Source organism: Meleagris gallopavo, chromosome 1 (genome assembly GCF_905368555.1).
Source record: "Meleagris gallopavo chromosome 1, MGAL_WU_HG_1.1, whole genome shotgun sequence".
Lineage (NCBI taxonomy): Eukaryota > Metazoa > Chordata > Aves > Galliformes > Phasianidae > Meleagris > Meleagris gallopavo.
In genome coordinates, this window is record NC_139404.1 from 82,870,646 (window position 1) to 83,114,438 (window position 243,793).

The following is a 243,793-nucleotide window of genomic DNA, read 5'->3' on the forward strand; positions in this document are numbered from 1 at the left end:
CAATGCATACCTCAAATACTTCTTATTTTTTGCCTTTCCAAAGGCAATGTTCCTGCACTGAAATTTTCCTTTGAAAGCTGTCCATTACTTTGATCACATCATCAGTGGAGAAGCTGTCAAATTGTGAATCCCAAGGTGCTCAAGCCCTGTTTTGTGTCTGTAGCAGTGTGACTCCATAGGTATGAGTACCCTGTGAAGTTTCTTTCTGAATCTATTGCAAAGTAAGACGGTTTCACCACTGCGTCTCCTCTTCCTCTTCATCAGCAGTGGACTGATGCTCACACCAGCAGCATCTTGCAGCAGAGATGCTCCTGTGTTTATCTGCTAACCCTACAAAATGCTGGACTGTTAGAAAGACTTTAAAGTACCAAAGTACACACAAGTAGTAAGCTGGATAACATCCGTCAGCCCAATTTCTGTTTGGCTCAGACCCTTTCGGTGCCTGTTTGTTTTGTCTTTACTATAATAATTAAAGGAAATACTGAGATATGAGATGAGGAAGGTCACAAACTATTGCACTGAATATGAACTGGACAGTGCCTAACAGCTAAATCACATTTCTCACGGCTGCTTGTTGAGAATAACACAGAATCACAACTTTAGTGTTTATTGATCAGTGTATGGTACTTCTTGTTTCCTGTGCCAGGATTCTTTTTTTTTTTTTAGCAGTGCACGTGATAAAGTACTGTCACTTTTAAGCGGTGCCTGATCTTAAGACCATGCAAAGCTCAACGTCTGTTTCTGATATAGATTAGTACTTCATTATTTTATTTGCAATTTGTCTAAAGTTTATGTGCCTTTAAAATGTCAGCTGTGTTTTGAAGGCTTTCTTACGGATGTTTCAAGTGAAATTTTGAATGCTACGGATGGAAAGCAATTATTTTTCTGTGAATAAATGGTGTTAAGATGTTACTCTCAAGATTTTTTTTTTCTTTTTTTCTTTTCTTTTTTTTTTTTTTTTTTTTTCCCCAAAGTCCGTGCTGTTTATGCCCAATCCCATTATTAGTGCTGTGTAAAGCAAATATAGCCTTGGCAGATGTGGTATCATGTTTCAGAACAAACCTTTGTGGTTAGAAGGGCAAACAGGTCTTAAAATGCTTGAACCTTGGTTACACCAAGCTGTGCTGCAGGTAGAAGTACTGCTCTGGGCTGATTAACAGCAAAACTGGACATGGTATTTGTGGGTAAGACCAAGACAAACATCCTCTTGAGATTGTTTCATGGCTTTTTGATCTTATCTGGTTCTTTCAGGAGAATGCTAAAATGAATGACATTTAACTAAGAAGATGGTATGTGATGAAAGACACAGGGTACTAGGAAGGGATAGGAAGGGATGGGTACTGATTGCAATGTTTCACTCCTTTTTTTTTTTTTCCTTTCCTGCTATGCCAGTAGCTTCAGGGTGGTTCAAAAAGCAGTTCCTGCCACAAGTGGTGGGTATTTAACGTATTCATTTTGGTAGTGCCCTTTAAGGAGTTCACCAGCATGGAGGAAATGCTCATCGTTGAAGCAAGGTTGGGGCGGCACACCCTGGGCTGTAACTTACTCTCTGCAGTGGAACTGCAGTTTATCACTGACCTAGATCAATGAGAAATTAGTTGCCACTTTCGCACCAGCTTTTTGCCATGGGTGAACAACAGGATGAGGGGACATGGATAGAGTGTGAAAAGTTGTTTCCACACTGTAGGGATGTAGCACACATCTCTTAGCCTGGCATCCCACAGCCAACTTTGGCTTTTCGGCTGAGTACGGCACCTACGGTACCTACCAGCCCATCCCACATACATCCAATCTCTCAACTCCCCTCCTCTCATGCCCCTGTGTCTTTTTCAGTGGCAGTCCTTCACGGTGCTGTCCCACTCTAACCCTGCTGAGCCAGCCATGCCACCACAGGGAAGCTAGAGGAAATCAGTCCTTGTGGTCTGAGACGTGACGTTGGTGGGTTGAACGTTCCTTCTAACGACCTCGCTTAATGAAGAGAGGATCCCTTTTTCTTTTTCTTTCTTTTTTTTTTTTTTAAAGATATTTAATAAGATATTTTTTTCAAATCAGTACAAAAATTTTAAATACAAAATTATTTGCTTTTGACATATCTCATATATTCTGGAAACATACCAAAGTCACCAGTGGCTGGTAAGCTGTCCGTCTGTTCCTGCCAACGTTCCATAAAATTTCTGAGATAAAGCACCACATTATATCACTGGAGTCCTTAGTCAATGTCAGACTGCATTAAACTCTGTATTTAAATAACAGTAATGCCAGTTAAATCCAATTTTAGTTCTGCATGAAAAATCTAGTTCATTTTTGAATCAAAAGCAGTAGCGTTAGCTAAGACATGGAAGAAGTGAGGAGCAATTAACTCTTTCAACTAACGTAAGTGTGTGATGTGCAGCACTGTACAGGGAAACACAGAGAAGGACACTGTCGTTTTTTAAATTAATACTCTTGAGGTGAGATTAGCACCATTGATGAACAGACAGTTCTTGCATAAAAGTCGCTTTTCCCAGATACAGAAAAGACTGAGGCCTGCAGATTCTCCTAGACAATTGGTAACATATAAATAGGGATTGGAAATCAGCCGTTAGATAAAACGAAATTCACGGATGAATTTGTGTGATCAGCATTGCGGATAAGGTTACTGGTTGATCTCAGGCGATGAGTTAGTTAGCAAACAGAGCTACTTCTACTTTGCCTAGTGATGGAAGAGTAAACTGATTCCATTTTGGCTGAGTGGCAGAATATGTGTGTCCTTTTGCAAGCTAAAAACCTGCAGACTGCAGGTTTTTAGCACGAATACGAGAATCCATGCTAATTTATACCACCCTGCTGCATTGCCACGTGTCGGCCACGATGTCTTAATCACGTGGCACAATGCAAACAGTGAAGTCCTTACATGTGGTCTGATCTACCGCATCTGCTTCAACGGTGCGAGTACAGATGGAGGCTTTTTGAAGGTGTTGTGGTGTTTGGAGGTGAACCCAGTTGCCGCTGGAGTAAAGCGGTGTGCTGAGTCCAGAGACCCCTGGAGAAAGCTCTTAGGGAACGGTTCTGCTGTCAGTATTCCTTTTCCATAATAAACAAATTGCTTAGGAAAAACAAAAACAAACCTGTAGGTATATCTTATATAAAGGGAAGAGAAGGAAAGCTCTCTAGTAGGAGAACCTCCGCTTGTCAGGCAGCTCTGCTGATGAAAAAACCCCACCACCACCACCAAAATCCCCCCAAACAAATAAAAAGCCACTCATTTTTTTTCATGTAATGGAGACTGACCTACTTTGTTTTCAGTCGCTGTTTTTCATCTCATAACTGTGATCAATGCATCAGTCAAATACACAGCAGGAGTGAGTGACATAAACTGATTTGAACCTTAATATTGCATTATTGTGATGAAATGAAGCACGGCATCACAGAAATATATAATGTACAGCTAATATGTCCCCTTTGGGTACGAAACAACTGTTTATGAACCTGATACACGCCTTTAAATATGTTCACCACGTTTTTTTTTTTTTTTTATATCTAGCTGTGCATGTTAAACTTTGTATTTTCTTTTTAACAGAATGGTCCAAAATGGTCATTAAATGCATCTTTTGTGGTATAAGAGTTTGAAGCAGAGAAGAAAGGTTTAGATTTGTGTGTGTGTGTGTGTGTGTGTGTATTTGTGTTTTGTTTTACATGGGATACAATAAATATCCTGAAAAAGATGAGTGAACGTATTGCCCAGCATAGAGTCCTGCTGCCTGCTCGGATGGCATCTGAACATAAACCTTATCTCCGTGCATCAGCTGAACAACAGCACTCCCAGAGGCTTGGTCCAGGAAGCCCTTCTTGTACTCATCGTAGGTGTACATCAGTGGCTCGTTGTTCTTGAACAAAGCCACCCATACGCTAGCACCTTTACAGTGAACATGGTAGGCAAAGTAGTAGATCCCAGGGATCTCACAGGTAAAGATCCCTGTTGCAGGGTTGTAGTTCTGCCGGCCGTTGTAGAGGAGCTTGTCAAACTTCACCGGCACACCGACCCGGGGGAAGGGAGTGAGGAGCTCTGCCGTGAACGCAGGCATCTCGTAGACAGCGCCGCCAGCCTTGCCCTTCTTGCCTGCATAGCCGTAGGGGGGCTTGAGGCCATCTATCCCTGGCCCCACCTCGGGCAGGTACTGTCCCGCAGCTGGTGGAGTCGGGGGGATGATTACTGGGGGTCCAGGTGGCCCAGGGGGACCGGGAGGCCCCTGCAGGCCCGGCTGGCCAGGGGGACCAAGTGCCCCAGGCTTCCCTGGAGGACCCTGCAGCCCTGCAGCTCCAGGTTTTCCAACACCAGGAAAGCCAGGAGGACCGGGTTGGCCAGGTTCCCCCTTGGCCCCTGGCAGCCCTGGGGGGCCAATAGGGCCACTGGGCCCTGCGATGCCTGGGATGCCTGAGGGGCCCTGAAGGCCCTGGGCACCAGGCAGCCCCGGCTCACCCTTTGGCCCCACCAGCCCTGGCACACCTGGTAGCCCCGGCAAGCCCTTGTGCCCTGCTTCTCCCTTGGGCCCAGTGGGGCCTGGCAGCCCCCTCAGCCCAGGAGCTCCCACTTCCCCAGGAAAGCCTGGCTTCCCTGGGAACCCCTGCAGGCCTGGTTCGCCTTTGGGGCCCACCGGTCCTGGTGGCCCCACAGCGCCGCCTTCTCCTTTGGGTCCTGGGAAACCGACGGCACCTGGGGGGCCCATGATGCCTGGCAGGCCTGGTTGGCCAGGCTCCCCTGGTGGCCCCCCCATGCCTGGAGGCCCTGCATGGCCTTTTTCCCCTTTGGGCCCCAGAGGACCAGGCAGGCCACCTACCCCACGCTCACCTTTGGGGCCGGGAAAGCCTGGCTTACCGACCCCAGGGAGACCTGGAGGGCCTGGCAAGCCTGGCAAGCCTTGCTCCCCTTTGCCACCTGGGAAACCTGGCTGACCAGGGATGCCATCTTGGCCAGGTTTGCCAACGCCAGGTAGGCCAGGAGGTCCTTGCATCCCAGGGACACCTGGAGGCCCCTGTAGCCCCAGCTCACCTGGGGGACCAGGCTTGCCCACAGGGCCCTGAGGGCCAGGGAACCCCACCATACCTGGCTTCCCCACCCCTGGCAGACCTACAGGGCCGGGGGGACCGGGCAGCCCAGGTGGGCCCTTCAGCCCTGGCAAACCCGGGATCCCAACACCCTTCTCCCCTTTTGGACCAGGGATCCCAGGGACCCCGGGGGGCCCTTTCATCCCAGGTTCACCCTTTGGACCTGGCTGTCCCTGCAGCCCTGGAGCACCCGCTTTCCCTATTCCTGGGAGTCCATGAGGTCCTGGTGGTCCCTGTGGCCCCGGTATCCCCATGGGCCCAACCTCTCCTTTCGGCCCCATCTCCCCTCTTGGTCCAGGTGGTCCCATCACCCCTGGTTTCCCAGGCATCCCTGGCAAACCCGGCTTCCCAATTCCTGGATATCCTTGTGGACCCGGTTTTCCTTTGGCTCCTGGCACGCCATGACCTGGTAATCCTGGTGGCCCTGGTGGTCCTCTTGGTCCAGGCTCACCAGGGGGGCCTTGCTCACCCCTCAAGCTGCGCATGGGTATTTCTGGGTAGGGGAAGAAAGAAAAAGGAAAAGGAAAAGATAGGAGTGTGAATGTACAATCATACAAAGTACAATTCACAACTCTTGAAAAACACAAAGGCAATTTTGAACTGAGCATGCTTCATATGGTTCCTCTTGGTTTTGTGGTAGCTGGAAAAGTCCAGAAAATTACTGGCTGATGTTTGCAATTAAGATGTTCTTGCTGTTTTGCTTACTTCCAACTTGTGTGTGTTTCTGTTTATATGAAAGAATTGTTTTGCATCCTCTCTGTTTGCTTTTTTTTTTTTTTCCCCCACATAAGAGCCATTTAATAGCATTTTCCATATGTACAATATTAAGCAGTGAAATCTGACTTTTCTCCTGTATTACTGTAGACTAACTTGTGAGTAACTAACTTTCAGAAGGATGCAGAAGCTGTGTGGTGTGATTGTGTGGTAGGAGTAGTGTTGGCATAAGAGTACTGTTGCTGGAAGGGCTTACATTAGCAAGATCAATAAAATAAAGTTGTATCAGTAAGAAATTTATGTGTTGGTATGACTGCATTTTCACCAAGGCTTTAGCTTCCTTTAAGATACTACTGGAAACCTGCAGCCTCACTCAGCATTGCTAAACTCAAAAAGTTTTTGGCATAGACATGGCTAATTAGAGCTCCCTCTAAACCCTTCATAAAATGCTTTATATTATCCCAAGCCATGTTTTTATTTGTGTATGTGATCATGCAGCATTTCAGGTAAAGGTGGTGCCACATGGGAGCAGTTGTGCTGGGGTCTGGTTGCTTTTTTGTTCTATAATGTGAGAAGAATAATGTGAGAATATAAAGTGAGAGTTTGAGGTTCAGTGAAAGAAGAGGTTTTGGGGCAAGAGATCTGACTGTTCTTTAGGAGGGGAAAACCCTCACTTTGTATGTTTTGCATTTGATGCACACAGAAAAAGTCCTTTGCTCACAAGATGATTTTTTACCGCAGAGAGTTATTTTTGTTCAGATACTCCAGAAATAGACCCTGAAACCCTCCCTCTGCCACTGAAGCCAGTGGAGACTGTGGTTACTCTGAACTTCTAAAACACAAAGCATTAACCATCTGAGGTCGCACAGACACATGCTGTCTCCAAAAGGGTTGTGTGGGCATTGCTAGTTTGGATGTTTTTTGTTGCTTTCTTAAATATCCTCATATTTTCCAAACTTTCTTTACTGAATACTGAATACTGAAAATGCTTGTAGGTGCAGAGCTGTGCAGTAAGTCCTGTGTGCTCAGCACATCAGTGCCATAGGTAATCAACAGAAAGATGACTTAGAGAGTCAGAAAAGCAAATCTATGCCACATCCAGCTGACAGCAGCCCACTCACCTAGGGGCAGACACTTATGTGTGGAGTGTGATAGGGCCAGGCTGAAGAGGGACCTGCCTACCTTTTTCTTTCTTGGCAGCCATGTCTTTGCCAAGCATTGGCACCTGGGGAACCTCCTTCATGTACTGAGGCAGGTGGGGGTACTCCTTGCCATACTGCATGTGGGGCACCTCCTTGCCCATGTGCTGCATTGGGATGCCTTCCTTGCCCAGCTGCATGTGAGGTACTTGTTGTCCAAGGGCTTGGTACTGGGGCACCTGGGGCGGCAGCTGCTTGATTCCATAGTAGACACCACCCTGAGTGGACCTCACCAGCTGCAGGGAAATAGCAACAGCCACTGCCAACAGCTGTGTGGGAATGAGCAGCACAGCCATCACCTGTGGGAAAACAGAAAAAATCACAGTTGGCAGAGATTGTTTTCTGCTGTTACGAAGACTTTGGACCACGTAGTGACATCTCGCTTAATTCTTGTGTTTTGCTCCTGTTCTGAGTTCTCTGTTAATTTGCATTTGGAGAAGGGCCTGCTCTTTTTGTAGAACATTATCCTTCACTTTCTCTGAAATCTAATCTTTCGGTGGTGATTAGTATGTCATTATTACTGAGGAAGGGTAATTTAAAACTGTGTAGGAAACAAGGATGTAATCATCAGCTGGGTGTAAGATAGGAGAGCAGTGGCTGCTGTGTACCTTGACTTCAGCAAGGTTTGGCACTCTCCTACAACATCTTTGTAATGAAACTTAGAAAGTTCGGGATAGATGAGTGGACAGTGAGGTTTATTGATAAGTGTCTGACTGGCAGCATTTAGAGGGCTGTCATCAACGGCACAGAGTCTGGTTGGAGGCCTGTAACTAGCAGTGTTCTCCAGGGGTCGGTGTTGGGCCTGGTATTGTTCAACATCTTCATCAGCAACCTGAATGAATGGATGAAGTCTGCCAAGTTTGCTGATGATAGAAAGCTGGGAGGAGTGGTTGACACACCGGAAGGCTGTGCTGCCATTCAACAAGACCTGGACAGACTGGAGAATTGGGCAGAGAGGACCTTATGAGTCCTCTAGTATAGAGCAAGTATAGAGTCTTGCACCTGGGGAGGAATAACTGCATGCATCTGTACAGGTTAGGGGCTGACATGCTGGAGAGAAGCTTTGCCAAGAAGGACCTGGGCATCCTGGCTGACAGCAGGTTGGCAATGAGCCAGCAGTGTGCCCTTGTGGCCAAGAAGGCCAGTGGTATCCTGGGTGCATTAAAAAGAGCGTGGCCAGGAGGTCAAGAGAGATGATCCTCCCCCTCTGTTCTGCCTTGGTGAGGCCACATCCTGGAGTACTGCGTCCAGTTCTGGGCTCCCTGTTTTAAGAAAGACAGGAATCTCATAGAAAGAGTCCAGTGGAGGATAACAAAGATGATGAGGGACCTGGAGCATCTCCCTTGTGAGGAAAGGCTGTGAGATCTGTGACTCTTCTGTCTGGAGAAGGCGGAGAGGGTATCTCAGCACTTTTATAAACATCTAAAGTACAGGAGTCAAATGGATGGGGCCAAGCTTTTTTTATTGGTGCCCAGTGGCAGGACAAGGAGCAACAGTGCAAACTGGAACTCAGGAAGTTCCATACAAACACCGGGAAGGACTTCTGTACTGTGAGGGTGACAGAGCAGTGGCACAGGCTACCAGAGAGATGGCAGAGGCTGCTCTGGAGATATTCTAACTCTGTCTGGACACTTTTCTGTGCAGCCGATGTAGGCAATCTGCTTTATCAGTGGGGTTGGATTCAGTGACCTTTAGAGGACCCTTCCAACCCCTATAACTATGAGTTGTAATTCTGCCATTTCCCTATTTCTGCTCTTCAGGAGGCTTTTCTTTCCGTCTATGTTGTCAGTGCTGTCATTAAAACAACCAACAGAACGTTAATATTTTCAGTAACGATCCTAAACAGGCAAAGCAAGCCACGGAAGTCAGAACGGAGAGCAAACAAGCCGAAGAAGAAGCGAAGTACAGGCGAACTAACGCTAGGTGGAGCGGACGTCACACGGCTGCCCTCCGCGCTCCCTTCCCGCGCCGCGTGGCGAGGAAAACGGAGCGCGGAGGCTTTGGGGTTGTGGCGCAGCTCAGTCCCAAGCGCCGTGCCGGCAGCCGAATGCTTTGGCCGCGGGGCTTAGGCCGCGTGCAAGCCCAGCCTGCACTGGGGCAGCGGTTGAGGCTCGTCTGGTAGCTTGAGCTGCACCATGGCCCAGAGAGACTTTCTTGGAGGGCTCTTCTGTTGGCCTTTCTGTGCCTTTCCATACCACAGCTAATAACTATTCTCCATCTGCTTGCTGCCGGTGGGGTAACGCTGGCTCAGTGTGCAGGGAGCACTCCCTGTTGCTGGAGAGCGTGCAGCTCTCTCAGGGTCTGCTCTACTCGTGTGTTGGGAAAATCGCCGTGGAAGCTTTTGAAGAAAAGCAGTACAAGGTGCGGGATAATTTGAGACTGTTGTTGAAACCTAAAAGTATGAAGGGCAGGGCGGATTTGGAAGAATGAGGTTATTAAATTAGTGTTTTGGCTACTTTGCTGTTCTGGTGGCCAATTTTTTTGTTTTTTCTTTAAAAAAAAAATTGCTTTGGTGGAATCAGTGGAGAGGGAAATAGGTAAAATTCCTTTGGACTTAATTTTTCTTTTTGTTTTTATTGCAAGATGTGGTTTTTGTGTGCAAGTGGGAGCCATTTGAAATAATTGAAGTAAATTCTTATGGAGAGGCACCAGTCTGTCCACAGTATAGAGGGAACTAAACCTCTCCATGCTTGCCATACCCGGCCACACCAAACCTCTCGCAGTGCACCTGCAGGCATGACTGCACACACATGAGGTGCTTTTATGTGCCCCTGTGTGTGGAAATTCTGAGGGCAATCCAGCCAGAGCTTTGAGAGATAGGAAGGCTCCAGAAATGAGGTGACCTCATTACATCTGTGTTTCTTTCAAGTCTTTTTGACTCATCATAACCAAAACAGCATGGCCTGGAAATGACAGATTGCTTCTAATCTATTGACTTTGGCTGGGGCCAGTGGCTGTGGAGTGGAAAGTAGGGGGTGTATTTACTGAGCGACCTTGGGCCTTGGCTGACATCGCTGTGGGAGGAGGTCAGCGTCTCCCCAGCGGCCTCACACATGCTGTTGGGGTCTTGGATCCACTGCAGGAACCTGGGAAGGGGCCGTGCTGGTTGGTGGCCGTGCAGCTCCCACAAGAGAAAGGGTCGGGCAAAATTAGCCTCAACGAGCATGATGAAGCCACGTGTTTGACTGCTACTGCAAAATGCCTCTCAGCTGCTAGGAAGCTATTAGCGTCTTTAAATACCTAGAAGCTGCTAAAGATCTTGTCTTGGTTTTTAGATAAGTGTGTAGATCATGACTGTTGGTTAGGTCCATTGGAGCTTATGAATAGCAAAAGCAGATTTTGACAGCAGCGGCACAGTTTAAGGACAATACCAGAGACGGGAAGAGAAAAATACATGCTGAAGATGCAGCCAAAGTGTAAGATTCTCCACACCCTTCATCCATATCTCAGCAATTTCGGGACGATCTCCAAACACAGTATGATCCAATGTGCTTTCAAAATTATCTGTCAGCAGAGTGATAAGCTGACTTTGGAAAGGGATTTTCCTGGGATAGTAGAATTTGTCTACGTGTTTATGGCAGGTGAATCCATGTGTGCATGTGCCTTTAGAGAAGCCAAAGACTTGAAGTAAGCAAAAATTTGCCTAAATTGTTTGAATGTCTGAAGAAAGAGAGAGGAAAAGCTGCTGTGTCCCAATGCACAGCCAAGCATATGTCTCTCTCTCTCTAACAGATGCAGTGTGGTACATCATTTTGCTCCTGTCATTCAGATTGTAAATATTTTGCTTTACCTAGGGTGGGTCAAGCAACTGGAAGGCAAAGGAAAATTATCCCAAGCCACAATGTTTAACTGCTTGTGTGTGAATGCATGTGGATCTCTCTGTGGGTGAGAGAGAGTCCATGGAAAAAAAATGCATTTTTATGGGCAAAGCTCAAGTGAGAACATTTCTCAATAATCTCTTTGGTAGAGCTTTTCTCCTGAGAAAGCTGGGGACCTCCCTTAGGCTGTTTGTGTTTGTCAGCAGAAACCGAAGACAAAACAAAATGTACCAGCACTCATAATTCTTATATTAGTGTGAAGAAATAATGGCTGTTTAGCCTAATTGGGTGAAGAATGTATGGAAAGAGTGATGCCCGTCTAGACTTGAAATCATAGGTGGTCTTGCACAGGATGGAAATCAGACCTTGAATAATCAGTTGTTACAGGGAAATGACTGCTTTGCAATCAATTTTTGGGCTCCATATAATTTACCAGTGTCTCATGATCTGTAGGACATTTGCCCAAAGGCTAGTTCTACTGGTTTAAATTGCCAAGATATTGCTTTTGAGCTGCTGGGTTTCTCAAAACTGCACAAGGCATGAGGAGTGTATCACAGTGACCTGAACTCTTCTGCCCTGGGGTCCTTTCCATGGGGGAGCTGCGGGGACCTGCTCCCCCCTACACCAAGGGCATGGGCTGGCCAGTGCCAGTGCCGTGTGGACATGACTGTTGGAAAACTCACAAAGTAGGCGTCCTGATGTCTCTGGGTGGTTTGCACCCAGAGGAGCGATACTAAAAATATTTGGTGCCAAAAAAGCTACGTTTTCCACAATGTTTTTGGCTTGAGATTAAGAATGGTTAGGAACTTCTAGCTACTTTAGGATTATCCTTGATAACTAATCACATTACAAACTATTTACAGAGGTGTACTCAGGGATGGCTCCTTGTCTTGGGAACTGGGGGTTCCAATCCCACCTGGGGCCTCCTGAACCTCACTCGAGTCTCTCCCTGTCTACAGAGGAACACAGGGACAGCAGAAAGCCATAGAAGCAGCCATTAAAGTACTTCAGAGCGAGGAGTAGCACAGCTGTGTGGTAGAGCACTGGCAGGTTCAGAGGCACGACAGCTCTCCCTAGAGACCCCCCTAGCTCCCAGCTCACAGACAGAGGTAAGTGGCAGCTGGTGCTAAGCCAAAAAGAGGCTCACTACAGGTGGTAGTCATTTGCTTTCTTTTTCATTTCTGGTGTTACATCAGTAACAAAAAAACCTATACTGCTACCATGTTGTGTGACTTTGTTCCTTAAACCTCTGGGTTACACCTGCGAGCATGTGGATACCTCCACCTAGCTAGCTTTCTTCTGAGAAATGTATCACAAAATGACAAGAGCAGCCATTAGAGCTTTAGATAAGGTGATTGCTCAGTACCAGGGAGTGGCTGGGGTGACTGCCACTGGGAAATGCCTTTATTTATGAAGAATCAAGTAAATGGGGTCCTCATTCTTGGAAGCATCATGGCAACACATAAGTGACTTGAGCAGTGTCCTTCCTAGCACATTGATGTCTGCAGTTTTCAGACTTGATTTTAAAACTTAATCTCAGCTAAAATTAATCTGCATCATTAGTCCTCAGTGACTTTGAGGAGTAATTTGTCCATCACTGAATACTTTCTGAAGGGATTTGGGGATGCACTGTACTGCACAAAGGTTGAATTTTAGTGACAACTTGTATTTTCAGGTGCAGGAAAGACTGATAGCTTTCTGCTTGCCAAATAATTTTGTTTGCTTAGTGCTTAGGATGCCATAATACATGCTTTACCATTCGAAGGTGAAGCACTTTTCTGCCTTTCTGTGCCAAACAATGTTTTATGTCATTTGGACAGATGTTTTCACATTTGCAATCAAACTAATTAAACCTCTAATTTAAAGTTTCTTTTTGAATGTTCAGTCACAACCCACATATAAACAGGAAGTAAGGGCAACAAAATGCAGCTTGGCATAAAATTCCCCTCAAACTTCCAGAACATCAATTTAGACTCGCTCTACCAGTTTAATCTTAAACCTTATTTTTGGCAATAGAGAGAATAAAGGAGGTGGGGAGGTGACCCCACCCGTGGGCTCCATTGCACTGCCAGGAGGAAATAGATCTTTTGTGCCAGGCTTAGAGTGTCCTTCACCATTTTGCTTCTGACAGTGCTTGGTGCTACTGAGGACAACAATGCCTGGTTCTTCTGGGTGAAGAGTTTACTTTGCCAAAGGGCCTGAGAACTCAGCAGGGAAGTCCAATCATAGCAAACTGGAGTTTGTTGAATGTAGTGCTGTATCGTCTCCCGTGAGATTCCCCCACAAAGATCAGGTTTGTTTACTTTTTGCCTCCCTCCTTTTCACTGCCCCCTCCAAGGAATCAAAGTAGTATTGAGTGTTTGTGCTCTGTTTGGGTAACTGAGAAACAGCTATTGTTCAGTATGTGAAAAATAAATTAAATCATTTTGCTGAAGGTCTACAAACTGCAGCTGATTACCATGTGGTATTTAGTAAATCTAAGACAGTCATACCACAGATTGTCACAATAAACATTTTTAAATGCACACATGCATGAACTTGCTGCAAGCGGGGAATACTCAATACGTGGCAGATGCTATTTCTGTCTTTTCAAATCAAAATGATGCCTGAAGTTGCTTTCCTGGAGAAGCGTGAAAACATGTCAGTAAATGGCTTAATCTTAATAACAGATAATCATCTATAAGCTGCCTTTTGCTTCATGGCAATTACACGATCTTTTCTCTCAATGCCTGGGGATATTTCCATTTATTCATTTGTAAATCCATTTCCAAAGATGAAGCAACCGTTCTGCTCCAATCTTCTTCCAAGTAGATTTGTGCATGTGCTCAGCCTGGATAGTGAGCTGGCTATCTGGATGGAAATGGCACCCTTTAACTGACCCCTTTCCTACTTTCAAACAACTTACATTCGTGTGAATGTGTCTGTAGCTTTTGCTACCTATATTTGCCTACCTGCAGATAGTTCTGTGTGCATGTCTGTGAAAGCACGTCCTGTGATTGGAAGCAGCAGATGGGAAGGGGAAGAGAGGCCACATAGACCTAACTGTAGTGTCCTCGGTCTTCTCTGTGCACCTGGAGAGAGGACCAGCTTAGGGGAATGTTAGCATAAAGCATATGACTGTAATTATGGGATTAGTATTAATTATGAGTTGGATTTAGCAAAGACCTGCCTTTGAATACATTTTCCTGCCGTGCATCATGTGCTTGAATCCTCTGTCTAATGCTCTCTTCTGGGCCATTTGCCTGCAGTCTTGATCAGATGGCTTCGATGGAGACACCTTCACTACTGGCCAGGCCACTGCCCCATAAGGCAGCCACACACACATAGTGTGTGCAAAGAGTCTTCTCAGGGATATCTGCTGGTTTTACTCTCAGAGAATTTTTATGAATGGAAGTATTGTACTAAAAGTAGGAAAATCAAAATACATTCTTTGTGGAGGTGCACTGATTCCTAAAGAGGCCAACAAGGCTCAGCTCAGGCCGCATGCATATATAACATAGTCTGGTTCAGGATTTTCTCTCATGACTCTGAGAAGACTGCTTAGAGGGGTAGCCTGTTATAAGCTAGTAGCTCTCAGAGCATTAAGGAAAGCCTGTCTGTAGGTGTAAAAAAAGGGGTGTGGTTTAGTCTCTGTTATCAGTGACAAAACAGGGATTTCTTTCTGTAACTCTTCTCCCTTCCTCTTTTTTGGCATTGCTCATTGATGCTGATTAAGTTTGAGTGTTTTTCAATGGTCCAAATGGGAGCCATTAACCCCTAAAAAGGTGTCAACATCATGAAATCTCACTGAGTGTCTAATTCTGGGTACAATCTTCTTTGATTGAAGCCTTGAAGGCCAACTATATCCCAGGCTGCATTAAAAGAGGAGTTGCCAGCAAGAAGAGGGAGGTGATTGTCCCCCTCTACTCAGCTCTTGTGGGACCCCATCTGGAGTGCTGTGTCCAGGCCTGGGGCCCGCAGTACGGGAAGGATGTGGAACTCTTAGGGCGGGTCCAGAGGAGGGCTGCAAAGATGATCAGAGGGCTGGAGCACCTCTCCTATGAGGGAAGGTTGAGGGAACTGGGATTGTTTAGCTCGGAAAAGGGAAGGCTCTGGGGGGACCTCATTGTGATCTTCCAGTACTTGAAGGGAGTGTAAAAACAGGAGGGGGAACGGCTGTTTATGAGGGTAGATAACAACAGGATAAGAGAGAATGGTTTTAAACTGAGACAGAGAAGGTTTAGGTTAAATATTAGGAGGAAGTTTTTCACACAGAGGGTGGTGAAACACTGGAACAAGTTGCTCAAGGAGGCTGTGGATGCCCCATCCCTGGAGGCATTCAAGGCCAGGCTGGATGTGGCTCTGGGCAGCCTGGTCTGGTGGTTGGCGACCCTGCACATAGCAGGGGGGTTGAAACTACATGATCATTGAGGTCCTTTTCAGCCCAGGCCATTCTATGATTCTTTCTTACAGAGAAACTTCATTTGATGTGTCTCTTCCCACTGATTGTACTGTAGTCTTTGCAGCTTGCATTTACTATAACAGTTCTGGAGTTCTTGAGCTCTAAAGTCAGAAATCTGTGCAGGACTGAAGTATTTGGCTTGATTCATCTGAAGCAATTTATTGTTTCTGTGACTCCTGTTGCAATCCTGTGGCCTTACACTGCCTTGCCATAAAATTTGCTTGACTGCTTCTTTCTGAAACTAACAAAGCACAGCATTGCCTATTCACTTTACCACTTTGATGGTATACAAAATCTGTTTTCTTAGCTTTCGCCCTCGTGCTTTTTCATATTTTTTTCTTTCTAAATAAATTCAAAAGGATTTGGAGACTCCATTTTGGATTGAATTGTTATTGCTTGCAGTATTTCCCTTTGCTCTGCTTTGATGAGCCTGTCAAGGGAAAGATCAGTTCTTCTCTCCCTTTTTGTTGTTGTTGTTGTTGTTGTTGTGACCTGACTTTACAACACTTCAGAACCCCAGAGTCCCGGTCCAAGGGAAATATGAAAACATATATGGAAGAAATGTCTGTAAAATATTTTTCTTGAAAAAAGCCTGCTGTCTGTCAGAGGATTTTTATTGGGAAGTTATTTGCCACTGAAAGATTCCTGCCCTTTGCCTACTTTCCGTACCTTTGCTTAAACAGTGGAAGAAATAATCTTGCCTTAGAAGGTTAAGCATACAAGACTATGCCACTCAGATAAAAATCAGTGAAGGCTGTTTAAAAAAATCATTTAGTAACAAAAATTTCCCTATTTTATTGTCAAATGCTGCAGATATTGTCATATTTGTTAGGACATGCTGATCTCAGTCATGACCTGACACTGCTTCATTCCCACAAATCAAACAGATGTTATTCCATAATCCTACTCCCTACATGGGCAAGTCTTATTTTCATTCTTATATGTCTAGATGAAGACTAAGATGACAATAACCACAGCTAAGCACTCATTCAGTTAAAATGCTTTAAAAACTGGGCTGGTTTTTCTTTTTCTTTTTTCTTTTTTTAAACACTCTGTTTTTTGGGCCAAATGTGTGGGCTAACATAAAACTGGAAGTTGATGGATGGTTGTCTGGTGGATCTTCCAGTGCATATTTCTTCCTAACCTGGCTCTCTGGATCCAGCTATATCAAAAGCTCTAACATACGTCTCTGCACTGCCATCATGGCTGAACTGCGCACTGGCCTTATGTTGCACCACAGGAGGTTCAGGTTGGATGTTAGGAAACATTTCTTCTCAGCAAGAGTGGTGAGGCATTGACACAGGCTGCCCAGGGAGGTGGTGGAATCACCATCCCTGGAAATGTTCAAGAACCATGTAGCTGTGGCACTGAGGGATGTGGTTAGTGGGCATGGTGGGGCTGGGCTGGTGACTGAACTTGGTCTGTCTTAGCAGTCTTTTCCAACCTTAGTGATTCTATGATTCTATATATCCCTATACCACTCCAAACAGATCTGCCTATAAGGGCCACCATCAAAAAACTATTAACCTGAGTTTTGAAACACTCAGCATAGATTTGATTCAGTGAATATTGACAGTAAATGTTTATCAGGTCTGTCAAAAGAAAAATAATAGTTCTGAAAAACACATACACGTGCAGAGCTCTCCTTCACCCCCAACAAACTTATTCTGGATCCATGAAAATATACATCTGTGCAAAATAAGGAATTAATTGACTTAGAGCCAGATTCTCTTCTCATAGAAACAAATACATTGTGTCCCCTCAACTTAAATTGCTTTGGATTTGACCCCTAAGATGCTACAAGATAGTATTTATTTCCTATATGCAATCCAATATGCTGTGGTTCAAAGGACTTGAAATTACTGTATCTATCACCTTGGAATAATCCAACCAAGAGCCAAGGGAGATCAAAGCCAAGCACTGGAGACTAAATACTATCACTTGCTTAAATCTCACAACGCTGCTCCAAGAGAAACAATACAGAATGTTCAGCATAAACGTTTGGACTCGTGATTGGTAACTGTGATACTAGTGAAAATGAAAGGTCATAAAAAATGTCTGCAGTGGGAACTGGCACTTGCATTTCATGAGTACCATGGCCAGGGTGGAGGACTGCACTGGTGATGGTAGGCTGAAGAACCTGATGCTACTAAACTTCTCTTCTGGAGCCAGTGGGGGCACCAGCCTCATGTTGGATGCTGACAGCATTACAAAGCAGAGGTGGGGTTGGAACTGCGCAGAAAATAGGATTGAAGGGAAAAATTAAAGCACTTTAGTCAATAGATGAAATTCAAGTCTCTGATCAGAGACTGATTAGCTGTTGCCAAAGCTTAGAGACAAGCTCTCTTGTGTCTTTGGTCCTCCATGGCCTCCTGCACATCATTGCAGCTCACCACCTATAGCCAGCTAGCTGGGTCGTGCCTCAGGGTAGAGAATGGGTGTGTTTGTGCCCTTTGTTGAAAGAAGGAATTAAACCCCTCTGCTGCAGCCTGAGCAAGCATGTGCTTGAGCTGCTGATGGCACCTCATGGTTTGAAGGAAAAATTTGGCACCCACTTTTGAAAGAGGATTATGGGCTATGAGCTTCATATGGAGGGACTTGAGCCCGTGTGCAGCCTTCACCAGAAGGCTCCTAAAGCCACGAGAGAGCTAGGATTTAGGATGAAGTGCAATCTTCAGCTTTTCCTATTTGGCTGGCTTAGGCAGCTCCTCAAACAGTGGCTTTTGTGAATCCCCCTCTGAGGCACTTAACTCCCTTTCGCACATGCACGGAGTCCAGACATCTAATTCGGGCATGTGGACTCCATTACGGGGCCAGATGCAAACATCCCTTCATGGATTAGGATCTGAAAGATTTTAAATCCCATATTGTCAATCAACTAAGGTGTCTTTTTTTCCCTGCCTGGTCCTCCTTTTGTTTTAAAATCTGGATTTTTTTTTGAGGCAGATACATATTTCTTTAATTCATCTTGTATCTATTCAAAGGAGTGGTAGAAGCATGTGCTAGCTTTGTGTTCCGGGGGTGATGCAGTTAACACAACAAAGACTGACTTCAGGAGATCTACAGTTACAGAAATCATTGCACCTCAGTAAAAATCCTATTCTTCCCCACAGACTTTTTCCACCAGATTCTTACTGCTGAGCACTGGAGCAAAAGATTCACGGCAACCTCCAGGCCATGGCTTAACCAAATCCAAAATAAGTCCACTAGGCAAATATTTCACTTACAGGGAAGCGGTATTGGTTCTCCAAACAATGGACTGTGGCTGTCAGCAGTCTTACAGGGACAGCTGGTTTGTTTTTGACTGTGGCATGGGGTACCCAGTCTAAGTTCGTTTTTTTGCTAGTTTGAGAAACTAGCTCAGATTTTCAGATGTTAGCAGAAATCATTAATAGAAATACTTCTAAGGGACTTTGTGGAAGACTCGTTTAACTGCACAAGAACAGTAGGTGCTATGGAGCACATAATTGTAGTCCACAGGCTTAGAGTTTGGTTAGAGAGATGCTTTCTTAGGGCTGAGCTTTTTGTCAAATTTGCAAATTTTCCAATAAAAGAATTGACAGGTTGGTTAGATCTTACAGGATTGAACCATACTCACAGGCTGTGCTAATAGTTATCCAGGTACTGATGTTTCCAAAATATGTATTTGCAGCTTTGTGAACCCAAAAACCTTTGGCAAGCACCAGTACTTAAGTAGAGTGAAATCTGGCCTACGTGTAGAGCAGCATCACTTTGTTGCTAAAGTAATACTGGATGGCAAAATGCTTCTAGGAGCCATACTAGTAAACCTTAAGAGTGTCTGGGGATGAAAGTCCCTGCCTGTAAATGCACATGTGTATGCATAAAGATGAAAAGCAGTTAGAACAATAATACAATCATAATAGTAATAGTAATAAAGCTAAGCACCAGAAACTCCAAAGTCAGCTTTGCTGGTATTACTGCATCTTTACCATTGTGTAGCATAACCATATTGCAGCACTGACTGGCTGCAGCCTGAAGAATGCCTGAAGGAAAGCTGTGCTGAGATCTGAGGCACAGAGGTGAAGGCATTTCTGAGCTCCTAGTGATTTTGCTGAACTCTGCTTGCAGCTGAGGGGCAATCTAACCTCTTTCCTCTGAGAGCTCCTAGATAGTGAGGAATTGCGGGCATCCCTATTTGCAGTGGACAGCTCTTTCTTTTGAAACAGTTTTCATCAGAGGTTTTTGAAGGTAATGTTTCAGGGAGGGGATGGAAGGCAGAATTATAGTTTTTAGTTTTTCATCCCTTAAAACATTGTATGCAAAATGTACAAACTACTGACAGAAGTCAATGCTGTTACTTTTAAATGCAGATTTGGAAGGATCTGTAGAAAAAAAAGTATGCTTCTCTTTTTCTTCTTTTTACCCTCAAAGGAACACCAGTCATCAAAATTGCTGAGAAAGTAAAAAAACACATACACACAAAAACAACCAAACAAAAGTCCCCCGAACTCAGCATGCAGTATCTCATTTTTTTTGTCAGTTTTATTTTTGCCTATTTAGGCTCTGGACTTGATTTTCTCCTAATGTGTGCTTGTACAAAACTCATAAATCACCTTTGGTAACTGCAGTTAACTTTTTCTCTGCCTCTCCTTTTCCTGAATTCCTTGTTTTATCTCTCTTTTATCTATGACTAATGGCTACACCTAGTTTCATCCTGTCTTGCACTTGTATGTATTCCCCAAAGGAGGCGGTCTTCTAACACTTTTAATATAATATTAATGATTAGGTGCTGTTGGGCCTTTAGTTTGTAACAAAGTCCTTATCTTTATTAAATTTGACACTTACAATAAACTTGTCTTCAAAAGACTGAAATTATTCCAGAGTGGGATTTGTGCTTTTTTCCTCTTCCTTTCACTTGCAGTAATCAGTATACTGAGACCATACAACCCTATTCTACATTCACAGTATACTGATAAATGGCAGAAGAGAAGATAAACCTACTTATATTTCCTTTGAAAATGCAAACTTATTAACACTATATTATTGAAAAACTTTCCTGGCTAGTAGGAAACTTGTGTCTTATCAGTTCCCATGCATCGAGTACATTGGTAAACATATATATGTATATATAAATACATATAAATGTGTGTTAAAAAAAAAGAGGAATAAGATTTCCTAGAGTTCAGTAATTTATGCCTCTACAATAGTAAAGAAAACCCCATATGATCTGTAACAGATTTTTCTCAAGTGACTTGATTAATCACTTCCATGTGGCAGCTAGCAACATTAGAAGCTTGTGAAATTCAGCAGCCAGGGAACTGGTCACTTGTGCAGATTGGCAAGTTGACATTTATAGACAAGCCCATTATTTTTTTAATGAGAGCTATAACCCGTATCAAACTCGATAGTTTTTAGATATTTTTATACGTCTCTCAAACTATACACTTAAATACCCAGGCAGTTAGCCATGCATTTGACCATGGCTTGTCTTTCTTGATCAAACAAAACTAAATGAGAAATTTGCTCAATTAGGAACTGAAGAATTTGGCTGTTTTACTAAATTCTTGGCAGTAGGCAAAATCTGGCCTTTCCAACAATAAGTGCCAGTGCAAAATATTTTGGCGAGGAACAAATGTCGAATTAGATCTACAAAATTCCCATTTTCAGGCAGTAAAATAGGAATCACTCTGGTTTAAATTAGCTTAAGGACTCCCAGACCCCGGTCTACTGTTGCGCAGTGAACAGGTATCCACTTCTGGCCCTTGCTTTATGGTGGCATGTTGATTGCAGAGAGGTAATTCCTGCATACATGCAGAATAACCAACATCACTGAGTCCAGGTATTTCCCTAGATGAATTTACTGATAATGGTGATATTATGCCAATTATGATACTTAACTGAATCATGAATCACAGAATCATAGAATCAATCATAGAATCATAAAATCCTAGAATGGCCCGGGTTGGGAGGGACCTCATGGATCATCAAGCTCCAACCCCCTTGCCTCAGACAGGGCCACCAAACTCCACATTTAATACTATACCAGGCTGCCCTGGGCCCCATCCAACCTGGTCTTGGTGTTGGATCAATTTGATGTCACAGATGAACAATGTTATTTGCCTAGTGCCTCTGAGCTAAAAGAAAAACTTCCTAAGATAGAAGAGCTGGAAGATAAGTGGGGGAAAGCCTTCCCTTTGATCTTCCTTCCTTCCTTCCTGTCTTCCTGTCTTCCTGTCTTTCTCTTTCTTTCTCTCTGTCTTTCTTTTTTAAGGAAATGTTTTTTTCTTCTTATCATTTGTATCATCTATTCAAAACTATCCCAAAATCTTCCTGGAAACAGGACTGAAGATGTCATGAGAACAGACATTATTTCACATATCTGGTATCTTTTATTATTATTATTTTTTTGACTGGCAATGAAGGTCCCCTTTAATTAAATGAAAGCAGTCTTTTAGTGTCTGTTGATGTACAATCCTACAGGCAGTAGGAGAAGGAGGGAACAAAATGTAAAGTAAACCTATAAATTAAATTGAAATGCATACTTATGTTCAGACTTGACTATTGTTTTACAAGGAACTCCCTAGAAGACGAGTGCGTGGATCCCATTTCCTGCAGGAGTTTGCTTAAAGCACTCATGGAACTGACGCATCGTACTTCAAAGATTTCTAGTTTAGCAAGGAGCAGGGCTGTAAATGTTCTGCCCGTATCATTCACCATGGCTTTGCTGATGCTATCAGCCAGCCCACTTCATACCTGTGGAAAGGACTACTTCTCTTTGGCCTGCTAGAGAGCTCTGCAGGCCAAGTGTCAACACTGCAATCAGCTCTATAAATCTAGGTTATTTGTGCTGGAATTTCTTTTGCCATTGTGATGAAGAAATTATTGAGTTGCAGGACTCCACCAGTACATACGAAGCTCATTGAATTCTATTCTCTAACGAAAGCATTATTTCGTAAATGGAAAAAAAGTATAAATGTAAGCAGATACATGTGGTTTTGATATTTGGACCCATTTAATTATATCATTAGTTTTGCCAAATAACATGACATGGACAAGTTAGATGTTAGTCTTTTTTATAATTTAACCCAAGTGATCACGTATATTGTGTGCTGGCTACGCACAGTATTGTGTTTGATCATTGTCCAACCCAAGAAAATTGGTGCATGAGGGGACCCAGGTCTTCGAAACGTGTTGAACTCATTACAGAGGCACTTCAAACTTACTCATTGTTCAGTCTTGTTCACTCTTGGTGATGATGCCTCACTGACTAAAAGCAATAAAGCAATGGTCCTAAATTGAGTTAGTTTGGAAAGAAATGCAGCAGTGCCACACTTTTCCCTTTTAATATAACATAGAAGATTCTTAACGAAGTTAGAAGGCTACCATGTTCTAAAACACACATCTATAGCCTTGCTCAGCTGTGTGCTGCCAAAGCACAACTGTAGAAATGAGCTGAGGTGGCAGAGTCCAGGTCCTGAAAAGCCAATTTGTTTTTGTGTTTCTTTTTTTACTTCAAGTATAACACAGCTGCAATCCCTGAATGTGAGACTGATGCTCTGAATCAAAATGGTGAAACAAGCACATGCTGAGTCTTCTGCTCCTTCTTTCCAACAGTGGAAAAGAGGGGATGGGATTAGAAAATGATAATTTTAAATTGTGATAATTGTTCCTGTCTCCTAGTAGGAAAAACTGCCCCTTGAAAAGTAAGTAAATACCTGATTGATTTTTTTTCCCTATGAACTCTTAAAGACAGACTTAGATGTGCCAGAATCTCTGGAAAAGACAAAAGGTGGATTATAAACTGTCTAATATTGCTGAATTAGAGAATGGATTGACCCCTGCCTCTGGGAAAAGTGACTACGCAGGACTTGACTCCTGTTTACTTGGTCGCATCACAGCATGATGGCACGGGTGGCAAAACTCTGGCTGTGAGCCTCAGGCTGATCTATCCAGACACCATTGCTCAAGCTGCCGACTCAGACTGTAAAACAACTAGAGGATTTTAAGCATGTGTGTAAGGCTGTTCAAAACTACCTCTCTGATCCTGGGCAAGTTGCTCAGAGTATCATTTTTTAATTTAATTATGGAAAAGGCAGACCTAACCTACCAACCTCCGCTCTGTCTGCATGTGTATATACAGTGCCTGGTATTTATCTCCAGCTCTGACTTTTTTTGCGTGGTCCAACCTGTACTGAACATCAAGGTGCTGCAACCTGGCTGCCTGGTGGTACCCATGCTACTTGTTTTAGAGTTGGACTTAAGCATTGATACTTCTGCAATATGCTGGAGATCCTCCTGGTCTGCAGTACGGATATTACCACATGTTCTGTGGCAATATTCTCCTGTTCCTCATTTGCAAAATGGTTCTGACACTCTTTACTTAGCTCTGAAAAGCATTTTAATGAGAACTAGAGTGAGTAATCAGCCTTTTCTTATCATTCTCTTGTTTGTTTGTGTCTAACACGTTTATGCAGAGAAGAAACTTCTGTTGGCAGTAAGCTCTTTCATATACTGCATTGTTTCTTGGTCTCTGTGAACCTTTGATTTGAAATAAAACCACACAGAGACCACAAGCCATACTTGGTGAGCAGACACATTGATTCAGGTTCTCTTCAGGGCTATGAGACCCGAAAGTATAAAATTGCTCAAAATATATTTGTCAAGAAGATGAGCGCTCAAGATAAACAATGTAGTAGAGGCCAAAAGAGAAATTAAAACAGGACATTCCACCCATATAGCTTGCTTAAACAAAGTCAGATGGATTTGTCTCTTGGTATCCCAGGACTGGAGCTGCTTTTTAAGTTTAATTTTATTTCATACTAGATGCTGCATTTTTGCTGCCTTTTTTTCTAGCCTTACTACTGTATGTGCCATATTTTCATATTGCCTATTCTATTTGGTTTATGCAAACTGGACACTGCATTTGCAGTTAATATGGACTTGTAGGTGCTAGCCTTGGTTTTCCTTAAACCCTCACTGTATCACACAGGTTCTATATGCTATTGCTGTTTCTGCATTCATTGATTGGTCTGGGTAAATGCAATTGTTGTTATGCTCCCACCCCTCATCACGAGCATTCCCTTGTGCCTTTAATTACATTGGCTTTCAGGATCATTTGCTTTGCTGTCTTAAAGGGACACATTTCTTTGTCTCCATGTTATCATTTATCCTGGGTTGGATCATTGTTTTGCATGTTTTGGAGCCTCCTGAAATCGTCTTGCTTTTGTACATTAACTATTAACTCTGGCTTCAAAGCCACCAAAGCAAGTTTTTAATTTTTTTTTTTGGCAGAAATGAGCCAATTGGTCTTTTTCCAGAAATGCTTGAGTCCCATCCGGCTGCCCCCACCTCAAGGCTCAGCTGCTCGGGCTGCATCCTATTTTTAGGGTTCCCTTTGCATTAAGGGCGAGGTAGTGCTAACGGAAGAGTGAAAGAGTGAAAAAAGAGCTAAAAGGGATGGTGGAAAGGGGCCTTTGAAAGCAATGGAAAGGTTGGCACTTGCACAGAGGTCCAAAGGGTATGCTGTTATTCCTAAGGACAAGGTACTGTGTCTACAGCTGTCATTTGACACACTTTTCCTTTTGGCACCACAGCCACAGGCTGGTGTACAGGTAGGCTCAAAGCAGCACCGGATGGAGCAGCTCAAGGACAGCCAGTTGGTGTGAGCAGTGTTGCCTCTGTAAGCCTTGCATCGAGTTCTATTTGATTCCCTGTAGCAATCTTTAAGAAGATGAAATGGAATTGACGTTTTCTATTTTCTATGATTTCTCTAATGCAGGTCCAGATACAATCACCATAACTAATCTGTGGCAGTAATCAAACAGAGGATCAGATGTTTATGAATCCTTATTTGTAACCAAGATAAAAAATGGATAGTTAGCAAATATGTTTATAATATCAAGCGCAGTGAATCTCAAATGCTTCAGCAGTGCATCTGAAGGTCAAATGCTTTTAATCAATGCGTACATATTTAGCTACTGATGTGTACTACTGCCAATTTGAATCTTTGCTGGAGGAAGCTTTGAGCAGTATCGGAAATGCAGCTGCTTTTCCTGGGGAGTCAAAGCTCTGAGAGCTCAGACGGCTCCTTACTGAAGCCGCCCCTTGGTGGCGTGAGCGATCCACTCGAGCACAGGTACAGCCCCGGCAGTTGCATGACATTATTTTTAAAGCAAAATAATAAAGACGTGTCCTCATAATTGTCCTTTATTTGGGTGCTACTGGTGTCATGGCTACATCTTCACATAGTGTTTGCTGGGATGCAGCTGTGTTGTACTGCCTTCAAGCCAGAACTATCATGTTATGATTAATGAGAGACAGCTACTTCAAAACAGCATATTCCTGGCATTGGCCAGGGCAAATCTGATACAAGCTGAGCCTTAACAAATAGAGAGTCATACAATCGTTTAGGTTGGAAAAGATCCTCAAGATGATCAGGTCAAACCACCAACATAACATTACCAAGCCCATCACTAGATTTTGTCCCACAGTGCCACGTCTACATGTCTCTTAAATACCTCCAGGAATGGTGACTCCAGCATTTCTCTGGGCAGCCCTTGCTAATGCCTGATCATCCTTTCTATAAAGAAATTCTTCCTAATGTCCCATCTAAACCTCCCCTGTGACCACCTGACATTTCCTTACATCTTATCACTTGTCACCTCAGAAAAGAGATGGACTCATTTTTCCCTTTCAGTCCTTTCTGGCTTTCTGTCTTTTAGTCTTTGTTTAGTTTTTCAGACACTATCTCTTGTTCATCAAGAGGCAAGGGTCTTTCTTTTCTATCTAACCCAGAAGTGGATTGTGGTGGAATGTGCTCTGCTTTGAGCTGGAAGAAAGTGTTGAACAGCAGCCCTTTGATCTTAATCTTTTCATATTTAGGGAAGAAAGAAAATGAATTTTGAGAGTGTCTGCGGTTCCTTTGCAGTTATGCTTCCTATTTAGGAGTTATATTCATTCCTATCTAGGTTTAAGCACACATAAAAGGGTGTTTGTATCCTGTACTTGACCATGGTAGGAGGAGGCAACGTTATGCTGTGTGTTTAGGTGTTTATTCTGCTCCATTCAGTATTACGAAATCTAACGGCAAAATCCTCGATCTGTAGGTGGAAAGTGAGGGAGGAGAGGAAATAAAAAAGAAGGGGAAGTCAAAGGAAAGGGCCTGGAGAGATCTTCTACATTTAGCTCCTCACAGCCACTGAATGCTTGTGCGGCAGTACTGCTCTTGTAAGCCATGCGGAAGAAACAACTGGTGCAGTGAAGAAAATCCAGTGAAGGAAATCAACAACAAAGTATGGTTTGGACTGTGTGTAGTAGCAGCTAGAACAGTTTCTCCTGAGCTTGCAGGAAAAGGTTCTCAGAGCAGCCAGGCAGCTGGGGCTGGAAGCAGATCTCCCCTAATGCTGTCAGCAATGGCAGGGAAACCCCAGGTGTCTCTCTGCACCTGTAGGCACAACAAAGGCTTGAGTGGTTGGCTCTTGTAACATGCACAGCGACATCCCACTGTATGATTGCTAAGATTCATTTGGGGTTGCAAAGATAGGAACACAAAGTAAAAGTCTCTTTGAAAGACTGAATGAACATAATGTACAAAAAATTGAGCCAATACCTGTATTGCCTACAGTCCTATTTTTACTATTTAATCCTATTTGCACTCCTAAGGTATCTCTGCATATTCCATTGCCCACGAGATGAACTCAAAAACGGGATGAATATAATTTCTTTTTTTCAAATTTGTTGCTTCAGCAATGCAGGGCTGAGATGATGGAAGCAGCAGTTCTACAAAAAGCAGTGATTGCACTCAATTCCTAGCTACAGAGGTTGGTAAAACTCTTCTTTAGTTTTCTCAGGTTACGTACCTCCAGCAAAACAGTCTTCATTTAAATTTAATTGAGACCAGGAAATAAAAATGTCACCATTAGTATTTCACAGGCCAGAGCTAAGCTTTTCTTAGAGGAGATGTTGTTATATGTGACAAAACCCAAAAGAGAATGAATTGGGGCAAAAATAGAATACACTGGACTCCTCCAAGTCTCCTTTGTTTCAGTTACAGACTGTAGAAGGTTTCTCATAAAGCATTTGACACTATAATGTGACCATGTACTGTGTGAAAGAAGAGGAATATCACCATTTAAGAAGTTAACATTTTCGGACTCTTCTTCCCCATGCTAAATTCAATACTGCATTTAGAACTGTGGGCCACTTGGATTAGCTGAAGCAGGGTAAGCCTTTTAGATTATCAAATGTCATGTGAAAAAAATACCAGGAAATCTGGGAATGAGTATGTGTTAATGCTTTACTAGGGTGACATGTCCTCAAATAATTGTAGACAGAGCTTCCCATGTTCTTTCAGGCTGAGCTGAGATGCCAAGTATACAGAATTGGAAGCTGTCTATCAGGGTGTTGTTTTTTTTTTTTGCTGTTGTTTGTTTGTTTTTTATTTGCTTGATACAGACAGCAGAGACAAAATACCAAAAATGCCTGAAATCCTTATGACCTTCCACTGCAAACTGAGAACTTTGTCCAGTGAACTCAAATTTCTATTTACTCTGTCAGCACTGTCTCCACACTGCTGCTTTTTTTCTGTCTTCCCAGTTTATCATGCTCTGGGAGACAGCTTCACAGGCACTGAGCAGGAGGGGGAGCCTGAGCACATTCCAAATCCCTTGCAGGTTCAAAATACTAAGTCTCTGTGCTGTGTGTTGCTTAAAAATACCCATAGTGCAAGCAAGGCAGCATGCAAGCAAGTATTCTGCAGCCATCAGCTGGCATGGCTCATATTCCCATGTTGTGTGCTGATGCCATAGTGCTGCCTAGCTGGCCCCATTTACACTGTCTCCCATTTATGCCAGAAATACTCAGGCTACTATGGAGTAAATGGTCCAGAAATGTGTCCAGTAAACTCCTGCGTCAGCTTCTCAACTAAACTATCCCTGATTTCAGCATTGTGCTCTGGTATTCCTCCACTCCTGGTAAAGCATGAGCTAGACAGCTGCCAGGAACAAGTATAGGGGGGATTTTAGTTGTATAAAGTAGAAAGTGTTCCTATGGAATACTACTATGACCTATAATATTAGACACTGTGTATCTATTGCTATTCAGAAAAAGATAAGGATATCCTTAACCTGTTATTGAAATAAAATGCAGCAGTTACATTGAACTCCTTTGAAACTAAATAGAGAGTTGAAGTGTATAGCAAGTATTTTAGCTGACTATTCACTTCCCAACCTGATATATTTGTGAGCTAACTACTAACTGGTACTCTTTGGGACTGTATTTCAAGTTTTATTTTGTACTGTGGTAATGTTCTCTTTGCAAGACGAAATTCTTGCATCTAAACCCTCTGGGTCTAGAAAAAAGGACAAAAATGTGACATTTCTGGAGAGACTCCTGCACACAAAATGCATTGGTGTTTCCTAAAGAAACTCAGCAAGTCCACAAGGAATTGCTGCATTGGCAAATCATGCTAATGAGGCTTTTGAAAGAAGGAGGTATGCTTAATGCTACTTATCTCTGGACATAGAAGCTATGGGAAAACATGTGGAATACGTTTGCAACGTGATGACTGCAGCTATATGTTCTATATGTTGGTGTAACTGAACTATCTGTTATCAAACCACACACTTCAGCACATAGTCAGGAGAATTTATGCTTACTGCAAAGCCCATTAAAAGACTTGCAAATTCCCAAATCAGACAGACATGTTGCCTTCTGTAACTTGCTGTTATCAGGATAAAGATCTGCCTTTTTTCAGGCTAAGCACACTGATTTGGCTGATTCTCTTCACATTGCAAAGGGGCAACAAAACATTAATGGCAAGCTTGTCTCCACAGATCAGAAGTACTTGCCAGTGTGTGCACATGTGAGGTGGGCTGAGGAGCTGGGGACTGCAGAGCAGCAGGTCCTATGGGGCTCTGCTTTGCACAGCCTGGGGTCATAAACATGTCATCATGGCTGCTAACAGCAAGCAGGAGGTATCTGTGGAATCGCCCGAAATGGAATGATTTGTGGAGGCAAGTTCATCTCGTCATTTTTCTGTGCTTGCAGTACCAGAGCTTAATGTGTCAGTTATCACTACTAAAGCCCAAAAGAAGCCCCTCTTCTTCAAAATGCAGACAAAAGCAACCCTTGGGTCTATGCACAATAATGTTTGGATTAGTTAAAGAAACCACATTTGCCAGTAGGAAAAGAGAAGGAAATTTCTAAGCTATTGAATAACACTGCTATGCTTGGAAGAGATTTTTTCTTTTGTAATTCCCTTTTAATTTCCTCCCATCCAAACTGCTGGGAGGAATCCGAAGCTAGGTTTTCTGGAGTGACTAAAGGAGCTGGGCCACTGACTTCTGTTGAAAAATCAATGGACCTGGAAATGTAAGATAACATTTTCATAAATGCATGAATGATTTGAGGTTTAAATTCCTTAAAACTCTCTAGGACTTCCAACTCCCCAAGTCAGACAGGGAAAAGAATGATTAGCAAACTAATCCCTATTAGCATATAGGTGGAGATTGCATGGAGCATTGTAGAGCACAAGAAAATGAGGGGAATCTGAGGACAGAGAAGAAGACGGTGTTCATAAGATTTAAACCTGGAAGCATGAAAGGCAATGGGAGAAATGACAAAGAGAAAGAACATCAAAATATACAAACTGAGATATTACTTTCAATCACTTAGACTTTCCTTTGATTTCAAGATCAGACCTCAGTAAGACCACATAAAATTGAACAACTTCATCACCTGACTCAGTGCCTACAAATTCCGCACAATACATTTCTTCGGTCTCCTTCTTGATCAGATTATGAAGTGTCTGAAGTTAAACTAAACTGTGCATTCTGGTAAGCTTTCAGAATAGTTTTATTTTCTTCATTTCAATTGTCTTTTTTCAATTTAAAAATATTATTCAAATACCACATTTGGATGGGTACTGACTACTATGACACTGTGTAGAAAACCAAAGCAATTTGAAGCGAGCTAGACATTCTGAGTGCATTTTTAAAATACCTTATTGCTTAAATAAAATAAACTTAAATCCCTTAGTCTAGCAATTACTTTCAGATGTCTGATTGTTTATTTTTGAAGAACTGTCATATCAACCATTTAGAACTGACGAGCCCTAGTTTGATATGTTCACAAGCTTTCTCTAATGGCTGCTCCCTGCCTTACATTGGGAACTACGTACTCATCCTCACTGTCTCTTGTATTTATCTTAATTTTGCTGTATTTTGTTTTATTGCAGGAAAAACTTAGCAGAGCTGTTTGTGGCAGGGTTTAGTTACAGGAAACCCAAAAGCTAAGCCCCAGTTTCAGCTGAGACAATTAGACTGTTGATTTTGGTAGGAGCTCAGGACTTCTATTGGACCCAAATGCCTTTCAAGTCTAATTGCCAGTTGATGCTCAAGTCTGAAAATTTTCTGTATTCTCACTACAGATCTGGGGCTTTGTTTCCTTTTAATGTGAGGGATATTTCTGTCCAGATCCAAATGTTTTGCTGAAATTCTTCTCTATTCACTGGAATAGATTAAAAAGAAAAAAAGAAGGAAATTACATTTTCCAGAACTTTCAACCTTTCTCTAGTTCTCTCTTTTAATTCTCTGTGCCTTGAAATCTCTGTGTTGTAGAGGATGGTATTTTTTTTTTTTTTTCTGAAAGCAATTTTGCCATGCATGAAAAGTAGCAGGTACTGATTTGCAATGACTAAATTAACCACTGCTTTTTACTGCCTGGTACATGTATTTAGTAGCCCGTATTCCTATTTCACCAGCTGTAGGTGAAGGATTCTGAGGTAGTGAACAAATGGTACATTTTTAAAAGTGATCAATATTATAATATAATGCTGGATAATTTTTCTCTAAACCTTTGAAGTAATTACTAATAATAAAGGCAGTTTTCTCACAGAATGTTTTAATCAGCTGCTACATAACCCTCACAACCAAGTTATTGAAGTCTACTGCTGTTCTTGGATGGATGTTTTATTGTTAGGTGGATTGGGCTCTAAAACTTTCTTATAGATGCTCTGGGACAAATTAAGTACTAGCAGGAAAGTATTTTGTACTCTATAACTTTTGTGGGCTGGAACCTTGGGCTGTATGGTTTCCTTTTTTTTTCTCCCTTTTTTTTTTTTGTTTATGTGTTATACCAGTTTAGCACCTTGCGTAGGGCTGGTCCCAGGATCCTCACCACATGGTGCGGGTCCCATGGCCGGCTCCAAGAGCTGTCAGGCACCTGGCATTGGACAGCCTGGCCCTGGGCCAGCCCACCCCAGTGCCTGGAGAGGCCATGTTTGTATGGACCCATGCGTTTCCTTTCAGACATATCCTGCAGGATTACTCTGCAAGGCAGACAAACGACAGAACAAGGCGCTCATCTTCCCAAGGAGGCATTCAGAATGTCTGAGTAACTTCTATGATTAATTCTTAGCATTTGGATGCTTTTAATTAGCCATCTATAAACCAAAACAGAGCATAGGACACTACTGCAATGTAATTTGTTAAGCAATAATGCATTTTTTCTTCCAAAAGTCACACTTGATAACAAACAATAGTCATAGGCTTAAGATGACTGTGGATACTATGAGCTAATGTCTAGTTGTCAGAAACTTTTCCATTAGGCTTAAAATGATGTTTAACATACTCCTCCCGTTATTGAGCTAAACAACACATTGTATTAAACACGGATTTCCAAATGAAATGCTGTTTGTCTTCGCATACACATATGTAAGGATGCAGACACATGTACATACGTATTTTGGATATCAAAAGTACACCAGTAGCATAGTTCACCCTATTCCCAGGACAGAATGTTTTTTTGCCATCACCTTTTAATTAAACCCATCCTTAATCTTAATTGACTATAAAAAAATGTTAAACGAAGTTCTTTAAATACAAAATGCCAAAATTACATGTTCTTTCCTATTAAACCTCAGAGAATGTCTGAAAGAGTAGATCTTTTAATTATCTAGGAAAAAAACATGCTTCTGATGATAATCACCAAAATATGCGTACCATATATTTTTCTACTTAAAATTCAAAACCTTTGGTTTATAACAAACATTTGAGTAATTTATCAAATCCTACTTCATGCTAGCTTTAAGTCAACTTCAATTTTAAGCCTTTGCGCTTTGGTTTTGGCATTATGCACAACTCATTCAGCATTTCAAAGCTGTATATACTTACATTCAGATTTCAGGAAAGGGCAGAAGGACAGGTTGTTTGCTTTTCACTGTAAGAGACCTAGATTTCCTGTTTGTGTGAGGCCCGTTGTTATTTTGTTGATTTTAAGATGGTCCCTAGAGGGAAAAGAAAGGAAAAGAAATTCTTTTGCAGAAATACTGGGGAATTTTGCCCAAGATTTTTAAACATAGCGGCTTAGCATGGTCTCTTAATTCCATATTCAGACTTCTTACTCAAGATCTGCTGTTCAGAAGTATGACAACCTGGCAGTTCATTCACTTTAGGCAGCCTTTTAAGTGCTTGCAAAAACTGAGGTAGCAATTTGAATATAGAATGAAAATTCTAGTGTTTGATATTTGTGTTGGCAATTCTGTAATAAATCAAAGCTTGGGTCTGGATTTCAGGAAAAGTTCCTTGAGTCTTGTTTCCACCCTTCTGGAGAGATGCTGTGTAGCTTTTTCAGATTATTAGGTACAAAATTATCCATTTGAAGGACTGCTGAAAAACATTTACTTATTCTCATCTTTTTCCATGTGCATTTCCCCCACAAAAATGTACGTACAAATAATGTCTTGCAATCATTGGCCTCTGAGAGGCTTGGACTGATAGGAAGTGCTTGGAACTGCCATACACACTCCTAAGCATCACTGTACTCAAAATGTAAAGGTGTTAACAAACGAAGCCACAGGCAATACTAGCATCCTACATAAATATGAACGATGTCTATGTGTTTTATAGGCTAATCCTTCTCACACAGCCACTACCACGTCATACACACTTCACCTAACTACATCCCACTGGCATGGCTGAGAAGATAGTGGTTTGGTGGACTCAGCTGCCACCTGGATGTTCAGGATTTGGTCTGAACCCCAAATTCTGGAGATGTTGTGCTTCTACTTGTGTTTGAGCACATACATAAGTGCTTTGCAGGATCAGGACTAGAGAGAGCCCAGTGCCTGCTCTTGTAGCCCTGCCCTGTGCTGCTGACAGCATGCTCCATTTGCTGCTCAATGTTCATCATGCACTAACACCCATACAAGAAAAACAGCTCTTTGATAAGCAGGGTAGTGCGTTTCACGCACTGATTGGTCTTGTGGTTGAAATTTTAGGTATTTGGCCTAAGATCTTCCTGGCCTGTGTTTTGCCTCTCTGAAGTTCCTTAGTAGCCAGAGTAGCTCCAGAGCCATAATAGCCAAAGGTCTCTCTCAATTTACTTGAAGCATTTTATCAGCCAGGACAAAATGAAAACTCAAGAGTAGAAGCTCTCAACCTTTGTTCAGCTGAACTCCCACAGTGCTGCCTGCCCCAGGACCTGGTGTGCTCTAGGAGCTGAGCTCAAGATGTCCCATCCATCACCAATCTTAGAAGAAGAGAGCATCTGGAAAGGGAAGACAGTCAAGAAGCAATACTGAATTTACAAGAGAAACCAGCAGGTAGTTTGACTGTTTCACCTCAGATTTATTCCTGACCCTTTGAGCTGGATGAAGAAATGTGCATCTGGCATCTTTCTTGAGAGGATTCTACAGCCTGGAGAGCAGAAATTGCCAGTTTCATTGCCACTTGATTCCTAGTTTAATGAACAGTGGCTTTTAATTGTCTACCTGGCCAAACAGGCCTTTTCCTTTAAGCAGTGATTCAGTAACTTAGACAACGTCTATACCCGTTCGTCACCTACAGACATGGCCCTCAGCTCCAAAGTTTGGCTCTGGACACAAACTTTTCCACAGCTTGCAGGTGTTTAGGTTTGGGCTCTGGCTCAGCTTCTTGCGTGGATGAAGGAAAGTCATGAATTCGGAGGTAGCTTTTAATAGTTAACAAAGTGGAGAGCTGCCAGACTGAAGGGGATGGCAAGTTATTTTGCCTGTGCCTGAAGAGAGAGGGATTAGGCATTTCAGCCGAGCAGCTCATTCCTGCTTGCAATTTGTACCATCCATGTTGCTGTTACTGCCTTTGTGGGATTAGAGGGCGGCTGAAGGAGTGCCAGCATGTACCAGCAGGTCCCAGTACAGTAGCAGTCACATCTGCCCTTTCTGCCTTCAGGAGAAGCAGGATTTCCCTGGCTTTTTGCCTTGCTCCTATCCTAATTCCTGCTCCTCCAAGCCTGTACCGACCCCTCCTTGACAATCAAGAAGCTACAGAAAAATGCATAGGTGGTGATGGTGGAGAGCAGAAGGGAGCAGTCTCTGCATCCCATTCAGGAAGTGAAGGAGGAAGTGGTGCCCAGGATAAAATCCAACTCTGGGAGCAGAAAAAGTGTCCCACCCTCTCACAAATTCCTCACACAGGGTCCCCCTTGGTCCTCACAAAGCTCCTATAACATCACTGATGTCCCCACCTTTTCCCTCTCATGTGCCTTTCCTCATTCCATGCCACCACTGCTGCCTTTGCCTTCCTTGTCTGCTCCAAGGACATCCCTGGCCAGTGTGTAACCCAACCCAGTTGGGTTTTGCGTAACACAAAGCCAAATTCTGGCTCCTGATGATTTTTTAGGAGAGAAACTTCTGGCTGCTTTGGGGTGTTGTTCTCTATAAATCTTTCCAGAATTATTATTATCCAGCTCTTCATGTCCTGAGACTGATGGCTATGTGTGCATTCTTTTGCTTAACTTTCAGAACTGAAAGCTTATGATGATGCAATGACTATTTTTTAGCCCAGATAATTAATCTCATGAAAGGTCTACTACATACCCTGTCTCCCCTGTGTTATTGGGTAATGTGGAGATCCTGATACACACAAGGCAGCATGGAGATGTTACAAGTGGAAAGCCACAGTGTTGGAAAGAACAAAGCAACACAGGACAGTCATTTTTGCTTTGGAGAAAAGAAGGCCTGTTAAGACTTCCTGGAGCAGCAAGGGGAGAAAGAATATGAGGGAAATCATTCCTAAGAAAGTTAAGCATTAGATTTCCTGATTGGTACAGTTGCATTTCATTTCTCTGCTAAGAACCCTTTTGTGCTAATCTGTAGCTGAAAGGAGAGTGAAGGATTTGTTCTCCGTGTACAAAATCTTTAAATATAGGAGGTGGCATGCATTCTCCTCTCTCTCCAACTTTGTTGGCTGCAGGTCTTAGCCAGGTGTGGAAAACAGCATTTGTATTTTCAATGCAAGTGCAGAAAGGCAACAGTAGAAATGTAGAAAATCACTGTAATCTCTTTGACACAAAAACAGCATGACCCCTAGTTCAGTTATATAAATACAAACTCTATTTTAAGCGTAGACCTGAGTTGCTCTGATTCAATATCCAGCCCAAATGCAAATGACTTTTGTGGAATGAGGTTTGCAACGAGCTGGATCTATTAAGTAAAGTATTTCAGTCTGGTTTGGTGGGGAAAAGAGGAATCCGGTCAATTGCTGCAAATGCTTCTGTAGCAGAATTACTGCTTTACTCATTGTTTGGGCTATTTTCTACTGAATTGTTAAAATTTTTGTGACAGAGAACTATCGTAGAATAGAAGGCTGGGTCTGAAGCAGAGTCACAGGAATGTGCACACATAATTATGTCTTTTGAAAGAAGCACATTACGCAGGATTTCCTAAACAGTACCAGAAAATGTTGACATCCTGGAACTGACATTTGCAATTTCAAATAGCAGCTTTCCATGCATAATTAGTGTTGTTGTAAATGTTTCAGTATCACACTTGGGACTCACTTTGGACACGCCAGTCCACAAAGTCTAAATATGTATTGTTTTGCCATTTATTGTTTCCTTTTCCAGTGTTCCAGGAACTGACAGCTGTGATTTTTAAAGCTGGGAAGTACTAAATTGAAATAGTGCATTTTAAAGTATTTATTATGTTTAATTACAGTACATAAAAGTTGCTTTTATTTATAATTCACCGTTTTCTGTTGCCATTGTTCCTTTTGTTTTGTTTTGTATAAAACACCTTTCATTACCATCCTCCCTGAATACAAAGTACACAAACACTTCTACGGAACCACAGCTTTTCTCTAGACACACACTAATATACAGTTGAGGATATGAGAATTACTTATGACAGATGAGTCACATTAATATTTTGTTCTAAGCCACGAGAAAAATGAGATACAAGGATAGGAATCAGAACAGATCAAAACCTTTGGTGCTTTGTGATCCAAAACCACAGCCATCTACTGAGGTGCAAAATGTTCTTTTTTCATGTAAAGTGTGAGAAAAACACAGAGTTTTGTACTGCAGATGCTGGCGGCACACAATGTTGCAATTATTCTCAATATTTTGAGATACTTGAATCAAAACCAAGGTTTTAAGCAACACTGAGGTAAAAATATTTTTATATTTTTATATCCAGCATAGAAAAAAATACCATGTTTGTCACGATTGCTTCAGAAACTATATGCCAAATTTCTACCCGTGACTGATTATAAAAACAAAAAGGGGAATGTTATGGCATCTGCTCTCTTGAATCACTTTTGTCATCCTAACTCCTGTTGGGTCTATCAGACTTCTGTGATGCTAGAAGAATCTTGGCTGTTCTGCTCTTGGAAAAGGATTGTTCTAATTGCCTTTTCCCGCTACTTTCCTACTACAATGCACGTGGCTGATTTAGTCTGGCTATGGGGCATGATCTCATATGATCTTACTTCCTATTTAGAAGATGGTAGATAGGGTACATTCTCAGTAGTTTCCACTTGCTATTAGACTTCAGAAGAAACATGGATCACCGCATCTGATGTAATCAGGCGATACTGAGTCACCTGTAGGTAAACCAAGTCTTCTGTTCTTAAAACATGAGGAAGTTCTTCCTCATTCATTCCCTCTTTCTGACCTGGTACTCATGGGGAGCTGAGGGCAGCAGGATGGTGGTGTTCATAGAATCATAGAATAGAATCATAGAATCACCAAGGTTGGAAAAGACCTCTAGGATCATCCAGTTCAACTGTCCACATACCACCCATATTTCCCACTAAACCATGTCTCTCAGTGCAATATCTAAACGTTTCTTGAATGCTTCCAGGGTTGGTGACTCCACCACCTCCCTGGGCAGTCCATTCCAACTCCTGATCACTCTTTCGGAGAAGTTTTTCCTGTTCTGAGTGGACTCTCCAGCACCGTCCAACATTGGGAAGGACCTGTTACTTGCATCGTTTCCTCTGCCAAGACACCTCCTTGAGGTGCACAGCAAGGACTTCAGGTGGAAAATGACAGAGGTTTTGAACTGCCAAGCCCCAAACCAGAAAAATACTTTGGCATGAGGGGATCTAAACACGTTAACTGTAGCATGTATTCTCTGGCCGTGATAGCTTCAGTGCCACTGTTTATGTGCTGTATGCTTTGTACACTGAATTACTCTGTAGGACTGGAGCCAAGTAGTGTTTCTTGTCCTGAAAATGACTGAGGTAGGTGAGTGCTAGTTCTGTTTCTGCCACTTGTTTGCTCTTCCAGCTGCTTTGGGGCCCTGCTCCTATCCACTGCTGCCCAGCTCTGTCTACCCTCTGTGAGATAACACAAGGAGCTGCTCACGGTGCATACCTGGGCTGGGCCGGGCCACTTTCATGCTGCCTTCTCCTGCTGTGTGGGAGGACTTAAGTACGGAAACTGAACACACAATTTGTGGAAAATCAACATGAAAGATTAAGGATTAGAATTTAAGAACTAAATGGGTGGTCTTATCCAGACAATTCCTGCGGACTGTACTGGAAGAAATACATGGCTGTATCATTAGGAACCAGCGCAGTGCTTTGAATGTCTAGCTGTAGAAGTACTGCCTTAAGCCAATGAAATCACAGTCTCTGTTTTCTCCAACTTTAGTTTGTCTAAGGAATTTTTCTACCTTGTTAATTAATGCACTACTTCAGATTTGTTCTGATATGGAATGCATTTCTATTGTTCAATGTCAGTAACTTGATTCTATGTGATTAAACTATTAGAAGCTATTTGGGTGTGATTACAGCTAGCATGCAAATAGGTATAGATGTTGCACTTTGTTTAGTCCATGAAAAACTAGTGTTTCTGCTTGCCAGGCAGCATAAGCTACTTGCATTGAGGTAAAGATAGATACTGGGTTATGGCAGGTGATTTCTTTACTGCTTTTGGGAGTATCACAAGACGTGCTTTTGGTTAGTAGTGGTTTGTAACAGTGAAAAGTTTCTCAGGCTTTTCATCCAAAGTAATTCCTACAAAACTGCCTCCCAAGAAAGGGTTTGTATGAGCATACTGAACTGCTATAATAGTGTAGGTGGGAAGTGCCAGGGAGATTATGGGGAGATATTATTGGCCCAGACTGAAATTTTGCCAGGCCTCCAGGACAGAATTAAGTATCACTGTGTGTTTCTCTCTGGTATGTTTCTACACCATGAACTTGGACAGAATTTCAAATTTATGATGAAATCTAAACTCTGTTAATACTACTGAATTTCTTTCTTGATTTTTTTTTTCCTGATTTTAAATAATACATGCAAAAAATTTGCTACTGCCAGCCAAGACTAGCTATTCTGGGAGAGACACCTGTAGAAGGAAACATAAGGTATAAAGGGCACTGTATAATTTTAGTTGGGTTATTTATGCATGTCTCTTTAAAAAATAAAAAATAAAATAAAAAATTAGAAAAGTAAACTTTCCAGTTCCTTGCCGCTGCCAATCTTAACAAACCAATTCTTTATTCATCCTGGAATTTTTATCAGCGTAGTCTCATGTAATAAGGAAAAATGAAGCAAAACACATATTTTTGATATAATATAATAAAAGTCAGAACACATAACTTGCTAGTATGGAGTGCAATGACCAATGTGCTTTATTGGCCACAGCAATAGGTAGCTTTCCTTGCCCTGACTGCACTAGCCAGTTCTTGTTCCTTCGTTTATTTATTTGGCAGAGCCCTCTGATTCACACCATATCCTTTCATGTAATTTACCATAAAAGGTTGAGCTGCTGCTGTAAGAACTATGCTAACTTCCAAGTAATATATTTGGAAGAATTCTCCCAAATATTTTAAATATAATCACTATGAAATATCAGAGCTCTGTATGGGCAGGGAAAAAAAAAAAAAGTAAATTCTGTCCTCCATTGCTGATACCCAGATAAATGAATATTGGACACTGCATATTTACCTTTAGTGAACAGTTATGGAATCATAGAATCATTGAATTGTTTGAGTTGGAAGGGACCCTTAAAGGCCATCTAGTCCAACCCCCCTGCAATGAACTGGACACCTACAGCTCGGCCAGGTGCCCAGAGCCCCATCCAGTCTGACCTTAAATGTTTCCTGGGATGGGGCATCCACCACCTCTTTGGGCAACTTCTTCCAGTGCTTAGTGTAAAAAACATTTTCCTTATTTCCAGTTTGAATCTTCACTCTTTTATTGAAACCATTTTCCCTTGTCCTACCACACGGTAAGGCTTAAAGGAGATGAGCTTTCCAGACAATTGCTATTCTAGCCTTATAGGATATCACATCATAAAGGAAATGTTTTCTGTTTCAACTCTCCAAAGAACTGATTTGATAAAGAAACAAAACATGCATCTTATTACTTTTGAGAGTAACTAAATTGGATTGCTCATGTACATTGTATTTATGCATGATTAGTTCCTTTGCTGAATCAGGGCCTGAAGCTGGTGGAAATGCCCCCCATGGAAATGCCCCCTCTGCTCTTAGCAGAGAGCAAAATATCACTTACAGAAAGGCATATTTTTATTTTGTTCATCATCATTCTTTCTCTCAAGTAAAATCAAAACAATAAAGCGTTTCTCAAACAGACATGTATTTTCTACTCAGGTTGGGATGAAAAAATGAAAAGAAATGTATTACTGTTATTAATAAAAAAGTAGAAATTGTGTGTTTCATCATAAAGTGAAATGCTTTCAGGCTCACAGAGGAAAATGTACTGAGAATATGTTCAAAATGCCACCCTTGTAAGTAAAATGCCTTTGCAAACTGCAACGTATGATGTCCCTTTCATCCCCCGGAGGGATTTGTGCTGTTTGTTGTCCAATCCTTTTAAGGCCATATTTTAGGAGTTTCCCATTACAGGCAAGCAGGAGAATTCTTCTCTGTGCTAATATAGTACCGAATAAGCTCATACCAGAGGCTTATTTGGTCACTATCACACTAGTACCTAAATATTCAGATATTTATCTTCACAGTATCTTGTGAGTTAAGGAAGAGCCCCTGCTCTCTGTTTGCTGATACCTGAAGAACAGACATGCCAAATCCTCTGTCTGAGGACAGATCTGGAGGAGTGTTAAAGACATAGGGCAGGTAAGAGGCAGTCTCTGCCTGTGTCAGTGGGTCAGCCACCTTTCTGTGGCAACATGAAGCTTTATCCAGAACCAGTGGCTCAAACATTGCTTGTTCATGAGGAATCTGTCACACAACCCACCTCCTGAACTGTGTTCTACCCCAGGTGTGTTCTGCCATCCCAACCAGATCTCATGTCCCCTGGCCCCTTGCCTCCCCAGCGCCAAAAAGCATGGTCTGCATTTTTTCAAGCTCAGAATAGTTTTTATCTTCAGATTGTCATTAGATAATTAAAATTTACAGTATACGCTGTGTTTCTACTATGCCTGGAATGTCTCTTTCAAAATTTCATCATGTGTTTATAGAGGTGATATTTCTAGGTGAGGCTGTACCAGACTCCCAAGTGCCATGCAATGTAAATTCAAGGCTTTAATGACACAGCAGTTACAAGGCCAAGTGTGCGAAGTCAGAAATGGTGCTCAGATATGTCATGCATGAGTACTGAAATAACCATTTCAAATGCCATTGAATGAATTTAATTAATACAATGGGCTGGTAAAAATGAGAGCATTCACTTATGACTTTAAAGGAAGTGTTTAAGGATTTCCTCAAATATTTACACAAGAAGAGACAGCACAAGCTCTACAAAATACGAGTACTTTGACTTAGATGAACTTCCACACGTAGTGTAGGAACAGAAAAGAACATTTATATGGAAATATATCTAAGCAAATATTCTGGAAACAAGTCAGCTCTAAAAAGCAACAGCAGTCCAGATGTGGATGGATTCCTGAGACCATTTTATAGAGAATAAAAAGACATATTAATTCTAAGTGAAAATATCTCTTCTGATTTGGATGGAATGATTTTGGTGATAGGAATGTTTCTAATCATATTCCTAAAGCTTCTGGAATTATGAAGAGTGTGAAAAGAATAGATCCTGAAAACAGGTAGACTGCAAAATCTGAGCAATGTTCTGGCAAGCACACTAGAAATAATCTTCTCAAGTATAAATCAGAATTATCACTTCAAATTAATTGAGAACCAGTTCATAATGATGATAATGATGGTAGATCACTGATTTCATTTAAAATTTTCATAAATATATTTGGATTGCTCTGAAAGTAATGCCTCCTGTTTATTTCCACAGAAACTACAACAGGCACAAAGAGCACAATAATGCTATTTGATAGAGCAAAGTCTCAACAAAACACTATTTTCAACATAGGCCATTCACTGTGCGTTTTTACAAGTGATAAAGAAGACCATGCATGCCATGCTCCTGAAAATCTGCCATCCAAAACATGGTTTGTCATTCGTATTGCCATTGCCACTGCTGAAATGCATCACACACCACCTCACTATTCTTACATCCACTATTTGGTCTCCACAAATGTCCAGCAAGTAAGTGTTGATAAATGTCAGTGGGTGCCATTTCTTCTGCATGGAGGAATACAGGCCCCCTCCTTTGCTTCATACACACTCCCATGTCTGAAGTTGTTTTGTCAGACTGCATTCTGCTGCCATCTGTCACATGGCAACAACATGTAAGTTCAATCTATACTGCCATACCACCAACATTCACCTCTGATGTCATGGACCAACATAATAAAATAGGAGGCATTGCCTTCAGAGCAGCCCTTATAGAATGGAGTTTGATGTTAGCCTTTTCTGGAGGCGGTAAGAATTTCAATGGAGTGAGATGAGCTGGTTAGGTCCAGAATGTTCCCTGTACTGGACCTATCCAAATATTGCAACAGAGCTTCTCTGTTCTGGAGTTTGCACTGCAGTCAGGACTAAAATCAAATTTGCTTGCACGTGGGAAAGCAATTCTAGCAGTTAACCCTTCTTTCTTTTATCCATGGTATTTTATTCTGAATTCACTTGAAATTATGTGCTATACTGGTTATAAAACCATTTTCAGGATAAATTCCACCTTTCTTTAAGATGGCCTGAGAGTCGAAGTGATCTATATAAATATTACATCCAAAATGGTTCTACTATCACCTGTAGATAATTTACAGGGTACATATGGTAGAAAATAATTTAGGTGTTACATTCTCCTGTTTAAAATCTTTACTGATGATCTGGATGAGGAGATTGAACTCACCTTCAGTAAGTTAGCAGACGACACCAAGTTGGGAGGAAGTACTGATCTACCTGGAGACAGGAAGGCCTTACAGGGCATACTGAACAGACTAGATCGCTGAGACCAGTGGGCAAACATTCAACAAGACCAAGTGCCAGGACCTGCACTGTGGTTGTTACAATCCCAGGCAACACTACAGGTTTGGGGCAGACTGGCTTGAATACTGCGTGGAAGAACCGAACCTGAGATTGTTGGTTGATACTCAGCTAAACCAGCCAGGGTGGCCTAGAAGGCCAATGACATTCTGGCTTTCATCAGAAATAGTATGGGTAGCAGGAGCAGGGAGGCTATCATTACTTTGCATTCAGCACTGGTGAGGCTGAGCCTTGAGAACTGTGTTCAGTTTTGGGCCCCTCATGGCAAGAAAGACATTGAGGCCTTGGAGTATGCCCAGAGAAGGACAATGAAACTGATGAGGGGTCTGAAGCACAAGTCTTATAGGGACTGTCTGAGGGAACTGGGATTATTTAGTCTGGAGAAGAGGAGCCGCAGGGGAGACCTTATCGCTCTCTACAACTATCTGAGAGGAAGTTGTAGAGATGTGGGGGTCAGCCTGACCCCCAGCAATAGGACTAGAGGGAATGACCTCAAGTTTCACCAGGGGAGATTCAGACTGGATGTTAGGAAAAATTTCTTCTCCAAAAGAGTGGTCAGGTGCTGGAATGGGCTGCCCACGGATGTGGGTGAGTCACTGTCCTTGAAGGTGTTTAAGAAATGTTCAGATGTGGTACTAAGGGACATGGTTTAAGTGGGGAAATGTTGGTGGTAGGTTGATGGTTGGACTGGATAATCTTGGAGGTCTTTTCCAACCTTGATGATTCTATGATTCTGTGTTGTAAAAATAACTCTTTTTCCATGCCTGAAACTACTGAAAATTTAACAGACCAATACCTTCACTGGTATCCAAATCATAGGGAGGTAGACAATTCCGTGGAACTTAGCTATTGGTATGTATTTCATATGGAATGACCATAAATGGGTACCATTTTTGGAAGTGGTAGAATAAACCTATATGGGAGCACAGAATTAAAATCTATGGATTTTGGAAACTGGAAAAAATACCAGCCCTTTCTTCCTTCAAGAACAGATGGATGCAAGTGAAAATATAAAACAGCTTATCTTCCACAGCATCTGGTTAATGCCTTTAGTTTCTTATCCAATAACACTACAAGGCTGACAGGGATAAGTTTTGTCTGGCAAATGTTAAAAAAAAATATTTCAAATTTTAGCAGGATAGCTGGCTGGTTGATTAGATACCTGAGAGTTTAAAACATTTGGTTATGATAGCAATAAAACAAAAGATGTGGTTATTTTAATTTAAAATTTGACTTAAATAAGATGTAGGAAGATGGGTCACATTGCAAATCTGACTGATGGGTGTAAGTGTGCTAGAGATCAAAGCTAGTAACAAAATTCCACATCTATTAACATCCTATTTGTATATCAGTATTTCCAAGTGAACTTTTAGGGGAGAAAGAAGCTTGAAATTTCTGAACATAATGAGATGAGTCTGACAAAGGATGGGGATAATTAGATAGGCTTTGACTCCCAGAAATGACAAGAGAAAACAAATTCTTTGTTATATGGAGAAAGGTAGAAAGACAACTCAGTGGGTTGCTTTTTCCCAAAGATGAAACCTTCATTACTTAGATATATGAATTCTTGCATGGGCCATCAGTTCAGTGAACACAAATGTCTCTAGCAGAGATGTGAAATGGGATGGCTTTAAGAATTCAGGTACATCCTATTCCAAAACTGAAAAAAAAGGAGAAAATTGGGCAAACATGTAGAGATAATAACAACACATGGAAACTAATCATTGCAGGAAGGATCCATGTTCCACAGATATTGTATCAGCAGATGGGCAAGCCTTTTAGCAGCTTTTTGCTAATGTTTCTCCATCTGTTAAATGATAAAACCTCATAGTGGAAGCTGGAAGAAATTAATTAATGTGTAGTTATCTACAGTTCTAGGGTTGGAAGTTGAACTAGAAGTCGAAAATGCTTGTTAGCTTTATTAATTCTATACCTAGATGATTTGCTCAGATTTGCAACGTCAGCCTAAAATGTGACCGCATGCAAAATAGCATCGGGCAGTTCACCACATGAGAAGATCAGTGGCATAACAAATAGTTCTAATTGGCAGGATGCTTTGGTAGATTCATCAAGTTTTTGTTGCAACCCTTGGGCCATATAAATTACGAATCAGCTTTGATTTATTACTTGGTTAGCTCCAAAGCCACTAAGAGACAGAGAGCAAGAGCCTGGAAAGGAGCCAGGAACTTATTCCAGCAGTGTGCAACCTCATTTGGATAGATCTCACAACCTCCACCTTGAGCTGAAAGCTTCGTATGAGCCAGCAGAGAACAAGTTTCTAATATACTGGATAATAAAGAAAGTGATGTATTTGGAACTGCCAGCAAAGACACCTGATGGTAATTGGCATTAAAAGCAATGGCACCTGCTAGACACATGGATGAGGTGAAATTCAATCCTTGTTGAAGTCAAGAGAAGTTTTGCCGTTGACTTTAAAACAGGCCAGAAACTCCCCTACAGTGATTAATGATTTCTAACTGCATCTAAAAGCTTTTGGGTAGTTTATGAAAATTTTCAATACAGGCAGCTCTCCCTGGACACCTAATGGAATGCTGAGATGCTGAAGGAATATAATTGACGTAATAAATATCTAGTAGAAAAAATAAGATTGATCACAGCTTGGGATAAAATTTAATTGATTCCAGAGTTTAATCTCTTCCAACATTTCAGGGCTTAGATGGTTCTAACTTCTTGTAGTAGGACACTTTCCAAGTATGTGGGGAGGCGAAACGATTCCTATGCCTTCACTGTACCAAGAAAACAAGTTGCCTGACTCTTCTCTAAATTCATGCAAATCGATGGGCTTCCATGGAAATCATTAATAATTTATCCAAAGCAAGCTCTGAGGGGATCTGGCTCTGTTTTTTGCTTATGCATTTTTCCCAGTGTTGCTTTCTTCCTCTTGTATTGTCAGTCTCCTGTAAGCATCTGTTTTTTTGTTTGTTTGTTTGTTTTTTGTTTTTTTTTTTCCTGGAAATTTTATCAAAAACTGAAGCTTTTAATCACCTGCCAATAAAATATTTGCAGCTGAGTCTGCTAAAACATCCCAGCTTATTCTCTAAAGGGAGTAAATTTGCATGCAGATTTTTGAATATAAGATTGTTTCTGTTAAAGTTTTTTTTTCCCAGTAAAATTCCAGGGTGCTTATTTTAGAGGCCTGACAGATGAACTTTCACTAGTTGAAAAACTTCATACTGGGGGTGTGCTTCCAGAGCACACATCACAAGTTCCACTTACAGACATATGAGGCTCTTATGCCAAGCCTGGGCAAGAGCCTGATACCTTGTTTCATACAGTTCACATTGAGCCATTGGCCTGCAGTGTCAGGCAGTTAATCCACCCCTGACATACTATGAACCTCAGACAAGAAAACCATTGTGAAAGCACTACTGACCTGTTCCTACCTCTTGCTGCCTGTACGTGACTCTCTGGTTACCTTGGTGTGCTGTAATTTTTATCCTGGCAAATCATAATGGTCTGTCCTTAAGAATACAAGCCTGAAAGGTTCAGGTGAGAGAATCCTGAAACTCCCTGCACGTAGACCTCATGTGGTTAGTATTGCACAGGAATAAGCAGGCCCTGGATAATCAGAGGCACTTATGATGGCTCTTCACTCTCCATATACAACTGCAGTTTGGTGATTTGCAGCAATAGTTTGCAGATATTTAATTTAGGGAGGCTGTGTGCCAAGTGATCTTTCTGCATCATTCTGATCATGCTCATTAGGATTAGCAGAAGCTACCATCCTGTCACAGTGAATGTTTGGCATGCGCATACACCGCTTCAGCTTCAGCTTCAATCTGCCTGTGCATAGGAAAACACAGTATGGTGTTTTGCAGTTCATGAAAGGGGATGGAAGGACCCAGTAGCTTCATTACTCCTCCCCTAATGTAGTGGATGGTGGTGCATAGGTTTTAAAAGGTGACAGTGTTGTAAAGGAAAAGCATAACCATAAACAGGTTTCACTTTGTGACACTCATTGCGCTACACATACAGGTAGCACAGTTCCACCTGCTTATTATCTGATGCAATCATGTCACATGTCATAATGTCTTTTAAGTTTCAATAAGTACACTGTTTAATTTTTTCCTGCTTTATAGTATTTTCTTCCTAAGTCTACCTCTAGATCCTGTAATACTCTTAACATATCTGCAAATCTACTACAGTAGCTACTTTATTTAAATAACAAGACTTCCACTTTACTGAGGAATGAACCAACCTTTGTTGGCAGCAGTCTGGTAGGGTGCTTAATTCTGAAAAGGTTGCTCAAAACCCAGGCTAAACTATTGAAAGAATGTTTCAAAAAAACCAGAACTGAAGGTTTACTCTGTTGCAGAGCAAATAAATTTGCTCCATCTCTTCAAAGCAGACCTCATTGTTAATGGCTCTGAGGCAGCTGCTGCTTTCTCAGCAGAAATGCTTGTGATTCAGTTTAAAACAGCCTGCTGGCTTTTTTCAAATACGTAGTGCTCTATGTGACCAAGAAAGCATTATATGATATTTCAAGTCTCTCTTTATGGTAGAAAGTTATCAATATTATTTACTCTCTATTTTTCTGGCAGATATTAGGATTTACATTGAACCTTAGCCTACTTAAGTTGAAAATCTTTGCTAAATAGGTCTCTTAGGAAGCTATTGAGAAAATCCATCGATTTTCCCATGCTATGATAATTATTGGGATTTGAGCTCCTAGCATCTACTGCTGATCTTCCAAGATATTTCTTTGAACTAATTTGCTTTGGCATTAGTTCTTAGTAACAGTAACACTGTACTTTTTCCAAAAACATATCTTCAAGAAATTTGGTCAGGAGGCTCAAAGGGTATGCACACCATATTTGACAGCATGCAAGATATCCTTCTTGTAGGGGAATATGCTGTGATCTGTTCTCCCACTTGTCCCCAGCATCTGGTTATCATAAAAGAACAAACTGTCAGACTGCCAAGGAGAAGGGCACTATCGGTGCTGTGTAGTAAAGGCAGAATCACCTTAAAGATTTTGTGGCCTATGCAGTGTAAGTGAAGGTAGATCCACAAAGAGCAAAGGATGAGAAATGACACTTACCAAGCTAAAAAATTACATTAGACACTAAAGGACAGTTGTCTAAGAAGCAGTGAAGAGAAGAGTGCTGCAAAAACAGCACCTGACTGAGAGAAAATGAAAAGAAAAGCATAGCATGATGGAACAAGACGAGAAAACTCAGAATCTCTTAAAGAAAAGACTGGAAGTCTCAGATCTGAAAGTGGGAAGAGCAGCCTCCTCAAAAAATGTTAGAAATTAACATGGGAATATTATCCCTGTTTGGCGTAGGTTATCTTAGGTGTGTTGCATTTCTGTCCCCTATACATGGCTTCTCTCAGCCTGAGCAATTCCTTGCCTATCAATTAGTCTCAGTGACTCTCATGAAAGAACTTGAAGAGTGATGTGTACAATCCTGTGCGAGCAAGAGCCACAATATCAGGCCTGACAGACTGTGAGCAGACAGCACTGAAACAAAGCTGCATAAAGGTGAAAAAAGCCCCCTGGGAGGAGTACTAGCAGTATTACATGGGAGCATGCCAAGAAACAACAGCTGGAAAAAAATGAAATTACGTTCCTGTTCTCAACAAAACAATGTGCTTATGACAGCCAGTTTTGTACTAGTGCTGCTTAGTGCTCAAGAACCAACAGTTTACAGCCACAAGAATTTCTAGGGTAAGTATGAATAAATTTTGTTATAACCAGGAAAAAACAAGAAAACCAAGGAAAAAAGAAAGTAATTTGCCTAAAGGTTCTCAGGAAGTCATTGGCAGTGCTAGGCTTTTGGTCTCATGACTTATTTGCACAGGTCTCTTTCCTCAGGGATGTTAAGAGCCCAACACTGTTTCTATTGGATGGAAGAAGTCCAAATCATATCAATTCATGTTTAGTTTTGCAACTCGGTCATGTCAATAAGTAACAAATTCTCATTTTGGTACTGCTCAAATTTGTACTAAAAAAATGAATCAAACTTTATATTTACTATAAAATGTATATATATGTGTGTATGCATATGTACATCAGAGGGGCTGGAGCTTGATGATCCTTGAGGTCTCTTCCAACCAAACCATTCTACGATTCGATGATTAGTTTCCCATCGTTTATAAGAATATACCATATATGGATAACCCATATCACTAAGTAATGCTATGTATACTACCTAGGATATTCACTGGTGATGGTGCAGTAATTTGGAATTGCTATTTCTTGCCTAATTTCTGAATAATTTAGTTTAAATGATAACGCTTAAACTTTAGATCTGTTTCTCAATCCTTTCTCAGAAATGAAAGCCTCCCTTTGAAAAGCTGATGGCGTCAGATATTTAGGGAGTTAAGCCATGCGTCCTTGCTTTAAAATTGTTAATGTCTGTCTCATCTGCTCTCTCCTATCATCTTCAATTTGTCAACAGAATGTAGTAATATGTTTGATTCATTAGAGGTGGAAAAAGGATGGTGAAAGCAAGTAAATATGCCAGATATCAGTCAGTGAAACCCCACAAGTATTAAGTCACCTCAGTTTGTCTGGTAAAAGCTGGCCTCTTGTTGGGTGAACTGAGGCCAGCTTGATTCACCACCAGAATGTGAGTCTGGAACTGACATTGAATTCGCAGATGTGCATAAGAGAAATCCCTTGAGTTTTAAAATAATTGACTCAGGGGGAGGCAGGAAGAATTTAAACAATGTTGTTAAGCAAAGTGAAGTTAATCAGTTACCATCACTACTACTGAAACTAGTCTCAGTTTGACATCATGTTGATTTTCTAATTATTTTGTTTAAATAAAGACTAAATTAATATTTTTAATTCACTGAGAATACACAAATCTGGGAAATTTCTGAACAATCTTCTTGCTTATAAACAACAAAAGGAAGTGATATCATACATGAGACTAATAGTTGAGGAGTGAAGTTTTTATGTGCACAAAAATTTCAATTTCACAGCTTTCCGGGGAAAATTAAATATAAACTCTGAAGGAAAACCAGTATGAGTTACAGTGAAGAATGTTGAAAATACTAAGCATATATTGATAACTCCAAGCTCGTAAGTATATGCTCTGCTTGTAGAAAAAGCTCTGGAACTGTACATTTGGCCTTTTGGAAGTGATTGTAAAAACAATGCTGTAGTTAAAAGAGAAAAAAAGAAAAGGACAATGTCTCTTTCTTGCCTCTTTGTTTATGCAGGCTGTCATCCAAAGCTGTCAAAGAAGCAAGCCCTCCTAGGAGAACTTTTCCAGGTGTTTTCTGTCTAGTGGAAGTTTACATACAGGCTGATTCAGAGGTGCAGTGACTACAACTGAATTACCAGTGGTCAAATTCATTTATGCTTCTTTTCTCCGGTATTCAGTTGAGTCACAGAGAATCTTTTGGGTCATTTAGATCCATGTCTGCCCTTCTGATGGGTGTGATGTACTTTACATGTCAACACAGACTAACTTATCTGGCTCATACTTTCTTTCTTGGAATGCAAAACTTAAAATAGATGCCATTTAATACTTGGCTTTCAGTTAAAGACCCGTCTGCGGATGCCTGATGGAAACATTTTTGAACACTCCATTTAGAGATAATTTTGCTCATATGTTGTGGATTTCTTCTATTTCTCTTCCTCCAGCTTAAATTAACAGAAAAAAAGGATTTTGTATGATTAAGATTTCAACTTTTCTTTACTGGTTCTAGAGTGTCGTAACTTCCAAAGCAATTAATGCTGTCACAAACAGAAAATTGCAACTTGGTTTTTAAAAGCAGTGAACATTTTTGTCTCAGCTTCTTTAAGGTTTTGAATACAAACCTTAGTTTTATACCTGACACAAATGATGATGGCTTTTGCCTATGTATGCTTTGAAAGCAGACTAATGCTCAGTTTGAGATACTTTAAAGCAATCTTATTTTCAGAAATAAGCATTCAGCACTTGGGGAAGGGCTGGCCTTGCTGCATAGTCTGCAGTTGGGCACTTGTGGAAAGCCAAATGTTCAAAATCACCATCTCCTTTGAAAATACTTATTCACAGAATCATAGAATATGCTGAGTTGGAAGGGACCTAAAAAGTTCATCAAATCCAACTCCTGGCTCAATAAAGGACCACCCAAAATTCAAGCCCTATGTCTGAGAGCAATGTCTAAACACTCCCTGAACTTTCGTCACCTGATGTATGTGGAACTTGAAGCAGTTAAACAAATGTGCCCACAAACAGTGAATGACTGACTGCAAGAACAAGAACAGAAATCAGCTTTGTAACTTAGCAGTCGTTGTTCAAGTGAAAAGTAAGATATAACTTAAGATTGTTGAAGAATTCTGTAAACATAATCCTGCGTCTAACAACTGCAATCAATTTTATTATCACTGTTATCAAGACTGTAGTTAAAATGGCAAACGGTCTTGAGTTATGGAGATTAGACAACATAGAAATAGTACCTTCAAACTAAAAAAAAAAAAAGGTAAAACCTGTGATGAGTAATGGGAAATCTCTACTTTTGCAAAAATACCACCTAAAAAAGTCAGAAGGGAAGAACCACTTGCTACAAAGGAAAAAGAAAAGGGTCAAATATCAACTAAGTAAAATACAGTCAGGGAATCTAGGACTTTTTAAAAAATTCTTCTAAAAATGTCCTGTTCCCTTATTTCCAGTGCTGCCTATCATGTTGGGAAAATGTCAATGTTTTATTTGAGCCCTGAAGTATGTTATAGAGTTTAGTGGGAGAAACAAAACTTGTGATGATTAAAGAATAATACACAGAAATGAGAAACATCTGCTAAGGGTGCATTTGCATTTGTCAGTCATCTGGTGGCCTCCATTTGGCAACCTCAGGCTAATGTTGACTTGGTATCACATCCTTTAATCAAAATACTCCTTTTGTGTGCATCTCAAAGAGTGTTCTTCAGCCCACACAATGATTGCTTGTTTGCTTCATGTTTATGAACTCCTTCAACAAGATCCCCAGAGCTTAGCCAAGGAGCTTTGGCCAACATTTTCCAAATGTCAATGCCTAAAACTTGGCATCTAATAAGCAATCTTCTTTTCAGAAGCTCTGAGCATCAGAAACTTTCTAGAGACTTGAGAAAGAGTTGTTTCTCAGCATTTTGTGGTCTTGTATGGATTTGAATAGTTAGTTTAAGTACTCAGTATTTATGTATTAGGGATAGGAAGTGGATGTTATAATGCCCAGCTACAGATTTTCTATCATATGCATACAAGTAAGCTGAATTTTTAGGATATAGTCATCATTACAAAGATAATGGACAGTAATACTTTATGAACAGTAGTACCCATGTGCAGATAATGCTAGTCTATCTTGCAGGTATTTTTCAGTCAGTCTGGCTCTACATTTTCATAAGAAAATGTAGGTACTAAGAAAATAATAAATACTCATATGTACTGGGACCAACTCTTCCTCAGTCAAACAGTGCCAGAAGTTGGATGTAAAGGGTCCAGTTTTATAAGGTCAGGTTTGAATTAGATATTATATGAAATGGTGTTAAGCAACAAACTTTGCTATTGAGTTATTATTGCAGATGCTAGTTGGAAGGGAAGGCTTGACTTCAGATTTCAAGTCTGAAGTCATTGGGACTGTTCAGTGTGAAAAAATGTAAAGTGAAGTTCATGTGAGTGTGACTAGCTTCCAGGATTCAGGCACATTCTTAACACAGGAATGTGGGATGTGAAAATGTAGCACAAATCCGCTACTTTGTTCAAATTTCAAAGTTTGCCTTTGAAATAAAAGAGCAAAAATCATTCTTCGTAGTGAATGTAATAACAAAAACAGACTGTGAAAACCAAAGATGCGGGAAGAAACTTGCACACCATAGAATTCTCAAAGAGGTGCTGCAATGATAGAAAGCACTTGCTAATTCTCCTCCTACAAACCTAAGCATCTCAAACAAGATGCAGCCTTGTCTTGCTTAACTTTTCACTCAACTGTTCTTTTTAAGGTTGATTATTGCCATCTCCCTATCATTGCAAATGATTTAGATGCTAGAAGCCGAAGGATTTTTTTTTTTTTTGACAATTTGTGCTTATATTTGTATGTGCAAGTATGTTTTTATCTAGCAGATTTCGGTTCCTCTTGTTTACTTTGGTGTCTGAGACTTCATGATGCAGTACATACCTTTGTCATTGCAGAAAAAGTCTATGTGCGCACTTTTCTGTTTCTAAGTAAGAACTGCAAAATCATATATTTTCTTGAGGACATCTAATGCACAGTGAACAATACCAAGTGGCTAAGGAGCTGGCAAGACTGTGACAAGAAAACCTTTTTCCCCACTATGCTTTTTTGTTGTTGCTTTCTCTTTGTTATTATTAGAGCAAAGCAGCCACAGCCCTAGAGGGGCCATTTTGGAGCTGGCTGCAGCTTTATTGTACTTGCTTCTCCTGACCAGTGTTTTGGCTTCTTGGTACATTTTTTCATACTTTCTTTTTTCTTCCTGCCACTCTCAAAGTGTTTCTGAACTAGAAGTAATACTGAGTCTTTTGAGGTGCATTTGTATTCTTGATCAATTATAATTCTTCTGGGGGAGGAAGTAATAACAAGTGCATACATGTATATATGTGGTTATAAAGATTTGTGCTGATTACATTTTATGCCATACTGCAGTTTGGAAAAACAATCAAACAAACCAACCTCAATAAGGAATCCTTTTTCTTTTAATACTTAGAGATATATACTGTATTTCTGTGTCGATGAAACAAACTTCTTAAGTTACTAGAAACTTAAATGTGTATGAATGAACAGGAATGGAAAGTCAAATAAATTCTAGGGTGAAAAATGCATTCCAAGTTTACTGAAATTATTTTCTGTTTGTAACAATGTCGATAGGTGACCCTGTGCCCCTGCTTTTTGTGTATCTCTGGGCCCCTCAAAAAGTTCTGGATTTTTTGGGTGCGTTGCATATATTTAACCATTTCTGAAATCATTTGCCAATCGTTTGGTTCTCTATATCATGGAACATGCATACATACATACCTTTTTTCCCCCATCTTGTATCCAAATGAAGTTGAAGCAGAGGTGTTACAAGAGTAATATTTAGATCCTCATCTCTTGGGATCAGTGGATTAGATTACTAAACCTGCTTATGACCCTCATGCTTCAGGAAGTCTGGAAATACATCTTAAGGATATGAACTAAGTATAACTCAAATGCAATAATTTTTGAAAAGACAGAAGAAACAGCTTTGATTTTGGTTAAGCTTTATAAATGTTGATGACGTGACTACTTCTCAAACGCTACCAGTGTCAGCTCAGCAGATGGCTGCAGAGCACAGAGCACAGTAAGCTTGCTCTTATGCTTACTTGCTGTTTTTATTTTGGGGCCGAAAAGATGCTGTGTACCTTCCCTAGGGGTCCCTTTTGTCAATTCCTATGGCCAAGTAATCTGCTGGGTTTTTCTGGGTTATAGAAGTGGATTTACAAAACACAAAGAGACATGTTGCGCTAAGGACTCTTGAAATGCCTGGATTTGTTGCATCTCTCCCCTTCCTTTTCTCCTTTGGCTTAAATAATAACGAATACATTTGTAGCATTTGTAATGTTTCTGTGTTTTGAAGAGAGAGTTTAAAGAGTATAGTCCTCTCACTTCTGTTTTTTATCTTCTCAGTATTTTTTCCTGAACTGAGACTGCATTCTTGGGAAAAGCACTTGTGGATACTGTGAAGAGTGTCTGTGCCTGACTGTTCACCTTAAGCAAAGCACTCTTTTGAAGTAGGAGTGTTGTCTGAGGGCAGAGGGGAAAAACTGGGCCCCATAAGGATGGCTTTCATATTTTATTAAAGGTGTGAGGACTTAATACAAATGTTTGAAAACTACAAAGCCTGAAACTTGCCTGCAGTGGATGTAGATTCTGAACTACATAGGCAAAACAGAGGAGACTGGGTTTGTGCCGAAAAGGAAGATTCATATTCCTATAAAGAGATGATGACAGTGTGGAGACCGCTCAGTATCATCTATTTCCTGTAGTCTGGGAAAACTCTGACAGTTGTTTATTTCCAAATTGGTGAACTTCAACATTTTTAAGAATGTTCTATTATTTTGTAAGGCACTCTGTTATTCATTTTGCTTAATCCTTAAGCCGTAGGAGTGGAAGTAAATAAAAAAATGTGTAATAGAATCAGATGTTTCAATGATAGTAAATACAGTAAACTGCATGGCAAATTTTCAGACTCCTACTACCTGTATAGCACTTTTCTGTTTGTCAAGTGTTTCTTTGGCAAGAGAGCAATGATTCCTTTACCTTTTCCCTTGAGTAAATTTAGTACATGGTCATCTTGCCAGACCATAGCATTACATTGGCATCCATTTTAATGTAAATGTGTAACCTAGAGGCACATTTTCCCTGTTTTTCTGCCAACTGGTTCATTTTACATCCAAGGTGCTTGAAGTTATCTTGCAGATTACCATATATTATTAAATGGGAGTTTAGGAAGAGGAGGAAAACCAAAAGAGTGGTGGGAAGGACTAATTCTGCCTTTCCTTCCACAAATTCTGTACTTGTCTCAACATCCAACTTGTAATAAGGCAACACGTGTTCCTGGTGTGGTATGGTGAGGATGGGTAAAACATTTGGATCCCAAATGGTTCCATTACTGTATCACCCAACTGGATTGTCCAAGCTGCTATGTGAGCAGCAAAACCAATGAATTCTGATTTCTTCTGGATTACATTATTTACTTTCCTGAGGCCAAACTGAATGACTAACAGATGAATCTTGTCTGTCTTTCTCTCTGTGGTCGTGTTGCCAAGTTGTCTCTACCCACTGCTCACCCACTGATTTTCAGGAACTTCTGCAAGGATAGAATCCTATTTTAAACCTCTTTCAGTTTGAAACTCATATTGCCCAGCAAGCTTGAATATTATCTTGGGGTGGAAGGAGTAGATAAATGGATGGATTGACAAGGAAACAGCATACTGAGATAAAATTTGCTTTCTATAAAAGATCATAAAATGAAATGTAAGCCTTGCATGCAGTACTCCTCAATAATAACATTTTCCACAAAAACATTAGGGACTTCTTGGATAGAAAGTCCTGAAATCCATGTAAGATGCTGAGAACATTAGGAATGATATCTGGCATCAGCGAACACTAGGCTCAGCCAAGATAGTGTACAAACTATCAGACTCCTTTAGCATTTTTGGTAGGATGGTGAGGAATTACAAATCTTGCTGTTGGAAATGTGTGTATACTGTTTTGAATCACACCTATGTGTAGAAACATTCCAGATCCACTTCAGAGGTGCCAAAGCTTTTATTATCTAGCCTCGAGGATATGTCTTCTCACTCTTTTCTCTGAAGTAAACTCTTAGTTTAGCTTGCACATACTATACAGTGATACAGCATTATTTTTAAGCAACTTTAAAAAAACCCAACACATACAGTTGTAATTAGAAAAGCATACGTGAATCACTTATTCCTTTAAACCTTTCCACAGAATCACAGTACACACGATCACCTTAATCCTGCATTTAAAAGAGGGTTACTGCAATAAATCAAATGACCAATTGGACATCTTTCCATTTGTTTCTGCTTCAAAATAAATTTCTAGCAACTTTGAAGAGGTGTCAGTATTGTACCCGAGTAGAAAATAAACTTGCAAATGTAATGGAAGCATTGAACAGCTGTTTTTTAAATATATTTTAAGAGGTTGCTTCAGGTAAGAATTATTTTGGTCCTGTTCCTGATCCAGACTCTACAAGGTGGGAAACCCAGTCTTGAGGTAACACAGAGGAGTAAAGGCAATATTTCTCCTGACAAAAGCTGAAGCCCTAACTCAAAAGCTTCCAACTGTGGGAATGAGTTTAAAATTTAAAGGAACAGGAGGGGTTCAGAGATGAATGCTGCCAGTGTGTTGCTTACAGGACTTAGCCTATGCATTTGCTTTACAGAGGAACTGGGCTGTGACTTCCACCACTGTTCTGATCCTGGCCAAAAAATAATGTTTTGAATGCAGTAAGGAATTTTGTTTGAACAAATAAGTTGTATTTCATGACTTAGTGTGACCTCTTCTTTTCTTTGACGTTTATATGTGAATGTGTAATGCTTACACCTAGAAAAATAAAAAGACTATAAATGTATAATGATACCAGCAGTTGTTAGCACTTATCATCTCCACTTTTGCTCCTATAGGTATGTAGGAAATTACACCCTTTCACTTTCAGTTTTACACAGGAAAGCTGGTATAATGCTACCCATTTTGGGAGACTAAAGCACTGGTAGGTGTTCATTATATTTGCAAGGAGTTCTGAGATGGGAAAGAAAATGTTAAGTGATATTAATCAGCTAGGGGCTGAAATCATAAATTCCTGTCTTTCAACCCTTTGTACACTTTGTACCCTTACTTGACAGAAAAAAATCAATTCAGTTCTTTTTTGCCTTTGTTATGGGTGTTATATCATCAAGAGTAATAACTGGTTTTCTTTAGTTGGATGGTTGAAGTCTCGTCCTAAACGTGGACTAGAAGTGGTCGTGAGCAGGATGACAAACAAGTCTATTAGCTCAGTTACTGTTAATTTCCTGATAACCTACCATTATTGCATTTTTAGCCATTTATCTGTTGTTTTTCCAAGATGTGACTCACTGAAGTATGTTTCCTAGCTGCACTGCAATTTCTGTGATACAAATCAGAACCAGAACATGTCTGAGTTTTACTTCAAACATTATCTCATAAACATTGTGCAAAGACCCCACATAAACACCCTAATTGACTTAACATTTAAACTTACCATTGATTTATCCTTTAATAAAGGTACAAGCTTAGGGATGCAAATAAAGCAGACTGTTTCATGAGCAAAGCAAAATTACAACAGGGTAGAAATAAATAAATTCTAAAATTTTCTAGAGTTCATGGCCATAGAAAACCATGAATGGTGTCCCAGCAAAGGAAGTGAAAGCCATTGTCTCATCCATACCTACTGCATTATTGAGAAGCTTCCTTCTCTCAGGGAGCGCTTGTGGTGGGATCTGCACTTTTGTCTTTTTGGCTAAGTTTATAGCATGAAATAACCTGAGTTCCTAGTAACAGAGTATTTTCTTTTAAATACAAGACTTGTCCTCGCTTTCCAAGGTGGGTTTTAATGTTGGCAGGTTTGTGAAGCACACTGACAAAAGAGGAGAACTGAAAGAAGAGAACTGGAAGATCTAGTTTAGAATAAAAGCCTTTTAGTTCAGAGGCTACATTCTTGCTATATGGATTAAGAGTACCACAAAGAAGTCCTAATCCATGATTGAAGAGTCCAGTATTACTGGGTTTGAAATATTTCCTAGAATTCTACTCATTAGACTGTCTCCTTCATGGAATATAGAGGGTGTGTGCATATGCATAAGGAGTACGCATGCTCCTTTTATTGCCTGTAATAGTCTCTTTTCCTATCTTGTCTTGTATTCAGCAGTGGAGGAGGAAGACTGATAGATACGCTTGTTCTCTTTATGAAGACTTTTTATTTCTCCATTTCGTCTGGCAAGGAAGTGACTTAAAGCAAAAATGTGTTGGCAAGTCTAGCGACCTGTGAAATCATTCAGAAATCAGATAAATCAGCTAAGGAATTAACAGCAGGATATAAATTACAAAATAATAAAGCCTTCTTGTTGATGATTTTGATATGTTTCTTACTGCATTGGACTCCTTCCATGAGATGCTTGTAAGAAAAGCGGAAACTTAGTTCCCCTAGTAAACCAGTAAAATAAATGTGGACTATAATAGAAGAATTTACAGATAGTTTAGAGGAAGCATTTCATTTGAAATGCTCAGCAGACCTTGCCATATGGAAGTCGATCTAAGAAGCCATATATCTTATCTACAAAATACATGACAACTATATATATAATTTTGACATGTAATTTTATGATGAATCCAAGATACCTAAAAGAAAAAATAATAAAAAAATAGAAGATAGATGACAATTTACTATTGTTAAAAGAGATTTGAAAGAGATTAGAAGGAAATTCTTCACTCAGAGGGTGGTGAGGCACTGGCACAGGCTGCCCAGAGAAGCTATGGATGCCCCATCCCTAGAGGAGTTCAGGGCCAGCCTTGTTGTGTTCATGGGCAGCCTGATGTAAGTTGGTGGCAGCCAGTTCCAGCAGGGGACTGGAACTAGATGATCTCTGAGGTCCCTTTCGACCCAACACATTCTATGATTCTGTGATTCCAGGATTTGGAGTTCAGGGTTTTATGCTTCTATACATTTGTTCTCTTTAGTTAGTTGGTATGTCAAAACCTTTATAAACAAGAGAAAGTAATCTGCCTGGAAGATATGTCTTTCTGTGGAACACTCTGGTGGAGTGCCCATATCAGATGATATAAAAAGGGAGTCAGGCCATTCTAGAGTCTGAGAAAATTACTTTTTTCTGCAGAGACTGATCGTGTCATGTTAAATACTACTCTCACATTAAAATAATTGGGCAATATTACTGCATATTGCATGAGCTTTGGAAATTAATGAAAGGAGATACAAAACTGAGGTCCCTATTTTATATGTCAAAAAGCTGCCATGTTTGGAGAAACTCAAGAATATGAATTGGGGGGGAAGGGGGTAAGGAAAAGTGGAAGTAAAGGACTCACTAGTGGGATTATATATTTATTTTAGCAGTCGTTATGCAGCTGGCAGAGATTAAGCATCAGAGAGACAGAAGAAAGGCTGGATGTTATCAGTGACTAACCATGTTTGCTTTGCAAGGAGTTAAAAATTCATTGACATTTCTTGTTGGAGGACTTGGCTATGACCTCCACAAACATAACTTGTCCTCTGTCTCACACAGATGGGTGCCATCATCTGTCATTTTACACACAAATGTCTGTGCTGTTGTGTACAGAGCTGGGCAAGCTATGGTTTCAGTGGTGTTACTGTAATACCAGAGGAAACACTTTGCCCTGAACCAGGGCACAGCATGAGTTACAGTCAGTTTTTGCCAGCTCTTCCTGCCTGCCACACACTGCATTTCCAGTGCCCTTCATGATGTGGAGCTGGGATGAGGCAGCAGCTGAGAGACAAATTATATGGAATAGCAAATGAAGCTGAAATGGAAATGGTTTATGTCAAGCTGGCTTCTATTGGCAGATGCAGGCTGTCAACTGCTGAGCCACAGATTGTCAGTTGTTCTGTTGAATGTAAACCCCTCAAGGCTTATTAAAGAAGGTGGTTTTCTCACATGTGAATATAGAGCCATGAAGTTCCTGAAGTTAAAAGGCAAACTTTCTGGCTGATGAACAGGGATTCTTCTTCTGTCTGGAAAGGGAATGCAACAGAGTGTAATCTGGTTCTGCAGTAGGTCTTTCCAAGAACAACATAATGGCATTATAGAGAAGTTCCTTTAGACATTACAAAATTAAAAAGTTAATTACACTTTGTTGTATTTACACTATTTCATCCTCCTCGCTGGAGAGTTTCAAGGCAATGTTATCAATGAACTTGGAAACTGTTACAAAGTATGCCTAAGATGCCTGGTGTGCTTATTCATGGGAATTTGGACTTAAGAAGCTTTCTCGTCCTCTGCATTTATCAAAGCAGTACCATAGGCTGTGGAATATCTGCCCTGACAAGAAGAACCATCCCTCTCTGGTAGAATGAAGGGAAAACAGGAAATGTAACACAAGAAAATGTTCTTTCCTTGTTGTAGAAAGAAAAAAGAGCTTGGCTCATTAAAAGGACTGTCATCCTGGATGTGCTAAGATGTAGATTTGTTAGTTTAACATTATTCACCCATATCTCAGTTTTTTTTCTTGCCAAATTCTTTGATTGTGGTGTATTTGGTGTGTGTTTGGGGGGTGTGTGTTGTTGCTTTTTCTTTTTTTTCTTTGATTTTTGTGAATATAAGGGTCCAGATCTAGGGAAATGAAGCTTCTACTTCTTTTGGATTAGAGTTAAAGTGATGCAAATACCTAAAAAAATCCCCCTCCTCTCCCAATTATCTTGGTATTTGTGGAGGGTAGAAAATCTCAAATCTGGTTTCTCCCCCCACCTCTGAACTTTGAGGCAATTTGTGCTATTAGTAAGTTGTCAGATTGACTGTGCATCTAAAAGAATAAGTAAGAAGTATTACGGAAGGTAAGTTACATGCATTGCTCTAATGAAGAGAGTATTCTTTTTTTATTATACATTATTTTTTGATAGTTGCTGTGACTGCTGATTCAACAGACAATTTTTTTTTTCCTTTAAGCTTAGGACAAAACACTGCTGATAGAGAATACTGAGTAGATCCTAAAGACCCTGAGGTAACATTGTGCAATCTTTACTCTAAAACTAACTTGAACCCTTACAGGGCTTGCCCAAAGTTGACTGGTTGACAGTGCACAGATTTAAATTTAAAGTTTCATTTAGGCTACCTTATCATTTGTTGTCAGAAGTGCTTAGTAGAATGGATGAAGCTTGCTCTTTCACTGAAATGGAACAAGTTTTCCAGTGCCTTCCCAGTCTCTCCCTTTTCAGTGTTCAGTGGGAAAGGGGTCTCTCCCACTGAAGGAAAAACCTAAACCTACTGCTAAGCAGAGGAGCCACAATGTGCCCTAAAGGCCTCCTCTGCCTGTTTCCCCAGAGCAGGGAATGCTCTCAGGCAGTTTGGAGGAAGTAATGCTCCACTTTTGCCCTTCTATTTGTAGTCAGTATAAATGTGTCAAAAGAGAGGACACATGCAAGAATATTTCTATTCCTTCAAGGAGGTAGACAGATTTACAATCAAATTCTTTTGTTTTTCTTTTATATTTGTCCTGTCTTTTGAATTAGGTAATGGAAATTTAATTCTTCTGTTGTGCAAATTGTTTTGCATGACCAACTACTAAGAAGTCCATGTGCTCAAATTTGAACAAAAAGATATTTGACATTTGTTGTTCTTCTAAGAAAATATTTCCGAGTGCTTTGGCTAGGCCTGTAGAATGCAAAATTAAACTTATTGTTTGGGAATGACATTTATCATGACCTATACTACAGTGTTTTAATCAAGGTAGCAGACTTGGACTGCTTATGTTAGAAGGCTGAGTTACTCAATCTGACAATGTTAACATGAAAACGCTTCCGTTTAGCAAACCACAGTTAAATTCCTGTCTTGACCTGACTCTTTAAATGTCTGAAAATAAGCAGGCTGTCTTGTCCAATGATTCCTTCTGAAACACAGCTTTTGTGGGAACTACAGAAGGAGCTCTTCACAAGCACATATAAAGACTTCATGATACTTAGCTTGCACACAGGCTGTTGAATGGTAGTAAATCTTGTCTCTGTCAATAACTGAACTGCCTAGAGTATGCATTAGCTACTGCATCTATAGCACGATTGTAATTGTTGCATGTGAATGTTCTACATATATCTGATGCTGTTCTGAGTACATTCATACAGCACAGATAGCTGACTTTGTATTCTGTGCCCACTGGGCCAAGAACATATCTGTATTTTTCTGCTCTTTCATCAGGCCACTTATTTTAAAGGACAAATCACAAGTTACGTGGTGTATGTGAACTTACTGCTCAGAGTGGGACTCATTTCCAGCAATCCTAACCTGATCTGAGATGATCAAGCTTTGGGTTTAACAGATACTCTCCCTGAAGCTTATACTGAACAATTATAGCATTAAAGATGTTGAAAGGTGCTGAAGAACTTTCCAGATGTGTTCTTCCCATCTGGCAGTAAACAAAAAGAGGCTACAGGAATGTTATCCTAAAACTGCTTGCAATGGGTTCCATAGTATGGAATAGCCTTTTTTGGGAACATGTATTCCTGTTGGCAGATCATCCCCTGTGGATTCCTGAAGGGTGCTGGCACCAAGGAGGAAGAATGGTTCTTTAGTGGAAGAAGAAATAAGGAGGGAAAAATGAAGGAACAGGGAATGCTTGGCTAAACAGGGAAGGAAAAGCCTCCTTGGTAGTGCGCCAGCATGTATCCAAAGGAAATGCTGGAATCTCCCTTTCCAAGGGACTTCAGACGACAACAAAACCTAAGCACTAGAATATGTATTGCAGAGAACATTACTGTGTTGGCAGGGAAATGGGCTGGATGATCTAACTATTTTCCATCTTCAACTTATCTGAGAATAATCCAGATCTCTGTGGATGCTTTTTTTTTTTTTTTTTTCTTTTTTTTCTTTCTTTCCCCCCCCTATTTATTTCCAAAATATTGTGAAGTGGGAATTATTTTTTTTTTTAAGATAATGGTTTTTGACCTATGAGTCCCAAGCCTCATCAAATCAAAATCTTTCACGTAACTTACTCTGCTTTCCAGATCTCTAGGTGAAGCATCAATAGTAACAGCTGGTTTCTGCAATGGACACCTGCAGCCTACACCTGCAGAGTTCTGGGGGTAGTAAGACTTTGAAACTGAACTCTCAGTCTGAACATCTGAGTCTGAATTACTTTTGCTTACTGCATTCATTACATGAACATATCTGTTCATTGCTTGTTCTGATCTGTACTTTAAGTAATAGTTTTTTTAAAGGTAAGTGTGCAAATTCTGTCAAGTCTTAAATGGTGAAGATTTAATATAACAAGTTCAGATCCTGTGAAAACTATGGCTTTCATTTTAAAATAAAACACTGACCAAAGCTTGGAAAATATCGGTCTAATGGCTTGAACATCAGTAGATAACTACCAAAATCTTTTTATCTTATGACTCACAAGACAGGTTTATGTTTTCCTACATTTGGAAAACCAGAACTGCCAGTAATCTGATATGTCAAATAGAGAGGAGGATTGGTGGGTTTGTGTTGTTTGGAATCAGTCACAAACAAGAAGACCTCAGTGAGTTTGAGAGAAGTAGTGCAGACTGGTTCCTGCTATGAAGGCTTGGCATTTGTCCTTCTGTCATGCCAGAAAACTATTGTTGGAGCCCTGCCAAAAGTAGAAGATGGGCTGATTATAATGCACGGCTGAATTAAGATTATACTGATGAGTGAGTGTCATTGACTTGTTTTATCCTGTTCTTAACTTTCACACCTTAGAGTAAATGGCAACATAGTATGTGTCCAAGGAAGTGCAATTCAAATACATTCTAGAGAAGCTCTCATGCAACCAAAGTGCCAAGAGATGGTGACCAGATACATATTTTTATTGAAGGGAAGGCTAATTGGTTGTTTCCTGGTTTTATGGATATTTTACTGATTTCATGGAAATATTTATATCTTTTGCAAGAAGCAGTAAGTTTGCTAAAAATAACTGCTACTCAATATCCCATTAAAACATTTAGCACAAAGGAAAGTTGCTGAGATGCCTAGCCTTTAGACACGATTTTTTAGTTTTTTTTAAAGTGAAATACATAATTCATCATAAATATTAATTTTCTAGAAAATGTAGAGCAAAGGGCATCTCTAATTTCAAAAGGGTAGAGTGTTTCGAGGCATTGCACATTGGCTTGTAATAAAGAAAAAAAAAATCAGTTTGAAAATCAAAAGAAGTTAGAGTAGGAAGTGTATGACTTTCTTCTTTATTCATTTGTAAACTTGTGTGATGTCTTCCATAAAATTTCCCTATGAAATATGTGTTATGGAATTATATTGGTAAGATTGAGAGGAAATAAATACATTACCAGAGTATGGTATTTAAGAAGAATAAAATAACTTCTGTTCAAGCCAAATCATTTGGCTGACATATAAGTGAGCCAAAATTGCTGTGGAATGTGAAGATCACAGAAAAGTGACTTTTAACTGGTACTTCTGCAGAATTTCAATATCTTCAATATGTTATTGCTTTTCTCTTTCACTCCCTCACCATGACACATTTTTTCCAAAAGTAACATCAGTAAGTGAATATGTCTATACGGATCTGAGCTGGTGTGAGCAGAGTTGATAAAAAGACAAGCATACAACACCTGCATGGTCTTTATCTGACTTAGTTCTCATTCATTTAATAAAGGAACAGAAGCACAGAGGATATTTTTGCTGGATAGTTTTAGTGTTGTACCATTCACTACAAGGTTTATGATGACTCATTCTTGCAAAGAGCCTTCATTTTTCCTATCTCTTGTTCCTATAGAAAAAATACAGCATAGATTGTATTGTTTCAATATTGTCTTTCATTTTACTTGAGATGTTTTATTGTGCCTATTCCCCCCAAAAAAACCTTTTTTTGTGTGTTCTCATGTACAGGCACGTGTACATTTCTATAAATAAGGGACTCGGGTCAACAAAGTAAAAGTTAAATATCAGCAGATAGTTAGTTTATCCCAGTTTAAAAGAATTCAAATGAAAGATTCATGCCAACGACAGCAACTCCACTGGCTGAAGTACTCACAGCAGTTTTGGATCAGGATCACGGGACATGTAAATGGCTCAGATAGGCAATGTAAATATCTCTTGCAAATAAGTAGTAAGACTGCAAGTTCTTTATGGCAGAAATCATGTAGCTCTACCCTTGCATTCAACAAGTATTAGTAAATAGCCTTCAGCATGTCATTACTTCGCAAACTATAATCAGTTTACCATCCTAACCTTGATGTTAAAAGGTTTGCTGTAACTGTGTTTTGACAAATGGGAAACTAAGGCACGTGAAAAGAACTTGTAACACTTAGACAAGTTGTGGGTGGCCTGACTCCTGCTCAGTGGAAGTTCAGTACCTGAATAATATGTACACAGATCCCGTATCCAAGTCCTGTGTTGAAATGTAGATCTCATCACATGTGTTAACCTTACCCCAGAAATGTCTTATCTTCCCTACAGAGTAATTTAGGAAACAGCTCAGTGCAAAAGCAAGATGCCAGTACTAATTTCCATTCAAAAGAAAGAAACAGTGATAACAAACACATCTATCTAAGTACCTACCTGCAATATCTCTCTTTCAGATTGGAGATATTACAGTGAATTATAGACTTCCACAACTGGAGTTAAATGCAGAAAGCCAGGTACTTTTGCTATATTCATAGAAGTGCTGATACCTTTGAGAACCTCTTATGGAGAACTTGAATTAGTCATAAAGAGAAATAAGCCCGTTGAAGTGTCCGTACTAAAGTTCATAGTGCTGCTGAGCAATACGAAAAAATAAGCATTTGGTTAGCTCCTGCTACACAGAAACTGTCACGAAGCGCTCAAAATGAGAGTATTCAGCAGTAACATGGTATGCTCTCAATTGAGTCAAATTCACTGAACCGGGGGACAATAAAAAGAAGGAATGCAAAGCTTATAGCTCTCTTTATGAGATTGGCAAAATCTATACATCAAGATCTGGTTGTGTTCAGCAGTTACTCATTTGAAAACACTTTGTATGTTTTTACAACACACAAATGAAAAATCAGTGAAATTATAACTGAGACTTTATACTTCCATCCAGTATATCATAACTTCCATGATCAAATTATTTTATGTCTTTATTTTACATTTCTTAAAATATCTCTATTTTAAATAGATTCAGCTGAGGAAAATATTGGTTTTAGAGCAAGGATGGCTAAACCAATGAATAACTAATAAAAATGCCAAGTTCAAATCATCTCTCAGATTTAGGATTAATAAATCACACCTAAAAGAGCTGACTAGAGGAAATAAATTGCTGAGTCAGTTTCAATGGGATTTAACATCTGTCTAAATCATTGACGAGTTTAAAACAAAAAGTCTGTCAGGTTTGTGTTGGGGAGAATTCTTCTTTTGAATTGAAAATACTTCCAGTTTTTCTTAAATTTCTTCTACTTTCATCTAGCTATACTGAAGCACATCAATAAGAAAAGCACCTCCTTTTGGTCTTTACATATGTAAGTTCTAGAAGCTATGGCTAGTCTCAAAAATAAAATGTTATTGGAAGAAATGATAAAAAATAGTGATATTTAAAAAGTGATTATTTTTAGTAACCCAGTTATTAAATCTCTAAATTTGGACATCTGATAAAAAGAATGAAGGTTTTATTTGTTTAAAAAATAAATAAAAATGATCTTTGAGGCTAGCTTCACTCTACAGAGCAATAGTCTTTGGGCTGTTTCAAGTGAAAGACTTGAATCTCCAAGCACTTTAGACAGTCTTATTTACCTTCCTTCTGTCTGTGCAGAAACATTCTCCTACCGAGGATGCGATTTCAAGCACACAGAACTGACAGACTTTGTTTGGAATAAATTCAAGCTCTTTACAAACTATTTACCCTAAAGAATGTGTAGAACCTTCCTTAAAATGTCTACGGTTACCAAAATAAGGATCTTGGTATGTATGTACGCATATGAAATATGTAATAGAAATGAGCTATTTCTCCAAGTCGGAAAAAGGACTGCACAGAGAAACTTTGCCAGATGACACCAGGTCGTTAAGTGCTTTGTGAGAAAACTCTTGGCCTCCCCTTCTTACTGATGAAACTTGCTTTCCACTTCAGTGAGGCCAACACTTCACTCATGGATGATGCCCTGGAGATTATCAAGAACATTAAGAAAAATTTCCCATCACCCCTGATTAATTATCCAGAGTAAAAAGCTATCCCTTGGGCAACTAGTGTCTCAGCTATAGATGGACACTGCTATGTAAATTTTAATCCAATGCAAAGTCTGCAACCAGCAGGATAACTTCATCATTACAACAGTCACTGCTAGGCAATAAAGCAGATCAGCAAAAACCAATTGAGACTACAATTCTCAATGTCTTATCCAAAACACTGGTGCCAGTTTGGGCTGTGCTGAATAAGCATACAACTTAATATCTGCTGGCAGATTTGAGAGATGTAGTCCAATTGTAGAATTATAAAGCATACTCACTAAAACTGATTGCTTTCCATTACGGAGATGTATGTAAATACATTAGTAAATGCACACCTATGTAGCATTGTCACAGCCTAGATTATCCCAAGTACTAATTAATATCCAGCCCTGGGGTAAAATGGTCTCATATGTTCAGGAAAAATGAATGTGTACTTCTGCAGTTAATGTGAAGAGTTTTAGTTCTCTATGCTGTAAAGTACTCACACTTTTACCACCCTGTGTTCATGTTGGCAGCCTGGTAGCAAAAACCAAGAATAATCGTCATTACTCTCTAGTGCGGTAATGCTAAGAACTCTAAGGTTAACGACTCAAGTGTACTTGGGGGTTGGGGGCAGGAGGTAAGGAAAGGGAAGAAACACCCTAAAAAGGCTTTAGTAAAAACTAATCTCATGCATCAGAGTTATTTGTAGAGGAACTGAGGGAACTATATTGGCAAGAATGTGGAATGTCTCAGTAAAAATCTCAAATCCCTTCTATAGTACAAATACTGTTGTTGGTTTTTTTTCCCTGTTTGTTTGAACATTCCTATTTATATTTTCCTATGAGTTAGTGCATTTAAAGTATTTTCTACTCAGTGAAGATATATAGCCAAGTATCCAAAATACTGTTTTTCTTATTAAAAAAAAAAAAAAAGCTGAATACAAGTATCTTCCTATAATCATTATGTTTCAGCATAGAATTATCTTGTGAATGTCTTATTCTCCTCAGGTTAGTACATTGGAAATGACTCCTGAAAGTTGGATCAGTTGGTAGATGTGAGAATGAGTCCCCCTTTGATTGAGTCAATAAAGCCTTTCCCAGCATACCATTCTTCACTTACATTTTTACATCAGAAATAACAATGTAAAAAGAATGGCACTCGTTCAACTGCACAGACTATAATTAATTTAGGACATATTTTTGTTTTGCCCACTCACACATGTGCAGTCAACAAATGTACAGCTGAAAGAGTAGCACGATTAGGATGGTACTTTACAGGTGTTACAGTTGGAAGGATTATTGTGGTGGAAAAGAGACAATCAAAAAAGAAATGCTCAACCATATCCAAGGATCTAGGCATGCAGTGGAAAACTCCAAAAAGGAGAGATCTCCAGAAGGTACTCCTTCCCAGGTGATAGTCAGCCCTTAAATGGAATCTAGGAGGGGTGGAGCCTGGCTGGTCACACAGGTGAATTGCCTTCACTTGTACTCCTACAGCTGACCCAGTCCTTGCCTCAAGTGATCAATCAATGGTTCAAGCCATGACTCAACAGTTCCCATACACACACATCTCAGTGTTTTCCTCCCTCTCTTTTCAGTCCTAAACTGAAAATGTGGTGTTCTTGAAACTGATGTGGAGGCTGTGTATGTCTTGAATGGAACGTTTTATTTTTCTGTATGGTTTCTTTTGTGCAGAATGTGAGTTTGAGAGAACTGGAAAATTGGAGACAGAAAAATTGTATCATTGAAAAATTTTGTGCATGGACTTGTCTGTAGTTCTCCAAGAAGTGCTCAGTGGTATGGAAGTATAATTCATCTGACTTCATGGATAGGTAAACATAAAATTGGAAAAGATAAGTAATATAAAGACAAATGTGTTAGGATATAGAGAGTTGGCTTTAATCTCTGACATAAAGAAAGAAAAAGGAGTGGGGAGTGAGAAATTTAAAAAAAAAAAAAAAAAGCAAAAAAAAAAAAGCTATAAAACCTACCAGGATTACTACTTGAGTTTATCCAGGGAAAAGTTTTGATGATTCATAAGTGTCTCCTGAGCTGCTAGTCTTTTCAGTTTGTTTGCCATGCACACAGTGCTCCCTGCCACCTGTTGTTAATTATAACATCCTATAAATCTTATGTTAGAAGACTAGCAATGAGACACAGTGCTTGCACTGGCTTAGTGGATGCTCTAGGAAAAAAATAATTTTTCAGGAGTTTATTCCTGGATGAGCTTCTGCAAACCTGGCATTGTCATGTACTGATATTTCTATTAAGAAAAACACAAGTGGATGCCTTTAAACAAATAATGTCCTGGCTTTATATAACCATTGTGGTTTCAAGCACATATAAACAAACACTGTGATGGGAAGCTGTCATTTAATAAATCAATACAGCTTGCTTGGTAATAAATATTTTTCTTAGAAACCACATTATTCTCTCTTCCATGGATCATATGACTTTGCAGTTCCTGCATTTTTTTATTTTATTGGAGCAACAAAGAAACGTGGGAAATAACTCAGCGTTGTGAAATCATTCAGCTTAGCAGAACCTATGCTCTGGTTAGAAAAAATTTAAAATGTCTCTTTTCAGGCATAGGTGGCCAAATTCTTCCCTTTTCCAGGTAGCCACAACTCAGCTGAACTACATGGTGCCACCTTTCTGAGATGAGGAAAGCATTTAGCTTTGGCTTAATCATTTGGATTTCATTGCCTGTGGTTTTGCAAAGAGAGATGAGCAATATTTCCATCTCACAGGACGGGGACTAATTTCTTGCCTGCATGGCCTTTGGGTACTTAAATAAAATAATAATGCTTAAAAAAAAGAATGCCTTGAATCGTAGCTATTCACTCTGTTTATACATTGGCTGCCACTTATATTGATATATATATATATAACTTCCACTTATATTGATAAATAAGCCTTTGTAGTCAGGTGTAAAAAGAAACCCAGTACAGCAAAAACAAACAAAAAAAAAGACAAAGATTTATATTCTGCTGTCAGTGACAGACTGATTCTAAATACAAGTCCTGTAAAGACACATGCAAGCAGGTGGCATTATAAGAAATTTCCTATTGCATTTAAACTGACGTATTGATGGATGTTGAATAACTTGCCTCTCTATTCGCATTACTAAAAACTGTAAGTTGGTCTAAAATATTTAACATCAAACTTTACTAAAAACACATATGATTTCATACATAAATATGTGCAAGCATGCAAGTGCATATATTTCACCTAAAGAATCTGAGCAATAAACACTTCTCCCATAAATAATACTGCTTAGTATAAAGTTCTTCAAGTTTTCTACTGAGTACTAAGAAGGTTGTAAAAATTGATAAAAGTATGAAAATGCATTTTGTTTTACTGGGATGCTTTCACAATTTGCTATGGATAGTGAAATTAGTGTATTCTGTGCCACGTGGGAAAAAATACAGAGCTTCAATGGCTTATTGGCTCTACTAGCTAATAAAAATATGATTTTGATTATTCTTAAAACTCCTGATTCAACCTATTTTGGGTAAGTTAAGTTATATTGTCTTTTATAGTTCACGTAGCATTATGCGCATTCTAGTTCAATTGAGATCCATGGTAAAGTAGAGTGGACTTCCACAAAAAGAAAAAACTATTTCAGTAAGCCTTGAGTGGAAGCTGAAAAGTAACTTTAGGAATATTAATAACAGAAAGGCAATGAAAAGAGAGTTCTGGTTTTAGGCAAACAGTTTGTCAGTGGTTCAAAATGATAGTTTAGGAGACAGATAGGACAAAAAATTGCTGCAAGTATACAGGAAATATGAATCCTTGGAAGACAATTCAGACTAATGTTTGCTTAACAGGCAAGCTTTAAATGACCTTAAAAAAATTATGTGCCACGTTGGTTACTGGCCTGTAATAGAATTTCATTGCTTTGAAAGCAAATGTGGAGCCTGAGGCAACTTTGTTAGAGATACTAATAAGAATCTCCCTGTGCACCTACATCTGTATTTTTCCCTTTTTTTCTTTTCTGCGCTGTATCATATTTATACAGTATCATATTTACTTGAACATTACTTAAAACAATTAATTATCTAAACTAATAGTATATATTTTTTTCTGATTCAGTTTACCACAATTCAGCTACACTGGTGTGCATTTCTAGAAACTTCTTAGTTTTTCAACTGCAGGGAGGGAAAGAAGCTACAAACTACATCTTACATTACGAAAGATGCAGATTTCTACTAGGGCAACAGAGAGAATCCTACCAGTGTCTTGACTACTGATGTACAAGGAAAGGAGGGGAAACACTGAAGCTGTGTGAGAGTATAAATCTTTATGAAAATGTTTGCTGTGTATCCTAGTTCCAAGACTAATTGCATCTTTGCATTTTTAGATAAGATTCAACAGAAGCCACCTCCTATTTTTGGAATACAGTGTAGTGAACTGATGCCTTCTAGCCTGCACCCAAAGCTGCGTGTTCCTGTTGCTGACTTTGATCACATCAGTCCCACGTCAGTCCCACACTGCACGATTGTGTTCTTGGGAGGAAATGTGATGCTGCTGGCCAAGGACTGGTAAGCTCTCATGAATGCAGTTTTTCATGCTGAGTGAATAATATTTATAAAATAAGCTGAAGTAGGAACATCCATCCCACTAAGCAGAACCTTATCTCATTATGCAAGTGCCTGAGAAGCAGATGATCTCTCTCCCCAAAGAATATGCTGACAGCTGGCTTTGGACATGTAGGAGTTTTCTCCTCATCTGGCTTAGGACAGGTACATTCATGTAGATTCTTCCTTTTGTCTTAGAACTTCTGACAAGATTGATTCTTTCAAAGCCAACAATTTTCCAAAGGAAATGAAACTTTGAAAGACTTGCTAATTGTTCCAGTATTAGACATTTCTTTGTGTCCTCAGTGACTTTAGCTCTTACTGCCAGTGCATCACAAAATGTAGTCTCTGACATATCTCTAGTGGTTATACAGTTGTCTTCTGACAGGCCATGAATCCAGAACGTTGCATCTATCATGTCAATATTCTATTCATGAAGGGAAAGGAACGGACACTTCCAGTTGCTTTCCAAACCGAAATCCATGTGCTCATAACGCATTACTGCTAAATTTGTAATAACAGATGGGGCTTAAATCTGCCTGTCTGATAGTGAAAGTGTCAGCGTTCCAGTCTTTTGGGTCGACTGATGCCATACTTCACAGCAAAATGTTCTCCCCAGAAAAATTTTTATTGGCAGGGAACAGAAGACTTCCGTAATGCTTAAAGACAAGTTGTTAGGAAGAAAATTACCTTGGCTTAGGAGGAGAGCACTTCACTGAAGCTGTTCTGATATTGAGACTTGACATCCGGCAATGAAGAGAACATAATAGTGCTGAGTATCAAATGAGAAGGGCTCTGGCTGTCTGCACTTTCTTCTGTTTCTGGAAAGGAAGGAAAGAAAGCATGTATGTTAATAATCTTCAAAATATTCAGAACATCAGAGAAATACTGTTTACTGTAGTTGAATAAATAAACTACAGAAAGATTGTTTTATTTTTCTATTTTAATATTTTTTGAAGTAATCAGAAGTTAAACAGGAGACAGCAGAGAAAATTGTGTTTAAAACTGTTGCTCAGGTTACAAAGACACCGTGAAGGGCTCACATTTTCTTTTATTTCATTTTTATGAGTAAAATTTGTCTGCGTTCCCACATGATGCTTGTGCGTAGCTCTGTAATTCACAGCAAGCTGTAAGTTATTTTCTCTGTGGACTACTTTGTATATAAATAATAACTATTCAAAGATTTGAAGAAGTGAAAGCTGGAAAAATGAGGGTGAAAAATGAACTCTTTCACTGTAGAGTGAAACAAAACCAACAGCAGAAAACAACAAATTGCATCAACCAAACCCTAAAATCTAAGCAGATTTTTTTTCTCCCCCCTCATAAACGAATAACAGTCGACAGTTCTGGAATGTGCACTCCTCTCCCATGAAAACATTTTTCCGCTCTGCCTTTTCCAAAAATCAAAAGTTCAAAGCTTGACTACTGCACATTATAAAAGAGCAAATTTGCCATGACACTTAAAGACATGAGTCAGTGTATTCAGCTTTCTTGAGGCAGGAAGAAGTTATGTTTCTGGTTAAGGCAAATTTTGAAGTAAAAAAATTATTTTTGCAGTTTTATATATCGCCTTACAATTATTTATCCAAATAGACAGTCTATTTTACTGTACTTTTAAAGTTTTAATTCATGCCCTGTTTGTCACTATTATATTAATTGAGGATTACATATCTTCAGAAAGCAAAATATTAACATTCTTGTTATACAAATGGATATATTCAATCACAATCACTGATATTCTTAGTATTATTTAGTATATCTGTGGCAGCCTGGGAGCCTCAGATGCTTTTCTTAACTATAAAGGGTGCTGCTTTTGCTCCTGAGAATAGCACAAACAAGGCGAGTGGCATGTAAGTAGAGGACAGAGACAAAATAAGGTGGCTTTGGACTGCTGTGAGTAAAGCAACTTTTATCTGGATTAAAAAGCATATGATTTTGTGTTGTCTTAAGTGTGAGGCGCATAACCCAATATATCAAGCAGCTGAATTTCTCTATGTAGTTTTTAAAGCTGTCTAGGAAACTTGGAACATCATTACCATTTATTTGGAGCAAGTGGCTGACTCATTCGTCTGCCTTAAAAAACTCTAGTTCTGTTCCTGAGCGAAGCAAGACGGATATTCTAGAAGTGACTCTTGTTGTACAACAGGAGAAGTGCAGAAAGTCACGGAGCTCCTGCTAGTATTGAGCCCAGCTGTTTCCAAATGCATATTTGATTTGGAGCATGTTAAAGGATGCAAACTACTGCTTGATAGCTTTAATGTGTTCAGTTCTTTCAGGAAGATTGGCAGTGCAAAGTCCGTGGTTTGTGGCTGAGACAGGCACACATTTGGGGTTGCTGGATCAAAGGTCTGGTCTAGATTTACACCTTTGACACTGAAAATTATGTTCGGTAGGATGGAGCCAAAATCAGATAATTTTTGAGCCTGGAGAAAGCCAACAGCTGAAATGATACCCAACAGTCTGGGTCCACCATCAGGATTAAATTTTCCCTCATTAATATATAAAGATTCTTACGATATTCCTTAAGAACAGCAGTGCTCAGCAACTGTGGAGAAAATATGCTCAAACTCAGGGACACTTAAAATTTCTGTTTTTGAACAGTGTAGCCTAGACTTGAGGCTATAATTTCTACAGCTACCACTCTCTTCCTGTTGCTTTTTTAAGATGGCATGAAAGAACCACAGCTGGAAGTTACACATTGTCATAAATTCTCCTTAGCTTTTAAAAAAAAACCCTTCTTTGTCTCACAGGTGAACACAAAGTAGGTGCAATGTAATTAACAAAATTAAAAAAAAACACAAAACTTTTCAAATTGAAAGGTTTGGGTTGGTTTTGTTTTTGTTTTTGTTTTTGTTTTTTTTGATCTTGTTTTTTTTTGTTTGTTTGTTTTTAGAGATCTTTAACAGATTGTGCCACTGAATTTATGTTGGTTGTGAAGATGACTGTAGAAAATGAAGGAAAATTTTGGGAAGCATATTTCTGGTAGGGATGAGTTCCACAAGTTCTTTCTCAGATGCATACATGTACCAGGGACAACATCTAGAAGAACAAGGCTTCTGAAGAGAAAAGTCTGAGTTAGGTGAGATGCTTGCTGGGTGAACTGTATTTTGATAACCACTGCAATAAAGACAGAACAAAAGCAAACTCTGCTGAATAGACATTAATCTAATTTTTGGTCATCATGCATTAAGTGCAATTAGGTGGCAGTGCCTTTACAGTAAGAGGGCAGTCAATTAATGACAGCCTAGAAATGATGAGTATGCTTGCTAGCTATGGGCAGATAAGAGAGAGAAGAGGATTTCCTCCTCTCTTCTCTGGAGCCAAGCATAGTCCTTGCTTGTATGCCCCTTGGTTTGCATACTTAGGCAATGCAGGCAATCATACTATATATGTTCTGAAACAGGCAGAACCACAGATCGGCCAAGGTTCAGCACTCGCCACAGTTAGAACTATCACCCAGGGCAGATATGTAATTATCTGGCCCATGCTTCCGACTCCCACGTTATACAAGTGAGCAGGAAAGAGACTCACACCAGAAGTTAGCAAAACTGTGTGATTTATAACATTGGTGGTAGGTGGAACAGAGGAGACTGGAACCAAGAGAGCCAAATATTTTAAGCATCTGCTACAGGCCTGTGCCAGATGCAGGATACCAGACAAGATGTGCCATTTGTCTGTTCTTGAATGGAATTTCCTATGTCCCTAATACCAAGCAAACTCTGTTTATTTATAATATAACTCCTTCTGGTTTTGGAGAGATGATATACAGCACATTTCATCTTTTCACGCTCACAATGATATTTAAACACTTGAAAAGTGATTTATTTAGCTGTATAAATTCAGTCAGGCTTGGCAATTGTTTTGCTTTGTCATGGCTAAATCTGTAAAGGCTGGCAAACTCTTCAGGGAGGCTGAACTGTGTAGTTTACAGAAGTACAGCTTTCCATAATGCTGTCTGGGTTAAGAATGAGACTGAAGTTCTTTTAAGACCTGCACCAGTGGGCACTGGTTTCAAGTGACAGTCTTCATGGGCATAAAAAGAAGAATGCTATTCTACTTCTTTGTGATCACAGTTAATAATTATTTCCCAAAGAAATCAGCAGTAATTTCAAAGCAAAACTTTTTTTCTCAGGATACATCAATTCAAAACTACAGCTCTTTGTTGAAAACAGATGTATTACTTGTAGTTTCCATTTCCTGGAGGGAATTTCTAGACAAAACTAGAGAGAAGCATAACCTTCCCTGAGTAACAGTATCTCATAAGGAGATCTATTACCTGCAGATTGAGTACCCCGGTTTTGAGTCTCTGTATTGCTTTGTTGATACCAAAGACACAAGACCCAAACTGCCCTTAAGACCAAATGGAAAAATCAGTGCTAGAGTGCCTGAAACTGTAAGGAAAATGCAACAGTCCTGTAGTAGAAGTCCTTGGCTTTAGTACAGGTCAACTGCAGGGTCAATCTTCATTAGCTTTCACTAATGTTTGCACCCTTTCCTGCCAGCCTGGGTACATTTGCTTGCTCTGCTTAAAGGCTCACCAGGCTGGGCCTGTCAAACACAGTGGCTTTCTCCCTGGGCCATTTTTTGGTACTTGAGCTCTAGTGTCACATCCCCTAGTCCTTTTAAAAGTGGACTATGTACTGTTCACCTTGCTGGTTTCCAGACTAAGACCTTTTTTGAACTGTTGCTAGATTTTGAGTTCAGAGGAGATAACAACTAAAACAGACTTCTTGACCTGGGCTCTCAATAGGCACCAGGTTGCTTGTTTGTTTATTTTCTTCAAACACACACACAAAAAAAAACCCTCAGAAATGCCCTGGCTTCTTTCAAGGATGAGACAAGAGAATTAAAACCAAAACAAAGCAACTTAAAAATAATTTAAAAAAAAGAAGAGAGAAAAAGTGACAAGTTCTAGTCTCAAATTTGCTGACAAATATCGAGTGCCCACAATTACCAGTAATCTAAGTTCTTCCAGTGGTACTGCCTAACACTTTCTACATTAAAACATGTGCCATTAACTGCCTGCATAAACATGCTGCATGAGCTCATCCTTTTCTACCTCATTTTTTCTATTTATAAAATTTCAGGCTGTAAAATTTGCCTGTGGTATTGCTCTGAAGTCCAGCTTCTGATTGTAACGGTTATTACAATAGTAACTGCAACAGATGTCAGAATGAAGTGAAAGCACTGTCATTTAGCAATTAAAGCGTAGACCACAGCCATCACTGTCTTTGCTTTGCTACAGGTGTGAGACCCCACAGAGCAGGAAACAAATGCTCACACTTGCTTCCAGATATAGTCCTTTATTAGGACAGTATCCTTATTTTTTTTTTTTTTCTCCAGTCAAAGGTTTTTCCAGTACACGTAGCTGTTCCTAGGTTCGGCTAGAAAAGATGCAGCTGCATTTTTTGGCTTACATAGCTTGACTTCAATCCTAAGCAACAGCTTAGTCAGAGCTGTTTTACAAAACTATTTCTCTGTAAATGTTTTCATTCAATAGTCAGCATGTGATATTTCTGCTTCCTTAAAACCACGACAGACTGAGTGCCTTATCTTCTTATTAGCAGGCTGGTTAAAGACTAACTTGGGAGGTGGTCTGAAAACTTGGGCCAGAGATGAGTCAGCACTTAATGAAAGCTTGACGCTGAGGTGGGGTTCAGCGATACTCAGCCCAGTATGCTGATGCTGAGTGACAGCATCTCAAGTGGTCAGCCTGGAGAGGAATTTCTAAAGTAGCCTTGAACTCATGGTTTTGGAGAGTGTTGTCCACAAATGGGCCTCGGGGAACAGAGTATAAGATGAAGGATCCAGACTATCTTTGGATGTTTTGCATGCCTTCACATTTGGTGGTTCTCAGAACCTGGAGACACGTCCTTGCTTGAAGATTAGGACAGTCACAAGCATAGCTAAATCATGCAGCCGACAGAGGCTCTTGTAAGGAGGCTGCTGCTGCTTCCCACAGAGGTACAGTCCAGCCAAGAATAGCATGTGTTTCCTCCTCTGCATCTAGCACAACTGCAGCTAAGTGGTTGCTTATGTTCAGAAATGAATGAAATATTCAATGAAAACAAGAATCTTCACTGACGCGACAACTGCTTCTTAATAATTACACAAAATACTGTTGTCTTGCCCGTGTGCCTGACTCTCTAAGGATAATGGAGACAGCTGAGTGTTTGGATAGCTGCTGTTTTTACTGAAGAGCAGGGAGGGTGTGCCTTAGTGAGGGCATGTTCACAAGAGTTTTATCCCAGAAAGAAATAGGTACATCTGGAAAGAGCATAATCCAGGTTGCCAGATTCTGGCAGTGCTATTAGGAATAATCCCTTCTCAGGAAGGTACCGAAATGTGGCTGTCTGGTTTGCCCACAGGTATCTGGGCATTTTTCTTGGCAGGCGTGGGTACTGGCAGTTATTCGGCATTTTGATTCCTGCCCCAACTAGTGCCTATTCTTTCTTTGCTGAGGATGGAAGGATACGCCTGTGGTTAATTCACTGGCCTAGGGATTAAGCAAAGTGAGGTCTGTTCAAATTCTAGTCTGCATCCTTGGCTGGGTCACTTAAGCAAGAATTTTGAAAAGTGCTCAGCACCCACAAACAGGATCAGGTTTTTCAAAAGCTTTCTACTTCCACTAAGGCAGTGGCCAGATGATCAAAGGAACTTTTCAGAAAATTTGGCTACGAGTGCCATTGTGAGAGCTACTGGGTGCTGAGCACTCCTGAAAATCTGGTTCTCGTTGAGGTGCCCTTGTAGGATCTGAGCTCTCCCACCAGTCTCCATCGTGATGGGAAGACACTTGAGAATCTGGCTTGTCCCTTGGAATGCTACACCAGCAAATTTCTCTGTGCCTCAATTCCTTCTAAAATGAGAGTGACATTGCCAGGGTGCTTGTAAGGATAAATTCATTAATCTACTGTAGGTGATGTTCTTGGATGCTTCTGCAGTCAGGAGAGGGAGGTGAAGCATTTGTAGCGTCGTATCTTTCCAGACATACCAATCATCTATGTAAGAAAGAGTCTGTTAAAGGGAATAGAGCAGGATCCAGGAATCAGCTTTACTGTATGCAAGATTTACAGGCCGTCAAGTTCAGGAGCTGCTGCTCTTTATTTGCCTTAAATTCCCAAGAGTGAGTCAGAGCTCTGCCATGCTAGGGGATGTAACAAGGAGATCAAAATGACGCACCTTGAAAAATCTTTGCGTCAAACAACACAGGGTGGGCAATTTTCTTTGGAAAGAAATGATAAAGCTGTTCTATGCAGCTGTTTGCCTTCTCCCTGCCTCTGAATACAGCAGTTTTATCGTTTTCTTTCCTCAAACCAGACAAGAAGTGTCTGGTGATTCATGTGGGAGTTTTGAGATATTCGGATTTCAACTTTAAAAGATCGACTGCTCTCCTTATTAGACTGGATACCCATATACAGTGTTATTTGGGGGTTTTTCTGTGTTTTTCACCAAAGAAACTTGACTTTGAAATTTAATTTTAGTTTACTTTTAAATTCACAGTGGCCTCAATTTTGCCTCCAGATGGGGGAAATCTGAAAGGCCCCACGCCTCCCGCTGTGCATGCTGAGCGGCCCTCTCTCAGGATGCGACATTTTCTTTCCAGCTGACAGAGAAGCTTCACCTCCTTCTCCTCCCCCATTTTGGCCTTCCAGTACTGTCAGCATCTGTGCGTGCTAATGCTGCCCAGATCCTTCTCCAAGGGGCACTGAGGGCTGGCATGCAGAAGCTAAGCCCCTGGGCTGTATCTCCCAAACCCAAAAAAACCTCAAACGCATTGTTTCCATAAACGCTCCTCAGCTGACTGCGCTGCAGGGAGTTTCTGCGCTCCCCAGCCCTTGCCCCTCCTTTTGGGAAAGGGAAGGGCAGGCTCCACATCACTTTTCTTACCGCCTGTAGGCAGACGTGGTGCTGACACCACCACAGCACAAAATCGTGTCACAGAAGACGTGAACATAACACACAGGGTCTGATCTGGCTGGCAGGGGCACCAAGCAGGACTGCCTGGTGTCCTGGCCCTGCCCACAGCCTACTGAGGGTGGGATGCCCTGGTGGAATGTGCTGCCAGTTAATAGCAATTAATGGTAGTGGGAACACCCTGCTGCTGAGGGGATGGGTGGGGGTGGGGCAGGTGCTTAACGGCTGCTCACGGTGTATTAGACAAAAGTAGGGTTTTCGTTGTTGTTTTGGATTATTCGGTGGTTTTTTTTAGTTTGTTGCTTTGTTCGTTTTTTTGAAGTATAATCTAGCAGGTTGAATCAGCTTCACATAACACCACCTTGAGAGATCTGGGGCTTCAGGTATGACAGTTTATGTCTTTTTGGAGGCCTCAAATATGTTTCATATTCGAGCGGGCTGAAATACCTGTCCTGGGCAGCAGGGAGGGGAATGCACGAAAGGGAGGGAGGGCTGCACTCCTCTGAGCCCTGGGTGCCCTGTGGAGCAGCAGGTGAGTCGGTCTCAGTGGCAGCTAAATGAGCAGCTTCTGGTCTTGTGCACGTGGTTGAAGCACCGTCATTATTACTGAGGGTTAAGGCTGGAAGTTGTAAGCATCTGTCACACTAAAATTCCAGCTCTCAGTACGTGTGATGGGACATTGAAAATATAATAGACTTCCACTTGTTTATTTTTCAGACCCTTGTTTTCCTGACATGAACAGTTAACAGAAAGTGAAGAGCAAGAGTAGCAGAGAAAATGTCTTTGAGCAGTTGCAAATTAAATTTGTTTAACTTGTGTCTCACAGACCTTTTGTATTGAGTTCTTGAGAGCATTCAACATACGAGTGACAGATGTGATGTTGAAAATAGGGGGTTTCAAAAGAAGAATAAAAATATTCATTGCAAGTTAATTCTGAACTCAATGAAAGGCAGTTTTTGTGCTCAAAATTCTAATCTAAGAGCCATCTTGCTCTGTCTGAGGGACAGAGGTGTACCCTGAGAGCCACATGCCAAAAGAAACCAAGTAGGTTAGATTTTAGATGCTGTTAGCAACTTGTTTTAGATTGCTCTTGTGCAACGAAAAGGTAGTGTTTGTGACATTACAAAAAACAGATCAGAGTGGATTTCCTTTACAATAAAGCTTTAAAGTCATCTGATAATTTTATACCAGTACAAAAATAAAAACTTTTCTGCTGGAAAATGAATCTTTAATCAAGAATCAGGCTTGGATGTTAACATACCGGGATATTATGAACAAAATTTTTAGCTGTGGCTGGTAATGCAAACTCAGAGAGCAATACTAAAATGCTTTCTGTGTTCCCTGAGGTAATGCGTTATGCTCAGATCCCCAAAGATAATAGTAGCCCATAGGAGTTCCTGGGAGCAGGAACTAAGAAAGCACCCCTACAGTGACAACTTGGCCTCCTAATGTCAGCTGTACAAGTTGGGGCTGGCAAACTGCAGGGATTCCTGTAACTGGCACAGAGCATCCAGCTACTGTAGGACTCTTTTGTGGGATACAGAAGCTGCTGCTACAGATGCGCATACAGCCAAACAGTTCAGACATCTCACCACCCAGACTTGCAAGCAGCTTGTATGCACAGTGGGAACTCGGTTCATCATGAATACCCTCATTCTTCACTGGAGCCTATTTCTGGAGCTATTTTTCAGGAGGGCCATGGTAGGATGGGACAATTCCTTTGATGCCTTGTCAATTCATTTAGGGAATTAATAAATAGGCATGGTAGCTCTTGTGAGCTGACGCTCGGCTTGTGAGTTCTAAATTACATAAGTACTGAGACTTGTCCAGTAACCTACAGCAGCACCTCACCAATCATAATCACAAATATTTCAGTCTCAAAATACCTCCAAGAGGAGCCTAATAGTGATTACAGGCGTTTTTGAAAGCTCAGCTGGATTTTGCTAAGCTCTGCCCACCCTCAGCAAAAATCTTTCAATTCACTGGAGGGTTGTGCTCTGTTTGAGAGCTCTATTTTTTATTTTATTTTTTACCCTCTTTGAGTTGACCAGAATTTGGCTTTGGCCCTTTAAATCCTCCTCCCTATCAGTTCAGCAACCGCAGAGGCAGTTTGTTACTGAAAAGAAATCTAAGAATCGGCTTTGGCCAGCATTGTCTTGGAAAGTTCACTTTATTAACATGCTTTTGGTTTTATTTCAAAAACACTTTGACAAGCACTGACATTTTTGGAACCAGTAAAGCACAAGAGACTTACTCCTAAAGGCCTAAGCTTTGCATTTTTCTGCAGCGAACAATGTGATGTGCTACTATGGTAAATTCAATTCAAGCCACTGACTGAAAGCAAATAAGTACTGAGTGTTGTCTTTTTTTCTTCATTTTCTAAAATACGTTTTGTGTGAATGCTAGTGCTTGTGGGGTGTATTTGCTTAACTACTCTTAGCTTATTTGCCTTTTATCCACTGTACAGGTGACAGATATCAATGTTGGCAACATAAATTTCTCCCGCAAGCCTGCTTTTATTTCTCAACTTTGACCTAAATTAACAACTTTCTGACTTCTTTTGCTGAGATTTGCCAACAGAGGTCCCAGTTGTGTGTTTTATATTAATGTCCATCATCTAAGAGTTGGACTAAGTTCACCTTATTCTTTTGCTGGAAAATGTATGAACACTTTCTTCTCCTTTTTCTTTTTTTCTAAAGGCAAACTGAATGAAAAATTCTGGTCTCTGAGCTGCATAAAAGATCTTTGTTCTGATATTCCACATTCACTGGAGCTCTGCACGTGGTGGGAAGAATGGAAGAGCAGAACAGAGGTAAGCCCTTTGCTGGCATAAACAGACTTGACTGCTAGTTACTTCAGTGGTAAGCTGATTGCATTTGGTTTGAGTGTCCCCGGAGCTGTGCCGTCATCATTCTGTCCTGTTGAAAATTATATCAGTTAAATGAAAGACAATGTAAGCATTGCCATTTTAGTGATTGTATTGTATTATATGTACATGTGTTGTTGCTTCACCTCTTAACACTGAGTTGTATTAGAAACTTGATTTGCTCTCTGGAATTTTAATTTTGGAAGTGATCAAATGCTTTGCTTGAAGGACCCTGTGCAACTCCTCAGTGTACTATCCGTCCACTTCTTACTTTCGCTTCTGAAACAAGAATAGAGCAGTATCTTGGTCTAAAAAGAGTGGTTCCTTTTATAGTTAGCAGGAAACATGCTGCAGATGTTTCAAAAATCTGACTTTTAAAATACGTTTGTTTTCCTAGTATGTCAGGCTATTAGCTCTGAGTCATTCTGACTTTAATAGGATAGATTTGTGTATCCTATACATTGCTACGAGAAATTTCCAGGAGTCGAAGCAAACCTGGATATCTGACTCAGGACCTTTTCATTTTTAGTGGTATAGATGTTTATTTAAAATAAAAACTCCCTCTTAAGTTTGCAAAATATTACAGTTTTTCCATTTCAGTTTTGTTTCAGAGAAGCTACATAAATTACACAACCTGTTTCTCCAATTGTATGACCAGAATATGTAGGCCTTTCCCTAAGAGAATAGAAAAGATCAATACCAATATAGCTTATTTTTGTGGTTTTCTGTTGTTGTTGGGTTTTTTTTTTTTTTTTTTTTTTTTTTTGTGGTCTTCTTAATTCCTCTTTTCTCTCTCTCTTTTTTTTTTTTTTTTTTAAACTTTTGGCAATTATGGTTTTCTTGCTGTGAATATTTGTGATAACCAAACATCTCTAAGCTGAATGAGTATAATGTAATGAGTATAGGCATGCTTATCCTGAATAGGTGGAAAAAGGAGGAGTCAATCTGAATGTAGAGTATGATGCATAACAGAATGATGTTCTTGCTCTTGCTGTGTAATATTAAGAATGGTGTAGCTGCTAGGATGCTTATGGAAAGTTTCTTACCTCCCAGGAACTCCATATTATTTTTGAGTGCCCTCATATTGAACTCAGTGTAGTTTCTGATGAGACCCTAAGAAGAATGATGTCCACATACGTGCATAGACACCACAGTCATCAGTTTACCACATGCACACAGCTCTGGGAATAGAACTTAAGACTTTCGCCTCCGCAAACACAGCTGCTCATCTGGCTGTGGGCTTTGTAGCCAGCAGAGGGAACTGATAAACACTCTCATAGGGCTCCTTTATATATTATTTCTAACCAAAAGAGGGCACTGATTCTCACTCACTCCATTGCGTGTCACCCCTCAGCAGTTTCACCTGTCATCCAAGAAGCAAGAGAGTTACATTTGTCTTGCCTTTGCTACAAGATGTGGGCTTGCATGAAGATTTAATAATCAATAGACGTCCCTAGACTGCACAGTGGTATTAATCTCCTGCAGTGCAATTATGAGACATTAAGTTCATTACAAATCAAGACAATTACAGAAACACATCCAACATTTCAGGAGTATGGGGAGACCAAGCACAATTGCTTACTGATGTGTACAAAGAATAGGCACAGTTATTGCACAAGACCCACAAAAGGCTTTAGAACCAGGACTCATGATTATCTTTTCAAACTCATAACTTTTGCCGAAGCAAAATACTTTTAGCATAAAGAATGGATCTCACTTTCTTCTGGAGGGGAAGCCATAAAAAGGAAATATATTTTTGGTAGGATTTCATGTTAGTGAAGAGGTAAAAGTAAGAAACTTCTGCACAGTTAAATACAGATAGTTGTTAGTTTTAATCAAAGACAGAACAAGCCATCGCTATGCTTTTGTCTTTTCTTGTTCCTCACTACAGTAACTCCACTGAAAACCATTGCTCTTTTAGAAATATGACACCAGTAAAAAAAGCAATTATCTCTCTGGAGAAGGAAGGAATCCATGTGCTAGGGTAATTGAAAGGCCAAAAGAGAAAGGGCAAATACGGGGATATATTTAAAGCTCAGCAATAAAACGTAATCCTTCCTCCCCTGAGATATATAACAGGACATAAAGCAAATGGGCTGAAAATGCTGTGTTGCAGGTTTTCTCACTTACTTACAACAACTGTCCTACTTCTATTGCAGGTAATACTACGTCAATCTTTTTTTTTTTTTTTTTCTTCTCCATACTAGTTTTCCAGTTGCCTCTCACACATTCACTGTGAGCAATGCAAGGTTTGTGGTAACTTTCAATGTAGAAGAGTGAGGGACAAGACCCCAAAAGCAAGTAAGGCAGTTACTTCAGAAATCAAGCATAAGCATGTGTTAATTTTATTTATTGACAATGCAACATTCACAAGACCAATCTTGTGTTACCAAGACTCCACTGTTATAGTTAGGTGTTGCTGCCTTTTCTGGTCCATGGCAGTGGATCCGTGCTTGCTCATTCTGACAAGAGCGGGCTAGCCTCAGCTAACCACAGAGGGTAAGAAAGAAGAGGTCATTTGATTATTTATTTATTTCTGTATCTATTTCCCCTCCAAGAATGACTTTAAAATCCTGGTAAGGGGGTTGTAAATGATTTCAAAGGAAGATCCAAAGTGTTAGGATTAGATTACCTCTCTTAAGAAGTGACACTGAAATCCTCCCTGCTGTTCAGTCCTAAGGAAGCATGCAAAGACAGATCAGCTGCAAAGGGTGTAATTTATAAGGCTGAATACAAAATGAAGCTTGGGATTAAAGTGCTGGACTGAAACCCAAAAGAGCTAAACCTGACTCTCTGCTCTGCAATGAATTTCCACTGTGACCATGAGCCAAACAGTCCATGTATTTATGCAGATAGCCCTGAAACTGATGCCTGTTTATTTCCATGGAAACTACAGTAGTTACAAAGAGCACAGTCACACTATTTGATACAGCAAAGTCTCAGATACAAAATGCTATTTTTCAACATAGTTACCAGCATTAGTTGTGCATTTTTGCTAGTGATGAACAGGAGCCCGCACTCATAACTATCTGCACCAGTGGAGGTGTTGATCTGCTCTCACTGTTGCCGCTGCTGAAACACACCACCACCTCACATCCACCATATGGTCTCCACAAACGTTCAGCGTTGGTGAATGTCAGTGGGTCCCATTTTTTTTTTTCCACATGGAAAAATTTAATGGCACACCTTTGCTTCATCCACACTCCCATGTTAGACACCATTCTGTCAGACTGCCCAACTGCTGCCATCTGTCACATAGCAATAATGTGTAAGGGAGTATTGGTGGGAAGGTTCAATTTCTACTGCCGTATCACCAACATCTGCCTCTGATGTCATGGACAACATAATAAAACAGGAAGCAATGCTTTTGGGGCAGTCCTCAGAGTATCAGAATGGCCAGAGGAAACATATCTCTGCCTCACAAAGAGGTGGTGAAAATAAATTAATGTAGATCAGAATGTCTCAGAGTCAATGGGAATGACAGGCCACTGACTAAGTAGTTCAACCTATACAGATATAACTTTTTCAGGTATCTAATCTAGCATTTTTAACAGATGTAGGAATTATGCTAATAATTTCACTGGGCATTTGTGCCCTAAATGAACACACAAAAAAACACCCTTAAATGCCACCACCAAGAGAAGTGGCTCAGAATGCCTTCTTAACACTTGGCTGGTCTGTGCTAGAAAAATATATACATATATATATGTATGTATGTATGTATATTTTTAAATATTGTGGTAATCTCTCTCAAAAAAAAAAAAAAAAATCAGAATTCCTTTTTCTCCCACTGACTCTTTTTATTTTTATTTTTTTAGTGTGGTTATAAGATTATTTTAAAGTGATAATGTTTTTATCTTACTATCAGCATGTTTTAATTTTAAAAAGGAGTTTCAGATGAGCACATAAGCCAATAAAGGCATTTCTAGACATCTAAGTACTCTGGGAGATGAGCTGGTTACAGTTTCCCTTCCTTCCCTGCTTCCAAGTGATGCTCAGCTGAATGATCTATTCAGCCTAAGAGAGGAATTGCTCAGAGGAGATTCTGATCTAAATTAGATACATTCCTTTCAGTGGAGTTTTCCTAATATGCCCTGCAATCCATTTTTGAAATGCCAAAACATCACATTTCACAGCAGGCTTTAATAAAAGGTACTCTGCTATATACACATTTCTTGTAGCAAATGCATTTTTAATTTTTTTTAATTGAAAAAAAAGCTCTGATAGAAGTTGATTTATCTGTTAAAGTTCTGTAAAAAAGATGAGACTTTACTGCCAGATTTTAGATGTAAATTCTATATGTGATTCTAAGTGCAAAGCATCTGTGCTTTCCAAGAGGGGCATTTTAGTAGATGGAAGGGGGCTTACTATAAAAATCCAGTGTTAACTAAGGAGTAAAATTTTGTAGCTTAAAGACAGAATACCTGCTTTAGGAATAGAATCCAATGATTATGTTTTCTATAGGCAACTTGCATGGATTTCCTGGATGCAAATGTAGTTTTACTGTAATCCTCCTGTAGAAATCACTGTACTTCTGTATTTTGTTTTGTATAGTTAGATTTTGTTTTGTTTTTTAAGAGAAGTTACTTATGTAATCTTCCAGGCAAGTAGCTGAAGGCAATGTTTGTTTTCCTCCATTAGATACAACAAATAACATGTAAAATAAAGAGAAGAATCTCTTACAGTATGCAGGAAAAGGCCTTTTGAGAAGAGTTCTGCTGATGTTATACAGAGTTGTAGCTTAAAAAGTTCCAGCTACTGTGAGTACAGCTATGCATGGAGATAATTCTTTCTTAGAAAAGACTTTTTTATTTGGGAAAAGAACAACAAAGGTTCAATTTAGAAAGAGAATTGTTTGGCTTTCAAAAAGAAAACCACTCTAACAGCAGAATGAATTACATGTAATATAAACAAACTATTTACAGTCAGCATTTACTGCTTGCGTTTAGTAGTTCATGATCTGTCATCTCTGAGCACTGGAGAAGCATTCTATAACGAGGATTTATTTCTGTGATGGAATTTCTTTAAGCAGGTGATTGTTAAAAGCGCACTGACACAGCTGAATAGCACTGAGAGTGCTATTCACTCATAGATTCATCTCTGTGAGGATGATACATGAACAGAGGGGAGTGCAAACACAGTTTTGAGAGCACTTATGTTTTACTGTTTCCACTGTTCAACAGCTGTCTGCATGAGACAGTTAACTATTCCTTCCTGTGGCCTTAGAAGTACCTATGTGGGCAACCTTGATAAAATGCAATTCAAGATGATTTACGGATTTCATAGACGTAAGAGGTCTGTTCCAAGAAGCAGAATTTTGCTTGTGAAATATTTACTTTAAGCATATTTGACACCATACAGTAAACTCCCTTAGCCTTACTACTGTGCTCCTGTGAGAGTGTAAGTTCGATTATATGATTTTTAAAAGGGGAGAGAAACCTGTGAAGGTGCACTTCATTCCCAAAACTCTCTCGGTCTGCCTCGTAAATAATAACAGTTATAGTAATACAAAGATCCTTTCTTGAGTCAGCACTTCGAGTTATCACTAAGCTATTTTTTTTTCTTCAAATTTAAGGCAGCTCTAAAGTGTACTTTTTTTTTTTTTTTTCATAACTTTGACTGGACTGAAACTACTGAGAGGGATAATAAATTGTTAGAAGTGATCTGGATAAAAATCTTTTAAAAAAATCTATCAGAAAGGGAGAGAAGACCATTTCTCAGCCACACAATGTTTCCCAGCAAGATCTGTTTTCATTTCATTGCCACAACAACAGATTGTTACTAACTTAACTGTCAGATGACACTACATCTTAAAAAAATAAAAAGCAAAGCACCCTGCCAGCACCACCCAGCAAGGCAGTGCTAGAGTTCACGTTAAGACTTCCTCACAATAACTGGTTAGAACAGAAACCTGAAGCAGTGGTAATCTTACCTTGAGCGTACAAGATCCAAGGAGAGAAGATCACTGGTTCAAAACAGTGGAGGGCTGAGAAAGTGCTCTGATCAGCTGCTGGTAGCATGCACTTGGCTTTTATGTGCAGGTGGGAGGAGCTGCTCCCTACGGTAGGTGGGCAGTAAGGACAGCAGGCAGACAGCCTTCAGAAGGCACTGCACAGTAGGATTTTGCTCTTTGGGGACAAAAGGAGGGGGGTAAAGCAAACTGAATGGCATTCAGAGGAGAAATAGTGTTGGATTTATTGGTTTCTTTTTAAATGACTTAGTTAACTAACAATTTTCTACCGTGTTTGTTTCTCTGAATCTGGTGCATTATTCTGGTTACAGTTATAATGCCACTACGTCTTTTGGAAAGATTTTTACCTCAACGGTAATAGTAGATAGTAACACAAAGTAGTTATCAGAAAGGCTTGTGTTTCTCTTTCTAAAAAGGAATAACTATGAATAAACAGCTTGCTTTATATTCAAAACATCTATTCGATTGCAGATCCGGAACCCTTCTCAGTTTCTCTTGTGCTGTGCTACCCAGCTTTTCTTTGATGCAGCTGTAACTTGTTCCATCAACACACTAACTTTCTAATAGTTCAGTTTAGTGGTTTTATTGTTCCGTGTGTCTGAGTTCTAAACAATTTTCCCAACTGGTATTCTCAAAAGGCAAATGTAGCTGGAAAGACAAACCAGTAGGAATACACATTCCTGGTGGTTTCTTTATAAAATTATTCATTGTTCATTTTAACTCATTCACTACTTTTAGGGCATGGAAGAATGGGTGGCACAGCATCCAGGCACATGGCTCCCGGAGGTGAAACAGACAGTTGTACCTATCTGGAATACTCTGATTCTGTATTTGCACAAATTTCTGAATGAGCCATTTGGACCTTTATTGGTGTTATTTACCATAATCCATGAGTAATGTCTGTGTCATTTTGGAATGTGTGTGAGTGGAGAAAGCCAGAAAGATAGAACAGGGAGAGAAGGACTGTGGTGTGAAATCAAGGGAGAGGCTAGAGCTGCATCCTGCTTTGCAATCTGGGCAAGACCAGGAGAAAAATAAATGGCAATCTGAATTTACAAAGTTAAGATAAGCAAGACAGTAGAGAATGCGATGGAGAATCAAGTGTAATATATGCTACTTCTTGCACTAGAGGGCCAAAGTTGTCACTGGGTGAAGAATTATGAGATGCTAATAGAACCTTGGCACTTCTGTCAGTATCCTGAATTTGTTCTCAGTGGTGGACTCGTGTCCATATTTTGTGACCTGATTATATATGTTATTACCAGTCTAACTACGTATCAAGATATTTATGCTGAGAATGCAGATTAATTCTTAATATGCACTCAGGGTGAAATTCACATCATTAGTTTTCTTCTCCTTTTCTCTTGATTATAATAAGCATTTTTGAAAAAAGAAGTATTGAATGAGTGAGTTGACCAGTACAACTTGAGTTGCATGCAATTCTGTTTGGTTTTGTCAACCTATAAATCACTTGTATATCAGTGTTTGGTGGTAGAAATGCTGTAGAGCCTTTATTGATGCAGACTGAGACTGAGAACAGTTGCACTGAAGGGTTAACTGACTGGTTAAGTTGCTAAGGTTTCTAAAGTGTCAGGTTGCTGTTGGATTGGACAACTTCTATGTTCTTGCAACTAATTACCAACAAAAATCATGCTATTTTGTTATTACTGCAGCTCTCAGTGCATGCACTCAACTTCAGTTCTTATGAAGAGATGAGTTCTCTGAAGAGATTACAGTATGATTTTAGGAAGGTTACAGTAAGTAACAATAACAGGAATAGGGTTATAAAGTGTGCAAGTTATAGCAATAATTAGTTCAGACGTGGGCAATGTGTGATGATTTGATAGAGTAAGTAATGCACATAAACTGGAATTATACTCATCTAACATCTGGTTGGTTATGTGCTTACAGAAATCTAGGTCAAGATTTTCAGAAATTAGAGAGTAAATAGATACCTATGTCCTTATTTAATGACTGTTACTGTCTCAAAATTGCTGGCCTTTCTCTACATCCCTTTTAGAATCAATGGATTCTTCTTTTAAGATCAATACCTTCTAAAGATCAAGTTACTTTTTTTCTTGGAAACAAAAACGTAAATGTAGAGAGTTATCTGCAGAATTATTTTATTTAAGCTTTTGACCCTTATCCTAAGTGCTAAGTACCGCTTTTCAAAAGTGAGTCAGTACTCCAGTGGACTCATATACCATTGGCTGTGTACAGATGATTACATGTCCTACTGTATGGCAGACTGAAGGCTAACATTATCTTTTAGTACTTCCAGAAGAGAAGAAATAAACAACTTTTTTTTTTAGTTCTTTCTTTAAGGCAACATTAAAGCACTTTACAAATATTAAATTGAAATAGATGAAAAGTATCAGACTGTGTTAATGATTGTTAAAGCACTACCGTGATATAATTATATGGAAGATTACCTGATAAGACTAGAACATTAGGTAGTCATGTAATTACCTAGTCACTGCACTGCATTGCTTATCTTCTCTAATTAGAGTTTTTTAGTAGATGAAAGCTTTACCAAAATCTCTGTGGGAAATTTGATTTAGTTTGTCACACAAGTAAGTAGATTTCAGGGCATACTGCCAGGCTAGACAATAACTTCAGTTACTGTTAACATGTCTTGTCTCTGTGACCAAGAACAATGTCCAACCTTTCTAAAATGGTTAGACCCTCTCTACTCCTTAAAAGCAAAGTTATCCTTCCAAGAGCACTTTCAGTGGTGTAGACCTCTTGCTCCATTCTTACCCTAAAATGTCCAAATTGGTTTAGTATTCGTTTCCAAGAATAGTTTGGAGTAGCCTGTGGTTTTAGCACATCCAAAATCCATATCATGCACTCACATTATTTTATAGTAGGTCTATTATTTTTGTACAAAAAGGAACTGTTAGTAAGGGAATCAGCTTTGTGAAAGCACCTTAAAAATGGGAAGAGTGTTTTACCATGCTTTTGGGAACTGTACACGCTCAGCTAAGAAATACTGTATGGTGATTCAGAGAGCAAGATGACTGTGTGACATAATTCAACTAACCTTTTTGTTGTGGTTCCACAAAGAGCTTTGTGCAGAATCTCCTGAAATACACTTACATTCATTTGGGAACTCTGAACTCTTACATGAAGGGCTGGAGTGCCCTGACGCTTTCTTATCATTTAGCAGACTTGGCAATGATTCTACAAAAGGATTCCCCCCTTTGCATCTGTCTTATGGCATTAGTGTTACTACGTAGAATATTGGTATTGCCAACAGTATCCCTTGTAGCATGTTACAATTATGAGACAGATTACAGCTAGTGGGGACAGAACTATAACCATAATTGCTATATTTCTGCAATCACATCAAGTATATTTGCTCTTCAATCAGAGTCTTCTATTAAATTAAATTTGGTCAGATGCACAAACTATATGGTAAAGAATAATCATTAACAGAGGTAGTTAAAACTACAGCTTATAAATGAGAGATACTTCACTCTAGATCTTTTAAAAGTAGACATGCCAAAATTCCTACAATTATTCCAATAAAAGAACCAAGTGATTAACTCCCAGTTTGAGTGTTGCTCAGCTGAAATAAATGCAGCTGAATGTGTTGGCTGTGGATGCAGAAAGAATGAATGTGAATTGATGAAGAGTTCAATTGTGAATAAATCATGATTTATGTAGCATTGCATCAACAGCTCAGGTAGGTGACTACTTGCTGTTTGTTGGTTGTATCAAAGGAGGAGGGTCTCTATCCAGTTAAATAGCATGTTGATGGCAGAGGATGAGTTATCGAGATCAAATTTTCAACCCTTTTGTCAAACACAAACCAGATAGAAATAGAGAGATCTCCTAACATAAAGTAGGATAATATAGCAATAGAACCCTAGTGAGGTACTCTTCCAACTTTCATCTATACATTAAAACCACCATAACTTTAAAAAGGAGAAAGACATTCAAAAATTTATTTGTTACATTAGTTAGTGGAGAAATATACTGACCAGCTCATAGGTAAATTTCTGTTAATCTACTCCACCCTCATGGAAATTTATTCTTTTTATATGACTGCAGGACCAAAGACATGAATGATTTCTCCACTTGACCAGCAGTATGCTTTATTAACCTGTGATTTCAGGAAACATTCTGTCTTCTGTCATGCTTCCCACCAGTGTAAGATCTATCCACAGTCTTTCCAGCATATTTGACTTTTAGAGAACTAAATGTGATTAAATTAAATGAGTTGCAGTTTTTATAGAACATGGTCTGTTCCACAGTAAAGATTCACAAACCTAGAGGGAAGGATAAGGGGAGAAAGTGAAAAGTTTTCAATTTGATTTATATTCTTCATGTCTTGAAGAATGTCCGAATTCCACTTTCAAATCTGTATCCATATATTAGGGTCACTTACGTGATCTGGCTACAAACTGCTGTATGGCATTCCAGTGTAGGATGCAAAATCAGGATACATTTTTAAAGCGTGGATCTTGCATTCTAGAGAAGCATACAGCAAGCCTGAGTGTGAGTATGGAAGAAACACCTGCCAACCTCAACCAATGTTTTCACCTGTATGACAGAGTCCATTCTTTATCACATAACATGATAGAGACAGAATTGAAAAAACTGGAAAGATTTGATACAGAACACACTATAGCTATAACTGTTGTCATTCTGAATGTGTCTTACCTATTTAGTGTTGTGTCCACCCGTGAAAAGGAAGTGCAGTACAATACTGCTATTATTAGAGCAATCCATCCAGCTTAAAATTGTGTTGCACATGTTCCATTTTACTGACTTCCTATGTCTGAGTGTCAGTTCTGGGGCTTCCATTGGGATACATTAGCTGATCTTCATGCTCACCATATCAAAATAGAAAAAGAATGCTTATTATCTTGGCAATGTTTACTTAGGCTGTCTGTTTTTCAGAAGGTGTATGATATAACATAAGCTAGATTGAATGTATAAAGGTTAGAAACTCGCTGGCTGGGGTGCATTTATGCTGAAAGTATGGGAGAGTCTCGATACACAGCAAACTGTGAGATAGCAGTGGGCCCTTACAGCAAAGAAGGCCAACACTACTTTGAGCTACAGGAGTAGGAGCACAGCCAGTAGCTTAAGGAAAGTGATCATCCCCTTGTACTCAGTGCTTACTAGGCTACATTTAGAATACTATGTTTGATTTTGAGCCTCCCAACGTAAGAAAGATATCAGTGGACTGGAGTGAGTCCAGAGGAGTGCCTCTGAGGGGCCAGAGCACTTGATCTGTGAGAAGAGACTGCAGAAGCAGGCTTATTCAGCTTGACCAACAATTGGCTTGGAGAGGACTTAACAAAGAGCAGCCCCCAAGTGCCTATGGGAGGGTTATTGAGAAGGTAGAGCTCTTTGCAGTGATGCATGGTAGAAAGACAGTAGACAAAGCAAGTTGCTTGGTGAAGCTGTGCAGCCTCTATCCTTGGAAGTTTTCTAGAACCAACTGAAAAAAGCCCTGAGCAGCCTGTTCTGACCTCATGGCTGACCCTGCCTCAGGGGGGGCATTGGACTAGAGACCTCCTGAGATCCTTTCCAAACAAAATGAATATACGATCCTATGCTATAGGACAATAATACTACTTCTCACCTGATACTGTGGAAATGTTCAGATTAGTTGATTTTCAGTTCACCTGCATTTAAGAGACTGAGGCACTGGCCCAGACTATGATCGAAGTTGATAAAGTGTCCATGTATTTAAATATGGAGTGTGTACATTTCTGAAAAAGAACACATTGCAAATGAAGGTCTTAATGTTCAACATATGACTGGGGATTAAATAAGACTTGTCTTCAGTTCCACCAGAATGTGCTTGGTGGCAGTATTATGCATTCTGTGTGTAGATTTTGAGTATTTTTCTTTTGAATACATTTCCTGAAAGTTTGTTTAATGAAGCCAAGTGGCATACATTTTGGCTGTAATATAGATACTTTTAAATCTCTTTGCCAAAAGTTTATATAGTGGTTGTTTTTTTTTTTTTATTTTAATTTTTTATTTTAGGAAGCTAATTTGTGCTCTGTTTCAAATGAAATATAGCATCCTTGGGAAAACATGTTTCTGATCAAAGGAAATATTTTCTCCACTGACAGCGAGATTAACAATGGAGTGAACCAGAATTTGGATTAAACGTTGGTGTTTTCTACTCTAGCTCTACTACATAGAACCTGAGCCTTATTTCATAAGTATTGCTTACTTTGTCCCTATACAATTCATTAGGTTTGAAATGATGAACATTTTTTGCTACCTTGATTACATCATCACTAAATTCTTTCCTCCTCTGCACAAAAAAACCTCCCTGTTGAGACAGAGCTAAATTATCTTCATAAAACTGCCTAGTATTATTACCAATAAACCATAGGAATCTGATTCCAAATATCTTTTTTTTTTTTTTTCCTGAAAAAGTGAGTATTTGGTCATTTTCAAAATTAATTTTGAAGTCTGATGGAGAATTTTTTGAAACTTAAAATGGCCCTAATTGTTCCGGAAAGGGACAGTTTTCAGAGAACACCAAAAACACATTATAATAATGCCACACACTTCATTCAATTTGCATCTCATTTTAGTGTTGGAGCAGACACAATATTATTTATTGGGCCCCTCACTGCAAGAAAGACATTGAGACCCTGGAACGAGTTCAAAGAAGGGCGATAAAGCTGGTGAGGGGTCCAGAGCACAGGCCTTATGAGGAGCGGCTGAGGGAGCTGGGATTGTTCAGCCTGGAGAAGAGGAGGCTCAAGGGAGATATTAGTGCTCTGTATAACTACCTCAAGAGAGGTTGTAGTGAGCTGGGGATGGCCTCTTCTCTCGTGTAGCTGATGAATGGTGATAGATGGTGATAGAACTAGAGGGAACGGCTTCAAGCTGTGCCAGGGGAGATTTAAGCTGGACGTTAGGAAATACTACTTTTCTGAAAAAGTGGTCAAGCACTGGAATGGGCTGCCCAGGGAGGTGGTGGAGTCACCGACCCTGGACATGTTCAAGGAATGTTTGAATTTTGTGTTGAGGGACATAGTTTAGTGAGTACTATTGGTGATAGGTGGATGGTTGGACTGGATGATCTTGAAGGTCTTTTCCAACCTTGGTGATTCTGTGATTCTGTGATTCTATTTGTCTGCAAAATACTGTGTCAAGGAGGAAGGTCAGCTTCTGCTCTCAGTTGTAGTGTTGTACAGTTGTATATGACTGATGATGCTCATAAGATTTCAGTGGACTTGCTTTTCATTCCTTTAGTCTTTTTTTCAGGCTTCTTGCTTTGCTGTAATAGATTAGAGTGTGGTCTGTGAAGTGTCTAGCAAAGACTGTCTGTCAGCTTGATGCCATTTGCAATCAGTTCCATTATTTTTACTATATATAAAGTTGTAGACAGTCTTAAATCTATTGATTTTTGCTTCTTAGTTCAATGGTTTCATTACTCTTTTCTAGTGTAGACCTTAAACCATGCTAATTTGTTCCCAGGGACTGTAACAGCTTAAAAAACAACAAACCCACAACAAAGTACTTTAATGAATATTCAAAAGAGCAATAAACTCTGCAAACAAGTATTGAGTTCACCCTAACATGATGATTATGACAACGTTTGAGTGACCTATTCAGCTTGCAGCTCAGATTTGTCATGGAAAACCACTGAAATCATTACCACTGGGCAACAACTAGATCTAAAGAAGTTCCAGTATGAATTAAATGCTTTCCATCGTTCTTGGTGGAAAAATACCAAACTCAAGTAAATTTCAATAATCCTAAGTTTTTTTGAAAGTATCAGTATATCACTGAGTAAAAAATTGCTTACCAGCATGTTCCTCTGGAGGAGGAAAGGAATATAGAACGAGTGCTTCATGACACATTAGCACTTTTGCATAGATTCCCAAGTGGTACTTGGCACTTTTGCTCTTTTTTTTGGTATATGTTTCATCTGGAAAAAACTCTTTTCAATATTCAAAACACTAAAGGGAAAGAATGTGTAGAAAATGATCATTTCTATGTATTATATTCTGGACAGTCAAAGGTATTTTCCTAACTGTAGAAATTCTGTTAGACAGCTCCTAAAAGTTTATAATAATCTCCTTGGTTTTATTAACTTGTCTCTTTTCACATCATGGGTTCATTCTTGGTATGTTCATCTGCTCCTACTAAAACTGGAGGACTTAGATCAATGTTGGCTTTGTTTTAATTTAATTCCATTCTAACTCTAACTTTTGCTAGTGCACTGTAATGCAGTGAGTTATACTAGATGAAAGAGTGACGAGAGAGTAAGATCACCACCTACTTAAAAAGGGCCTTTTGCTTTTATGATGATAATAGTAAACTTGGTTTTCATTTGTGTGTGCCTGCTGGATAGACTTCAGTGGCAATACAACAACCTGCAGAAAGGGCTTTCCTCTTCTCTGATCTCCCTCTGGCCTAGAAATTGAGTGGAGCTTTAGTGAAAGAGAAACATATTGTATGTGATTAAATAGAGAATTCTTCTCCTAGTGCAGACTGGTTGTATTACTGTCAGAGAGATGAAGCATCCAGAAGCTTTGTAACAGGAATGTGCTTCCTCTCCTTCACAAGTAGGTGAGTGGTACTGCTAGTACAGATGCTACATTCTCTGTGGGAGATTCATAGACCTCTGCCATAAGTTACTGATCTAACAGCAGGGCTTTCTTGTATGAGAATACTTTTAACTGTATATCAAACTACTTCAATTTCCAAGCCAAAGCTCAATATTATAATTTTTTTTAATTTATAGAGAGGTTGACATTCTTTTTTTTTTCTGTAAGTGCTCAGTTCAGACTTACTTTAGGGAAGAACTCTGCTAGCCAGGATCTGTCACTCACCCAGTTGCACCAAGAAAAGGCAGGCTGAACTACTGAAACTTCTCTAGGCATAGCAAGTTCTGTGAAAGCCTTTGCTTAATCCAGATGCACAGTCACTTCATATCTTATAACATTTATTTCTATTTGTGTTGGACTGGATGGAGTGTCCAAGCATTACTTTTTCTCAAACAGCTTCATGTTTATGTGTTACTGTTAACATTTGAATAAGCACAAAGCCAAAAGCATTTTGTCCCACAGAACTCAGATAAAGTTTATGCCAACTAAAAAAGCATTTTTTTTAAAAAATGAATGGAATCAGCTATACGTAGCTCCTTTGAGCTTCTCAGTACCACATATAGAGCAATTTTTCCCAAAGATGATTAGAAATGAGGATAAATCCTCACTTGATAAATCGCATCTATCCATTCCAGAAAAGTTCTGGGGATACACGCTTGTCCAGTTTCTGGTTTGGATGACTCACTAAAGTCAGAGATACTTATGTATACCATCTCATTCAGGAACAATGAGAACAGATGAATAGCCTTTCTCACAAGATTCTCTACTTTTCTGGCAGCAGAGCAAATACTGTAGCTACAGCCTTTCTCAAACTTTTATTATGTGTGGTTTTGGATGAGAAGGACATTGTCACATGTACTTTATTAATGATTTGGAATCTTTTGTCTGAAGCAAATAAATTTATTTAGCATTCCCATAATTGTAGTAAATAAAAGAAATGAAACTGGAATGAGGTTGCTGGCAACTTGAATGCTAGGTAATGCACTACTGTTTTGTTTTGTTTTTTTTTTTAAGGGAGATCAATTTTTGTTTCAGGCTGCTTTAAAATTTGTTACAGATTTTGTCTTACACTTTACAAGCTGATCTTACCCTCAATCTCACGTCCTCTGCCCAGCAAAAACATATTAACTTTTAATACATCTTTAATGTAGGTGGGTAACTAGTACAACAATAATCACCAGTGTGTGAAATCTGTTAGCAAAGAATGCTTTTATTCTGATTTTTATGGTGTTCAGTTCAAGGCCTCATTGTAGTGAGGTCCAGCTTCTACCAGGCCTTTCCAACCGTGTCTCTGTAGGCCAGCTTTATGATTCTGGAATGGTAAATTTCAGGGTGAAATTTGTGAGAACTACGGAAGTAGAGTTGGCTAAAGCTCTTGTTTGTGAAACAATCTACAGAAAGAGACAAGACAGAGTCCATTTCAGATTGTACTCCAGAAATTTGCTGATAAAAAAAAGTTAGGAAAAAAATACTACTAAGGTTAAAAGTTTTTCAAGATGACACTGGACTTTGCTATTGAATTGTCTTAAAGGTTAAAATGTGGCTGTAATTTGGAGATATTGGATTTAACATTGTAAAAAATTATTTAGTGAGCCCATTTTCTGTAGATAAGGCCCCTACAGTGAGCATTAGGCCGGGTACTGAAGTTTGCTAAGTGTTTCGTAAAGTTTGCTAACAAATTTATATACCACTCACATGTAAAAACAAACAAAAAACTTCACAAAATCAAAGTAATAAGGAAAGGCCAATCTTGGAGAGTCAACATACAGAACTTACCAGTATATTCTCTGCAAGTAGATACGATCCAATCAGAATGGCTGGGTAATATTTCTGTGGTACTCCTGTCAAAAAAACCCTAATTCTAGCAACTATATCCATATAATTTTTTTTTTTTTTTTGGTGGTCAAAATAGATGTCTTCATGTGTATCTCTGACTTGATGTTACTTCAGTGTATTTTTCTCCAGACTTGTGAGAAACAGGGAATAGACAAGTCCTTGAGAGATTTTTTTACTTTTTTGACTTGACTTTGAATGTATGGAAAAGGGAACAGTGTATCTCTAGAGTGGTGGATTCCAGAATGTGTACCATTTACTTAAAAACAAGAATCAGAAGTCAGTTGATCAGTCAGATCTATAGATTTGTTTGGAATTAAAATAGGAGAGCAGTCATATTTAAAAGTGCCATTTTAAAATATTTGCACTACCCATACTGGCTACAGAAGGAGGACCAAGGGTATTTGCTGAACAAAAATACTGAACTTCTACAGTACCCCAAATAACATTTTGTTGCATAACATCTTCTACATTCCTAAAGACAACTGAGAATGAATTACATTATGTATGAAGAAAGAATCTGACTTTTTTTGTAAGAATATGTAATTTACATTTGTAATTATATACAACGTAATTATTTAAAGGCTTTTAAATGTTTATTTAAAAGCATGCACTAACATACATAGATGTCCTATACCAATCCTATATAGGATTGATGGGGAATGACTTAATAGTGAGTTATTAGAGAGATGGCTGGATTACATTCCTGGTAATCTATATCCCCCTTTACCTATGTTAGAGTTCATGGTGTTTCTTAGATGGTGTCATAGAAACAACTACATTACACTGCACTTGTAAGAGAGAAGCTAGGAAATATTTATTGATATAATATGGAAACAATGTAGTGATTTAACAGAGCTTAACTGTAAATAAGGCAGTGACCTAACAAGATTCAAGATGGTGGGATACACTTGATTAATTACTGCATAGCGGGTAAGGTAAACCCACACATATAGGAGATTCTTCCGTTAAGTCACATCATTTAGAGTGGACACCCTTGCTTCCTAAAATTGAACCACAGAGGTAAGGAGCCTAGGTGTGACTGAATCCCAGACTTGGTGAAGGGTTATGTTGAAGGGATTAAAAGTGCACAATCAATCTAAGACATAATCTTAGTGAAGCTAAAAATAACTTCAATCAGTCTAGGATATGATCTTAGCAAAGCTAGCAAAGCCTAAAACAACTATTAGTTGCTTATGGAGGATCTGTGTTAGCAAGGCATCTTGATGTCAAAGTGAACTCTGCATAGGCATTATCTCAGAAGGCCTCCCTGCTCAAGGGGAGATTCTGTTGGGCAGCCTGCTGACATGCAGAAGAGCTCAGGGGGCTCTTGGTCTGCTCACTATTTATGGGATAAGACCTTTGGCAAATAGTCATAGGTTGTTTCTTTAGGTGCGTACTCACTTGGTCCTTTCAGTTCTTTTAGCCTCCCCTAGTTTGATACAGATCTGTGGTTGTTACCAGTACTGTTGCTTATCATTGTCTTCCTGTGCAAGGCCTTCTGTGTAAGGCCAGTCTGAAGGAGGAAGTTGAGGGAAGAAAACAGGAAGGCTGGGGGAACACACCATCATAGGCAAAATGTAGAATCATAGAATCATTAAGGCTGGAAAAGACCACTAAGATCATCTAGTCCAGCTGTCAGCCCATCACCATCATGCGCACTAACCATGTCCCTCGGTGAAACAGCTACATGTTTCTTGAGAACCTCCAGGAACCTCCCTGGCAGCCTGTTCAAGTACCTTGTGACTCTTTCTGAGAAGAAATGTTTCCTCATATCCAGCCTGAACCTTCTCTGACTCAACTAAGGCCATTACCTCTCATCCTATCACTAACGAGAAGAGGCCAATACCCACCTTAATACAACCTCCTTTCAGGGAGTTATAGAGAGCATCTGAATTTCTGCATCTGCATCTCTTACACATGCAAATATTCATACTTTGCTCAATGCCGAGAAGGTCCAACTTCAGGCATCTCACTTCTAGAAAGATGCACGCTAATTGCAGAGGATTCAGAACACAGCAAGAAGAATGATCAGAGGTCTGTGGCTTTTGACCTCCAAGGAAGTAGGAGAGGTTGAGCTTTTTGGTTGAAAGAGAATATTTATGGGGAACATTAACTAACTGTATTCACAAGCATGCAAAAGGGCATTGCAGAGAGGAAAAGGCAAACAAATAAATAGAATCAAAATTTGGAGCAACAAATAGCAAAGTTTGCTATCTTTTTTTTTTTATTATTTGAAGAAGGATCTCAACTAGTCTGCTTATTTACACTGGAACATTTGTGCAGCCAACTTTAAAGACTTCTGTGTTGCACTGGGAGTTATCCAGACAGTGTGTGAATCAGTATCAAGCACTTGAAATGATGGATCACATGCTCTGAATAGCAAGTACTTGAAGCCCTTATTAACTGCAAAAAAAAAAAAAAAAAAAAAAAAATTGTGTGCATTCCATAAAGTGGAGTGTGGTCACGTAAAAAATAGTTAAATAATTCTGAATGTTCAAAGTCTATTCAGTGATTTTGAATAACTCTGAGTGCTTGAAGTCTGTTCAGTGATTGATTCTGACCTTAAACAGGCTAAGTTATTCCTATATGCTGTCCAGCCACATTCAATATTTATTTTCACTTCTGAATCATTCAGTATTTATTTTCATTTCTGAATCATTCAGGATTACTGTTTCCAGGTTTTCCTCTATCCTTATGTTTCAGATTATTTCCTCTACTAGTACAAGCTTGCATTAATCTTTTATAAACATAAATGGTTATTTTGTGCTGATGTTTCCAGTCTCCATGTCTACATATTTCTCACTCCTTGTTCATGGAGTTGTTAATAAAGAGTTTTAACAAGTGTTGCTTGGAAAAAGAAAATGTAAGATATTTCCCAAATTATATCTTAATATATTTCAAAAACATTAACATGATCTTTCAGTGTCAGCTAAGTCCCAGATAACTGGGAAACAAACAAAATATTGGTGCAATTTCAAAATAACTCTTTCCTACCTGTCAGCCTCCTTCCTCTTCCTGGAACAACTTCAACAGACATAACCCGCTCTCTCCTTCCAAAATCTGATCAATATCTACAGAAAATTTCTAGAGTTCTAGATAATAAATTTGATTCTAATGATGTTATATTGCTGCTTTTAATTAGAGAAGAAAACCTGCTTGGTGTACGAGTCTTGTCTCCATATATGGAGTGTGATGACTTTCACTAGATAAGGGGAATACTGTGAAGCTAGGGCTATCACATATGAAACTTATGATTGTGAAGAGTCCAAGTGTAAAATGGGAATTCAGCATCAATATCGGAAGATATTAAGCAATTAAAAAATAAAAACAAATTCACTGCATTTGTCTCTGAAATACATCCAGTACTTTGTCATTTTGTAAATGATAAACTGCTGCAGCTACAGTTACTGTATGTGTGTGTGTGACTACTTGTAGAGATCTCTTAGCAGTTCAGTTTAAGTTAAACCAATGTTATTTCCAGTTGAAATATTCAGTGGTTTCTGTTTCAAATATTAGCAAAGGGAACATCTTTTTTAAAAGTAGAAAATGTTGCATGTTTTTTATATCATAAACTTAGACATGAACATGAGGTATACATCCCAATTTAAATCTAGGGTGTATTTTAATTTTCTGTTGTACCTGCAATTAAATTTTCTGTTGACCCAACTGATTCTTTGCCAATTTACTAAGGAGAGGTGGTACCCGCTCACAAACAAATAGTTAGCAAATGAAATTAACACAAATATCATTAAATAAACAACACAGAATCACTGAGCAGAGAGACTTGAGCAATGTATGGTTTCTCTTGTCTCCCTATGATGATGGTACACTGCAGGAGCTCAGCAGAGTTCCCATGGACTAACAAAATAGCATAGACTGTACAGGGGTTTCATGGCTGGTTCTGTGGGACTGCCTGTGCTGCAGCACTCAAAACATGACTGCAAGGTAGTGAAGGGAACCAAAGGGAGAATAGTACATGCTGTAGGCTTTTTAGGACTAGTAAAGAGAAAGAACAAACCTAGCTTATCAATGAACGTGCAATGGAGACCATAACTGAAAGTCTCTCATCAACATAAAGAGCTAGAAGGGCAGTTTATGTCTTTAATAGAAACAGTTCTTCACAAAATGGAAGAAATGTTCATTCAAAATAAAAGGATAAGAAGATAGGAAATATGGCAACACAGAAGAATGGAAGTAGAATCTGTTGTTGAGAAAGAACAGAAGAAATGTTGGGAAAAATGTTAGTAATTCCAATGTTCCACCCATCTATGTTTTATCTCAGTCTCTCCTTCCCTCCTTTCCTCTTTACCTGTGTCATTTTTTGCTCTTATTTTCTCTCTCACGTGTGCTACAAGGATGTCTGGCCATATATACATATCTGAGAATACAAAAAAAGTCCCATTATGACACAAATCCCTTTCAAGTATTTTAAGAATGGTCCATCACCAGTGGCTGATGTGAATGTCCAAAGGTTTATTGTTCTTTCACATTGTGTTTGAATTATTGTTTGGATATCCACAGAGTACAACCTAAACTAACTTACTATGATGTCTGAAATAGTGGTTAAGTGAGGAAAGAGATGAAAAAAAATCTCTTCAGAAGTTCCCTTTGTGTAGATGTGGGCCAGATCTTCTTGTACGTGCACAGGTATATAAAGGAACTCTAATTAGGTTATGAAGACCTACCGGATATCCTACTGGACAACCTGATCTGTCTGCCAGTGAGCAGAACATCTGGTATCATGGAGCTTTTTTACTTTTTGTTGAGGAATCAAATGCTTGGCTCACCACAATCTGTTGATTTCTGTCTAATTAATTTCAAAAAGTAAATTAGCCAATAAAAGGCTTTTCAGACGATCCCAAATACTGCTATTAAAATTCTGCTGTCTTCCTGCAACTTGCTTTCATAAATCTCCTACACTTTTCTGTGCTGTGCCCAGTCTTCCTACCTAATTACCCATTCTAAAACTTCTCAAAACCCCAAGCTCTATTTGCACTTGTCATAGACTGACATCTAATTCTGCAATGCTACTTGTTGCTTGGGGCCCCACTTATTTGCCTAAGTAAAAATTAAAGCTGTAAGAAAGTACTTGTACTGCTAAGATTCGCAGAGCTCAGTGTACTCCAGAGAGCTTCTAGTACATCATACATACTTCTGAAACAGATTTTGCTTTTTCTAAATGCTTTTAACTTTCCATGCTTACTATCAAAGCCACCTAAAGCATTTGAATTTGAACAACTATGCCTCATAGTTTCGTTGTAGAAGAGGCAATGAGGAGCAGCCATAATTTTCCTGTGATGGTCCTGATTTTATAGACCTCTACTATACCCTCCCTCAGCTATCTCTTTTCTTGATGAAATCTATGGGCCTCATTTGATGCCCACTGCTGTCTAGGTGAAGTCTCTTAGTTTGCAAAAAAAAGTAAAGTGCCCAACAGCATCCACAACTATCACCTTGTGAAATGGCCTGTATCTTCTATTCTGACTTCAACCTGAAGTTCCTGCTTACACACAACAATGGGTAAGGAGGCCTGACTTAAGATAGGTGTAGCAGAAATGCTAAGTCACAGCTTCAGTAAGTGAATAAGCACCTGGAAAGAAAGCAGGGCCATCCCAGGTGAGCTCAAGTGCATGCAGTTCACCTGAGTGACTGGAAGGGGTGGAGCCAGGATCCACTCCTTCCCAGATCTCATTTAAGTGTTGGCAGCGGAGGCGAGAGTATCTTTTTGGAGATTCCTATGTGCCTAAAGCTTTCTGAAGGTAAGCAGCCTCTTTCTGTTGTTTCTGTGGTTGTTGCGTTTTAGCAAATCCTCACTTGCTGCAGCTTGGGATCCTGTTGTTCTACTGTCATTGTTGTGCTTTCTATTGTGTTACACTTGCCTAGCCAGCCAGGAGAATTGGGTACTGGCCCACCAAGATGCGTAGAGTTCAACCATGAACCAATCATCAATTGTCTCACATTGTGTCAGTTGTACAATTTGCCTGTTACAGTGTAAAGTGTTGTGTTGTACTGGATTGCTGCCTTAAAAAGGGCTTATCTTTAACCTGCTCAATCAGTGGTTTATTCTGTGAAGTGGTGGAGTTCAGTGGAAATGCTGAGTCACAGCTTGAAGCAGCGATTGAGCACCTGGTAGGAAGGCAGGACCAATCCAGGGGAGCACAGCTGCAAGCAATGCACCTGATTGACTAGAAGGGGTGGAGCCAGGATGCACCTCTTCCCAGACCTCCATTAAGGTTTGGCAGCAGACGCAAGGGTGTCTCTCTGGGGATTCCTGTGTATCTGAGGCCTTCTAAAGGTAAGCCATTTCTTTCCCTTATTTTTGTGCTCCTGGCTATTGTGTCTGAGCAGATCTTGTCTTGTTGCAGCCTGGAATCTTGCAGCTCTGCTGTCACTTTCTTTCTTGTATTACAGTAGGGTCCCAGCTGATAAAGCAGGCACTGAGTTGATTAATTTCTTCAGATTTGAATTTGTTTGTTACTGAAAGGCCTTGTCCAGTAAAAAAAAACTCAGTGCAGGACTGGCATTCCTGACCATCAGGCAGGCAGAAGGAATGGTACTCTGGGAAGCTTATTATAAAAATAAGTATACACAAAAATACACACATATGAGCACGTAGTGTAAGAAAAGCCTTGGCAAGAGTATTAAAAAATGTGTTTAAGGAGTGGTTACAGTAAGGAAAATATTGTTGCAAATACAGTTAAGTCAATGAGTATTTGTGAGAATGAAAGCCACGTGGGCTTCTGTCTGTTTTGGGCGTTTATGGAGTTCCTATCGTAGCTATAGCGCAGTTACACCTAGATATGGATGCTTGCTGTTGAGTCTGAACCACAAAATTGAGCATGTAAGGGAATGGTATTCAGGGGCAAAATAATATTGTTAATAAGGGAGACTGATGTAATATTGTGGCACATTTACAAAACAAACAGTGCTTTACGCTTTTGAGTGTACCCTGCCTTCTTGCTTGTCCTTGTTGTGGGCAGAACCGCATGTCCCAGTTGCTGTGGGACTGGGGATAATGGGGCAGCTGTTCCCTGCCCTTATTTCCCATCTGTGGTGGCTTTATCAGTTTGGCACATATGGGTCCCTTTGCTGTAGGAAGTGTAGGCCTCTAACTAGAGAACCACTCCCAGGGAATTGGAAGTAGTCTTTATCTGTTTGCCTTGCATAAGAAAAAGGCTATAAAGAGTAAGAAGTTTGTATACCTGAAACTGTTTTGTACGTTCAGCTTCCTTGCCTTCACTGTAAATTCTTTTCAACTTGAATGTTATGATGTGGAACATGCTTTTGCTTCTATGTATAGCTCTCCAAGCCTGATATCCTTCTATGTGATGGAATCATTTTCCAGCCCCAGTACAACAAGTGGCTGGAGGGAAAAATACCACTTTATTTCTGTGTCTGAATGCCAGAAGTATCACCAAAAGGAAGTCTTGAGATTATTGTTCTTGAAGAAAGACTTGCTAGTCACTCTGTCTTTTGGTCAAGAAACAAAAAAAATTCTGCCCTTCTTTTGCATTGGTCTAAAAGCCTACGAAGGAAGGATTTCCAGGCAATGTTTGTAAAACACTAGAGAGCGCTGAGTGGTATACCTTTTAGATGATTCCTGAAAGCTGTTGCCTTTAACATGGTAAATTTAGATTACGTTGTATATGACTGTAACTGGGGCTCAGTACTTTGTGTGCCAGGGCAGTGATGTGCTGTAATAACTGTGTGTTCTTTCCAGGGAACCATAAGTGCCTTTCAGGGCCATGTGAATTTCTTAAGTAGACTGGTCCAATTGTGGAACTTCCTTCTTGTCATATAGAATTGCAATATAGTGATGGATTTGGAAGAGGTCTGTTTCACTGGGCAGCTTCTGTCTTGATAGCTGGATGTTTGTGCATGCAGGCTTTTTCTGTGCACAGTAAACCTCCTGTGAGATCAGTAATGCTACGATCAATTTCTATATACAGGGGTGATGTGCAAAGCTGTTTGTGATGGGTAAGTTGTGGTCCGGATTTTTTGACAGTTACCTTCAGAAGTTGTGCCTCCTCGCAAGAGAAAATCCTGTGATACTTAAACTCTAATGACCTTTTTTATTATTTATCTGTTAACTTTATGTTGAAGACGTGCCTGATATGTAAGAAAATGGAGAAGGAAAGCAATTTTGTTTCTGAAGTGACAAGTGACAGCACCTTTTTTTTTAGTCCAGTTTCCCAGGGATGTCTTGTCCAAGTGGCCTCACACTTTCCCAAAATATTTTCCTCTGGTTACAGACCAAACATAAGAACTGTAGGCGAAAAATATTTCTTTTGAAGAAAGACTGAAAGGATATCTGTTGAGAGGCGGAAAAGACTTCTCAAGATTATTGTGATATATACTGAATAATAGATAATATTTCATTATAGTTGAATAGCTAAATTACTGAATAGCTGAAAATTGTGATTAAAGTTTTGTGTTACAAGCATAAGTGATCTTTATAAGGATGCTATAGATTTTTCTTGTTGTCTTGTTCCTGTATGTACAGTATGTGGGGAATATCAGATGCAAAGGATGAGTGATATGGCAGATGTTTTCCCAGCTGGATTGACAGTACTCTGCCCTCTCCTCCTGAGTGGGGAAGGTAGAGGGATATGGCAATGGTCTGGGCTTGCTGGCCTCATTGCTCTTACTCACATGGAAATAGCAGCTGGTCCAGTAAGCAGCACAGGGTGGTGTAGCTCTTTTTCATCTGCATGTTTTGATGGATTTTCTGGCTGTCTGTCGAAAAAACCAAATTCACCACCCAAAGTGAGCATAAGTTGCAGCTGTTGCTTATTCCAGAAACTCCCATGATAACAGCGTCCTCAGAATGGACATGTGCTTGGGTGAAAGTGAGATTTTTAGATTTTAGTTTTACAAAAATGCCTAGATGCCTTAACTAAGATCAAGCTCTCTTCTTTCTTGGCCTTATACAAAAAAAAAGTAGTATGAAACAGTCTGTCCCCTGGGAGAATTAAAATCTTGACAGACTTAGTAATCTGTCTAAGAGCATAGCAATTGATATCTTCTTCGTGGGAGACTTGCTGCAGAATGAAATAATACCTCCACCTCCCAGCCACTGCTCTGTTTTTCTTTTGCAGTTAGAGAAGAGTAAAAGGAAGGATGCAGTTAAGCTGAAAAAGCAACTTATTGCTAGCTACTGGCAGAGATGAAAATGAGTAACAGCATTTAGGGATTTCTCTTAATAAAATACTGGCTGGTGATGAAACTTTGTCACTGGACGATGTGTAGCCCCTGCATATCAGCAACGTTAATCCCAGATAGAAGCAAAACAATCTTTTGGGTCTGTTGCTGGATCTCAAGTAGAAGCTTGGTTTTTAGAAGATGTACAGAGATCTTCTAAAGAAGTGGAAGCCAAGCTTCTTTGCTTGGATTCTCTTTGCCTTTTACAGTTAGATTTCCTGTGATCTGTGGCTTTGCCTAAATGGCATCTTGTGGCCTTTTTCTACTCATGGAGGGAAAGACAGGCAAGTCCTGCTGTCAGAGCCTGCTCTTCTGAGAAACTGCACAAGTGAGCATTCACTGGCAACTTTGCAGCCAGGTTGTTGCAGGTGTGTGCTGTAAGATGTGGAAGTGAGTAATGTAGTCCTCATACTTAACAATGGTTTTCTCACATAAGCATTCATTAGACTCAATTGAAAATGATGGTGCAAATGGGGCAGAAGGGGCTTAGACCTGCTGGTTGCAAAGGAGATTGCATTTGTTGTGCCTGTGGTGTGTGTATGTTGTGGCTTAGAGTAATTTATTCCATGTTTAAATATGCATTCTGTTAAAATGTATAAAATGTATGTATCTGAGCTCCTGCCAACAAAATTTGTTATGAATCACTCATGCTCTGATAGACACAAGTTACTTGCCACTGACATTTCCCACAGATGTTATCTTCAGATTCAGCAATGCCCTAATTTGGGCATCAATACACTTTTCCTTTTTAATAAAGGAATTGTTAAAAAGTTAAGCAAGCCAGAGGTTTTTTTTTCTCATGCTCTGCTGAGGCAACTATGTAAAGTGTGCAACTTACAAGAAGCATCAAAGTTCCACCAAATATGGGTGGCAATTAATTTCTAAGTGTTTTTGCCTTTTTTTTTTTAAGGCATAAGGAAGTGGATGAGGGCATGTCACTTACCTGAAAACTGATTACAGACTGAAGTAGGCACGGTGAGGGTACTTGACAGATTTAAATGTCTTACCTGGAAAGCTTTAGCAGTTGTAAAGTATCACTATGACTATGCTGCAGGAGAACCAGCGTCAGCTGAGAGCAGCAGTGGGCATCAAGGTTTTTTTCTTTGCCAGCAGAGGCAGGCAGTGGATAAATGTTCTCCATTTCCCTCCAGTGGCCTCTCTTGGAAGGGGAAATGTCTGAGCTTCTGTGATCCCTGCCATCTCTGGTGGGCTAATTCTCTGGGGTGTTGTGATGCAGGTGGAACTGGAAGGAGACACATTTATATCATAGATTTTGAAGTATTCAGAAGTTTTCAGATAGAGAAGTAATTGTTCAGAATACCTATTCCAAATGTAGCTTGTCTTCCTTCTAAAATCTCCTGGGTCTTTAGTTCAGTTGGTGGTTTTCCTGAGTGCTTGCATTTTTCCCCAAAGATTCATAATTATGTTGTATGGCAGAAAAAAATATTCTAGTTGGAATTCCTCAAATGCTTTTCTGTCCAAATGCTGCTGAAAGTCAATGGGTTTTGTGCTCCATATGTAGTTAAGTTCTGTTAAGCATCCTACCTAGTGAGGGGAGAAAAAAAATTACTTCAGTTTTATTGTGTGAGAGTTAGAGGCTGTGTGTAAGCTTCAGGAGGGAGGACAGAATGCTTTAAAAGATGTAGCTTTAAGTAGGGATGATCTCAGTTATAGTGAAAGTAAATGGCATTTTTCACTCCACTGTCAGTTGAATGAATGATGTTTATTCAGCTAAATGCTGGTAGCCATGGAGAGAAGCAGCAGCTAATTGAAAGAAACAAAAAGGAATACACATGGTCTTTTTAGACAAACCAGTTTTGTCCAAGAAAGTAAAAGGCATGTGGAAACTGTTTTTTTTTTTTTGCTTTGAGATGGTTACAGTTACAAAATACTGTTCAATTAACTGTTTAATTCCACTATAAGAAATCGCTATAGGGCATGGTGTGAACAAAGTAGTCTCTCTAAATGCATGAATGACACCCAGGAACCTAATTCTTGCTGTCTTTCAAAATTTCTCCTTTGTTTTCTACCACTACATGTGCTTTTCCTGGGAGCAGAGACTAAAAGCTACCAAAGGCAGCCAGCTCCTGACAGCTTTGTGCTTCTGGTGCTGCACACTCAAAGTTTTTTTTTCTTTTTTTGAGCCCTGGGTGTAATGCAAGAGAACAAATATTTGAGCCATTAGATAGAAATGAGGAGAGGGGAGTGACTTGCCAAGCATCTCAGTGGAATCCTTTCATCTTGGGAGCTCTTGCATGGTTTATGGATCTGAATGTTGATGCCTGGACACTGCTCTTCTCCAGAAAGGAATAAGTGAAATTAAAACAGACCAGGACAAACATATTGGTCAGAACTGTTCAAAAAACTTTGAATGGAAACATTTCATAAATATGACCTATGCTAGCACAAGGTTTTTGGCCAAAATAAATCCTTGAGGAAAAGCAACAGAAATGGTAGTCTGAAGTCTAGTAAATGAAATATTTTGAAACCAAGTTCTTCAGATGTAAAAGACAACTAAAGATTCAAAGTATACTTTTAAAAACACTGTCGTACAGAAAGCATTTCTCATTAGACCCGAACAAAAAAATTAACTACATCATCTGTTTTGGTTGTCTGAAAACTGAAGATGGTTTTGATTCTTTCTGAAGCTTCCTGTCATTTTCAGACCACATGTCAAGTATTTGTACAGACTGAATTAGCAATTCTTAGATTAACATGAGAGCTCAGATGTTCTCTTTCTCAGTTGAATATATAATAAGTATTACTTTTATTACTGCAATGATGACATTTACTGACACTAGCTTAGCTCTTTATCTGTCTCCATGAAGTTGAAGCTAACATGATAACTAGAATATAAGTGGGCAATGAAGTAAAATAGGATTTAATTACTTTAAATGAGGTGGACAGCTATTAGAAGACTCCTGCAAAACCATGCAACATGTTGAAACATAGTTTCTTCATTTTTTTTTTCTCATGGTAGTGTTTGATTGCATTGTTCAGTATAGAAGTGTTTTTCGCTTCCATTTTTGCTTACTGTGTGCCTACAAAAGTAAAAGGAGAAAAGTAACTTCAAAATAAAATGGGCAAGATAATAGATACGGCGTGGGAGGGGAGGAAGAGGGTGCCAACCCAAAATCTTGAACTTTTATGCATATGTACCCCTACACACTGAGCTTTAAGAGTCTAGAGCTTGAATACTGTGGCTCTGGTTTGGCTTCAGCTTGCCTATAACCCGACTTCAAGTGTCTGGGATCACAATTACATGCAAGTTTTAAGAGGGTGAAGGCACTGACTGAACATGCTTTGTGAAGAGGTTATGAGAAAAGACTTAACTACTCAATGCAGCCAAGATTTAAGTCATTATTTCAGACAAGAAGCATCTGGCAACAAGAGATTTTTTTCATCAGAAAGGAAACCCTAGTTCATTATTTTTGGTCTGAGAATAATTTGATTCTCTGTTAAATGTTACTCATTTTACCAGCAAACAGCTGGCAGGAATGTAAATTAGTATTGGCAATTGCAGCACAGCATATATCAGGCTGACTTTAGAAGAAATGGTGATGCTTTTAATCCTGTCTATTGATTAGATGGGATAACTGTCAGAGAAGGAAATACGGGGAGATTTTCATTCAAAGAATCTGTCTTTAAGAAGTGTTCAGAGCTCCTTGCAAGCATATCCAAAATCAGTTCTGATTTACAGCATGATTAGTGGCAATAAGTTGAAGTATGTCTTGGTCATAAAAATGTTACCCATCAGTTCAGTCTGTTTTAACCATGCATGTTGCTGCTGACTGAAATTCCCATAAATATTGGTTTATCCTGTTATCAATGTTGTGTAGCTGGATTATCTTGTCAATGTTCTTGACTAGGAAGCTGTTCAATTAATATGTAGCTGCTTCTAAACAAAAGTAGCAAGCATTCACCATGTATGGTGACCTACATTTTCAGGTTGCAGGTGTATTTTGATATGCTTCTGTTTAGGGACATACTCCAAAGAACACAGTATTCCAAAGAATTAGGAAGGTACATATCAATTTGAGGTCTATCAAGTTATCACCGAGTGTCATCTGTCACTTTTGAGAAAGTGGCCTGCGTAGCAGATGGGTGTACAACTCTTAAATTCCAGAATTTGTGTTGTGAGTGTAGTAAGACATTCTCTGCAGCCTCAAATCCTGCATCTTCTCTGCTTATTTCTTCCTACAGAGAACACCTTTTATTATGGCTTGCTTCTTCCAATTGATTGAATACAGACTTACTTTGGAAAACTTGCAATATCAAAGAATAGCAAAACAATGTGACAGTAATGTTATCTGTATGTTTTGCCAAATAGATTGGCTTCATTTACCCACATAAATTTTCTGGACCTTTTGATCAAATCCTCCACCCTTTTGCAAGTTTGGTTTTCATGCCAAATGCAGCATCCAGCAGCAGATAAGTTTGAATTCTTTCATGTGAAAGAGTAATTCTTAATCTCATTTCTGATAAATCTTTTGGGTATATTGTTATTAAAGCTGGTCAAAGAATCTATCCATCAATTAATTTTAAATGATGTTTTTTAAATTCACCTAGTTTAACGTAAGTTGTCAAAACTATCTTCCAGCACCCATTACAAATACTACCATTTTTCATTTCATAATTATGTGCAAATACATATTGCTAGCTTTTGTTATTTTCTAAATCTTTATTAGTTGAAATAGTATTTTTACTGCAGAATGAAGTCTGGACACTAGGAACAAAGAAAGCTGTCTGAGTTCACCCACTGAAGTCAGTGGGACTCTTGCTGAAATTTCCACTTACTATGTCTAACAGAAATGAACTTAAATGTATTAGGCAGCACCAGTCAAGGTGTTTCCAAAAGCTTTGTTGAGGAAGTACTGTTGCAAACAGCCTTCATCAGGAACACTGAGTACAGCTACAATACCTGTTAATTAAGCTTAATTTAAACAGAAACAGGTGCAAGAAGTGCTCAGAATGTTCAGGGCTGGAGAAATCTTACAAGGGAGGGGTAGAGCTGAGCCAGCATGATTAAGCCAAACAAAGAGAGGGTTATGAATGCATTCTGTAAATATATTAGAAAGAAAGTGCTATTTAAGCTGAGGAAAATGCTAACACAAGAACAGATGGGTATAATCTGAGTGCAGTTACTCTGGATTTTAAAGCATTTCTCGTTCTGAAAGAAAAGAGTCTAAGACAAATTTCCATAAGAGTACCAGGAGCAAAACAAAAGAAAAACCCAAGACACAGGCACACACACACACACACATCTCTTAATTGATTTTAAGCAGACCCTGAGCGGCATATGAAAAAGATTATATGGCATGGTTGCCTGCAAAAACAAGGGACTGAACTCAGTGACCCAAGAGTCCCTTCCAATCTGCTGTTCTTAATTAGATATATGAGTATCATGGGAGCTCTTCTAGCCTCCAGCCTATTCCTGCAAGAAGAGCCTTTTATTTATGTAACTTCCCACTGAAATCCCTGCAAATCTGCAAATTCCTACTGACATGTAGGTGATACAGATTTTTGGATCAAGTTCCAGGGAGGATTCTTGGTCTCAGAAGAAAATTCCATATCTGGTGTTTTTTTCCTTCTTGGTTTTGCATGCAGCTCTTTCAACTCCAGAAACTCCCTTGTACTCAATCTTCCATTTTCCTAACAAAGACAACTTTTTTCTTGAAGAATTTGAATGATAATAAAGCATGCACTTATTTCCAGACATATGGATTTTGATTATACTTCAACACACGGATTACCTGTTGCTGAAACATTGAATTCAGTGCATGGAGAACACTAGTTTTTCTGTCTCTTGAACCAGCCTTATACTATTCATCAGCACAGATCAGGTCCTGTGCTGTGAAACTTCAAGCACATAGTTCTCAAAAGATCAGAAGGTAAGTTTTAGGTACCTGAACCTTCCATTCTCTGCAGGTGAAATAAGCTAGTGGGACCCTTGGAAAGCTACAGGAAAACTTGGAAAGTCTATAAGAGTAGCCTTATAGACAATCATGCAGATGTTTTTCTGCCTTTTATGGTACTCCAAAAAGCACTAATTTGAGACTGGATCTCTATCTTAATGTTTGTGACCAATTAGAAATACTCACTGAAGTCTTTCCTTGACAAAGGATAATCTGGCCATCTCTGCCTCAGTTGCTTTTTGTATCATGACAATGAAAGCCTCAGGGCAATGTGTTGAGTACTGAACAGTTCTTTGTAAGGGATGTTTGGAGTCTGATAGAAAGTTCTACTTGTAAATTATTAGGATAAAGACATTTCCTAGAAATTTAAGATTGTGTTGGAAGTTCTTACTCATTATGATGACAGATGGGAATGGAATGATTTCCACAAATTGGGAATGGCTGGTAATAAAGCTGGACAACTTGAATTATTGGTTTCAATTGTTCAGTGCTTCTCTAACATGCTGTTTTCTCAGGGAAGTTCACCAATAACAATAATCTCAGCAGTTCTTACTGCTTACTAGCTTCTTTTATGAAAGTCACGACCTAAAAAACTTACAAAGTGATCCACAACCACTTGCTTATACTAGCAGCCATACCAGAGTTGAACACAGACACTCAGAGCCAAGAGGGAAAGGCCTGAGATGAATAAAAGCAAGAATCTGATTTTGAAAAAAAGACAAGTGACATTTTTCTTCTCCTTCCTAAGAGGGAAGGATTGGGTTCTGAGTTTTTTTTTTCAATGGCAATATTTTATCTTAGGCTTTGTACTGAAAATAATGTAGCATTTCTTCATATTTCAGACACTGCTAAACAACCTTAGGATTTATTGCATTAAAAAACTGTTATGAAACAAACATCTGCCTTTGACGTGACTTGTGCCATTGTTAAAAGCCTAATTTTTTGATTGTTAAACCAACGAGGAGCCCACAAGACCACTGTTGCCATGTGCACTGCAGAAGATGGCTGGGTATATTTTGTCTCTGCAGCCCAGGGCATGAGCAGTAATCTCCAGCAGGCACAAACCAAGAACATATTTACATTAAAAAAAAAAAAAATTGTATCTCAGCTTTGAGCAACCTGATCTAGTGAAAGATGCTCCTGGCCACAGTAGGAGGGTTGGATCTAGGTGATCTTTAAATGCTCTCTAAGCCATCCTTTGATTGTGATTCTCTGATCAAGTGCAGACCAAGGAGTTTCTTTGGCTGCTGGTTTGCACACCTCTGTAAACTCCTCTTTGAACTTTGCAGCCTGTGGTTGGAAAAGAGGGGATTTTATCTCAAGTGAATCAGCCTGAAAACCCTGTAGCATCTTAGCTGAAAAGCAAGAGCTGAAATATTTTTCATTATCATGCAGCACCTGATGTGCTGCTCTTCTGCTTGGACCATTTTCTCAAGTTTGTATGTACAAGTGTCAACTTGCAATATGTCTCTACATTACAAGCAGTAACAATTGCAAGTGACTTGAATTAAGGCTGTTAAATGTTTTAGAAATGAAAATGTCTTAATTTTCTAGCAAACTACAAGATCTAAGCTCATAAAAAGCACATTGCCTTTTGTCTTGCAAAGAGGCAAGATGCAAGGTTGTCTGTCTGTGTGAGGTGTCAGGACAGCCTTCTTGCTTTAAGATGTTCATGCTTTTACTTGCCATGTTAAAAAAAAGTCCTGTAATCTATACTTCTATTTCTTCATGAGACTGTTAGAGCACTTAAGTAGTCATTTTTTAACAGCGTGGGAGAATGGAAATATTGCATATATATATTTGAGATGATCGCTTGCTCTGAAGGGTATTTCAGAAGATACTCAGGACAATTTTATTTCATCTTTCTAGATACATATGTACTAGCTCTGCTTTGGCCTATTTGCCAATCCAAGTTATTTTAAAATTCATTGAACACATCATTATGTAAGCATAATTGAACACTTAAGGTAGTAAGAACAGTGTGGGGAAGTTCTAGATTCCAATATTTGCTGGCTTTATTTCTTTCTTCTGATGTCTTGCCAGATATATTCACTCAAGTTTGCAGGAGTTAAATTCTTTCATGCAAGGAAATGTATGCAAAACTTTTAAATTATGCTTTCTATGTTCTCATTATAGATGTTAAATCTGTTGTCTTGGAATATGCTTTATTCTTGCGGCCTTAGAATTCTTGCAGATGTCAAGGCTTTATTTGATTGGCGACTTTGAAATATTAATTTATATCTGATAATTTGAAATAAGCAATTAAAATTCCTAGCTACACTTCCATCTCTCGGGTTGATATCTGAAGCAGAACTGGTGGGATGAAACTGCTGCTGTGTTCATTTTGCTTCCTCTGTGTCATCTGGATTTTTGTTGCCTTGTGGTGTAGGGCATTCAGCCTATTTGAAGCATTAACCTCCTGACAATGACTTTGCTTACAAAATCCTTAATAAGCAAGAAGCCAGCATTACCTCATATTCTTACACAGGGGCTCAGCATTGAGGAGATGAAAATAATTTTTGTCCCTATATAAAACTATCTTGAATCTCAAGTAGGATGTAGAAGTTGATGACCATTGGTGCTCTCTACTGCCTGTATTTAATTTTTTATGAAAAAGCCTATTTGTTTAATGTGAGTTACTCTAGCATCTTGTAAACATATTAATAGTACCTGAGTATCTTTGACTGTTACTGTTTCTCCTTAGCTGAGGCTGAACTTACTTGCCAAGTCACATAACCTTTGAAGCAGCCACGTTTGGGGAAGACCGTGAGTAAGTTTTTGCAAAGGTGAAATAGCAGTAGAGATGATCTGTAGCTATGCAGCTAAAATTTGATGATCTGTAGCTATGTAGCTTCTGTTAATGTTTCGGATAAGTTTATGATGTTTTATGGACAGTGAGGAGTAGTAGTAGTGAACAAGAGTAGTCAACATGGGTTCATCAAGGGGGAAAATCATGCTTGACCAGCCTAGTAGCCTTCTATGATGTCATCACTGGCTGGGTAGATGGGAGAAAAGCAATGGATGTTGTATAACTTGACTTCAGTCTGTCACTGTCTCCCTCAACGTACATGTTTTAAAATATAGAAAGCGAAGGATAGATGAGTGGACAATGAGTTAGATTGAGAAGTGGCTGACCGGCAGAGCTCAGAGAGCGTCAGTGGTGCAGAGTCTGGTTGGAGGCCTTTAACTAATGCTGCTTCCCAAGGGTTGGTGTTGGTTCTGGTCTTGTTCAATATCTTCATCAATGATATGAAAAAAGGGATAGAGTCTACCTTCAGCAATTTTGCTGATGATACAAAGCTGGGAGTGGCTGACATACCGGAAACCCTGCCTTACAACTTCATCTTAGAGAGAGAATAGCAAGCCAGTGTTTTGGAAGCACTGATTCTTAAGAGCTGTTTTGCCATAGCCTCTCCTGCAGACTTTTGAGAGCAGCCTAGTAATTGCATATTTACCTGTTCAGACCTTATTGCTCTGGTTGTCTGAAGTTACATCACCCTGAAGAGCAGTTACAAGGCTATAACAGCTAAGACCATGTATGTTTAAATGAAATTCTGGATAAAATTCTGTTGACTTCAGAAGATGTGATTCACTTTCTCAGAATGAACAACCTTTCAGTGAAGCACAAGTGGTTTGTTTTCATGGCTCATAACAGATGACTGCGTGTATGGTTTACCTTCACAGTGAAAGCTGTGATATCTGGGGTAATGTAGCTGCCTCCTAAATACTGTGTATTCTTGATAAACCAAGTAGAGGGGTCCTAAGAAGTTAATTGTAGAGTAACTGTAAAACTGTGTAAATGAATACTGAGCTTTGCCTGGAATAAGAATAATTCTCTTGATTGACTGTGTACCTTTGTTTTAAAACTGCTCTCCTCATTGAGCTGAGTCGTCACCTTGGCTTGGTGGTAACTTCACAGATTTTTTTTCACTCAGAAGTCTGTGCTTCAGATGAAAGCAGAACATAAATCCGGAGCAGTATTCAAATTCTGAAGCCACCAGTGTTTCTTACGCTGTTACCTGTTCCTTTCCTTTAGCATGTAAAAGATGGCATAGTACAGCTGACAGCCTTTGATACTCTTCACAACTGTCTTACAATACTGATGATAAATCCTTCATATTGGTCCCAATAAAAAAAAATGCTTGCTTTTATGAATCGCCATCTGAATTGTACAAACTAAAGGATGGAGAATTTAAAACTTATATGTAAATTGTGGAGGCAGCATAATATTTTAAGAATGTCATAAAGTATTAATTCCAATTTCAGTGTTTAAACTGACTAAATGAAGATTTTTCACCCTTATTTCATTGGTATGGAAATCTATACCAAGGATACCATACAGTTGTCTAGTGAAACTGCTCAGTTCCAAACTTCTCAGTGATATTTAGAACTGTAGAATAACATTTCTCACTTCGGATTACTAACAATAGTGATGAACATCTTAAGCTTCTCAGTTTCAACATTACAGAATTGTTTACATTTTATCCTATTGTCTTCCTTTGCATCCCAAAGGAAGCTCTTTAACTTTGCCTCATAATCTAAGTGCTTGAGGATCCATGTCCCTTCTCTTGGTGGTGCTGAAAACAATGACTAAGAAGTCTCTGAGCAGGACACCAAAAAATGAATGAATGCATTTTGGGAAAAGGAATGATTCACATCAAAGTTCACCATAAATATGGTTAGAATTAAGACAGTGAATTAGGAACTTGTCACTAATGCTGTAATTGCAATAATTCAGTTTCTCCACATGAAACATAAAAGTCTATGTTAGCAAGAGCCTTGGTATGCACATTATTTGGCATATGATGATGACACATGTTAGCTCATGTCAGAAATGTATTATCTGATCTGTTTTTTCCATATGATCTAGAATACACCAGCAATATTCTTCAGGCTAGATATGTCAAAATAAATAATGGTGCTGACCAAAACAAGAATTCTATTTTAAGACTTAAAAAGTGAATGTTCCCACATAAGAATTGACCTCCAGCTTTTAATATTTTTTTTACTTTGCTACCATTATGCCATTCCTATTGGGAAGCAAAGTCTATCAAATTAATGAAATGTTGCCTTAATATTTCTTGCTTATGAACACATCCACAGAAGTTTGGCCTTGTGCTGATGGCTTCTGTGGATGAATTGCTTTATACTCCTCTCGTATACTGCTCATATTTTGAGGCAAAAAAACCCCACCAAACTGGGGTAGATGCAGCATCATTCTAGATGGCTGTATGGATTTTGGTCTGGGACTGGCTTTTGTCCAGCCTGCTCAGAACGAATGAGGCTGGATAAGCCTCTACCCAGCAGAGTAGGTATGTTCTGTATAGTATTTTTAAGTATGTATACATTTGTGCAATGGAAGAATGAAAATCTGGGCAATAATTCCTATATGCATCTTCTACTGCATAAATAATTTTTCCAGCTTTGAATAAATCAGGATTGACTTCACACATAGTCCTTGAACATTTTCCAAATGTGTTCATATAAATCACTTCTATTTCACAACCTGTTTATGATGAATCTTGTACTAAGCCATTTGGCTCTAGTGAAAGCATTACCCAGTGTCTGTAAATGTAACACATCTTTTCCTTATTACAAAAGAACAGTAAGGCAACAACCACCAGCACTGTTGCAGCTTCTACAAGTGAGCTATCCATTATACTCTCACAATATTCTTAAGGATATTGTTCTTCAAACCAAAGAAAAACTGCAGGAATTTGACAAAATGGATCTGTGCCAAGAATATCTGCACATGGTACAGCACTACATCAGATGTATTACTGTACCTGGTTTTGGACTAAATGCTGTTTTCCTGCATGTGCGAGTTTGTTGCAGCTGTCACTTATAATTATTTTATAAGATATATATATTTTATAGACTGCAGTCAGCTGTACTTACTTTGCCTAAGGTTTGCTGGAGTCTCAAAGAGGCCTCAGATTTTCCTTAATTTCTGCTGTTTGTGACTAGGTGGAGAAGGAAACCTTTTTCTTTTCTCTGCTTAGCCCAGAATCCTTTTGGTAAGGTTCAATGCAAGCAATAAAATCACTTCTGAGAATGAAAGAAAATAGATTTTCCATTATCACAGAGTTTGTAGGTTTTTTTGACCAGCTGTACTGCTGTGGTGGGTGTGGGTAGAATGATGAAGTCTGATGGGAGAGTTGCCAGAAAGGGCAGTGCATGTTTGAATGTGCTTAGACAAAATAACTCTGAATTCTAATTTCTTTTTCCTTGGCTATTGGGGAACTAATAGAGTATTCTAGATAGGGAAAGTAACCCATAAGATGTCAGTTTGGGATGATTTGGGCTTGTGACCAGTGCAAAGCTAATGTCTTTGAAGGAAGAGCAGAGAGACTTCTCTTTCTGAAATCATGATGGCTTCAGGAGGAGCTAAGCATATGAAGAGAGCTTCACAGAAGCTTTCTCCCTCTTGCTACAGATGAGACAGTTCAAAAGCCTGTTCTCTGCCATTTCTATGGTAGGGCAAGCTTCCATAAAAAGAATTAGGAAACTGCTGTTGTACTCTTTTGAGTTCAGGACAAATTCTTTTTACCCTCTTGCCAACTCATAGGAAATACATGTATTCTTACTTCCTACAGATTGGGCAGAAATGTATAAACTATTTGCTTCCTTGATTTTTTTTTTTCTCTTTGGATTTTATGATGCTTGTGAATGGCTGCATGGTACGGGTAAAATTTTTGCCTTTACACTTCTATAACTCGCTGTACAAGCTATTGAACTTTGAATTCATCTTCATAACATTTACTTATCTTCTATGGGCCTTCCTTCTTGTCTGTCACTGAGTGCTTATAAAATCTTTTAATGCTCCTCTGAGTTTTCTAGTAACTTTGGGTAGCAAAGACACTCCAAAATGTGTGTGTGACTGTTTAATACCAGAGTTATTTCTACTACGCTTCACACAACATAAAATGAATTACATTTATGATAGAAAAGCTTGTGTATTAATGTGTTCTGGTCCTTCTAGGGTCAGTTTTTGAAGCTATGCAATTTTTTTGGAAGATTGATTCTCTGTGTAGACTCCGTAACTTTAATCTCGAAGCATCTGTATTAAAGTAGTTTAATACCAGAGTCACAGGGCTTGTTTACATGGGGAAGTTGACCAGCACTGCTGTAGTGCAAGAGCTTTACTTCAGTGTAACTCCCTCATGTGGACATTGTGCTCTGAAATACAACTGACTTCATTTTGAAATAATTACTCACTAATTGTTCCAGACTAGTGTGTCCACAGGAGGGAGTTATACAGAAGTAGCTGTAACAGAATAGTTACAGCTCAAATGATTAAATTCTCTGCTTAGGAATGCATTCTGCAATAGTGGCACAAGATTTACAAGGGTAAAGATGTAATAATTACAGCCAGCTCTGCTCCCACTGACAGACTGGGCATGTAATGTTAGCTATTTCTCCTATCCAAAGATTCGTAGCTTCCAGAGTGCTCCAGGAAACTGCAGCATTTTTGTTTTGATAGACTGTCTTTGTTCTCCAAATAACTCAGTGAATTTAATTCAGCTTTGTCCTGTGTGACTTCCCCACTGCCCCTAGTTTCTTTTCACTTTCTAAATTGAGTTTACACTTCTTAGAACAGTTAATTTTTGGGTGGAAAATAAGCTTTTTTCTTATTGTATTCCCTGACCTGCTGGTATTTGTCGATTCACTGACTCTCCATCCCTTTCATTAATTCTAGTTAAAGAACACTTTCTTGAAAGTGCTGTTCACACTGATCACCATATGGTCAGCCTTTATCACTATAAGGGAAGCAGAATTTGTTTTATTTGCATATATTTTTTTTAATCTTGTGAAGGCAAATTGCTGTTTGCTAATACCACATTCTCTTTTCTAGAAGGTATTTCAGGTACTGCAGACAGCTGCTTGAATTACAAATGGCTGGAAAAACAGATACTCAAGAAAAATAAGATTGTAATTTCTTCCCTAAACCTGTAGTTGCAAAACATTTTGTGAGTCTTCAAGAATCTTAAGGAAGAAATGAGCTGAGGGGAGGTCTGAAAGTGAAGGAAGAACTTAATTGCAGTTAAAAAATCTAAGTTTACCATGTAAAATGAGGTCAGCTGGCTCACTGTCTAGCAAAGTAAATGTTTCAAAATAATGAGGACTGCTAGTATAGAATTGACAAACAAACACAACACAACTCTAAACCTAGGGACAGAAAATCAAGAGTGAGGACAGAACATGCCAAGGTTGAAGTTTGCATGGAATAAGAGAAACAGCTAAACCAGATGAGTCCCCTCTCTCCCCTTTCCTCAACAAATACCCTGTCTCTACCTATGCTATTCCCAATGAACAGAAAAATCTGTGTAATCTTCTTAACTCTGCAGCAGTGTTCTATGTATGGAAATACGGGTGTTCCTTTCCCCTTTAGTTTTCTCTTCAGTGGGGAAAACAATTTGGCTCATTTAGTATTCCCGCATAGGTCTTGCTGTGAAGACCTCCTGTTTTTTGTTTTTTTTTTTTTTTTGCTTTCTTCCAGACTGTTTCCAGCATGTTCATGTCTCATTCATGCACTGCAACTGAGGCTTTACCTGTGCTTCACCTAGAGTTGAAGAGCTACTTCATATGTCCTAAATACTTGTTAATATATTCTGGTATGATTTCTTTGCTCACATTAGAACTAGTAGAAAGAGAGGCAAGTGCTTTTGCAAATAAACCAAACTCATTCAAGTTTAGACAAATACTTGAAATAGGGAAAATGACTTGGTGGTACTGAGCTTAAAAGGAGCTGGGAATAAGGAGTGATTTCACCCACAGAAGCAAACTAAGGGGAGAACCAAGAAAATGACAAGGTAGCAGCAAAGTGAGATTATCTTAGCTGAAGGCAACAGAAAGATCAAGCAGCTTTAGACTGCAAAGGTTGTCCCTTGCTGGTAGGGCTAGAATTGAGTTGGGCTGCAACTTTTACAACAAAAGCTTTGCACACTGAAAACTCTGTCCTTCTAATGTAGTGCAGTGCCTCTGTGGAAATGAACTTTGAAATCTGCACTTTATTCTGACAAGTTGTTTTGAGGCATGGAAAAGATTGTTTAAAGGAAGATGACAGATCTGTATCTTTGCCCTTGGGTTACTGAATTGTGAAATATTTGTGAACATCTCCAGTTTTCAGTCACTGGATAATTGCTGCTATGGAAAGAGCAGAGCAGAACACGATCCCTGTGCTCTAGTGTGTCCATGTTGCCCAGTAGGTTTGCGGAAGACTAAATCTGTTATGAGGACTGTGAAGAAGTCCCCTAAAATAGGTCACCCACACTTCTGCTGGTAGCATTGTTTACAACGTGATGTTGTGACGGTGTGAAAAGTTCTGTGAGGAATGATTAGAAAAAGTCCCTTGAGATTGACTAGTTGGTAACTGTAACTTGTTAAACCAATAAGCATTTAATATTGTTCTTTGTTAAGGTGAGACAATGTTAATTTAAATGGCTGAATAATTATTCTAAAGTAAAAGAAATTGGAAATTAGATGAACTACTCCCCTGCCTCTGCAGGAAGTGAAGGGATTCAGTGCAGAGAATTTTTGAACAGCACTGAAATGACTCGTGTAGTCTCCAAGGCTGTATCCTGAAGTAGTGTACTGCAGTTGTTTCAGCAGGAGTAACTCATGATAAAAGGCATCTGAGTATTAATAAGAGGTTACTGGGCTGACCATTCATCTGAGTGTCCTTGGGCAAAGGCCATGGTTGACATACACAGGATCCTCAAACTCCCTGTGCAACTCAAACTGGTCGGCCCTCTGCTTCCTCAGACCTCTCACCTCCCACCTTGCTGTGTTCCCTAAATATCCCCAGTCAAGCAGGACAGCCTGGGACATCTGACTCAGTAGTTGTAAACCAGTTTGCAGCTGTGCCCAATTAAAATCTCTAATGTGAATTTGTCCTCAGAGGGTCTGCAAGATCTGATCACGGAGGCAAAGATTGGTTTTTCTATCCTCTTAGCCTGGCATGTGAAGCTGTTTCTTAAAGAATTTAAACTATGCAATTGAGGGTCTTTGTTTTGCTTTGTATTTTTCTTGAAATGGGACTAATATGGAAATTTAAAGATCTAAGTGGTCCCTTCTGAAAGTTCCTAACATTGCTATCAGTATCATTCCTTTTTATAAACAGCACTGTTACAGTTCTAAGATATAAAGTATTCAAAGAATGCACTCATAAAAGATTACGCATACAATGGAATTTTTTAGCCTCAATGGGAACAGAAAGCTTTGTGAGAAGTGTTTGTGTGCAATGAACATAATGTTTAAATCATTTTTTTAAGCTGTTGCTAATGGGACACCACCCTTTGAATAAGGAGCGTGCCTTTTACAGATGCACAACATATCAGTTCTTGCCCTATCAAGGCACTAGGGGTTTGGAGTGTGAAACAACAGTTCAAAAAGAACCATGCTGGAAGGGGAGGAGAACAGGGAAACAGCCTGAAAAGCAGCTTGGAGTGATGCGAGATTTGTTCTCTTAGCTCATGTTTTCTGTAGTTTCATCATATGACTTGGCAATTCTGCAGAGCTGGTGTTAAATACATTACATAGGAGTGGAACAGAGATGCTTCTGAACCTTGGATAAGTGACAGACCTCACAGAAAGCACTTGACAATTACCTACCTGTTCCACCTTTGAGGTCCAGCTTTTTTTGCTACCGTGTCCAGTCTCTGCAAACTGATTGGACCATTCCTTTGTAAGTGTCTGTAGGGGAGCATGGCTGGTGACACTGCTCCTGTTCAACTTTATCAATGAGTAGGGAGGTTGCTCGTATCTTTCAGCTGTTTTCTCTCTCCATATGCTCATCTGCTATCAGCAGTCCTCAGGCAGATACCCTTCACTACTCAGGTCCAGCATTGTTCAAGTTTGGTGAAGCAGAAATACCATTTAAGATGAACTGATTATTACCAAGGACTTGGTGAGAGTTGTAGATGAGCACCTTCCAGCCTATGAGCTGCTTTTCAAGTTCTTTCCTCAGAGAGCTGTGAAAGTTTTGTGGTGTTTTTTTTTTTTTTTTTTCTTGAGTCTGCTGTAAGGTTCATTCCAGATGGTATGGTTCTGTGTCTTGACTGGATATGTCTCCAGCTTACAATGAATTTTCAGTATAGGTACATAAACGTTTCTATTGCAGAAGACTCTTGTCACAAACATCGACAGAACCTTCTTGCCATCATGAATATTCTTTGCACACATTTGTTTCTATGAACTTTCACAAATTACAAGTGAAATGAGGGGGGAAAAGATAAACCACTAAGTAAATTTAGTAGTTTTTGTATTCAAGTAAGTGATTAGATCAGCTATTGCACAATAGTTAACAAGAACTACGTGGAGCTGAGTATATCTGGTATGAATTCATCTCTGGAATTTCCACTGGTTAGCAGAGTTTGTTACATACTCATTTCGGCAAGGAATGAGTACCCACTAAAAAATAAGCCACTGGGAAATACTGTATCTATTTAGATCTTTGGTCTCTTTTTTTCCATGTTTTCATATAACCGTCATTGCATCTGGTGAACACATTCAGACTGTGGAGACCAAAAAAATAAAAGCATAGAGAGAGCAAGTGAGAAGTTCTTGGAATGTTACAAGCTGCTGTGTCACTGGGAATGGCAAGGCAGACAAGCAGAAAGCTCCTCTCTCCAAAGCTGACACCACAGTGGGAAAGCTTGATACTTACTAGATAGTGAACTTACCAAAGCCATAACTTTGAAGTAAATGTACAACTGCAAACAACTGCTGGATATCCTGCTCTTCTTCTTTATTCATTTCTCTTCTTAACTTCTATTCACTATGCTTTTTAATATAAGCTTTCTGAAATCTTATGTTATAGATGGTTATATAATCTGTAGACTTAAGGGTTACTGTATATTTTAAAACAAGTGGTCTTAAACTTTAAACTGGTAATCCCACTTAAACAAGAAAACAGGTTATTTTCTGATTGTAGCTTAGAAATGGTATGGGATGAAGTAAATATCACCTACTGTGCATTAAAATGAGAAAATATTTCCACTAGCAACAAAGCAGGAACTATTCTGAACCCTCAGAAAATGCAAAGCCTGGTTCCCATGCTGTCCTGCATACTATGTCCCTCAAAGAATACTCTCTTCTGGCACATAAAGCCAGAATGTTAGCTTATAAGTGCATCAGCTGTTGTCCACAACAAGAGGATGCGATATCCTTTTTTTTTTTTTTTTTAAAAAAAATAAATTGTAAAACTCAAACCTTGAGAACAGAAAGCTCCTACACTGATCCTTCATACATATTCTTATGTCATGAGCATCAGCATTCTGTGAATAACATGCTGCTTTTCCTGGTCTTCCTTTAATATAATTATGCTTGCTCTCTGGGAGCTTTCCAAAAGGGTAAAAACAAAACTGAAGGGAGCGGTTGAGAGGGGTCTCCTTTGTATTTCCTATTTCTGACCTTTCCTTACTCACTCCTTGAAGGCCTGAGCCCTGGGCAAGATGCAACCTTGAACTTGGGATAATGGTGGAGGGCCTGACTTCTAGTCTCACTGAGGTGAGCTGAATACTTTTCACAGTGGATTCTGATGAATGGATTTGTTGAAGGGGGTTGCTTCTCTTGACAGTTTATCTTCCCTGTTTATGTGTTCTGCTCTAAGCAACAGTTTTCGTTTCATGGCAAAAGTAATTTTAAGAAGAATGAAATGCTACTAATTCCAGCTGAAGTTGAACATAGGGAAAGGTAGGAAGAATGTAAAAACAGTAATTCATGCAAACATACCTTCAAGTTTCTGTAAGATTAGAAACTTCTAACAAGTACAAACTCAATAGATTCAACAAAGCCTGTAGAGCTTCTGTAGCATAAACTAGTGTAGTCATTTGATCAAGTGTGTGATCAAGTGTGGATCCTTGTTCCTCCTCCATTTAAGAGCTTGTATCTGCTGCAATGACTAAAAGGAAAACATTCAGGTGTTTTTTTTTTTTTTTTTTTTAGCCCAAATGCACTTTATTTTTTGCCTGATGTTTTAAAACCATAACTGAGTTGCAATGTTTTTGGGATGTATCTACATAGTGATGGTAGCTCCACCCAAACTCCAAGGCAGCAGGCTGCTGACAGCTGGGCCTGGCAGCCATTTTGATGCATGACTGTTGTCTGGAAGCTGGGGCATAATATGGCTAGAGTAAGAAGGAGTGGCTAGAGAGCTGGCACAGCAAATTCACACCATGGCAGCACCTGAACATCCTCTAATGCTCTTATGGTCTCTAAGCCTCCCAGTTTCAGTGAAGCACAGCAGTTTATCGTGAAAGGCTTTCAGAAGAATTGCTTTCAGAAGAATCAAAGCAAGCTGACTTAATTTTAATGTAATGTTAATTGTCACTGGCTTTGGCTAGCAGCACTTAGCCAAAGAGACTGCTCTGTGGAGTTTTGAGACAGCACTGCGGTGTTAACCTTCACCTTTACAGTGATACCTCTCAGTTGTGTGGATGCTGTCTCTAAGTGTCAATAGAGGATGTGGGAGCAGAGGGCTCAGCAGAGGAAGCTGTGTTGGGCTGGATGTGGTTGGCACATTGGTGGCTCTCAAGTCCCATACCAGCCAGCGCAGCCTCTGAGAGAGCTGGGGCTGGAGGACACTTGCTCTCAGGCAGAGGTGGCATGGCGTGAGCCACTGTAGATGAGGCCAGCTTAATTTGTTCCTTCTCTGGCTATCGAACAAACGCTAAGCCGCACGGGAAGGATTGCCTTGTGCATGCCTAGAAGGCCGTTCCAGCCGCGGCACGGGAGGAGGCAGCAGCCCCTTCTCGCTGTGGAGGCGGGCGCAGCCTGAGCATCCCCAGGTCGGGACCAGGAATGCGTGCCTCCCGCCGCTCCGCCAGGTGGCGCCCGCCCCCTCCCGCGGTCGGCGCGGCCCGCCCGGCGGGCAGCGGCGGCGTTCAGGCACGATCCTAACGCGGGACGGGACGGGATGACGTGCCTGTTCCCGATTTTAGGTCTCATCTAGCAGCCTTGCCCACGCAGAGCCCCTTGGGCCTGCAGCCGCTGTGCCTTTGGAGCTGGTGACTGGGGCCGGGCAGAGGAATTTGCAGGCTTAAAAAATGTGGTAGAAATACACCATTCAGGAAGGGAGGCACTGCAGAAATATGTGTGTTTCAACAAAGCCTTTTCTGGGAAAAGCTTTAAAGAGGAGGGAAGAGCGACCTTATCTCAGTGCCTGGGGATGGGGACCACGTGCAGGTCCCTGCTCTGAGTTAAGGCTCTGCTCAGAATCAAAGCAGGAGCTGCAAACGCAATGCCTTTCCTCCAAGGTTTCAGTCGGCCTCAAGTGTTGAGAATGCAACCAAATTTCACATTGTGTCAAAGTTTCAATAATACATTTTGATAATTCCTGTTTTTATGAAACTGCTTAATTCAGTGGTATTTGAAGCAATTTTTAGTTTAATAATCTAGATCTTTTCTGTAATCCATTTGTGAGAGAGGTCAAGAATTGTAGGTGAAATATGATTGTAAAATCGCATGTTTAGGAGGGTGAGTTGGCTTTATACTTCCTAGAGAAACAGAATGAAGCTCTACCCTTTGGTGGTCACTGATCCTGAAGTAGTTCATACGTATGGAAATCTACCAAGCTTGTAAAGTGTCAGATGGGGCAAGCTCACTAAATACGTGCAAGATTCCAAAATTACTGCAGACAATTCTTGCCTTCCTCTCACTGATAACACTGAAATTGTCATCTTTCTGAATATAAATGTTTATCACGCATTAAACTGCTGCAAAATGGTGTTTACAAAAATCATTGACTACTTCTCACTACTTCAGAGAGGAAAAAAAAAAAAAGATTTATCCACATGCTTCAGTGGTGAAAAATCATTCAGCTTGAAAAATCTTTTGATCAGAATACCATGTAGGAACGTAAGTGGTCATGGCTGTATTATTTCTGTAACAGTAGATTAAACAGCCTCTTGTTTTTATGGGATTTGTATAATGAGAACAAGTGTGGTGATAATAGTTTTCAGTTAAAATACAATTAATTTTGTAACTTGCTTGCACAGTTTTCAGGCTGAATTTATTACATTCTTGCTTATAGACATGTGAAAAATTTATCTGAAAACTTTCAACAGAGCATATACACCCTTTTATTGCAACTCCTAGTGACAAGTAGTAGAAACCTCAGCCTTAGTGAACATTTTCACTGTTCCTACTAAAACAAATTTGCATGTGCTTAATATGCATGCTTAGCTATGCATGCTATAACTTGTCATTTTCTGTGGCTCTCACTAAGTCTCAAGACTTTGAAAACCAGATTTTAACATTATGGACACTGGTCTAGAATTCTCAGTTCTTTATTTTATACTATGCTTTAGCAGCACATCTGTACTTATTTTATTGGGCATAAACGACAAGTTGCAAAAAGGAGGAAACAAACTTAGCTTTATTAAAATATATTTCCCTTCTCTCATGTTTTTTGTTATTAATCTTCCTTTAGTAATTTTTAACTCAGACTTTTCAGAATGCAAAGAAGTGCTTTTGTGCATTTTTTTTTTTGTGTGTGTGTATATGCAAACAGGTTCTTTACAATTTGAAATGTTCTCTGGTGTGCTTTCACAAATACTTAGGAAAGCTGCAAGCTTTGGTGCCTCTGATGTATTCAATTAAGAAGCTCACAAAAACAGGCACAAATGTTGGGACAAAGCCTCCTAAATTCAGTTTCCAACTTGGTAATCATACAGCTGTACAAATTCCACAATTAGCAGGCATTCCTTTGGGCTGGTTGTTACAGCCTTTTCACAGGTGGGAAAACAAGTTTGGGAAAATCACAAGGATCTGGTGAGAAGAAAGTCAGCATCTGAAGTAGGATGCAGCTCTGCTGTAAGCAGAGTTTTAGCTACTGTATGTCAGCTGTTTTTCTTAGCTCTGGGCAAATTGTTTAGTCAGTATCTGCTTTCTTACCTGTAAAGGGAAAAAAAAAAAAAAAAAAGGTGATTGAAAGGCAGTGTCACTTGGTTGTTTAACATGAAACAGCTTCTCTGCCTTGTACATGGAGATGCCTGAGGAATACCCCATGGTAAGCTGTAAGCTAACGCATTATATAATGCTAAGTTCAAATGCAGAAAGTTTCAGTACAATCCACGTATTTTTCATATGTGGCTCTGTCCTCAAGTTTCAAATATACACACATGCAAGCCAAAATTGAAGAAATTTTTTTTTTTGGAGCCTTCACGCTGAGAAACTTATTCAACCTTTCCAGCAGTTTAGAAAGCCATTCCTTTGAAAGTTAAAGGAGGTTGCAGTTGTGTTGACGTTACTGAAGTTGTTAATCATTGCTTTTCTTTCTGTTCTGAACTAGAGCACAGCCCTCTCAGACCCTGCATATTGCTAACTGGTGAGCTAGATGACTTTCTTCAACAGCTACCCTCTTGTTTTTTTACCACCTTACACTGCATCCCTAGCATCTAAAACTTTTCTTAGTATGCCATCTCTGGAGGGTTGCCTGATGTGCGCATGGCCTGCTAAGGATGAATTGGGAACACTGTCATGAGATACATGTTTTGAATTTAGCTACCTGCTGAATGTGTATCTGCCAGTTTAGTAGCCCTGTGAAAGATTCAGTATCATACATATCCTAGGAGAGCTGTCATAGCCTGTCCCTGCTTCATTTTGGTTGTGCGGCATGTGTAATTTCATAAATAAACATTTATTCACAGAATGTAAACTTGGCTGAATCATTCCGCATATGTGAATCATTTATTCTTGAACAGAGTAGCATTCAGTATTCAGTAACTTAAATATTATATAACCACTTCAAAACTTGTCCATTTGAAGGAAAAAAGAAAACACAATTTTCTTTTGGCTTCCTTCCTTCATTTCCGTAGCAACCTTTTCTATTGTGATTCTACTTTGAAACACAAAAACAGCAGCTCCATTTTATTCAGCAAAGCTTTAGCTCGTGTTTATCAAAGGCATAGTGGAAAAAAAAAATAACCTTTTACTGTCTTTAGCTTCTGCTGTCCTTTAGAGTTAACACAGCTCTGAAAGGACTCAAATTATGTCACATACATCATCAGAGCTGATAAGTGAATTTTTACCATTTACAATGTACGAACAAACTCACTGGTAGCAGAAGCTTAGAAAGTGTCACTGAGTGACAGTAGGAACTTCTGTTTGTATGTCCAGCCTCACTGGTGCTGTCAGCAATTTATAACAAAGTAAACATATCTTATGATTTGCGGAGTGCAGGCTGAGCTTCCATGCTCTGTAAATGATTCTGTTTAATTGCAAGTCAGTAAATGCATTACTAGAAGCAGGGAGCTTTATGATGACTCTGGGGTCTGTTTTGCAAATGCAGCTGTCCATGACTAACTGGTGTTTGCAGATGTGCTCATTTGTTTGAGTTTGCACACGCTGGGATTTGTGTTAGCACGGGAGCAATCGCATAAAAAGACTGTAGTCCTAGATTTCATACGGCCTTTTCTGCTGTGAGACAAGGAAAGCTGGTATTTCAGTAGCAGAAATGTGACTGGCCCATACAAGCAACCTCTGAAGCAGGTGTTAGGGTAACAGGAGGAGGAACTTAAGTATCTGAGTGTTTAAATACACATTTGTCTATTAGGTTTTTATTTTTTTTATTTAGGTGTTTGAGCATGTAACAAACAGAGCTCGTTAATGTAGGATCATTTCCTATGGCTCTGAATGTTTTGCCATCAGTTTAATCTAACAGAGTGGGAAAAGCTGAGTAAATTCAAGAATAAGAGACGTTCTCTTCAGGATTTCTCTGTGCATACCCCCGTGGGCATGTACAAGGCCTCATGTCTCCATCTTTTTTGGAATATTGGCACAAAAAAGCTACTTTTCTATCAGTTGGCCTCATCCAGCAGGTTCTCACATTTACCTGTTGACTATTGTTTTTTCTCTCTGGCTAGTAAACTTACTACTGTGAATAAGGAGGCCAGTCTGGCTAGGCAAAACTGCTGTTTAGCTCTAACTGGACCAAAGCATAGCATAACATTAGAGAAATAGACCTTTAAAATTGCACTAGGTTTGTACATCGTTCACTTTTCCAGGAGCCTGACTTGGTTTTTACTATCTCTTCCCAGGCATCCTAATGGGTCTTCCTCTCTGTAATTCATCATATAGAAGATTCTGATTTCTCAGTCTCAAAACAAAATCTCTCTCCACTTTCTCTTGGGTTTAATTCTTCAAAGAATCTTGAATCTCTGGATTCCTGCACTTGCCGCCAGAACTGCTTATCTCTTGGAAAGAAAAGATTTGTCTTTCACGTGTTCTGTCCAAAAAAAAAAAAAAAAAAAAAGCTCTTGCCCTAAGTCTCAGGTGTATAGTAAAGCATGTTAATCTAGTCTCACTTTCATTTCCAAGTCTGATTGTCCTGCTATTGTATTGATTCAATATCTACATGCAGTAAACATCACAATAAATCAGTGCAGGGGATTCAGGATTCACAGGCAGCTCCAAGTCCATTAGGGAAGAGAAATTTGATCTCTGAGTCAAAAGAAGTAAATGAAAGAAGCAAAATGAGACATTATTGGCATTTATTCTCAAGAACAAGACAACATAGGGAAGGCATACAGAGCTACACAGCAACACTTTGCAATTGCTTGGTCTGTGATCTGCTTCCCTGATACCTTTCAGGATGAATATAGGATTTCAAGAATCTAGGTGATTAAAGATCAGATCTGTATGAGGTTAAAAGGGATTTTGTGCATTTAAGTCTTTTCTGGACAGTTTGGGCTGTCATATGATGCTTTATTTCTTTCATTTTATAATAAAAGAAGTCTGGAACATAGCAGTTTCTGTGAACTATACTGTATGTCTGCTATGGCATTGCTGGGTTTGGAAAAGCACGCTAGGCCAGATGCATGTCTAATGTGGCTACACTCAACGATCCTGAAAATAGGATGTGGTTTGATCCAAAGTGAGAGATATTAGCTTAATTTTCCATCTGCAAAAGAGTTCTACTGTTGTTTACATTACTTCTCTCAACCCTTCTCAGCCTGAACACTGGTACAGTTCTCAGGACCTAGAGGGTCATTTGTCCTCTCTCAATGCAGGATATTTCTCTACAGCCTCTCAGGTCTCTGAGAGACCTGTCTGTTCTCTCTTACTTTACCTCTGCAAACCTTGGCACTCTACTTGCTATTCTTTTTGGCCAAGAAGTTCTGGATGTGGCTCCCAGCAGGGCCATTTGACACTGCTGTTGAGTCAGGCAAAGGGCTGAATACAAAACATGTGCTGCTCCTGCTCCTTGTTACACAAGCTATGTTTCCTGCCTCCCATTGCCCAGCAAAGTTTGCAATGCAGCTTCTGTTTAATGAAAACATCTGACAAAAAATAGTCTGTTATCAACTTACAACATTGAAGATGGTCTTTAAGCCGTACAACTGTCCCAGACTTGTACTTAGTAGATGCTCAGCTGCTTCAGTAATATGGAGCCTGATCTGGTGTTGTGCAATCCATTTTAGGAGGCAGGAGTAGGTAAAGAACTGGAAAATGTTTTTTTTCTTCCACTGAGCAGTTACCTATTATATGATGATTGTTATCCAAAACTAGTATAGTCCGTATTCCTGAAATAATATGATATAATATTACCGTGCATACCATGAATATTAAAAATTGGATTGTACATGGACATAGAGAGGAAAAAGAACAGGCATGCAGGAAAAATGCATTGTGCAAGTGCGCTGAGAGCAGTATTCTGCTTTGGAAAGTATAATTTACTACCCAATGGAAACTTGAAACTTTTTAAAAGTAACAGTTTTTTTTTTTTTAAATATATATTTCATTGTAAACAGGGTGGTTTATGTGTCTTAAAAAGACAGCAAGGAACTCATCAATGGCGTATGAAGCCTCCAAGGTCTTTGTGGTTTGTGTAGACAGAGGCAGGTTTGTGGCTTTGAGAATGCCAAAGAACTGAAGATGTTTTGCAAATGAGACCGCATACAGTAATCAAAGTTGAGTCCCTGTACAGCAATTTGGAGTTTGCAGGAAGTGAGCACTCCTCCTGCTCAGTCCAGTGAAGGGACAGAACTGCCACAAGTCAATTTGGTGCAAGGAAGGGAGAAGAATATTTCAGTGAGATTCAGGAGAAGATCCAAAAGACAGGCTGAGGCTTGAAGGGGCCATGTGGAGTGGAGCAGTGAAGGATGATCCTTACAGAGAAAACAAAAAAAAAAAAAACAAAACAACAAAAAACAAAAACAAAAAAAAAACAGCAATGAGATTTTGAAACAAGATTATGAATGATATGGATAGGAACACTGCAGAGAATGGGAGAGAGCTCTCTGCAAGATGCTCAGCCATGAAATTGAGAACAGCTGACATTTGCAGCTGGCTGGGTTACCATGGCAAACTCTCTTCCTTATGCCTGAAATATCCAACTAAATAAAAAGTGGGAGCTTGTCTCATACGGAGTATTTGTATTATTTTTATATTTGCTAGATAAAGTAAGAGAGGAATATTAAATGAAACCATTTCTTCAGCAAGAATCTCAGCAAGTGTTGAGAACTACGCTGACAGACATATAGGCACAATAATGTCATTGACAAGATATTTTTTTTCTGCAAAAGCAATTGATTGTACACTGTTGTATTCTTCGACCATTTTAATGGTACTACGTAAATTCACATCTCAGATTCTGTTAAATCATTCCTGAACTTTGCAGTATTCTTGTTCTAAACTCATAGGTACAAGGAAAGTCTTTAATATTTTCCATTGTGTCAGGTGGGGCTGATGCTCTTTAACAATCAGAGCTTTTGCTATGCTGTTTCTCCTGCCAATGTCTCTGAATGCTGAATGAGCTAAATTTCACATTTTGGAGCCAAAACAAATGTTTCTGCCTCTTACTGCTTGGTATTAGTTTGATCCCACTCTAAGCTACAGTAAAGATGTTCCTGGAAAACAAAATCATTGGCTTATAAACATCTTTCAGAATACATTAGAAAGCTGGATGTATTCTGACCATCAGGACTGCGGGATTTAAGTGAGAGAAGATCAAGAAGATTTCTACAGTGTGTGTTTGTAGATACTGACATGTTGGGAACAATTTATTTTAGCTGTCTTAAAATATAGGCAATTAGTCTAGCTCCCTATGTGGGCTTTTCCTGTTGTCAGTAGAGGAAGATCAGCAGTTTCAAAGGAGGCAATTATTCCACTTACCTTTACTATCTATGCTGAGATTAGATGAATTTCCCTGTGGGGCTTGTCTCCCTTCCATGGCTAGACAGTAAGCCTACACAATCAGCCAAGTCTAGGCATTTAAGTGACTTCAGTTTCTGTGATAAATCCACTTGGTTGTATATGCACAAATACAACATGAAAAACTTGGAGAGTGCAGAAAACGCAGAGCGATGTGATGTAGGGTGGCACAGAAAATTTATTGTTATGCATAGCACAGGGACAACTTGCTGTCAACTGTGATTTACCTCAGATTTCTCCCATTTTTGCAGCCTGGAACCTTGTCTCACAAAGTGGAGGAGGACTCTCTAACCACGTATGTACCCTCACACATTAGTTCTGGTGGTTTCATTTGCTGTGTGTTGTAGAAAGTTTGTAAGTGTACATTACCAATCATGCCCCAGATTCATACTAAATTACTGTGTAATCACACTATCTATTTCAGAGAATGTGTTCTTGGGATATTGCAGTGTTTTATGCAGACTATTTTGGGGTAGTTTGATGAAATGCAAGGATTTTTCAGATAAAAATTAATTGGTACAGATTTATGAGTAGAGAGAAGAAACAGAACCAAACTGATGGAAAATTAACCTCCTATCTATAAAATGTCATAATCTGAGAGAAAAATGGTATTGAGTTATCTGATATTTTTGGTTTTACTGGTGATGAAATGATGGAACAAGTTTACTAATCCCAATTTCGTGTTTCAAAATGGCATCAGGTCATATTCAGAACTCATAATATCAGAATCAGCCAGAGGGAGGCTACTCAAAGGGGGGGTAAAACAGTGGGCACTAGGTAGGACTTGGACTTGGTTATAGTTTATGCAAAATGGAGGAAAAAAAGCTAATTGGCAAGACTTAAACACTTTGGCCAAGAAGATGAATGTTTTGTAAAGCGAATAAATTATTGCAGAAATTCCTTGATAACCTACACTAAGATAGCTATGTCACTCATCAGTATCAAATATATGGTTGGTAGCAGTACTGTCTGACCCTGTTCTTCCCATCGTAATACACCTTGTTTTATAACTTTGTCAAATTTGCACAGTTTAGGCTGAAGATTTCCGTGTCAGTTGTCTGCCCAAGACTGATTGTTTTGGAAAACTCAGTTCAGCCATTTCCAAAAATAAAACTAGAGGAAAATATGCTGGTTCTGACTATGTTTAAAAACCTGTGGCAAACTTTTCCTTGAAAAGCTCTAGAGTGCCAATGCTTTAAAGCATAAGTGTAGCATTTTCTGGGGCAATGAGGCTGAAAGCATTGAGGAAAAGCTGTATGTCAGTAGAACTTCTTGTTTTACTCAACGCTGAGTACAGGTGGTCAGGTGATAAACCTCCAAGAAAGTACCTTCTGCACAGGCCCCAAAAAGACCTGCTTGAATTTAAGTGGAATATTCAAAAAATCTCTCTCAGTACAGACTTTTTGGACCTTGGGGGTTGTCAAGACTGTGTATAGTAACCTAAGTTGTTATTTTGTTATGTGTTTCTGTTTGAGTGGGAGACCTGGGGTGGAGTAACCACATGCGTCAGTATGGGTTAGGGGCTGAACTGCTGGAGAGGAGCTCTGCAGAGAAGGACCTGGGGGTCCTGGTGGATGACAGGTTGGCCATGAGCCAGTAGTGTGCCCTTGTGACCAAGAAGCCCAATGGTATCCTGGGGTGTATAAACTGAGCGTGGCTGGGAGGCTGAGGGAGGTGATCCTCCCCTTCTATTCTGCCTTATGAGGCCACATGTGGACAACTCTGTCCAGTTCTGAGCTCCTCAGTTCAACAAAGGCAGGGCACTACTGGAGAGAGTCCAGTAGAGGGCTGGAAAGATGATTAAGGGCCTGGAGCATCTCCATTACAAGGAAAGGCTGAGAGACCTGGGACTGTTCAGCGTGGAGGAGAGACGCTTGTAATGCTTATAAATATCTAATGGGTGGGAGCTGAGTGGATGAGGCCAGGCTCCTTTCAGCGATATCCAGTGACAGAACAAGGGACAACAGGCACAAACAGGAACACAGGAAGCTCTGTGTGAATGTAAGGAAAATACTAGTTTAGGGATTACAGAGCACTGGCACAGGCTGCTCAGAGAGGCTGTGGAGTCTCCTTCCCCAGAGATATTTGAAACCCTCCTGGAAGCTTTCCTGTGTAGCCCGCTGCAAGGAACCTGCTTTAGCAGGAGGATTGGACTAGATGATCTCTTGATGTCCCTTCCAACCCCTGCAGTTCTGTGGTTCTGTGATTCTTCTCCTCCTTGAATAATGTGGGGCTGCACTCCTTGTCAGTAAGGATGTTGTGTCTGCTTGCTTTTCCATCACCCTAGCTGCTGGTTCTCCTTTCTTATGAAGTAGCATCACTCTTGGTGCTCCCTAACAGTTCAGAAAAGTCTTCAGATGGCTCTGCACATCATGGAGAATGTTAAATAGCACTTAAGTAAACACATTCAGGTACCATGGTGATTCTAATACCGGATTCTCAACTCTACTCTCAGCAGCAACTACCTGTGAAATGCATTAACTTTTCTGATTTTTCTTCTACTGTGGCATAGCAATCCTAACAGAAATCCAAAGTCTTATTTTCCTGTAGGGTATTAATGTTTATAACACTGTAAGAATACATAGTAATCAAAGTAGTTATGTTGTTATGTGTAGTTTGTATACTCACAGAATAGATTTTTGTTTAGATAACTATAGAACAACACCCGAAATACAGAAGAAAAAATGAAGGAAAAAAAAAACAAAAAAACAAACAACAGCACCAGCTTAAATAGAGTAGGAAAGTGAATCCGTAAATAAGGCCGTAACATGGTTTGTGCTATGCCATTGGTTAAAGCACATGAGACTGGAGCTCATTATGCTAAATAGTGTGTGTTCCTAAGTAAAGAAATTTAATCTCAGTAAATGAAAGAGGAGGTAGGAGAGAAAAAAAAATAGAGAAGAGGGAAAAACAAAGACACATGAAATAATCTACATCAGGCCAGCTAAGAACCAAATTATAATCCAGATTTTCTGGTTCACATGTGGATAATTCTGGCAACAGTCAGAGATGTGAAAAATGTCTTCACCTGAAATATCAGCAATTTCCAGATAGTCTTTGACCTTAACATTCTGAATTAGCTTTTTGATAGGGCAGAAGAGGAGTCTCGTTTGAGGGGAAGATGCAGGGGACTGAGGTGTTCTTGAGATCAAGATGCGGACCATAAAATTACACTCTTTTCACTGCTGGGTAACCCCTTTGGCTTGATTTGGGACTTCATTACTGTTGTTTTACACCAGTGTAGTCGTGGCAGTAACTCTAGCAAAGAACTGGAATTAAGCCTTGGCAGGTGAAGAAGGATTGTTCCAAGCATTTATCCTACTATTTTAGGGGTGAAGTAGTATGTTTTCTGAAAATTAATCACATTGACACTTGCTTTACTGCTTGAAACAGATTTTTTTTTCAAGTCCTGTTCAGGAATGTAGATGTCACTACTGTGTGTCAGCATTCATAAACTTGACTTCAGTAGAAATACAATACAATGTTTATGTCCAATAAATAGGAATGGAGTGCCCAAAGCAATAATATTTGGAAAGAATCCTAATATTGTACGTTCTTATTCTAGCTCATGGAAGTAATTTGTTTCTGGCAGTACATTATTTGAGTGCTATATGCAGTAACCTACATTTGACATAAAAAGATAAAATCTTATTAATAAATCCGGAGCACAGTGTACTATTGCTCTTACACAGCTTGTGTCAACAAGTGCATAGCTGATCTATGAAATAAGAAACCCCACCGCTGCTACATGGTAATTTTCTTGGTCAGCATTTGACATTCAGATGGCCAGTGCTTTTCTGAGTATTTGCAGAGTGTCTACCTACAGCAGGTACACTGACTTATAATGTAGGAAGAAGAGGATGTAAAGTTGTGTGGTGTGGCATACACTGTTTACAGACTGGGGATATTATTTCAAATGGGAGCACTAGGAAAGAGTTGCACAGCTCTTCCCAAATGAGTACCAGTGACACACACTTTTTTTTTTCAAATTTAGTTCTGCATTTATTGTATGTATATTGGAGAAACTACTTCAGGAATGTGCTGAAAATTTGGTTTTGCACTTTAAAATATATTTAGAAGCAAATAGAATAGCAGTGGCATTAAAATGAAGTACTAGATTGGATTCAATATTTAACTGTATGTGGACTTGGGCTATTCAATTTAGAGGCACTACTCACCAAACTTGAATCTTCTACCACATGGGAAAATTCGAATCTAGTTCCATATTGTCTGGCTGAGGCCCAGGCCTTTAATTTTAATGTAATATTTGCATGTAAGCATATGCTTAAAAGAGAAGGTCAGAGGATGAGTTGAAGACCCCGTTTTGCCACATCAAGGATATCCGAGGTAATTCAAGTGGAGGGCCACAAATTTACAGCACCATGACTAAGTGAAGAATATGGGCTATGGTCTCCAGGGTGTTAAAAAGAAATGAGAGCAGTCTCTTGAAAGCTCTTTCAGCGTTGAAGCTGTTGAAATTATATAACATTTAATAATCCCTTCTTTATTTTCAGACTTATTTGTTAGGTCCAGGAATTATTATTTCTTCTTGGCAACAGCAAATCCATCATTCTCTAATTTCCCCACCTTGGAAATTGCATTTTTTATTTTACAGTTGGCATCATCCTCAAAAGAAAACAAACAGGCTGCTAGTCGGTGAAAGAAAGGAAAAGAAACATTAAAGAAAGGAAAAAAAAAATAAAATCTTCAAATCATGTTTAGCCCCATCTGGCCTTAGAAAAACATGGAAATGGGTGATCAAGTACATTTTCCAGCATGGGCTGCCTTTCAAGGGAAACAAAATGTGGATATTTCTATGTCTAGACCACAGAAGAAAAAAATGCTTTAGTGCTAATTAACCCATCAAAAGCTTACAAACCTTGAGTGGTACTCGGCAACGTATGTAGAGATGTTAGAAGATTTAAGCTGCCAAAGGAAGTGTGGGAGACTACAGCCTGAGTTCAGGAGATCTGGGTCCTACTGCTTACTCTTCCTGCAACTGCTCTTTTTTTGGGTTGCTTCAGTAGCTCAGCTTATTGCTGCCTCATTTTCCCTCACTGAAAAATGGGGTTGTGGTAGTACTTTCTCTCCGAGAGCTCTCCAGTATCAGGAGATGAGAAATACTATAAAGCAAGTGTTAAGTCTTGCTTTCCTGCATGGTATATTATTTATCTGGCCATTATCTAGGTAGAAATCGCACTCTCTAAAGTTACATGCCAGATGTTAAGTCAGCCACTGAGTAAGTGCTCATTTAGGGCCAGCAATACTGCTGAATGACCATCTATAGCTGAAAGTAGTGTAAGAGATCAGTGAGAAATGTGTACTGTGAACATGCATTTAAAAAATAGTTTCAGGACAAATGGAAATGAATAAGCAGAATGTTTCATGCAAGCACATGCTGCCTTTTATTCTTCCCAAACTTCTCAGCCCATCTCTATGATAACTTGCCATTCTGATTCTGTTGATTGTGAACAAAATGGAAATCATTCCCTTATGCCTATGTTTTGAGTTAAACAAATACCCTCTGAAAGACAGAAAAATCCCTATTAGTTGCATTAAATAAAATCCAGGCCTACCTGGATCTGGAAAAAAAAAAAAGGTGATCAACTAGTATTTGCTTTCTTACCTCCTACTGTCTTGTCAGCTCCCTTGGTAACTCTCCTGCTGGTCTTTTACCACAGCTGCCAGCTCAAACCTGTCTGTACTAATTTAGCTGTCTGTATTACTCCCTTTCTCATCTGGAAACAGATGTTCCTCATCTCTTTGCATGCCATCTGCCATTGATCTGAGCTTTCACAAACCGGAGATTTCAGAAATTGCTCAGGAAGGAAGAAAAGTTGATGAAGGGATTTTTGGTGATGGCTAAGGAGGTCTCTGTGTTAGAGATTGGCACCTCTGTACCTGGCTGAGAACAGCTGTATAGGATCAAAGCTTTCCTGTCCTTCTGGATGGGCTGTTCTCTGTACAGCAAAGCACAATGGTGGCTGTGGTACCTCCTTGCCAGAGTTAGTAGGAAGAGAAGTAGGAATGGGGAAATAAGTGTTAGAGCAGTCAGAAGAAAGGGATAGAATGTGTGCAGTCTTTCAGATTGTGATTTCTGGAATTCGGCATTTCTTCCATTCCAATTTCACACCAATAAATCAGCTCACTGCCTTGCTTAGCGTCTATCTGGCTGATGTTTGGGTTGTCACCCATTGACTGGTAGCATAAGAAGTGCCCAAATAAAACTTTATAGCCCACCAGGTTGAGATGCTAGTTCAGGGAGAATACTGGCTTAAACATATGAATAGATGAATTAACATCAGTATCCCAAGCTTCTAGGCTTGCCTGGTAGGTGTTCTCTCAGCATTTTGGCTCTGCATTACTCCTTTTTTTTTTTTTTTTTTTTTTTCCTTTCTGACTACATAACGTAGTCAGCCTTCATCCTTCATCTTGCATCATTTAAATCATTAGGATCATGGAATCACAGAATCATAGAATAGATTGTGTTGGAAGGGACCTTTAAGGTCATCTTGTTCCAACTTCCTCCCACAGGCAGAGCCTTGCCTTGACCACCTCAATGAGGGGCATCCACAGCTTCTCTGGACAGCCTGTGCTAGTGCCTCATCACCCTCAGTAAAGAAGTTCTGCCTAACATCTAAATCTCCCCTCTTTTACTTTAAAGTCATTATCCCTTGTCCTGTCACTATCAGATCATGCAAAAAATCTATCTCCCTCCTGTTATTAAGCCCCATCAAGTACCGGAAGGCCCCATTGTGGTGCCCATGGAGCCTTATCTGAACTAAACAAGCCAAGCTCAGCCTGTCTTTGTAGGAGAGGTGCTCCAGCCCTCCATCTTTGCGGCCCTCTTCTGGATCTGCTCCGACAGCTCCATGTCTTTCTTGTGCTGAGGATCCAGGGCATGGATGCACTGTTCCAAATGGGACCTCACAAGAGCAGAATAGAGGGAAATAATTACCTCCTACACCCTGCTGGCCACCCCACTTTTGATGCAGTCCAGGCAGTTGGCCTTCCAGGGTGCAAGCCCACACTGCTGGCTCACATCCAGCTTCACTTCACCCAGGACACCTAAGTCCTCCCCAGGGCTGCTCTCAATAAGTCCTTCTCCCAGTCTCTACACACATCTGGGATTGCCTCAACCCAAGAGCAACACCTTGCACTTGGCCTTGTTGGACCTCATTAGGTTTATGTGGGCCCAATGTATGTTCTCATTCATTCTTGCTCTGGATATTGTCTGTCCCTTCCTGTACCTGTGTCTACTTCTACTCATCTTTGTCACAGGATCAGAGAATTGTACTAGGTAGTTGATGTTGGACCACTCTAGAGGTCTCCAAATCTACAATCTCTCTGGGCAACTGTTCCGACATTTGACCGTTCTTATAGTGAAAAAGATTTTTCTGAGATTTAAATGGAACTTTTAAATTTCAACTTGTGCTCATTAATTCTTGTTCTGTCAGTGCGCACACCTGAGAAGAGTCTGGTTCCATCTTTTTGAGTTCTTTCCCTTGGATATTTCTACACACTGATAATATCACACCTTTCCTTTGCTTGAGACCCACCTGTTTCTTTTTTATTTCCTTATTAGGTTATCATAGCAAATGTTAGGCATTGTGAGGGCTACTCCAGTGAAAAAGCCCTAAGAAGTTCCTGGCTGTCTACAAGATGAGATAAACCTGGTGTTTGTCTGTGTCTGGGAGACAAATGCCCCAAAGCTGGGAAATGTCAGAGGAAGAAATAGGCTGAGCACAGGCAAGAACTCTCTCTTGGAATTCTCTTGTCAGTGGCGACAGGGAATTGAACTCAGTATTCAGCTCTATGTTGGCCTGATGCTGGAAAAAAGAAAGCAGTGCCAGAAAAATGTCTTTTCTGGAGAAAATGAGCTCTAAACAGAAAGATGAGCAGTTCAGAGAAAAATCAAGTCAGGTATCTTCTTAGTTCTTGGTTGAAAGAAGTGATACGTGCATTGTTGCTTTCAGAGAGAAGGTGTGGATAGCACCTGGATAGTGGCAGAAAGTTGGATTTAATTTGGAGGACAGAGAACCTAGAAAATATTTCTGTGTTACAAAAAACTGAAAAGAACTTTATACAAAATGTTGATAAAATATGACATTACAGGGTGCAGAGCTCTTAGGTGCAGCAGAGGAATCATAACCCAACATGCAAAGTTTGAGTTTAGCTGTATGTCTGTTGCTGTAACATATATCAACATTTCTTCTCTATCTCCAGTCTTAAGATCTGAGAGTTATTTGCCCTTTTCAAAGACTCTGTGAGTTCATAGGAGTGAAAACTCTAAATCATATCCTGCAAATAGTCATGCCAGGAGCGTGAACTCTGAAGGATACAGTGATAGGGGAAGTCAAGTCAACTGGCCATTTGAAACTGGTAAGCAGATTTTTAAAAACATGCTAAGATTTGATAATGTGAAGGAAACTTGTTTGAATTTGGAGGCTTTGTTATAATTTACTGTAACTTCTGAGTCAAAGACAGCACGCCAGCATGTTAAACGAAACCTACAGAAAGCCAGACTGTCAAATTAATGATGATTTGTTACCTGTGATCTTACAAAACTGAAATTAAAGAAAATAGAAGACTTTCAGCAGTCCAGCTGTGTGTTCAGCTTTGGTCATTCAGGAAAGTAACTTTTGTTCTTATCATTCTAAAAGCATTTTCTTGTCTGAAAGGAGAACGTTTCTGTTAGATTAAGATTCCTTCGTATAATTTAATAGGGTTTTTTTTTCTTGAAAATTGAAATATTTTGTTATTCTTGTTAGATAGATGGTCTTTCCACTCTTCTACAAATATAGTACATATGTATTTATAGTATGTATATGTTCCCAGAGTAAATCCTCACAAAGTAGGGTGTTCTGTTAAATAAAAATACTAACTTCAGCCCAAATTTCCTCATGGAGGACTGTGCTAATGACTGATTTTCAGTTTGATAGCTAAATATTTAAAAAGTCGGATCCAAACTGAATTTTCTATTTCTGTCCAATGTGAATAAATGACATTTTTGGTAGGTCAAATTAAATGCTCCATTTACGTTTTGGCATTCAACAAGAAGAGAGATAAGTGGAGATTAATGACTAGACTTGAGGAATGTGGACAAACCCAATGAGGAGACTTCGGGGCTCTGAGATTTAAAAAAAAAAAAAACGTTCTCCATTTTGCTGTTGCTTTACTTTTCACACAAATGTTCTAGAATGCAGCATGCTGTCAATGGTCAAATGAAATCTTTTGTGCGCAGGAAATTATTTTTTCTTTCCAGTTTTTCTTCCAAAGAAAAGGAAGTAAACAAAAAAAGACAAATTGTTTCAATCTAATATTTTAAAAATTTCCCGTGAAATGAAAAACAATTATTTGCCTGTTCCTACTAAGAAAGATTTTTATAATTTGAGTGGAAGACCTCCTGGTCTACCAACTAACAGCAGTCTTTCGTAATTTCCCAACGATGTATAGAAAGCTCATGTTTAATTTTGGGTTGACTTGAAGAAACAATACAAATATCCACATTTGTTTTAATATGTTACTTCTTTTTACTAAAAAATACTGCACTGTGTTACATAATTATGCAGCATGATATCTAATATGTTTTACAGAACATGGTGCTATATTTTATTAGAATATATTTCTTCTTTTCTCTATGCACTTAAATATTAAGCAGTAACAGTGAAATTTAAGAAGACTATGTAAAAAGAAGATTATGCAAAGATATTCCATATGATAGCGAAAAATGTATTTTGCTCGTGCAGAGTCCTTCTGTTAAGTAAGTAAAAAGGCAGGCAGTTTCCTTATTTCTTTCATGTATGAGCTCTGCTTGAAAATCCACTTAGGGGTGTGTAGGTTTATAATTTCCTGAAAGATGAAAGCATATTACAGAAGAATTTGGAAAAGACAGCTTAGAGAGCATTTAATAGTTTGGTAAGTGGAATTATAATGTGATTCCTCCTAATTCCACAGGAATCAAATTTCCTTAGGAGTAGGAATAGACAGGAGTAGAAGTATTTCTAATATTTTTGTTTAAAAAGAATCCGAAATATGACACAGAAGTCGTGATGCCCCCTGCTAGTTTTCACCATTATTCAAATGAAGAACTTCTGCAGGGACAGTACTGAAGAATGTAATGAATTGTGAGCAAACGTGTCTATCAAAATTCTCAGCTGAAATGTTCAGATTCACACATTTGTGTGGAAGGGTTATCTGTTCAGACAACAAGGTAGAGCTGTGTGACCCAGGCAACTGTCACGGTAGGAGTAATGAAAATGTAAAGCACTAGTTATTTCAAACACTGTGTGACCAAGTTAAAGGTCAATATAGTGTCCTTAACCTGTTTTGTGGCACTGAAAGTATGTATGGTCTGTTAACAGACAAAATATATTAGTCTTGTGGAATTCAGAGTCCATCATTAACAGAATTCCAGAATTCGACTGCACTGATGACACCATTTGTTCTCATATGTGCAGGCTGACAAAATCATACTGGAAAACACTGCTTACTCACTGGTTATAAACTTCAATTCTTTGTGTAGAACTGATTTTCTTCTCTCGCATCTTTAGTGGAGTGTTGCAGTTACTTTGTGAACTATTGAAGTTGAGTAGCCAACTTCTTTTCATTCCACAACAGGCTAGCATCTATACTTCTCTCATAATCTCCTGAGTGCTGATGTCTGTTCTCGAGCTTTTTTTTGCAACCTATCATCACACTGTATAAAAGTCGTTCATAAGTCACATTAACAGGGACCCCATTTTACAAGAAGCAGTCTGTCGTTAAGTTGTTGAGGATCAAAATGCTGCAAGGAATGTGGTTTGTGCTTTTCGCTTTTTTTGTTTTATAATGTTATTAATTTCCTTTGTGGTGTCTGGCAGAGGCTTAGAGGTTGATAGGATGTAGTCCTGTTGAAATGACTTTATGCCTGCAGTGGTGTGGTCCAGGCATTTTACATCTCACCATATGACATCCAGCTGTTTCTTTCCCAGACACTGCCAGTCACATACCCCATTCATTTTTCCTTTGTAATGTGTGACATTTGTATGGGCAAAAAGTCCTTTACATGGCATTGGCAGTGTAAAAACCACAATGATGTAGTTCATAGGTAGCAGCCCTGTCGTGAAATGCTTTGGAAACATGCAGGTGCTACGGTAGGATTTGACTACACTGTTTACCTCACTGATTGATACACTAATTACCTCACTGTTTGCGATCCATGCTGTTCTGCTTGAATCACGATGTCAGCCATTTTCTCTCTAGAGGAGAGGAAGAAAATATACAGAGGGACTGAGAGGACTGAATGAAAATGACTGCTTCCATCTGGATGCCCTTGGATTCTGTAAGGGCACTCAGCTGATGTTATTGTCATGATGGGCGCTGTGGAATAATCTGCATTAAGACAGTTGCCTAGTTTTAAAGGAAATTATAAGCTTTGAATATAATATTTAAAAGCATAAAAAGGCCCATTGCTTGTTGAGAAAAAGTTCAGATGGTTATTTTTCATTTGGCTGAGTTGCACATCAATGGTTTTGAAACTCTTGCCCCGTTTTAAAGCATAGAAAAGCATATATTCCTGTTCCTCATTATCACATATCCTCTGGCGCTGCTATTGATACTGCTTGAGTGCAGTGTGGTTGGTGCTTCTCTATCGTGAGGAAAAACAGCTCAGGCTTCAAATGATTTATCACATTTTCTCAGCAAACTGTTCTTTCTCCATTCACCCTTGTTGGCTTTTTTTGTAAACTCTCACTAACACTTGTCCTCTCTATTTAAAAAACAAAAAAAAAACAGGAGTGAGGTTCTGGGCTACTTGGGGCATCTAGAAGTCTTGATTAGATGTCAAAGAATGCCTGCAAAAGGATTTTTCCCTATAGGGAGAAGTCCTGATAAAAGTGCAATTATTTTTGTTCTTGTTATGACTGTGGGGAAAGATTCTTTTTGGGTCTCTTGGGGGAATGGGACTGGTGAAATGGAAAAAGCAAATAAGACTTATGATGAGATTTTTAAAAAAGGTCATGTTCTGTTAACGTTGGAGAAGCCAAAATAGGAATGTGATCAGTCTGAGATCTATAGTTGAATTATCAAGGAAGGAAACTGGGCTCTAATACCTGCACAGAATTTAACAGAGGCTATGGGGTCTAACAGAGGCATCTAACATTTTGCTGTTCTCATGATGCAATGCCTCAGCTCTTGTGGCCTGTGAGCTGCCACATTTCTTATATCCTGACAGGCTTTTTGGTTCATTTATTAGATATGGCAAGTTGGCTGACTATGAAGCTGAATCAAAAAGACATGGACTATCTTGACTTCATTGTGGGACATTTCTGAGCTCATTTGTAGAATTTCTAGGTCCACCAATTGTAGATCTGCTAATGCTTCTGAAGAATGGTGTGCCAAAATGGACTTGGGATGCAAAACATCTGTCAGAATTGGAATTTTCTTAAAATCTGGTTGTTTTTAATTTGGGATTTGTTTAGTTCTGAACTTTATTAGAATATCAAATGAAGTTTCTAGCTGTTACTTCCAAAATTCAAAGTATCACATTGGGTGATAATTTTGCAAGATAAATCCATATAAAATAATAATTAATATAAAATAATCAGTAAAATAATAAATCTCATGTACTCTTAATTCTTTTCAATTTACAACAGTATATTTAAAAATTCTTTCGCTTTAAGTATACTTAAATGTGCAGGGAGTGTTAATGATATTTGTCTGACTAAACAGCTTACTTCACTTGGACATGGAATAAATGAAAATAGTTCTGTCCCAAGAAAAAATGGGTAGAACACAGACTGATCTGCTATCTGTTTTGCAACACGATTTTACTAATAAGAAACAGGAGTAAGAATTACTCAACGTTGCAAATTCACAAGTATTTTATGGATAATTTTAATTCACATTGAAGTCTACCCGTGACATCATTACACATTCATGGGAATTCATTGGTAAATACAAGATTTATATTTGATTAAGCAAGCTGACAAGAATCTTGGAATACCTTTCATCGTATTTTTAGACTTTCCATCATGCCATTATGGCAAATGAACTTGATTTTTCTCTCCATAATTAATGCAGTTTGGGATAATTAAAGGCATACCAAAACCTGTCACGGAAGCATTCAAACTTCACTTTTTTGACTGTCTGGCTCTGAAAGGAATTGAGGAGAACTCCCAGATTCAGAGAATCCATGTTTTGATGGAAGCTCACAGCACAGGTCATAACTGTCATGGCTTATGCTCACTGCTGTTTATTTGATGGCTGTTTTGATGATATGTACTATTGAGCCTATATGACTGTTTTTATCCTGCTTTCCAGTAAAGATTGCCAGCTGTAGCAAAATGTAAGTCTGACTATACAAAAAGGCTTTAAGTTACAGAAAAAGGCTATTACTGGAGAGACTGACAGCAGGGAAATTCTGGTGGGCAGAGCAGCCTCTGGCATTAACTAGGTAGAATTCAGTGAAAGAAGGCAACCAAGCAATGCACTGTGTGCATAAATCTGTAATTCAAAAAACAGTTCAGCGCATGTTGTAGGCTGAGATTCAGGACAGTTTATTGTATTCAAACCTTTTCCTCTCTCTTTGTCTATGCTGTTGTCAGGTTGCATTCATCAACCGCCACTATAAAACAAATGGTTAAGATAATAAAATATCTTGGAGCAAGCTAACCCTGTAAAGGAACTACTGGTGCTTAGTCCCTGGGAGTGTTGAGAGAACAGAAAATTAGTGGTTGGAGGAAGACACAGGTAACTGTTGGGTATATTACTTCCTATTCAAGTTTTCAGCTGGATATCATATCAGGAATGTACTTCTTTGTTTGGCCAGAAGAGTCCTTTTTTCTTCCTACAAGTGGTTGTTGGCAGGTGAACCTGAAATCAAAAGAAAATGGAAGAAGCCAAGTACTTCTTGTAGGAATCAAAAAACAGTGTTAGAGACACGTAGAGCATTATACAGTTACAAAACTTTTGCAGTATTGCTATAATGCAATAGAGAAAAATAAATAGTCCACACGGTTACCAACTCAATATTCGATGTCAGAGTTTGGTGAAAGAAGTGCAGTTATCCATCAGCGACCTGATTCTGCTTCCATTGGAGTCATATGGAGTTTTGCCAGTGGCTTTAGTAGGTGGAAGAACAGGATCTGGGTGGATATTTATGGAGAAAAGCCAGCACTTGAAAAGTTTTCTCAGCACATTATTGGATAAATGCCACTGTCTAAAGGGCAGTGGGTGGTCTGGAGAGGAGGAGTTTCAAGGAAAAGAGATTGAAAGTGAATTCAAGTAATTTTGAGGAAAAGGTTTTGAATACAAGGAATGACTAGTCTCTTGAGAGACATTGTATGTCTAGTCTTTCTAACGACCACTGACAGGTGGAGTGCCCTCTCTGTTGGAACAAAAATTCAGTCCAGGTTTGAGTTTTTAAGTGTGTTTCGGAAAGTGTTGGTATCAGAAATATGCACCAACCAAATGAAAGTGTACTTGAATAACCAATTGATGTTCATAGGTATTAGCTGAACAAAGTATACCTGAAGCAAGGATGTAGGAAGGTAGGTACCTTGGAGACACTTTTGTTCTTGTATCCTTGTTTTAGTTAAAGTAGCTTTCAACTCTTCACCTCGCTGGCTCATAATGTCTTCTAATTAAATCAGTCCACAGAGTGAACTGCACTCTGTGTTTCTCCATCTTCTGCCTCAGAACTGACAAATCACTGAGTTAGCTTCCTTGCTGTCATGCCCAGGACCATGTGCAAGAGCTACTGCAAAAATCTGGAAGGTTGACATCTTTCACTGTCAGTGGAAAGTGATGCTGTAGCTGTCACCTCGAGGATGGGACACAGTCAAGAAAGGTGGTATGTGAGAATAATCCACACGAGGAACAAATAGAATAACAAGCTTAATTATTCAACTATTCTGATTGATTTCTACTGAGTGGCCTATTGAGAACATAAGAACTGGTGGCATACAGATTTGTTTTTTTTTCTACTTGCAAATGAGAATTGCCAAAAAAGATATGTATATAGCTCAAGGATTTATCAAAGCCACTTTATAGTTTTCTTGTCTATGACATTAGTAGGATGCTTGCTGGATACACCAACAAACTAATTTCACAAAACTCCATATAGTAGTCAAGATGCTATAGATAAGGACTGAGAGACCTGAAAAAGTCTAATCTTTACAGCACTGCTGTCACTGTCAAAGACAAATCCAGATAGTTCATTTGAGATTCTTTAGGAGAAATCATAGTCTATACAAGTCTATTCAAGTATAGGCATCAGCATCTACCCAATACCATCATGATGAGCATGGTAATAGATGGGTAGGAACGACAGCGCATGCACAGAGATACTGACTCCTGGATCACCCGAGTTAGATATATGGGAAGGTTACCTTAAAGTGCTGAGTGTACCAGAACCTTTGAGGAAGCAGAAAGACAGAGGCCATCTGACATTGGAGAAGCCAGAAAAACTGACAAATTCAGTCAGCTGTACCATTCTTCTCTCTAAATGCTTGGGTGCATTCTATTTCTACATCTCATTTGGCAGAAAAGGGAAAATTCTTGTTTCTGCTGCTTTTCTAATGTTTTCCTTTATTTCCTTTATTTCCTTCCATATGCTTGATTGATTTAAAACTATGTGCATCCACTGGAAAGGATTCAAGAGATGATCAAAGGACAGAGAGAACAGGCACTGGTGCTCTATTATCCTTTCCAGATTAAACTACTTAATGTTAGTGTGTATTAACACTTGCAGTTGGAGAGGGATACAAATTTTACATTCTTTACAGAAGTACTATATAAGGCCACAAAGCTATGTGTTAACAGCAGAAACTTCTAACTGACCTTTCGTATCCCTTTTCAGCATTCACAGAAAGAGATGCAGTGGAGATTTATGTACCAGATGAGCTAAATTAAGTTACAGTCTAGCATCTCTGAATGACTTCTCACCTTTCACTGAATCAGTTGATCACCAAAAAGCATCCCTTTCTATTTATTTGCCAAGATTAGTTAATGTATTTGTCAGTTTTGTCATGGAAATTAGTCAGTTTGTCAGTGATAAAGAACTTGCCTTTTTTTCTTAGCAAATGTTTAATTTTGACACAAATATTTATGCATCTCACCTACAAGTTAGAGATTGACCAGTATTGGATTGATGAGCCATACAGCAAAGTGGAAGGACAGGATATTCAGTCCTACCAGTATCTCCCTTTGGGATTCTTTCAGAAATACACATTTAAGCATGTCTATATATTCTCTAGGAAGAAATATCAACACCAATAGCATTTCAACTTCTTTTACTTCCTGACAATCGTATGTGCCTTTATAAGGTCTTAAGAACATCAGTTTCAAACTGTAGTCACTGTTTCATACCACTTAATTGTTTTTCCAGTTTGCCTTGGTTAAACATAATGGTAGCACTGTATGTGAACTGGAAGTGAGCATTTACAGCTTTCATACTGTTTATGCAGCTTGTTAAAGTGCACCAGCTTGCAATTCTGGATACAGTGTTAAAAATGTTCCATCTTACAGTATGCGCAGTGATTTTGCTGTGACACCTCTTAGCTATCTAAGTTTAGATGCCAAACTATGCCCACAGTTAAGGTGACAGAAAGAACATTGTATGTTTTTCACAAATGTGACTCCACTCTGAAGCCATTTGCTCCATGGAAGGTAAGAGAGGTTTTGTGATTTTGCCTACAGCTTTACCATGCTGCCGATGTCTGCCTGTGGTGGAATCCCACCCAACTTCATTATCTGCAGGGCACAGAGAAGCTTTGGAAGGCAGAAGGCCACCCCTGCTGCTGTTGTTGACATCCTGAACCATGTGCATGCTTTGTTCACTGGCATAGAGGTGACCTGCACAGATACCCACCACTCATCCTCATGTTTTTTGAATTCTAATTCTTTAGTAGATATCTTGCAAATGATAGAGTCCAGTTGCTACTTACTGGCAACCGCTGCATTGTCATTCGCTTCTGTATATCTTAATCCAAAGAAGCGTGCTATAAACAGTGGAGTAATTCACCTCTACACCAGTTGTGCAAAACTCTCCTTTCTGAACATGCAGTTTTATGCAAACAATTTGAGGTGGATTTAAGGAAATGTTCAGAATATTACTTTTAAAAAAATACTGTAGCCCAAAGATGCTAATTGAGACCATCTAGATCAATCACACTGTCATTTACTAATAAGAGAATACTTCCAAAATTTTGAAATAAAATGTTTATTAACATTTTAATTCAAAGTGACAACATATTTTGAAATATAACTCAATTATCTTTAAAAGCCAGATAATGGAAACAAAGTTGATAATGCTTCAGGTCTTCTTTTCTTGCACTTGTGCTTAGTATTTGCAAAAATGAGTATTCTTCCAAAATTCTTCCAGGACGAACAAAATCGAGCAGTGCATGCAGGAGAGAGCAGCCTGATAATTTAGGTATTTGTTAATTTTGTTAAGATCTAAATACCTGAAAACTACATGCAAATTACATTTCATCTAATCTAGTTTGTGCTTGCTTTATAAAAAAAAAAAAAGTGAAACTAAGAATATCATGTTTAGAATAGGCATGATTTTCTTTAAAATGTTAGAATTCAGGTATCTCAATAGGACTGTAAACTGTTGAATTCATCTTGTGTGGAGAACATTCTTGAAAAACACCATTGTAAAAGTGGATGTCTAGCTTTTGTGATCTGCAGCCATTCATTTAGCTTGAGCAATTTCTTTCAACACTCTTTGATTTAATGACCTTCTCATATCTAGACTGCTGGGTAGTTTACATTGCCTGTAAGTTTCCTTTTCATCTTTTGCATAATCCAGAGAAGCTATTCAGTTGTCCTGAGTTCACAGTCTGAAAGTAAACAGGGTTTAATAGTAACGCTTAGAGTGGTACTCAATTTAGTATGATGACTATGGGTACAACCTGTCCTGAAGACACTCTTGTGAGATAGTAATGAAAGTACCACAGCTAACACAATGACATAATGACCTAAACAGTGGTCCCAAGTGTCTTGATTTTTCTTTGAAACCTCTTTTTCCATAAGAATTTTAGAGGTATGTATCCAGCATGTTTCCAGTGGAGAACCAAGCAAACATATCTCACTGCATGTATTTGTTTTTTTTGGTTCATATATAAAGCATATGGAGTTGGATTCGTTAGTTTTCTTGCCTGGGTAAATTCAGTGTACATATCATTTTGTGAGATCTGAGAGGGGGAGTTGCTGAGGGAAAACTATAGGCATTATGGTGTAAATGTGTCCTTTAGAGTCATACTGTAAAAAAAAAAAAAATGACAGGTGCCAAACAGCAAGTTCCTTAGACCACATTTAGCTTTGAGCACATGAACAGGTTTTGGTACAGAGTGACTAATGTCAGGTTTTATGTGGGAGGAAAAAAATGCTGAATCCCAAATGAGTAGCTCAAGTTTGATTTCTAGCCTAGAATACTTACAGAGATGCCAAGCCTGCTAACTGTACCCCACCTTCAGTATTTGGCTGAAAACACTGATGAGTACTGTGAGTAAGATGTTTTATGCCAAGCAAGCCAGACACAGCTTAAGTAAAAAGGAACTTTAGAATGGGTTAAGTGAAAACAGACACTAGTGCTGTTTCAGTATCTACTTCAGAGCCATGTGGTTCTCCAGGAATTGTAAGACACTGTATATGACCTGATTAAAGGAGTAATAACTTCAATACTTTTTTTTTTACATGAAGATAAAAAAAAAAATCTCATAAAAAAGAAACTTCACACACTTGATAAGGTGAAGGAAAAGCCTGTCACTTGTATAGAACTGGGATGACTTTCTATTGGGCTTCACAATGGTTTTGCTTTTTGTAATGAATTAAGTAAGAGGAAATTTGATTTGGATTTTCCAAGGTGCACTGCCAGAGACTTATGACAAAAACAGACTTTCAGGAACCCAACTGAAGGAGATACATAACATTAGATCTGTAGTACTTCCATGCTTTTACAGAGAGACCAGCATTTGTAGAATGATCTGACAGGGAAACTACTGACGTATCCCATTCTGGGAGATTCAGTGGTTATCTCTGAGAGCCAGACAAATGCCCAGGTGCCAGCACAAATTAACACACAAGCACAGCTTACACAGGAAGATGAATTCACCTTCCTTTTTAAAAAATTGTTTTCCTTGCCAAACAGTGCGTAGAAACAGTGACATTTAATCAATACTGAAGAATCATATAGAATGATGACTAGCGTGTCTAAGGGCCTGTACTTACCTGTTTTTGTGGGGCTTTTGTTGGCAGATGGATTTCCTCTGGTTTAGGTTCTGTTTTCAGGAAGCTCTAGGTGTAGATGATTTGCATTTGGTGTTTGCCAAATGCTGCTCATGTGACTCTTACTTCGAATTATTCCTCTGCACTGCTTGAACTGGGACAAGTGGCTTCTTAATGGCTTCTGAAGTAAAAGTTAAAGATTTACTGTTTTCTTGAGGGAAGTGGGTCAGTAAAGTTTTGCCCTTCCAGAACTCAGATGGTGCACAGGGACTGCATCCTGCATGTTGTTGACTCCCTCCATATGAGTGAGTTCCTTCACAACCTCCTGCATACAGAGGGAGCAGTCAGGTTTCTGAGATGATCCATTCATCATTCCAATATGCCAGGGATGCTGCAGTCCTAAGAATGCAGAGCACCTCACCAGGATTTAAATTCCCCAGTACTGGTTATCTGACTATAGTGTCATGCTACTTAGGCTAAGTGCTGGGCACCAAAACAGAGGCTGCATTAGAAATAAAAAATACTCTATCTGAAACATTCCCACAACATAGGGATTTTCCTAAAGTTTGTCACCATTCCAGCATCTCTCAGGATGCTTGGTGGGCTTCATTTATGTCAGTAAGTCTGGTCTGTTTTTCCTCATCATCTACTGTATGTTGGAAGATTTCTTTGGGTTGGTCTCTTTGTAATGATCCTTCAGTTGGTCAGGTTTAGGTTTCCCATGGCACAAGTTTTGGTCTCACATTTGTTTGCTGTATTTTTATCTTCTTTCGTGCATAAACAAAAAGATAAGGAACCGTTTAGTTCTGACAGATACTGAAAAATGTTGCAGATGCATTTTGTTCAATACCCTAAATGAAAAGCTGGTGTGTATATTAGATTTCCGGGTTGGATGTACAGCTGTTAGGATGGAAATAATATTTGAGATAGTCACAACTTACAGGTTTTCGATGACAAAAACTGAGCTGATAAACACAGCTGGTGCGTTGCCAGTTTGTGACATTATTTTCTCCTAGACTGGAATTCTCACTGATCTGAGGATTACTGCCAGCAACTAAGAACTGACTCACTCCTTGAATTCTTTTGCTTTTTAAAGTAATGGTCAGCATGGGATTTCTGAGCTTTTCACTAGATTTGTCTTTATTTTGTCATTCCTTATCTGCTTGGTTTTTGCTGTTTTTTTCCTGGACTGGACAGTCTTTGATTTCTTACTTGCACTTGAGCTTAGAAGGGTCATACCATCCATAGAAATTGTATACTTGCATTGCTGCTGTGCATTGTTGTTATGCTTAAGCAACTTATGCACTGAGTCATGATACTGCCTTTTATATAGCCTTTTATTTCATGCAAAACTGTTAAATGCTTCCCTTTTAAATTCAAGGTTTCCTAAGAGATCCCTTTGTATGGCTTTATTTTCAGTTGAATTTACTTTGCCAAATTTGAACTGTTTATAGTGATATTTTCCATGTCTGTCTTAGCCTGATACATTTTTTTTAATGTTTCAGATTAAATGGTACAGATGTTTCCAAGAACAAGATTAGGGAAAACTGCATTGTTTTTCTCTATTGTTGATTAAAAAAATCAACATAAGTCCTAAGTCCATCAGGAATCTCCAGAGTCTTTCAATCTCTGGAGCGAAGATTGGAAGCATTAGGATAAAAGAAAAGCTATGAGGAGGAGGTGCGTGAAGAAATGAGATGGAAATGAGCCCTAAGGGATCAAACAGAACATCTAAACAGTGCAAATGTTGTTTTGAACCCATGATTCCAAAAGTGCTACTTCTCCCTTGCTCTCAGCAATTAGTTTTGAGATGCTCTGGAAAATGATTATTACCCTCTTTTAAGGGCATGCTGATTTCACTTGAGCACTCTTCATTCTGACTTTTCTTGTTTGTTTGATTGATTTTTATAATTCTTTGGATTATATTGAACATAGCTTAACTGTTTTTCCTTTTGTGTGGATATGTGTTGTTTACATTATGAGGGTAGTCCAAATGCAGTTAATGCGATGCAAAGTGAAAAAAAAGAATGCACTTCTGTGGAGAGCTTATATTTTATGATGAAATGTGGGAAGAATACTGGTGCAGAAGGGAATGGGGTAATATGAAGCTCAACAAAGGAGGAATAACAGAGATATAAGGATTGAAAGGGACCTCTGGAGAGTCCCACCCTCCTGCTAAAGCAGATTCCCAACAGTAGGTATATAAAATAAGTAGTTTTTTCCAAAAGTAATTTATTTATTTCCTATTTATTTCCATGGAAATTACAACAGATACAAAGAGCACAATAACACTGTTTGATAGAGCAAATTCTCAGCTACAAAACACTAGTTTTCAGCATAGGCACCACCATTACCTTTGCAATGTTGCCAGCAGTGATCAAGAGCCTTCACTGTGTGTTCATCAAAATCTCCTTCAGTGGAGGTGACTGCTGTCACTATTGCCACTGCTGAAACACACCATCCACTGCCTTATACCAACATCTACTGTTTGGTCTCCACAAGTGTCCGTGAATATCAGTGGGTGCCATTTTTTCTACATAGAGGATTTCATTGGCACGTTTTTGCTTCATAGACACTTTCCACATCAGACGCCATTCTGTCAAACTGCCCCTCTGCTGCCATCTGTTGCACAGCAACAACATGTAATGGAATATTGCTGAGAAGGTTCAGCCTCTGCTGCCAAAACATGCACTTCTGATGTTGAGTGCCAGTATAATAAAGTAGGAGGCGTTGCTTTCAAATATAAAGTAATTATTAAGCTCCTATGGAAAGTAATTTAAATATGAGAAGCCCTCATATATGGAGTAATTATAAGGCTTTTTTAAATATTAGGCTATTACTTAGCTATAGATTCTGTCTAGGGAAAATGGAAGACTGGAGGGCTCAGATATGGCTTTTAGCCATGTGTAAACAGAACTTTGTTTTTCTTTTTTTGTCTCTGGTTAAAAAAAAATGAAATTCTTTCTTAAGCTTTGATTTATAGTAAGCTTGATGGGTATTATTTTCACAGGTGACATTTCCTCGCATTGAATTTTCAGTCCTTACAGTAAGAGCCATTATTCTTTCAGTCGTTATATATAAAGAGTTATTATTCCCTCGTGGGCTGAAGTTTTGTATCTTGCAACATACCGCATGTTCTAGGCAACAGAATATCACTCTGTCTGCAGGACTCAGTATATTTCTCTGGCAGCTTGGAGTGACACGCATGGTTCAGTCTTGCACCCTTCACTAATTACAGTCTCCTTCCAAAATAAATTTCAAAGCATAAGCCAGGAAAAAAAAAATAAATAAATAACAAAACAAAACAAAAAACACCAAGATGCTACATATGGAGAAAAAGAAAACTCTGTTCCATGGTTCAATTTTTTTAGGAGAAATTGTGTGAAATGAAAGAAATTTGTTAAAGTAGGTTGTTTCATGGCTCTAAACAGATCGACAATGCAAAGTCAATTCAGAGTATTTTTTTTTATTTTTTTTATTTTTTTTTTTTTTTACACCTCTGCTAATATTTTCTGCATCCTTGGCTCACACAGGGCCATGTGACTACACAGAAGAAAACCCGTGCTTAAAAAACATTTCCCCATCATGTAGTCTGGCATATTTCACAGATCCACATTCCCACAAAGTGTAGCCAAAGAACAGTAAAACTTAAATTTCCTGTGAGGAAGGTCTCTGAGTCTGGAAGAGGTTCAGGAACACATGAAGGCCAGAGTTCACACCCATTAAACACAATTTAGCAAATCAGATAGAGACGAGGCTACTACCCAAAGCAGCCATGTCCCATGGGTCAGCAGCAGTGGCTGTTCCCAAGCTGCCAGCCCTACCGCTGTCCTCTCCATCTTGTTCTTGGACGTCTGGGCTGACAGTCCCTGCTCTGGCTGGCTGCATTCGCACAGAGCGTACTCCAGTTACCAGGTTGTTCCTGCAACTGCTGCTCTGAACTGCTGGAGCTTGAGTCAGGGCCATGGAAAAAGTCCAGGAACAAGTTTGTGAGTAAAAGGACTTTTGTTCACCCCTCTGCTCCTGGTGCCCTCATCATCAGAAAGACTTGTTCCATCAGAATGCAGGGTGGACAGTAACCAGACCTGAAGTGTGCAACATAGCAGGAGGCTTGCTACTATTGCTTATGGAGAGTAACAAAACCAAAGGTTCTGGGGACAAAAACAGATCTAGAACTGGGAGCAGCACCTGGATAAGAGAAAACTAGACTAAGTGACAAGGGCTCTCTGGAAAAGTGGGTTCAGTGCCAGTGTGGTGGGTAGAACTAGACAAAACTGAAACCTGGAGTTTGGAGATAGCTGAGTAAGGAGATCATGAACTGGGACTAGCAGACTAGAGAGAAAATAAAGAAGAGGCAGATGTGATGAAAGCAAGAAAGGCCCAGGCTTCTGGCTAGTCAAGAAACTGTAGGTGTTGTTGAGAGAGTACGCCAAAAGCAGGTCAGCAACCAAGTAAAGAGACTTGAAGTGGCAGATACCGAGCCAGAACCGTAAGTCAGGGCAGAAGAAGGACAGAGAGGAAGCTCTGGAGAAGGAGGTATGAGGTTGAATAGGTGAAAGAAAGAGAAAAGCCATTTCTACAGTACAAATGGGACCTCAGCCCTAACTTGATGTAACACTAGAAATAAGGATTATGTAGCTAGATACAGTGTAAAGGACAAGCCAGACAAGTTCAAAAGAAGGAAAGAGATAATGATGACCTATTGGTAAGAATGAAGCAGAAAGCAGGGGAAAAAGGAGACCATGGTTGTCACAGTGAGGGAAGATACAATCACATGTGCTAGACCAACTTAATCTTGCCTTTTAAATATCTGAATTTTTGAGTGTTTGACTCTACTATGAGTTTGCAGCTTTCGTTTTTAAATATGGTGCTACATATACAGATATATAGGAAGAATGAAACTTTTGAAGGAGGTTGTGAAGAGAGTACGTTGCTTTGGGCTGAAATGTTTGTAAATGCAAACCATTTCTGTAATACACGTTTTCAAAAGTAAGAGTTGAAAAGTGTCAAAGATGGATGATAATGCTATTTGCTGTGATTTCAACAGCAATTTATCTTTTCCTATATTTCTGCATGTTCTTCCCCATTCTCTGCATAAGGACAAAATGAACTGAAGAAATGTAAAAAATCTCCTGGTTTGGCAAGCAGGAAAGGTTTCTAAATGTTAGAAATGTTGAATGTTTTTAAAGGTTTCTAAATGGTTAGGCATAACTCTGCATCTGAATGGGAAAGTACCTCGGTAAAATGTGCCGTAGGAATATTTTGGAAGTGGAAGAGAAGATGAATTATTAGAGCCTTTGTGTTCATTACTTCTGTTTTCCATCTGATATAAAGCATAGCCAGTTTCTAGTCTCAGAATACCGAGTATAATACAGATGCATCCACTAAGGTTGCTCTGTGTAACCTGCTGTTGCTCTCACTGGGTGACTGAGAAAAAGCAGAGAGGTAATGAGTGCTCCTGCTCATAGAATCATAGAATTGCTCAGGTTGGAAAAAGATCAAGTCCAACAGCAACCTAACCATGCTACCTTAACTCTAACAACCCTCTCCTAAATCATGTCCCTGAGTACCACATCCAAATGGTTTTTAAACACATCCAGGGATGGTGACTCAACCACCTCCCTGGGGAGCCTATTCCAGTGCTTAACAGCCCTTTCTGTAAAGAAGTTTTTCCTGATATCCAAACTAAACTTACCCTGGCACAACTTGAGGCCGTTTCCCCTCATCCTGTCACCTGTCACCAGTGAGAAGAGACCAACCCCGCTCTCACTGTAAGCACCTTTCAGGTATTGGAAGAGAGCAATAAGGTCTCCCCTCAGCTGCCTCCTTCCCAGACTAAACAGCCCCAGTTCCTTCAGTCTCTCCACGTAGGGTGTACTCTCCAAGTCCTTCACAAGCCTTGTTGCCCTTCTTTGGACCTGCTCCAGCACCTCAATGTCCTTTCTGTGTTGAGGTGCCCAAAATTGAACACAGTACTTGAGGTGAGGCCTCACCGGTGCCAAGTACAGGGGCAGGATTACATCCCTAGTCCTGCTCACCACACCATTCCTGATACAAGCCAGGGTGCCACTGACCCTCTATCTCCGGATCAATTCTCTTACCTGTTTTTATACTCATGCACATAGTTACTTGGATGGGCTAACAATTGAACTCACTGAGTAGAATGAAATTGTAGGGCAGCTTTTGCTTTCAAGTCAGATTTATCTATTCAGAGCAGAATGCTAAGTGCCTGTTATATTGATCAAGATTAAATGCAAGCTTATTCCCTTCTTCATTTTTCTTTTGTCTTTTTTTCTCTTTGAAACTTGCTAAAATGGACGCTAGATAGTATGCTTCGACAAACAGGCAGAGCTTCCTCTGGGTCATTTCAGGCATAGTTCTCAAGTTCTTCTGAGAAAATCAAATTGCAAATGAGTAGCAGTCTGCCTAGAAACTAGTGTTTAAATAAATTCTTATCTTTTTGACTTAACAGTCAGTTGTTGCAGTAAGTTGTTTCAAAGAGTGAAGAATTAAAGACTGAAGACATTTGTTCATAGGGAATTATTTTTATTTGATTTGTCATAGTGTAACAGGTACTGCTTTTAAGTGAATGAAAACTGGAATTTACAAAGGGAAATGCATACCAAATACCCATTTCTTTTTGGTGAGACTTGATATCTAACTTCAATTTGAAATCTCAGTCCCAGTTTTCAAATGCATCTTCTTAGCCTACTAATGTTAAAAGATATTCCAGTGTTGTAAGGAAGATATACTCATCTAGAATGATAATAGACTAGGTAAAATCAGGTTTGCAAATGCCCAAGGAACCTGAACATCCATAAGTCTATGGTGGGTCCCAATGAGATGTATCCCAGAGTCATGAGGGAATTGACTGATGTAGTTGCCAAGACATCCTTGATGATATTTGAAAAATGAAGGCAGTCAGGTGAAGTCCCTGGTGACTGGAGAAAAAGTAATATAGCACCTATTTTTAAGAGGGGTAGAAAGGATGACTCAGGAATCTACTGGCCTGTCAGCCTAATCTCAGTACTGGGAGGATGATGGAGCAGATTCTCATGGAAGCTATGCTAAGGTACATGGAAGAAAGGGAGGTGATATGGGATAACCAGCATGGCTTCAGCAAGGGTAGATTATGCCTGACAAACCTTGTAGCTTTTTATGATGGTGTAACTGTGTCAGTGGACAAGGGAAGAACTTCTGATGTCATCTATCTGAACTTCAGTAAGGCCTTTGACATGGTCCCCCATGACATCCTTCTCTTCAGGTTAGAAAGATATGGATTTGATGGGTGGATTTGTTTTGAACAAGGAACTGGTTACAAGATTGTTCACAGAGAGTGGTGGTCAGTGGCAAGTTTACAGATGAAACCAAGTTATGTGGTGCAGTTGACATGCCCAAGAGACAGGATACCATTCAGAAGGACCTAGACAGGCTTGAGCAGTGGGCACAGGTAAACCTCATAAACAAGATTCAACATATCCAGGTGCAACATCTTGCTGTGCTATCAGTACTAGCTGGTGGATGTAAGGATGCACAACTCTGCTAAAAAGTACCTGAGGGCATTGGTGGATTGAAAGCTGTACGTGAGCCAGCAGTGTGCCCTCACAGCACAGAAAGCCAATTGAATCCTGGGCTGCATCCAAAGCAGCATGGCCAGCAGATCAAGGGAGGTGATCCTGCCCCTCTACTCTGTGCTGGTGAGGCCTCACCTGGAGTACTGCATCCAGATGTGGAGTCCTCAGTACAGGAAACACACATTTCCTCTTAGAGTGTGTCCAGTGCAAGGGATGGATCACCTCTCCTATGAGGACAGGCTGAGAGAGCTGGAACTGTTCAGCATGGGGTAGAAAAGGCTCTGGGAGACCTGGTAGCAGCCTTTTCTTATCTGAAGGGGAGCTGCAGGAGTGAAGGGGACAGACTCTTTAGCTAGCAGGATCTGCTGTGACAAGACAAGGGGAAATGGTTTCAAACTGAAAGAGGGGAGATTTAGGTAGGATATAAGAAGTGTTTTACAGTTAATGTGGTGAGGCGCAAGACTTGGTTGCCCAGAGAGGTGGTGGATGCCCTGCCTTGGAGACATTTAAGGTAAGGCTGGACAGGGCTCTGAACAACCTGATCTAGCTGTGGATGTCCCTGCTCATTGCAGAGGAGTTGGACTAGGTGATCTTTAAGTATCCCTTCCAACTAAAACGATTCTATGATTCTATGATTTTGTTCCCTTTACAAATTCTCACTGAGGAGAATTGGGCTTTCTAACTCCCAAATTATTTCTTCCTCCACGCCAAGCAGTCCCCACTCTGCTTTTCCACTTGAATATACAAGACTTCACATCCAGGCTTTTTTGCCGTCCATCAACTTGTGACAGACAGTCCAGAAAATAGTGTGCCCTAAGTGTCATGTAAATGTTAGTCTTAATCACTCAGCCAAATACAATATTGTGCTACAGCTAAAAATGAATTAAAGAACCTGCCACACACTTTTTAGAATTTCCCCAGAAAGGAAGGTTTAGGGAAAGTTCAAGTGCATAGAATAAGTAGAACTGTAGAACGTAGTCATAACAGGACATGCCTTTTGTTAATTGAAAAAAAGGAAGAGGAAGAGACAACATCTGAAAGAAGTTACACCTGTTTTGTAAAGGTTGTGGTAGAGCGGAATTCATTTATGCTAGTTTAGAAGGCTCATCTCTCTGTTCTCCCTGTGGAACGTGAAAACAGAGTAAACAAAGAAACAGCAAATCCACCTTCATGGTGCCATATAGTGAACTGAGAAGGTGGCACATCTCAAGGGACTGTGAGGAAATAAAAGAAATAGGAGAGAAGGCCATTTCCATCACTTCACATTATCAGTAGCTCTGTTTTAGAAAAAATTGGCAGCAACCACCTTTCCTTTATCCTTACCCTTTGAAGTTGAGGTAGTGATGAATTGCTGGCCCCTACTGTACAGCAGAGCTACCGCTGTAGCAGTTAAAGATTCTCTGCTTCTTAGTGCTCAATATTGAATTTTATAAACATCTGAGAAAGCTATCCTATGAACTACATTGTATTCCAAGCAACACAGTTGTTTTCTGAAGATGTTGGTCTTCTCTGGGTAGTCAGTGCCCAGCTCCTGCTCCAGACAGAGACATCAGAAATGACACTGAGGTATCCTTTTTGTTTCTCAATCTTTTCCAGATCAAACCTCCTACTGATAGATTAATAAATATATATTTTTCTGCATTCCCAGTGCTTAACTCCAAGTGCTTACTTTGTGTTGCCTGCCTGTGGGTTGTGCAGCGTGATGGCTTTCACTCCAATTCCAGGCAAAACTACTGGACGTTTTTGCTCTGTTACTGTGTTACAACTTTATTTCCTCCTGGTGCACTGATAATTAATTGACATTCATTCTGTTTTACTGACAGTTTTTACTATCTCTGTGGGTATTGCTATTCTTTGCAAACTGCTTTGGGGATGGAGGTCAACCTTGCTCTGGCTGGTATTTGGAGGTTTTTGAGGAGGTTTTGTTCTTTTACATTTATTACAGACTGCAATACATCATCCTGTTAGCTGTCTTAATTAATATTAAAATGTCTTTTTAAAGTATTTTATATAATAGCAAACTATCATTTTGCAGTTAGTTTCTTTTAGAGAAAATGAGCATTAAAAAGTGATTTCCTTTTGTAAGAAAAGTTGATACCCCTTTTATATTCCAGCAATTAGCCAATAAAAGCTCGTATATGTTATTACCATTCGGGAAAAAAAAAACAAACCAACAAAAACATAATGATGATGGGGTACATATTTGATACAGTCCTGCTTATGTATAAAGATGTACACAAATTATATTCAGCTGACCATATTAGAACAAAAACAATGACTTGGCCTATAGCTCCATGCCTGTCCTTCTGGCAAGCTCCTGTCTATAAATTTGCCATGCTGCTTACCTCCTTTTTCTGCATTTCTCCTTGCTGTTTACAATGCACTACTAAGGGCAAATCCACCCACAAAACCTGATGGCTTCTTCTGTTTTCTTGCTACGTAATAGGGTACTGAGTCTTCTTTTGCCTGAATATAAGGCTTTGTCCAGGTAAATAATTACGGAGGTTTTGCTACTAAATCATAGGTTTATCAGGAAGCTTCTAATCAACAACTGGTTGATGGGCAACTGTGAAAGACTTTGCCTATCAATTTATGGAATTTCAGGAGATCATACTGAAAAGTGTTTTAGACCTTTTAAATGTTTAGGTTGACTTTCCAAGCTGTATAAAGAATTTTGCAACTTTTGATATCTCTGCTATGGGTCCTGCTCAATCACCACAGTCTTGAGCCAGGCCTTCTTGTCTCTTATCTTAATCTCAGCCCTGCAGTAAGATAACTTTGTCTTCTCAAAGATGGTGTGCTTGCCTTGTTCTAAACCCTATGTACCTCAGATTCCTTTATTATTGGCTTCTGGCTAGTCATGGGCCACAGTACTTGACTCTACCTGCAGAAGCTGGCTCTTTATGCCTTACAGAATGGTGGAGCTGTCAGTATTTGCCTGTCTGGAGCTTGTTCCATTACATCAGTCACAAAGTTATGCAATGTCTGAGAAGATTAAGAAATATCAAACAATATAACTCATTGGAGCTCTGCTTGGATGTCTCATCTAGGCACCAGAACAGCCTACAGAGAACAGCAACCAGTAACCATTCTTAGGGAAGCAGAAGTAGGTGTTGCCCTTGTTTCTCCTGCTGAAAGGCAGGAACAACGTCCTTGGCTCTTTCATGCATAACATGTCTTTCATGCATAACATAAGCTAACAGGAGAGTATCTCATTGCAAGATCATCGTCAGCTAATGCCTTCATCATGCACAGCAATTGTTAGTACATGATACAAAAGAGTTTTATGAACTTATAGTGCTGCTATGGACATAAATATTTCATGTGAGGTTCAGTGTGAGAGGCTATAAAAAGAACAGCAGTCCTCTCTTTGCACTTTGAAGAGAGCCCAGTTTGCCTGTGAAGTTCAGTTCAAGATACAGCATTTATTTTAGATGCCTGTTTCTGATGGCACAAGCACATACCATGAGTCCCATTGACTGAGCCAAAGATCATCTGTAATAATCTCTTAGGAACTGATAGCTAGATGAAAATTACAGTTTTTCCAAAACAGAAAGGTCTTGCTGTTACTTAATATGCTTCTAACACAGAAGGGCATTTGTTGCATATGAGTCTTTGGCAATAACTTCATAACCACCTTTTCCTGAACCTCTCACAAGTTGAGAGTAGCTTTCTCAAACTGAAACTGAATTACTTATGAACATACAAACACAGTCATTTTGTTAACACTTCGGATATTAGTGTGAATGATACCATGGCCCTAAGCAAATTTCTTCTCAGGTTTTAGACCTGTGAAGGAATAACAATACCAATGATTTTAAAAAATAGTATTTATTGTAATTCTTATGTTGTGTCTTTGTAAAGCTTGCTATTTTTACCAAGTAAAACCCAGGGAAATTCTCAAAAGCAGTTTAAAATAATAAACTTGTCTTAAGTCAAGAACAGATCCTGTCAACCTATTGGCTCCCACTTCTGTTTTGAAAGGAGCAGTGCTGTACCAGCAGCCATTCTTCTGGTACAAGTTTCCCATGGGTTTTTGCTGTGGACAATCTGTAAGCATCGGATAGATCTTGGATATTTTAGACATTATTATAGTTAACAGCTTCTGAAGGAGTCCTATGGAATGACATTTCTGTACTCTACACTTTGTAAGAAAAATTTACGTGAAATCTTGACCTCCTAAAACTATTTTTTCCACGTTCCAGCAGAATGAGAAATGGGAGAGAAGATAAAAAATAAATCAACGTATCAATGTTTCAGATATTGTTATTTGTTTTATTTTTCTTTTCTTTTTCTTTTTTTTTTTTTTCAGGAAGTGAAATGTTCTATAAAAATTTGGGTAAAGTACATACATGGATTCTTGACTTTATGTTGAGAATTTATGCAGGATGGAAATCAAAATATACAACATCTGTGTGAAGAATGCATACTCTTACTGAGAGGTTTTAACATGGAAAGAACCTGCAGCACTGTGTGACCAAAGAATGTCGTGCCTATGGGCTCACCTTGCAGTTTTTGTTTTCCCCAGAGTACATTAAGCTGCTCTACTGATCCTTGGACTATGTTTTCTTGGAGTGTAACAGCCATGAGCAAGTAAGACATTTGAATGTTGATGTGCCCCTTGCTTGAGGGCCACTAGAGAGCTTGACAAAAATGAGTAAACAGATTTCAAAAGTAATCATAAAGAAATGTCTTTCTAGAAGGTTTGTTGCAGGTCCGTGTGGGGAGGCCTGCTTGCATTTGAAGCACTGCAGCCGTATTCCTGGATCTAACCTGTCAGCCACTAGCTCATTTCATTCCTGTCAGCAGTAGGTAGCAGCACATTCAAACTATGGGAATGTCAGCAGCATGCTACCCAGTAAGTGGATGTCAGCCATTCTACCAAAGACCCGTCATCACTTCTACCTGGAATGGCATCCCATCAGAACTGACTGACTTCTTACTGCAATCTAGTGCAGTGCTCTGAAGGATGGCAGTTAAAGTAGCTTCCAGATTTTATTTCATGTCAGTGTTGTAATATCAGCCTTCATCAAGCCAACTGTATCTTGGTCTGCATAAAAAGAAGCATGACCAGCAGAGCAAAGGAGGTGATTCTCCCCCTCTACTCTGCTCTCATGAGGCCCCACCTGCAGCGCTCTGTTCATCTCTGGGGCCACTAGCACAAGAAGGACATGGACGTTTTGAAGCAGATTCAGAAGAGGGGCATGATGATGCTCATCTCTCCTGTGAATAGACACTGAGAGAGTTGGGGGTTGTTCAGACTGGATAGGGGAAGACTATAGGAACTCCAGTAGCTGAAGGGAGCTTGCAGGAAAGTTAGAGAGGGACTCTTTATCAGGGAGTGTCATGATAGGACAAGAGTGAGCAGTTTTAAACTAAAAGAGAGGAGACTTAGATTAGGCATTAGGAAGAAATTTTTTACTAAGAAGCACTGGAGCATGTTGTCCAGAGAAGCTGTGGACTCTGAACTGGAAGTGTTCAAGGCCAGGTTGTGTGGGGCTTTGGGAAGTCTGACCTAGTGGGAGGTGTTCTTGCTCATGGTCAGTGTCTGAAACTACATGATCTTTTAGGTCCTGTCCAAACCAAACCATCCTATGATTCTATTATTCATGTATAGAAAGACTGTTGTTCTTAGATATTAAAGGTGCAGACTCAGCCCAGACTTAAAGGCAGATGGAATTTCTTTATTTTAGCACCATTAGTGGGGCTTCAGGCTGACTTGTGTCCTTATAGACATGTGTCAAGTCCTTTTTCCTTCATCAGATTGCAAACAGGCTGAAAACAACTGGCTTGGGAACAAACAATAAACAAAGAGGAAAGAAATCAAATATGCATGTGCACATGACAGATCTGATTAAAAATGGAAACTCCATCAAAACCATAAAATTACACGATAACTTTTCAGACATATTTCAGTGTAGACCTATAACCCCATGCCTGTTGTTCCTCCTGGGAGCAGGTGTCCAGAGCTGGATGCTTAGGGTTATGGATACCTAGATTCTTCTTCAGAGCTGTGGTCAAGCCTCTCTATCCATGTTAAGGTAACAGCAATAGCAGTGCCCATGAATTTGAACAGAATGTTCAGATTGAGTCCCAAATGAGCTCAGCCAAATCAATTAGCATCTTTTCTTTCTCTCTTCTGTTTTTGGTTCAATAATACTTTTTATACTTGGCATATGGGAATGGTGATTAATGATCAGAATTTGTTACTGAAATTCTTGAATGAAAGCAGCTACACCAGTATAATGTCTAAATATTTTAATGAGTTTGTCATTTTCACTCTCAGCGCCAGTTTTTTGAGCATTGTAAACTCTTCAGCACAGCATGAAACTCCAATCCCATTAAATTTTATTGAGTAACTTAATAAAAATGTGCTAAGTTCCAAAAAGAAAACAAAAATGAGCACAAAGAGCAGTTTTGTGAGCCTTTCAGTGGGTCTGTATGAGGATGTCTGTGTTCATATTGGAGTCATCCTTGCTCCATGGTGTAGGCTTCCACTTCTTGACCTGCAAGTATTAGTCACAGAAAAAAAATGTAGCAGACATTCCTATTTCTAGTGCTGCTTGTACTATAGCAGCAGCCAGTGTATGCCTGCACAGGCAAACCGGCTTTATGGAGCACTCCATGCTCTCCAGACATGACTTGTTAAGAGAGATTTCAAAAGCAAAGCTATCTAATGACTCTCTGGCTTAACCATTGAGGTCCTGGAAAAATATATCAGCATTCCTGATACTGCCAAGGGCAGGTTTTGTGGCTGGGAATTGGTCTGAGGCTACTGAGTCCGCATTAAACCAGCTGGTAGTATGCTGAAGTTTGACTAGTCCAATTTAATAGGTCTGGGGCCACTGACATAGAGACAAGCAGAAGTTATGCTTCCATGTTTGTGCAATTTTTAAGAAGAGTCTTCACATTCTTAGATAACTGTGAAATAATGCTGTGCAAGTAACCAAAAGGTGGTTCATAGGGATGAGCCTTTCCTAACTGGATTTTATCTATTCTTCTTCTATTTCAATTGTGTTTTCTCGTTGTTGTTTCTCCTCATCTGTAAGGTCCCAGAATTTGTTGGCTTTTTTGCTCTCAGTGATATCCCTTGATACTTAGCGAGAGATAAGAAGAACTAAAAATAGTGAACCTGTCTTCAACCCCTTAGGAACATATTTTGATAAACTCAGGCAGCAAGCAACAAGACTTAAAAAGGAAAGGAAGACATACCTCTCTGAATCTGAAAAAACCTTAGGAAAGCATGGCTTAAGAAATAGACTATGTTTTAGCTTTTATTTTATATGAATCAATTTGCCTATCCAATGTAAAACACATGTCATAATCCATTCAGGTAATAGGAACAAGGAAAGCTCTCTCTCTGTGATCTTGCTGCTTTTTCTGCACACAGATGTGACCCTGGCAAATGATCAGAGACTTACTTTACATTTTGTTGGTCAGCAGTATACATCGAGAAGGCTGCTAGAGAGCTGCTGTTTTTCCTTCTTGCATTTCTACACAGTTATTTGTACTATGGGGTGTTCATAGAACAAAAAATATTTTTTTAATGAAGCATTTATGAGTGGTTAAAAGGAATACGCTGAGGCTAAGTTTTCCAGATACTCATGATTTTGGGTGCTGCACACTTAGGATGAGCAGTATGATATCGCTAAAGGAGCTTATTTTCTGGGTGCATGCCCTATTTCAGGTTTGATGCTTAGAGCGTTAAAACCATCTAACATCAGTGTCTAGCTTAAGGGCTCTGTCCGTTGGAAGTAAGATGCCTACAGTGTGGTAAGAATCTGCCAATTTCTGGTCATCTTTGCAAACCGTGTCCCATGGTTTTCAGTATAGTGGCAAAGGCAGGGAAGGACCCTTGTTTTTCAGCCCCTTACCTGTTGTGACAACATGAGAAGAATTAGACATAGATGGCACTTTACTAGCAAAAATTCTGTTCTTGTGAACTTAGGACAACTTCCCGTGTTACAGGTTAAAGCCTCTTTACAAAACCACAGCTAACTACATCCATGTCAGTTCTGTGGACTGTAAATTTTTTTTCTTTCCATTATACAGAACAAACTCCCCCCAAAAAACAATCTATGAGCAAACCAAATTCCCAGGCTATTTCTCATAATGATTCACTGTGAGTACAGTGGGTGAGAATACATCTCTTAGACCTGCTCTGATAAAACTGACTGCAATATAACTCAGGGCCAACCTGGATCATGGCTTACCCATGAGGAAAACTTACCCATCATGTGCACCAGGGAGGGACTGGAAATTCCCTTTTTCTGTGTGCTTTATATTATGTTTACTGAGAAGCTCATTTAACCAGACACCATGCCGTACTCTGGATTCTGACTGTACCAATGTAGCAAGTAAATGGCTTTCAGAATGCAAGTACTGTGTCAAAGCCATGTAACACAAACAGAACTCAAATTAAACTGAAAGCTCCTAACTTCTTTCACAGCATTCTAAGGATTTATTTTTTTTTCAAGAGGACTGTTTGCTGACACATGGAACTGGAATACATATGAAAAGCCCAAGTAATTATATTTTGGTCAAGGCTGAAGTGAACTTTGGTACTTACCCTTAATCCCGTCACTGAGTTCTGTCATTAACTTCAGTTTCATGCTAGTTTATTCACCCAGTTTTCTATCTGTTAAATGTAAAGGATACTTTTAAAGGGGTCACTCAACTACTTAGGGTTTTTAAAGGGTAAAATATGTGCCAAATATTGCATATTTATAATGAAATTGAATCACGGAGGTCTTAAAATAGTTTTAAAAGCATAAAAATAGCTAAAAGTTCCCACTAGGAGAGTACTCTATAGATCGCAATTCTTGTTTTTGACTGTGGTACCTGTGGAGAATTTATCGGGTGTTCACCAAGGCCGTAACTTACTAGTACAGCTGTACTGGGCTGGTGCATTCTGTGTTTTGTCAGATTGCACATCTAGGACTACATACCTTATCTGTAATCTAGGTTGTTAGGAAAAGATCATGCTTAGCCCATTGGCTGTTCAAAGTAAGGCACCCATGTGTGGTTGCTCAGAAGGGTCAATAAGTACGTGCTAGGCCTGGAGTAGAAAAAAAAAACATCTCAAGCCTACCTTTCCAGGAATTCTTAATGTCAAATGAAGTCTGGAGCTAGAAAAACATTTTAATACCAACCAATCTTTTATATGCAGAAAACGTATAACTATTTTACAGAGCATTAAATATTTTTGCCATATTTATAGTCATTTTCTTCTTTGTGCCAACTCAAATACATGCTTCATTTTCATGTCTTTGTTACTTACTGCTTCTTAGCTCCCTCTTAGCTTTCCTTCCCCCAGCCTGCAGTTCTCAGGGGCATCTCTTTTCTTTTTTGTTTCATATTTTTTTCTCTTGATATTTCACTGATTTGTTTTCCATAACATTTAGATTATGTGATTCCATAACATTTTCAAATTAGTGGTTCCGTCTGTTTTTTCTTCCTGATTTCTTTCTTTCTGGTCTGTAGTTACTTTTCATCACTTTCATTCATTATGTTTTATCTTAACATTTTTGTTTTCTATTTTTGACTTGCAGAATTTGTGCCATAACCTCTTTCATTTAGTATTTTCCTATTCTCAATAAGGAAAGCATCTGTATCATGAGATAAAAGGGCACATCAATCTCATACATTCCTTTCCTAAGAGACCAGGATTATTCCCATCCTTGCAGGGCCTGTCTTGTGCCTTGTTGAGGTCAATTATATACCAAATTTTCAAGCCCAGTTTTCAATCGCTGAAGCACAAGGAACGTATCTCATTTCAAGTATTTTTTGTAATGTTTCGCTGGTGTCCACATAGACGCTCTCTAATTTTGTTAAGTTTTTGATTTTTGGTACAGTGAAGATGTTGAAGCTGAGGTACAAGCTGATTCTTATTTTTAGTCTACTGAAGTGGACAGTTTTGTGTCTACATTTTTCATTTGAAAGGGTCAAAACATTCAAATTCTTATTAATCCACCAAAGTTCCTTGCTACATGTCTTAATGAAACAAATGTACACCTGAGTGAGTGTATTCACTCAATTCCTTTATCTGAGCACACAAACTTGAAGCTTTTAAACCAAAATATTATCATTCCTTTCAGTAACTATATTATCAGTTTCAATTATCAATATTCAGTTATCAAGCTCAATATTATCAATTCCTTTCAGTGTCTAAAGGGGAGCTACAGGAAAGAAAGGGACAGACTCTTCAGCAGGATGTGTAGCAATAGAACAAGGGGAAATGGCTTCAGACTCAGGGAGGGTAGATTTAGGTTAGATACAAGGAAAAAGTCTTTTACAGTGAGGGTGGTGAGGCACTAGAATAGGTTGCCTACTGTTGTATGGTGTGGTGGATGCCCCATCCCTGGAGACTTTCAAGGCGAAGCTAGATCAGGCCCTGGGCAACCTGATGTAGCTGTGGTGTCCCTGTTCATTGCAGGGGAGCTGGACTAAATGGCTCTCAGATGTCCCTTCCAACTCTGAGGATTCTATGATCATTATGATAGCCCTTGGCTGACCAGACTCTCTTAGCCAGTATGCAACAAATCTTTTCATTCTAATGAAGACTAACAGGATTCCCTCTTCAAAGCTGCATGAAAGTCAAATACGCTGGTATGCTCAGCATCTCCAGTCTCAGGCAGTTTAAACACCAGCCCTCTTACTGTAGTACTGTAGACTAACTAACCATAGCATGACTGTTACATGGGAGTGTTAGCAAGAAATATAAACCTCATGGAGTCCCTTGCCTAGAGTTGCCTTGTAACTTCCGACATACATACATACAGCAGTGCTTTATGACACAGAGAAGAAGCTATGTATGAAAATTCCCTGCCTCTCCTTTTGACAGAAATTAAAAAAGGAATCTGGAGCATTTAAAAAGAGCTCAGCTGGGACTGGTGATGGCATCCCACATGTGAGGTCTCCTTTCTCTGATACTGCCTACTGGGAGCCAGCACATGCCAGCTGCTTCCTCTCTATAAATGCACACAGATGCCCCAACACAGATGCTTTAGTTGGAGCTGCAGACAGCTTTTCCTCCTTGTTGGACAATTGAGAGCATCTGCAGGTCTTTGTGTGATTGGATCAGTTGTGCTACAAGTGAGTAATAACTTGCAAAATTGTTCTGATAGCTCTATATGAGCGTGAGAACAGTCTGTAGTTAATAGCTTTTTCTGCAGGGTATTAGTGTTGGTTACCCAGAGCTTGATGCTACCTCAAAGCATCAGCAGTGTTTACATATGCAAGCAAATAAGAGAAAACTCTTGTGGATTTATGTAAGATTTGTGATTCTCAGCTGACCAAACATAATACTGCTAACAAAAAACTCCGTAATTAAATACTCCTTAGCATGTTTATACAGAAATAGCAAATTGAGTGGATGTATCCCTTCAGATTCTCTGCATAGAAGTAGTTAAGCTTCTGAAAATACAGAATCTGGAGTGATAGACAGTAGCTGGGTGTCATTTGAAACATTTCAGCTGTATGAGAAGATGAAACAAACTCTGTCATTGGAATAGTGAATAATAGAGTACAGGAAGAACACCTAGCACAATTACAGTTTGGGAGGCAGTTTTCAGAAGACTGTTACTATTGCATGCTTTTTGAACAGTGATGTATGTGAGCAATAGGAGGGTTTATTAGTAATTCCCATTTATATTTAGGTTGTTGGCATTTGGGGTTATTTTTAGATGAGAGCATCTTCACTTAAATTAGTAATGTACACATAGCATGCGCATTTTAAGGCCTAACATTGCATTTTAAGATATCTTCCCATATTCATAAGAAAGTTTTGTTCAAGGGAATATTGGGAAAGAGAGTAGTGTTTCCCTTATAGGCCAGAAGTCCATAGCCGGTACTGTGATTGCCTTTTTTTGTCATTGGAAAAGCAAAATATGACAGCTGACAAAATCCAGTTCTGCTAAGTCTAGTATCAGCTAGCTAACTTGAGATATAACTGCCCTTACCAACTATATGTAATTTAGACCTGTTGACAATTGTCTCCCCTGAAAATCCATATTCCAAAACCTATGCAGTTGCCCAACGCTAGTAGTAATGACTAAAGATACTTACACCTGCTTTAGATATGTCAGCGTATGATCCAATTGTAACAAATCATCTAACTTTATTTAGTGTGATTCTGGCTATCTGAAAGCATGAAGTGATGTTCAGAGAATTCAGAATAGCAGTGATTCCCTCTATGTTGTACATGGGCTATGGAACTGATTTATTATCAGCAGTCACACAAGGAGTGGGAATTAAATAATATTAAATGCATAAGATAGAAAGCACATGAAAAAGGCAAACATTGTGTTTAAAAGAATGAAAGAGATGTAACTCTTTGTGCAGTAACTTTCAGTATTATGTGAAACGTTTTCAGAACTGTAAGGATTGGAGATTTACTGGCACCACTGCAAATGCACATACAAGGGTGCACTTATAAATGTTGGTGTCTTTTCTGGGAAACAGCCTACATCTGATATGCTAGGGTGCATAGAAGAAGGTTTCTGCTTAAAACTTCATCTATAATGTGGAAGTGCCAGATACAGAAATAAATGCAACAGTAGACAGAATAGCTGATGATGATCCTTCTCAGTTGTTGAATTCAGAATGTACTCACAACTTTAAGATGAACCTTGGAATAGAGTTTATGAGGAGAAAAAAAAACAGTTCATTCTGTGACAAGACTAGGGAGATGCTTAAGCTTTAAAAGATGTTAATCCTTCAAAACTAGAAGAATCCTGTTACATCTGTTTCTAATTTTAGGCACAGATGTAATGTACAGACATTATCTGATGAAACATTTCCTAGAATATATGTTTTCTACAGTATAACCCATGACTGCAATTGTGTTGACAGAGGTGCTGAATGCCACTTGGACTTGAAGAATAGCCTGAATTTCTACCATCTTGAGTTACAGAAGAAAATACTCAGAGCCAGGTCGGAAGTAAAGGAGACTTTATTCGCGTGCAAAAAAAATGTATGTATCTTGACTTTTGAAAGTCCTTATGAGTCCTCAAAATGAGGTTTTATTATTACTTGGATGAAAAATCTTAGCTATATGCCTGACTTTAAGTCCTGAATTAAATATATCTTATTATAGTCCAGTTGCACCCATATTAAATTACTTTTTTGAACTTGCTTGTTTTCCTGATGGTGCCAATTACTCTTTTTAATTCTTCTACATCTTCTAATATAATAGCCTGTGTTAGCTGAATTGAGATGGGATGGAATATAGAGAAGTAGTAATTATAAGTTTTATCCTTTATACTCTTTTTATCCCATGTATGTGATACAAATGGTATCACTGCCATAATTCTGGGCTCTCCTGGTTCAAGAAAGACAGACCACTATTGGAGAGAGTCCAGTGAAGGGCTGGAAAGATGATTAAGGGCCTGGAACACCTCCATTACAAAGAAAGACTGAAAGATCTGGGACTGTTCAGCTTGGAGGAGAGAAGACTGAGATGCTTGTAATGCTTATAAATATCTAATGGGTGGGAGCTGAGTGGATGGGGCCAAGCTCTTTTCAACAATGCCCAGCTGAACAAGGGGCAACACGAACAAACTGGAACACAGAAAGTTCTGTGTGAATGTAAGGAAAGTACTAGTTTAGGGATTACAGAGCACTGGCACAGGCTGCCCAGAGAGGCTGTGGAGTCTCCTTCTCTGGGAATATTCAAAACCCAACTGGATGCTTTCCTGTGTAGCCTACTGAAGAGAAACTGCTTTAGCAAGGGGTTTGCACTAGATGATTTCCAGAGGTCCCTTCCAGCCCCTGCAGTTCTGTGACACAGTGATTCTATGACTTGTAATAGCTAAGGCATATTGCTCAAGATATTGGAACACCTCCAATAGGGAAGCTCTCTGCATATCTAATCCTACTTCTTGTCAAGGATGTGGACTTGCACCAACATAAATATTAATATAAGTTCTCTCAAATAAGGGCATCTGACAGACAGCAAATATTTCTTTTGTTTGTAGTAGGAAGTAAAGCTCAAGAGGGTGTTAGGATTTCTGAATCCAGATTTGGCTTTTTGTCTTCAAGAATGATCTCTCATGAAGTATGAACTGAGCACCAAGCATAAAGAGATGCATAAGGTTTTAGGAGTCTGGGAGGGAATAGAACAGAACTGGCTGTTAGCAAATGATGAAACATGTTTAGATGTTGATGAAAACCCTTTGATTGTTGCGCAGCTATTGAGCAGTTAATTCACAAGTAACTCTGTATTTTTCCTGTGGGAACCAATTGCTGAGATCCCAAAGCAGAAATGGATTTTCATAGAGGCAATTACATCTGGTTGAAACCATAGCACTAAAAACAGTTATCCAGATGAAAAGCCTAGCAATCTGCCACTAGTGTGAGAATTAAACATGTATGCTTAATACCTAATAAGTGGAAAATTATGTTGTTTAAATAATTAATCTGTATGTACCAGGGAAATGTAGTAGTGCGGTGCCTGTTTTGTAGAGGATGGAAATTATATGCAGAGGTCTCAGACAGTCTTGACTGATCCCTTAAATTCTGTAAGCCAAGATAGAAGTCCATTTGCCATGTTGGCTCCTGTAGTGAGATGGGAAATAGAGCAGGAGGAGAGGACACAGCAGAAGCTGAGCAATAACAAGTGTATCAAAAGTTGAAATCAAGCACAGAGGAAGCACAGTGAGCAACTGACTGTCTGGCACTGACAGAAATCAGTGTTGGTTTTGTTGTTTTTTTTAATATACTAAATGTCAAATATGGTGAATATAAAGGTTGTTTTCTATGGCCACTCCCTTGTTCTTATCTGAATGTATAAGTAAATGTTAAATAAAGACAAACACTTAAGAATAGCAAGTGAACTAGCAATTATTCAGATAGTGATTCTCTAGTAAGTAGCTGATAATTTGTCCCTTAACAGTAGAGACAGTGGAGGAAGTATTGTCTGTCCTGCAGTTTGATCTCTCTCCATATTATCTCCAAACAGTCTGTGAGAACAAAATGCCAGGCCTGTAAATAGAAAAATTGCTTGAGCATATCATTGCTACTTGATAAAAATAGACAAAGCCTGTTCTCACTTCATTCCTGACACAAAAGGTTAAGGGTGCTTTCCACATTACAGAGTTTATAGTGCATGTGCATGAAGAACTTAACACCTAAAATGTTAGCAGCAAGAAACAAATTTGCTCATTTGTGACCATAATAAGTCAAGCAACTTGATAGAGTCTCCAATGAGACCCATGGGAGTAGCATAACAGAAACCTTCCTTTGAACTCTTCAAGGAATTCAGAACTGTTTTTGTTTGATGTTACTGAATTGTATTGTTTCCTATGGGCTGGTGCTTCTTCCTGAGATGTCACTGTCTCCGATGTTTCTCTCTGTTTTCCAGACAAACTCTTTCTTGTCCTGCATAGTTACTGAAAGCTGCCCTCAAATGGTCTGCAGGATTTCCCAGACAGACATTCCTAAAACTGAACTGAGTTACTGAACAGCTAATTTGAGAGCCCAGCTTTTGCCTTGATGCTTCTAATTTTAAATTTTACACTCAGAAAGGTAGAAATTATTGTACCAGAGCCTACCAGCTGAGTCTGTCACCATGTATTTTTTTTTTTGGTACTTAATAAAATAAAAAGGTACTGGAGTAATCACAGAACATCAAGAAACCATTTCTTAGAGCAAAGTGTGCAGATGTGGGAGCGCAGCATAATCTGTCCTGCTTAGCCAGGGACAGATTCTTGCTGGTGAGTAACGCTAGTCAAAGCTGATGTTTTAAATGTAATGGAAGCTGGCTGGTAGCTGTGATCAACTTGAAAGTGACTGAGCAAAAGCAGTGTGTTAGGGGTCTGTGAATAAAGTGGATTGATTCACCTATTTGGTTGAAACAGGTTGGCTCAGTGCAGCTCAAGGCTGGAGTTTATGCACCAGGAAAGGACTAATCTCTACTTGGCTGAATGGGAAGGGAGAAATGGCTGTTTACACCTGATCACACCTCAGGTCAAAATGCAGGACAGACCTCTCCTGTTTCCTCTCTTCACACTCCTCAGTGGCCAGGCCTGGCCTGAAATGTCTCCATGTGAGACACGGCTGGAGAGGAACCAAAGAGCACTGAAGTTCTGGCATTCTGCTGTGCTGGTTGTGCTGCAGGGACAGCAGGGATGTAAACAAGGGTGGGGAAGAGGAGAGCTTCCGCCAGCCGCTGATCTACTCTCAGGAAGGCGGGAAGCCCAAGAGCCGAAAACATTACAGCATTGTCTTTTGGAACTAACTGAACATATGCGGAATCATTGTCCTAATGATAAACACTGTTATAAATATTGGCAGGACTTGAATCCAACCTCTGCAAAGGCTTCTTTTTTTAACTGCTACAAAAGCAGCTCAGATCGCATTTTTCTTTATCACATCTTTAAAGTTTATTATCCTGTGTCCTTCTGTGGATTGCCATATGGTAAAAGCAGTGGGTCTTAGACATGTTTTCTGTAGAACTGTAGTAGACATGAATACCAAACAACTTCACGAAACCACTAAATATTTGGCAAGCTCCTAGTCTACTGTAATTTTGAAAAAATGCTCAAGACAAATGTTTATGTTGAAGGAGGAAACATCCCCAGTATAAAGCTATCAATTAATGGATAATTTCAGCTTTCATATAGAACCCTGTTCTATAAGCTGTACTTCATAAACAGTGAATACTATTCTAATTAAACCTCTGTAAAACCTTAAAAAGCCTTTGAATTTGCTCTGGCTCTTCTGGCATGTTTCATACAGGACGTCTGGCCAATTCTCCAGTCTTCTCTCAGATATGTTACTGATCCAAAATATTTTCACCAGACACTCTGAAGTGGAATCACAGGTTTGCCAATTTCCATTTCATGCATCTTCCTTAGAAAACTGAAAATTACAGCTCATGAAAACTGGTGATTTGATTGCTCAATTTCCAAATTTTACTTACTAGAACAAAATAATAACAAAGATGCAGATGATGATGTCTGGCTTGTATTAGACATAATTGCTTACCCAAAAAAATTGTGTTATTTATTTCCAACCCAGAAGTTAGGCCTAGAGGAGATTGGTGCTCTTAAACCACTGATAAAATACAGATCAACCAGTAGGCCTTTGTCAGGAATTTTATTGCATTGTTATACAGACTGACATTTCCCTGAACCTGCATGGGTCTCTGAAGCAAAAAAATAACTCTCAGTATCTTCACAGTGTGTAATTTTCTCAATTCTCTGAGCTCCAAGACAGTATTTTTTTGAGAAACATATATATCAGAAAGAAAGATCTCAACAAAGGTCTCATATTCTGATTTCCTTGGACTTTACAGCAAAATTTCAAATGCTGCTGAAACTGCCAAAGGAGAAAAATGTGTTATAGCATTACTGATGATAACATAATCCTGTCTGAGTTTTTTCTTCTAACTAGTGCTGTGAGCACTTAAACAATGTTGTTTCACTAGGCTTGGAAGTCTCAGCAGAACTTCATTAAAGTACAGCTGAATGACCTGTTACATGCAACCTGCAAGAGGTTATTTGAGACATTAGCAGTGTAGTAGTCCTGCAAGTTGATGTGCTGTTTTCTAAAGCTGTATCCAGTGACTGGAGCATCTCCTGCCCTCTACAAAGTTGTAATCTTACCTAGTTGGCTGTTAGCCAGATAGCTTGGGAAGGATTTACTCTGGATCAAGTAAAAGGCCTAAACTCCTTACCTGTCGTTTTCCCCCCAATTCATTTGTTGAATCACTTCCCCAGCCTGTTCTTGATTAGAAGATTGTCCTCACTGGTTCCAAGCTGGAGCTACATGTTCAGGCCATCTCTTCTCCCTCCAGAAAAAGTTCTGGATGGAAGGCATATAGAAAATAGAAGAAAATTGTGGCTTTTGTAGTGAATCCCATGGGATAGATGATGATAGTAATCTGACTCTAGCTGATGCTGATAGAAGCACTAGAGGAAGCCAGGGAAAATTAGAGCTAGACCAGGTCCACTACTCTGAATATATTTGCTCAGAATTACAGAGTACTTAGAGACAAACTTCAAGGAAGGACTGTTGTAGGAACCAGTTTGGATTTCTACAACTTGGGCATGAAGTGACAGCTGTTTAAAAGAATACCACAGTATAACCAAAGCCCAGAAGTTCCCTGAGTTCAGACTTCGGGTGAGGTATTTTGGCCAAACTCATGCTTTGACTGTGAACGTGCTGAAAATCTCATGTAACTTTAGTTAGTGAGTGTTTCATAAGCTAGAACCTGTAAGGAAATCCCTGCTACTGCCATTTGCCAGCTGCCATTTGCAACAAGTGAAACAAGAAGATGAAATCTCCATAGAGAAGACAGGTTTATCAGGTCAGGACTGCGCTCTCTGGGTTTGTGGTAGTAACCTGGCTGCACTTTTGAGCTCTTGTTCCAACTCAGTTCTTTCTTTCTTTTTTTTTTTTTTTCTTTTTTTTTTTTCTTTCCCATCTTGCTCACTGATGTATAACTGTTTCACCAAAAATCTTATGCATTAATTGATAAGGGATCAAATGGGTGGTTTCCACTGAGCAAGCGTTATGTAGTGAATGCTGTTCTTGAAAGGGAATAACATAGATGTTCAGCGAGGGATTCCAAGCCAATGAGCCAGAATTGCAAAGCACTGCTATCTTTTATAGAACTTTAGTTTGTAACTTTGGATGTTGATGCCAGGAATGTTTATGTTGATGTAGCAGATAATCTTGAGGGAGATCGCGCAGCATGTGCAGAACAACTGGGGGATCAGCTAGCCAACATGGGTTCAGGAGAGACAGATCCTGCTTGATTAACCTGATCTTCTATAATTGAGTGACCTGCCTTGTGGATAAGGGAAAGGGTGTTGATATAATCTTCTAGACTTCAGCAAAGTGCTTTCGACACTGTCTCCCACAGTATTCTCCTGGATAAGCTGGCAACCTGTATCTTGGACAGGTGGTACATTCTTTGCTGAGTAAAGAACTGGCTGGAGAACTGTGCCCAGAAAGTGGTGGTGAATGGAGTTAAATCCAGCTGGCTACTGGTCACAAGTGGTGTTCCCCAGGGTAAGTATTGGGGCCTGTCCTGTTCAATATCTTTATTGATGACCTGGACAAGGAGATTGAGTACACTCTCAGTGAGTTTGCAGATTATACCAAGCTGGGAGAAAGTGTCAATTTGCCTTAGGGGTAGGAAGGCCCTTCAGAGGGATCTGGACAGTCTGGATCACTGGGCTGAGACCAGTGGGATGAAGCAAGACCAACTGCTGGGTCCTGCACTTCAACCACAACACCCCCTACTTGGGTTGGTGGTTGAGTCTCTACCCCTGGAGGTGTTCAAGAAACATTTAGATGTTGTAAATGGGGCATAGTTTAGTGGGGAAATGGTGGTATGTGGATGGTTGAACTGGATAATCTGAGTTCTTCTCCAATGTTGGTGATTCTATGATTCTATGCTTCCAAATATCATCAGAAAGTTAAAGTAACTGCTTACAGATAGGTCATTCAGGAACAGATTTAGTGGTGGGAACCTGATATTTTCCTTTGAGTTGAGGTACAGTTTATATTAGTATGGCAGCCTCTCCATTTAGTGCATTGTGAAATGGAAGGAGACTCTACCACCTCTGGCTATGTCAGTCCAGCAAATGTTCTTTGTTCAGTAAAGAGCTTCAATCCTGAACTCTATCAGATTGGCATGTTTCACTGCAAAACAAAGCAAAAACAATAACAAAAAACCCTCAAATACCAAAAACATTTATTACCAAGACATGACCTAGAGAGCTCTGTCTTCATGGCAATAGTGAGGTGGACATCCTGTGTTCAGCTCTCACCTTTTTTCTGCCATCACTGATTTCTGCAAGGTGAGTGGACACAAAATTACAGAAGTAAAGTATAAGCAAATGTTTCAGCCAGTTCCAGGTGGTCCAACTCTTTTTTTCTAATCAGCGAAGCAGTGCTTATTCTGGTTGATTCTTTGGCCCTGCTTCTGTGAGTATGTGCCCCCCTGGGTACAGCTGCTGTTCCAGGGCAGCAGTGATAGCACTTAAGTTTTGCCATGCTACCATTCTGGCCAGTCCCCAGGTCTGAGCCTTCTTCTCATTTGACCAACAAACACAGGCAGGATCAGGCAGCCCAGTAAAAAACAAATTTTATGGGGGATTGTTACACTGTGCTAGTGGCTTGCAGCTGCTAGTATTGCTGCATCTCAAGAGGCCTGTATTTCCTTGCAAAGATGTTTCATAAGTAAAAATAACAGGGCTCCCCAGATGGACTCTTTCCCCCTCTGGAATCACTGGAGAAGCTGACTGCCTGTTCTCCCTCCTGGCTGGGGGACTGTCTGGCCCTGAGCCCCTGCCATTGCCCCAGACCCCTGCTGCTGCTGGCCTTGCCCCCGTGCAGCACTTGGGCCGACCTGCACCTCTGCTGCTCGTTAACTGAGGGGGAAACTGCTCACTGAGGACAGCCCAGCAGAGTACGGGTGATCCTAAACCACCAAGCAAAGGATTTCAAAGGGATTTTAAAAACCAGAGCTTTCAAGTGCACAGCCTGAAGCTAAACATTTAAATCTGTATTTAAGCATCAAAATAAACAGGGGTCTGATTTTTAAGAGGTGTGGAACAACCCGGGATTTCCACTCAGTTCCCCAGGGGCTGTAAATGTGTTCATTGCCTCTAAAAATCTGGCAGCCCCATTAGTCATTTAGGAATGGAGCTGCAATCCCAGCAATCCAAGAAAGCCTGAATCGCATCCCTCAGACCTTTACCAAGTGAGGAACTTAGGGCTGAAAACCAGAAAAGCACTGGGGTGCCCAGTCTGAAACATAGCAGGATGTGTCTTCATTAGCAAGACAGTTACTTTCTTTGTGCACTGGAAGTCAGGTTTCATTGCTGATATTCCTTTGGACAACAAAAAAGAAAAGGAAAGTTAAATCAGTTCTTAAATACTCAGTGAATACTACTGAACTTTAGATATCAAGGGATTTTTTATGTCTGTAAAACCTATTGGTTGATAGGACTTTATTCTCAAAATTATTTTACAACTTATGACACCTTCATTTGTTATTTATTGATTTGGTGTTACTGTTGGTGTTTCATTTCTTGTTTTAATCATTAGTATAACCCAAAAAGGCAGCCATTGGACATGCATCACCTGTCAATGCTACAGATCAGAGCCAAACAGAGAAATGCTGTGTAATGCTGGTGCAATTTTGCTTCAGAAACAGAATATGTGGGAAGCAAGTTTTACATAACTTGTATATCAGTGTGAAATAAAAGAAAGTTAATATAGAGAAAGGATGCTATCAATTCATATTAGCCACCAACATCCCTTTCCTGCTCTCAGCAAGGGAAAGGCAGCAAGGGAAGATGCTGATATATCAAGCATAGATAAGAATTGACTGCATTCTTATAGCTCTTGACATACAGAAAACCTTCCAGATACCATTCCACGTTGGGAAAAAGAACACTAATGCTGGCTGGGCTTAGCACAGAAGTGGCTCTAGTTTCTGGACACAGTACGTGTTATCTTGATATGCTTCTATTCACTGCTTCTCTTTCTGTATCAGCTCTATACAGGAATATTGGGCGCTGCAGTAAGTCTAGCACCATGGCTTTAACTTTTCCCCAAAACTGCAATAAAAATGAAACAATCTGGCCAATACTTTGATGTTTGTTTCTTACTAAGTCCATGAAAACATGACTCTTAACAGTACTGGAAATTATCCCAATAGCCTTTCTCATAAAATGTGATATTTAGTTGACTAACAATGTCAGAGTTTTAAAAACATTTTTCAGAAGAAAAAAAAAGTGAAGAAGCTGAATGTAATTTCCCATTAGTACAGTTAATTTCCAGGTGCCCAGAGATAACCTTTGTCTGCCCTAAGGAGGGCCATGACTGGACTTCTAAGGAAATGGGGAACTTGTGCATTTATTGATCAGAATATAAAAAAACAAGCACTCTCTTCCAGTGGGCCAAAAAAGACTTGAGAGCCAGGCAAAGCAAATAATTCCACTCATTCCTTCAAGACAAAACATTTATTACTGCAGACATTGAGCTGAACAGAAAGTTCTCCAAAAATATTTCAGGTTAATGGTTTTGCAGCATTATCTCCAGTCTATGTTCTCTGATGCTTACTGACAATGTTTTAGATTGAGACTGAATTGAACTTTGCAAATTTTATTCTCTGTAAGATGCTGCACTGAATTTCTAGAACCTTCTACAGCTCAAATGTTGGTTATTGATTTCAAGTTGGTTATTTATTTATTTCAGTCTTGTAAGAGAAGGAATGCCATCTCTGAGAAACTAGTCTGACACCTAAGTCATACATGCCTACGAAGTCTTTTCAATGCAACCATCAACAACATCAAATTGTGCTATTTTCTATAATTCATAGAATTATAGCAATATCTTCTAAGGGAACAGCATGGAGCTGCATCAAGGGAGGATCAGGTTGGGAATTAGGAACAGGTTCTTTACTAGAGGGTGGTTGGACCCTGGAACCAGACTATAAGGGCAGTGGTCAAGCTTCTGGAGTTCAAGAAATGTTTGGACAGCACTCTCAGACATAGAATTTGAAGTTTGGCTGGTCATGTATGAGGCCAGGTGCTGAAAACAATGATTCTCTCGGGTCCCTTCCAACTCAGAATAATCTATGATTCTGTGATTCCATTCTGTACAGTCACATTATTTATTATATCCATTTTTATGCCCTGTAAATGATTGCCAGACCACAGGGGAAAAAAATGTAACATCTGAATATGTCTAAATAATTTAAAAGAAAAAAATCAGTTGTGATGTGATACATTATTCATATTGATGTGAGTTTTACCTTGCAACTGATAAGAGGACTTCAAGAAGATTATCCAGGAAGAGGATGCAAATTAAATCACTTATGTTAACTTACGTTAAAACAAGGATAAAGTGTCCTTGTAAAATAAGTTTAAATTTGGGAAGAACAAATGAGGGATAAGTGGTCTCTGCTTAAGATAATGAAAAAGCTGAGAAGAAGAGTTTCAGTCACAAACTTATCTTGTAGGTATATGGCAGGAGATGCTAGCTTAGCACCTGTGTGTAAATCTTGTTTGATGAGCAGACAAGAATGATAGATTTACAGGATACAAAGATAGTTGTAGTTGGGAAAAACAATAAATTCTGAATCCAGATTACAAAGTATGTATTAAAAAAAGGAAACTAAAGAGGATACCTACTGGCAGGATGAGCACTTGTAGGTGAACCAAGAATAATGTGAACACTGACTACCTCAGCCAATGGGTAAGGGGAAATGGCTTGCTAGTGTTGGGGTGCAGTGATAAAAGAGGAGCTGTGTCCCCCAGTACTTGGAGAGACCCCACAGGAGTATGCTCAGTATGCTCTTGAAGACTCTCCTTTGTCTCTTTTCGGGAAGAAGATGATTGAACAAGCATACTGGAGTTGACAAGGTAGCTTAAGAGCCCTAATTGTCATAGATCTTCATTTAAAAAACCCTGTGGAACAGCCTCTGCTGTGAAAAAAATACATTCCAAGGAATGAAGAGAGGGACATCATTTTACAGAGGAAAATCTACCCTTGCCCAGCAAAGATTTTCATTTGCAGAAGATCATTCCATGGTCATTCAGAAATTCCCGTGCCAAAACATGGAATAAAATCTAGACTTCACAATTCCCATGCCAACACTGTACCTCCTATATTGTACATCCTCTTATGAATTTTCAGTAGGTGGCTTCTCTCAATCACTTTGCTGATAGCTGGACATTTGAAAACTCAGAAGGCAGAATGTGGTCAAGAAATCACTGCTCCAAGCACACTAGGAGAGTATTTGTACTAAAAGTGATCTTGTTAACAGAGCTGAAAGTGATGATGAAGTTGATGTCTTACTTGAATTAATTGTGGAAGAAAGAATCCTCCCATGGTAGTTATTTACTTCTTGCTCCTTTCAAGTACAGCAGTTCTAAATCTGCCTCTGAAAAGCTTCCACAAAAACTGTTTTGTTCTTACGCTTTGTCACTTTTGCTAGAGTACAAGAATGACTGTCTTCTGAACACAAGAAAATGTACTTAACATGACATTACATCCATCACTGGAACCACTGTTTCTATTTCTATTTCTAATTTCTATTACAAATGTGTATAGAAACAGATTGATCAATAAAGCTACATCTGCCAGGATGTAACCCATCCTCTTAAGGCCAGCTATCAAAAATCATTATCCTTGAAATCCAGTTTTACTGAAAGGGAGGAAGACTGCAGTCCTTTATGCAAAACTCCTGTCATTTGCATAGGCCCCTCTTTCGTTAAGCTGTTTTATTACAACCAGACTTTTTCCATATGACTTTCATTTGAAGACTTCAAAAAGCATAACGGTGACAGCCTGGTAATTTTACATCATCTAAGCATGGTGTTCATGGGCAGGACTTGTGCCTTGGTGCCTTACACACAAATTCCAGTATATGGCTAAAAGTCTGTGTTCTGCAGTACTGCTAGCTTCTTCTATCACAGAGAAAAGACATTTCTGATCATTTTCCCTTTTTTTCATCTAGCTTTATCATAAAGCAATTACTATTAGTACACCTAACTTTTGTACAGTGCTTTTGTTAGCAGGCCTTATGGTCCTTTGCTAAGAAATCCATGTCATTTGATCTGAGGAACTGAAGTATTTGAGGAGTTAGGCAGTTGCACATCAAACAGTGAAGACAGCAATTCAATGTGTTGATTTTTTATTGTTTGTTTGTTTAACGAAGTTATCACTATCCTTTCTGCCCACTGGAAGGAGATAGGGTTTCTGTGTGGAAAACCTAATAGATGTTCTATGATTAAAAAATGCCACAAAATGTATTTGTGTGGGAGGGCCTTGTCCATGTTGATCAAGCAGCCCTTGATTCTGATATTCCCTCAAATTTGAGTGCTTTATTTTGTGGTCTCAGTAGTGCTGTTTCTGGATACTTTCTTTAATCAAAAGTTCTGCAGAATTACTGTGCCACGCTTTTCTAGTTTAAATCCATTCCACTGAATTTCAACAGCATGAGAAAATCTTGGTTTTGATGTTAAGGGTCGATAAAACAGCACTTAGAGAAAGTTTCACAACATCATTTGGCTATTAGTGCAAAGTAGTCATGATTACTAACTAGACACTTCTCAACATTTTCATAGTATGAAGCATCTCTTGATCGAAATTCCAGTTCAGGAAAATGTTACAGCATGTTCTTAAGCTCACAGAAGACAAAGCTCATCCTTTTCTGATCGAGGGCCAGAGAGACTGTCTCATCCCCTCTAGCCCTCCCATTCACAATCACATAATGTCTCTGTACCAACTCAAGCTTTGTGTACATGGAAAAATGTGTGTGTTGCATTACAGGCAGTTCTAAAGGATAAGTGGTTCTGTTCTTTCTGAAGTAAGTTTAATCATACTGTCTACATTTGTTCTTGTTTTCATCTGCTTCTGCCATCTGTTCTCTTCCTTTCTCTCTTCCAGCTCCCTCTGTTTTAGCAGTTCCTCAGTTGAGCTGAGATCAGAAGTTGGCCAAGCATTTGTTTGCAAATTTCACTGTTGTTATTTGTCTTAATGGGGTTTTGTTCAGGTGTTTAGTTTTTTTAAATCTTTAAGAGTGATGCAAGTCCCAGGCTTTATGGTCTCCCTTTTGTGGGAAGTCATAGCATTTTCCCATGCAGGTAATCAAGTGAGAAAAGTGATGTTAATGTAAAACAAGCTGATAGAACCTGTCTAAACTCAATAATCTACTCAACTTCCAGTTTCATGGGCAAGACCTGCTTAATTGTCAGCCATGTTTAGTGAGCAGAGTGTGGGGCTTTTGCAAGGCAGGGCTTGGAGGCCTTACACTCCTCTCAGCTCCTACTCTAGTTCTCTACCCCAAAGTGAACTTTACATCGCATCAAGTGCTTTGTATATACTATTAAGATTATGGCCAGATGTGGAGGTTTTGTTTGTTTCCTTTAGGTATACATGCTCTATTCATATAACTGCAAATACAAACACTCATCGAAGATTAAATAGACTAATACCATCCATAATGAAACAAAGTTTCTAAGACAGTGTTTTCCTGACATTTCTAAATCAAACATTTCTGTGCGGCTTAACCCATAAAATAAATAACCAGCTTGCTTCTTTTTTCATCTACTATCTGGGCGTCTTCAGTATAAAGAAAAATGTAGCAAACCAAATATATCATGATTCACTTGGAACAAGATTTAAAATTACTGAAGGGTAGTGTATTTCTGCTGTGTTTGACTGTTCTTGCTAAAAGCCCATAGTTTTCTGCTCACGTATGATGTTTGAGAACAGTTGCAGGTTTGCAGGACAACTCGATCCATTCTAGAACCAAGCACATGTGTAGTGGTTACTTGCAAAGTCATCTGTCTTACTGGTGTTTTTGGAAAGTAATGAGTTCTCCAGTGCAACTCAAGGATCCAGTTTTGCTCTTTGTAACGTTATCAAAGAGTGATAGTAACACCATTTGAAATCAGCAGAGTTGTTACACTTTGAGTGATGTAAATAGCAGACATCAGTTTTCATTTGTGACATTTTCCACTTTTAGGTATAACAGTAAGATAATGAAAAAATCTTGCATCCTTTTTGCCTCTTACTTGATCCCACTAATGTTCTCTTTAGCCAATCTGTCTGTTCAGTTGCTCACAGGCATATGGTAATGGTTTCATTCTATCATTAGATTTGCTGTTCTCAACCATTCCTTTCTTTCCCAGTCTGTCCAGCATACACTCCCTCTGGATTTGCTTCACCACATTTTTTCTTTCATTCTGCTGGTTACTGGCAGTCATGTTTTTAACAAAGAGGTTCCCTGTTTTCAGTTCCTATACATAGTACAGATTGATTTCAAGTTGCCATTATTGTCCTCACTCTGGTAAGCCTAGCTTGGCATGACAGCACAATGTAGTTGGTAATCACTAGAAGCTGGCAGCAGTCTGACCATATTCTGTGGTACCAGAACCCCCCACTGATCACAGCTACTTGAAAATTAAAAAGAGTTTTACTAAAAATGTGTGAAATGCTTTTTTTTTTAAAAGTGTTCATAGGGACAGCAAAAAGGACTCCTGGCAGAATTGCCCCTTTCCCTGCCAGATTTCATGTGTGTTTTTTTTTTTTGTTGTTTGTTTATGCATGAAACAAATTGCGTACAAGAAATGATCTAATTTTTTGGTATGTGGGCAAAACTTATTTTTCCTTCACTTTCTTTTCAGAAACTTTCTTTTCAGAAATCACGATGCTTGTAATTTAAAAACACATGAAAAACAGCTGCCTGGAGCAAACACCAGGCATGGAAAATTTCAACTGAACTGAAAATTTCAACTTGTAAAATTTTAATTACGTTATAACAGTTACTTACAACATGAAATGTCAAAAAGTCTTTTAATAACAATCTAATAATGGCAAAGCAAATCCAGTATTTCTGTGGAGAGTTGATTAGGGAAGGAATAACACCTCTGGAGAAATACATGCATATAACTGAATAGTAAGTAGTAACAGGCAGGGCACTCAAGCTATAGGAGTTGTAGAGAAGTTTAGGAAGCACTTTAGTGTCTGGTTTTCATAGAATATTCTATTCTAATCATAAGAAATGATAGTGACAGGTTTAATAAAATTTAACCTCATCTTTACTCCAGTAAGAAGAATAATATGAAACACTGGAACGTCGCAAAGTGGTAGTAAGCGTGAAATGCTTTCAAACTTACAACTTTTCATAGGTATCTTTTTGCTTTGTCATTCAAGCCTGATATTTTTGTTATCTAGTCTAATGCATGTCAGTTAACTTTCTTCTTTCTTCTTTCTCCAAATGGAACTTTGCATCAGAGCAGAAATTAACGAGTAAGTTCAACAAGATCAAGAGGCTCCAGCTGAAGCTCTGTGTTTAGGAACTGTATTTAGCTTTTCCTTCTGAGGAGCAAAGTGTACTAGTAACAAAGATGGGAGAACCATTTACTGTCATATGCACCCACTCTGTGGATAACAAAGGGTTATCAGTCCCTTGGCTGTAAGACCAGAACCTTCCAGAAACACTGAATTGCCTTATTACCTGGGACTTGCTCTTGGCTAAGTTTCAGGAGTAACTCGTACTACAGATTCTTGATCCTTGCTATCTGTAGTGGAGATGATTCATATGGAATGAATTACCTATACAAATGAGACATTTAGGCTTTCTTATGAGACAGTTTTTGAGTAGTATAAAATACACTGGGACAATTGTACACCTTCTTTCTCACCTATTCTTGGAAGACTTATTTGTGTTTTTAAGGCTGTATCAGGTCAGACTGGTCCCCTCCAACCACTCTGTTTGGTCAGCCAAATTTGATCCTTTAACATGTACCATGGGTTTTCTGCCAAATTCTAAATAATTATTTTATCTTTAATAGGAAAAAAAAAAAAAGAAAAGAAAAGAAAAAAAAAGTACAATCAGCTGTAAATCCATCTGGGCCTCAAAATAGACACTGGCGCAGCAATCAGCATTTGCAGCTGTTAGAACATACAACAGTCGAAAAAAATGTTTTCTTCTGCTGAAATAGAAAGGAATATATCCCAGTCCACACAGGGTAGAATCCTTTAGGCAACATTGTCTGTGTGAAAGTCTTTATGGAAGCTGGAGCTCTGTGGTATGCCAAATTCAAAACATTCTGATAAAAGAGTAGAAAAGCATATTCCAAAGAAAGGAATGTAATTTAGTTCTCTGAGAATATTTCTCTAGGTTTGAGCTTCATTTGTCCTCCAATATACTTTTCCCCAAAAGGCTTAATTTAATTTGTTACTTTCCCCCTTAATATGAAACAGTGGAATGCATCATAATATTTTCCCATTTGCCAAGATTTCCTTTTGCAAATATATGCATTTATTTAATGAAGTAGTATCAGATGACTTTCTGGTGGGGCAGCAGACATGGCAAATATGTCTGCAGAAAGCCACTGGTACATGGCTCAGATTCTGAGCCTACATTGTCTAAAATTCAAAAAACTGAAAGGAGAGACAATGACGTTCTAAGGATCACTTACTGAAGGAGAAGACTTTCAAAAAACTAGTTAGTTTTCATTAAGTTGATGTGCTGCTGACCTAGCCAGACATGATACAATGTGTTTCAATCCGTTTTCCAGCCAAGGCATTTTAATTATCTGATGATTTATTTATTCTATGATTCTATTTTATTTTTTTACAATTGGACATGTTCTCACAAAAAACTGTACATTCTCCACATCAGTCTGTGTTGGCTTCTTCCACCCTATACTGGAAAGCTGCCTTTTCTGTGAAATATTTTTGTGTCATTTTCAACTTGATCTAATTTGGAGAGGGGAGAATTGGTATCATTTTTATTGTGTTTTATGTTGTGTAGCAAAAAATTACAAGGAGCTTTAGGTGGTTTACACAGTAATGTCTGCACACAGTCATTATTACTGATCACTAAGGACTGTGCTCTATTTTACTTATGAAAAAATACTTGGAAAAAATGACTATGACTGTTACATTGGGAAAAAAAAGTAAAAAACAAATTTAGTGTTAGCAAAAATGATCATCTTGACTTCTAGCACTGGTTAGTCAAACTATTAATCTTTGTTCTTGTCTCTGTCTGAGGAAGAAAAACGGCCTCTCGTAGTAGAGTTTGTGTGTTTATGCTTCTTCTCTTTCACAGTCTTTTAAAGTCTGAGGCTTTGCTTTTGATTTTACTTACACTTGGGTTTTACAGTCAAAGTCTAATTTAAAGAAATATACATCTGCTGTTAATAGGTCACATTCACCTCTGTACACCAGGAAAGGCAAGCAGCCATAAATCCAGGGTAAATTGTTATTTAGCTCAGATTTACAGCTGCATAGGGTCAGTGGACTTCCACTCTCAGCTTCATTGTTCTCTAGGAGTGTTTTTCAAAGTGAAGGTCATGGTCCCCTTGGGGTCTGTGGAAAGGATCAAAGAGTAGGCTGGAAGTTGTAGGAGAAGTGGTGTTAATCACTAGCAGCCCCCGCTGTGGTTCCACCGGCTTTGCTTTGGCTGCAGTGCTGGTGTGAGCAGTTGTCCCGTGCTTCCTCCCGGCTGTCAGCTCCTGTCCTGCATGCCAGCCTCTGCATGACTCCAGCACAAGTCTGTGGAGCCACAGAATCAGGAACCACATCAAGGGGTTGACCTGGCTGAAGAAATACTCCACCAGACAAACATGCTTTCTGTCACGGTCAGATCAGTTTCCAAGCTCAGTTCATTGCACAGATGCAGGCTGCAGGACAGGGTAGGAATAAGCAGATCCACAGAGGAGAGGACACAAGCCACAGACACCAGTTTAAGCAATATTGCCACCAAACTGGGAGCATGCACTGTGAGTTCATGCAGGTTTGGAGGAAGGAGAGGAAACAGAATAGAATGTTTCATAGAATATTCTGAGTTAGAAGGGATCACTGAGTCCAACTCCTGTCATCAAATCAGCTACTATTTGCTGCAGTTTTTAGACTACCCAGGAAGCAACAAATTGACTAATTGCACATAGTTTATGAAGAGCATAAGCATTTAACTAATGCAACATGTAAGCAGCCATTTTGGGTCAGACCAGTGTTGTTATTATCTCTGTATCCTACCTCAAAAACAAGCCTAAAAGTGTATGGAGAAAGCAGACACACACAGTATTTTCCCCAAATATCCTTCCTGCTTCCAAGCAGTTGCAACTCACAAGCTTTCTGAGCTAGATATTGTTGAATTTAGCATCCCTCAGTGAGCAACCCCTCAGCCAGGCGAGGGAAGGGATTGTCTCACTCTGCTGCCTCACCTCAAGCATTGGGTACAGTTTGGGGTGGGTGCTGCAATGCAAGGAGGACATAAAACTGTGAGAGCGCATCCAAAGGAGGGCAACAAAGATGGGGAAGAGTCAGGAGGGCAAGGTGTATGAGGAGCGGCTGAGATCCCACCTTTTGTGCAGCTCAGAGCAGAGGAGCTGAGGGGAGGCCTGATGGTGGCTGCAGCTCCTCACAGGGAGTGGAAGGGCAGCGCTAAGCTCTGCTTTGTGTGACAGCGACAGGGCCCGAGGGAATGGCATGGAGCTGTGTCAGGGGAGGGGCAGCCGGGGGTTAGGGACAGGGTCTGCACCAGAGGGCGGTGGGGCCCCAGGACAGCGTTCATTCCCGCAAATTTGCTGGAGTTTGAACAACACTCTCAAAAATACGATTTGAATTTTGGCTGGTCCTGTGTGAAACCAGGAGTTGGACTGACTCCCTGTTGTGAGTCACTTCCAACTCAGGATGTTCTATGATTTCTGTGATATCTCTGCTATGAAATTCCAGCTTTTCTTGAACTCATGTAAAATTTTATTATCTGCAACATCCAAAGAGTGTTTATGCCTTCATATAGTACTTGCAGCAATTTCTCAATGCTCTGCCCAGAACAAAAAGAGCTACAGTTCACTCATGGAGTCACACCAAGACAGATGAGCCAAAAGGATTGGATGAGATTGCCACAGTTCAAAAAAGAGAAAAAACTCCTTTTATTTAGAAGCAGTAACTCAGTGAACTCATGCATGAACGGTCTCCTTCAGAAGGAAAGAGACCAGATCCTTCAGCTGATGAGCATTAATTTATCTTTACAGGCTTCAACTATATCAAAGTGCAATTGAGCTTAGCTTTGTAAGTGGCCATCTGCTGGCTTATAGCAACATGTTCTTTGCTGCTCTGGGTATCATGGGGGAGGGAACTGACAGTAATGAATAATAATTTGCTGCATGTATAATCATCACCAAATCAGAAAGTGAATAGCGTAGATTGGCATATGATAAGTCGTTAGTTAGCTAAGTAGTGGCAGATCTTCCTGGTCATTGATTAAAAATTTCAATATCCAGTTTTCAGTGTTTCATTTCTACTCATTGGATCACAGCCATGCCAACTTAATTTCTGCCAAGGATTCATCAAGCTTTTATGCTGACCACATGCTGCAAACGAGCTCTACAAGTTCTTTTTGCTAGTGCATATATATCTCTTCCTAATAAGGACTGATAAATGGATAGATAGACAGTATATGCACAAAACCTGCTTAGTTTCCAGTTGCTTAGTTTCTTTGGGTTGTTGGTTTGATTTACAAGATATTGGTTGAGGCAGATTTTCAGCAGAATGTCTATGAGCTTTCTTTTTGGTGAATTCACATCACAATCTTCTGCCCTAGTTCACAGGAGCACAAATATGCCCTTCTGAGGCTTTTTTATTTTCTCTTGCATTGTGTGTTGAAGGCCTCAAAAACCAGGGGTGACCTACCTGTCCCCATCAAGAACAGGCTAAGAAAGCTCAAAATTAGGGTAGTGTGATTAGGTCATGGTTGGATTTGATGATCTTTAAGGTTTTTTCCAACCTGAGTAATTCTGTGATTCTATGATTACCAGGGTGGTGATTTCAAAGTGTGGCTGAACTGCACTGATAGATGCAAATACGCAATGAGTACCAGAAGGCAAACAAGTGCTGTAATCTGCTTAACAAGGTCTGTTTTTTCTCTATACACTACTCTGACAATATGTTGGCTCACACGTCATCATTTATCAGTTACAGCATTGACCTTTCTGAGGCCAGTACATGTCCTAAACATTAAAGAAGAAAGAAAACAGTTGGTAATTAGTGTTAGGCAAAAGCTGAAGTTACACTTATCTCTTCTCATCCAGCTTAACTAGCTGCCTCCTTGGATTCACCAGTTCTTGTAAGTATTCAAATAAAGGCTCCTAGACAGACTGATCCAGACCAGCAGTGATATGAATTGCTCTTGAAAACTTTTCTGTCTACACTCATTTTAGGCCATTGTTGGGAGCACTGGGGAAGGCCACTTTTTGGCCTGATGTTTTAGGTGCATAGAATTAGATGATTTTTTTCCCCTCAATTTCCCAAGGGATTAAGTGACTGAAAATCAGAGGGATTCAGTCTCTGTACTGATTTCAGCAGGATGCCACTGAAGTTGTCTTTTTCATTGGCAACTGCAGTGCTATTTTGTTACTGTTGAAGTACACTTGTGGCACAGAGAATATGGGAAATATCTGGCATACTTTCCCTAGACTGGTAGTGCCTGAGGTCCTCTTAAAAGCTTGTTGAAAGGAATGATGCAGCTGTAGCACATCTGCTGTGAGCAGCCCTTTGTTTTTTGGGTTCTGCACAGAAAATGCCAGCATACCCTGTCATACCAAAGAGCTGTTTTGGTAAGTTTTGTACAATAGGAGGAAGTTATTTTAACCTCCGGAACTATTTTCATTCAGATTATGGAATCTGAAGAACAGTGTACTTGACAGGACATAAAAGTTACAAACTTTCTGGATGCTGAAGAGTAATGTCTATATATTGAAGTTAAATATCAAATTGTATTTTGTCTGCTCTCTCAGCCTCCCTCAAGGATCTCTTCTAATTTTCAAAACATAGAGACCTTTACAAATTTTCTTTTAAATATGGACCTATTATTTCAATCGTATGGACCCAGGAAATTTTCCTTATGTTCATTTTCTCTAAATTACACTCACCTGAGGTGTAGAACAAAGATTTAAGATGCAGTATCTCATCAGAGCTGGACGCGGAAGCCTCCCAGGTCTTTGTGAGATATTTCATGGTACCTGAAAATCTCTAAGAACGTAAGGAACATATTTACAAATAAAGAAACACTATCCAGATTTATTAGAAGTTTCTGAATTAATTAACTGCAGATTCTGTCTCTTTTTGAGTTCCATTGTAGCTGTAGGTAGATAGATAAGAAAATTAAAAATTCTCATTGTACTTCCAGTGTATTTTCCTTTATAGTGCACAGCAATCTCTGTTCTAACATACTGAATACTTAATCATTGGCATAATAAGTTGTAAATATTTTAGCTGTACCTATTGAAGATAACTCCCATAACTCAAGTAAGGTTTGGTAACATGTCTTGGGAGAATAATGGATATTTAGCTCTATGCCTGAATGGAAAAAGTTGAACAAAAATTATTTAGGCTGAGTTTAGAGGGCTTGGGAAAATAGAAACAACAGATAGATATTTTTGGATCACTCCAAATGCTTCATATACTCTGAGGTAAAAATAATTTGTTTTGTTTAACAAGTTTTGTGTTCTTCTTTTCTTATAATATACGTCTTCCTAATGGAAAAATGACATCTTAAAATCAGAAGTAGAAATGTCAAAGCAGACCACTCTAGCTCTTGTTAGTCAAATATTTAATACTAAGAGACCCGAAGTAATAATCCTCTAGTGTTTATAATTTTATCAGTTGATCTTCATAGAAATGTTTGGACTCTTTCACTGCCTCCAGATTCCATTTCTTCTACCACTCACTGAAAAAAAAAATATATAATAATAATGTTCCTCTACATTCAAAATAACCCCATCCAAATTCCTGCCAGGAAAACCCGTTTATTACGAGATTCTGAAAACTTGCTCATACAGGTACTATATGCTGTAATGAGTTAGGTTCATTATAGCAGTTGCTTGAATTACTTCATCTTGGTTTACATTTCTCCATTTCCTGGCTTTGTTTGAGCAAATCCACAGCACTTCAACATACACAGGGGACCTGCTCCAACTGATGACCTAAAGGATCTGCCTGACTTCTCTGAAATTACACCAATGTGGGTGCAGGAGGAAATGGCTGCTGCCTTGCATACTGCCTCCATGCAGGAGCTCAGCCAGAGCTTTGCACCACAGCTGAAAGCATCAGTTAGCCTGATGTAATTCCTACCAGAAGTCAAAGACTTTGAATTAAATGTGGTCTAGGGAAACACATTAGGACAATTGCAGTTCCAAAAGGATTTAGCCTTGAACTACAGGCAATGGTGAATGCTTTGTGTGAGGGAACACTTCTGGGAGGACCCCATTCCACAGGAAAATGCTAAGACAACTAGCACCAGCTCATTAGGATCATGGCCTGTCTTAGAGAGCACAAACTTCAGCCCATGTAATTAGCTGCTACTGCTCTACAGAACTGAACAAGCCAGGTGGAAGAGAAAGCTGTTTATTGTTATCACTACATACTATATCTTCTTAAATACATTTCTTAAATGTTGTACTTAAAGACACAGTTCTTAAAATCACATGAAGTCTTCAGATCCTTTTTGTGAGGAAATAGGACTTCCTTGCTAGACTTGTATATTCATGCTTTCCTATTTGGAGAGGTTGCTCCATATGTGCGGAGGGAAAGAAAAATTGGGGATTTCCAAAATACTTAGTAGTTTCTTGAGCTCTTATTAAACATGTGTGCGTGGAGCCATCTCCTTCATCTCTTTCCATACGATGTGGTTTTGAATGCCTCATTTACAAAGATATTGTTTTTAAACAGAAATTCAAAAATAATAATAAAAAAAAGAACTGAGAAACAATAATATTTTTTTTTCTCCAGTCTGATTATCTTTGTTTTACTTTTATAATGAAATGAGCGAGCATGTTTTCATAGGGAATTATTTGGAATCAGACTAGATGCAGGATATGTCATTCATCCGAGATGTAGAAACTTCTGGAATTATTTAGGAAAATGTGGCTTGAAAAGGAGTTTCTCAGAAGAAAGCAATTAAATATTATTTAGAAAAAAATGCATATCGTGGCATAAATGATGAAATACGATTGCAAAATGTATAGCTTTCTCTCTTCTGGATATGTTTTTTCTGGTTGGAACTTCTCCACAAACCTGGGCCTATCATGAACAACAAGGGCTAATCTTATTGAAATGTGGGAAGATTTTTATTGAAATGTGGGAAGGTTTGGGGTGTGGGAAAATACCTACAAAAAGGGAAGAATCTTGCTGCTTAAATTGGACTTACGAAACTCTGCTCTGATTCAAATTCCCAAGAGTGAAAAACAAGTGGATTCAAAACCCGTAAAAATCAATGGCAGCCTTTCTTTTTGCCTCATTGGCCTTCAGAAATGATTTCAAGGTTGAAATCCTGTCCTCACTAATTTCAGTGGTTCTTGGATGAGATCCACTTAAAACTGTTTGTGACCTCTGAAGCATTTCTTTAAAAAATGGGGAGCTTCCCTTTATTTGCCACATTCCAGCAGCACTGGCTAAGTTGAACCTGAACTCAGACAACTTTACACTGGATCCAGTGTATTTATTGATGAAAGTACTTTGGGTAGCCCTGGTGAATGCCTGTATCCCTCCTACAAAAATGCTACAGTTGCTGAGGCTTTTCTCCTATGTGTCTCCTGCCCGAGGAATTTCTGATCAGGGAAAAACCAGGACAGTTTTCATAGCAGAGCCAATTATTTTATAATTGAGAGGCTGAAGAATGCATTTTCTCCCTTAGGTTTAAAGTACCATCTATCCATAAACAAATACAGTAGCAAACAAATATGTGCCCATACATAATAGAATGTATGCTTCCATGATGTTGATTCCTTGCCACTTTGGTGGCTACTGCAGAGATGATCGTTGTTCTTGTTTCATTATTGAAACTGTGCTTTGAAAAATATATAAAGGCAGTAAATATAAAAGCAGACGTGTCAAGCTCAGCCCTCTCTTCACTCAGTTCCCACTAGCTGGGACAGCAGCTCATAGCCTTCAAATTACTCTGCTTAAAAACACTTTCATTTCTCTCAAAGTTACCAGCAATAACACAAGCCCACTACAAACCCTTCTTGGAAGCCATAATAACAAGATTGTTTCTTTTCTGCTTATGTGATCATTTTGAACTTAATTATAGCTGTTCGTTTATTAAAATAAATATCTTGGGAATATAAATTCTAAATTCCAGCTGTTCAAACAGTCTTTTTATTTTCTTTACGCACACAGTGTAGTGGGCGATTTATTGTATTCATTTCCCCACCTTTTTTTACTAGGAAATATACAATAAATTTTCCCAGTGTTCTTGGGAATTATGTGTAGAAGCATCACTGGTTCAGTGCAAGGCCTTCACAAAAGACAAATTTGGCCTTTCTTTTAAACATACAAGTGACTGAGCTGAGGTGATGCTTGCTTCATTGATTTTCAGCTCAGATAACAATTTACGAAGTAAGCTTGAGACTACCGCTGTGCAGCTCAATATTCCACTTTCCCTTTGCTTTTCCCCTTGTGAGTTAGCTGCTTGCCCCTTTTCACTGAACTTGATTTAAGTGCTTATTATTGTTCTCAGTGCCTTCTTTGTCCTGTTTGTCCTGTTTGTCCTTGTGACAGAGAGAAACACTGAACTCCATTTAACAGCCTCCTTTGAGCAAATGTACTTTATTTTATACATCAGACAGCCAACTCTGAAGAGGTGGCTATAGATTCAAGGCAAATCCCTCCCTGTCCCACAGAACCAAAGTGAGGGGAATTCATTGTTTGCAATAGGGCAGAGATGAGGAGGCAGAGAAAGTCTGGCCTTAACCATGACCTCCTGTGCTCAGCCATGCCTGAGGAAGAGGAGGCACCTTGCAGCAGCAGGAAGTTTGGTGTTGGTTGACAGATGGGGAATTCAGAGCACAAGTTAAAAAACGTGCTCTCTCCTAGCTCTTGATGAGGAATGTCTAATACAAATTATAAAAGCTGAGCTATCTTCATAAACATTGACCTGAAGTTCCAGACCCCAATAATGCTTCATGAAAAACATTTTCTGTCTTCTATTTTGCAATTGTTTGTGTATGTTGAGTCTTTTTGCTTTTTGAAGACAGCAGTGCATAGGAGGCATGGGAAGTAGAGACCTGTGATCAAGTTCATCACCTCCCACTCTTTACTTTGGAACAGAAGTTGTGTTTTCACAACTGCTTCTGTGGTAATGATAATGACGTTGTAAGCAATGTACTTAAAACTCTTACAACCTATAACAGAAACTAAAATGTTCAGATATCAAGACAAGCAGAAGATTGGACTGGAAAAATTTAGGAAGCTGCCCTGAGTAATGTTGAACAAAAGATCTCCTTCCCACAGTAAAAAACCTAGAATGAAAATTACTGTTGTCCACAGGTATGACTAAAATAACTGAATCCTGTGACAACCCTGATGCATGAAGAAACCTTCCCGGGATTTACAAAGCACTTCTGTAGGGCATCACAAACCTTTGTGGGCCAGACTGATTGCTGATGTTCTACAGAATACCACACATGTACTACCACCATCAGGAAAGTTGGAGATAATGTGATCTTGACTCAATCCTTTTCCCTCTTCACTTCGCGCACCATCATACTCATCTAGTCCTATGCAAGACTTTCTAAACTGAATCACACATCATGCTTCTTCTGAAATGTGTAAGCCATCTGCCACAATTCTGCTTGGTTTTGAGCCATTTCTTTGTGAATAGGTGCTTATTGGTCTCTTTTGTTATTATTTGTACTTTGAGGTAGGTGATGGGGAGTCCAAGACCACCAACGCTGTCTGTGTCTGACCACATGCATACAGAATTATTTTCTATAAATAATGGAAGAGCTTCTAAAAACTGTGTTTCTATTTATGCTTCTGTTGGATGTTTTGTTAGTTCTGGCATGTAGATGTTTTTAATGCGTCAATAAACAAGAATAGTGAGGCAATGCAAGTGTATTATGGCAATTAGAAGTGCTAATAATGCTTCAAAGAAAAGAATTCTAGATTATAAATAAAAAGACAGAGCTTATGATTTGCAATGAGTGCATGCTTATGTTTGAAAGCCAGTGTTTTTAGTGTTTTCAAAGTGTTTTGGTATGTGCAAAGTGTTACAAGCAGTACTTTTTCCCCCTGTGGGTAGTAGAGATGGCCATCGTTGATATAGGCAAAAGGACAATTTTGTTGTGTTTTCTTTTTAAAGAAAACTGTTGAAGAAGTGGTCTTTCTGTTTCTTTGACCTACATTGGCTCAGTGCTTGGTGTGATCTCCCATAAAGAACTCCATATCCAGTAATTCCAATCCCTAAAATATTCTCCCCTAGCACTGTCTAAAAGCAAAAATATGTCTTTTTCTTCACGTTTAGTCTCAGTGGAGCACAGCTGCTTCTGTGCGTTGTGGATAGAAAGGTGATCTGATTTTCTGCATGCACATGAATATGTGCATCTGAACTATTTTTTCCACAGAAGTTATCCTGAATGAAGAAGAAAAATAAACATGCTGTTCTTTCACAAAATGGTAATGGTTTCCATAATTTGATACAGTGAAGTATTGGTTTCGTAAAAGAGTCTCCTTCTCTCAAGTTTGCAGCTTTGTGTATGTCAGAGTAAAAGATACAAAATCAAAGAATCATAAAATAATTTTGGGTTAGAAGGGACCTCTAGAGGTCATGCTGTCTGAGCCCAACTCAGCCTGTTTTCAAGTTATTTAAATTTGCTCATGGCTTCTTCTGGTCCAGTTTTAAACACCTTCGAAGACAGAGGATAGACATCAGAATATATAGGGCACAAAGTACAAGGTTTTTAAATATTCTTCTGTATTTTAAATAGGAATCTCCATAACCAGCTTAGAATTTTCACAGTGAATGTAATCAGCCATATCCATTACTGGAAGTAGAGACGTCAGTGGATGGAAATCTTCCTTTTTTAGAATGCTTGAGGGCACAAGAAGCCTATCAGGCATATTTGCATTAATAAATAGTCACACAGATAAGAAGACAGAAGACAGAGTCCGTAAGCTTAAGTACAACCAGTTATATTCTAGAACATACCTTTCTACAATCTGAATTTTAAAGCAAATTGTGATTTGCTTTTCATAATAATTTAGAAGTGTCCAGTTCATTTTGGGCCCACTTGCCAGGAATTTTTAGTACATGAATTTATTTTCAGTAGGAAATTAATGGCTGTCTAGTAATGGATGTTTAACTTAACAGATATCTAGGAGTTACTATTTTTTTCTCCTTGGAAAAGTGTATTTCTCATGAAGATAAAGGAGGAGAAAGAAAAGGCATAATTTCATATCAAATTGCATTTAAGTTACTTTTGAATTGAGGTCTTTGAAAGCTGCTTGAAGATTGTGAATGAGCAGAGGACAGCAGAGGACCTGATGAAGTCATATCAATGCAGACTTGTGGGCTGTATCACAAAGTGTCACCGTATGCGTATGGCTGCACTTTCTTTGCTAACAGATCCTCGTGTCTCATTCATAAAGATGCACGTACATTTGCAAGTGGCATCTACATACTGTTAAAGCCCTGCTGTTCTTTCTCCAGAAACAGAAGTACCAAAACCAGCAGGTGTTTTGGCAGAGGGCTGTGTGCATTGATTCTCCATGTGTATTTCTCTGATCCAAAGCAATGTGGTGTCCTTCTTAATGATCCAAAATCAGAACCGAAGTGCCTGGCATTTCAGTAAGAGAAAAGTATCTTGGGCCACGTGCAGCTGCTGATCTTACATCTGTGAGCTACTTTCTTAGTAAGGACCTCATAATGAACAGCTGTTTCATGAACAGCATTTCTCTGCCTTTGGATTCTTCATCGTGTAAAATTCCTGACAATTAACCTCAGCTCTGCCCATATTATTTCTGATATTTTCACTGGAATGAGAACTCAGTGCTGTGAGCACTCTACGGCTACACATATGCATATACTCTTTTTCATGGTTGCTGCAAATTGTATTTACAAGGGCTGAGTTCTGCATTCCCTCAAACTCTCTCTTTTACTCATCAGTGTTTGACATCAGTTTTAATAGCTGCATTATCTTCCTCTCTTTCAAACATGATTGCAATTGATCACAGTATTCAAGTCATTCAGCTGGGTGGACAAACTCACAGACAACATTTCTGTATAAGTCTTATTTCCTTACAAAACCTGGTGGAAGAATCAAGTTTTGTCATTTTCTGGGCTTTCAAGAAAATATAATTAAGTTCCAGATGTTTCCAGTTGAAGGGATGGCTTGACATCTTTGTGCATACAACAAAGTGGTCTTTTTTACCCTGGTCTCTGAAATTACAATGCTGGCCACATGATTGTCCTTTTCACAGTCGTGTCTCTTTTCATTTCAAATTTTCCTGCCTAAAAAATCAGAGCAATAGAGAGAGTGGCAGCTCAAGAGTGGCAGCTGTGAGGTGAAAACTGGATTTTCTGACTAAAATGGTGAGGCTTGTGTGAGTGAATTAACTCCTAAAGAAAAGCTTACCCATGTTGTTCAGAAAACATATAATGAGAACACTTATTGTTCAGGTAGGGAGAAGTTTTAAGACTTGTTCATCGATGTAATTTGTACAGACAGGGAGACTGATACTCCAGACTAGAAAATCGATGTCCTCACAGACTGAGTTCTGGTGACGGCATCCAGAAATTCTGAGCATGGAGTGTGTTGGCTATGTTTTGGGCTTTTACTTTTTCTGCAGCCCAAGAAGTTTGGACAGGTTCAGAAAGGTATCCAGTCTCCAAAAGAAATGGTCTTGAAATTTTGAGTTCAGATGCATTACATTCTGTAACGTTCTGTTACATTCTGTAGAATGTACTAGGACTGATGTATTTCCTTACTGGTTTGTAAAACTTAATCATTTATCCAAATCCTCAAGGTCACTGTTTACTAAGCTACTTATTCCTGTTTCCCAAGAGACACAAAGCATCTATAAGGAAAAAATTAGCCTACCAACCAAAATTTTTCAGCTTATTCTGAAGTTTAGATTTAAAAGCTCATGACAAGGAAGAAGCAGGAGGGAAAGTTTCTCAAGGAGGGAAGGTTTAGATTGGATGTCAGAGGGAATTTCTTCTCAGAAAGAGTAGTAGGTGCTGGGACAGGCTGCCCAGAGAGGCTGTGGATGCTCTGTCCCTGGAGGTGTTCAAGACCAGGTTGGATGGGGCCCTGGGCAGCCTGATCTAGAATCAGATCTGGAGGTTTGTGGCCCTGCATGTGGCAGGGTGGAAGGATCTTTGGGGTTCCTTCCAGTCCAAGCCATTCTATGATTCCATGATTCTATGAAGCTGTTAGTATCAAAATCACACCAGCGTAACTGCTGATTAAGAAGCCAGTGACATCTGTTAGCACATCTCCTATTCATTCATGCTGCTGTCATTTGCTGTTACTGCCAGCTGATTGTGTGCTGCAGGTAGCCAGCCATAGAGCAAAAGTCCATATGCTTCCAATAAGATGAAGAGTCTTTTACTGATGGTTTGGAGGCTTAATGGGGTGCTAGATTCAAGCTAGCGTAAGCACCGGCTTACCTAATAATTTAGTAAGGATTTTGGTAGGTAATAGATCCAGGCCAGTTGACTTCATTTACCTCCTTAGGACTAGCTAACAAAGCGTAGGCTTTCAGATTGTTAAAGTACTTTCATTGCCAATGACAAAGGGATCTGTCAGCCAGATAGCTGGACCAGGCCATGGTTTTAGTCTGAAAGTACCATTGCTTTTAACCCAATAGGATGCAAAGCAGGCGGGAGTTTAAATTGTCAGGTGTACTTAGTTGGAAGTGCAAAGGGAATTATTGTTCCTAGAGTAAAGAGGGCAGCTGTCCAGTGGCAGTAGTTTGGAATTTATCAAGAATTCACCAGTTTGTGTGCTATCTAAACTTCCTCCAGGTACTCTTCAGGGCAATACTGCCAAACTCTGGAAATGGTCTTTGCTACAGTCTGAAGGAACCAGAATACAGGATGAACATTGTAACTGCAGAGACATGTGGAAAGTGCATGCTTTCTGCCAAACCTTTTCAGTTTTTCTGTACTGAATTTGACTCATTTTTCTTACGCTTTGACTTCTTTGACATTGCTCTTTTGCGGTTACATATTGGATGCATTTGAATTGCTGGTGCAGCTGAAGATTCAAACAGTTAAGGCAAAAGTCCAGCAGTGGTGTCAGGTTTTAAAGATCTGACTTGTTCTTCAGTAGCCAACACCTTTCTTAGCTGCAACTGCTCATCTCTTGTACAGACACAGCAAACATTTTCATGAAATGAATGTTTTCATTCTTTTCAGTGTGGAGAGAAATAGTGAATGAATTTAATACTGCTTTTAAATTTTCTAGTCTTCTTTATAGTGGATTCTATTTCGAATATCGTAAAAGCTCTGTTAACCAGAAATGACAATAGTTATTTTTATATAACACCTTTCTTCTCATGGTGCTGCAGAAACTGATAAATGAGATGTGATGATCAGAAACAACTGAAATGCAGCCCATTCTGAGGTGAAACACAGCAGCTATAAAATAGCAAAGAATAACATTTCAGAATGGATTAGGATAGGGCTGAAGGTGAAGATGGTCTTGTGCAAGAGGTGGATATTTCCTCTGCTCTTGTAATTTCCAACAGATTTATGAAAGGTGATTCTTTAGTGCAAGATTCTTTAGTGCAATATATTTATTTAGTATTCTAATGACACTCACGGTATGCTTTTGAGAATCCTTCTTCCTGAGTATTGTTACAGTGTGCTCTGTTGAGCGTTTTCAAGCTGTAAAATGTGCAGTGTTTTCTGATAGGTGATCTAGAGTCTTGCAGGTGCCCAGTGCTTGACATGATCTGATTCTGTTTAAAGGAGGTGGAAGAAAAGTGATCTCAGTAGTGCCTGAACTTTTAAAAATGTTGGAGATGAGACTATATGCATTTGCTCTTTGCAGTTAACTCCTATTCTGCTTTTTTTTTTTGTTTGCTTGTTGTTTTTGTTTGTTTGTTTTTGTTTTTGCCAGCATATTTGCTATCATTTTATAGTCATGAGTTGAATTGCCACTCATTCTTGAGTATACATCTACTTCAAATAGAGCAGATAGTCATTGTATGCTAAATTGAGAAGCATAGCTATTCAGTCTACTGCAAATGCAGGTGATAAGCGCTACTACCTCTGAACAGCTCAGGGCACTAAGCCTGAGTGGAGGCATAGCCCCAGGTGTGGATGGGCAGGACCAAACAGAGGAGCCTGTCTCCCACCTCCACACCCCACCTACCTCTACTATTGGAGGAGACCACTTGGCACCCTCTGGGGGAAATATAAGCAATTTCTGCGGTTGATCTTCCTCTTCCTGCTGTCCCCTGGGCTGGACTATGGCCCTGGAAATGGGAGGAGTGCCTTCAAAGCTGGCTGGGAAGAAAGGATATGAAGGGGAATTGCTTTACTGCAAAGTTAATTTTGCCGTATCTGGGCTGAGGACAAAATGGGAATTTATTGCTTTGTTTCTCCTTCTCTTTGCCCCCCAAGCTTTAGGACAACAAAAATTGATTTTGCATACATTGCTGGAAGTCTGGAACTAGTTTTCAGTAAGCAATACAGTTTTATGGCTTTTTAAGTCCCTGATTTTCTTTAACTCTCCTGAAAAAGCTGGCTTACTTTGTAGCCTGAAATACAGATGGATACTCCATCCTGTTAAAGTTATTTTGCTTTTAGTCCAGCTAAAATGTGAGGAAGCAATCTAGCTATTTCACACATATTGGACCCCTTTGATAGCCATAATAACCTCCAAAATCATATATCTCAAACCAAATTATTTAGCAGATGAACATGCATTTCACAGGAAAAGCATGTTGCTTGGTCAGTGTAGCAGGTGTGACGGGAAATATGCTGTGTTGGTGTCCAGCTAGCACAAGGCCAACTTAGTTCTTTCTCTGCTGCATTGACATTCTTCAGCTTCTTTTTCACGTTTTTTTTTCTGTTTGTTCAGACAATCTGAATCTTCAAATGATGGAAAGATGCCTGCAGCCTCCTTGGGTAAGCTGGTGCTGTTGGCAGTTCAGCCAAACACTTTGCTATAGCTTAAGACTCCATCAGAAATCCAAAGAACTCAACTGCCCATAGACTCCAGCCCAAGCAGACATTGTGTAAATGTTTAGTCTGAGGTATTTTATTATCTTGTTTCTCTTCTGTTTGAGAACCAACATTTAACCTGTTCTGGATTTTCTTTTTATGCAGTGTTTGAAAAACAGGATAAACCTGTGTTCTTCTAGTCTCAGTGAAAGAACAGAAAATTTACAATACTTTGGGCTAAAGAGAGGTGGGAAATTATTGCTCTGGACTTAGCTTCTGTGAAATCTATGGCTTATGTAAAGAAACATCCTTCTGGCAGAATATTTTCAGAAGATTTTTTTTTTTCTTTTAACTGTAGAGAATTTTATTCAATATGGATGTGAGAAAACATTCTTCTATTAAGTGCTGGAGAGGATTCAGTGTAATGGGTAGCTGGGAGATATTATAAATCACATTAAAACCTTCTGAATTGAATTGTTCATAGCAATTGGTGATTGTTACTTATTACAGTAGATGTTAAATTGACTTTGCTCACTCTTGATGATTTAGCTTAAATATTCACTCCTGAGTAACGGAAGAGTTGAAGCAGTGGAATTGATTCTACTTGGAAAGAGGCTCCCAGACTTCAGTGCAAGATATATCTTTTTGGTCAAGTATTTCCTGCCTTGTCTGGCTGGAGTCTTTTTGTACAATTAGAAGGTTTGAAAAGAAGATTGCTTTGTTATTTATTGCAGAGCTGTGTGGGTGCTATTTTTTTTTTTTTTTTTTTAGTTTTACTAGGTGGCGTAATGATGTCTATCTTAAAATAAATGCTTTCTGAGAATTTCATTTTCACAGACGTTTCAGATCAAATCCAGCTAAATCACTGGGCCAGCAGCCGCCCCAAATAAGAGTTGCCATTAATTTCAGAAGAATAACATCAATGTTCAGTTTGTCCAGGCAGCAGAAAATTTAAGACTAGTCACTAGGCAAGATTGTTGAGTTGCTATTTTGGTTATTAGTCATTTAAGGTAGATTAACTCAATGCCAGTATTACCAGAGTACGCAACTACATACCAGGGACCCAGTGAACCAGACCTCATTTGTTTATCTGCATCTGCTTGTGGTGACCAATAGTACCAAAGCTTAGGAGTTTCTCATATGAGCTTTCAAACTTCTCTCCCAAGAGAACTGAAGGAGAGCAGACTCCTCATTTAGGTACATTTCTGTGATACAGGTGCTAATGAAAAAGAAGGATCTCCATCTGCATAGGTTGCTGTAATGCTCACTGAGTTGTGTATTCAGTAGTGATTTTGGTACTAGAGACCCCCAGATTGGAACCATTTATAGCCTTCCTCCTGCTCTTCATTCGTTCAAGTTCACTTTGCTGCAATGCAAGAGTTGACAAATGCTTCAGCAATGTTGTTTAAGTCTAAATTTAACAAATTGAGCAGAACTGCAACAACTAAAAACAATGAGGTCTTAAAAATGAAAATACCTCAAAACTTCAGCCGAGGTGGATGATTTCTGTATTTACAAAAACTTGCCTATGTTATAAGAACAGGCAGGACTGAGAACATGAGCTTTTTCCTTCTATGTTTACAATTAAGACAATTATATCTTGTTGCCCTAAAACTTTGATCCTCCTAAACGTTATCCCTCTTGTCATTGTACAAAGCTGTCTTCCTTATTAATTTATTTAGTAGAGACACGGTAAACTTTGGGGCACAGAAAAAACTTTCAGACAAGGTAGGAAAATTTACAGGCAAAAGTACTGCTCTGTTGGGCTGAAAGACAAAGCCATTCCACTCTGTTGCTATGTCACATGATGGAGGAGCATGAGCCATATTTAAAGAGGCTGCCCAAGCATTTCTTACTATCCCCACTCAGAAAATTCATGCTGCCAGCTCCAGCTGTCAATATGAATTACATACCTACACTGTCTTAATTTAGGCATTTACCAAAACACCTGCAGGTGGTTTTCAAAAGCAAGAAAAATAAAATAGAAATACAGACCTTGAAATTTCTTCTTCCTTATCTTTTTTTTTTTTTTTAAGCTACAGACAAAACCTTAAGTATTTTCTCTTATTTCCATGCAAACCGGAGCAGATTTTTTTGTGTGTGAAAGTGCATTATATGTGACTTTTTATTCAAGACGTTAATTTGATGCTTAATACAAAAGCACTCAGGATGTTTATCTACCTTATTCTAACCAACACATGGACATACTCTGCAATGAAGCAAGACTTCCTCAGTCTTTCCTCGTTAATCCTAGAAGAGCTCCAAAAAAATTGATAATTTGTCTTCCTTTTAATTGTAATGGTTTTCCTTATGATCTGATAGTTACAATATATGGCTGTGCATCTGGGAGCTTCTTCTTATCTTCAAAATATTAGTAAAAAGGATACTAACAGGCAACTAACCAAGGAAATTATGATGCTTGGACTGCATCTTTGAAAAGGATGTTTTGAGTGATGCATGGTTATAATTTTCCGGATTGTATTCAGATGTCAGAACTGGCAGTTGTTTCCCCAGCCAGCAGGTGTTCAAGCTGATAGATGAGATGATAATAAGAACCAGCAGAAGACTATATGAGGAATTCTATATAGCACAATGCTCATGCTTGACTACATGCAGAGTCATTAGGCAGTGAAAGTTTTATTTAATCCCCAGACTGATAATAACAGAGACTGAATTCAGTTACTGAAGGCATCTGTTTTTGGTTCCTTTCAGCGTCTGCAGAAAGTCAGTACAGAGATTTATATGAATGCTCCTTTAGTCCTTATTAAAATAAAAGACTTTTCCAGTGTGATTTCTATATTTACCCATGCCTGTTCCCTGTGAGCATCCCTGTAAGGGCCACCGAGACAATCCCTCTCAGTGAATTGACTCAATTGTCTCTCTTCAAGCTAAAGTGAAGAAAAAGGGAGCAATAATACATGAGCTCTGTCCATGAAAAGGCTTGCAGCATGGATGTGGGTGCTGGAGGAAAACTTACAATTCAGTGTATTTTTAACCAGAGTCAAGCTGCATCTAGGCTTTCAAAACCTTCTGTATTATAGTTCACAGAGAAATCTGATGGGACAGTTTAGAAAGAATCAACGTAGTATTTCAATACAAATTTGGCGGGGCAACCATGAAAGAAGGACAGAAAAATAAACAAAAGAAGAGCTTGTTTTTTAGGATGTCTCTGTTTTTAGACTTATAGAAAAGATACAGGAGTTGTTCTAAACTGCTGGATGGTCCTTCCAACAGACCTGTGCTGCTATCCTGACACGTACACACTCACTTAAAACATACATTGCTGAAATTTCTTCCAGGACAATATTAAGCTGAAAAGGTGGGTGATCCAAAGAAAATGTGCCTGCTGTCCAAAATGCCTGTTGCTCCCTCACTTCAAATATTGACATTCGTCTGGGTGCTTCTCATTGTTTAGGTTGTCCACAGACCAATTTAACCGAGGCTACACTGCCAAGAAATAGGACTTGTCTCAGTAGAAAATTTCATAATCATTACCACTCTTTAGTGCACGCTTTGTCTCATTTCAGTTTTTTTAATTGTTGTCAATGTAACTTGAAAATTGATGTACACTTTTGCCTGCATGTCACCACACTGTACTGGTCTGCCTTCTCAGTAACAATAAATACACAATTTTTTCTTCATTTGTATTCACTTAATGTATGCATTACTAAGTGAATAATGTTCAAAGATCTGATCACTGCTATATTACTTTAGGTTTTTAGTTCACTGTTGTGTGCTTGGTGTCAGAGAAAGCCATTAAGAGATAGGTATCACACATGGTTACAGATGTATAGTCAAACAGAAAGTGGATTTCATTCTAGGAAAATGTTTTTTTCACTTTAATTTCCACTCTTAGAATTGTTAAAAGACCTTGGGAGAAAGCAAATTCACAAAAAGATTTGTTGATTTTAAAGCATGCCTTCTTATGCCGTCATTATGGTATTGCAAATTTTACTTTGTAGTTATTTCATAATTTACTTTATAATTCCTAAAGTTCTGTTGTTATTTCAAGGGGCAGCTTAGTGGCATAAGAGAATAGGGATAGCAACAGAAAATATGATTAGATGCTGGAGAAAAAATGTGCAGTGAAGATCAAACACTGGAACAAGTTGCCCAAAGAAGTATTAAAATCTCCATCCTTGGAAGTATTCTAGATTTGGCTGGATATGATTCTGAGGAACCTGCTCTAACTTCAAAGACCGATGTGCTTTTAGCGGGGACTTGGATTAGATGACCTCCAGAGGTCGTTTCCAGTCTAAATCATGCTCAAATTCTGAGAATATTCTGCTCTTCTGTCAATAGTTTGCAATGAAAATACTAGTGTACAAAGGCTTATAGAATGTGAAATTTTTAAGGCTAGCAATAAGATTAGTGAAATTTGCGCTTGGAATATCCTTTGCAGTAACATTAAGTATTTCACCAAATTACCAAAGACTGAATTCACTACCATTGGCACCACAAATGTCACAGCTGTCAACCCCTGGCTAATGGGCCTAACTTCTTTTATTTCTGCTGAAAATAAAGCATTGGCCTCTGCTTTCCATTGTAGCTTTGCTGGCACTTTGCTAGTTAAAAAATAGCCTGGATGGAAGTCCTAGTGAATGATTCATTCCATCTCCTGGCGAAGGAAGAATTTTCTCTACTACATGCTGCTAGTTCTTTTCCTCATCCCATTCTAAGTCTCCCAAATGACAAAGTTTACTCTACTGTATTTGTCAGTCTAATTGTTGACTTCATGAGGATGCGCTCTCTCTGTTGTTTTTCCCTAATGCCAATCTAAGTTTTCTCCTAATATCTCTTTCCTGTTACTCCTATTTCTATCTCACATATTATATTAATATTCTTGTCTCACTCTTTGGTGTTTAAATTTAATCCACTGGTAGATTGTATCATGAACTATGGTTCACCTCATTCTTTTAGCAGCTTATATGTGATCGCGCTTATTTTCCTCTGAGTATTGCTCTCAGAAATGCAGCCATTTCTTGCATCTCTGAAGTCTTCGGTGTTTGGAACTGAACGGAACTTTCCAAGCCTTTGCCTAGAAGAATTTAGGTTATTGTTCCCTTGCTCCCTGTGATGAGATATTTCTGAATAAACAGAGCAGAAGTGCATTTAACTTTCTTTTACTGATCTTATATTACAGCACAGCTGTAGAAATTTGTCAGCCACTGTCACTGTCGGGGCTCTTCCAGCATTCCAGGCTCCCCGTGGAATATTCCCACAGTGTAGGTGTGTTATGGGATGTCCAGAATGATTCTTTCTGATAAGTTGTTAAAATTACTGGGTTCACATTTCTCATTGGAAAAACAGAAATAGAGGATAAATGTAGTGAAATGTTTTGTATGTACTGAAACCAGCCAAACCATGGGGTGTGCCACCGGCATAGCTTTCCTTTCAATGTGTTAAGATATTAATAGATGCTACCTGCATGCAGTATGAAACATAAACTATGGAGAGATTTTCATGCAGCTCTTAACTCATATCAAGTGCTGTAAGATCATGTAGATAGACATGGGATACAATGAGAAATACAATGAGAAATTAAGTATGTTGAGCAAACAAGCTGGAAAAGGGAGAAGAGAACCAAACTCAGTGATAGAAGGGAGGAGGATGGAGCAGGCTGGAGAAATGGTAATTCCCCAGTGTAAATACCCCATATAGCTCTCCAACTTAATATTCACTTGATAACCTAACAGCTATCCTAATTCTCATTCCCTCTCCTCTTGCCTCTCTTCTGTCCTCTCTATACCTGTGTCCAAACCTGAGGAGGCCTGAAAGTGTGTCAGTGTGTGTGTGCACAGACTGTGTGGCCAAAAAGACCATTTGTACCTGCTTATCTTTTAGGTATGTTAGTCATTCAGTGCTACCAGGAATATGTTTTTGTTTAGCTAGAAAAAGAACATGTTCTATTTCACATTGAACTTCCCCTGAGGGAAAAGTGAACAAACGTTTAAATTGCAAGAAGAAAAATTTCACTAATTCAAAATAATCTGATGGATCTCTAAACTCACAACAGAAGCATGGGAGGTTTGCCCACCAGTGTGAAGATGTGAGTCTGAATCATTGCAGAGGAAGGCCAGTGTGCCAGCAAAGCTCTCCCTTTGCTACATCAGGACAAGTCAGGGGCCCTGTATTAACTAACAATTCATCTGTCTCCAGCAGTAATTCCCTCCACAGGCAAAAGAACTGCGCATCTACATTTCTACTTCAGTTGTGGTAGGACACACAGACAGTCTTCCACACAGATAAATATTCAGCCCATTCCCTGGGGGCTGTTACCACACAACGTCTGACCTGCAGTGTCTGTCATTTAGAGACCTATATCTGCTTCTGTTTGTTGTGAAACTCAACTGTAGAATATGTTAGATAATGTCTCCTTTATTAAGCCTCTAAATAATAGTTGTCTTGCAGCAGTAACCCAGTCACATCTGTCAAAAGTTTGAGAAAAGCTGTACTCAGTTCAAAACAGTACTTTTATTTCCAACTTTTTAACAGAGACCAGCTTCTAAATATGATATCTTTTTGCTAGTGTTTCTGGAAGTCAACCTTTCTGACTGTTTTTCTTTGGCATCTACTATTCCAACAAAGAATGACCTTAATCATTTTATAAAGAGTTAGTTGTTTTTTTCATTTCATAGTTATGAGTAGAGCAGTGTTTAAGAGTTGGTCAATGTTTCCAATATATTCCAGTTTGCCCAACTACAGTTAAAAGAATAATGGATTTTTGTATTTGGGCATTTCTTTGGAACACCATAGATTTTCCCTTTAGCTTGTCTGTGGACTCTGCCCTGTCTTTTGTTTTCCAGCAAGGCTTGCACTGTCTTTTGTCTTGTACCTGTTGAATATTGTCAGCTGCTGTGTAATTCAGACACATAATACTTAAGTATTAAGTGAAAATCTACTGATGTCTTACCTGGATCTCACCCTAATATCCTTGTGATACAGAAAGAGGCATCCTAGTTACTGAAATAAATGGGAATGAACCCATGTTTGTGGAATTGTGATCTGAAAGTACTCACTAGGGGTTGTTTTTAATTATAAATTAAATGTAAATGTAAATAATTGTGATAATTTTGTCAAAAAGAAAAGATCCAGAGATATCAATCTGATCAAAGCAAGATTTTCCCATAGGATGTTAGTTGTGTTTGTGGGTTCTTTTGTTGTTGTTTTTTGTTGTTGTTGTTGTTGTTGTTGTTTTGCCATCTTCGTCCTCTTTCCAAAGCAAGGTGAAATATCTGCAATTCATTGTTGCAGAACCACAATGCTCAACTTCTTCCTAAAGGCGGGGATGCCAGGAGTGGCAGCAGGACTAGATCCCTCTAGCCAGGGCCCATCCTTCTGCTCCTTGCCAGAGAGCAGGATAGGCCAGAGGGCAGCCCCGGTCTAGGGCACTGGGCACCATGTAATGACAAGGCAGGTACAGGGCCAAGCTAGGAATATGAGCCAGTGAGTCAGGGTCAGAATCAGGGCTGGTGAGGGTAAGCAGAACCAGACACAGCCAGCCCTCACCAACCGTGTCCTTTGTGATGAGGTCCCAGGTCTAGGTCCATGGCCCTGTAGATGGGTCAGCCCTGCTTGATCCCTTCCCACAGTCATCAAAGATCAAGGCCAATCCTCACCAGTGTCACCTCTAAGTCCACTCTGTGCCACAGAAGCCACACATACAGGACAAAGGACGCTGTCATGAGCCTTACTTTTCTATTTTATTTTTTTAAAATATATTTAAGAACCAGTATTTTTGTTCTGGTGGAGACCATTTATAAGTATTCATAGACAGTCTAAAGTCTAAAACCATCTTGATGGTTTCTCCTCAGTGTTTTTCCCACAGTGCTTTTCCATGTAGTACCAAGAGATATGAGATGGAGGGACTGCTGTCTTAGAGATAGGTAGTATTGCATATTCCATAGATCTTTTTAAAATAAAAGTTATCTGAGAGGTCAGAGGGAGAGGATGAATTCTGCTGAGTAATGTGGTCAGGTTGAAGGATAAACATTGTTCGATATTGACTACAAGGATGATACTAAGATTCTACTTTACTATAGTGCAGTGATCTCAGCCTAGCTCATTGAATACAGCAGGCCATTTTCCCCTCTCATTCCCTGCTCTGAATTCCCAATCAGAGGTTGTCTTGGATAAAACCAGTAAGATCAGTGCTAGGGTCTTCAGTTTCCTGTCATCAAAATGACATCCTTTGGAGCTGGGAAGCCCTACCTAGTTTTAGTCTCATTAGTGCAACAGAAAGGATAACCAGAAGCCTGTATAATGATGAAACAGGGATTTTACACAGAGATATTGAACTTGAAAAGATTGTGAACATTTGTGACATTAGAAACTTACTGCTTATTGCAGCACCTGGCTCTTTGATGAGTTAAACATCTACCATTACAGTTGCCTCAAATATTTCAGCAGAGATCAGGTCCTAAAATACAACAAAAACTCAGCTGTATTGTCGCATTCTGCCTCTGTTCTGTCTTTAGAAATGAGCCGGCTTGTTCCTTGTTGAATTTTATTTTCTTTCCATTGAAAGCTTTTCCACTGTGAATTTAGATGATTAGTTTAAAATTGTCTCTTTTGCCCAGCAGTGATCTGTTGTGCGAAGTCTGGTTTTGACATGATGAGAAATATCTCTCTTTCTGGAACACCAGATGTATCTGACCCTTTCTTACCTAATCCACTATTTTTTTTTTTTAGCAAAATGGGAGGTCAGGAGGGGAGAGAGGGCAGAGGGAAGGGGTAGAAAGAGAAAAGGAAACCATTCAGGCTTTTGCATTGTGTTTTCAGTATAGAAGGGGGCCAGGAAAGCTTAACTCCTGAAGTTTGTCAAAAGTGTAATTAAAGAAAACAGTGAAAAAATTAATTATATTGCATCATTCTAGAGATAAAGAGGCTCTGTATTGCAGCAGTATGCCATTCTCATGGACCCAAGGGTAGTGTTATTTATTAGAAAAAATATATAAATCTATTTCTTATTTGGAACCTTTTATGAACTGATCTCTGAATGTTTCACAAGATGAGTCTCTCATCTCCATTTTACAGATGGCATAGCTGAGATACTGACTGTAAACTGCATGCAAAGGAACACCGCGGGCACAAGCAGTAGGCAGAATTTGAGACTTGTGAGCAGAGAAAAGGAATCCATGCTGCCCCTTTGAGTACACTGACATTATCAGGTAAGAGTACCAAATGATGGACTAGATTCTGGAGAGCCACTCTTCTCTCCCTTGAGAAAGCCACAGTTCTACTGCTGGTTTCAGGAGGACCTGAATTTTAGACCACTCTTTCATGTAGTTATACCTATGAAGACACTGTAAGTAAGCACATGTGGTTACATCTTTACAGCTGAAAGTCCTTTCTAAATTCCACTTTAAGGTGAAATAGCTGCTCTACAGACTTTCAGAGTATCCATACTTAGAAACAATACACCAGGTCTATTGTATCAGCAACTTATGGTCTTTTTACAGTTATAGTTTTTCCTGTGTACATAATCAGTCAATATTTGGCCCACGCAGTTGCTGTTCTGCCTCCAAAAAGGCAGATGGTTAACTTCAGAGTGCCTTGAGTTTTTCTTGAGGCTTCAGAGTAGCCTGAGCCTTCATTAATACAGGGAGTCCAGAGCCTCAGTGGACTACTGACCATCAGTTTTAAAAATACGAGATAGAGGAAGAACATCAAAGCTCTGAAACATCTCTCCTGTCTACAATATCCAACATATCCCTTCCTCTGTCTCCATTTTTTCACTGTCATTTGAACAGTTGCAGAATTCTTTTCAGCCTTAAAAGATGGTTGTGGATTTTTTTTGTTGTTTTCTTTTTTACCTTTCTAATGACATTTTGCATTTTGGAGCTAATTATATATGGAGAGAAAAATGGCTGTATCAGATTGGATTGAGCCATACTCTAGCTAGCCCAGGATCCTGCACCCAAAAAGTGACCAAAACCAGATGCTTAGTGAAGAGCATCAGGATGGGGCAAGCTTTCACTTAATACGTTGCCAGCATAGTCATATTTTCCAAGCAATCTATAATACAGAAACTATCTGCAGCAGGGATGGTTATGTGTTTTAAGTTCTGTCAGGGAAAGGGGAACATCGGGAGAGAAGACATTGAGTCTAGGCCTTACATGATTAGTACATTCATTTGTTTGATGCTGCATTGCTTTCTATTTATTTCACGGATTTCTTTCTGCAGTTCATGTAATTTATGAATTATTTTTCAGAAAGTCCATTCTTACTACTTGGACGCTAGAGAGAATTTTTATTACAGCATGAAGAATTTTTCTAATCTGATGTCACCTAGCTCAGAAGTATTTTCCCTTTTGCCATGTCTGCCTGCTAGCATTGTTTCCAAAAGATGCTGAAATCATATTCTGCCTGTTTCATGTTTAAATCTTTAAAAACATCTCTTGAAAAAAAACCAAACACTTAGTTCCTAACAGTAAACAAACACCTTCCCTTTGTTGTAATTGTTCAGGTTTTATTTTAGGAAAACATGACATGTTTTGCTAATGGTGTACTATTGTCTGGCATACCATATGGGTTCCTCCTTTTTTTTTTTTTCCTTTTAAAGAAGATCTGCAGCTGTTTCTCCAAGTAGCTGAGCAACTAACCTACAAAAATTGGGACAGTATGTTGAAGTACATAATGTGCTATTTAATTAACTTCCTAACATACTGTCCAAAACCAGAGTCTAGTTGTAGCAGAAAAAAGTATGTCTCCTATCTAAACAGTCTCAGTAGACAAGTGGCATTTCTTGAAGGAAAACCTTCATTCAGTATACAAGCATAGGAGTAACATACATTACAAATTTAATCTCAGAACGAAGTGGAAATGTATAATCTAGAAGTTACGATTTTGATTCTCAGCAAGTTAATTTATTGTGATTTTGGATAATTTCACACACAGTTTTAAGTCTTATGTGCTCCAACAGATTACTTAGATTGGACCAACAATAAAAATCTCACTTCACTTACTTAGAGAACTTACTGAACAAGGACCAATCCTACAAAAAAATCATATTGATTTCATTTGATCCAGTTGACTCTCAGAAAGTACTCTCATTTGTAAGGTGAGACACATCTGTAAGTCTTGAAGGATTAAAGTCTTCCCCAGAAGTCTTGTCTCAGGCTTTAGTCCACGTGCAAAATGCACATGTAACTTCCTCTTTAGTTTGCTTTGTGAAAATTTCTTTCGTGTGTCCACACAGTGAGCGTCATTTACAGTGCAATTTGAATTCTTGTATATTTCTTTGTTGCACTTCCCGAGACACATGGCCCAGGATGTGAGAAGTAAAAATGTCTGTGTCGGTATGCCTTAACACCTCAGGGCAGCAAGAGGTGCTGAAGCATCCTCTGGTATTAATAAAAGGCTTTGGTTTTCTGCCTTACTGTGCTTTGTACAACCCTTACTCTGTAGCAGTACAGTGAAACAGAGTGTAGCAGGCCCACCACATGCAAATGTGACAAATCTCATGCTTCCAGTGTGAGACATTTGTCCCTGTTTCCCACTCTCCTGCCTCAGCTACTGCAGCTCCTAGAGGATACCATTTTCCCTGCCACAAGGACCCTCCCAGGCTGCCCAGCCATTTGGCTCTATAGGAAGGAGTTACAGACTTCTTGCTGCTTACCATTTAGGAAGACAAATGCCCTGCCAGAAGCTGAAAATGTTAAAAACACAAATACGATTATTCTTTCTGTACTCCTTCGAGTGCTTTGATTTCAGAAAGACTGTTTTCATAACAACTTTCTAAATATTACTCATTACCTTCCTGGCTGCTTTGCATGTTGTTTTTCTTTTTGCTTAAGATGTATTGCTTACACTGGGAGAAGCTGTGTGGCCCCGTTTGACTAGTTTGTGAGAACAAGGACATATGGCAGGAGTTAGCACATCCAACATCCAATTTGCCACCCATGTATGGCCTTCGGCAAGTTGTCTCTTAGCACAACACGTCAGTTCCCCTATGCATTTGTGAAAGGAGTAGAGACAGTAATATCTTCCCTATGATAATATTCTGAATGTCTCTTAAAGATTGTATTGAGCATGGGGTGCCCAGTGCTTCTCAAGAACTAAGTACTTGTGAGCGCTACTGGCAGAAAGTTGGACCCTGACCTCATGCAACATCCTCACCTTACCATGACAATTGTCTGTGCATACTCCAGCAGACACAACCCCCTCTGTTTTGTAAGTGGATATAGTCAGAAAAATGTATCATAGAGAAGAGATTGTAAAGGGAACAAGGAGTAAGCTGGAGCTGAGGCAAATGTTGGCCTACATCTCACCAACATCATTCTCCCTAGAGGAAATCAAAGAAACATGAGCTTTGCAGACACCGGCCTCTTAGTTTAAATGCCTTCTGTGGTAAGTTTGATTCCAGCTGTTGTTGGATACCTGTGCTTGGATTTCACATAATTTTTCCAATGGAATAATTCTGTAAGTATAATATTAGAAATGTTTGTTATTTTTCTTGGAAGACTTTTTTTAATAATAAAACTAGAAGTTTTCTAACCGTAACATAACTACAGTTCTTCTATACAGTCCTGCTATTTATTTTTTTTTAACTGAAATTACCTTGAAATGTGAAGGCCGCGATGGGGAGCTGGTCGATGTTTGGCAGGTTCTGCCAAGGAAACCTCTTGAACACAACAGGTTTTTAACCTGAAGAACAATGTTTTCCATTATCCCAAAGCTCAAGTGACTCGTAGAAATAAGCAGGTCATTTTATACATAGAGAAGTAGTGTGCGAGAATTACCGAGTTCACCACCTTCTTTTTTATCTCTATCAAACAGACGTGTTCCTCACTTCAGTTGTAAATTGTTCTGAAACACTCAGATAGACATTACTACTAACTAATGGTTGTTGAGTACATTTAACTTTTGCCAGCCAGCTCAAGGATGGCTTTGAGATTTGGGTTACAGCTGAATTATTTTCCAAAAGAACAGAAAGACAGACATTCCGCAGAAGTATAGCTTGCAGTCTGTGAATTTTTATTAAAACATGTAACCTCACTGAAAATGGAAGCCTGGTATTTCTACTTGAAACTGAAGAAGGTATGACTGTATGAATAGGTGCATTTTTTGATGGGTTATTCCCTTCAAACGTGATTATCAGAAAAACAGTTTAAGGGAACAATTTCTGTTGTTGCATGTTATTCATGTAAAGCAATGTGTTATTATTGGTTTTATTAAACATTGATCAGGAGGATCAACCAGGGAGCCAGGGAAATCTCTGTGATAGCTTTCCTACGGGCTGTTTGCTCAGGTGTAGGAAAGGCAGCACTGATGTTTCAAAAACACAGTTCCCTAACTATTTTGGAAAGAACTGGAAAAACAATAGTTACATCAGGTCCCTCTGCTCACGAAGCTTATTCTTCTGTGAAAGCACCTGTATTTAGAATCCACTCTGTATTGTCTCAGTCGTCAAGCCAGGAGAATTATTACTGGCAACGTTTTCAAACCTTAGATGCCTAGATTTAAGCATCTAAATATGTGGTTTGATTTCTGAAGTATCAAACGCACACAGGCATACACACACGTTTTATTGGAATCAGCTGGAGAAGCTTGGTCATAAGCTTTTTTGAAAATCAGGCCACTTATTTAACTGTCTAAGTATGGATTTATGAGCCTAGCTTCAGACACACCCAAGTCTAGTCAGGGCCTCACATAGATACAAGTGTATTATCACAGCTCTGCACAGTGCAGACTAATTTTCAAGTCTCCTTCCAGCATCACACTTCTTAAAATTAGGCTTGATGAAAATAAAATTGAGCTAATTATTTCCATATATTAAAACCAAGGATTATTATTGTTTCATTTCTGGAAGGGAAAGGATTTTAACCTTCCTCTGCAGTAATTGGAACCTAAATATTTCAGCCCGACTGCAAGCTACTGAGAATCAGAAAATGAGACTCACTCATTGCCCGGTTTTCTATTTTTCTTTTGAATATCACAGCGCTTACTGAATTTCATGGGACAGCTTATGACTGTTGCTTATAAAGAGCAAAAGGATTGCCAGACAGCCACCGATGTGCTGTGAGAGCATTGTACATGCTGCTTCCTACTCATGGCTTCAAACAAAAATGTGATCTTACCTCAGGCGCGTTAAAATGGAGCACTGAAACTCATTTTTCTAAAATCTTCCTGTGAAAGCTGATGTCAGAAAGGTGCAGTGCTGCTGCTAAACATCTAAGCACATGTTTGTCTGCAGCGCCAGTCCATAGAAGCCTAGGAGGGCAGAGCTTTCTCAGTGCCACAAACAGAGGATTACTTTTGGGCCTCCTTTTGTGTCATAACATCTTGGTCGTAACACTTGTGTCAGGGAAGTTTAGAAAGCTAGTTAAATCACTGAACATTTCTGACAGTGCTTCCATCCCAGTTGATAGCACAGAACTGACAAAATTGACCTGAAGAAAGAATTCTTGGACTTCTGCTCTTTTTTTCGCTTTTGAGTTGGTTGGTTTTTGTTCTGTTTTGTTTTGTTTTTTTCTTACTTTGAGGCTTTTTTCCTTCAATTTGGCTCACAGCAGCTGGAAATTCTGTTCCCCCAGTATTGCTGTGAAGAATTTCCTTTACTAGTGACTTGACTTTGCCCTCCCCCCAACTGCAAACTGAATTTTATTTCTTTTTCTCCCTCTGTGCAAGGAGCTGTTCTCAAAAATGAGCACATTTCAGAGGTGGTCCAGAAAGCATATATCCAGAAATAGATTTGCCTGTTTTCATTTAGCCAGTTATTTTATGGTTTAGTTTATTCTCTCAGGTAGCCTCTGACTGTCTTTGATGCTTTTGTTTCTTTGCAATAGGATATCATTAGAAGGCTGGAGAAAAACAAAACAGCTCACTGGGAGGTAAGAGCACTCAACCGTGCAAAATCTAACATTGTTTCAATTCGTAACATTATCTTTTAGAAAACAATTTCTGAAACATTGCTTCTGAGCTGGAAAATACAGGCTAAAAAGATCTGAGCGCTGAAAATAAGAGCTAAAATACAAACCAAAGAAAGATTTCTGGTGGCTGAGTCCACAGAGAAATACATTTAAGTGAATGTCAGCAGTGTTCATGGGCAAACTCCTAGAAATATCCTTAGTTGCTCTATAGAAGAGTCTGGGTTCTGTCAATTCCTTTTGTTGTTGTTGTTGTTGTTGTTGTTGTTTTAAATATTCCCAGAAAGACACATTCAGTACAGAAATTCTACTGATAGCAATTTTGCTCCACATCAGGACGAGTTTCCCTATTTCCATTATATATCTCTAATCTTTCTCATGTCTTTGTGATACTCTAATGCAGTATCTTGCTTTGTGAGGTATACTCCTTACTAACCTCCATAAACAAGGAGTTACAGACGAAGTGGAGACTGATTATTAATCACTTAAGTCTCTGAAAAGTAATAGCAGAGGAAACTAAATTTAGCCTTGAAAATAATAGCAAATAAAAGGAGGAGCAGTTCCAAGTGAAGAGTGAAGTGTGCTTGTCAAAACCACAAAGGAAAACTGGGAAAACACTTTCTTCAGACACACAGTAACAAAATCTTCAGCAAAAAAGCTGTGGGACAATCCCCATTCACTTCAAAAGGAATAGTTCCAGGGCCTGTCTTTCTGGACAAAACATCACAACAGTCTCGAAAGGTCCTTTTCACAAGTTGATAAATTGTTCTTGTCTCACAGACCTTAATAGACTTGGAAGCAAATGTTGAGTGAGCAAGTTGCAATATAGAACAAATGGACCAGGACACAGGCAGTTACAAGTACTGTTAGGTGCCTGGCTGCTGGATAATGGTGGCTTATTTCTTCTAAGTGCATAAATCCCTTAGTCTCCTACCATGTTTCTCTTCCCTCATTTTTCCCGGCATTAATTCACTCTCCATTCAGTGTCATCACTCCGTTCCTTTCTTACAGTTGTTGTGTCTTGATTACAAGTATGCCTTCTGCTTAGCTTTTAGCTTACTATGCTGGAGGCCTTCAGGAAGGTAAGGTGGCCTGTACAGGAGCAAAGAAGTGAACTTGAGAGATAAGCAGAGTGATGGTGCTTCTGAAAGAGTAAGGGAAGCCAAGGGTGATACCATCAGACAGAAGGATGGGTAAATGCAGAGTGTAAAAGTCAAATGTATTTTCTTTTGTCACCCACGCAAACAATTAACATATCAGTATAAGGTTACTTCTGGTACTTTCCATCACATAAACAGGCTGTCTCACAGTCTGGGAATGATCTGGGAATCATCTGAAAAGTAGATCATTTTGAAATAATTGTGCCAACTCTGGACAGTGAAGCATTAAGAAAATGCAGATTTGTGAGGAAGGAAGGGTTTAGAGCTAGTAACACTCTAAAATGATATTAAATAATGACAAAAAAATGCATAGGAGTTGGAGAGTGTGTGAGAAGATGAGATGTAAGAAGGGCCATTTGAGGTGAGAAAGAAATCAGCATCTGGAGTGGTAAAATGAGCGAAGTATATTGCTATCTTAACTTGTAGCAGGATTTTCAGTTCCTGGCTATCTTCATTAAAGATCCCATTAAAGTAAAAGTAAGTTCACATCAGATGTTGCTGATGGCAGGTAGGGGGTTACTCAGGCATATGTACTGCAGGTCACATGAACAGAAGGACAGGAGCTTTGTTGTTGTTGTTCTCTTGTTGATTGTTGTTCAGAAAGTTTCAAAACGGAAAGATTTCACGAGTTCAATGATGCATGTAACTTTTATTATATAGAGATTATTGCGTGCACACACGTATGGATTGTGTGAAGAGGTCTGGGACTAATGCTGGAACTAAGGATTTGGGGGGTCAAAAGTTGGTTACATGTTGATATGCTCATTACTGGGAGAAGTAGATTTGATGGCAGAAGCCTCACTTATGAGCATTCTGGATTTGGTACAAACACAAATCAAAAAGCAAAAACAAGCAAAAAAACCTTCTCTACGAAGCCTTAAAGCTTTGTTTCTTGTCCAGGTGTGATAGAGACATTATTAGAAAACATTAAAAGTTAAATGAGTTAAATCCTATTCCTTATAGGCTTTTTCATAGCCAGAGGGACCTTGTGTAGAGTGTTAACATAAATTTTAACCTGTTTCATTTCCACCATATACTGGAAGATGGCTTACGCCATCATTAAAAAATGAGGCACATCAATCTGCTTCTACGTATACAATATAACACTTTGCTTTTATTTCTCTGACCTCATCTAATCTGCCTTGAATCCTCTATGACACATTACAGCATTGACAACTTTTTGTCCATTGTCTTCTGAAAGATACATTTTACCAAAGTTTCGTATTTAGTTGGATAATTTTTATTTAAATTTTGAATGCAAATGTTGGTGAATTGAATTCTTTTCTTATAAACGTGAAGAAAATTAGAAAACTGTAAATTAAACTTTGTATAACAATAGACTAAGTGTGCCTTTAATAATATTATTTCTTTGATCATGAACCATCTCATGTGGATCACACTAAAACTTCTGGATTCTTTTTAATATTCGTTTGTTTCCCCAAAGAACTGCTCTTCTTCAGAGGCTTTAACTATACAGTGCTTAGGCTTTCTCAGAAGTCATCATATAAATTGTAAGTTTCCCACCGATCACTGTAATAGGAGCAACTTAAATAACTCATAAATTGCAATGTCTCACAGTTTCTCTCCACCTTTGCCAAATTCAGAGTGGGTCTGCCACTGCTCCCATACTTCTATCAGCTACTCTGGGCTGATGTCATCCTGTGACAGTGTAGAGAGGAAGGGATGTTCTCCCTTCCATGATGTAGCCTAGCATGGTAGGGTTGAAGTGTGGTTTGTTTATGCCTCTTTTAGCACTAAAGCTTCGTCTGCCCTCGGTTGTAATTCAGCAAGGGGATTTTTCCTGCTTTGTTTCCATGAACTGGAGCGCTTCAAGGATAAAAGTCTTGCTTGGGAAAAATGATAGTAATCTTCAGCATAGAAATTGCAGCAGATTCAATGCAATAATCAGGTATGGAGCACCCCAGCCAAAATATGGCTACTTGTCATACAAAAAGATGCCTTACTAGAAGAATACTTAGTAGTTTTGATTCTGTATGAGAATGTGAAGTTATTGCCTGTGAAATGACAGTCACTGCCTGTCTGAAAAACAGAAAATCCATATGCTTCAGTTTCAGACTATATATACAATTCTTTTTTTCAAAAATTTTAATGCACACTTTTGATAGTGTTTTGTCAGCTATTAGTCCTGTAGATACAAGATTTTATCCTGACCCACCAAAGTCAAAGTCTAAAGGACATTTGTTTAAAGATAGGGCCTTGGCACCAATGAATCACATCTTACACGGGGTTTTGAAATAGCACAAAAATAGTCTTTACAAGACAAATATGCTTCTGCACCCACTGCTTCTTACTCAGCCTCTCCTGCAGTGCAGCCTTATGTCGTCCCTACAAGTACTTCTTCCTAGAGTTCCTTTTGTGGAAATTGTTGTGTGCTTCACAGGTGTCAGGCAAAAGACCCCAAAGCCCCTTCTTCTTTGACTTAGCATTATTTATAGAAGCACGTGACCATGAAAAGAATTTGTCCTTATTGAGAGATGATCAGGCATAGTAGTAAATTACATTTGAGCTACACTGCACTCCATAAAGCCAGTGGAGTTGCATCAGTGAAACTTAGAAATGAATGTTCATTTATCATTATAGCATGGAATGTCTCCAGTCATTGTTTTCATCTGCTGCTGCCTCTGAGCCACCAGCTCCTTCTGCTTGAAAATGTTTAAGTCCTTTGTTTTCTTCACCACGTAAACTGTATCTAATGGGCAACACATTTTCCCTTAGGTACTTAATATTGATTAGGTAAATGAATTTAAGTTTTAGAACTGTGAAAATTTGGAAGCATCTGCAGGCATTGAATAAAGTTTGTTTTCACTTCCACAGTCTGCTAACAGCTGGAATCCTCAGCCTGAAAAGCTTTCTTTGTTTCCCAGGTTTCCATTACACATTTTTGTACCACACATGCAAACAATCCAGGCCTGTGAAGGAGGGACAATTCTTATTTTATGAAAAACTTTTGCCATTTTCCATTCCTTTTCAGACCTCTACTTGTCCTATAAATGTTGTTAAAAACATTCCTATTTTTCCCTCTGCAGTAATATTTTTAATACAGACGCTAGGTGAAAGTTTGGTTTTGCACCAAATTTAATCCTGCCATACACAATTAACTTCAGCAAGGTTTCTCTACATTCCTATGAAGCCAGGACACACATTCAAAATTCGGTAATAAACTTAGCTGTTCCTGTCTTCTGCAGAAGCTATAGAACAAGTAGAGCATGTATTAACAGTGGACCTGCTATTGGTTATGTCAGTAGCATTGGTGAATTTTGCATGTTCATTTTTACTTGTATAAACACAAAGTATGTCAGAGTGAAGATCTATAGATTGTACTCTGGCATCTTTTATTAAGCATCATTCTTGCTTTGGTGTGTGAACTTCACCAGTATCCCTCTAACTTCTGATGATTTGGTCCTATCAAAGACTGGTCTTTAATAGCATGTTGAGTATGTTGTTAGTCTATGAAATTCTTCTGTAATTAAACAGTTACATAGGTAATTCTTGCTTTTGAATACTCATCAGCAGTCTGACCCAGAATAGTTGGAATAATGGCAATGTTCTGACCTGTCCAATCAATGTCTGTCTTATTTCATCCATGGCAATAGAATCATTTAGAACATGTAGTATCTAGTGTAGGAATCCTCAAGTATAGATACAGATGTCTAGGAAACTGAATTATCCCTACTTCCTAGAGGTACAGGATATTATTTTCAAACCTGGCTCTAAAATCGAAAGATTGAATTACAATATGTAGATGTTCTTTGCAATTCTACTCTCATAAAAAAAGAGAGGAACCCTTTTTGAGGGCAAGATGAATGTACTCTGCTCTGCAGGACATTGACCTAACTATCTCCTAATTTTGGAAACTGTGTCCTCAAAATATTTTTTAATATACTGATGAAAAGATTATGGTACTCAAGATGTTTTGACTAAAATGCAGGGTACCTTGGATTCAAAGAGCTGTTTTTGGTGACTGTAGTAGATGGGACTTCAAAAGACCTGACACAAATGCAAATAGACCTCTTTATGTCATTTATCTATACCATACTTCCAATGAGATATTGAGTAACTAAGGTAATTAATGTCAAATTTTTGAAATGACACCTCCAGAATGAAAATTAGAATAGCATATACTAATGTCCAAACTCACTGAAAGACAGATTTTCTAGAGTATTACATCTGTATCCACTGAAGGCCAAAGTTAATGAGGACTGGGTCTTGAGGTTTGTTTTTTTTTTTTTTTATCATCATGGAAGTAATTTGTGATGGAACACATTTCCAATAAACCATCACCTTTCAATTTGCATAAAGTGCTTAATGGCACTGACTGTAAAATAAGTTCAAACACAGGTTTTAAAATCAAAGCTATTTGATTATTAATAAATTAATGTTTGTTGTTTTTTTTTTAACACTACATTTATCCTTCCCTTTCTGGAAGGATGCTTTCTGGAGTATGAGTCACCTTTTTTCACAGTGACATTTTCAAAAGTAATCCTGTGTTCACTTAGCCTATGAAGTAATCGCCCTGATTATTTTCATCCATTTAATTCCTGTAACTTTCTCCTCTTACTTAAATCCTTTTGTCCCCTCTACCTCTTTACATTGATACTATTTTTTCTTGGTCATAAACAGAGATGCAGCATCTATGGATTTTATTTTATTCCAGTCAAGGCAAAAAGAGTACAGGAGCTCAAATAAATTAAAACTCCAAATAATATTGGTTATAAGAGAGTGCCAAAGCATCTTGGCAATGACATTTGTAAGCCAGAGCCAAAGAACCAGAAACTGATGTCTAGTCAGAGATGTCAAATGCAATTCTTGCTGCCAATGTCTGGCAAGAAAAATCTGCTCAATAGATGCTTTGCCTCATATGACCCAGTTGGCACTCAGAGCAGGGATATCTAATCATCAGAATGTAATGCAGATAAATTATAAGGAAAGCATGTGGTACTTCCTATACATCCTCTTTCTTGAATACTATAATTCCCTGTATTTTAAAACACTAGGTGTTTGTATTTTAACGCTAGGTGTTTATTCGTAACAGTACTGTCAGATGTTGTAGGAACCTCAGTCTTCTAAAAACAATGAAATGCTTGGGATTTGAATCATTGCTGGCAGCGGATGCTAGCCCAGTGGATTCAAGAGAGCTTCTGCTCTTCTTCACTGACACTGTATCTCTTTGACATCATTTTAAAAAGGGAGGGAAATTGTGAAGTCCTTGCATTTCTGTGAAAAAAGTAACCTTTCCCTTTGGTGTTCCCATTTCCAAACAAAACATTTCTTTTGTGGTTTGTTATCTTCTGAAATTCCACAAACTCTTTGGAAGAGCTTTATTTCCCCAAAGCCACAAGTACCTGTGCAAGGAAGCAGTTTAGTTTGCAGATCTATCTGGGACATGTTTGTGTAGCATTATTTCTCTGAGAGAGAAGGCCAGGGAAGGATATTTGCTCACCATTTGTCAGCAGAGATAAGGCTGATCATTCTTGTGATAGCTAGCTAATGGATGAGTGCCACTGTTGTGTTTTAATGGATGTTTGCAAAGATAGTGTAGCCTCTCTGTCACGACCTGGTAATTGTGTCCTCTTGATCCAGAGGCAGTGCTGAATATTGCCATCCTGTCTGAGGATGGCTTTTCTGGCCACAGGGAACATGGTGAGAAAAGAGAGCTAGAATACAGTCTACTGCTCTATCACTTTTGCCATAGAAAAGCAATGGATAGAATGGCAGTTTAGATATGCAGAACACTCAAAGTACAACATAAGCTGCAACTGTGTATATTTCATTAACCAACATAGGCACACAAAGAAAGAGATCCATGGCTGCCTTGTTATATCCCAACACTTCATTGACCCAGGAAACTTCCTCCATTGCCCCTGTCTAAGGGCAACTCTGAAGTTGAGGCTAAGCAATCAAAAACATATAGTGAATTGTTCAGTGTTAGTTGAAGGGTCAGAACACATGATTTCTGTCAAATATATGAAGCACAGCTAGCAACATTTTGGATCTTATTCCAGAAAGTAGGGCAATTGTGTGCCAGATTTTGGTGGCTTACTGAAACTATTATTGCTCAGTCCAGAAAAAAATAGCTTTAATAGGCCTTCACCTCTACTGACAGTGATAGAAAAGATTATAGCAAGAACAGCAGCAAGATTATCTCATTAGTGGCTAAGTGGCAGTAACAGGAACTTGTATCTCCAAACTTTCACACCAGCAGTGAAGTGATGTCTTTGAAACTATGCCTTAAATGGCCTAATAAGTTAAAAAAGGTACTTAAAAGATATTATTTCCCATAGGCTACACAGAAGCTATTCCTTGTACAGTCATGTTCATGAATCATCACGTTGGCAACCACATATTCCACAAATAAAATAAAATAAAATAAATATCTGACAGTAAACTAAGCCCCATCTTCATTTCTTACTCCTGAATGCATCAAGATAATGCACTCAATTACCTTGACAGCTTGATCCCAGTAAGACCAATCAGATTGCAGTTGGCAATCCGATGCAGATATCAGCACATCTCTCTTGACCTCTTTGGCGAAAGAAGTGAAGTTCAGAGAGAAATTCCTCAACCTGGCAAGCAACAAGACAAGCCGGTTGGAATTTATGTCTCTTTTCCATATAATAATGTGAATACACCTGAATTCCCCACTGGTGTTCCAAGACACCTCTGCAAAGCCAAGAAAACAAGAAAAGCTTGCCCCAAATGAACCAGAACTCAAGTTTGACCAGTTAACACTAACTGGCAAAACATCAGTCAACATCAAGTTGCTTAGTGCTTGCAGTGGTCAGCAGGGCGCTATTCAGGAGGTCATTTTTTTGTGATGCTCAAATCATGTTTTGCTTTGGTATCAGCAACTTCTGTGGTCATCAGGCAAGCTGGACTAGTCTACATGAGGGCTGCTCAACATGTTTGGTGCAGCTGGCTGGGGATGTGCCATTTTACAAAACAATTTATTTTCAGCACTGCTTGCAGCGTTCATACCTGACTGGCTTACTGACTGATTGTGCAACTCCCAGATAGCAAAGACACCATTTTTAGTTTATAAACTCTGATAAATAAACTATCCCCTGGGGTTTGGCAGGACTTACTAGCTGCCTGAGATCTGCTTTAACTTTCTCCGTTTGGCCTAAACTCTATGATACTGGATGCCCAAAAGTTACACAACTAAAAGCCATCTTTAACCACTCAGAAGAGCAGACTTATTTTAGAGACTCTGGAAACTACAATTCCTGTGGGAGCATATGGAACAGTTGCCATGAAAATCAGGCCATTGTCATAAATGAGTGCTTTAGGCACACATGTCTGGGAAAAAAAAAAAGACCAGTAAATTAAACAGTATCACTGGTGAATGACCCACTGGTGAATGGCACTCTTTTAAGCAGCTTGGAGATAGCTGTTTGGATTTCATTCATTAAGAAGTTCGTGCAACTATCCTTGCCATCTTCTGTTTAAGGAACGTTATGGAACAACAGCAAAAACTGCTTTTTTTGGTGTGGATTTTGTTCTTTGAATGCATTTTTTATGAAGAACGTGTTTGGCTATTAGTTGCAATTTCATCTCAGCAGCCTCTTTGATGACATGAATTTTTGAAACAGATGCCTGTGACTTATTCCAGGGTTAAGCTGTGCCTCCAAGACAAAGCTATGACTGCCTGTTGCAAAGGTCACTGAAATTACTTCAGTAGTTTCATTTTAGCTCCCTGAGTGAGACCCCTTGGTTATAGCATTTGGTCACATTCTTTTGCTTCAGAAGAGACTTTTCCATACAGGCAGAGGATATTTTTCTAACAGTGTAGCCCTGACTAGATTTCTTTTATTTTCAGAGGCATTATAATTAATCATATGCATGGTTACATATTGATCTGCCTGCCAAAAACCAAAATACAGCAACAAGTGAACATCATTAGCCAAATTGTTACAAGCCAGAGAGATCTCCTAGTTTGCAGCCATCTCTCATCAAGAGATGTACATCTCCATTCAGCACCTAAGTAAACTTACATGAGGAGAGCAGCTGAATTCCTTGCTTGAAGTCTTTCAGAGTTGGTGTTCAACTCAAAATTTATCAGGGCAATATTCTTATGTTTCTTGCTCTATCGTGTGGTTTAATGTTTTGTATCCTTCTGGATATAGTAAGAATAATGTAACATCCTGATCTTTACTTCACTGCTGTGAAACAGGTAAGATCTGGTACCCCTTTTACAGGTAATACCCTCTACCTCCCATGAGGTGCTTTTCAGTTGTAGTTTTAGAGGAACACTAAAAAAAAACCAAATTATTTCATATCTCCCTGTTTTTGAGAAGAAATTGAGTACAGATCAAATGCATAATGCTCTTTTTTCAGCCCTAAAGTGAGATTTAAATGTAGCTTATGTGCTAAGTCCATGAGTGGAATCCTACTTTGTGAAGCACTCACATCCTCCAGCTTTGATAGAAAGAGCCTCCCAAGAGCTATGTTTCTGCATATGCTCAGGACAATTTTTGTTCCAACAAGGCTCATTCACCCCTAAAACTGCTAATCAAGAGTTTAAACAGATGTCTCCAGTATGTCCTACCGCAGCTTTCTGCTACTACACAGGTATCAATTCAGGTATCATCTCTGAGCTGGTTTTAGTAAAGTGTATATATTTCATGTCAAGTCAGTTCGTAGTGTCAATAACACCACTGCAGGAGCCTTAACAGATCTCCAGAGTTTGTCAGTGGTTTGTGTAGTTTATCTGGAATTCCTGAAAAAACATGTCTCTCTTCTACTCATAGTTGGTGCCCACACATCATTTTTGGCTAAAGCAAAATATCTGGGTCTCTGAAGATATATCTAATTAGCTTCCCACCAGATATTACTTTCCGTAGAGTAATGATCCTACTGATTTATCTGTCCTTATACAAGGCAAGAGCTTACTGGGAGCTAGAAACCAGACCATTTGTACCAGAGAAGGTATGGATAGAATACACTTGGAAGACACTGAGCATACAAATGTAGAGATATGGAAAGATCTGGGAAGCATGATGAATTGTGTCAGTTCTTTGGTAGTTGGGAATTAGGGGTTAGAAAAGAAATGCAAGCGTTATACTCTAATTCCCTATAACAGGCAATAAATAAAGTGTTCAAGTTATCCTGTATTTCTTAAGTATGGTTATCAATTAGCTACAGCTATAAATTAAAGACTCTGGAAATTTGAAAATCGCTCAATTTATTTAAAGAATGAGTGGAAAATATTTTATACCTAGCACCTACTGTTGAATTCCCCTGCTTTTCAATGGTTGTTCCATTATGTTCCCCAATTTTAATAGAAGTGAAGGGGATTAGACACAAAATATTGTCAAATGCCCAAGGTAAATAAACTGAAAAAAAAAAAAAAAAGAGAAAGATATGTAATTTTCTGTAAGAGCAAAGGGAATATTGAATGAACAATAGTAAACACTGAAGGCATTCTACAAAAAAGTAAAAAAGGCAGAACGGAGTCCCTTTAGAAACAAATGTCCAAGATGTCCACTGCATCCCAATGAGGGGAATCTTTTTGTGTTGCTTCAACATAGAATATAGAGTGTGAATCAGTCTTGATTTATGCAGTAGATTAATTACACATTTGCGACATGAATCAGATATCTCAGGTTCTGTACTGAGAAAAATCACCTTTATTAGCCCCATATGAATGCTCAGTGCCAAGACCACCCAGTGACATGGCTTTACTTTGAAGGATGGAGGAAACTGTGTAGCTTTAAATTCTCGTGCAAGTGCTGATTCTCAAATTCCTAAATAATAAAATGGGAAGATGGAAAGTCATAGTACGTTACAGTAAAAACATTGCACCTGAGAAGAGAAGAAATCACTCATGAGGTTCCCTTCTGGATTTCCCTGTGCTTCTGTGTGATGTCCCCAAATAGAAACAGAAAAGCTCTTATCTTAAAGGCAATTATAACACTTTTTCCAGACCAGGACATCATGTAGGTGGTTTAGAAGTTGCATCACTGAATTCATTCTGTTGTTCTGGAAGGGAGAAACCTAAAATGGGGAAAGAAGGCCAGTACCATGTTAAACTACTTAAGAGATCAAACAAAATCAAACTGCAGCCAGCAATGTTTGGATTTTTCCTTTGGCTCCCAGAGCAAGCTGTAAATCATCCAGCAAATGTGCTCTCTACATGGGGGTCAGACAAAAAGCCATCTGCCTATACAGGGCAGCCACTTCAGACTTAGCTTTAATTAATTAAATAAATAATGAGTTGTTTAGAATGTGCTGCCAAGTTCCTAAGAAATGCCCAGAAGTACATAGTCTGATATATCAGGTCTCTGCCTCATCCTGGGCCGGTGGATTCATGTTCTCCACAGAGCCTTCAGCATTAGATGTGACAGAAAATGCAGAAACACAAGAGAAGAGCACTCTCCTGAGGCTGATTGGCTTTGTTCTGACAAGTCTCACTTTTTTACTCCCACTGTGACTGCCTTGAGAAGGAGTGAGAGCTTCTTACTCCTTTGCTGGTTTGCGTTTAACCCATGGTGTCAAAAATCAGGTTTGCTCCAGCTCTTTGTGATGACAATTGTCTATTTGCAAGAAAGGAGATAGGATTCACAGTTCTGTGGTGAGTGCCAAGCCTTCCAAGCACACTTCCACTGAATTCAGTCCCAGTGGAAAAGCCAGAAAAGCAGGAGGTGGTGAAACTTCCCTGGAGAGGGCAGCAGCATGGAAGTATGTGGCATAGAGGGGGGTAGTAGAAAGTTGTACTGACATTTTTCCTGCCATGCACTTTTCCTGTCAGTATCAAAAATGTACACTTAAATCCGTTTCTCTGTATTTATCAATCTCCAAACCTATCAAAATGGCAGTGTTTGTTAGTAGTGACTGACTTCACGAAATCAGCTGTTCTGAGACACATCCAAAGAGTAATTTCATAGATGTGAGGAAAATTATTTTCACCTTAATGTACCTGGAGGTCTACTGAGTGTGGGGCTGATTTTTGACAGAGTAAAGCAGACAAATATAAGGGAGCCCTGTAATGCGCTCACAGTGAATGCTGAGCTCTACAGCTACCTGCACTCATGACATTTTCAGTGTTTCAATATGGTCAGTCATGGCAGCAATCTGCAAAATTCATGTAAATGACTTCTCATTTTTCTCTGAATGTGCTATCTACCAACCTCACTTTACTGAAAAGAATTTAGTTTGGAGCCAGCTTGAATATTTTGCTAATATGCTGGCTACCTGCCTTCACTCAGAGTTGTTTTTTTTTTCCCCTAGGCATAGAAAAATTCAGCTGTTTGCTTAAAAATGAAGAAGTCATGACACCTAGTGGTGGGTTAAACAACACGGACTTCAGTTTCCTAAAGAACTCGCTGTTTTCCATCATCATGTTGTTCTCATTCATATTGCAGTGTGAGAGATGTGGGCATTACCCTCATGAATCTGAACATCCAGGCAGCCACTCTTCTTTTACAGTCCAACGCAATGCCCGTGTTTTGTTGCATATGACTCCCGCTCCTCTCCACAGAAGGCCATGTTCAATAAGGCCCAGCATGCAGTCAGTTCCTGGTCATGTTCCTCACTGAACATGACATTTTGAATGGCTATTTATACTGAAATCAACTAAGTGCTTTGACTTTAGAGGAAAAGGGAGCATGGTAGAGTCTTGGCATAAAACCAAATGGGAATTTCAGTCTTTTTTCTGTTGTTAAGAACATATTAATCAAGTCTGTTTTTAGAAAGTGACTCAAGACTGTATTGTATGGCATGCAGCAAATTCCTGGCAGGCAGCTAAATCTGACTCAGTTGCTGGCAAATTCTTTTGCTTTTGAAGACTACTTAGACTCTGCCTTGGTCAGCAGCAGTCAAAAAGCTCATACTGGCTGTGATACCATGACAAGAAGTTGCACTGAAAAGCAGTAAACCAGTCTAGACATGTGCAAAAAAAAAAAAAAACAACAACCAAAACTATAGGTTCTTTCCAAACAGTGGCAAGCCTTGGAGATTTTTATTTTTTTAGAGAAGCAGAACAGTGTTGAGTTCTGCTGATGGTAACTAGGCTGCAGTCACCAAGTGTAAAGCTTTCTTGGCTTATTGAGCCTGCTGGTTGGGGACCAGCCATTTTTTTATCACAAGAATTAGTTTCAGTGCAAGAGATTTCAAGTCAAAACAAAACATCACAGTATGCTGTTTGGGAATCTGGGTGCATGCTTCTTTGCATCTGTAAGATCTGTTAGCAGTGCAGCCTTCCAGTTTCATGTCCATATTTGTGCATGCTATATCAAGCATACTTTCCATTGCCTTCAGCATGACAAACTTGTTTCCCCTCATCTTTCAGAACAGATGCATGATAGAGTTGCATGTTGTAGCCAACAAATGGAAAATAAATTACTTGAATATACATGATTTTCTTCATCTAAAGATTTATTTTACCACGTTCACATGTATTTAGTACCTGTAACTTCCCCAGTCTGCTGTCTTGGGTATAATTAACACTTCTGCCACCAGAGTGTCTGGATATAAGTGAATGTAAAAACATCAGTTCTTTCCAAAATGTTCCAGTTTCCATCCTTTGAATCGTTAGCCTGTGACCTATGCTGTGCCAATATTAATAACCATTGCTCATGACTTTCAAACAACCCAAACTATTTAAAAATTAATTTTGTTTACAGTACTTTCTAGAGGAAGTATTTTGTAGAAGTGAATAACTCAAACTGACTAGTGGCTACCCACAAAATACGACTATCCAGTAAAAATTGAATCATTTAGAATTAGCTGGCAAGGACTGGATGTATTGTTGGAGAAAACATCAGGTGGAGATCAGATCCAACAACTGTAAGTCCTGGGTCCTTCTTCCACTGAATCACATGTTTGCCATGCTGCTGTGACATACTTATGCCTAACTGCAGTGGCTTAAGCAGATCACACTCTTTACTTCTTCACAGCTGTGAGGCTGAGGTTAAGTGTCTTTTTCAACTGTTACTGCTAGAAACACTTGCAATTATAAGTCGCAACCCGTAGGTTTATGCTTTACCCTGTCTTTTTCTCTGTGGAGACGGTCATCAACTTATTCATGGCAGGCTTGTCTGAGGGTGATGTGAGCCCAGGGTTGGTGGTACTTCAGTCTTTGCTGACAGTTATGCCACTGCCATTGCTGAAGAGAAACAAAATGAAATGGAAAAGAAATACTGATTTTCACAGCCCTATAACATGAAATATGTAATGCAGTCCTGGACAGAAAAACTGCAACATGTGGCAAAACAAAAAGGTAGGTCCTGCTAAATGCTTGGAGGCCAGTTATTCCATTTTGTATTTGCCGTTGTTAGTATAGGCTTCAAACAGCCTCTGAACAGTCACAAACAGAAGGAAACATCTCCTTGTCTCTGTCTAAGAGAAGTAGCTTGACAGCTTTATAAAGGGAGGAAACTTGCACACGACTTAGTATGGCTGTTCTACCTTGTGAGATGAAGGTTTTGGAATGCTAAATGGAAGTGACTTTGGGCTGTAGATCCAGCAACAATGAGGTGTTTGGTCATCGTTATGCAGGGAGGAGCGTGTGCTACATTCCCCTATTGACAGAACACAACAAGGGTTGTGAAGTATAAAGTAGATGTCAAAGGCAATACTGAAGTGGCACTGTCTAGGCACTAAGAACCATTTTGTGCGGGATTTTGAATACTCAGCTGGGATGTGCTTTTTTGAACTAGACTCTGTATTGAGTGCAGAGGTGATATAAATAGTGAGTCCCTAAAGTATCAGACTGAATTATAAATAAGGCTGCAATCACAGAGTCACAGAATAATTAAGGTCAGAAGGGATATTTGGAGATCATCTGTTCCAGCCCCTCTACTCAAAGCAGGTCCAAGAAGAAGAGATTACTCAGAGCCATACCCAGCTGGGTTTTGAATATCTTCAAGGATGAAGACACGCAGCTTCCATAGGCAACCTGCTTCAGTTATAAATCATCCTTACAATTTTTTTCAGATGTTTAAATTGAAATTCTTCCATTTCAAGTTTGTGCACCTTGCCTCTTATTCTTCCACTGGATACAACTGAGAAAAGCTCAGCTTTATTTTCTTTATATCCACCAAATCAGGTATTCATATCTGTTGATAAGTTTCTCTCTGATGCTTCTCTTCCCAAGGGTAGAGAATCCCAGCTCTTAGTCTCTCCTCCTGTCATATGCTGCAGTCCACCAGTTATCATTGTGGCGTTTCACTGGACTGGCTCCCAAGTGTTCATATCTTTCTTTGACTGGGAAGCCCAGCACTGGATGTAGCACTTGAGATATGGCCTCACCAGGGTTGAGAAGAAGAATCACCTGTTTTGTCTGGCAGGCCACACTCTTACTCATCCACAGAAACAGTTGGCTGCGTTTGCAGCAGAAACACATTGCTGACTTATTTTCAACTTGTCCACCAGGACACCCAGATTAGTATCTGATGTCTAGTTCCACAATAATGACCATTTCTAGCTGCAGTTTTCTTCAGCTTTCTAGATTTAATACTTCAATTTCTCTATAATACATAGATTAACATGCTCAGGTCTGTTGAACTGTATGAACTGTTAAAATCAATGCTATTTAACTATCTACAAACACTAAAGACCTAATAGGCCTCCAAGCTGTTCACTGAGTTAGCAGACTGGATCCTCGTGTGACTACCATGGGGAAAGAGAAGCAGAAACAAGTTACTTGTTCTCTGGTGAACCTGGATAATGCCAAACCTTGTGCTGTGCCATACATTTTAATGACATCCTAACAACTGCAGGAAATCTTGAAATGAGAGAGGAACCACCTTTCCTAGTAATCTGGTTGTTCTCCTTCTTGTGGTTGTTCTCTGCATACACTTTTAGGCTATCTCTCAGCCCTACATTTCTCAGCTCAACAACAGAAACAAGAAATCACTATTTCCCTAATAATGAAGTGAAATCCTTCTACAGAAATGTAACTATCTACATTCTCTGAAGAGCAACAAAAGTGGACACAGTGAGTTAACACTCTGAAAACAGGAAATACCCCTAACCAACTCTCTATGTCATCACATAACCTAGATTTCAGTCAAGAATTTGGGTGTTGTTTTAGATAATAAAATAGAACATGTGTTCATCATTAATCTTCTTGAACATTAGCTTGGCTAGAAACTGTCTCTGATCAACCTACTTATGTAAACAGATCTATGCTTCAGAAAGAAGTGGTAAGATGTTATTCCAAGTATATTGTAGGGAATCTCTCCTTAGCTCTAATGAGATACAGTTAATGAAAGACTCTGCATTGATGGCAGAACTCCAAAGACTTTTATATTTTGTCTATATTTTGAAATTTAATTAAAATTTATCTTGGATCAAAGGGGAGAAATATTATCTCCGAAAAAATCTACCATTTGTCCCAACAGTATTTAAGGTCTAAGTATCATTTCTGCATCTGGCTTGCAAATAAGTGGAAAGCTTTTTTCTTCTTTCATTAGCAAATGGAATATGCTACATTCAATGCAGCTGAGCACCACAGAAAGGTTTCCATTCATCATTTAATTTTTCACAGTTATAGAATCATACAAAAATGAAGGAGAAAATGAGAATCATCAAGCTTGGTTTATCCAAGGAAAATAAATGTTGCATTTTATTTGTCCCATCCAATTCTGGGCACAGTCAATGTATTTCATTTATGTTTGGTAGTGTGGTAAGATAAACTTTAAAAAAAAAATACCTGCAGAATATTGGTAAAGTAAATTAAAAGATGCAAGTTCCTACAAGGTTTTTCTCCCCATGGTTATCTCTTCAGTCCATTTTGTTTCAGAACAAAGTGAGAACAAGCAAGTGCCTGTACTGCTGTCATTTCAGGGGCAACGCGTGAGTGGGGAGTGAGGATCTTTGGGAGCTGTAATCACCACAGCTACTTGCTGGCTGTGAAACTTCATTGTCTCCATTTCCTCACTTATAAAACGTAAAATATATCTAAGAATGAGTGAAGAACTGTATACTTTCTCACTGCTGGGGGGATTTGTGCTTCTCAACTCAAAAGTGTTAGTGCTTTAATAGGTTGAAGGTTAATCTAAGACTTTTAACTGTCTGATGGAAATCATGTGCAAATACAAGGAACCCCAAGACTGCAATAAACATAATCATTAGAAATATTTATTTCTGACTGTGCCAATTCCAGAACACAATATTATAATTGCTTTACATATTTTGGCAACTGTCATGAAATGCTTCCAAAGATCTTAGAGGTATGGAACTCTTGAGGTACAGATATATGTATTTTTATTCTTGAATTCAGTTCAACCTTGACAATTGTTTTAAGAATTCTTTACAAAGTTCTGCATTCAGTATCTGGGAAAATAATACAGAAGAGACTGTGTTGATAGACACATAGGGTAATAAGGAAAGGATGAAAGCTGAAGCGAACAGAGAAAAGGAAAATCAAATGCCCGGGGCAGTGAAAAGATTAAATACTTTTCTAGTAAGGAGAGTTTAGTAACTTTTAAAAGGTGACAGCTGCTATAAATGACATAGTAAATGCTGCTGTTTCTTCTCCCTCTTCATGACAGGAATTCAGCTGCATTTTAATTGTAACACAGCTTGTAGCCAATCAGAAATACTGAGAAAGAAAAAAAACTAGAATAAGGCATGCACTTCCAAATGCATATGTATTGATGCCCGTCCTCTTCTGTCTGAAATTCTGTCCCACAGAACTGAGCAGTAACAAGTCTTCAAAATACTGTTTTTAGCCCCAAGCATCGCTCTGCAGCCTCTTCACTTAATAGTGTTATATATATATATAACACCACACTGCTGTCATAACAAAATTTGATTTAAAGATATGATTCCATGGTATCTATAAATGATTGTACTCCATAGTAATCTAGATTTCTTGATTGGAATGGTCTGAAGTTACAAAAATCCATCTTTGGTCGTTATGTAAGCTTGTTTTGAAAGCAAAAAGAAATTAGAAGCAGATAGTTTGGCCAGTATAAAACAGGTTAAAACAATTGTGATAGTGAGTATTTAAAGTTACTGAAGTCATGCAGTGATTACAACAAGAAGAAAAATGGGAGGAAATGTTTATAGCTGAAGTCACCAAAGTGTGTTTTAAGTAATGTTCATGGAATGTGACTGTCAGCTTTCATGATGTTTATCTGGTCACTGAGAGAGGCAGAGGAGAACTGACTGGGACTGAGCTTATGACATTATGGCTATCAACCTAGTGTATCCCAGGGGGATCTGGGCATCCATCAGTACACTAACATGCTTCCAATATAAGCCTGCTGTACTGCTATGCATGGATTTTGGATGCATTTACTCAGTGAGAAAACCTCACCTGGGAGACCTCATTTTCTGAGTCACAGCTCCAGAGCACATTTGCTATTTGAATGGCTTTGAGAACAGGAATGCCAAAGGTACCAGCAATAGCCACCTTCAAATCTGCAATCAGGATTAATTTTGTTTTGGTTCTGCTAAAATGTAACTTTTAAATTGTGGGATTTCTTTTTTATTGTGTCTTCCAAAATTTTAGATTTACTGTTTTTCTGTTCCCCTCTTAATTCCATCACTCCCCAATTTCTATCCTAAAGAAAATCATGACTGTGAGAAGCTCCATCCATCATTCTACAACACGGGAAGAGTGGAATTGTTGTGAAAGGTGCAGTAAACTGGTGTTGCAGATATGCAGATATTCTATGCAGATAGAAGAATCTGGGTTCCTTGGAAATGGGATCTTAGCCATGAAGAAACTTTGAAACACTGGAAGGAAAAGGAGACCTGGCAATAACCAGTAAGTTTAAATAGCATCTTTCTCTGGAGTACCATACATTTTCTTCATGCTCTGCTCTGCAGTGGATAAAATGTAGTCACCGTGATCTTTACATCAGGCTTACATCTGGAGAGCATCAGAAGTCTTGCCAACTACTCTGGATGGTACTGTTTGAATTAGTGAAGATCTGCAACATATTTGTTAAATTTCTATTTGTTCCTGACTAATTTTTGTGGGAGCCGAGCCAGGTGAGGGTTTGAAACAGTGCTCAGTGTTCATAGTGGTCTGGGTATGAGAAACATGCTGTGGGAAAGAAATTAGTTTTCTCTTTCATAATGTGAGTTAGCTGAACTTATTTCATGTTTGTCCTGTACTGCTGTACTGGCAGGAAAAAATGTAGCAACACCTGATGCTTTGTTTCAGAGGGCCTAAGTCACTGCCCAGTTCTGAATATCTTTTGAGCATCTCATATCTGACTATGCACTCAGCTTTTGCAAATGGGCCTGTCTCTACAGTGGGCCTCGCAGTGATCCACACCTAAATCCCGTCTCCTGCCATTTGTGCTTAGAGGACATTCCCATGTGAAATCTGAATTCTGCTGCATGATGTTGCCCGCAGAATCATAGAATCATAGAATTTCTCATGTTGGAAAAGACCTTCAAGATCATCAAGTCCAACCACAACCTAACCATACTACCCTCTAACTCTAACAACCCACCTCTAAATCATGTCCCTGAGCACCACATCCAAACGGCTTATAAACACATCCAGGGATGGTGACTCAACCACCTCCCTGGGGAGCCTATTCCAGTGCTTAACAACCCTTTGTGTGAAGAAATTCTTCTTAAAATCCAATCTAAACCTCCCCTGGTACAACTTGAGGCCATTTCCCCTCATCCTGTCACCTGTTACCAGTGAGAAGAGACCAACCCTGCTCTCGCTGTAAGCACCTTTCAGATATTGGAAAAGAGCAAAAAGGTCTCCCCTCAGCCAGAAGCAGCCAGCCATGTCTTTTCTGCTCGTAGTAGGCCATCTTGAAGTTTCCAGGAGCTCTGACTATGCTCAGAAGGAGCACCCAGCCTGTTCTCAAACTCTCTTCAGGGTCACGCTGAGGAAACACCCTCTTGGAAGCTGCTTGGCTCTTTGTTCCATCACTGTTTCACCAGTGTGAAATAAATGTAATTGTTTGAAATCACCTCATTTGTCTTTGTGCATGTAAAGACCATGGGAACACTTACAACTCAATCTTGTTCAGATACTGCACAAAACCAGAGGAAATAACAATATTTGGGACCTTCAAGAAATTCCAGAACAACCAGAGATTTCTTTGGCGGACGTTCCCGCTTTGTTTTTCCAAGCTGAGAAGCATGGAAGTGCCCTTTCCACCTCTTTCTACCTCCATGTCACTGCCAAGTTCAAGGCTGATGATGCTTGGGCCTGCAAAGCAAAAAATTAGAAGTGAGTGGAAAAACACTTCCAGCTGACCCAAAGGGGAATTGCGGCCTCTACCTGCGAGTGTCTTCCTCCACATGTTTTACCTTCTTTTTTCAGGTTAAGTGAGTCACTGCATTCTTCTGCCACTTACTTATCTTCTGTTTTCCCTGTGTGCACAGCAAATCTCTGATGCTCGTGGGACTGTTCCAAGTTCAATAAAATTTTATTTTCTGAAGGTTATAAGATTCCTCGAACTCCAGACAAGATCTGGAGCCAGAGGGGGGATCAGTTTGCATAAAATCAAAGTTCTGCCACAGGCAAGTGACACATATAACCCATTAATTAAGTTTTCAATCTGAAAGTGTTATTTTCTATGGGGGGAAAGACAACTTAGCTGACAATAATCTGTTGTTGAAATTTTAGCTGGAATTATGCACACACAGTCCTGGCTGGTGTAAGTAGAAAGTATTTGCACAGACATTCATTGTCCTGACCCACAGACAGAGTTCAAACAAACACTGATGGGAAAATTAAATTAGGAGTACAGGATATTGTCCTTCATTCTCTGCATTCAAGCAACTCAGATGGCAGAATCTGAAATTTATATGGCATTTTAATTGGTCATGAACAAAGTCAAAATTATTCCAAGGTTTGATCTGAACAGATTTTATACATGAATATTTAACGTTCATAAAACATGCCAGAAGGACAACTCTGAATGTTGAAACTTTGTGTTTATTTGCAAAACAAGGAAAGCAACAGGGGTGAATGGTGGAATCTTATGCAGTGTCCTATTTAACGTGCTACCCTGTATTGTGCTATGGGAAGACAGAAAATTGCTGAAATCTTTACTTTTTCACTAATATTATGGGTGACTACTTTTCTCTTTTACTCTTGTATTTGTATCTTCCTGCATGCATAATGTTAAAGTAGGTATGGCAAAGGAATACAGCACTGTGAGCAAAACTTTTAGCCTAGATAGTCAAACTGAAAAGTAGGAGAGAAAAAGTTGTCCTGGGAAACATGACAGTGGAAATAAAACTAAAAATGAGAGCTAATCAAAGCATTTATTTTAACACAACTATCATATTTTATTTTGTATTTGGTTTCAATTTACCATTCTCAAAAGCAGTTCTGGACTGCAATTTTTTGTTTGTTTTTAATTATTTGCAGCAAATAATTTTATTTGGTCTCAAAAAATAATCCATAAAGGTATTATTAAAATATTATCACTTTCCTTCATCAGAGCTCTGTTAACACCTACCTCTCTCCAAAAATAACCAGATGTAAGTACAATGTCCATTGCCAGCTCCAATCCTCAGCCCAGCCCAACAGGACTTGCACCGTAACACTTCTCCAAATCTGAGTTGAAAGTAATTAAACCTTATGTCACTCTTCATCTCAGTTCTATAAAGGCTTGTGTTGAAGATGGAACAACTACTGAAAATCCAAAGCAAATTCCAATGTAAAACTTTGTCTAGAATCTTACGTATACTGTAGTTTCTGTCAAATGCCTGCTGTTCTCTATTAAAAAGATCAACAGTGAAATGGGTATTACTAGTCTCACAGAACATAGCAACAGAACAAGCCTCTCAGGCATAGTTTACCTAAAATGTAGCACCAACCATTGCTCTGTTCTCAGTGAAAAACTTACTGGCCCATGCAGAAAGCATAGTCCCTTCCTCACAGTAGCTTTCATCCTGCACTACAGAACTAAGACTCCAGTAATAAGCTGGTCTGCAGCTTCTGCTTTCCTGAATTGCATTTTCAACACTGAGTCTAAATTTCTTAAGTTCTGGAAAGACTAAGAAGATTCTCCCTTGGTAGAATTACTCCTTGCTGTAGGCCTCTGTTCCCTGCAAGAAACGACACTAATATTTGATCCGTGACTTTTGCTGCACAAATCCCTAACTCCAAATTCAGCTCTTCTTCCTTAGATTCTTAAGGAACTGATGTACGTAACACCAAGGCTTGATCACCTACCAAACCTGTAATCCTAAGCCACTCTACCAGTTGTCTCATCGTTAGTTCATTTACTCTTTTCTGTTGTAGGATGACATACACATTCTTCACTGTGAGGAGAGCCAGTTCAGAAATTGGAACCTGAGGCCTGGCAGGATCCAGCAATAAAGGCAACTCTCCGACCTCTGCTTTCCAAATGGAAGTCAGATATCCAGATTGGGGCTTTCACTTGCAGGTAACCTTACTCACCC

General features: G+C 39.3%; 1 protein-coding gene and 1 long non-coding RNA gene across 3 annotated transcripts; one reads left to right on the forward strand and one right to left on the reverse strand.

Moving 5' to 3' along the window:
• Positions 1-3,538: 3,538 nt before the first annotated feature.
• On the reverse strand, positions 3,539-88,574 carry COL8A1 (collagen type VIII alpha 1 chain). 2 transcript variants are annotated; one of them, XM_010719996.4, is made up of 5 exons: positions 88,425-88,574; positions 72,403-72,533; positions 32,390-32,502; positions 6,982-7,297; positions 3,539-5,578 (listed from the first exon to the last, which is right to left on the reverse strand). In XM_010719996.4, the coding sequence occupies exons 4-5, from the start codon at positions 7,292-7,294 to the stop codon at positions 3,672-3,674; spliced, it is 2,220 nt and encodes a 739-aa protein (XP_010718298.2). In that variant the 5' UTR covers positions 7,295-7,297; positions 32,390-32,502; positions 72,403-72,533; positions 88,425-88,574; the 3' UTR covers positions 3,539-3,671. The 2 variants fall into 2 exon arrangements, with proteins under 2 accessions (XP_010718298.2, XP_085094461.1); XM_085238335.1 differs by lacking the exon at positions 32,390-32,502.
• On the forward strand, positions 71,374-243,278 carry LOC146545469 (uncharacterized). Its single transcript, XR_014887016.1, has 6 exons — positions 71,374-71,676; positions 82,326-82,438; positions 174,813-174,933; positions 215,437-215,570; positions 221,190-221,234; positions 239,968-243,278. It is a non-coding gene; the product is annotated as an uncharacterized LOC146545469 (long non-coding RNA).
• The last annotated feature ends 515 nt before the right edge of the window (positions 243,279-243,793 follow it).

Coding starts and splice junctions, on each gene's coding strand:
- COL8A1 (XM_085238335.1), bottom strand. CDS start 7,294: ATGGCTGTGCTGCTCATTCCCACACAGCTGTTGGCAGTGGCTGTTGCT. Junction 5,579..6,981: donor GGCTGCCAAGAAAGAAAAAG/GTAGGCAGGTCC, acceptor TCCCCTACCCAG/AAATACCCATGCGCAGCTTG.